Below are 244,571 nucleotides of genomic sequence, written 5' to 3' on the forward strand. Positions count from 1 at the left end.
AACCTCCTCTGGGGTGAATTAAATGAGGTGAAACATTCTGAATGTTGCAGAAAGAAATGGAATGAGTAGAGATGACATGATTCCCTATTCTATATGAAAGACAGTCATACCAGTGCTAGACAATACATTTCTATGTATTGTGTAACAGTGTATCCTCCTGTGCAGGCCCATAGTGTTTATTAATACAGACTTCCCCAGTACCTTAGACAGCAGGTCCTCCTGATCTGTCTTGACCCCAAAGCGGCTGATGCTGCTGCCTTGGAGCCCAGTGGAATGGCTGAGCTTCCGGACCCCGCTGATCTGGGTCAAGGTCCCCTGACCCTCCAGCTGGGTCTGGTGGTGGGGTCTCTTCTTCCACTCTCTGGTCTTGGCCATGGGGCACGGTAATTCCAACTCATTCTGCTTGTCTGCAGGGAGGGAGGGATGGAGGGAGGAAGGTTCAATTACTGCACCGAGAAATGAAAATATAGACTTGCAAACAACAAATGGTGAAGTCATGATCGCAGAGCATAACATTTATATTGATATGTACATTTATAAAGCACAATTTATGTGCATATGGACATCTACCTCGATATGGCACATTAATTTATTATTTAAATACCAACAACAAACGTGAGAGGGATGCTATATATGTAGGATCTTAATTTGACTGGTTTCTCACAGCAGGAAAATAATCCTTCAACAACAGTACATGATGAATTATTGTGTGGATTATAATTCATTTACATTTTTGTATGGGCTGATACATTTTTAAGTGGATATTATACACTTTAGAAGCCTTTTAAACCTTGAATAGTTTGCATTTTCAGCTGTGTAGGAAATCTCCTTCAACAGCAGGGTGATCAAATTAAGATCCAACATCTGTATATGACTATGTATCAGTGGTCTGTATTAGTTTCCTTGCAGACACACATTTCATTTGTCACACCCCTGACCAGACCTTCCTTCCAGTCTACTGATAGTCATTCAATTAGCATGGTAATCAATCCCTTCTACTAGCTCTCACGCATCTCTGCAACTCTCCTTTTCTCTTATCTGTTATTCTCCAGGAAACACCCAGAAGCAAATAGCCAACAAGTAGCAAACACTTTATTAATGACTTATGACGAAGAAATAACCTGTTACAAATCAGCTATTGAGAAATTCCTGGAACTTCCTATAATATTTAATGAGGCATCAATTCCAAGTAGAGTAGTGAATGAATACTGTTGTGGATAAATACAAGTGAACGAATACTGTTATGGATAAATACAAGAAAAGTGATTGAATACTGTTGTGGATAAATAAAAGCCTTTTTTTCCCAAACCATAACAATCCGTAGAAATGTGTCATATTAAGCAGAATAGTTTGGAGGAGGGGCTGGGCAGTATGCAGGTGGCTTGTTGTGGTGGCGGTGAAGTGACCTCTCTTGAGGCGCTACATGTGAGTAACACGTGGTGTGTTGTTTCACACACTACTCTATTCTCTATGAGGCATAGAGATGGTTTGCCTCAACCTGACAGGTGCATGCATCAATGCAGAACACAAAACAATTTTGTATTCCTTCTTTCCCTCTCCCTCTCCCTCTCCCTGCAGTGAGAGAGGGAACACTCCAGAGTCCCTGGGAAGGGTAGAAGGTCTCCCTCTCCCTCTCCCTGCAGTGACAGAGGGAACACTCCAGAGTCCCTGGGAAGGGTAGAAGGTCTCCCTCTCCCTCTCTTTGCAGTGAGAGAGGGAACACTCCAGAGTCCCTGGGAAGGGTAGAAGGTCTCCCTCTCCCTGCAGTGAGAGAGGGAACACTCCAGAGTCCCTGGGAAGGGTAGAAGGTCTCCCTCTCCCTCTCTCTGCAGTGAGAGAGGGAACACTCCAGAGTCCCTGGGAAGGGTAGAAGGTCTCCCTCTCCCTCTCTCTGCAGTGAGAGAGGGAACACTCCAGAGTCCCTGGGAAGGGTAGAAGGTCTCCCTTTCCCTCTCTCTGCAGTGAGAGAGGGAACACTCCAGAGTCCCTGGGAAGGGTAGAAGGTCTCCCTCTCCCTCTCCCTGCAGTGAGAGAGGGAACACTCCAGAGTCCCTGGGAAGGGTAGAAGGTCTCCCTCTCCCTCTCTCTGCAGTGAGAGAGGGAACACTCCAGAGTCCCTGGGAAGGGTAGAAGGTCTCCCTCTCCCTCTCTGCAGTGAGAGAGGAACACTCCAGAGTCCCTGGGAAGGGTAGAAGGTCTCCCTTTCCCTCTCTCTGCAGTGAGAGAGGGAACACTCCAGAGTCCCTGGGAAGGGTAGAAGGTCTCCCTCTCCCTCTCTCTGCAGTGAGAGAGAACACTCCAGAGTCCCTGGGAAGGGTAGAAGGTCTCCCTCTCCCTCTCTCTGCAGTGAGAGAGGGAACACTCCAGAGTCCCTGGGAAGGGTAGAAGGTCTCCCTCTCCCTCTCTATGCAGTGAGAGAGGGAACACTCCAGAGTCCCTGGGAAGGGTAGAATGTCTCCCTCTCCCTCTCCCTCTCTATGCAGTGAGAGAGGGAACACTCCAGAGTCCCTGGGAAGGGTAGAAGGTCTCCCTCTCCCTCTCTATGCAGTGAGAGAGGGAACACTCCAGAGTCCCTGGGAAGGGTAGAATGTCTCCCTCTCCCTCTCTATGCAGTGAGAGAGGGAACACTCCAGAGTCCCTGGGAAGGGTAGAAGGTCTCCCTCTCCCTCTCTATGCAGTGAGAGAGGGAACACTCCAGAGTCCCTGGGAAGGGTAGAAGGTCTCCCTCTCCCTCTCCCTGCAGTGACAGAGGGAACACTCCAGAGTCCCTGGGAAGGGTAGAAGGTCTCCCTCTCCCCCTCCATGCAGTGAGAGAGGGAACACTCCAGAGTCCCTGGGAAGGGTAGAAGGTCTCCCTCTCCCCCTCCATGCAGTGAGAGAGGGAACACTCCAGAGTCCCTGGGAAGGGTAGAAGGTCTCCCTCTCTCTGCAGTGAGAGAGGGAACACTCCAGAGTCCCTGGGAAGGGTAGAAGGTCTCCCTCTCCCTCTCTCTGCAGTGAGAGAGAACACTCCAGAGTCCCTGGGAAGGGTAGAAGGTCTCCCTCTCCCTCTCTATGCAGTGAGAGAGGGAACACTCCAGAGTCCCTGGGAAGGGTAGAAGGTCTCCCTCTCCCTCTCTATGCAGTGAGAGAGGGAACACTCCAGAGTCCCTGGGAAGGGCAGAAGGTCTCCCTCTCCCTCTCCCTGCAGTGACAGAGGGAACACTCCAGAGTCCCTGGGAAGGGTAGAAGGTCTCCCTCTCCCCCTCCATGCAGTGAGAGAGGGAACACTCCAGAGTCCCTGGGAAGGGTAGAAGGTCTCCCTCTCCCCCTCCATGCAGTGAGAGAGGGAACACTCCAGAGTCCCTGGGAAGGGTAGAAGGTCTCCCTCTCCCTCTCCCCCTCCATGCAGTGAGAGAGGGAACACTCCAGAGTCCCTGGGAAGGGTAGAAGGTCTCCCTCTCTCTGCAGTGAGAGAGGGAACTCTCCAGCAGACCAGATCAGACTGGTTTGAAACTAGTGCAGAGCAACTCCACACGATACCCCACTCTGCAACATCTCTTTCTCTCTCTGTCCCTCCAGCCTTTCCCCTCCTCCTGCTTAATCAGGTATTCCTTCTTTCTCATTCTCTCGGTGGAGAAGCCAATAATAGCCAAAACATCCCCATTCAGGTCGAGGAGGAACATTTATTGTCCATCAGCACAGCAGTGGAATAAATAATATGTGTTATTTAGTTTCAAGTGTACTTGTACTGTATGTAATAGTGTGTGTGTGTTGACTTACCTAGGAAGGTGTTGGAGATGAACTCTGACACCTGGTTGCCGGAGCGACTCATCTCCGACAGGTGCGTCAGCTCCCGGTTCAACATCCTCTTGAACTGGGGAGACACAAAATGACACAACACCATGTTAGATAGCCATTTAGACTCTGTATCTCAGTTGGTAGAGCATGGAGCTTGCAATTCCAGGAAAGTGGGTTCGTTTCCCGGGCCTACTCGTATATAAAATGTATGCACGCATCACTAAGTCACTTTGGATAAAAGCGTTTACTGAAATGGCATATATTGTTGTTATATTATTATATAGACTGTATGAAAACCAATAGGAAATGAGGACAACACTAGGTTAGATACACGACACGTACACCAGCGTTTCCCAAACTCAGTCCTCGGGATCCCAAGGGATTTAAATCAGCTGATTTAAATCATCAACTAATCATCAAGCTTTGATAACTGCTGTGTTAGACCAACAAGACAATGAACTGAGTAACATGAAAGGAAACCATTTAACTGTAGATATACTGCATATAGACCAACAAGACAATGAACTGAGTAACATGACCGGACACCATTTAACTGTAGATATACTGCATATAGACCAACAAGACAATGAACTGAGTAACATGAAAGGAAACCATTTAACTGTAGATATATTGCATATAGACCAACAAGACAATGAACTGAGTAACATGACCGGACACCATTTAACTGTAGATATATTGCATATAGACCAACAAGACAATGAACTGAGTAACATGAAAGGAAACCATTTAACTGTAGATATACTGCATATAGACCAACAAGACAATGAACTGAGTAACATGAAAGGAAACCATTTAACTGTAGATATACTGCATATAGACCAACAAGACAATGAACTGAGTAACATGAAAGGAAACCATTTAACTGTAGATATACTGCATATAGACCAACAAGACACTGAACTGAGTAACATGAAAGGAAACCATTTAACTGTAGATATACTGCATATAGACCAACAAGACACTGAACTGAGTAACATGAAAGGAAACCATTTAACTGTAGATATACTGCATATAGACCAACAAGACACTGAACTGAGTAACATGACCGGACACCATTTAACTGTAGATATACTGCATATAGACCAACAAGACACTGAACTGAGTAACATGACCGGACACCATTTAACTGTAGATATACTGCATATAGACCAACAAGACAATGAACTGAGTAACATGACCGGACACCATTTAACTGTAGATATACTGCATATAGACCAACAAGACAATGAACTGAGTAACATGAAAGGACACCATTTAACTGTAGATATATTGCATATAGACCAACAAGACAATGAACTGAGTAACATGAAAGGACACCATTTAACTGTAGATATACTGCATATAGACCAACAAGACAATGAACTGAGTAACATGACCGGACACCATTTAACTGTAGATATATTGCATATAGACCAACAAGACAATGAACTGAGTAACATGAAAGGACACCATTTAACTGTAGATATACTGCATATAGACCAACAAGACAATGAACTGAGTAACATGAAAGGACACCATTTAACTGTAGATATACTGCATATAGACCAACAAGACAATGAACTGAGTAACATGACCGGACACCATTTAACTGTAGATATACTGCATATAGACCAACAAGACAATGAACTGAGTAACATGAAAGGACACCATTTAACTGTAGATATACTGCATATAGACCAACAAGACAATGAACTGAGTAACATGAAAGGACACCATTTAACTGTAGATATACTGCATATAGACCAACAAGACAATGAACTGAGTAACATGAAAGGACACCATTTAACTGTAGATATATTGCATATAGACCAACAAGACAATGAACTGAGTAACATGAAAGGACACCATTTAACTGTAGATATATTGCATATAGACCAACAAGACAATGAACTGAGTAACATGAAAGGACACCATTTAACTGTAGATATATTGCATATAGACCAACAAGACAATGAACTGAGTAACATGAAAGGACACCATTTAACTGTAGATATATTGCATATAGACCAACAAGACAATGAACTGAGTAACATGAAAGGACACCATTTAACTGTAGATATACTGCATATAGACCAGCAAGACAATGAACTGAGTAACATGAAAGGACACCATTTAACTGTAGATATACTGCATATAGACCAGCAAGACATCTAAAAGGGGAAACAGAAAATGACACGACACCGTATTAGGTATACTCAATGGAGACCAACAGGATATGGCTGTCCCGGGGGTAGCATAAAGAGTTTCCTGGAACTTTCCGTTGACATGGGAGTATTGGACCCCAAGGGAATAGGCTTGTTTGTTTGATACCATATAAGGATGATGTCTTCTTATTGGGTATAGGCTTTATGACAGACCTGTTTTGAGATATTTGGTAAACAAATCAACCATTTCTAGATAAACATGTACAGCATAGGGTCAGATTCAACCAAACTACTGCAGTAGGTATTCAACCAAACTACTGCAGTAGGTATTCAACCAAACTACTGCAGTAGGTATTCAACCAAACTACTGCAGTAGATATTCAACCAAACTACTGCAGTAGATATTCAACCAAACTACTGCAGTAGATATTCAACCAAACTACTGCAGTAGATATTCAACCAAACTACTGCAGTATGTATTCAACCAAACTACTGCAGTTGGTATTCAACCAAACTACAGCAGTAGGTATTCAACCAAACTACTGCTTCTCTCTCTCCCTCCCTCCTCTCCCATTCTCCCTTTCCTTCTCTCACCCCCTCCTTTCCCTCTCTTACCCCCTCCTTTCCCTCTCTTACCCCCTCCTTTCCCTCTCTTACCCCCTCCTTTCCTTCTCTTACCCCCTCCTTTCCCTCTCTTACCCCCTCCTTTCCCTCTCTTACCCCCTCCTTACCCCCTCCTTTCCCTCTCTTACCCCCTCCTTTCCCTCACTCCTCACTTTTAGTCCCCAACAGACACAGTCTTCATTCGTCTTAATATGTCTAGCGCCATCAATGTTTACTGTTATTTTATATCCATTGAGAAGTATGGGGTGTTGTTAATGGAGTTACCAGACTACTTGTTTGTTTTTCACTACAAACACTGCAACACAAGGAGAGAAAGATGGTGGGAGGGAATGAGAGGGCTGGGTAGAGGGAGAAAACACAGGTCTCACAAATCAGCAACAACCAATTACACGACAACCTGAAAGCCATGGCAACAGAATCACGTGCACTGCACAGGTGCTCTCACAGAGGTCTTCCCTCCAAACACATTTACATTACATTTAAGTAATTTAGCAGACGCTCTTATCCAGAGCGACTTACAAATTGGACACATCACGCTCACACGCACGCACACATTACACAGCTGAGTGAAGCCACTGCAGGTCCTCCAGCCATTGCAGGTCCTCTAGCCACTGCAGGTCCTCTAGTCTGCAGGTCCTCTAGTCTGCAGGTCCTCTAGTCTGCAGGTCCTCTAGCCACTGCATGTCCTCTAGTCTGCAGGTCCTCTAGTCTGCAGGTCCTCTAGCCACTGCAGGTCCTCTAGCCACTGCAGGTCCTCTAGCCACTGCAGGTCCTCTAGCCACTGCAGGTCCTCTAGTCTGCAGGTCCTCTAGCCACTGCAGGTTCTCTAGCCACTGCAGGTCCTCTAGTCTGCAGGTCCTCTAGCCACTGCAGGTCCTCTAGCCACTGCAGGTCCTCTAGTCTGCAGGTCCTCTAGCCACTGCAGGTCCTCTAGTCTGCAGGTCCTCTAGCCGATGCAGGTCCTCCAGCCACTGCAGGTCCTCCAGCCACTGCAGGTCCTCTAGTCTGCAGGTCCCCTAGTCTGCAGGTCCTCTAGTCTGCAGGTCCTCTAGCCACTGCAGGGCCTCTAGTCTGCAGGGCCTCTAGTCTGCAGGGCCTCTAGTCTGCAGGTCCTCTAGTCTGCAGGGCCTCTAGTCTGCAGGGCCTCTAGTCTGCAGGGCCTCTAGTCTGCAGGGCCTCTAGCCTGCAGGGCCTCTAGTCTGCAGGTCCTCTAGCCTGCAGGTCCTTTGCTTCATCTGAATCTCTAAATTTGTGTCTGTACACGTGTCTACTCTGTGTGTCTTCTATTTATACGTTTATTTCATTGACACTACTTAACTTCAATCCAAATATGAGAAGTAATATGGTCATCTGAAAAATAGCCAATCAAATACCCTGCAGCTAATTTACACAATCTAAGAGGTTCTAGTTGTTTCGGGTAAAAAAAGCGCTCCTCTTTCAGCATTGAATGGCCGTCATACTGTTATTTCCCCTTGACTGGAACCTGAACACAACCTTCAGTGCAAAAAAAAAAAGAAGCCCGTCCGTCTTTCATAAATCAACACTTTGCCCTCACTCAACTACAAACCCAACTGTCAGAGACAGTGCATAAATCAACACTTTGCCCTCACTCAACTACAAACCCAACTGTCAGAGACAGTGCATAAATCAACACTTTGCCCTCACTCAACTACAAACCCAACTGTCAGAGACAGTGCATAAATCAACCCGTTGCCCTCACTCAACTACAAACCCAACTGTCAGAGACAGTGCATAAATCAACACTTTGCCCTCACTCAACTACAAACCCAACTGTCAGAGACAGTGCATAAATCAACACTTTGCCCTCACTCAACTACAAACCCAACTGTCAGAGACAGTGCATAAATCAACACTTTGCCCTCACTCAACTACAAACCCAACTGTCAGAGACAGTACATAAATCAACACTTTGCCCTCACTCAACTACAAACACAACTGTCAGAGACAGTGCATAAATCAACACTTTGCCCTCACTCAACTACAAACCCAACTGTCAGAGACAGTGTATCAATCCAAAGAAACCCCATGAAACTTCCCCAACTGGAAATGTTGAAATCCTAAACGGATATTCAGTAGTCATATAGACATACAGTAGTCATATAGACATATAGTAGTCATATAGACATACAGTAGTCATATAGACATACAGTAGTCATATAGACGTACAGTAGTCATATAGACGTACAGTAGTCATATAGACGTACGGTGGTCGTATAGACGTACAGTAGTCATATAGACATACAGTAGTCATATAGACATACAGTAGTCATATAGACATATAGTAGTCATATAGACATATAGTAGTCATATAGACATACAGTAGTCATATAGACGTACGGTGGTCGTATAGACGTACAGTAGTCATATAGACGTACAGCAGTCATATAGACGTACAGTAGTCATATAGACGTACGGTGGTCGTATAGACGTACAGTAGTCATATAGTCGTACAGTAGTCATATAGACATACAGTAGTCATATAGACGTACAGTAGTCATATAGCGTACAGTAGTCATATAGATATACAGTAGTCATATAGACGTACGGTGGTCGTATAGACATACAGTAGTCATATAGACGTACAGTAGTCATATAGACATACAGTAGTCATATAGACGTACAGTAGTCATATAGACGTACAGTAGTCATATAGACGTACGGTGGTCGTATAGACGTACAGTAGTCATATAGACGTACGGTGGTCGTATAGACATACAGTAGTCATATAGACATACAGTAGTCATATAGACGTACGGTGGTCGTACTGACATCTGTATGTACTATATGTTGACACAGGATGACAGGAATATGAGTGTGTTCGATAGGACACAGTGTGTTCGATAGGACACACTACTCAACGTGCGCCATCACTCACACATCCTGTTTTGTTGGACTGGGGGAACACACTCTTGTGAGACACTTGTGGACACACACTCTTGTGAGACACTTGTGGACACACACTCTTGTGAGACACTTGTGGACACACACTCTTGTGAGACACTTGTGGACACACACTCTTGTGAGACACTTGTGGACACACACTCTTGTGAGACACTTGTGGACACACACTCTTGTGAGACACTTGTGGACACACACTGGAAACAATACCTTGTTGTTTGGAGCTGCCAGAAATGGAGTGTACATTTGAGTCCTGAATAGTAACACAGTGTTAAGTGAACATACAGTATGTCATAACACACTGAATAGTCCACAAGTGCATTATTCAAAGTAGGCAGTGCTAAGGTGTGTGCCACTGCAGGCTATGGAAAAACCTCAGAGCTTTCAACAGGCTCATTGTTGCAATAATGTCAATGTATTCTTTTCACATAACCCCTATCCATTCCACACAGTACATTATGTTGTGTGCATGAATGCACATTGATAGTTTCCCCCTTACATTGTAGGCTATAGCGCGTTGAGTGTCTGCGAAAGACTGGCATGTTCAATGACTACTCTTCTTATTAACTGGTGAACAAGTTTTTCCAAGTTTGAAACACAATATGAGATTATGTTCCGACTGGCCCCGGTCTTCAAAACATAACCGTTGTGTGACTGACTGACCCTCTAGCTAGAAGAAAGACACAAAATCGGAAACGCAGAATCTAAATCCCTGGACGTAGCCTAATGCCAACCCACTGAGAAGTTCTTTGGTATTTAATAGAAGATATAATCTGTTATTATGCAATTGATTACAATATGATCCATGAATATAAAAATCAAAGCCAACAGACAAACTATTGTACTTGAATGGACTTCAAAAGACCAACGTTTAAAGTGAAGTGAACGTTTTAATTAATTATAATGGCAGCACAAGTGTATGACCCACATCCATTCATACAATCTGACAATGCACAAGTCCCTACTTTTGTACAAGTTGTTTTAAGCAATTTCATAACTTAACTGGAATGAGAGTAGAGACTCTAGCAAAACAAACTCACCTGTTTCCAGTGCGTAAGCATCCCAAAGGATTTCTCCTTGGTCTCAGAGCAGCATAGCCCCATTCTTGCAAAGGCAATGCCACACGTACAGTATAAACTTCACAAAACTTGAAACTTCACAAAACTTCTCTGAAATACGTGAGCGTGTCTCTGTTTATCTTTTTGTGTCTGCTTCCTCTCTATTTTCAAGCCGATTCTCTTCTGGCGACAGTTGGGAAAATAAAGGGATAAAACCTGACTGTCTGGCTGGCCCACACAGTGACTAAGATAAACAACTCCTCACTCTATCATAGTGTAGCGCCATGCCTGTTGCCAACCCCTCCCTCCCTCCCACTTCCTCCTTGGGTGATAATTCACTGGTAAGATCCCAGCCTCCTGACAATGCCTCTGGCATTGGTCCACAGAATCAGCACACCTAACTAGACGAAACACACCACACCTAACTAGACTAAAAACACCACACCTACGAAGACTAAACACACCACACCTACGAAGACTAAACACACCACACCTAACTAGAATAAACACACCACACCTAACTAGAATAAACACACCACACCTAACTAGACTAAACACACCAAACCTAACTAGACTAAACACACCACACCTACGAAGACTAAACACACCACACCTAACTAGACGAAACACACCACACCTAACTAGACGAAACACACCACACCTAACTAGACGAAACACACCACACCTACGAAGACTAAACACACCACACCTACGAAGACTAAACACACCACACCTACGAAGACTAAACACACCACACCTAACTAGACAAAACACACCACACCTACCTAGACTAAACACACCACATCTAACTAGACTAAACACGCCACACCTAACTAGAATAAACACACCACACCTAACTAGACTAAACACACCACACCTACGAAGACGAAACACACCACACCTAACTAGACTAAACACACCACACCTAACTAGAATAAACACACCACACCTAACTAGACTAAACACACCACACCTAACTAGACTAAACACACCACACCTACCTAGACTAAACACACCACACCTACCTAGACTAAACACACCACACCTACCTAGACTAAACACACCAAACCTAACTAGACTAAACACACCACACCTACCTAGACTAAACACACCACACCTACCTAGACTAAACACACCACACCTACCTAGACTAAACACACCACACCTACCTAGACTAAACACACCACACCTACCCAGACTAAACACCACACCTACCCAGACTCAACATATAGACCTAGATCTGTAATGTAGGTCAATTCTCTCATCTGTGTCAGTAATTCCGTCATTCACCGTGGCACATGAGTTCGAGTTTCCTACCGGCACTTGGATGCAACACTAGCCTGCAAAGCCACTCTCGCTAACATCATTCAGATGGCTGTGTTTGTCTAAGGCCCAGAGTTGACCAGAGCTAACGTCAGTATGGACGTGTTGGGAACTTAATGACAGTAGAACGGAAGCTATAGGCCTGTGTGGGCCAAGCCTAGGATACATGTCCTTGGACATATATACGTGTGTTTAGCAGATGTTATTGCGGGATAAGCGAAATGCTTGTGTTTCTAGCTCCGACAGTGCAGTAATATCTAACAACCACAGGGTGGCGCACAATTGGCCCAGCGTCGTCCAGGTTAGGCCGTCATTGTAAATAACAATTTGTTCTTAACTGACTTGCCTAGTTAAAAAAAAGGTTAAATAAATAAAAATCTTTAACAAATTCACAACATATTCCCAATACACACAAATCTAAATAAAATAATGGAATTAAGAATATATAAATATATGGATGAGCAATGTCAGAGCGGCATAGACTAAGATACAGTAGAATAGGATAGAATACAGTACATACATATGAGGTGAGTAATGTCAGAGCAGCATAGACTAAGATACAGTAGAATAGGATAGAATACAGTACATACATATGAGGTGAGCAATGTCAGAGCGGCATAGACTAAGATACAGTAGAATAGGATAGAATACAGTACATACATATGAGGTGAGTAATGTCAGAGCGGCATAGACTAAGATACAGTAGAATAGGATAGAATACAGTACATACATATGAGGTGAGTAATGTCAGAGCGGCCTAGACTAAGATACAGTAGAATAGAATAGAGAATATACATATGAGATAAGTAATGCAAAATATGTAAACATTATTAAAGTGACTAGTGTTCCATTTATTAAAGTGGCCGGTGATTCAAGTCTATGTATATAGGGCAGCAGCCTCTCTGTGCCAGTGATGGCTATTTAACAATCTGATGGCCTTGAGATAGAAGCTGTTTTTCAGTCTCTCAGTCGCAGCTTTGATGCACCTGTACTGACCTCGCCTTCTGGATGATAGCGGGGTGAACAGGCAGTGGCTCGGGTGGTTGTTGTCCTTGACATCGGGTGCTGTAGCTGTCCTGGAGGGCAGGTAGTTTGCCCCCGGGATAATGGTGTTGATGTGAGCCATGACCAGCCTTTCAAAGCACTTCATGGCTACAGACGTGAGTGCTACGGCTCGGTAGTAATTTAGGCAGGTTACCTTAGTGTTCTTGGGCACAGGGACTATGGTGGTCTGCTTGAAACATGTTGGTATTACAGACTTGGTCAGGGACATGTTGAAAACGCATTTGAAAAGAGAACAAATGCTGTTTGATCTGCATCACTGGTTCATACTATGAGATATCTGAGTAGCGAACAAACACATGCCATGTGTAGCACTGGGGGAGGTTGCACCATTCTCAACTTCCATATATCAACACTGGGGGAGGTTGCACCATTCTCAACTTCCATATATCAACACTGGGGGAGGTTGCACCATTCTCAACTTCCATATATCAATACTGGGGAGGTTGCACCATTCTCAACTTCCATATATCAACACTGGGGAGGTTGCACCATTCTCAACTTCCATATATCAATACTGGGGAGGTTGCACCATTCTCAACTTCCATATATCAACACTGGGGGAGGTTGCACCATTCTCAACTTCCATATATCAATACTGGGGGAGGTTGCACCATTCTCAACTTCCATATATCAATACTGGGGGAGGTTGCACCATTCTCAACTTCCATATATCAACACTGGGGAGGTTGCACCATTCTCAACTTCCATATATCAATACTGGGGAGGCACCATTTGCACCATTCTCAACTTCCATATATCAATACTGGGGGAGGTTGCACCATTCTCAACTTCCATATATCAACACTGGGGAGGTTGCACCATTCTCAGGTTGCACCATTCTCAACTTCCATATATCAACACTGGGGAGGTTGCACCATTCTCAACTTCCATATATCAATACTGGGGAGGTTGCACCATTCTCAACTTCCATATATCAACACTGGGGAGGTTGCACCATTCTCAACTTCCATATATCAATACTGGGGAGGTTGCACCATTCTCAACTTCCATATATCAACACTGGGGAGGTTCCACCATTCTCAACTTCCATATATCAATACTGCACCATTCTCAACTTCCATGGGGAGGTTGCACCATTCTCAACTTCCATATATCAACACTGGGGGAGGTTGCACCATTCTCAACTTCCATATATCAATACTGGGGAGGTTGCACCATTCTCAACTTCCATATATCAATACTGGGGGAGGTTGCACCATTCTCAACTTCCATATATCAATACTGGGGGAGGTTGCACCATTCTCAACTTCCATATATCAACACTGGGGGAGGTTGCACCATTCTCAACTTCCATATATCAACACTGGGGGAGGTTGCACCATTCCCAAACTTCCATATATCAATACTGGGGGAGGTTGCACCATTCTCAACTTCCATATATCAACACTGGGGGAGGTTGCACCATTCTCAACTTCCATATATCAACACTGGGGGAGGTTGCACCATTCTCAACTTCCATATATCAATACTGGGGGAGGTTCCACCATTCTCAACTTCCATATATCAATACTGGGGGAGGTTCCACCATTCTCAACTTCCATATATCAATACTGGGGGAGGTTCCACCATTCTCAACTTCCATATATCAATACTGGGGGAGGTTGCACCATTCTCAACTTCCATATATCAACACTGGGGGAGGTTGCACCATTCTCAACTTCCATATATCAACACTGGGGGAGGTTGCACCATTCTCAACTTCCATATATCAATAAAGACTACGTGGCTCACAAGAGGACTCATCTGACTGGGGATTTGAACCTGCGACCGTCTAGCCTCCACTTCCCGGTCCTGTTCCCAAAGCACTGGACTTGGGTTAACCGGCAACCATCCATCTTAAATGCCTTTGAGTCACGGTCAACAATGGCTCCCTGTGCCATTTCTAAACATTGAGTACTGAATGTTGTACTGGCGCATGTTCAGGGTCTCTGCGCTCATTGTGTTGAATCCCAGTGACGTTAATAATGGTAGCGGGAGGCCCAGTGACGGTAATAACAGTACAGGGAGTCTGTAGGGACTCCTGGCCATTGTAGTCTGGTGGCCTGGCTGGGAGAAGAGAACGGAGAGGGGGGAGAAGGGGAGGGAGAATTTGGGAGGAGGGGAGGGAGAAGATGGAGAAGTGGAGGGCGAAGAAGAGGAGGGAGAAGAGGGGGAGAAGAGGAGGGAGATAAGGAAGTAGAAGAGGGGGAGAGGGATAAGAGGAGGGAGAAGTCGGGGGAGAGGGATAAGAGGGAGAAGAGGAGGGAGGAGAAGGGGGAGAGGGAGGAGAGGGAGAAGAGGAGAGAGAAGAGGGGGAGAGGGAGAAGAGGGAGAAGAGGAGAGAGAAGAGGGGGAGAGGGGAGAAGAGGGAGAAGAGTTGCACCATTCTTCCATATATCAATACTGGGGAGAGAGAAGAGGGGGAGAGGGAGGAGAGGGAGAAGAGGAGAGAGAAGAGGGGAGAGGGAGGGAGAAGAGGAGAGAGAAGAGGGGGGAGAGGGAGAAGAGGGGGTAGAAGAGGAAGGAATAGTGGGGCGAGAGGGAGAAGAGGAGGGTGAAGAGGAGGGAGTAGTGGGGGAGAGGGAGGAGAGGGAGAAGAGGGGGGTGAAGAGGAGGGAGTAGTGGGGGAGAGGGAGGAGATGGAGAAGAGGGGGTGAGGGAGAAGAGGGAGGAGAGGGAGAATAGGGGTAGAAGAGGAGGGAGTAGTGGGGGGGGAGAGGGAGAAGAGGGAGGAGAGGGAGAAGAGGAGGGTGAAGAGGAGGGAGTAGTGGGGGAGAGGGAGGAGAGGGAGAAGAGGGGGTGAGGGAGAAGAGGGAGGAGAGGAGAAGAGGGGGTAGAAGAGGAGGGAGTAGTGGGGGAGAGGGAGAAGAGGGAGGAGAGGGAGAAGAGGAGGGTGAAGAGGAGGGAGTAGTGGGGGAGAGGGGGAGGAGAGGGAGAAGAGGGGGGTGGGAGAAGAGGGAGGAGAGGGAGAAGAGGGGTAGAAGAGGAGGAGTAGTGGGGAGAGGGAGAAGAGGGAGGAGAGGGGTATAAGAGGATGGAGTAGTGGGGCAGAGGGAGAAGAGGAGGGTGAAGAGGAGGGAGTAGTGGGGGTAGAAGGAGGAGAGTGAGAAGAGGCGGGTGAGGGAGAAGAGGGAGGGAGGGAGAAGGGAGAAGAGGAGAGAGGGGTAGCAGAGGAGGGAGTAGTGGGGGAGAGGGAGGAGAGGGAGAAGAGGGGGTTGAGGGAGGAGAGGGAGAAGAGGGGTAGAAGAGGAGGGAGTAGTGGGGGAGAGGGAAAAGAGGGAGGAGAGGGGTAGAAGAGGAAGGAGTAGTGGGGGAGAGGGAGAAGAGGAGGGTGAAGAGGAGGGAGTAGTGGGGGAGAGGGAGGAGAGTGAAAAGAGGGGGTGAGGGAGAAGAGGGAGGAGAGGGAGAAGAGGCAGGAGAGGGAGAAGAAGAGGGGGTAGAAGAGGAGGGAGTAGTGGGGGGGAGGGAGAAGAGGGGGTAGAAAAGGAGGGAGTAGTGGGGGGGGAGAGGGAGGAGAGGGAGGAGAGTGAGAAGAGGGGGGTAGAAGAGGAGGGAGTAGTGGGGGGAGAGGGAGGAGAGTGAGAAGAGGGAGAAGAGGATGGAGAAGAGGGGGAGAGGGAGAAGAGGGAGAAGGAGTAGTGGAGGGAGAGGGAGAAGAGCAGGGTGAAGAGGAGGGAGTAGTGAGGGGAGAGGGAGAAGAGGGGGGTGAGGGAGAAGAGGGAGAAGAGGGGTAGAAGAGGAGGGAGAAGGGGGTAGAAGAGGAGGGAGTAGTGGAGGGAGAGGGAGAAGAGGGGGTAGAAGAGGAGGGGAGAGAGGGAGAGAAGAGGAGGGAGAAGAGGGGGAGAGGGAGAAGAGGGAGAAGAGGGGGAAGAAGAGGGGGAGAGGGAGAAGAGGGAGAAGAGGGAGAAGAAGAGGGGGGGAGAGAGGGAGAAGAGGGGGAAGAAGAGGGGGAGAAGGATAAGCAGAGAGAGTGGTGGGGGAGGGGAGAGGAGGGGAGAAGGATAAGCAGAGGGAGTGGTGGGGGGGAGAAGAGGGGGAGAAGGATAAGCAGAGAGAGTGGTGGGGGGAGGAGAGGGGGGGGGGAGAAGAGGAGAGGGGGGAGAAGGATAAGCATAGGATAAGAGCGTCTGCTAAATGACTTAAATGTAAATGTAAATGAGTGGTGGGGGGAGGGGAGGGGAGGGGAGAGAAGGATAAGCAGAGGGAGTGGTGGGGGGAGAGGGGGGAGAGGGGGAGGAGAGGGGGAGAAGGATAAGCAGAGGGGTGGTGGGGGGGGGAGGGAGGGAGTGGGGGGGGAGGGGGGGAGGGGGAGAAGGATAAGCAGGGGAGTGGGGGGGGGGAGGAGAGAGGGGGGAGAAGGATAAGCAGAGGGAGTGGTGGGGGGGGGGGAGGAGAGGGGGAGAAGGATAAGCAGAGGGAGTGGTGGGGGGGGAGGAGAGGGGGAGAGGGGAGGAGAGGGGGAGAAGGATAAGCAGAGGGAGTGGTGGGGGGAGGAGAGGGGGAGTGGGGGGAGGAGAGGGGGAGAAGGATAAGCAGGGGGAGTGGTGGGGGGAGGAGAGGGGGAGAAGGATAAGCAGGGGAGTGGTGGGGGGGGGGGGAGAGGGGGAGAAGGATAAGCAGAGGGAGTGGGGGGGAGTGGGGGGGGGAGAGGGGGAGAAGGATAAGCAGAGGGAGTGGGGGGGGAGGGGGAGAGGGGAGAGTGGGGGGAGGGAGGGGGAGAAGGATAAGCAGAGGGAGTGGTGGGGGGGGAGGAGAGGGGGAGGGGGAGAAGGATAAGCAGAGGGAGTGGGGGGGGGGAGAGGGGAGGGGGGGAGGAGAGGGGGGAGAAGGATAAGCAGAGGGGGAGTGGGGGGGGGGAGGAGAGTGGGGGGAGAGGGGGAGGAGAGGGGGAGAAGGATAAGCAGGGGGAGTGGTGGGGGGGGAGGGGGAGAGGGGGAGAGGGGGTGGGGGAGTGGTGGGGGGGGGAGAAGGATAAGCAGGGGGAGTGGTGGGGGGGGGGAGGAGAGGGGGGGAGTGGTGGGGGAGGGGGAGAAGGATAAGCAGGGGGAGTGGTGGGGGGGAGGAGAGGGGGAGAAGGATAAGCAGAGGGAGTGGGGGGGGAGTGGTGGGGGGGAGGAGAGGGGGAGAAGGATAAGCAGAGGGAGTGGTGGGGGAGGAGAGGGGGAGAAGGATAAGCAGGGAGTGGGGGGGAGTGGAGGGGGGGAGGAGAAGGATAAGCAGAGGGAGTGGTGGGGGGAGGAGAGGGGGAGAGGGGGAGGAGAGGGGGAGAAGGATAAGCAGAGGGAGTGGGGGGGGGGAGGGGAGAGGGGGGAGAAGGATAAGCAGGGAGGGGGGTGGGGGGGGAGGAGAGGGGGAGAAGGATAAGCAGAGGGAGTGGTGGGGGGGGGGGGAGAGGGGGAGAAGGATAAGCAGAGGGAGTGGTGGGGGGGGAGAGAGGGGAGAGGGGGGGGGAGGGGAGGGGGGAGAAGGATAAGCAGAGGGAGTGGGGGGGGGGGGGAGAGGGGGAGAGGGGGAGAGGGGGAGAGGGGGAGAAGGATAAGCAGAGGGAGTGGTGGGGGAGAGAGGGGAGAGGGGGAGGAGAGGGGGGGAGAAGGATAAGCAGAGGGAGTGGTGGGGGAGGGGGGAGGAGAGAGGGGGGAGGGGGAGGAGAGGGGGAGAAGGATAAGCAGAGGGAGTGGTGGGGGGAGGAGAGGGGGAGGGGAGGAGGGGGAGAAGGATAAGCAGAGGGAGTGGTGGGGGGAGGGAGGGGGGGAGGAGAGGGGGGAGGAGGGGGAGGAGAGGGGGAGAAGGATAAGCAGAGGGAGTGGTGGGGGGGGGAGGAGAGGGGGGAGAGGGGGAGAGAGGGGGAGGGAAGGATGGGGGGAGGGAGGGGGTGGGGAGGAGAGGGGGGAAGGATAAGAGTGGTGGGGGGAAGGGAAGAGGGGGAGGAGAGGGGGAGAAGGATAAGCAGAGGGAGTGGTGGGGGGGAGGAGAGGGGGAAGAAGAGGGGGGAGAAGGATAAGCAGAGGGAGTGGTGGGGGGAGGAGAGGCTGTTTATGTGGTCAGGATAAAGAGAGACAAGAAACTTTGTCATGGTCACGGTCACCTCTCATCACGGTTAGGGCCCCCCACCTGCTGACTGCAGCTCCACTGTAATGCCACTGTTTGTAGGCCAGTTAACTCAGAAGTGGGCCTCCCAAGCTGAATCCTTTGGTCGCCATACAGTCTCCTCTCTGTTGGAGTTTGCAGTGCTGTTCTACACTATATGAGAGTAGGATAATTGTAAACATTATTGGAGGCCAGTTTCCCCTCCTACAATGTAAAGTGTGGAGAACTTTTAAAATCATTATTCATTATTCCATTGCTATATGGCTTACCAACACGGCAATCAACTGTAACAGCGAGCCTAGCACCCTACTGTCAAACCAGACGGAACTCTCCTATGCTGACTTTCATGATAGTTCAATCTAAAACCCGTTAGAAATACCAGAGTTATACCAAGAAAGGTCAAGGTTTCGGTCATGAATTTCAACAAAGGTTTTAGCCGTTGACTATTGTCTGGCTAATATGAGCTTTCCCAGACGCGAGGAGGTCTTCAGACAAAAACACCTATGGCCTAGTGACGTAGACATTCTAGAAACAGACACACAGAATGTCACGCACAATAGGGACTCTATTCTTCATTATTTCATGCAGAGCTGTATGTATAATGGGTGAATGACAGTCTTACGCAGAAAAGACAACAAATGGACATATTGGTATTCAGATAGGCGTCTTACTCAACGAGAACAGTAGTCTATGGTCCTCTATGCAAACTAACCACTGTTTACTCATTTTACAGGAGAGCCATAAAACGCCAGTAGCCGTTGACACACACAACCACAGGATGCTAGACGCTTTGCAACTACGTCAATGTTAATCAGAGCAGTCTTCATATTGCACACATTGCACAGTGAAGACTAACAAAGACCTTTTGTGCTGTCGCCAAGCAGAAGTCACATTAGTCCAATATCATCTCAGCCATAGTCTCATCTAGTTTCTGTTTACTGATGAGCTACGGATCACATCACCCAATATCATCTCAGCCATAGTCTCATCTAGTTTCTGTTTACTGATGAGCTACGGATCACTGATGAGCTACGGATCACTGATCACCCAATATCATCTCAGCCATAGTCTCATCTAGTTTCTGTTTACTGATGAGCTACGGATCACATCACCCAATATCATCTCAGCCATAGTCTCATCTAGTTTCTGTTTACTGATGAGCTACGGATCACATCACCCAATATCATCTCAGCCATAGTCTCATCTAGTTTCTGTTTACTGATGAGCTACGGATCACATCACCCAATATCATCTCAGCCATAGTCTCATCTAGTTTCTGTTTACTGATGAGCTACGGATCACATCACCCAATATCATCTCAGCCATAGTCTAAACACACTTCGATGGTTCCTTTCAAATTGTGTTGTGGTAAGTTTGTGTTGTTGTAAGGAGTACGTTTGTGGTTGCATTATGGTCATGTTGAGTTGCAATTATGTTGCAGTCAACACAACTGCAACTCAACGTGTTATGTTGGGAGGGTGTATGGGTGTGTTGTGGTTTCGTCACGTTCATGTTGTGGTTGCCATTACGGTCAAGTCGTGTTGTGGTTTCGTCACGTTCATGTTGTGGTTGCCATTACGGTCAAGTAGTGTTGTGGTTTCGTCACGTTCATGTTGTGGTTGCCATTACGGTCAAGTCGTGTTGTGGTTTCGTCACGTTCATGTTGTGGTTGCCATTACGGTCAAGTCGTGTTGTGGTTTTGTCACGTTCATGTTGTGGTTGCCATTACGGTCAAGTCGTGTTGTGGTTTCGTCACGTTCATGTTGTGGTTGCCATTACGGTCAAGTCGTGTTGTGGTTTAGTGTTGTGGTTTCACGTTCATGTTGTGGTTGCCATTACGGTCAAGTCGTGTTGTGGTTTCGTCACGTTCATGTTGTGGTTGCCATTACGGTCAAGTAGTGTTGTGGTTTCGTCACGTTCATGTTGTGGTTGCCATTACGGTCAAGTGTTGTGGTGTTGTGGTTTCGTCACGTTCATGTTGTGGTTGCCATTACGGTCAAGTCGTGTTGTGGTTTCGTCACGTTCATGTTGTGGTTGCCATTACGGTCAAGTAGTGTTGTGGTTTCGTCACGTTCATGTTGTGGTTGCCATTACGGTCAAGTCGTGTTGTGGTTTCGTCACGTTCATGTTGTGGTTGCCATTACGGTCAAGTAGTGTTGTGGTTTCGTCACGTTCATGTTGTGGTTGCCATTACGGTCAAGTCGTGTTGTGGTTTCGTCACGTTCATGTTGTGGTTGCCATTACGGTCAAGTCGTGTTGTGGTTTCGTCACGTTCATGTTGTGGTTGCCATTACGGTCAAGTCGTGTTGTGGTTTCGTTAAGAGTTATTTTGTGTTGTGTTTGCGTTATGGTCATAATAACTAAGTTCCAGCTCAGTCTTACCTTGTTGGAGGCCATGTCGCTGACGGAGCGGTAGGTCTGGATGGTCTCCAGCTGGTCCAGACACCAGTCCAGCTCCTCCATGGTCTCCATGGCCAGCTTCTGGTACGACTCGTCTGTCAACAGACACACAGCAGAAACAAACTCAGGACCCAGCGGCTCCATGTCCGACACGGAGCATGGTGGGGGTCCCAGGGAAGGGTGGCCATGCCGTATGGGGGTCCCAGGATGTCCAGGTGGGGAGGCGTGAAGAGGTGAGCAGTGCTCTTTCATAGTACGTGGTGGTCTGGTTAACTCTCAGGCAAGGAGAGCAGCTAAGAGTCGCAATAGTGTTACTGTCTCTCTGGGGCAATATGTCCTCTCTCTCTCTCTCTCTCCCTCCCTCCCTCCCTCTCTCGCTACTCTGCTCCCCTTGTGTTATTGATGTGTCAGTAACCCCCCTCCTGCCTGAGGGGCGTTTGGGGGAGGGGGGTGGAGCGCTGCCAACATACTCACTCTCCTCGCATGAGATGCTTCGCTTCACTGCACCACACACACACACACACACACACACACACACACACACACACACACACACACCTGCTGCTACCAGACTCTTATTATACTGCTAAGTTTATATACTGCCCCCGTTCCCCAATACATGTGTAAATATTGGACTATAAATTGTTCCTTCCTGTATTATACTTTATGCTACAATGTATTAGTCTACTGAGCCGTTTACATGAGTTCTTATTGTTGTTGCATTGTCGAGCAGGAACCTGCATGTAAGCATTTCATTGGACGATGTATACCACCATGCGTGTCCCGTACATACGACTAATACAACTTGGAAACTCAGAACACCAGGGCTTCCCTGTAGCATATACTGTTTAGCCTTAAGGCCTAGTGGGGTTGGTTTGAGGATGGCCCAGGTCCTTAATACTCACACACGTGTTACCTGCTGTACATGCTGCATGTCTAGGAGACTTCAACTGGGAAAACTACACTGTTGCTCCCGGATAGAGGGGAGAGTCATAGAAAGAGACGGGTGAAATAGGGAGACATTAACGGATGTACTGAAACATCTTAATTTGACCAGTATTGTCGCAGCAACATAATTCTGCAGCAACAGGATTTTAACATTTTGTCCATAATGTTGCTTGATCAGTGGATAGGCTATTAGATGGACAAAATTAGACTGCATGAAAAGTGCAATACTGTTAATGTAACCAGGTTTTAGTGCGGGTTTTCAGTGAATTTATGTAAATCACAAAGCTCGTCTGCATTTCAAGCAAATACTCAGCAACAAAAGAGTGATCAAATTAAGATCCTACATCTGTAGGAAGAGAAAAAAGGGGGAGACCATGGAAATTAGGATACAAAAACAGAGAAAAAGAGACTGATTATGGAAAGATAAATATATAGTTTTTTTGAGGGGGACATCAGATTTCACGGTCAGTCTTCAATGACATTTTCAACCTCTCCTTGACAGAGTCTGTCATACCTGCATGTTTCAAGCAGACTACCATAGTCCCTGTGCCCAACAACTCCAAGGTAACCTGCTTAAATGACCACCGACTCTTATCACTCACGTCTGTAGCCATGAAGTGCTTTGAGAGACTGGTCATGGCTCACATCTTCACCAGAAACCCTAGACCCACTCCAATTTGCTTACCGCCCCAAGAGATCCACAGATGATGCATTCTCTATTAGACTCCACACTGCCCTTTACCACCTGGACAAAGATAACACCTACGTGAGAATGTTGTTCATTGACTACAGCTCAGCGTTCAACACCATAGTGACCTCAAAGTTCTTCTCCAGGATCCAGTTGCAGAGGGAGGTGTTTAGTCCTAGGGTTCCTGGGACTAAAGGGTTCCCAGGGTTCCTAGGACTACACACCTCCATCTGCAACTGGATCCTGGACTTCCTGGCGAGCTGTCCCCAGGGGCCCCTCAGGAATGCGTGCTTAGTCCCCTCCTGTACTCTCTGTTCACCCACGGCGGCCGAGCCAGACTCCAACACCATCATTAGTTTTGCCGACGACACAATGGTGGTAGGCCTAATTCACCGAAATGTATTTCAAGGCCTACCTTCAAACTCAGTTCCTCTTTGCTTGACATCATGTGAAAATCAAAAGAAATCAGCCAAGACCTCAGAAAAAAATTGTAGACCTCCACAAGTCTGGTTCATCATTGGGAGAAATTTCCAAATGCCTGAAGGTACCACGTTCATCTGTACAAACAATAGTACGCAAACATAAACACCATGGTACCACGCAGCCGTCATACCACTCAGGAAGGAGACGCGTTCTGTCTCCTAGAGATGATGGTTTTGGTGCACAAGTTCAAATCAATCCAAGAACAACAGCAAAGGACGTTGTTTACCTTTATTTAACTAGGCAAGTCAGTTAAGAACAAATTCTTATTTTCAATGATGGCCTAGGAACAGTGGGTTAACTGCCTGGACCTTGTGAAGATGCTGCAGGAAACAGGTACAAAAGTATCTATATCCACAGTGAAACGAGTCCTATATCGACATAATCTGAAAGGCCGCTCAGCAAGGAAGAAGCCACTGCTCCAAAACCACCATAAAAAAGCCAGACTACGCTTTACAACTGCACATGGGGACTTTTTGGAGAATTGTCCTCTGGTCTGACGAAACAAAAATAGAACTGTTTGCCCATAATGACCATCGTTATGTTTGGAGGAGAAAAGGGGAGGCTTGCAAGCCAAAGAACACCATCCCAACCGTGAAGCACGGGGGTGGCAGCATCATGTTGTGGGGTGCTTTGCTGCAGGAGGGACTGGTGCACTTCACAAAATAGATGGCATCATGAGAAGGGAAATTATGTGGATATATTGAAGCAACATCTAAAGACATCAGTCAGGAAGTTAAAGCTTGGTCGCAAATGGGTCTTCCAACTGGACAATGACCCCAAGCATACTTCCAAAGTTGTGGCAAAATGGCTTAAGGACAACAAAGTCAAGGTATTGGAGTGGCCATCACAAAGCCCTGACCTCAATCCTATAGAAAATCTGTGTGGCAGAAGTGAAAAAGTGTGTGCGAGCAAGGAGGCCTAAGAACCTGACTCAGTTACACCAGCTCTGTCAGGAGGAATGGGCCACAATTCACTTAAACAATTTAAAGGCAATGCTACCAAATACTAATTGAGTGTATGTAAACTTCTGACCCACTGGGAATGTGATGAAAGAAATAAAAGCTGAAATAAATCATTATCTCTACTATTATTCTGACATTTCACATTCTTAAAATAAAGTGGTGATCCTAACTGACCTAAAACAGGGATTTTTTACTAGGATTATATGTCAGGAATTGTGAAAAACTGAGTTTAAATGTATTTGGCTAAGGTGTGTTGGTAAACTTACGACTTCAATTGCACAAACTATCCTGACCTACTTGTTGTGTGTATGTACTGACATGCACAGTACCAGTCAAAAGTTTGGACACACCTACTCATTCAAGGGTTTTTCTTTATTTTTACTATTTTCTACATTGCAGAATAATAGTGAAGATAGATTCACGCACACTACATGTTAATGTATTTAAATGTACACTACTATTTTTAAGTGGGAGAACTTGCCCCACTGTATAGTACCGTTCACACGTTTGGGGTCAATAAATGTCCTTGTTTTCCATGACAACATACATGAAATGAGTTGCAAAATTAATAGGAAATATAGTCAAGACGTTGACAAGGTTATAAATAATGATTTTTAATTGAAATAATAATTGTGTCCTTAAAACTTTGCTTTCATCAAATAATCCTCCATTTGCAGCAATTACAGCCCTGCAGACCTTTGTCATTCTAGTTGTCAATTTGTTGAGGTAATCTGAAGAGATTTCACCCCCTGCTTCCTGAAGCACCTCCCACAGATTGGATTGGCTTGATGGGCACTCCCATCACCATATGGTCAAGCTGCTCCCACAACAGCTCAATAGGGTTGAGATCCGGTGACTATGCTGGTCACTCCATTAAGACAGAACACCAGCTGACTGCTTCTTCCCTAAATAGTTATTGCATAGTTTGGAGCTGTGCTTTGGGTCATTGTCCTGTTGTAGGAGGAAATTGGTGTTGCAAAATGGAATGATGCCTTCCTTCTTCAAGGTCCCTTTTCCCTTGTACAAATCTCCCCCTTTACCACCTCCAAAGCACCCCCAGACCATCACCCCCAGACCATCACATTGCCTACACCATGCTTGACAGATGGCGTCAAGCACTCCTCAGGCATCTTTAAAAATGTTCTGCGTCTCACGAATGTTCTTCTTTGTGATCCGAACACCTCAAACTTAGATTCGTCTGTCCATAACAATTTTTTCCAATCTTCCTCTGTCCAGTGTCTGTAATCTTTTGCCCATCTTAATCTTTAATTTTTATTGGCCAGTCTGAGATATGGCTTTTTCTTTGCAACTCTGCCTTGAAGGCCAGCATCCCAGAATCGCCTCTTCTCTGTTGACAATGAGACTGGTGTTTTGCGGGTACTATTTAATGAAGCTGCCAGTTGAGGACTTGTGAGGCGTCTGTTTCTCAAACTAGACACTCTAATGGACTTGTCCTCTTGCTCAGTTATGCACCGGGGCCTCCCACTCCTCTTTCTATTCTGGTTAGGGCCAGTTTGCTCTGTTCTGTGAAGGGAGTAGTACACAGCGTTGTGTGGGATCTTCAGTTTCTTGGCAATTTCTCACATGGAATAGCCTTCATTTCTCAGAACAAGAATAGACTGACGAGTTTCAGAAGGAAATTCTTTGTTTCTGGCCATTTTGAGCTTGTAATCGAACCCACAAATGCTGATGCTCCAAATACTCAACTAGTGTAAAGAAGGCCAGTTGTATTGCATCTTTAATTAATCAACAGTTTTCAGCTGTGCTAACATAATTGCAAAAGGGTTTTCTAATGATCAATTAGCCTTTTAAAACGATAAACTTGGATTAGCTAACAACGTACCATTGGAACACAGGAATGATGGTTGCTGATAATGAGTCTCTGTACGCCTTTGTAAATATTCCATTTAAAAAATTCAAGAGCATCACCGCCTGGTATGGCAACTGCACGGCATCCAACCTCAAGGCGCTATAGAGGGTAGTGCGTACGGCCCAGTACATCACCAAGCTTCCTGCCAAGCTTCCTGCCATCCAGGATGTATATACCAGGCGGTGTCAGAGGAAGGCCCTAAACATTGTCAAAGACTCCAGACACGGTTCACTCTGCTACTGCACGGCAAGCTGTACCGGAGCACTAAGTCTAGATCCAAAAGGCTCCTGAACACGGTTTACTCTGCTACTGCACGGCAAGCTGTACCGGAGCACTAAGTCTAGATCCAAAAGGCTCCTGAACACGGTTTACTCTGCTACCGCACGGCAAGCTGTACCGGAGCACTAAGTCTAGATCCAAAAGCTCCTGAACACGGTTTACTCTGCTACTGCACGGCAAGCTACCGGAGCACTAAGTCTAGATCCAAAAGGCTCCTGAACACGGTTTACTCTGCTACCGCACGGCAAGCTGTACCGGAGCACTAAGTCTAGATCCAAAAGGCTCCTGAACACGGTTTACTCTGCTACTGCACGGCAAGCTGTACCGGAGCACTAAGTCTAGATCCAAAAGGCTCCTGAACACGGTTTACTCTGCTACCGCACGGCAAGCTGTACCGGAGCACTAAGTCTAGATCCAAAAGGCTCCTGAACACGGTTTACTCTGCTACTGCATGGCAAGCTGTACCGGAGCACTAAGTCTAGATCCAAAAGGCTCCTTAACAGCTTCTACCCCCAAGCCATTAGACTGCTGCACAGCTTCTACCCCCAAGCCATTAGACTGCTGAACAGCTTCTACCCCCAAGCCATTAGACTGCTGAACAGCTTCTACCCCCAAGCCATTAGACTGCTGAACAGCTTCTACCCCCAAGCCATTAGACTGCTGAACAGCTTCTACCCCCAAGCCATTAGACTGCTGAGCAGCCATAAGACTGCTGAACTTCTACCCCCAAGCCATTAGACTGCTGAACAGCTTCTACCCCCAAGCCATAAGACTGCTGAACAGCTTCTACCCCCAAGCCATTAGACTGCTGAACAGCTTCTACCCCCAAGCCATTAGACTGCTGAACAGCTTCTACCCCCAACCCTTCAAGCCATTAGACTGCTGAACAGCTTCTACCCCCAAGCCATTAGACTGCTGAACAGCTTCTACCCCAAGCCATTAGACTGCTGAACAGCTTCTACCCCAAGCCAGACTGCTGAACAGCTTCTACCCCAAGCCATTAGACTGCTGAACAGCTTCTACCCCAAGCCATTAGACTGCTGAACAGCTTCTACCCCCAAGCCATTAGACTGCTGAACAGCTTCTACCCCCAAGCCATTAGACTGCTGAACAGCTTCTACAAGCCATTAGACTGCTGAACAGCTTCTACCCCCAAGCCATTAGACTGCTGAACAGCTTCTACCCCCAAGCCATTAGACTGCTGAACAGCTTCTACCCCCAAGCCATTAGACTGCTGAACAGTTCATCAGATGGCTACCCGGACTATTTTTTACACTGCTGCTACTCGCTGTTTATTATCTATACATAGTGACTTTACCCCTGCCTACATGTAGATATGAGCTCAAATACCTTGACTAACCTGTACCCCCGCCCATAGACTCTGTACCGGTACCCCCTGTACCCCCTGTATACAGCCTCGTTATTGTTATTTTATTGTGTTACTTTTCTACCTTTAGTTTATTTAGCTTATATATTTTCTTACCCTGCATTGCTGTTTAAGGGCTCGTAAGTAAGCATTTCACGGTAAGGTCTAAACCTGTTGCATTCAGCGCATGTGACAAATACATTTTGATTTGATGGCTACTCTTTTTTACATCACACCAGTTTATAGGTGATAAGATGACGCTGTCACTGTGACGTCATAGCGATTTGATGTGCTTTTATCTGAGTTATTGACACAAATCGTTGTAACACACACTGCTTTGTCCCGTTGGGTCCAATCGGTTCCATATGTGAAGCCTTCAAATAGAAGAAATAACATTCAAAGGCAGAGTAGTCTTTTGGGTGCGTACTGAAAGCCAGGGAATGGGGACTCTGTTCTGCAACATTCTCAGCAACTAAAGAGTCCCCATGCCCTATGCTATTTCTGTGGGAGTCCCTGATCTCCACTTTGAAGGCTTCACATATGGAACCGATTGGACCCAACGGGACAAACCAGTGTGTGTTACAGCGACTTGCAACAATTGCTCTGATAAAAGCACATGAAAGAGCTTTGACGTCACAGCGACGGCACCATCATGTCACCTATAAACTGGTGTGATGTCAAAAAAGCGCAGCCATGAAATCGGAATTCCCCCTAAAAAAAACAAACAAGTGAGTTCCTGCAGAGGCAGCTATGTTTGCTCTACCTCTTTCATGGAGACTGGACTACACCTATGTATAACAGGGGTGGTTAGGCCAACTACTGTATGCTTGATGAGTATCCTAGTCTAAGACTTGAAGACGAGGATACCACTGTATGCTTGAGGAGTCTTATGGCATGAAGGAGACCCGGGTTTGAATCCTGGTCGGTCTTACACAGGTGTTGCAGCGGCGGACCAGAGTGAAATGTGCCACAGCTTCATCAAAAGGTGATGTGCAACCTTGACTAAGATCTGAAGACTTTTGTTAGATCCCCAAGCTGAGCAAGAAACGTGCCACAGCTTCATCAAAGGGGGTCTTCATAAGGGGGGGTGTTGCTGAAACCCGACAAGTACCACAAAGCAGCTGTCTGGCCGGAGCGGTCGGGGTCGGCGAGACGTGCCAAGATGCAACCACATCCTGCCTTTTCCCTCTACGGAGGATGTATAAAGATATTAGAGGGTTTCATTGTGCATTTGGTCCACCAACATCAAAGACCACTGACTGAATCATCTAAACTGCCTGTTATGTGATTCCCTTCATAGGATAAATAAGTGGCAGTCGGTTGGTTCATTCTGTTCACATACAGGAGTTATTATGGCAGTGTTCAGTCACCTGACCACGACAAACTCTGGTAGGTGAATGACTTAGTGCCCAGAGTATTTCAGAGTCAGGTCATGTGGTCAGGAAAAGCATGATTTACAGGAAAGGTAAATTGGGATGAAAGCAGAACTGAGCATTTGGCAAAAGACTTGTTTCGTGTTTGCAAAATGTGCTGAACAATATAGTTTTATGAGTCATCGTGACAAGATAGTTTTTTGGTATACAATTGTTTTTAGTAGTTACGATCTTGTCTCATCGCTACAACTCCCGTACGGGCTTGGGAGAGACAAAGGTCGAAAGCCACGCTTCCTTCGAAACACAACCCAACCAAGCCGCACTGCTTCTTAACACAGCGCGCATGCAACCCGGAAGACAGCCGCACCAATGTGTTGGAGGAAACACCGTGCACCTGGCGACCTGGTTAGCGTGCACTGTGCCCGGCCCGCCACAGGAGTCGCTGGTGCGCGATGAGACAAGGATATCCCTACCGGCCAAACCCTCCCTAATCCGGACGACGCTAGGCCAATTGTGTGTCGCCCCATGGACCTCCCGGTCGCGGCCGGCTGCGACAGAGCCTGGGCTCGAACACAGAGTCTCTGGTGGCACAGCTAGCACTGCGATGCAGTGCACTAGACCACTGCGCCACCCGGGAGGCCTATGCGATGCAGTGCACTAGACCACTGCGCCACCCGGGAGGCCTATGCGATGCAGTGCACTAGACCACTGTGCCACCCGGGAGGCCTATGCGATGCAGTGCACTAGACCACTGCGCCACCCAGGAGGCCTATGCGATGCAGTGCACTAGACCACTGTGCCACCCGGGAGGCCTATGCGATGCAGTGCACTAGACCACTGCGCCACCCAGGAGGCCTATGCGATGCAGTGCACTAGACCACTGCGCCACCCAGGAGGCCTATGCGATGCAGTGCACTAGACCACTGCGCCACCCAGGAGGCCTATGCGATGCAGTGCACTAGACCACTGCGCCACCCAGGAGGCCTCTGTGATGAGGTTTTGACACAAAATGTTTCACTTCTTGTAATAAGGAGTTGTAGTGTTTGAACTGAACCAAGAACAGAAAGGACTCTAATACTACTTTATTTTAAATGCACAGCTATTATGGGTCAGCAGATATTTCACAATGTCAACAGTCAACGGTGGTGTGGATGACGCATTTCTGGGTTCTGAAAATGAACTCAGAGAGACAGATCGCAACATACTTTTCCAGATGACAGGCCTTTTTTTCAGGCAGACTGAGGTTTTCTTTTATTCGCAGCCAGACACAGTCGGTCTTAATGCTTCGGCCATATGCTGGGAGCCTGGGAGGACAACAGGCCTCAGTGTGGACGCAGCCCGCTGTCCTCTCTCTCAGTCCTCTCTCCTCTCCATCACGCTCTCTTGTTCCCTCTCTTCGGCCCACAAACCAGCCTCTGTCAGAGACCCATCAGTAGCACCCACTAAATCAAATCTAACTTTATTTATAGAGCACATTTCTTACACGGGATTAATTTCAAAATCCTTAACAAATCAAATAATAAAAGGTGAGACATAACACACAATACGTCTCCTAAATTAAACAAATTAAAACTGTAAAAATTATATAAAATAACAGTGAACCTGAAAGACGCATTAAAATAAAATAAAAACTAGGGCAGGGCTGGGCATCCACCCCCATAGCCCACCTCCGTCCACCAGCCACCTCACACTGCCCCTTTCTCTCGCCTTAAACCCCCCTCTCCACCCCTACCTTCATGCCTCAATGAAGACATGACATAACTGGTCAAACCTATACATTAGACCAAACTGAGTGAACGAAGCTAACTGGAGGGCTGGCCATTGTGATCTTACAAATCACTTTTATGTCATTAACGGGCTCCCGAGTGGCACAGCGGTCTAAGACACTGCATGTCATTAACGGGCTCCCGAGTGGCACAGCGGTCTAAGACACTGCATGTCATTAACGGGCTCCCGAGTGGCACAGCGGTCTAAGACACTGCATGTCAGTAACGGGCTCCCGAGTGGCACAGCGGTCTAAGGCACTGCATGTCAGTGGGCTCCCGAGTGGCACAGCGGTCTAAGGCACTGCATGTCAGTGGGCTCCCTGGTTAGTGCTGCACAGCGGTGCTAAGGCACTGCATGTCAGGCTGCAACGGGCTCCCGAGTGGCACAGCGGTCTAAGACACTGCATGTCAGTGGGCTACAGACAACCTGGTTAGATTGGCATCAGCGGTCTAAGACACTGCATGTCAGTGTGGGCTACAGACAACCTGGTTAGATTCAGGCTGCATCACAGCGGTCTAAGGCACTGCATGTCAGTGCTAGAGGTCGTCACTACAGACACTGCATGTCAGTGCAGACAACCTGGTTAGATTCCAGGCTGCATAAGGCACTGCATCTCAGTGCGGTCTAAGACACTGCATGTCAGTGCTAAGACACTGGTCGTCACTACAGACAACCTGGTTAGATTCCAGGCTGCATCTCAGTGCTCAGTGCTAGAGGTCGTCACTACAGACAACCTGGTTAGATTCCAGGCTGCATCACAGCGGTCTAAGACACTGCATCTCAGTGCTAGAGGTCGTCACTACAGACAACCTGGTTAGATTCCAGGCTGCATCACAGCGGTCTAAGACACTGCATGTCAGTGCTAGAGGTCGTCACTACAGACAACCTGGTTAGATTCCAGGCTGCATCACAGCGGTCTAAGACACTGCATGTCAGTGCTAGAGGTCGTCACTACAGACAACCTGGTTAGATTCCAGGCTGCATCACAGCGGTCTAAGGCACTGCATCTCAGTGCTAGAGGTCGTCACTACAGACACCCTGGTTAGATTCCAGGCTGCATCAAGCGGTCTAAGCACTGCATGCATCTCAGTGCTAGAGGAGTCGTCACTACAGACAACCAGTGCTAGTCTAAGGCACTGCATCTCAGTGCAGGTCGTCATCTACAGACAACCTGGTTAGATTCCAGGCTGCATCACAGCGGTCTAAGACACTGCATGTCAGTGCTAGAGGTCGTCACTACAGACAACCTGGTTAGATTCCAGGCTGCAGGCTGCACAGCACTGCATGTCAGTGCTAAGGTCACTACAGACACCTGGTTAGATTCAGGCTGTGCTAAGGCACTGCATGTCAGTGCTAGAGGTCGTCACTACAGACAACCTGGTTAGATTCCAGGCTGCATCACAGCGGTCTAAGACACTGCATCTCAGTGCTAGAGGTCGTCACTACAGACAACCTGGTTAGATTCCAGGCTGCATCACAGCGGTCTAAGACACTGCATGTCAGTGCTAGAGGTCGTCACTACAGACAACCTGGTTAGATTCCAGGCTGCCAGGCTGCACTACAGACAACCTGGTTAGATTCCAGGCTGCATCACAGCGGTCTAAGGCACTGCATCTCAGTGCTAGAGGTCATCACTACAGACACCCTGGTTAGATTCCAGGCTGCATCACAGCGGTCTAAGGCACTGCATGTCAGTGCTAGAGGTCGTCACTACAGACACCCTGGTTAGATTCCAGGCTGCATCACAGCGGTCATCTCAGTGCTAAGACACTGCATCTCAGTGCTAGAGGTCACTACAGACAACCTGGTTAGATTCCACTAGAGGTCGTCACTACAGACACCCTGGTTAGAGGCACTTCCAATCTCAGTGCTAGAGGTCGTCACTACAGACAACCTGGTTAGATTCCAGGCTGCATCACAGCGGTCTAAGACACTGCATCTCAGTGCTAGAGGTCGTCACTACAGACAACCTGGTTAGATTGCATCAAGCTGCATCACAGCGGTCTAAGACAATGCATCTCAGTGCTAGACTGGTCATCATTACAGACACCCTGGTTCCAGATTCCATCTCAGTGCTAGAGGTCGTCACTACAGACAACCTGGTTAGATTCCAGGCTGCCAAGCTGCATCATGTCAGCGGTCTAAGACACTGCATCTCAGTGCTAGAGGTCGTCACTACAGACAACCTGGTTAGATTCCAGGCTGCATCACAGCGGTCTAAGACACTGCATCTCAGTGCTAGAGGTCGTCACTACAGACAACCTGGTTAGATTCCAGGCTGCATCACAGCGGTCTAAGACACTGCATCTCAGTGCTAGAGGTCGTCACTACAGACAACCTGGTTAGATTCCAAGCTGCATCACAGCGGTCTAAGACACTGCATCTCAGTGTTAGAGGTCGTCACTACAGACAACCTGGTTAGATTCCAGGCTGCATCACAGCGGTCTAAGACACTGCATCTCAGTGCTAGAGGTCATCACTACAGACACCCTGGTTAGATTCCATCTCAGTGCTAGAGGTCGTCACTACAGACAACCTGGTTAGATTCCAAGCTGCATCACAGCGGTCTAAGACACTGCATCTCAGTGCTAGAGGTCGTCACTACAGACAACCTGGTTAGATTCCAAGCTGCATCACAGCGGTCTAAGACACTGCATCTCAGTGCTAGAGGTCGTCACTACAGACAACCTGGTTAGATTCCAAGCTGCATCACAGCGGTCTAAGACACTGCATCTCAGTGCTAGAGGTCATCACTACAGACACCCTGGAATCCAGGCTGTATCACAACCAGCTGTGATTGGGAGTCCCATAGGGCGGTGCACAATTGGCCCAGCATCGTCCGGGTTTGGCCGGTGTAGGCCGTCATTGTAAATAAGAATTTGTTATTAACTGACTTGCCTAGTTAAATGATATGGGCCATGCTATGTTCCAGTTCATTTACAGGACAGTGCAGTAGCCATTCACCAAAACGCAGTAAAGGTACTATAACATTGGGCTGGGAGTTTTTCCTGTTCAGGTCATGTGCTCAGGAAAGAACTCTGAGCCCTGAGTGACTATATCACATAAACAAGCGTTTGACTTCTGAGAAAGAAGAGCTTATAGTAAAAGCTAATAAATATTAACTGGAGAGAGCCTTGAAGTTTAAATCTATTGCCTTTGTATAGGGCGGCTGGATACCAATGTTTAAAATAAACTAAGCAATCAATTATTAATGTTATATAGGTATACACTCACCGGACAGTTTATTAGGTACGCCCATCTAGTACCGGGTTGGGCCCCTTTGTCTCCAGAACAACCTGAATTCTTCAGAGAATTCTACAAGGTGTGGGAAACATTCCACAGGGATGTTGGTCCATGCTGACGCGATGGCATCACGCAGTTGCTGCAGATTGGACGGCGGTACACTCATGCTGCAAACAGCCCGTCCCATTTCATCCCAAAGATGCTCTATTGGGTTGAGGTCTGGGGACTGACCAGGCCACTCAAGTAAACTGAACTCGCTGTCATGTTCCAGGTATGTTCCACTCCTTAATTGTCCAGTGTTGGTAATCGTGTGCCCTCTGGAGCAGCTTCTTCTTGTTTTTAGCTGATAGGAGTGGAACCCGGTGTGGTCGTCTGCTGCAAAAGCCCATCCGTGACAAGGACCGACGAGTTGTGCATTCTGAGATGTCGTTCTGCTCACCACTGTTGTACTGGGACATTATTTGTCTGTTAGCTTCCACATGATTCTTGCCATGTATTTTGTTTGTTGCACCATTCTTACCGTAGACACTATCGTGCTTGAAAAGCCCAGGCAGGCGGTTTCTGAGATACTGGATCCGGTGCGCCTGGCACCGCTGATCATGCCACACTCAAAGTGACTTAGGTCACTGGTTTTGCCCATTCTAGCGTTCAACCTAACAGTAACTGAATACCTCGATGCCTGCTTTATACAGCAAGCCACAGCCAATGACTTACTGTCTGTAAGAGCGATTCAAATGGTTCACTCCTACAGACAGTGAGTCACGTGGTCGTGGCTTGCTGTATAAAGCAGGCAGACGGCATTCAGTTACTGTTGGATTGAACATTAGAATTGGCTGAAACGGCCGGCCTCCTGGGCTTTTCACGTACAACAGTGTCTAGGGTTTACAGAGAATGGTGAAACGAACAAAAAACATCCAGTCAGCGGCAGTCCTGTGGGTGAAAACAGCTCGTTGATGAGAGGTCGAAGGTGAACAACAAGAATTGTGCAGCTAACAGGCGGGCCACAAACAGGCAAATAACGGCTCAGTACAACAGTGGTGAGCAGAACGATATCTCAGAACGCACAACTCGTCGGTTCTTGTCACGGATGGACTATTGCAGCAGACGACCACACCAGGTGCCACTCCTATCAACTAGAAACAAGAAGAAGAGGCTCCAGTTTGCACACCATCACCAACACTGGACAATTGAGGAAAAACATTACCTGGTCCGACGAATCCCGGTTCCTGTTGTCATGCTGATGGCAGAGTCAGGATTTAGCGTAAGCAGCATGAGTCCATGGCCCATTCTGTCTTGTGTCAACGTTACAGGCTGATGGCAGTGGTGTAATGGTGTGGAGAATGTTTTCCTGTCACACTTTAGGTCCCTTGATACCAATTGTGCAACGGTTCCACACCCTGAATAATTCAGTCTGTTCAGGAGACAAAGGGGGGTTCGACCCGGTACTAGATATGGGTGTACCTAATAAACTGGCCACTGAGTGTATATTGTTCTATGTTATATTATTTCCATTGATGGTATATGCTTTGATTATTTCCTCCTTTGCATTTGGTTTTTCACCTTAACTTAGTTAGGAGGAAAACAAATTGGGTCTACGGGAGTCATGTTCAGTAGGCACAAAGCGGAGGAAAGTGAGTGAAACAGGGAGGTACTCTCTGAAACGTTGTTCCCAAATGAACACAACCCAGACTATGAAAGTACGTTTTACTTAGTCTGGCTGGAAGAAAGTAAATGGTTCTGAAGTATCTGCAAGCTCACGTCTCCCCCCTCTCTCACAACAGAGGGAGTCACAAGCAGTCACACAAACACACTTCCCTTTGGTTGTTTGTGTTAGTCTGTCCTCCACACTTGGGCCTGATGGCCAGAGAGAGAGACAGAAAGAGACAGACAACAGCAAATTACCCCAGTCTTGAAACTGGGGTGTGGGTCAGCCTCCTGCCCAGAGAGACAGAGCATGTGGGCGAGGGAGAGAGAGAGAGGGAGACAGAGATAGAGGGAGACAGAGAGACAGAGCGTGTGGGCGAGGGAGAGAGAGAGAGAGGGAGACAGAGAGACAGAGAGAGAGCGTGTGAGCGAGAGAGAGAGAGAGACAGAGCGTGTGGGCGAGAGAGAGAGCGAGCGTGTTGGCGAGAGAGAGAGAGAGAGCGTGTGGGTGAGAGAGAGAGAGACAGAGCGTGTGGGCGAGAGAGAGAGAGAGAGAGAGAGAGGGAGAGCGTGTGGGCGAGAGAGAGAGAGAGAGAGAGAGAGAGAGAGAGAGAGGGGAGAGAGGGGGAGAGAGACAGAGCGTGTGGGCGAGAGAGAGAGAGAGAGAGAGAGAGAGGGGGAGAGCATGTGGGCGAGAGAAAGAGAGAGAGAGACTAAGTGTGTGGGCGAGAGAAAGAGTGAGAGGGAGAGTGTGTGGGCGAGAGAAAGAGTGAGAGGGAGAGTGTGTGGGCGAGAGAAAGAGTGAGAGGGAGAGTGTGTGGGCGAAAGAAAGAGAGAGAGAGACTAAGTGTGTGGGCGAAAGAAAGAGAGAGAGAGAGAGTGTGTGGGCGAAAGAAAGAGAGAGAGAGACTAAGTGTGTCGGCGAGAGAAAGAGAGAGAGGGAGAGTGTGTGGGCGAAAGAAAGAGAGAGAGAGACTAAGTGTGTCGGCGAGAGAAAGAGAGAGAGGGAGAGTGTGTGGGCGAGAGAAAGAGTGAGAGGGAGAGTGTGTGGGCGAGAGAAAGAGTGAGAGGGAGAGTGTGTGGGCGAGAGAAAGAGTGAGAGGGAGAGTGTGTGGGTGAGAGAAAGAGTGAGAGGGAGAGTGTGTGGGCGAGAGAAAGAGTGAGAGGGAGAGTGTGTGGGCGAGAGAAAGAGTGAGAGGGAGAGTGTGTGGGCGAGAGAAAGAGAGAGAGAGAGAGTGTGTGGGCGAGAGAAAGAGAGAGAGAGAGAGTGTGTGGGCGAGAGAAAGAGAGAGAGGGAGAGTGTGTGGGCGAGAGAAAGAGAGAGAGAGAGTGTGTGGGCGAGAGAAAAGAGAGAGAGAGAGTGTGTGGGCGAGAGAAAAGAGAGAGAGGAGAGTGTGTGGGCGAGAGAAAGAGAGAGTGTGTGGGCGAGAGAAAGAGAGAGAGGGAGAGTGTGTGGGAGAGAGAAAGAGAGAGAGAGAGAGTGTGGGCGAGAGAAAGAGAGAGAGAGAGAGTGTGTGGGCGAGAGAAAGAGAGAGAGAGAGTGTGTGGGCGAGAGAAAGAGAGAGAGAGAGAGAGAGAAAGAGAGAGGAGAGTGTGTGGGCGAGAGAAAGAGAGAGAGGGAGAGTGTGTGGGCGAGAGAAAGAGTGAGAGGGAGAGTGTGTGGGCGAGAGAAAGAGAAAGAGAGCGAGGGAGAGTGTGTGGGCGAAGAAAGAGAAAGAGAGAGACTAGTGTGTGGGCGAGAGAAAGAGAGAGAGGGAGAGTGTGTGGGCGAGAGAAAGAGTGAGAGGGAGAGTGTGTGGGCGAGAGAAAGAGAAAGAGAGAGGAGAGTGTGTGGGCGAGAGAAAGAGAAAGAGAGAGAGGGAGAGTGTGTGGGCGAGAGAAAGAGAAAGAGAGAGAGGGAGAGTGTGTGGGCGAGAGAAAGAGAAAGAGAGAGAGGGAGGCCTCCACCTTCAGCCTGTTAGTCTGATTTGTTGTAATAGAGACGTGAGGGGAAGACCTGTCCTGATCACCTAGGAATCATCCAGAGGAGAGATGGACACACTAAAGCAATAAGCACCTTCACCTACAACATTTATGTCAAGATGTGGACAGCTGATGAGTAGATTGGGGAAATTGACACAAATCCCCTCCACTGAATGCACAGAAAACAAATATTTTTCTCACGCTCATCATCAGTTCATCAACTGGCTTAATGGGGGAATTTGAGTTTACAAATGCGGCACAATTTCTTTAAAGTATCACAATAACAGCTGAGTTTGACACCATCACCACCACTACACCTCAGGATCCCTGTCCTCTGGGCCCAATACAGAAACAACAGGCATTTCACATGAAGGATTAACTAACACTGGACGGGACTCCTGTATAATGGACTGGAGAGTGAAGTCTTATGTGCTGTCAATGGACTCGACAACACGCACTCACGCACACGCACACAAAAGAGGACATACACAAATATGCCCAATTTAGGCACACTGTATATATACACATCTGAATGGCCTATAATTGCATATACTTGTCTGTAATTGCTTTAGTGACATCAAAGCAGAATTTGAAGGAATAAACCACCCGGTTTCAGTAACCCACTTTACATTCCGCAATAATGATCCTCTCATGACGTAGTTTACAATATCAAACAAAAGGTGGATGACCAATGTTTTGAGTGGGGCCCAAATCCAGGGAAACTACGCCAACAGTCACATGTGTGTTTGGTTTCTGGGCTAGGAATGTGTATGTTAGTAATGTGTCGTCTTGTTGAGTTAACTCATTTTACAGAGTCATGTGTGTTGTGTCTGAACAGCTTTGGGAAAAGGCATACTGAGATGAACATTAAGCATACAGTAGAGGTAAGGGCCATCAACTAGATTCAGTCGTGGGCATACTGAGATAAACATTAAGCATACAGTAGAGGTAAGGGCCATCAACTAGATTCAGCCGTGGGCATACTGAGATAAACATTAAGCATACAGTAGAGGTAAGGGCCATCAACTAGATTCAGTCGTGGGCATACTGAGATAAACATTAAGCATACAGTAGAGGTAAGGGCCATCAACTAGATTCAGTCGTGGGCATACTGAGATAAACATTAAGCAAACAGTAGAGGTAAGGGCCATCAACTAGATTCAGCCGTGGGCATACTGAGATAAACATTAAGCATACAGTAGAGGTAAGGGCCATCAACTAGATTCAGCCGTGGGCATACTGAGATAAACATTAAGCATACAGTAGAGGTAAGGGCCATCAACTAGATTCAGCCGTGGGCATACTGAGATAAACATTAAGCATACAGTAGAGGTAAGGGCCATCAACTAGATTCAGTCGTGGGCATACTGAGATAAACATTAAGCATACAGTAGAGGTAAGGGCCATCAACTAGATTCAGCCGTGGGCATACTGAGATAAACATTAAGCATACAGTAGAGGTAAGGGCCATCAACTAGATTCAGCCGTGGGCATACTGAGATAAACATTAAGCATACAGTAGAGGTAAGGGCCATCAACTAGATTCAGCCGTGGGCATACTGAGATAAACATTAAGCATACAGTAGAGGTAAGGGCCATCAACTAGATTCAGCCGTGGGCATACTGAGATAAACATTAAGCATACAGTAGAGGTAAGGGCCATCAACTAGATTCAGTCGTGAGCATACTGAGATAAACATTAAGCATACAGTAGAGGTAAGGGCCATCAACTAGATTCAGCCGTGGGCATACTGAGATAAACATTAAGCATACAGTAGAGGTAAGGGCCATCAACTAGATTCAGCCGTGGGCATACTGAGATAAACATTAAGCATACAGTAGAGGTAAGGGCCATCAACTAGATTCAGCCGTGGGCATACTGAGATAAACATTAAGCATACAGTAGAGGTAAGGGCCATCAACTAGATTCAGTCGTGGGCATACTGAGATAAACATTAAGCAAACAGTAGAGGTAAGGGCCATCAACTAGATTCAGCCGTGGGCATACTGAGATAAACATTAAGCAAACAGTAGAGGTAAGGGCCATCAACTAGATTCAGTCGTGGACATACTGAGATAAACATTAAGCAAACAGTAGAGGTAAGGGCCATCAACTAGATTCAGCCGTGGGCATACTGAGATAAACATTAAGCAAACAGTAGAGGTAAGGGCCATCAACTAGATTCAGTCGTGGGCATACTGAGATAAACATTAAGCATACAGTAGAGGTAAGGGCCATCAACTAGATTCAGCCGTGGGCATACTGAGATAAACATTAAGCATACAGTAGAGGTAAGGGCCATCAACTATATTCAGTCGTGGGCATACTGAGATAAACATTAAGCATACAGTAGAGGTAAGGGCCATCAACTAGATTCAGTCGTGGGCATACTGAGATAAACATTAAGCATACAGTAGAGGTAAGGGCCATCAACTAGATTCAGTCGTGGGCATACTGAGATAAACATTAAGCAAACAGTAGAGGTAAGGGCCATCAACTAGATTCAGTCGTGGGCATACTGAGATAAACATTAAGCATACAGTAGAGGTAAGGGCCATCAACTAGATTCAGTCGTGGGCATACTGAGATAAACATTAAGCAAACAGTAGAGGTAAGGGCCATCAACTAGATTCAGTCGTGGGCATACTGAGATAAACATTAAGCATACAGTAGAGGTAAGGGCCATCAACTAGATTCAGCCGTGGGCATACTGAGATAAACATTAAGCATACAGTAGAGGTAAGGGCCATCAACTAGATTCAGCCGTGGGCATACTGAGATAAACATTAAGCATACAGTAGAGGTAAGGGCCATCAACTAGATTCAGCCGTGGGCATACTGAGATAAACATTAAGCATACAGTAGAGGTAAGGGCCATCAACTAGATTCAGCCGTGGGCATACTGAGATAAACATTAAGCATACAGTAGAGGTAAGGGCCATCAACTAGATTCAGTCGTGGGCATACTGAGATAAACATTAAGCAAACAGTAGAGGTAAGGGCCATCAACTAGATTCAGTCGTGGGCATACTGAGATAAACATTAAGCATACAGTAGAGGTAAGGGCCATCAACTAGATTCAGTCGTGGGCATACTGAGATAAACATTAAGCAAACAGTAGAGGTAAGGGCCATCAACTAGATTCAGTCGTGGGCATACTGAGATAAACATTAAGCATACAGTAGAGGTAAGGGCCATCAACTAGATTCAGCCGTGGGCATACTGAGATAAACATTAAGCATACAGTAGAGGTAAGGGCCATCAACTAGATTCAGCCGTGGGCATACTGAGATAAACATTAAGCATACAGTAGAGGTAAGGGCCATCAACTAGATTCAGCCGTGGGCATACTGAGATAAACATTAAGCATACAGTAGAGGTAAGGGCCATCAACTAGATTCAGCCGTGGGCATACTGAGATAAACATTAAGCATACAGTAGAGGTAAGGGCCATCAACTAGATTCAGTCGTGGGCATACTGAGATAAACATTAAGCATACAGTAGAGGTAAGGGCCATCAACTAGATTCAGCCGTGGGCATACTGAGATAAACATTAAGCATACAGTAGAGGTAAGGGCCATCAACTAGATTCAGCCGTGGGCATACTGAGATAAACATTAAGCATACAGTAGAGGTAAGGGCCATCAACTAGATTCAGCCGTGGGCATACTGAGATAAACATTAAGCAAACAGTAGAGGTAAGGGCCATCAACTAGATTCAGCCGTGGGCATACTGAGATAAACATTAAGCATACAGTAGAGGTAAGGGCCATCAACTAGATTCAGTCGTGGGCATACTGAGATAAACATTAAGCAAACAGTAGAGGTAAGGGCCATCAACTAGATTCAGTCGTGGGCATACTGAGATAAACATTAAGCATACAGTAGAGGTAAGGGCCATCAACTAGATTCAGTCGTGGGCATACTGAGATAAACATTAAGCAAACAGTAGAGGTAAGGGCCATCAACTAGATTCAGTCGTGGGCATACTGAGATAAACATTAAGCATACAGTAGAGGTAAGGGCCATCAACTAGATTCAGCCGTGGGCATACTGAGATAAACATTAAGCATACAGTAGAGGTAAGGGCCATCAACTAGATTCAGCCGTGGGCATACTGAGATAAACATTAAGCATACAGTAGAGGTAAGGGCCATCAACTAGATTCAGCCGTGGGCATACTGAGATAAACATTAAGCATACAGTAGAGGTAAGGGCCATCAACTAGATTCAGCCGTGGGCATACTGAGATAAACATTAAGCATACAGTAGAGGTAAGGGCCATCAACTAGATTCAGTCGTGGGCATACTGAGATAAACATTAAGCATACAGTAGAGGTAAGGGCCATCAACTAGATTCAGCCGTGGGCATACTGAGATAAACATTAAGCATACAGTAGAGGTAAGGGCCATCAACTAGATTCAGCCGTGGGCATACTGAGATAAACATTAAGCATACAGTAGAGGTAAGGGCCATCAACTAGATTCAGCCGTGGGCATACTGAGATAAACATTAAGCAAACAGTAGAGGTAAGGGCCATCAACTAGATTCAGCCGTGGGCATACTGAGATAAACATTAAGCATACAGTAGAGGTAAGGGCCATCAACTAGATTCAGTCGTGGGCATACTGAGATAAACATTAAGCAAACAGTAGAGGTAAGGGCCATCAACTAGATTCAGTCGTGGGCATACTGAGATAAACATTAAGCATACAGTAGAGGTAAGGGCCATCAACTAGATTCAGTCGTGGGCATACTGAGATAAACATTAAGCAAACAGTAGAGGTAAGGGCCATCAACTAGATTCAGTCGTGGGCATACTGAGATAAACATTAAGCATACAGTAGAGGTAAGGGCCATCAACTAGATTCAGCCGTGGGCATACTGAGATAAACATTAAGCATACAGTAGAGGTAAGGGCCATCAACTAGATTCAGCCGTGGGCATACTGAGATAAACATTAAGCATACAGTAGAGGTAAGGGCCATCAACTAGATTCAGCCGTGGGCATACTGAGATAAACATTAAGCATACAGTAGAGGTAAGGGCCATCAACTAGATTCAGCCGTGGGCATACTGAGATAAACATTAAGCATACAGTAGAGGTAAGGGCCATCAACTAGATTCAGTCGTGGGCATACTGAGATAAACATTAAGCATACAGTAGAGGTAAGGGCCATCAACTAGATTCAGCCGTGGGCTGTATTTTTTCTTGAGCGGATGGTCAGGGGGCCGGAACATATTTACAAATCATTTGTAGACTGAAAACTGTGCGCAAGAAGCCCAAACAGATGTAATGTTTGACTAAAACATCATTTTAAACCTTGCTTACATTTGTATACGATCACGTCTCCCTATTACGTGTGGGAAGACTACAAAATAAAACATCTGATTTGCTGTTGTTTTTATTTTACAGTCTTTTATGTCCCCCAAAACAATAAGATTTTCTGGCCTCAGAAAACTTTGGGGGGGCCAGGTTCAGGAACTCTGGTTTAGTCTGTCTGCACAGATGTAAACACACAGCCGCTTCCACTGTGCACATACAAAGAGTCTCACACTGAGGTCTTTCTGACACAGAAACATTCACATGTTCACATGCACGCACGCACACACACACACACAAACACGCACACACACACACACACAAACACGCACACACACACACACACAAAACACACACACGCACACGCACGCACGCACGCACGCACGCACGCACGCACGCACGCACACACACACACACACACACACACACACACACACACACACACAAAGTATGCACAAACATTCTACCCAACACCTGAGAAACGTTGAGCTTGAGTTTCATGCACATATCTTCGGTTACGACTTCCCCCATCAAACCCTACACAAATACAAACTCTTCAAGACACATACTCTGTTCCAAAGTCCACACTAGTACAATTAAGTAACTTATTGGGCATGCATTCTAAGTAGTATCTTTGTATGGCATTGGAAAGACAGAGACACTGTATAAACATCCCTAAGGGTCCCATTCACACAGTCACAGTAAACATTCATTTTCTAAGAGGCTGCTCAAAGGGCTTCGGTTAAAACGATCCCCTGTTAAGAAGATTAACAAGCCAGCTTGCCACAATCCCAGCTCATGTTTTCAGACCCAACCACGTATCCTTCAACTAGCTTACATGCCGTGAAAGTATTCGACTAATGTCCCCACAAGAGAACCCTTATTGGTTCCAGGTAGAACATTTGAGGTTCTAGATAGCACCTTTTTTTCCTAAGAGTGTACCATTATCCAGACGGCCGGCTCTCTCTCTCTCTCTCTCTCTCTCTGAGACTACTGCCTAATCTAACAAAACACGGACGCAAAACAGGAAAACTCTGTTCTCCTTTTCCTGTCAATGAAATTCTATCGGCTTTGCCAAACAGAAGACAGACCTGGATAGCATAGTTCCTTCCTATTGACACGTTAGTTCATTGTTCAAATCAGTATTACAGTTTTTCTCAATTGCTAAAACACTAAAACCCATTGGCTGAACAAAGTTCTCAGTTGCCTGGGCTCATTTAGCTAATTATGCAGTCTGTTGTCAATACCTTAAACCATTTCACATGGTAAAACACAATGACAGACAATGATGGAATTGTATGTTTTGAACAAAAAAAAATCTATTTTTCAGTGTATTGTTTACTGACTGCTTGAGAGTGTATATCATTTTGATCACTTTGTTTATGATTTGAGAGCAGTGTTTGATTTTGAACACAGGTAAAACTGTTTTGAGGCGAGTGTTTAATTTTGCAAGAGGAGTCAGAGGTTATGTAAATAGTGCTTGAAGATGAGGTTTTGTGTTTAATGTTTTCAGGAAATGGAGCAAGGTTTCAGAAATTGTGTTTTAGCAATTGAGAAAAACTGTAACAATGATTTGTTAGTAAAGTTGTCATCATTTGTTCAGTACCTACAAAGGTATTTAGGGTCAAGGTTTGGGGACGTAAAATGTACCATCTACTACAATTTTGGGAGAAGCATCAGTATGCTGAATTTACAACCAGATAGGTTTGATGGTATCCTTGAACAGCGTGGGTGGAATAATGTGTGTGTGTGTGTGTGTGTGTGTGTGTACGTCAGATATAAATCAAATACATTTTTATTTGTCACATACACATGGTTAGCAGATGTTAATGCGAGTGTAGTGAAATGCTTGTGCTTCTAGTTCCGACCATGCAGTGATATCTAACAAGTAATCTAACCTAACAATTTCACAACTACTACCTTAAACACAAGTGTAAAGGAATGAATAAGAATATGTATATATGGATGAGCGATGGCCAAACGGCATAGGCAAGATGCAGTAGATGTTATAGAGTACAGTATATACATATGAGATGAGTAATGTAGGGTATGTAAACATTATATAAAGTGGCATTGTTTAAAGTGGCTAGTGATCCATTTATTACATCCAATTGTTAATTATTAAAGTGGCTAGAGATGAGTCAGTATGTTGGCAGCAGCCACTCAATGTTAGTGATGGCTGTTTAACAGTCTGATGGCCTTGAGAAAGAAGCTGTTTTTCAGTCTCTCGGTCCCTGCTTTGATGCACCTGTACTGACCTCGCCTTCTGGATGATAGCGGGGTGAACAGGCAGTGGCTCGGGTGGTTGTTGTCCTTGATGATCTTTTTTGGCCTTCCTGTGACATTGGGTGGTGTAGGTGTCCCGGAGAGCAGGTAGTTTGCCCCCGGTGATGCGTTGTGCAGACCTCACTACCCTCTGGAGAGCCTTACGGTTGTAATTTCTTCAGCCTCCTGAGGTTGAAGAGGTGCTGTTGCGCCTTCTTCACCACGCTGTCTGTGTGGGTGGACCATTCAGTTTGTCCGTGATGTGTACGGTGAGGAACTTAAAACTTTCCACCTTCTCCACTACTGTCCCGTTGATGTGGATAGGGGGATGCTCCCTCTGCTGTTTCCTGAAGTCCACGATCATCTCCTTTGTTTTGTTGATGTTGAGTGTGACGTTATTTACCTGACACCACACTCCGAGGGCCCTCACCTCCTCCCTGTAGGCCGTCTCGTCGTTGTTGGTAATCAAGCCTACCACTGTAGTGTCGTCTGCAAACTTGATTATTGAGTTGGAGGTGTGCATGGCCACGCAGTCATGGGTGAACAGGGAGTACAGGAGAGGGCTGAGAACGCACTCTTGTGGGGCCCCAGTGTTGAGGATCAGCGGGGTGGAGATGTTGTTTCCTACCCTCACCACCTGGGGGCGGCCCTTCAGGAAGTCTAGAACCCAGTTGCACAGGGCGGGGTCGAGACCCAGGGTCTCGAGCTTAATGACGAGTTTACAATCTCTGTCCACCTTGTTGTCAAGAGACTGGACGTTTGCGAGTAGTGTAAACTCGGGAGCGGTGGGCGATGTGCCCGTCTACGGAGCATGACCAGAAGACCGCTTCTTCTGCCCCTTCTGCAGTGCCGTTGTTTTGGGCCGCCGGCTGGGATCCGATCCAATTTCCTGGGTGGTAGACCAGACAGAGGATCCGCTTTGTCGTATTCCTGGTCGTAATGTTGGTAAGTTGACGTTGCTCTTATATCCAAAGGTTCCTCCCGGCTGTATGTAATAAAACGTAAGATTTTCTGGGGTCTCTGTCGGCTCCGGCCATCTCGGTCGGCTCCGGCCGTCTCTGTCGGCTCCGGCCGTCTCAGTCGGCTCCGGCCGTCTCTGTCGGCTCCGGCCGTCTCTGTCGGCTCCGGCCGTCTCTGTCGGCTCTGGCCGTCTCTGTCGGCCATCCCTGTCGGCTCCGGCCGTCTCTGTCGGCTCCGGCCGTCTCTGTCGGTTCCGGCCGTCTCTGTCGGCTCCGGCCGTCTCTGTCGGCTCCGGCCGTCTCTGTCGGCTCCGGCCGTCTCAGTCGGCTCCGGCCGTCTCAGTCGGCTCCGGCCGTCTCTGTCGGCTCCGGCCGTCTCTGTCGGCTCCGGCCGTCTCTGTCCGTCTCTGTCGGCTCCGGTCGTCTCTGTCGGCTCTGGTCGTCTCTGTCGGCTCCGGTCGTCTCTGTCGGCTCCGGCCATCTCTGTCGGTGGCGGAAGTTATACACCAAGCTTTCCATTTTGTATCTGTACAGTGTCTGTATCTTCATCATTGTGTTTACTTGTGGGTACAGCACCCTCCATTGGTTCGTTTCAGCATACCCTTTTCCACAGAGTTGGTGTGGGGGTATGTGTGCCTGCATCTGCGTGTGCACACGAGGGAAGTACAATTCAACACTCCTCAGAACTGTCTTATCTTGTATTTTTTTCCTGAACGTCTACACATCTGTGGTGATAGGAAGTGCCGAGGGGCCGTATGTGGGCCAGCCTGACGTCAATGGACCTGGACAGACCCACCAAACAGGAAACCAAAACATCCCCCTTTCGCTTCATCACTTCTTCCTTCACCTTTCCATCCTCCAGCTGGGCAGAGAAACCGCTTCTCCTGTCTCTCATCTCTGATTGTGACATCAGGGCAAGGGAAGTTTTGTGTTGTTGTTTACTCACCACGGTTCAATTTCTGTGATTATGGCATTGCACCCTTCAGCTGTAAGGGGAGCAAACCTGGGTTCAAATAGTTTGTTTTCTTTTAAATTAACATATACTTGAGCCAGTCTGGAGTGTTAGACGGGCAGCGTTTGCACTTTTGGAATGATTCCATTGGTTCCATTTAGCCACGGAAGCTCAATGAAAACACAGAGTGTTTGAAAGGAAAACGACTACAATTTGAACCCAGGTCTGGAGGGCAGCTTGTTTTTATGTCCAGTGTCCACGTTTTTTGTGTTCCATCCCTCCCCCTTTGGCTCTGTCTTATTTGCCTGTCAGTCTCTGTCTGTGGCACCAAATCCCCCTGCCTTTTGGTACCAAATCCCCCTGCCTTTTGGTACCAAATCCCCCTGCCTTTTGGCACCAAATCCCCCTGCCTTTTGGCACCAAATCCCCCTGCCTTTTGGCACCAAATCCCCCTGCCTTTTGGCACCAAATCCCCCTGCCTTTTGGCACCAAATCCCCCTGCCTTTTGGTACCAAATCTCCCTGCCTTTTGGTACCAAATCCCCCTGCCTTTTGGTACCAAATCTCCCTGCCTTTTGGCACCAAATCCCCCTGCCTTTTAGCACCAAATTACCCCGCCTTTTGGCACCAAATCACCCTGCCTTTTGGCACCAAATCACCCTCATTTTGGCACCAAATTCCCCTGCATTTTGGCACCAAATCACCCCACATTTTGGCACCAAATCACCCTCCTTTTGGCACCAAATCCCCCTGCCTTTTGGCACCAAATTACTCCACCTTTTGGCACCAAATCACCCTCCTTTTGGCACCAAATCCCCCTCCTTTTGGCACCAAATTACCCTGCCTTTTGGCACCAAATCACCCTTCTTTTGGCACCAAATCACCCTGCCTTGTGGCACCATACACTTATGTTGCTGGTTTTCTGAGAAAAAAAAAGTTGACAAATGTTCTATGACCACCATCGTGTAATACCATGAGTATGTTTGAATGGTTATAGCAAGTCATAGAATGTGTACTCATCCTTTGAATGTGAATTCAAAATTAACTTTAAAAAACTTCATTTCATCATTTCAGTGATTCCTCATTAACGTAATGTGACTAAGGGGACGGGTTAAGTATACAGTGTTTGGAGTTTGAAACGTTGGAATGGGCATCATCAGAGAGCTCACCTGACTGACAGACTCTGGTGACGGGAGGCTGGGGGCCAGCAGGTGATCTCCTAAACAGGGGGAGAGGAGGAGAGAAACACAGGATCTGGATTAAAAGGACTGTACACACACACACACACACACACACACACACACACACTTTGTCTCTCGCCCTCTTTAGTGTACACTTATTCTTAAATATTTACCTTGATGGTATCTGAATGGAGTTACTTATCATTCATTACTATGAGCTCTGAGGTAACCCTCATATCCACATGTCTGTGGTCAATATTGACTCATGGTCTGAAGGACATACAACAGTCAATGACCTGGGAGTCAAACTCTGCCTTTAAAACCCGATTTTAAAACCTATACTAGAATAGGTTTTAAAGGCAGAGTTTGACTCACAGGTCATTGTTTTTAACAGGTAATAGCTTAAGGATTTAGTATTCATTGATACAATCACTTTGCCTTGCATACAGACAGTGGTTGTTTAAGACTCTTTATCTTATTGTATGTGAAGTTTTGAAATATATCTACCTGATATTTTTTTATATATTTTTTTTTAACCTTTATTTTACTAGGCAAGTCAGTTAAGAACAAATTCTTATTTTCAATAACGACCTAGGAACAGTGGGTTAACTGCCTGTTCAGGGGCAGAACGAAGATTTGTACCTTGTCAGCTCGGGGGTTTGAACTTGCAACCTTCCGGTTACTAGTCCAACGCTCTAACCACTAGGTTACCCTGCCGCCCCGTGTATCTATACTGAACAAAAATATAAATTCAACATGTAAAGTGTTGGTCCCATGTTTCATGAGCTGAAATAAAAGATCCCAGAAATGTTCCAGATGCACAAAAAGCTTATTTCTCTCATTTTCTGCACAAATGTGTTTACTTCCCTGTTAGTGAGCATTTCTCCTTTGCTAAAATAATCCATCCACCTGACAGGTGTGGCATATCAAGAAGCTGATTAAACAGCATGATCATTACACAGGTGCACCTTGTGCTGGGGATAATGAAAGGCCACTCTAAAATGTCACAAAACACAATGCCACAGATGTCTCAAGTTTTGAGGGAGTGTGCAATTGGCATGTCACCAGAGCTGTTGCCAGATAATTGAATGTTAATTTCTCTACCTTTAACGTCCTTTTATAGAATTTGGCAGTACATCCAACTGGCCTCACAACTGCAGAGCACGTGTAACCATGCCAGCCTAGGACCTTCACATCCAGCTTCTTCACCTGCAGGATCGACTGAGACCAACCACAGCTGATGAAACGGAGGAGTATTTATTTCTGCCCTTCTGTCCTTTTATGGGGGAAAATAACGTATTCTGATTGGCTGGGCCTTTGCCCTCCCAGGCCCACCCATGGCTGTGCCCCTGCCCGGTCATGTGAAATCCATAGACTAGGGCCTAATTAATGTATTTCAATTGACGGATTTCCTTATATGAGCTGTAACTCAGTAAAATCGTTGAAATTGTTGCGATTATATAATTTTGTTAAGCATATCATACACTCTCATACACACACTACAATATACACTGAGTGTACAAAACATTTGGAACACCTTCCTGATATTAAATTGCACCCTCTTTTGCCCACTACCATACGCCGTTCAGAAGCACGTAAATATCCACCCTCTGAATGGCACACACACACAATCCATGTCTCAAGGCTTAAAACTCCTTCTTTAACCCGTCTCCTCCTCTTCATCTACACTGATTGAAGTGGATTTAACAGGTGACATCAATAAGGGATCATAGCTTCTTTCACCTGGATTCACCTGGTCAGTCAGTCTATGTCACGGAAAGAGCAGGTGTTCCTAATGTTTTCTACACTCAGTGTATATACAGTAATATCATATCTGTCGATATGCTTTACCAATTCATATACATCATAACTACTTGGATTTCAACATTACAAGTACAACAGTAAACATGCTTGGCAGCGATACAAACTAAGACACTTTTTGTACAATCAATCCTCATGAAATAAATTAAGAAATAGCTTAAAGTAACACGTTTTGTTCAATCATTCCTTGTAAAATAAGACATGGCTTGCATTACAACACAACGTATGGTGGTGTGGTGTCTGTGTTACAACATAAAGTATGGTGGTGTGGTGTCTGTGTTACAACATAAAGTATGGTGGTGTGGTGTCTGTGGTGTCTGTGGTGTCTGTGTTACAACATAAAGTATGGTGGTGTGGTGTCTGTGGTGTCTGTGTTACAACATAAAGTATGGTGGTGTGGTGTCTGTGTTACAACATAAAGTATGGTGGTGTGGTGTCTGTGGTGTCTGTGTTACAACATAAAGTATGGTGGTGTGGTGTCTGTGTTACAACATAAAGTATGGTGGTGTGGTGTCTGTGGTGTCTGTGGTGTCTGTGTTACAACATAAAGTATGGTGGTGTGGTGTCTGTGGTGTCTGTGTTACAACATAAAGTATGGTGTGTGTGGTGTACAACATAAAGTATGGTGGTGTGGTGTCTGTGGTGTGTTACAACATAAAGTATGGTGTGTGTGGTGTCATAAAGTATGGTGGTGTGGTGTGTTACAACATAAAGTATGGTGGTGTGGTGTCTGTGTCTGTGTACAACATAAAGTGTTACAACATAAAGTATGGTGGTGTGTGGTGTCTGTGATACAACATAAAGTATGGTGTGTAAAGTATGGTGTCTGTGTGATACAACATAAAGTATGGTGGTGTGGTGTCTGTGGTGTCTGTGATACAACATAAAGTATGGTGGTGTGGTGTCTGTCTGTGTTTCAACATGTCTGTGTTTACAACATAAAGTGGTGGTGGTGTCTGTGGTGTCTGTGATACAACATAAAGTATGGTGGTGTGGTGTCTGTGTTACAACATACAGTATGGTGGTGTGGTGTCTGTGTTACAACATAAAGTATGGTGGTGTGGTGTCTGTGGTGTCTGTGTTTCAACATAAAGTATGGTGGTGTGGTGTCTGTGGTGTCTGTGTTTCAACATAAAGTATGGTGGTGTGGTGTCTGTGTTACAACATAAAGTATGGTGGTGTGGTGTCTGTGGTGTCTGTGTTTCAACATAAAGTATGGTGGTGTGGTGTACAACATAAAGTATGGTGGTGTGGTGTCATAAAGTATGGTGGTGTGGTGTCTGGTGTCTGTGATACAACATAAAGTATGGTGGTGTGGTGTCTGTGGTGTCTGTGGTTGTCTGTGGTGTCTGTGTTTACAACATAAAGTATGGTGGTGTGGTGTCTGTGGTGTCTGTGTTACAACATAAAGTATGGTGGTGTGGTGTCTGTGATACAACATAAAGTATGGTGGTGTGGTGTCTGTGGTGTCTGTGATACAACATAAAGTATGGTGGTGTGGTGTCTGGTGGTGTACAACATAAAGTATGGTGGTGTGGTGTCTGTGGTGTCAACATAAAGTATGGTGGTGTGGTGTCTGTGGTGTCTGTGATACAACATAAAGTATGGTGGTGTGGTGTCTGTGGTGTCTGTGATACAACATAAAGTATGGTGGTGTGGTGTCTGTGGTGTCTGTGTTACAACATAAAGTATGGTGGTGTGGTGTCTGTGGTGTCTGTGATACAACATAAAGTATGGTGGTGTGGTGTCTGTGGTGTCTGTGTTACAACATAAAGTATGGTGGTGTGGTGTCTGGTGTCTGTGTTACAACATAAAGTATGGTGGTGTGGTGTCTGTGGTGTCTGTGTTACAACATAAAGTATGGTGGTGTGGTGTCTGTGGTGTCTGTGTTACAACATAAAGTATGGTGTCTGTGTGGTGTCTGGTGGTGTCTGTGATACAACATAAAGTATGGTGGTGTGGTGTCTGTGGTGTCTGTGTTACAACATAAAGTATGGTGGTGTGGTGTCTGTGGTGTCTGTGTTACAACATAAAGTATGGTGGTGGTGTCTGTGGTGTCTGTGTTACAACATAAAGTATGGTGGTGTGGTGTCTGTGGTGTCTGTGATACAACATAAAGTATGGTGGTGTGGTGTCTGTGATACAACATAAAGTATGGTGGTGTGGTGTCTGTGGTGTCTGTGATACAACATAAAGTATGGTGGTGTGGTGTCTGTGTTACAACATAAAGTATGGTGGTGTGGTGTCTGTGTTACAACATAAAGTATGGTGGTGTGGTGTCTGTGTTACAACATAAAGTATGGTGGTGTGGTGTCTCAGCATGAAATCAACTGGACCCAAGTGCCACCTAGTGGTTGGCTGAAGCCTTAACACCCAAAAGGTTCATTCTGTGGCACACTGGTGACACCAAGTGACACGTGTTGGTGAAGTATTTACATTTTAGTGCAGGTGCACAATCATACATCACACCCCTATGACAAAACAACAACTGTAGGAACACTTACTTGGAGGTACATTGTACATTGGTCAAGGTGGTGAAGTTGTTCCGTACCGTGCGGAGACTGGCCAGAACCTAAAGCCAGAGAACATCTAACGTTCACTTACATGTGATCATTCCAAGGTCTTTCTTTCTTTTAAATAATACAATCCATTACGTTTCTGAAAATGTATTTCCATGTAGAGTCACAAGTAGAGAATATATTTACCTGAGCAAAGGGGGTCACGATCAGGTCTTCTCCATGCCTGAAGAACAGCAATCAACATGGGATAAACAGTGATTCAAATATAAAACCCTGAAAAATCCCTCAAAATAAATGCCTTTGCCAATAAAAGCCATTGGTTGGATAGTAATAAAATGTGATTACAACCAACCACTTTTCCCTGGGTTTCAACAGGGTTGAGTGATTATGAGTGAGCTAAGCATATACGCATTAGAACAAGATGCAAATCTATTCCAATACAGTATATTTGTCAGGACGTGTCAAGCGGACTCACAGTTCTCCGACGATAGAGGAGTTCCGGGACAACTCGCGAGACTTGGGCGACAGGTCGTAGTCCGAGTCAGAGCGGTAGAGGAAGGACTCTCGGCGCTGCCCGTGGGCCCCCAGGTTGGGGTGCAGAACCAGGCCGGAGCCAGGGGATGCCTGGAGACCCGAGGGGCTGCAGCACGCAGAGGGGCCATTCTCCACATCGAAGCTAGGACACGGGAGAAAGAGAAATAGACCTATTTTAGGCTTACACACAGCAGCGACTCACAGAGTAAAGTACTGTAAAATTGTCCAGTGGTAATTTGTCTTGGGTTACTTAACCAATCAGGTCAGGACAAAATACTAACTTAACCAATCAGGTCAGGACAAAATACTAACTTAACCAATCAGGTCAGGACAAAATACTAACTTAACCAATCAGGTCAAGACAATATAATAACTTAACCAATCAGGCCAGGACAAAATAATAACTTAACCAATCAGGCCAGGACAAAATAATGACTTAGCCAATCAGGCCAGGACAAAATAATGACTTAGCCAATCAGGTCATGACAAAATAATGACTCATGACAAATGAGATTTCCAGTAGTCTGATCAGATACATTGGCTGTGTTATTCTATGGATCAAGGATCTTTTCACTACTACAGCATCCTTGTTGTGCCTATACCCTCTTAACAATATATGATATTTAAATAGCGCTTTTCAAGGACCCAAAGGTCTGTGAGGTAGAGCCATATACAGCATAACACTATTTATTCAATGGTCTGATGATTCAGTTGTGGGGACTGGGGAGGCAGATGAATTACGGGGATTGTCCATTGTGACTGGATGGACTCAACACCCATCTCAATATTTGCCCAGCAGCATTCACCCCCACCGGGATCCCTATGTTTAGGATTATCCATATCCCACAGAGGCATTTCCTACCCCCACCTCTCAGCAACCATGAGATCAGATCGACATAATGGATGTCAAATACAGTGTGTAAGAACACACACGTAGAAGCCCACCAACACACAAACCTACGACCCGATGCACACTCAAAACCCACAGACACACGGCACATGCACGGACACATCCACAGCACGCTCTCCATTTTACACTAAACCACAGCATGTTAGTACAGTACATCGGCTGTAAATGTGTAAAGTATTCAGATTCACATTGAAAACACACAGAGGAATACATTAGTTCAAATGTCCACCAACGTAGCTGATTTTTCCTTATTGTGCAAAGGGGATCTTGTCTGAAATTACACAATCAGGATTCATATTTTCCTGAAAATCTAACTAGTTTCAATACCGGGAATAATTCATATTTATCCCGAAGGTGTCCCGGGAAATACCGCAAAAATCGGAAGCGCCCATCTAAAGTGTTTAAAACAAAGATATGGTCACTACGCCAGGGTTGTCCTCAAATACGAAGGGCGCTGCGCCACTATGAAAAGACTTCAGAGCAAATCAAACGGACATTTAGTGATGATAGAGTAACTGTCTTTGAACGCCAATTACATTGTTGTGAATTGCGAAACAGGCTGTTCATAAAATCCCGAGGGTTATCATGTTCCTCAGTGAATTCAGCGCATTTCAGATGTAGGATATTTCGAAAAACAGAGCGTTGTCGAATTATACAAACTTTGTAAAAGCAGCCAAACAAAAGTCAAATGACCAAAGTTGCTAAACTTGCTAGAAAACCTCCAGCGAATTACAAAATATATCTAATGAATAACGGGCAGATGAAGTGTGAACCTAGTTTAAATATCAAGGCATCTTAACGGGGAAAACACTGTTAAAAAAATATCCATATCTATTCTCTCATACAGTTTGTTGATCACCGAAGCTCTCATATCCGCAGCAAGTAAGAGCCAGTCGAAAGAAGCCGGGGAAACGTTATAGCGGTTCGACATGAAAAGGAAAGAGATGTGCTGCCTTCATTACAGAATGAAGTTTCATGCGAGCCCGGAGTCGGGAATTGGGGTTTCAGCGGGATAGGGGGCTGGATATAAAATAGCCTAGGCTCTAGGACAGGAGAATATATCATTTTCCCTCATGCCTCTGAATTGTGACAAGAGATGACTGTAGGGAATTGCTTAGGCCTATCAAATGTGTGACTGTCTGAAGAGTCACAATGACAGCTAAAAAGAGGCACACGTATTTTATAGGCTATACGTGGGGGTTTCATGTAGAGTTTACTAACTGCATTCGGGTCTCGTGTGCAGTCCAGCAGTGTCAATTATGTGTGTGCTTTGCATTTATGGTGACTGTGTGAACTAAATACGCTAGGCTAAAGGCTTACATGTTACAACCTGTCTGGATATTGTGCCATTTATTTATTTTTGCTAGTCTGCAGCTGTGGATGTTTTTGTATTTTGTGGAATTGCATTAGATCTTGTCATTGAATTTTTTTCAGGAATCCAGGATCCCAGTTACCCTACAACACAACCATTCTACAAACTATCACACACCTAGAAAAAATATGAAAGAGAGAAAATAAGAAAGTCACCTGGTAGTGGAGGAGGGGGCTTAATTAGGGACCTTGCTGAAGTCAAAGTGCACTCTGCTGCTGTGACAGATAGGAGACCTGGTGTACATCATTTCCCCTACACCTCCTCCTCCCTAAGGCACCTCCTCCCTCTCCTCTACACCTCCTCCTCCCCAAGGCACCTCCTCCCTCTCCTCTACACCTCCTCCTCCCCTACACCTCCTCCTCCCTAAGGCACCTCCTCCCTCTCCCCTACACCTCCTCCTCCCCAAGGCACCTCCTCCCTCTCCTCTACACCTCCTCCTCCCTAAGGCACCTCCTCCCTCTCCCCTACACCTCCTCCCCAAGGCACCTCCTCCCTCTCCCCTACACCTCCTCCCTCTCCCCTACACCTCCTCCTCCCCAAGGCACCTCCTCCCTCTCCTCTACACCTCCTCCTCCCCTACACCTCCTCCTCCCTAAGGCACCTCCTCCCTCTCCCCTACACCTCCTCCTCCCCAAGGCACCTCCTCCCTCTCCCCTACACCTCCTCCTCCCTAAGGCACCTCCTCCCTCTCCCCTACACCTCCTCCCTCTCCCCTGCACCTCCTCCCTCTCCCCTGCACCTCCTCCTCCCTAAGGCACCTCCTCCCTCTCCTCTACACCTCCTCCTCCCCAAGGCACCTCCTCCCTCTCCCCTACACCTCCTCCTCCCTAAGGCACCTCCTCCCTCTCCCCTACACCTACTCCTCCCCAAGGCACCTCCTCCCTCTCCCCTACACCTCCTCCTCCCTAAGGCACCTTCTCCCTCTCACCTACACCTCCTCCTCCCCAAGGCACCTCCTCTCTCTCCCCTACACCTCCTCCTCCCTAAGGCACCTCCTCCCTCTCCCCTACACCTCCTCCTCCCCAAGGCACCTCCTCCCTCTCCCCTACACCTCCTCCTCCCTAAGGCACCTCCTCACTCTCCCCTACACCTCCTCCTCCCCAAGGCACCTCCTCCCTCTCCCCTACACCTCCTCCTCCCTAAGGCACCTCCTCCCTCTCCCCTACACCTCCTCCTCCCCAAGGCACCTCCTCCCTCTCCCCTACACCTCCTCCTCCCTAAGGCACCTCCTCCCTCTCCCCTACACCTCCTCCTCCCCAAGGCACCTCCTCCCTCTCCCCTACACCTCCTCCTCCCTAAGGCACCTCCTCCCTCTCCTCTACACCTCTTCCCTCTCCCCTGCACCTCCTCCCTCTCCCCTACACCTCCTCCTCCCCAAGGCACCTCCTCCCTCCTCCCTCTCCCCTACATCTCCTCCTCCCCAAGGCACCTCCTCCCTCTCCCCTACACCTCCTCCTTACTGAAGTCAAAGTGCACTCTGCCGCTGTGACAGATAGGAGACCTGGTTGTACATAATTTCCCCTGCACCTCCTCCTCCCTCATCATCATCTCACTGCTCCTCCTCCCTCTCCCCTGCGCCTCCTCTCTCCATCATCATCTCCCCTGCTCCTCCTCCTCCTCCCTCCACACCCCTCCTCTGACCAGAAACACACTCTCACACCCCACTCACCACACACACTCCCCTCTGACCACACACACTCTCACACCCCTCTAACCACATTCACTCACAAAAACCCACCCTGCCACTGAGTGCCCTATCCCTGACCAGAGGCCAACTGTGTGATGGCACAAGATTGGCTTGTTCAGAGGTAGATCTGGCTGGACTACAGAGGATAGACTGTCTCTTCTTCTGTTCCTGTAGTCAGTGCAGTCATCTGACTCTTGGTTCCACTGTGTGTCTAAATTGCATGACAGTATACAATGGAACGTTACACAGTTACTGGTATCACAAGCAAGACAGAGAGTGATTAAAAGAGAGAGAGGGAGAGTGCCAATAGTACGGAGAAAAAGTATGATGACGCTCCCCACCCCCTCCATAGTTGACGCTTGGTGTCAAGTATCAAAGGTGATAAAACATGACATAGCAATCCTAGAAGTGATTAGACAGGGTCGTGTTTCTCCACCGGGGTCGTGTTTCTCCACCGGGGTCGTGTTTCTCCACCGGGGTCGTGTTTCTCCACCGGGGTCGTGTTTCTCCACCGGGGTCGTGTTTTCTCCACTGGGGTCGTGTTTCTCCACCGGGGTCGTGTTTCTCCACCGGGGTCTCAAACTATCAGGATGACACACTGCCTTTTGTGGGCCCCATGATAACTGAAAGACTGACGTTGGTCCCCAGGTCATGAGATCCCTGCTTTAAACAAAATGTGTCCATCATTATGATACAGCAGTGAAAACCAAGATGCTCTTCAGAAGGAAGGAGGGATTGAGGTACTCTGCAGTGTCCAACCAGAGAGGTGAAGTAGAGGGGAGTAGGGAGAGGGACAGGTTAGGAGACACTCAGTAAAGGGTCATGGGCCTTGGGCCAAGCACAGCCAAAGGGACTATTTTTATGAAACCCCAATGACCAGGTTAATTCAGTGCAGTCGACTCCTGATAAATGCATTGCTATTCACCAAATCCCAATTCAAATAACGAACCCGACCGCTGCGCCTCTCGGAAGGTAAGATTGAACAGTGGAATACTACAGTACACACGCAAAAAACGACTGTCTGATGATTGCTGAATATGGCATAACATTAAGCAAAGAGAGAAGTCCAGATTCATCTCTGTCCAGAAAAAAGAGCATAGCTTTTGAATGTGCCGCTAAAATATACAATCTGTTTCTATTAGCATTTCTACGGCTGTGACATGTGGTTGTCTCACCTAGCTATCTTAAGATGAACATACTAATTGTAAGCCGCTCTGGATAAGAACGTCTGCAAAATTACTTAAATGCAAAACATTTAAAGATGCACTATGCAGAAATCACTCCGCCATTTCCAGGTTGCAAAATCGTAAATAGTTAGACTAATTTCAGTTTGTGACAAAACAAGCAAGTATAGTGTAGAGTATCACTGAATCACCTAAACCGTTGTGAAATATATTTTCCATAACAAAAATATTGTATTTTCAGCTGTTTGAAGCTGGTGTACAAAACCCAAAGTAAAAGACACAAAAACAAAACCTAAAACGGGAAGCATAGAAATGGCACACATAGAACAGATCTACCCCTTCTTAGACTTGCTTTCAATTAGAATGATAGATCTATAAGTCACATTTCTATAATAATAACAAGAACCAGATATGTGTTTCCTCCAAGAATGATGACAGACATGTTAATGAGCAAACCTGTATGATTTGTAGGCCAGGTTACAGATTCTGAGGTAATGGTTTCAGTTCACATTTCTCCTGGAACTGGTATATCCTCCTCCTGAGGCAAACATTGTTTCAACAGTTGCTCCCATTTCACATAATTACTTATCAGTCGAGGAATAAGTTGCTTAAAAATGACTCTTTTTTTTTTTGGCCTTTGTTCATGTCATTTTGGGGACCTCATACTACACAATGACGTTGAGGAAGTGATTTGCTATTTGGGGTGTTTCTCAAAAACAAAAAGTGTCTGGACCCTTCTATAACATGCCATTTAAATCCAAAATAGAGATTTAAAGATGTAAAGGAACTGTCCAGTGTCTCCAAATTTCTATTAAATATGACCTATAATTTATTACAATATTAGAGAAATACCTTGCTATATTAGAGAAATACCTTGCTAACTACACTGCTCAAAAAAATAAAGGGAACACTTAAACAACACAATGTAACTCCAAGTCAATCACACTTCTGTGAAATCAAACTGTCCACTTAGGAAGCAACACTGATTGACAATAAATGTCACATGCTGTTGTGCAAATGCAATAGACAACAGGTGGAAATTATAGGCAATTAGCAAGATATACCCCAATAAAGGAGTGGTTCTGCAGGTGGGGACCACAGACCACTTCTCAGTTCCTATGCTTCTTGGCTGATGTTTTGGTCACTTTTGAATGCTGGCGGTGCTTTCACTCTAGTGGTAGCATGAGACGGAGTCTACAACCCACACAAGTGGCTCAGGTAGTGCAGCTCATCCAGGATGGAACATCAATGTGATCTGTGGCAAGAAGGTTTGCTGTGTCTGTCCGCGTAGTGTCCAGAGCATGGAGGCGCTACCAGGAGACAGGCCAGTAACTCAGGAGACGTGGAGGAGGCCGTAGGAGGGCAACAACCCAGCAGCAGGACAGCTACCTCCGCGCCTTTGTGCACGGAGGGGTAGGAGGAGCACTGCCAGAGCCCACAAATGTGCATGTGTCTGCTCAAACGGTCAGAAACAGACTCCATGAGGGTGGTATGAGGGCCCGACGTCCACAGGTGGGGGTTGTGCTTACAGCCCAACACCGTGCAGGACGTTTGGCATTTGCCAGAGAACACCAAGATTGGCAAATTGGCCACTGGCGCCCTGTGCTCTTCACAGATGAAAGGAGGTTCACACTGAGCACGTGTGACAGAGTCGGAGACGGCGGTGGGTCAGTCATGGTGTGGGGGGGCATTTCTCTGGGGGGCCGCACAGCCCTCAGGTACCTAACTGCCATTAGGCCCTCCATGTGCTCGCCAGAGGTAGCCTGACTGCCATTAGGTTTGGCGGTGGGTCAGTCATGGTGTGGGGTGGCATTTCTCTGGGGGGCCGCACAGCCCTCAGGTACCTAACTGCCATTAGGCCCTCCATGTGCTCGCCAGAGGTAGCCTGACTGCCATTAGGTTTGGCGGTGGGTCAGTCATGGTGTGGGGTGGCATTTCTCTGGGGGGCCGCACAGCCCTCCATGTGCTCGCCAGAGGTAGCCTGACTGCCATTAGGTTTGGCGGTGGGTCAGTCATGGTGTGGGGTGGCATTTCTCTGGGGGGCCGCACAGCCCTCAGGTACCTAACTGCCATTAGGCCCTCCATGTGCTCGCCAGAGGTAGCCTGACTGCCATTAGGTTTGGCGGTGGGTCAGTCATGGTGTGGGGTGGCATTTCTCTGGGGGGCCGCACAGCCCTCCATGTGCTCGCCAGAGGTAGCCTGACTGCCATTAGGTTTGGCGGTGGGTCAGTCATGGTGTGGGGTGGCATTTTCTCTGGGGGGGGGCCTGACTGCCATTAGGTTTGGCGGTGGGTCAGTCATGGTGTGGGGTGGCACACAGCCCTCAGGTACCTAACTGGGCCATGGTGTGGGGTAGGCCCTCCATGTGCTCGCCAGAGGTAGCCTGACTGCCATTAGGTTTGGCGGTGGGTCAGTCATGGTGTGGGGTGGCATTTCTCTGGGGGGCCGCACAGCCCTCCATGTGCTCGCCAGAGGTAGCCTGACTGCCATTAGGTTTGGCGGTGGGTCAGTCATGGTGTGGGGTGGCATTTCTCTGGGGGGCCGCACAGCCCTCCATGTGCTCGCCAGAGGTAGCCTGACTGCCATTAGGTTTGGCGGTGGGTCAGTCATGGTGTGGGGTGGCATTTCTCTGGGGGGCCGCACAGCCCTCCATGTGCTCGCCAGAGGTAGCCTGACTGCCATTAGGTTTGGCGGTGGGTCAGTCATGGTGTGGGGTGGCATTTCTCTGGGGGCCGCACAGCCCTCCATGTGCTCATTAGGTTTGGCGGTGGGTCAGTCAGAGGCCCTAGCCTGACTGCCATTAGGTTTGGCGGTGGGTCAGTCATGGTGTGGGGTGGCATTTCTCTGGGGGGCCGCACAGCCCTCCATGTGCTCGCCAGAGGTAGCCTGACTGCCATTAGGTTTGGCGGTGGGTCAGTCATGGTGTGGGGTGGCATTTCTCTGGGGGGCCGCACAGCCCTCCATGTGCTCGCCAGAGGTAGCCTGACTGCCATTAGGTTTGGCGGTGGGTCAGTCATGGTGTGGGGTGGCATTTCTCTGGGGGGCCGCACAGCCCTCCATGTGCTCGCCAGAGGTAGCCTGACTGCCATTAGGTTTGGCGGTGGGTCAGTCATGGTGTGGGGTGGCATTTCTCTGGGGGGCCGCACAGCCCTCCATGTGCTCGCCAGAGGTAGCCTGACTGCCATTAGGTTTGGTGGTGGGTCAGTCATGGTGTGGGGTGGCATTTCTCTGGGGGGCCGCACAGCCCTCCATGTGCTCGCCAGAGGTAGCCTGACTGCCATTAGGTTTGGCGGTGGGTCAGTCATGGTGTGGGGTGGCATTTCTCTGGGGGGCCGCACAGCCCTCCATGTGCTCGCCAGAGGTAGCCTGACTGCCATTAGGTTTGGCGGTGGGTCAGTCATGGTGTGGGGTGGCATTTCTCTGGGGGGCCGCACAGCCCTCCATGTGCTCGCCAGAGGTAGCCTGACTGCCATTAGGTTTGGCGGTGGGTCAGTCATGGTGTGGGGTGGCATTTCTCTGGGGGGCCGCACAGCCCTCCATGTGCTCGCCAGAGGTAGCCTGACTGCCATTAGGTTTGGCGGTGGGTCAGTCATGGTGTGGGGATTTCTCTGGGGGCCGCACAGGGGTGACTGCCATTATTGGGTCAGTCTGGGGGCCGCACAGCCAGAGGTAGCCTGACTGCCATTAGGTACCGAGATGAGATCCTCAGACCCCTTGTGAGACCATATGCTGGTGCGGTTGGCCCTGGGTTCCTCCTAATGCAAGACAATGCTAGACCTCATGTGGCTGGAGTGTGTCAGCAGTTCCTGCAAGATGAAGACATTGATGCGTGTGACTCCAAATCCAGACCTCCATGGGTTGATACATTTGATTTCCATTGATCATTTTTGTGTGATTTTGTTGTCAGCACATTCAACTATGTAAAGAAAAAAGTATTTAATAAGAATATTTCATTCATTCAGATCTACATTTACATTTAAGTCATTTAGCAGACGCTCTTATCCAGAGTGACTTACAAATTGGTGCATTCACCTTATGACATCCAGTGGAACAGCCACTTTACAATAGTGCATCTAAATATTTTAAGGGGGGGGGGGGGTGAGAAGGATTACTTTATCCTTACTTTATCTAGGATGTGTGTGGTGTGGGTGTACCCCAACAACAGAATGGTGTGGGTGTACCCCAACAACAGAATGGTGTGGGTGTACCCCAACAACAGAATGGTGTGGGTGTACCCCAACAACAGAATGGTGTGGGTCGTACCCCAACAACAGAATGGTGTGGGTGTACCCCAACAACAGAATGGTGTGGGTGTACCCCAACAACAGAATGGTGTGGGTCGTACCCCAACAACAGAATGGTGTGGGTGTACCCCAACAACAGAATGGTGTGGGTGTACCCCAACAACAGAATGATGTGGGTGTACCCCAACAACAGAATGGTGTGGGTGTACCCCAACAACAGAATGGTGTGGGTGTACTTCAACAACAGAATGGTGTGGGTGTACTTCAACAACAGAATGGTGTGGGTGTACTTCAACAACAGAATGGTGTGGGTGTACCCCAACAACAGAATGGTGTGGGTGTACCAACAACAGAATGGTGTGGGTGTACCCCAACAACAGAATGGTGTGGGTGTACCCCAACAACAGAATGGTGTGGGTGTACTTCAACAACAGAATGGTGTGGGTGTACCCCAACAACAGAATGGTGTGGGTGTACCCCAACAACAGAATGGTGTGGGTGTACTTCAACAACAGAATGGTGTGGGTGTACCCCAACAACAGAATGGTGTGGGTGTACCCCAACAACAGAATGGTGTGGGTGTACCCCAACAACAGAATGGTGTGGGTGTACCCCAACAACAGAATGGTGTGGGTGTACTTCAACAACAGAATGGTGTGGGTGTACTTCAACAACAGAATGGTGTGGGTGTACCCCAACAACAGAATGGTGTGGGTGTACTTCAACAACAGAATGGTGTGGGTGTACCCCAACAACAGAATGGTGTGGGTGTACCCCAACAACAGAATGGTGTGGGTGTACCCCAACAACAGAATGGTGTGGGTGTACCCCAACAACAGAATGGTGTGGGTGTACTTCAACAACAGAATGGTGTGGGTGTACCCCAACAACAGAATGGTGTGGGTGTACCCCAACAACAGAATGGTGTGGGTGTACTTCAACAACATAATGGTGTGGGTGTACCCCAACAACAGAATGGTGTGGGTGTACCCCAACAACAGAATGGTGTGGGTGTACCCCAACAACAGAATGGTGTGGGTCGTACCCCAACAACAGAATGGTGTGGGTGTACCCCAACAACAGAATGGTGTGGGTGTACCCCAACAACAGAATGGTGTGGGTGTACTTCAACAACAGAATGGTGTGGGTGTACCCCAACAACAGAATGGTGTGGGTGTACCCCAACAACAGAATGGTGTGGGTGTACCCCAACAACAGAATGGTGTGGGTGTACCCCAACAACAGAATGGTGTGGGTGTACCCCAACAACAGAATGGTGTGGGTGTACCCCAACAACAGAATGGTGTGGGTCGTACCCCAACAACAGAATGGTGTGGGTGTACCCCAACAACAGAATGGTGTGGGTGTACCCCAACAACAGAATGATGTGGGTGTACCCCAACAACAGAATGGTGTGGGTGTACCCCAACAACAGAATGGTGTGGGTGTACCCCAACAACAGAATGGTGTGGGTGTACTTCAACAACAGAATGGGTGTACTTCAACAACAGAATGGTGTGGGTGTACTTCAACAACAGAATGGTGTGGGTGTACCCAACAACAGAATGGTGTGGGTGTACTTCAACAACAGAATGGTGTGGGTGTACCCCAACAACAGAATGGTGTGGGTGTACCCCAACAACAGAATGGTGTGGGTGTACCCCAACAACAGAATGGTGTGGGTGTACTTCAACAACAGAATGGTGTGGGTGTACCCCAACAACAGAATGGTGTGGGTGTACCCCAACAACAGAATGGTGTGGGTGTACTTCAACAACAGAATGGTGTGGGTGTACCCCAACAACAGAATGGTGTGGGTGTACCCCAACAACAGAATGGTGTGGGTGTACCCCAACAACAGAATGGTGTGGGTGTACTTCAACAACAGAATGGTGTGGGTGTACTTCAACAACAGAATGGTGTGGGTGTACCCCAACAACAGAATGGTGTGGGTGTACTTCAACAACAGAATGGTGTGGGTGTACCCCAACAACAGAATGGTGTGGGTGTACCCCAACAACAGAATGGTGTGGGTGTACCCCAACAACAGAATGGTGTGGGTGTACCCCAACAACAGAATGGTGTGGGTGTACTTCAACAACAGAATGGTGTGGGTGTACCCCAACAACAGAATGGTGTGGGTGTACCCCAACAACAGAATGGTGTGGGTGTACTTCAACAACATAATGGTGTGGGTGTACCCCAACAACAGAATGGTGTGGGTGTACCCCAACAACAGAATGGTGTGGGTCGTACCCCAACAACAGAATGGTGTGGGTGTACCCCAACAACAGAATGGTGTGGGTGTACTTCAACAACAGAATGGTGTGGGTGTACCCCAACAACAGAATGGTGTGGGTGTACCCCAACAACAGAATGGTGTGGGTCGTACCCCAACAACAGAATGGTGTGGGTGTACCCCAACAACAGAATGGTGTGGGTGTACCCCAACAACAGAATGGTGTGGGTGTACCCCAACAACAGAATGGTGTGGGTGTACTTCAACAACAGAATGGTGTGGGTGTACTTCAACAACAGAATGGTGTGGGTGTACTTCAACAACAGAATGGTGTGGGTGTACCCCAACAACAGAATGGTGTGGGTGTACTTCAACAACAGAATGGTGTGGGTGTACCCCAACAACAGAATGGTGTGGGTGTACCCCAACAACAGAATGGTGTGGGTGTACCCCAACAACAGAATGGTGTGGGTGTACCCCAACAACAGAATGGTGTGGGTGTACCCCAACAACAGAATGGTGTGGGTGTACCCCAACAACAGAATGGTGTGGGTGTACTTCAACAACAGAATGATGTGGGTGTACCCCAACAACAGAATGGTGTGGGTGTACTTCAACAACAGAATGGTGTGGGTCGTACCCCAACAACAGAACGGTGTGGGTGTACCCCAACAACAGAATGGTGTGGGACAAGATGCCATACATTGACAAGCATTTTCGAAAAACAGTCTGTTTGAGATACAACTTTGAGGTTTTAAAAAAAGTGTTTTGAAGTGTTTTCTCTAATTGAATATTTATATATATGTATATATCCACATATATGAGTACAAGACGAGACAACAACATTAGTTGGCTGTGACTCAACAGTACATAAACCTTTAAAAGTGATATTTTCAGCAGGCATAAGTTGCTTAAACGTGACATAAAGGGTTTAACGATGACACTGACGTGACCAGGGTCCATGCTATATGCTATACACACGTGCATGTGGACACATCCACACAACTTCAGGGCCTTACCAGGTGTGGTCCACAGTGAAGCGCCTGTAACGGCGCTTGTTCACCACCTGCTTACGAAACAGTCTCGGGGAGATGTGGGGTGAAACGCTCGTCCTCTTATCCAATACGGTATTCCCACGTGAGTCTATATTCTGTTCCAGCTCTGTTTTGGCCCCATGAGCCTCCATAGCCAGGGTCTTGGTTTAGAACAGAGTCCAGTTCACTTAGTCCCAATGAGTGGAGCTCAAGTGTGAGGCTACAGGACACGACGCACCAGAGAGGATACAAGACACTACACACCAGAGAGGATACAGGACACTACACACCAGAGAGGATACAGGACACTACACACCAGAGAGGATACAGGACACTACACACCAGAGAGGATACAAGACACTACACACCAGAGAGGCTACAGGACACGACACACCACTGAGGATACAGGACCCTACACAAAGGAGAGAGGATACAAGACACTACACACCAGAGAGGATACAAGACACTACACACCAGAGAGGATACAGGACAAGACACACCAGAGAGGATACAGGACACTACACACCAGAGAGGATACAGCACACTACACACCAGAGAGGATACAGCACACTACACACCAGAGAGGATACAGCACACTACACACCAGAGAGGATACAGGACAAGACACACCAGAGAGGATACAGGACACTACACACCAGAGAGGATACAAGACACTACACACCAGAGAGGATACAGGACAAGACACACCAGAGAGGATACAGGACACTACACACCAGAGAGGATACAAGACACTACACACCAGAGAGGATACAGGACAAGACACACCAGAGAGGCTACAGGACACGACGCGCCACTGAGGATACAGGACACTACACACCAGAGAGGATACAGGACACTACACACCAGAGAGGATACAGGACACTACACACCAGAGAGGATACAGGACACTACACACCAGAGAGGATACAAGACACTACACACCAGAGAGGATACAGCACACTACACACCAGAGCGGATACAGGACAAGACACACCAGAGAGGATACAGCACACTACACACCAGAGAGGATACAGGACACTACACACCAGAGAGGATACAGCACACTACAAACCAGAGAAGATACAGCACACTACAAACCAGAGAGGATACAGCACACTACACAACAGAGAGGATACATCACACTACACACCAGAGGATACAGCACACTACACAACAGAGAGGATACAGGACACTACACAACCGAGAGGATACAGGACACTACACACCAGAGAGGATACAGGACACTACACACCAGAGAGGATACAGCACACTACACAACTGAGAGGATACAGCACACTACACACCAGAGAGGATACAGCACACTACACACCAGAGAGGATACAGCACACTACACACCAGAGAGGAAACAGCACACTACACACCAGAGAGGATACAGCACACTACACACCAGAGAGGATACAGCACACTACACACCAGAGAGGATACAGCACACTACACACCAGAGAGGATACAGCACACTACACAACAGAGGATACAGCACACTACACACCAGAGAGGATACAGCACACTACACAACAGAGGATACAGCACACTACACACCAGAGAGGATACAGCACACTACACACCAGAGAGGAAACAGCACACTACACACCAGAGGATACAGCACACTACACAACAGAGAGGATACAGCACACTACACACCAGAGGATACAGCACACTACACAACAGAGAGGATACAGGACACGAGGCACCAGAGAGGATACAGCACACTACACACCAGAGAGGATACAGCACACTACACAACAGAGAGGATACAGCACACTACACAACAGAGAGGATACAGGACACGAGGCACCAGAGAGGATACAGGAGACTACACACCAGAGGATACAGCACACTACACAACAGAGAGGATACAGCACACTACACACCAGAGAGGATACAGGGCCCTACACACCAGAGAGGATACAGGGCCCTACACACCAGAGAGGATACAGCACACTACACACCAGAGAGGATACAGCACACTACACACCAGAGAGGATACAGCACACTACACAACAGAGGAGATACAGCACACTACACACCAGAGGATACAGCGCACTACACAACAGAGAGGATACAGCACACTACACAACAGAGAGGATACAGCACACTACACAACAGAGAGGATACAGCACACTACACAACAGAGAGGATACAGGACACGAGGCACCAGAGAGGATACAGGACACTACACACCAGAGAGGATACAGGACCCTACACACCAGAGAGGATACAGGGCCCTACACACCAGAGAGGATACAGCACACTACACACCAGAGAGGATACAGGACACTACACACCAGAGGATACAGCACACTACACACCAGAGAGGAAACAGCACACTACACACCAGAGAGGATACAGCACACTACACACCAGAGAGGATACAGCACACTACACACCAGAGAGGATACAGCACACTACACACCAGAGAGGATACAGCACACTACACACCAGAGAGGATACAGTACACGACGCACCAGAGAGGAAACAGCACACTACACACCAGAGAGGATACAGGACACGAGGCACCAGAGAGGAAACAGCACACTACACACCAGAGAGGATACAGCACACTACACACCAGAGAGGATACAGGACACTACGCAACAGAGAACAAAACAAGGTTCTTCTGACAGCTCTAGTTGGCAGACCTGTTTGGCCAGCTCTTCTCTATTATTCTGTCAGGACTTCAAGGGTTCGCCAGGGGGGACACTCTGTGCCTCTCCGGCCATCTTTTCCTTCACTCCTTCTCTCTCAAGTACTCTCTACATTTACATTTACATTTAAGTCATTTAGCAGACGCTCTTATCCAGAGCGACTCTACCTACCTACTCTTTCTCTGGTTCACTTAAACAATCTCTACCCATTTTCCCTCTTCCATACAGTCCCATCTCTCTCTCTTTCCATTCAATCCCAGAAAGTGAGTTTTTTAAGGTCAACCCCCTCTGTAGTACACAGTATTGAAAATCATACAATCAGTATTTTGAAATACCCTGGTATGCAGAACATCGCCCAAGACTAGAATTCAGCAGGCTCCACAAATGGCATTAGAGCCCTTTATCTCCACCCAGTGGTTGTTGGACGAAATTGTACTTTGCTGATACAATGTCCAGAACACATATATATTTTATTTTATATAACCTTTATTTAACTAGGCAAGTCAGTTAATAACAAATTCTTATTTACAATGACGGCCTTTTCCCGGCCAAACCCTAACGATGCTGGGCCAATTGTGCGCCGCCCTATGGGACTCCCAATCACGTCCGGTTGTGATACAGCCTGGAATCAAACCAGGGTCTGTAGTGACACCTCCAGCACTGAGATGCAGTGCCTTAGACCGCTGCGCCACTCGAGAGACATGCTGCTAGGATTCCACCAACACATATTATACCTTAGTATAGAGTAAGATTGGTTCACCAAAACATGAACATAGAATGCTCTAATACAGACAGAAGAAAACACGTTGGGTTTAACCTCAAGTAAGGAAGCACAACTTGGGTTCTCCAGGACTGCAGTGTCTGCTAGTTTCTGACCTAACCTGTCGGGGTCGGCATGGATGATGTTGATTTGTGGCAGCGGGTGGAAGGGCAGGGTGGTGGGCCGGGCCATGGTGTCCCACTCTGGCGTGCGGCTTAGATCCCTCTCCGCCTGTCGCCATGACAACGGGGGCAGCTGTAGCGTGCCCGAGTGACGCCTGCGGCCTCGGCAAAGGTCCACTCCAAGAGTGCTGCCGAACACTCCCGGGGTCTCATTAGTGTCCTGAAAGGCAAAGGTTGAGAGAATGCTAGTAGAACGTTGATAGAATGTTATGGCTAATAGCAAGAGGCAGTAGAGACGTTGAAAGAAAGCTGATGTAGAACTTAGAAGGTTATAAGATGAGGGGTTGACAGAACTATGGTTATAGCGAAGACTAAAAGTTATGGGAAAAGGTTCAGTGGACATAGATGGAACTACAAAAAGGTTCAGTGGACATAGACAGAACTACAAAAAGGTTCAGTGGACATAGACAGAACTACAAAAAGGTTCAGTGGACATAGATGAGACTACAAAAAGGTTCAGTGGACATAGATGAGACTACAAAAAGGTTCAGTGGACATAGATGGAACTACAAAAAGGTTCAGTGGACAGAGATGAGACTATAAAAAAGGTTCAGTGGACATAGATGAGACTACAAAAAGGTTCAGTGGACATAGATGGAACTACAAAAAGGTTCAGTGGACATAGATGGAACTACAAAAAGGTTCAGTGGACATAGATGGAACTACAAAAAGGTTCAGTGGACATAGATGGAACTACAAAAAGGTTCAGTGGACATAGATGAGACTACAAAAAGGTTCAGTGGACATAGATGAGACTACAAAAAGGTTCAGTGGACATAGATGGAACTACAAAAAGGTTCAGTGGACATAGATGGAACTACAAAAAGGTTCAGTGGACATAGATGGAACTACAAAAAGGTTCAGTGGACATAGATGGAACTACAAAAAGGTTCAGTGGACATAGATGGAACTACAAAAAGGTTCAGTGGACATAGATGAGACTACAAAAAGGTTCAGTGGACATAGATGGAACTACAAAAAAGGCATTTAGTGTCATTGCTTCCATATTATGTTACATGAGCATATACATATACATATACTGCTTTGATAAACCCAAACCAGCCACTACGTCGACACATTGCAGAGGACATTCATTCAAGGGAATACATTGACTATTCCATTGGATGTCAAATCCTAATCTTTAGCCAGTTCCATGCACATAGCACTAGGGGGCAGTCTATGACCTACTGTGAGACTACAGTATTCTAAACTCCCAAGACATACAGGAAGTGTTGATATTTTTACAGATAATATATTCATACTGGTCATGTTGGGTACAGAGAGTACTGGATTTTAAATGTTTCCTTCAATGTTTTGAGGTCAGGTTCTCAAAAAAATAAAAATAATGTAATATCATTTTTCTTTAGAAAAATGTTTCTTAACACAATGACCTATTTCCTTACAAAAGTCAACACACACACATTTACGTGATATTTATAAACAAAATAACAATCTCAATTTGGTGGGGATTCTTTTTCTTCTATTCAAAGATCATTCAAAACAGCGACACTGATTGAACTCGGAGGCAGTATTCATTATAGACGGTGGTGTGTGTGTGTGTGATGAGAGGGTGGATGGATGCAGTACGTGTGTGTGCAGGTACGTGCACCAGTGGAGGCTGCTGAGGGGAGGACGGCTCATAATGATACCTGGAACAGAGCGAATGGAATGGCATCAAACACATAGAAACAGTGTGTTTTATATATTTGATACCATTCCACTAATTCAGCTCCAGCCATGACAACGAGCACGTCCTCCCCAATGAAGGTGCCTCCAGCCTCCTGTGCTGTGCACGTGTGTCTGTTTCCATGTTATGCCGTCAGATAGGTTGTCTGGTGCATTTCTCTGTAATGGTGGGCAGTAAACAAAGGTGGTTTCAGCTGGCGGCTCCTGACAGAGTGGGGTTATACATCACCCTCTGTTATATATTCACTCCGTCCAAGTGGAACTGAAGCAGGGATATGGCCAAATAAACAAAGGAGAGGGATCGAGTGAGAGATAGGTGTGGCGGTGTTTGGGGAGGATGAGGGGGGTGATGAAGAGAGAGTGTGTGTGTTTGAACGCCCACGTGCCCTGCATGCAAGATGTATTACGTATGCAGCGCATGTCCGTAGAGAGAGAGAATAAAGAAGAGAGAAAGAGAGAATAAATGATGGAGATAATGAATTATAGAGATAAGAGAGAGGGAGAAAATGAATGAGAGAGAGAAAGATAATGAGAAAGACGAGAAAGAGAGAATAAATGATAGAGATAATGAATAATAGAGATAAGAGAGAGAGAAAATGAATGAGAGAGAGATAATGAGAAAGACGAGAAAGAGAGAATAAATGATAGAGATAATAAATAATAGAGATAAGAGAGAGAAAATGAATGAGAGAGAGATAATGAGAAAGACGAGAAAGAGAGAATAAATGACAGAGATAATGAATAATAGAGATAAGAGAGAGAGAAAATGAACGAGAGAGAAAGAGAGAGATAATGAATAATAAAAAGAGAGACTGAACAAGTAGCAGAAAGAAATAATAACCATAAAAAGCTGTTTCCCTCCTGTCAGCAGGATGCTTTCCCAACCCAAGCCAATCTCAGCACTGCTTAACATCCCATTGTAAATGGAAGAAGAAACAGCAGAGCCACTGGGTGGGCCTAACCTGCTATCTGTGTTCACACATTACTGAGAAAACAATTATACATGACATACAGTACAAACAGAAAATATTCAGACCCCTTGACTTTTTACACATTTTGTTAAGTTACAGCCTTATTCTAAAATGTATTAAATAGTTTTTTTCTGCTCATCAATATACACACAATACCCCATAATGACATCACAATACCCCATAATGACATCACAATACCCCATAATGACATCACAATACCCCATAATGACAAAGCAAAAGAGGTTTTTAGAAATGTTTGCAAATGTATTAAAATAAAACACTTAAATATTACATTTACATAAGTATTCAGACCCTTTACTCAGTACTTTGTTGAAGCACCTTTGGCAGCGATTACATCCTCAAGTCTTCTTGGGTATGATGCTACAAGCTTTGCACACCTGTATTTGGGGAGTTTCTCCCATTTTTCTCTGCAGATCCTCTCAAGCTCAGTCAGGTTGGATGGGGAGCGTTGCTGCACAGCTATTTTCTAGTCTCTCCAGAGATGTTCGATCAGGTTCAAGTCCAGGCTCTGGCTGGGCCACTCAAGGACATTCAGAGATTTGTGCCGTAGCCACTCCTGCATTGGCTTGGCTGTGTGCTTAGGGTCGTTGTCCTGTTGGAAGGTGAACCTTTGTCCCAGTCTAAGGTCCTGAGCGCTCTGGAGCAGGTCTTCATCAAGGGTCTCTCTGTACTTTGCTCCGTTTATCTTTCTTCGATATTGACTAGTCTCCCAGTCCCTTCAGCTGAAAAACATCACAGCATAAAGCTGCATAAAGCTGCCGCCACCATGCGTCACTGTCAGGATGATATTGGCCAGGTGATAAGCAGTGCCAGGTTTCCTCCAGACGTGACGCTTGGCATTCAGGCCAAAGAGTTCAATCTTGGTTTCATCACACCAGAGAATGTTGTTTCTCATGATCTAAGAGTCCTTTAGGTGCCTTTTGGCAAACTCCCAGCGGGCTGTCATGTACCTTTTACTGAGGAGTGGCTTCCATCTAGCCACTCTACCATAAAGGCCTGATTGGTGGAGTGCTGTAGAGATGGTTGTCCTTCTGGAAGGTTCTCCCATCTCCACAGAAGAACTCTGGAGCTCTGTCAGAGTGATCATTGGGTTCTTGGTCACCTCCCTGACCAAGGCCCTTCTCCCCTGATTGGTCAGTTTGTCCCGGCGGCCAGCTCTAGCAGGTCTTGGTTGTTCCAAACATTATGGAGGCAACTGTGTTCTTGGGGAACTTCCCCAGATCTGTGTCTCGACACAATCCTGTCCCCGAGCTCTATGGACAATTCCTTCGACCTCACGGCTTGGTTTTTGCTCTGACATGCACTTTCAACTGTGGGACCTTATATCGACAGGTGTGTGTCTTTTCAAATCGTGTGCAATCAATTGAATTGACCACGGGTGGACTCCAATCAAGTTGTAGAAACATCAAGCATGATCAATGGAAATAGGATGCACCTGAGCTCAATTTCTCATAGCAAAGGGTCTGAATACTAATTGAAATAAGGTATTTTTATTTTAAATAAATTCGCAAACATGTCTAAAAACAGAGTAGCACAGACCACACTGCTCTGCCCTCAGGTCACCCCCTGTCAGAGTAGCACAGACCACACTGCTCAGCCCTCAGGTCACCCCCTGTCAGAGTAGCACAGACCACACTGCTCAGCCCTCAGGTCGCCCCCTGTCAGAGTAGCACAGACCACACTGCTCAGCCCTCAGGTCGCCCCCTGTCAGAGTAGCACAGACCACGCTGCTCAGCCCTCAGGGCACCTCAGAGGAATAACTTGGTCAGGAGTAATAAGCTGCAGAGGAGAGAAGTACAGGATATACTATACTGCACTATGCGTCAGTACAGGATATACTATACTGCACTATGCGTCAGTAGAGGATATAATATACTGCACTATGCGTCAGTACAGGATATACTATACTGCACTATGCGTCAGTACAGGATATACTATACTGCACTATGCGTCAGTACAGGATATACTATACTGCACTATGCGTCAGTAGAGGATATACTATACTGCACTATGCGTCAGTAGAGGATATACTATACTGCACTATGCGTCAGTACAGGATATACTATACTGCACTATGCGTCAGTACAGGATATACTATACTGCACTATGCGTCAGTACAGGATATACTATACTGCACTATGCGTCAGTACAGGATATACTATACTGCACTATGCGTCAGTAGAGGATACACTATACTGCACTATGCGTCAGTACAGGATACACTATACTGCACTATGCGTCAGTAGAGGATACACTATACTGCACTATGTGTCAGTAGAGGATACACTATACTGCACTATGCGTCAGTACAGGATACACTATACTGCACTATGCGTCAGTAGAGGATACACTATACTGCACTATGCGTCAGTACAGGATATACTATACTGCACTATGTGTCAGTAGAGGATACACTATACTGCACTATGCGTCAGTACAGGATACACTATACTGCACTATGCGTCAGTACAGGATACACTATACTGCACTATGCGTCAGTAGAGGATATACTATACTGCACTATGCGTCAGTACAGGATATACTATACTGCACTATGCGTCAGTACAGGATATACTATACTGCACTATGTGTCAGTACAGGATACACTATACTGCACTATGCGTCAGTACAGGATACACTATACTGCACTATGCGTCAGTACAGGATATACTATACTGCACTATGCGTCAGTGGGAAGTAGGGTGAAGATGCCCCAAGACAATGGCATCAGTTTCCGCCTACTTATGGTTAAGGACTACCGATTTAGGGAGGATAAACTGATCCTAGATCTGTCGCTACAGTGGGTACATTTACCACTATTGTAGCCTATCATGCATTCTATCATTAGGGTTTTATCATACTGGCTGGTGCATTTTGCCCTGATGCCATAAAACTGTAGTTCCCTCTCTGTTCCTCTCTCCAACACCTCCTGCTGAGATCACAAGAATAATAGCGGTCCACAACTCTCTGACCCAGTGAAGACGCATTGGGTAGAGCAAGATGGCAAAAATGGCAGAGTTAGAGAAAGACAGAGAGAACACATTGATTTAGCAAGATCAACAAACACAGGGGAAATATAGAGACCAGCAAACACAGGGGAAATATAGAGACCAATAAACACAGGGGAAAGATAGAGACCAGCAAACACAGGGGAAAGATAGAGACCAACAAACACAAGGGAAAGATAGAGACCAGCAAACACAAGGGAAAGATAGAGACCAACAAACACAGGGGAAAGATAGAGAAAAGATAGGGGAAACAAGGGAAAGATAGAGACCAACAAACACAAGGGAAAGATAGAGACCAGAAAACACAAGGGAAAGATAGAGACCAATAAACACAGGGGAAAGATAGAGACCAACAAACACAGGGGAAAGATAGAGACCAACAAACACAGGGGAAAGATAGAGACCAATAAACACAGGGGAAAGATAGAGACCAATAAACACAGGGGAAAGATAGAGACCAATAAACACAGGGGAAAGATAGAGACCAGCAAACACAGGGGAAAGATAGAGACCAACAAACACAGGGGAAAGATAGAGACCAATAAACACAGGGGAAAGATAGAGACCAATAAACACAGGGGAAAGATAGAGACCAGCAAACACAGGGGAAAGATAGAGACCAACAAACACAAGGGAAAGATAGAGAGACCAGCAAACACAAGGGAAAGATAGAGACCAATAAACACAGGGGAAAGATAGAGACCAGCAAACACAGGGGAAAGATAGAGACCAACAAACACAAGGGAAAGATAGAGAGACCAGCAAACACAGGGGAAAACTGGAGAGACCAACAAACACAGGGGAAAGATAGAGACCAGCAAACACAGGGGAAAGATAGAGACCAACAAACACAGGGGAAAGATAGAGACCAACAAACACAGGGGGAAGACAGAGAAAAGATAGGGGAAACAGGGGAAAGATAGAGACCAACAAACACAGGGGAAAGATAGAGACCAACAAACACAGGGGAAAGATAGAGACCAATAAACACAGGGGAAAGATAGAGACCAGCAAACACAGGGGAAAGATAGAGACCAGCAAAACACAGACCAAACAAACAAACAAGGGAAAGATAGAGAGACCAGCAAACACAGGGGCAAACACAGGGGGAAAGATAGAGAACAAAACTGGAGAGACCAACAAACACAGGGGAAAGATAGAGACCAACAAACACAAGAAAGGAAAGATAGAGACCAACAAACACAAGGGAAAGATAGAGAGACCAGCAAACACAGGGGAAAGATAGAGACCAACAAACACAGGGGAAAGACAGAGAGACCAACAAACACAGGGGAAAGACAGAGACCAACAAACACAGGGGAAAGATAGAGACCAGCAAACACAGGGGAAAGATAGAGACCAACAAACACAAGGGAAAGACAGAGACCAACAAACACAGGGGAAAGATAGAGACCAACAAACACAGGGGAAAGATAGAGACCAACAAACACAGGGGAAAGATAGAGACCAGCAAACACAGGGGAAAGACAGAGACCAACAAACACAGGGGGAAGATAGAGACCAGCAAACACAGGGGAAAGATAGAGACCAGCAAACACAGGGGAAAGATAGAGACCAGCAAACACAGGGGAAAGATAGAGACCAGCAAACACAGGGGAAAGATAGAGACCAGCAAACACAGGGGAAAGATAGAGACCAGCAAACACAGGGGAAAGATAGAGACCAGCAAACACAGGGGAAAGATAGAGACCAGCAAACACAGGGGAAAGATAGAGACCAACAAACACAGGGGAAAGATAGAGACCAATAAACACAGGGGAAAGATAGAGACCAATAAACACAGGGGAAAGATAGAGACCAGCAAACACAGGGGAAAGATAGAGAGACCAGCAAACACAGGGGAAAACTGGAGAGACCAACAAACACAGGGGAAAGATAGAGACCAACAAACACAAGGGAAAGATAGAGAGACCAGCAAACACAGGGGAAAGATAGAGACCAACAAACACAGGGGAAAGACAGAGAGACCAACAAACACAGGGGAAAGACAGAGACCAACAAACACAGGGGAAAGATAGAGACCAGCAAACACAGGGGAAAGATAGAGACCAACAAACACAAGGGAAAGACAGAGACCAACAAACACAGGGGAAAGATAGAGACCAACAAACACAGGGGAAAGATAGAGACCAACAAACACAGGGGAAAGATAGAGACCAGCAAACACAGGGGAAAGATAGAGACCAGCAAACACAGGGGAAAGACAGAGACCAACAAACACAGGGGAAAGATAGAGACCAGCAAACACAGGGGAAAGATAGAGACCAGCAAACACAGGGGAAAGATAGAGACCAGCAAACACAGGGGAAAGATAGAGACCAGCAAACACAGGGGAAAGATAGAGACCAGCAAACACAGGGGAAAGATAGAGACCAGCAAACACAGGGGAAAGATAGAGACCAGCAAACACAGGGGAAAGATAGAGACCAGCAAACACAGGGGAAAGATAGAGATGAACACACAAGAAATAGATTAGAAAGAGAAGACAGGCAAAGAAGGAAGTTAAAAGGAGAGGCAGAAAGAGGGAGGGAGGAGTAGAGGCTGAAGGAGGGAAGGAGGGGGGGAGCGAGAGAGCGGACAGAGGACGAACTGTCACCCCACCTGCTCTGCAGTCAGTCCCTGCAGTAATTGACTGACAGTAAATACAGCAGCGCTGAGTCCTCTGGTATTTCTAGGAAATGTCATTTGTCTGATCTATCCATGTTGCCTGCAGTGGGAGAGTGGCAATACAAACTGACAACCCGCAAATCACAGCCCGACCCTGAGATGGGCCTTTTCCATTACGTTTCACCGCCCTAAAAACAGGATATTTCAATGGCAAAATGTCAATACATTACAATGTATTTATTGGCGTGAAAGGCTTTTTCCTATCGTGTTCCACTTGTGTCACAAAAGAGCCATAAGATATTTGAGTAGAAACATGTCAATATGTTATAGTTGCGTCAGTAATGGTGTGTTTTACCGTTCTGTGTATTTGTCATGTATTGAGCAGGCGTTTCTAGGATCCAGACGTGTGTCATTCTAATCCGTGATCGATAAAGCTGTTGTCACTTTGAATTGGACAAAGGAAAGGAAAAAAAAAACTCTTTCCCTGCATTGGGTTTAAACAGACATCTCTTTCCCTGCCTTGGGTTTAAACAGACATCTCTTTCCCTGCATTGGGTTTAAACAGACATCTCTTTCCCTGCATTAAACAGACATCTCTTTTCCCTGGGTTTAAACAGACATCTCTTTCTCTGCATTGGGTTTAAACAGACATCTCTTTCCCTGCATTGGGTTTAAACAGACATCTCTTTCCCTGCATTGGGTTTAAACAGACATCTCTTTCCCTGCATTGGGTTTAAACAGACATCTCTTTCCCTGCATTGGGTTTAAACAGACATCTCTTTCCCTGCATTGGGTTTAAACAGACATCTCTTTCCCTGCATTGGGTTTAAACAGACATCTCTTTCCCTGCATTGGGTTTAAACAGACATATCTTTCCCTGCATTGGGTTTAAACAGACATCTCTTTCCCTGCATTGGGTTTAAACAGACATCTCTTTCCCTGCATTGGGTTTAAACAGACATCTCTTTCCCTGCATTGGGTTTAAACAGACATCTCTTTCCCTGCATTGGGTTTAAACAGACATCTCTTTCCCTGCATTGGGTTTAAACAGACATCTCTTTCCCTGCATTGGGTTTAAACAGACATCTCTTTCCCTGCATTGGGTTTAAACAGACATCTCTTTCCCTGCATTGGGTTTAAACAGACATCTCTTTCCCTGCATTGGGTTTAAACAGACATCTCTTCTCGTTTTCATGTCCAGACGCTGCTCTTGTTTTGTAACACACCATGTTCGTTATTATTAAACTCACCATCTGCACCTGCTTCCCTGCGTCTCCATTACAGAATACTGCCTCAAGAAATAATGGAAGCAGCAGATAATTACACCATATTCCAGTCGGTCGAGAAACAGGGTCATCTACCCCCCCAACACCACGACCAGCTGGCTCTAATGGGTACGACCATGAAGGAGGTCCTCTGCGTTCTCCACCACCTCGACACCACCAGCGAGGATCTCCATACCGCTGACGGAGGGCCTCACACCACAGGTCGTCACAGTGAGCCAGCCATCCGCCCATCGAAATGGCTCTGTTCAGGGCGATCTTCGACTATCCTCCAGAGGGCAGAGAGGGAAGTGAGAGACTTTTCCAACTCCCAGACCGCTGCGGAGTACGCCCTCACCTTTCGGACTGTGTCAGTCTCCAGTGGATGGGATGAGCCGGCGCTCCACACTCTATTCTGGACTGCGCAAAGTAGTCCAGACGGAGTTGGCATGTCGGATGACAACATATCCTTGGACGCTCTAATCTCGATGGTTATCTGTTTGGATAACCTTCTTCAGGATCGTCGGCGTCCACCTCGCCACTCACTTCCCTCCTTTGGATGTCCTGAGGCATAGCCTGAACCCATGGAGGTAGGGGCCACACCTCTCCTCGGCAGAGCGGCATTGCCGGAGACAGCTGGAGCTGAAAATCACCGCCTGGGGACCAGGATGCCGAGGACCTGCTTTCCCGCACCCTGTGGTTCCACATCGGTGGAGGGTCTTGTGAGTGTCCTCCATCCCGTCAAGCGGTCCTCCCTCATTGTTGGCCCTGTGTTTTGGGACGTAGATGTGGACATCCGCCAGGCTCTGGAGAGGGAACCCGCTCCTGCCATCTGCCCTCCAGAGTGCATCTATGTCCCCACGGGGGTGAGAGATCAGATGTTGACCTGGGCACACACATTCCTCACCGCTGGTCATCCGTACCATCCAATCCCTCTCCGATAAATACTGGTGGCCTACCTTGGCGCAGGACGTTGCCCACTACGTCAACTCATGTTCGGTATGTACTCAATCCAAATTTCCCCGGCATGCTCCAGCAGGTAAACTACTTCCAGTGTCTCAGTGGACTTGGTCACATCTGTCCATAGACTTTGTAACAGATCTCCCACTTTCTGATGGTTTTACCACTATTCTGATTGACAGATTCTCCAAATCCTGCCATTTTATCCCTCTCTCTGGTCTACTTACCACTCCAGGTCGCTGAGGCACTATTCCATCAGGTCTTTCCGGCACTAGGACCTTCCAGAGGACATCGTTTCAGACCGTGGACCCCAATTCGTGGGTCTGGAATGCCTTTATGGAGAAGCTAGGGGCCACGGCCAGCCTCACATTTGGGTACCGGCCTCTGTCTAACGGGCAGGTGGAGAGGACCAACCAGAAGCTGGACCAACCTCCGTCATCAGGCAGTGTTGGTTCTGTTTTCATGTTCAGACGCTGCTCTTCTTTTGTAACACACCATGTTCGTTATTATTCAACTCACCATCTGCACCTGCTTCCTAATTCCCTTCGTCTTCGTCACAACATCAAAATGGTCACATTTTTATAAGGGGATGATCAAAGTTTTCAAATCTTGTCAGAAAATGCACCTGTTAGAAATCAGCTTAAAGTCAGAAGTACAAGGGATATATACATACAGCTCTGGAAAAATAAACGTCCACTGCAAACTAGTTTCTCTGGTTGTACTGTTTATAGGTATGTGTGTTTGGGTAAAATGAACATTGGTTTTCTATAAACTACTGACAACATTTCTTCCAAATAAAAATTGTAATTTAGAGCATTTCTTTGCAGAAAATGACAACTGGTGGAAAGAAAGATGCGGTGTTGTCAGAATAATGCAAAGAAAATAAGTTCATATTCATTTTTAAACAACACAATACTTATGTTTTAACTTAGGAAGAGTTCAGAAATCAATATGTGGTGGAATAACCCTCCAGGGCTGGCCATGACAGGGTCTTGATCTGGTGGTCCTCCATCTACACCTTCATTGACCTGGCTGTGTGGCTTGGAGCATTGTCCTGCTGGAAAAACCAATCCTCAGAGTTGGGGAACATTGTCAGAGCAGAAAGAAGCAGGTTTTCTTTTTCTTCCTTCACAAAGACACATCTGCCCCCATTCCAGCCTTGCTGAAGAACCCCCAAATCATCACTGATCCTCCTCCAGATATCACAGTGGATGCGAGACACTGTGGCTTGTAGACTCCAGGTGTTCTAAAACTTTTGTAGTGTAGAAAGGTGTGTGCCTTTCCTAATCATGTCCAACAAATGAATTTACCACAGGTGGACTCTAAGACAACAATCAAGGATGTTCAATGGAAACAGGATGCACCTGAGCTCAATTTCAAGTCTCATAGCAAAGCTTCTGAATACTTATGTTATTCAGTTCATTTTAACGTGATACATTTTCACATTTCTAAAAACCTGTTTTCGCTTTGTCAATAATGGGGTATTGTGTGTAGATTGATTGGGATTTTTAAAATGTTAATCCATTTTAGAATAAGGCTGTAACGTAACAACATTTTGAAAAGGTCAAGGGGTCTGAACACACCGTATATAATGAAATCGGCCATGAAAGAACAAGAAAACCAACGACTTAAGTTAAAGATTCAAATCACTTGAGTTTGAATGGGGGTAGAAAATGGAGCCGCGTTCAACGGTGACAGGGAAGACAACAAGGCCACGGGTCGAACAAAGCCCAAGAGACACAAACGCCTGGCCACAGAGCGTGGCGTGCACGGAAACACTCAGACTGGATCAGAAAGGATGAGTCGTGGGTTACTACCAAGGAAAGGTTACTACCAAGGAAAGGTTACTACCAAGGAAAGGTTACTACCAAGGAAAGGTTACTACCAAGGAAAGATTACTACCAAGGAAAGGTTACTACCAACTCATTACATCAGCATGCTTTCAAATAATGTTTTATCATAATGTTTTAATTTTCCTGTGGCACTAATGTATTCCACCTAGAGGTTTTAACGTATACATTTGAAAACACAATAAGGCAGTAAACACCATTCTGTAGTCCTACAGTCTGTTTTATCACCAACTGTTTGTGTTTCTGTGGCACAATGTATCCACACACCCCATTTACATATAGCGTTGAAGTCAACAAAAACAGGACAAAGCACCAGTATCCTGGTATAGGTATCTTCATAATAATAGAAAGTCTTCATAATAATAACCAGAGTTGATATGTAAATATGACGTGCAGTAGGATATTCGGGATATGAAAAACACTAGTAGCCTGCAGCACACTGAGAATCAATGACATGTGGTATAATCTTCAGGATATGAAAAACATATCATTTTCAACGTGGTTCTATTATCTTGGTTTCTTTGTTTCACTCGGGTTCTATTTGACTCAGGCCTTGTGAATGAGTACAATGGTCTCTTGTCTCAAGAGGTGTACACTTAACAAAAATAAAAAAGTGTCAAGAGGCCAATTTGTCATTGGTGGTGACATTGTTGCCATTGAGATTGTAACAATGTCACCGTTGTGGATTGAAAACATCACCAACCTTTGACTCCAGAGTTTTTCTTTTTTACTGTTTTCTACATTGTAGAATAATAGTGAAGACATCACAGCTATGAAATAACACATACGGAATCATGTAGTAACCAAATAAGTGTTAAACTAATCAAAATATATTTGAGATTCTTCAAAGTAGCCACCCTTTGCCTTGACAGACTTGCACACTCTTGGTATTTCTCTCAACCAGCTTCATGAGGAATGCTTTTCCAACAGTCTTGAAGGAGTTCCCACATATGCTGAACACTTGTTGGCTGCTTTTCCTTCACGCTGCGGTCCAACTCATCCCAAACCATCTCAATTGGGTTAAGGTTGGGTGATTGTGGAGGCCAGGTCATCTGATGCAGCACTTTATCACTCTCCTTGTTGGTCAAATAGCCCTTACACAGCCTGGAGGTGTGTTTTGGGTCATGGTCCTGTTGATAAACAAACTAGATGGGATGGTGTATCACTGCAGAATGCTGTGGTAGCCATGCTGGTTAAGTGTGCCTTGAATTCTAAATAAATCCCTGACAGTGTCACCAGCAAAGCAACATCACATCTCCTCCTCCTCTATGCTTCAAGGTGGGAACCAAAAATCTCACAAAGACACAGAGGTTGGAACTCAAATTTCAACACCAGACCAAAGGACAAATTTCCACCAGTTTAATGTCCATTGCTCGTGTTTCTTGGCCCAAGCAAGTCTCTTCTCATTATTGGTGTCCTTTAGCAGTGGTTTCTTTGCAGCAATTCAACCATGAAGGCCTGATTCACACAGTCTCCTCTGAACAGTTGATGTTGAGATGTGTCTGTTATTTGAACTCTGTGAAGCATTTATATGGGCTGCAATCTCTGAGGCTGGTAACTAATGAACTTATCCTCTGCAGCAGAGGTGACTCTGGGTCTTCCTTTCCTGTGGCGGTCCTCATGAGAGCCAGTTTAATCATAGCGCTTGATGGGTTTTTGCGACTGCACTTGAAGAAAGGTTAAAAGTTCTTGAAATTTTCCAGATTGGCGGACCTTCATGTCTTAAAGTAATGATGGACTTTCGTTTCTCTGCTTATTTGAGCTGTTCTTGCCATAATATGGACTTGGTCTTTGACCAAATAGTTCTATCTTCTGTATACCACCCCTACCTTGTCACATAATTCCACAAATTAACTTTTAACAAGGCACATCTGTTAATTGAAAAGCCTTCCAGGTGACTACCTCATGAAGCTGGTTGAGAGAATGCCAAGAGTGCGCAAAGCTGTCATTTAAGGCATAGGGTGGCTACTTTGAAGAATCTAACATTTTAAATATATTTTGATGTTTAACACTTTTGTGATTACTACATGATTCCATGTGTTATTTCATAGTTTTGATGTCTTCACTGCTATTATACAATATAGAAAATTGTTTAAAAAAATAAAGAAAAACCAAACTTTTGACTGGTACTGTATATATATATAGGCAAGACATATATACATATATATAGTGAGTTTATAAGACATGTGGATACAGCAATGTGGGTTTGACTGCATTCAGCCCAATGTCGTTCTGTCTTAAAAGGCTAGGGAACATAACAAAAAATGTGCTACTGCGTAAATACCGCATGTGTGTTTGACTCAATAAGCCCAATGTCTTAGCTCCTAAATCTTAGAGGAGGTTTGGGAAACAAAACAAACAGTGGCATAATCACTTAACCAGTTCTCAGGAACATGATGTGTTGAAACAATCCCTGCTGTAACAGCTGAATTACTGACTCTAATAGTAACCCGGAAGGCTGTTTGGCATCAATTATTGACAACTGTGTCACAACGGTGTGCTGCTGTGTAAAGGAGAACAGATAAAACAGGTTATAATTTCAATTCTACGAATCAAATCAAAGTGTTATATGTTAGTCTTAAAGCCCTTTATACATCAGCGTCACAAAGTGTTACACAGAAACCAAAAACGCCAAACTGCAATGCAGATGTAGAAGCACGATAGCTAGGAAAAACTCCAGAAAGGCCGGAAACCTAGGATGAAACCTAGGGAAGAACCAGGCTCTGAGGGGTTGTCAGTCCACTTCTGGCTGTGCCGGGTGGAGATAAGGCTGTGTGCAATATACAGACATGCAGATCTGCTAGATGTGAATTCACAAAAGCGGAAAAATGATTTCTGCGGCTTATGCCAACTTTTGTTTTGTTGAAGTGCAAAGACAATCAACTTCCAAGGTGCCAAACAATCACCCAAGGACATAGAAAATGGTAGGAGGTACAGATCTATAAGAGACGGTGGCTGACGGTACCTTGGGTGTCCCTGGGAGTTGCCTGATTCAAAGTGGTCTTTCTGGACACTGTCACACTCAATGAGCTGGCCTGCCCATCTGATACACTGAGCTTTCATCCCTCTGAGGAGTGAGGACAAACAGATGGGCCCTTCTCTCTCTCCCCTTTGCTCTCTCCCACCCCCCCTCCCTCTCTCCCCTTCTCTCTCTCCCACCCACCCCCTCTCTCTCTCCCACCCCCCTCCCTCTCTCCCCTCTCTCTCTCCCACCCCCCTCCCTCTCTCCCCTTCTCTCTCTCCCAACCCCCTCTCTCTCCCAACCCCCCTCTCTCCCCTTCTCTCTCTCCCACCCCCTCCCTCTCTCCCCTTCTCTCTCTCCCAACCCCTCTCTCCCCCTCTCTCTCCCCCCCCCCTCCCTCTCTCCCCTTCTCTCTCTCCCACCACCCCTCCCTTTCTCGCCGTTGCTCTCTTTCTATCCCCTTCCACATCTCTTTCCCCTACCCTGCTCTTTTCCTCTCCTCCCCCTCTCTCCCACCCCCCTCTCTCCCACCCCCCTCCCCCTCTCACACCCCTCCTCCCTCTCTCCCACCCCCCTCCCTCTCTCCCACCCCCTCCCTCTCTCCCACCCCTCCTTCCTCCCTCTCTCTCTCCCACCCCCTCCCCCTCTCACACCCCTCCTCCCTCTCTCCCACCCCCCCCTCCCTCTCTCCCCTTCTCTCTCTCCCAACCCCCTCTCTCTCCCCCCCTCTCTCTCTCCCAACCCCCCCCTCTCCCCTTCTCTCTCTCCCACCCCCCCCCTCTCTCCCCTCTCTCTCTCCCACCCCCTCCCTCTCTCCCTTCTCTCTCTTCCAACCCCCCTACCCTCTCCCTTCTCTCTCTCTCCCACCCCCCTCCCTCTCACCCCCTCTCTCTCTCCCACCCCTCCTCCCTCCCTTTCTCACACCCCTGCTCTCTTTCCCACCCCCCCCTTCCACATCTCTTTCCCTACCCTGCTCTTTTCCTCTCCTCCCCCCTCTCCCACCCCCCCTCCCTCTCTCCCACCCCCTCCCTCTCTCCCACCCCTCCTCCCCACCCCCTCTCTCTCTCCCACCCCCCCTCCCCCTCTCACACCCCTCCTCCCTCTCTCCCACCCCCTCCCTCTCTCCCACCCCCCTCCTCCCTCCCTCTCTCTCTCCCACACCTCCTCCCTCTCTCCCACCCCTCCTCCCTCTCTCCCACCCCCCTCCCTCTCTCCCACCCCCTCCCTCTCTCCCACCCCTCCTCCCTCCCTCTCTCTCTCCCACCCCTCCTCCCTCTCTCCCACCCCCCCTCCCTCTCTCCCACCCCCCCCTCCCTCCCTCTCTCCCACCCCCTCCCTCTCTGCAGTCTGCCCTGTCGGACACCCATCTGTTTCTGGACGGTCATCTGCTCATGACTCAGCACCTCCCTCCCTCCCAGACAGCACCTTCCTTTATTTCTGTTAGAGAGGAAGGATGAAGTAGCTGAGTAACACGTTAATACAGAACTACTTACTGAACCAAAATGTAAACGCAACACGGAACAATTTCAATGATTTTACTGAGTTACAGTTCATATGAGGAAATCAGTCAATTGAAATAAATTCGGGGCGCAGGGTAGCCTAGTGGTTAGAGCGTTGGACTAGTAACCGAAAGGTTGCAGGTTCCAATCCCTGAGCTGACAAGGTACAAATCTGTCGTTCTGCCCCTGAACAGGCAGTTAACCCACTGTTCCTAGGCCGTCATTGAAAATAAGAATTTGTTCTTAACTGACTTGCCTAGTTAAATAAAGGTAAAATTAAATTAGGTCCTAATCTATGGATGTCACATGACTGTGAATTCAGATATGCATTTGTTTGTCACAGATTAAAAAGGTAGGCGCATATGTAACGGATGTGAAACGGCTAGCTTAGTTAGCGGTGGTGTGCGCTAAATAGCGTTTCAATCGGTGACGTCACTTGCTCTGAGACCTTGAAGTAGTAGGTCTAGTAGTAGTAGTAGCGATGTGGAGCGATGGGTAACGATGCTTCGTGAGTGACTGTTGTTGATGTGTGCAGAGGGTCCCTGGTTCGGGCGAGGGGACGGTCTAAAGTTATACTGTTACACATAGATCAAATGGTATAATCACCATTTGCCTCATGCAGCTCGCATAGAGTTGATCAGGCTGTTGATTGTGGCATGTGGAATGTTGTCCAGAGCATCCCAAACATGCTCAATGGGTGACATGGAAGAACTGGGACATTTTCAGCTTCCAGGAATTGTGTACAGATCCTTGCGTCATGGGGCCGGGTATTATCATGCTGAAACATGAGGTGATGGCGGTGGATGACTGGCACGAATATCGACCTCAGGATAATGTCACAATATCTATGTGCATTCAAATTGCCATCGATAAAACGCAATTGTGTCTGTAGCTAATCCCTGTCCATACCAAAACTGCACATTTTAGAGTGGCCCCCAGAAAAAGGTGTAAAGATCACACTGTGTAATCAGCTTCTTGATATGCATTGGCAGCAGCTAATGGGGATCCCTAATAAATACTGTGTAATCAGCTTCTTGATATGCATTGGCAGCAGCTAATGGGGATCCCTAATAAATACTGTGTAATCAGCTTCTTGATATGCATTGGCAGCAGCTAATGGGGATCCCTAATAAATACTGTCTAATCAGTTTCCTGATATGCCACACCTGTCAGGTGTGATAATCTTAGCAAAGGAGAAATGTTCAACTAACTAACTAATGTAACAAATGTGTGCACATAATTAGAGAGAAATAAGCTTTTTGTGCATCTGGAACATTTCTGGGATCTTTTATTTCGGCTCATGAAACATGGGACCAACACTTTACATGTTGCGTTTATATTTTTGTTCAGTGTATTCCTTATGAATGTGATATGAAATACTTATTTACCTACATAGTGCACTTAAGTAATCATGAAATGCTTATGTACAGCTTATGAATTTGTTACGAAGTCCTTATGTACAGCTTATGAATTTGTCACGAAGTCCTTATGTACAGCTTATGAATTTGTCACAAAGTCCTTATGTACAGCTTATGAATTTGTTACGAAGTCCTTATGTACAGCTTATGAATTTGTTACGAAGTCCTTATGTACAGCTTATGAATTTGTTACGAAGTCCTTATGTACAGCTTATGAATTTGTCACAAAGTCCTTATGTACAGCTTATGAATTTGTTACGAAGTCCTTATGTACAGCTTATGAATTTGTTACGAAGTCCTTATGTACAGCTTATGAATTTGTTACGAAGTCCTTATGTACAGCTTGTGAATTTGTTACGAAGTCCTTATGTACAGCTTGTGAATTTGTTACGAAGTCCTTATGTACAGCTTATGAATTTGTTACGAAGTCCTTATGTACAGCTTATGAATTTGTTGAAGTCCTTATGTACAGCGAAGTCCTTATGTACAGCTTATGAATTTGTTACTTAAGTCCTTATGTACAGCTTATGAATTTGTTACGAAGTCCTTATGTACAGCTTATGAATTTGTTACGAAGTCCTTATGTACAGCTTGTGAATTTGTTACGAAGTCCTTATGTACAGCTTGTGAATTTGTTACGAAGTCCTTATGTACAGCTTGTGAATTTGTTACGAAGTCCTTATGTACAGCTTATGAATTTGTTACGAAGTCCTTATGTACAGCTTGTGAATTTGTTACGAAGTCCTTATGTACAGCTTATGAATTTGCTACGAAGTCCTTATGTACAGCTTATGAATTTGTTACGAAGTCCTTATTTACAGTGCATTCGGAAAGTATTCAGACCCCTTGACTTTTTTTTTACATTGTTAAGTTACAGCCTTATTCTAAAATGTATTAAATCATTTTTTTTCTCATCAATTTACACACAGTAACCCATAATGACATCACAATACCCCATAATGACATCACAATACCCCATAATGACAAAGCAAAAACAGGTTTTTAGAATGTTTTTGCAAATGTATTACAAATAAGAAACCGTATTTACATAAGTATTCAGACCCTTTCGTATGAGACTCGAAATTGAGCTCAGGTGCATCCTGTTTCCATTGATCATTCTTGAGGTGTTTCTACAATTTGATTGGAGTCCAACTGTGGTACATTCAATTACTTGGACATGATTTGGAAAGGCCCACACCTGTCTATATATGGTCCCACAGTTGACAGTGCACGTCAGAACAGAAACCAAGCCATGAGGTCAAAGGTATTGTCAGTAGAGCTCTGAGACAGGATTGTGTCGAGACACAGATCTGGGGAAGGGCACCAAAAAATGTCTGCAGCATTGAAGGTCCCCAAGCACACAGTGGCCTCCATCATTCGTAAATGGAAGCCTAGAGCTGGCTGCCCAGCCAAACTGAGCTATCTGGGGAAAAGGGTCTTGGTCAGGGAGGTGACCAATAACTGGATGGTCACTCTGACAGAGCTCCAGAGTTACTCTGTGGAGATGGGAGAACATTCCAAAAGGAAACAAGATTCAAACACTCCACCAATCAGGCCTTTATGGTAGAGTGGCTCGGAAGCAACTCCTCAGTAACAGTCACATGAAAGAGTTTGCCAAAAGTCTTTCACAGACCATGAGAAACAAGCTGGTCTGATGAAACCAAGATTGAAGTCTTTGGCCTGAATGCCAAGCGTCACTTTTTGAGGAAACTTCCCTACGGTGAAGCATGGTGATGGCAGCTGGGGATGCTTTTCAGAGGCAGGGACTAGGAGACTAGTCAGGAATCGAGTAACAGAGAAATCCTTGATGAAAACCTGCTCCAGAGCGCTCAGGACCTCAGACTGGGGTGAAGGTTCACCTTCCAACAGGACAATGACCCTAAGCACACAGCCAAGAGAACACAGGAGTGGCTTCTGGACAAATCTCAATGTCCTTGAGTGGCCCAGCCAGAGCCTGGACTTGAACCCGATCAAACATCTCTGGAGAGACCAGAAAATAGCTGTGCAGCGACGCTCCCATTCAACCTGAAAGAGCTTGAGAGGATCTGCAGAGAAAAATGGGAGAAACTCACCAAAAATACAGGTGTGAAAAGATTGCAGCGTCATGCCCATGAAGACTAGAGGATGTAATTGCTGCCAAAGGTGCTTCAACAAAGTACTAAGTAAAGGGTCTGACTACTTATGTAAATGTAATATTTAAGTTTATTTTAAATTTGCTAAAATTACTAATAACGTGTTTTTGCTTTGTTATTATGGTGTATTGTGATGTCATTATGGTGTATTGTGATGTCATTATGGTGTATTGTGATGTCATTATGGTGTATCGTGTGTAGATTGATGAAGAAAAAAAACGATCTAATACATTTTAGAATAAGGCTGTAAAGTAACAAAATGTGGAAAATGTCAAGGGGTCTGAATACTTTCCAAATGCACTGTAGGCACTCTTCATGCAAAGTGTAAGGCTACCGATAAGGCTGTATGGAAGAACTTACTAGCTAGCTAACACTTCCACACTGGGTTTTGTAGCCATTTGAGAGGGAAGCTAATGCCATTTCACTCAGTGGGGTAAATTATTATCAACAGTAATGAATGGATCCAAGCGGGCTACATTGTTGCCTTGCAACTGATGACTACTTAAAGCAGACTGCTTCACAACCTGAGTGGAACAATGCTGTCAAAACAAGGTGTAAGTAGCTAATGTACTCACACCGCCGGGTGACACCGCTAACACACTTCTGCTCTTCTTCATCCTCAGTGGTGTCAATCAGTCAGTCTCTCTCTTCTTTCATAAACTCCTCTTCTGTCCCTTCTTCACTGGGCACCTCTACCAACGCACCTGACCATGGAGAGGGAGGGAGGGATGGAGGGAAAGAAGACCATTAAGTTAAGTAATCAGACAGTAGTATCCCTTTAAGTGGTGAAGTTATCAGCAGTGGTGGGATGACTTCTGACACAAACCAAGAGCGTATAAAAGGCAAGAGGCTACTCTTCTAGGAATTTTACGTCGCACAGCTATCGTACTGCTTGAGAGTAGAGTGAACACCAGAGCACATGGAGGCTGCTGAGGGGAGAATGGCTCATAGTAAAGGCTGGAATGGAATGGAGTGAATGGAATGGAGTGAATGGAATGGAATGGAGTGAATGGAATGGAGTGAATGGATTGGAGTGAATGGAATGGAGTGAATGGAATGGAATGGAATGAATGGAATGGAATGGAATGGAGTGAATGGAATGGAGTGAATGGATTGGAGTGAATGGAATGGAATGGAGTGAATGGAATGGAATGGAGTGAATGGAATGGAGTGAATGGATTGGAGTGAATGGAATGGAATGGAGTGAATGTAATGGAGTGAATGGAATGGAATGGAGTGAATGGAATGGAGTGAATGGAATGGAGTGAATGGAATGGAGTGAATGGAATGGAATGGAGTGAATGGAATGGAGTGAATGGAATGGAATGGAGTGAATGGAATGGAATGGAGTGAATGGAATGGAGTGAATGGTATGAAGTGTCTGATACCGTTCCATTTATTCTGTTCCAACCTTTACTTTGAGCCCGTCCTCCCCAATTAAACACAAATGCTTTCACAGCCTCTCTGAACGAGATCTGTCTCTTTCTGTAATACCTTTGGAAGCCCTGCTGTTTACACGACATGCTGGGTCTCTGTAGAAAATTGAGTGAAGCAGAACCATTAGAAAACAATAGGGTTAATCATGAACAAAGTAGGTTGAAGGGTGTGACGGTTAATCAATCCACAGCAATCAATCTTGTACCTTCACACACTGTGCCTGAAGGTCTTGGCCTGTACAGTCTGTAATCTTTGAACTACAGGACTTCAGCTGGGGGCTTGGAAAGAGCTCAATAATAAATCAGGAAAGGGCGGTACATCTTTGTGACAGGACAAAATCAATATCTGACACCATTATGGATTTTTTTTAGTGACAGGGAGAATTTGCGTCATAGTGATAAAGCTGACAAAAAGTCCATATAATATGTTGGCCTGTCTGGTGCTCCAAGGCTAGTGTCGAGGTGAGTGACCTGGAAACACCACAGACAGTGGCTCTGCTAGGGGCTATTTCACTGATATTGTAAGTATAGGTCATATTTAATAGAAATGTGGAAACATGGACAGTTACTTTAAAGTGGCTATTGTAAACAATTAGGTGGTAGGATCAGTGAGAGGTCAGCCCACTCACTCCCTTATCAACTGACCCAGTTGTTAAAATGACCTTACCAGTCCAATACATTGAACTGTACTGTCTGACGCTATGATTCATTGTGCCCGTAGCGTAATGGCTGTTGACATTCAACATTGCATATTTGTGAATGTGGCCCTAAATTTCATCAGGTAGAAATATTGGAGCGAGTAAAACATTTTTTTTTTTAAACAAGAAAGCAATAGGAGTGTTACTGTATCTGGGGAAATGATATATATACTGACTCCGTGTATCCATTATCCATAACATATCAAGTAGCCTCGTTCAGAATCAGTTTTCTTGCCATTCAGATTCCTACATTTCCCGCAGAACATATTATTCCACTGTCCTATGAAGGAATTCAATAACTATTCAAAATACATTCTTAAGTTTCATCATTTTATGTTCATTAATGAGGGGAAAAAATGGCAGTTTTTTTTCTCCATTTTCCTGAAAAGTTTCTGTTTTGGAAATGGGAGGTTTTCATCTGACAGGGACGACATATTGATAGACAGATATAGACTTGGGGTCTGAAATGATTGACACCCTGGATGAAAATGAGCAATAACGACTGTCAATGAAAAGGCGCAAAACTCGCTCACCTTAAAACATTCTTCGTTTTACTGAAGCCAGGTTAAAAGATTCAACTGTTTCGGCTTTCAATGGCCTTCATCTAACAGTAAAATTCATAATTTCAGCCATTGAAGGACGAAACGTTACGCTTTAAACCTTGCATCAATAAAACAATGCATTTTCTGGCCTCCCGAGTGACACAGTGGTCTAAGGCTAGCTGTGCCACTAAAGATCCTGGTTTGAGTCCAGACTATGTCGCAGCCGGCCGCGACCGGGAGACCCATGGGGCGGCGCACAATTGGCCCAGCGTCGTAAGAGTGAAGGGTTGGCCGGCTGGGATGTCCTTTTCCCATTGTGCTCTAGGGACTCCTGTGGCGGGCTGGGCGCATGCACATTGATACGGTCACCAGGTGTACGATGTTTCCTCCGACACATTAGTGCAGCCTGCTTCTGGTTTAAGTGGGCATTTTGTCAAGAAGCAGTGCGGCTTGGTTGGGTTGTGTTTCAGAGGACGCACTGTTCTAGACCTCCACCTTTCCCAAGTCAGTATGGGAGTTGCAACGATGGGACACGACTGTAACTACCAATTGGATACCACGAAATTGGGGAGAAAAAAAAGTAATATATATATATATATATATATTATTTAACTTTTATTTAACTAGGCAAGTCAGTTAAGAACAATTCTTATTTACAATGTTTGCCTACCCCGGAACTACACTCGCCTAGTGGTTAGAGCGTTGGACTAGTAAACGGAAGGTTGCGAGTTCAAACCCCTGAGCTGACAAGGTACAAATCTGTCGTTCTGCCCCTGAACAGGCAGTTAACCCACTGTTCCCAGGCCGTCATTGAAAATAAGAATGTGTTCTTAACTGACTTGCCTGGTTAAATAAAGGTAAAAATTAAAAAAAAAAAAAACGTTGAGTTTGCGTTGCGTTGCAGATGCAGTTGCAGTGCGTTCTGTGGTGCATAGGATGGATGTATCGAACGTATGTGTAGACGGCTTGACAGAAATGGTAGCAGAAGGTGAATATTTAACTTAACTTCTGTTGCACACATCCAGATGACGCTGCGTACCACTGTAGGTCTGATCGAGGCGCAAAGCTTTGATCACACAGAGTCATTGCGCAAAATAGTATTTATTTAATATTTATTTAACTAGACAAATCAATGACAGCCTACACCAGCCAAATCTGGGACAATTGTGCGCCGCCCTATGGGACTCCCAATCACGTCCGGTTTTGATACAGCCTGTAATCGAACCAGAGTGTCTGTAGTGACGCCTCTACCACTGAGATGCAGTGCCTTAGACCGCTGTGATACAGCCTGTAATCAAACCAGAGTGTCTGTAGTGACGCCTCTACCACTGAGATGCAGTGCCTTAGACCGCTGTGATGCAGCCTGTAATCGAACCAGTGTCTGTAGTGACGCCTCTACCACTGAGATGCAGTGCCTTAGACCGCTGTGATACAGCCTGTAATCAAACCAGAGTGTCTGTAGTGACGCCTCTACCACTGAGATGCAGTGCCTTAGACCGCTGTGATGCAGCCTGTAATCGAACCAGTGTCTGTAGTGACGCCTCTACCACTGAGATGCAGTGCCTAATCAAACCAGTAGACCGCTGTGATACAGCCTGTAATCAAACCAGTGTCTGTAGTGACGCCTCTACCACTGAGATGCAGTGCCTTAGACCGCTGTGATGCAGCCTGTAATCGAACCAGTGTCTGTAGTGACGCCTCTACCACTGAGATGCAGTGCCTTAGACCGCTGTGATACAGCCTGTAATCAAACCAGAGTGTCTGTAGTGACGCCTCTACCACTGAGATGCAGTGCCTTAGACCGCTGTGATACAGCCTGTAATCGAACCAGAGTGTCTGTAGTGACGCCTCTACCACTGAGATGCAGTGCCTTAGACCGCTGTGATGCAGCCTGTAATCGAACCAGTGTCTGTAGTGACGCCTCTACCACTGAGATGCAGTGCCTTAGACCGCTGTGATACAGCCTGTAATCGAACCAGTGTCTGTAGTGACGCCTCTACCACTGAGATGCAGTGCCTTAGACCGCTGTGATACAGCCTGTAATCAAACCAGAGTGTCTGTAGTGACGCCTCTACCACTAAGATGCAGTGCCTTAGACCGCTGTGATACAGCCTGTAATCGAACCAGTGTCTGTAGTGACGCCTCTACCACTGAGATGCAGTGCCTTAGACCGCTGTGATACAGCCTGTAATCGAACCAGTGTCTGTAGTGACGCCTCTACCACTGAGATGCAGTGCCTTAGACCGCTGTGATACAGCCTGTAATCGAACCAGAGTGTCTGTAGTGACGCCTCTACCACTGAGATGCAGTGCCTTAGACCGCTGTGATACAGCCTGTAATCGAACCAGAGTGTCTGTAGTGACGCCTCTACCACTGAGATGCAGTGCCTTAGACCGCGGTGATACAGCCTGTAATCGAACCAGTGTCTGTAGTGACGCCTCTACCACTGAGATGCAGTGCCTTAGACCGCTGTGATACAGCCTGTAATCAAACCAGAGTGTCTGTAGTGACGCCTCTACCACTGAGATGCAGTGCCTTAGACCGCTGTGATACAGCCTGTAATCGAACCAGTGTCTGTAGTGACGCCTCTACCACTGAGATGCAGTGCCTTAGACCGCTGTGATACAGCCTGTAATCGAACCAGTGTCTGTAGTGACGCCTCTACCACTGAGATGCAGTGCCTTAGACCGCTGTGATACAGCCTGTAATCGAACCAGTGTCTGTAGTGACGCCTCTACCACTGAGATGCAGTGCCTTAGACCACTGTGATACAGCCTGTAATCGAACCAGTGTCTGTAGTGACTGAGATGCAGTGCCTCTACCACTGAGATGCAGTGCCTTAGACCGCTGTGATACAGCCTGTAATCGAACCAGAGTGTCTGTAGTGACGCCTCTACCACTGAGATGCAGTGCCTTAGACCGCTGTGATACAGCCTGTAATCGAACCAGAGTGTCTGTAGTGACGCCTCTACCACTGAGATGCAGTGCCTTAGACCGCTGTGATACAGCCTGTAATCGAACCAGAGTGTCTGTAGTGACGCCTCTACCACTGAGATGCAGTGCCTTAGACCACTGCACCACTCTGGAGCCCGATGACTCTATAAAAGAAATAATTCAAACACTGAGCATAACCTTAAATGAGAACCAATTCACTGTCAGGGTGCTTGTGGCAAATTGCCTTTGGTGCGCTTGAGAGCCTTTCTCATTCGCAGTCATCACCAGCAGTCACTCATGCCCATCGAACGTTGGCCAAGTTCTTCAGATATTTTCATCTGCTACACTGCCACCGCTTCGGCTTCAATTTATTTCAGTCTCACTGTGTCAATTAAGACCATGCACAGAGCACGCCAACACAGCCTTCAGCGTTTCATCCACTTAAACCACTTACACATGTAGTCGGTAAAGCCATACCCAGATATGATTTGGCAGACACATCAAAAGCCTGTGTGAAAAGCATTACTAGACATCGAGATTTTTTGGTATTTTATTAGGATCCCCATTAGCTGTTGCAAAAGCAGCAGCTACTCTTCCTGGGGTTCAACATGAAACATGATACATAATACAGAACATCAATAGACAAAAACGTCTCAAGGACAGAACTACATAACTGTTTTAAAAAGGCACACGTAGCCTACATATCAATACATACACACAAACTATCTAGGTCACATAGGCGTTGTGCCTCAAGGTGCTGCTTTATCTGTTTTTTTTAAAACCAGGTTTGCTGTTTATTTGAGCAATATGAGAAGGAAGGAAGTTCCATGTCATAATGTCTTTAAGAGACCCTTTGTAAAACAGCCGTCACTAACATTCTTTTTAAAAATCCATCTACAGCAGAGGTGGGCAATTCCAGTTCTTGGGGGCCTGATTGACGTCACAGCCCCAACTAACACACCTGGCTTCAATAATCACCTAATCATGATCTTCAGTTTAGAATGTAATCAGTTTAATCAGCTGTGTTTTCTAGGGAAGGAGAAAAAGTGTGACACCAATCAGGCCCTGGCGGACTGGAGTTGCCCACCTCTGGTCTACAGGGGAACAGTGGTTTAACTGCCTTATTCAGGGGCAGAATGACAGGTTTTTACCTTGTCAGCTCAAGGATTTAATCCAGCAACCTTTCGGTTACTGGCCCAACGCTCGAACCACTAGGCTACCTACCTCACCTCCACTCTAACCACTAGGCTACCTGCCGCCCCTCCACTCAAACCACTAGGCTACCCACCTCCCCTCCACTCTAACCACTAGGCTACCTGCCGCCCCTCCACTCTAACCATTAGGCTACCTACCTCCCCTCCACTCTAACCACTAGGCTACCTACCCCCCCCACTCTAACCACTAGGCTACCTGCCGTCCCTCCACTCTACCCACTAGACTACCTGCCGCCCCTCCACTCTAACCACTAGACTACCTGCCACCCCTCCACTCTAACCACTAGGCTACCTGCCGTCCCTCCACTCTACCCACTAGACTACCTGCCTCCCCTCCACTCTACCCACTAGACTACCTGCCGCCCCTCCACTCTAACCACTAGACTACCTGCCACCCCTCCACTCTAACCACTAGGCTACCTGCCATCCCTCCACTCTAACCACTAGACTACCTGCCGTGCCTCCACTCTAACCACTAGACTACCTGCCGTCCCTCCACTCTAACCACTAGGCTACCTGCCGTCCCCCACTAACCACTAGGCTACCTGCCGTCCCCTCCACTCTAACCACTAGGCTACCTGCCGTCCCTCCACTCTAACCACTAGGCTACCTGCCGTCCCTCCACTCTAACCACCACTCTAACCACTAGACTACCTGCCTCCCCTCCACTCTACCCACTAGACTACCTGCCTCCCCTCCACTCTAACCACTAGACTACCTGCCTCCCCTCCACTCTACCCACTAGACTACCTGCCTCCCCTCCACTCTACCCACTAGACTACCTGTCTCCCCTCCACTCTACCCACTAGACTACCTGCCTCCCCTCCACTCTACCCACTAGACTACCTGCCTCCCCTCCACTCTACCCACTAGGCTACCTGCCTCCCCATCTGGATGCTTTGATCTTGTGTCAAGGTGATGAGAAAAGGTGGGAAACGACAAAGGTTTCATGTGGGGGTTCATCAACTCAGAGACCACACCCCACTACAGCATGAGGAATCATCATAACCTCAACATCAAGACCACCTCTACACGGACTGCCTGTTGATGTGGAAGGGACCAGTTACCGTGGCAACGGGGCACTTAAACGCACCGGGCAAAATGCATGATCACTTGCCGGGGACGTTCAAGTGGCAGGTAAGGGTTTTGAACATTTCCAGTACGTTTGAACAATACTGTGATAACACTGATAACACTGTTAACACTGATAGTACTGATAACACTTATAGTACTGATAATACTGATAACACTGATAGTACTGATAAACTGATAACACTGATAGTACTGATAATACTTATAGTACTGATAACACTGATAACACTGATAGTACTGATAACACTTATAGTACTGATAACACTGATAGTACTGATAACACTTATAGTACTGATAATACTGATAACACTGATAGTACTGATAATACTGATAACACTTATAGTACTGATAATACTGATAACACTGATAGTACTGATAACACTGATAACACTGATAACACTGATAGTACTGATAACACTTATAGTACTGATAATACTGATAACACTGATAACACTGATAGTACTGATAACACTTACAGTACTGATAATACTGATAACACTGATAGTACTGATAACACTGATAACACTTATAGTACTGATAATACTGATAACACTGATAACACTGATAGTACTGATAACACTTACAGTACTGATAATACTGATAACACTGATAGTACTGATAACACTGATAACACTGATAGTACTGATAACACTGATAACACTGATAGTACTGATAGTACTGATAACACTGATAGTACTGATAATACTGATAACACTGATAGTACTGATAACACTGATAGTACTGATAACACTGATAGTACTGATAACACTTATAGTACTGATAACACTGATAGTACTGATAACACTGATAACACTGATAATACTGATAACACTGATAGTACTGATAACACTGATAACACTGATAACACTGATAACACTGATAACACTGATAGTACTGATAACACTGATAGTACTGATAACACTGATAGTACTGATAACACTTATAGTACTGATAATACTGATAACACTGATAGTACTGATAACACTGATAACACTGATAGTACTGATAACACTTATAGTACTGATAATACTGATAACACTGATAGTACTGATAACACTTATAGTACTGATAATACTGATAACACTGATAGTACTGATAACACTGATAACACTGATAGTACTGATAACACTTATAGTACTGATAATACTGATAACACTGATAGTACCGATATCAGTGTTAACCAATAACTGATAACACTGATAACACTGATAACCGTGATCATTTTGGTCACTATAATCGTGATATTAAGTTTTCATACTGTTTCATCTCTACTCAACACTAGTGAGACTCATGTCGCCTACGGTAGGGCCTACAGTATTTAGAAAAATAATATGACGTGACTCTCTGCCAATAATTACATTTAGAGGATTGGAGGATTGTAAATTAAAACCAAAAGCCGCCTCACGGGTCTCCCGGTGCCGGCCGGCACAGGTATCTGTAGCAACGCATTTTGCATTGCGAAGCGGTTACTTAGACACCTAAACCACTGGGGAGGCCCCATCCACTGGGGAGGCCCCATCCACTGGGGAGGCCCCATCCACGGTGGAGGCCCCATCCACTGGGGAGGCCCCATCCACAAAGTATCAAGATACAGAGAGCTGTTAGTGAAGGTATATTGTCCTGCCAATAGCCCATAATGGGTTATAATAATACTGTACATGGTGTCCAGGTCAGGATAACCAAAACATTTCTTTATTAAAGACAATCAGAAAGAATGTTGATACTTATTTATTTTGATCCAAAGCCATGAATGAGTGAATCACTCAGCTTTATGTAGGTGTCGAGGCTATATGACTGAGTCACTCAGCTTTATGTAGGTGCCTGAGGCTCTATGACTGAGTCACTCAGCTTTATGTAGGTGCCTGAGGCTCTATGACTGAGTCACTCAGCTTTATGTAGGTGCTGAGGCTATATGACTGAGTCACTCAGCTTTATGTAGGTGCTGAGGCTCTATGACTGAGTCCCTCAGCTTTATGTAGGTGCTGAGGCTATATGACTGAGTCACTCAGCTTTATGTAGGTGTCGAGGCTATATGACTGAGTCACTCAGCTTTATGTAGGTGCTGAGGCTATATGACTGAGTCACTCAGCTTTATGTAGGTGCCGAGGCTATATGACTGAGTCACTCAGCTTTATGTAGGTGCCGAGGCTATATGACTGAGTCACTCAGCTTTATGTAGGTGCTGAGGCTATATGACTGAGTCACTCAGCTTTATGTAGGTGTCGAGGCTATATGACTGAGTCACTCAGCTTTATGTTGGTGCCGTTCACTATCATCCAACCAGGTGCATCAAAGCTGGGACCAGAGACTGAAAAACAGCTTCTATCTCAAGGCCATCAGACTGTTAAACATCATTGACTGCCAACACACTGTCATTGACCCAACTCCAGCCACTGGTAATTTCAGCCACTTTAAACAATGCTACCAGCTATATGACTGAGTCACTCAGCTTTATGTAGGTGCTGAGGCTATATGACTGAGTCACTCAGCTTTATGTTGGTGCTGAGGCTATATGACTGAGTCACTCAGATTTATGTAGGTGCTGAGGCTATATGACTGAGTCACTCAGCTTTATGTAGGTGCTGAGGCTATATGACTGAGTCACTCAGCTTTATGTAGGTGCTGAGGCTATATGACTGAGTCACTCAAATTTATGTAGGTGCCTGAGGCTCTATGACTGAGTCACTCAGCTTTATGTAGGTGCTGAGGCTATATGACTGAGTCACTCAGATTTATGTAGGTGCCTGAGGCTCTATGACTGAGTCACTCAGATTTACGTAGGTGCCTGAGGCTCTATGACTGAGTCCCTCAGCTTTATGTAGGTGCTGAGGCTATATGACCGCCCTGTGCAACTGGGTTCTGGACTTCCTGACGGGCCGCCCCCAGGTGGTGAGGGTAGGCAACAACATCTCCTCCCCGCTGATCCTCAACACGGGGGCCCCACAAGGGTGCGTTCTGAGCCCTCTCCTGTACTCCCTGTTCACCCACGACTGCGTGGCCATGCACGCCTCCAACTCAATCATCAAGTTTGCGGACGACACAACAGTGGTAGGCTTGATTACCAACAACGACGAGACGGCCTACAGGGAGGAGGTGAGGGCCCTCGGAGTGTGGTGTCAGGAAAATAACCTCACACTCAACGTCAACAAAACTAAGGAGATGATTGTGGACTTCAGGAAACAGCAGAGGGAACACCCCCCTATCCACATCGATGGATCAGTAGTGGAGAGGGTAGCAAGTTTTAAGTTCCTCGGCATACACATCACAGACAAACTGAATTGGTCCACTCACACTGACAGCGTCGTGAAGAAGGCGCAGCAGCGCCTCTTCAACCTCAGGAGGCTGAAGAAATTCGGCTTGTCACCAAAAGCACTCACAAACTTCTACAGATGCACAATCGAGAGCATCCTGGCGGGCTGTATCACCGCCTGGTACGGCAACTGCTCCGCCCTCAACCGTAAGGCTCTCCAGAGGGTAGTGAGGTCTGCACAACGCATCACCGGGGCAAACTACCTGCCCTCCAGGACACCTACACCACCCGATGTTACAGGAAGGCCATAAAGATCATCAAGGACATCAACCACCGAACCACTGCCTGTTCACCCCGCTATCATCCAGAAGGCGAGGTCAGTACAGGTGCATCAAAGCTGGGACCGAGAGACTGAAAAACAGCTTCTATCTCAAGGCCATCAGACTGTTAAACAGCCACCACTAACATTGAGTGGCTGCTGCCAACACACTGTCATTGACCCAACTCCAGCCACTTTAATAATGGGAATTGATGGGAAATGATGTAAATATATCACTAGCCACTTTAAACAATGCTACCTTATATAATGTTACTTACCCTACATTATTCATCTCATATGCATATGTATATACTGTACTCTAGATCATCGACTGCATTCTTATGTCACTAGCCACTTTAACTATGCCACTTTGTTTACTTTGTCTACATACTCATCTCATATGTATATACTGTACTCGATACCATCTACTGTATGCTGCTCTGTACCATCACTCATTCATATATCCTTATGTACATATTCCTTATCCCCTTACACTGTGTATAAGACAGTAGTTTTGGAATTGTTAGTTAGATTACTTGTTGGTTATCACTGCATTGTCGGAACTAGAAGCACAAGCATTTCGCTACACTCGCATTAACATCTGCTAACCATGTGTATGTGACAAATAAAATTTGATTTGATTTGATTTTGAGTCACTCAGATTTATGTAGGTGCCTGAGGCTCTATGACTGAGTCCCTCAGCTTTATGTAGGTGCCTGAGGCTCTATGACTGAGTCACTCAGCTTTATGTAGGTGCTGAGGCTATATGACTGAGTCACTCAGCTTTATGTAGGTGCCTGAGGCTCTATGACTGAGTCACTCAGCTTTATGTAGGTGCTGAGACTATATGACTGAGTCACTCAGCTTTATGTAGGTGCTGAGGCTCTATGACTGAGTCACTCAGCTTTATGTAGGTGCTGAGGCTATATGACTGAGTCACTCAGCTTTATGTAGGTGCTGAGGCTATATGACTGAGTCACTCAGCTTTATGTAGGTGCTGAGGCTATATGACTGAGTCACTCAGCTTTATGTAGGTGCTGAGGCTATATGACTGAGTCACTCAGCTTTATGTAGGTGCCGAGGCTATATGACTGAGTCACTCAGCTTTATGTAGGTGCTGAGGCTCTATGACTGAGTCACTCAGCTTTATGTAGGTGCCGAGGCTATATGACTGAGTCACTCAGCTTTATGTAGGTGCTGAGGCTATATGACTGAGTCCCTCAGCTTTATGTAGGTGCTGAGGCTATATGACTGTTTCACTCAGCTTTATGTAGGTGCTGAGGCTATATGACTGAGTCCCTCAGCTTTATGTAGGTGCTGAGGCTGTATGACTGAGTCACTCAGCTTTATGTAGGTGCTGAGTATAAGACAGTAGTAGTTTTAGATTACTTGTTGGTTATCACTATTGTCGGAACTAGAAGCACAAGCATTTCATGCTATATGACTGAGTCACTCAGCTTTATGTAGGTGCTGAGGCTATATGACTGAGTCACTCAGCTTTATGTAGGTGCTGAGGCTATATGACTGAGTCACTCAGCTTTATGTAGGTGCCTGAGGCTCTATGACTGAGTCACTCAGCTTTATGTAGGTGCCTGAGGCTCTATGACTGAGTCACTCAGCTTTATGTAGGTGCTGAGGCTATATGACTGAGTCACTCAGCTTTATGTAGGTGCTGAGGCTCTATGACTGAGTCCCTCAGCTTTATGTAGGTGCTGAGGCTATATGACTGAGTCACTCAGCTTTATGTAGGTGTCGAGGCTATATGACTGAGTCACTCAGCTTTATGTAGGTGCCTGAGGCTCTATGACTGAGTCACTCAGCTTTATGTAGGTGCCTGAGGCTCTATGACTGAGTCACTCAGCTTTATGTAGGTGCTGAGGCTATATGACTGAGTCACTCAGCTTTATGTAGGTGCTGAGGCTATATGACTGAGTCACTCAGCTTTATGTTGGTGCCGGGCTATATGACTGAGTCACTCAGCTTTATGTAGGTGCTGAGGCTATATGACTGAGTCCCTCAGCTTTATGTTGGTGCTGAGGCTATATGACTGAGTCACTCAGCTTTATGTAGGTGCTGAGGCTATATGACTGAGTCACTCAGCTTTATGTAGGTGCCGAGGCTATATGACTGAGTCACTCAGATTTATGTAGGTGCCTGAGACTATATGACTGAGTCACTCAGATTTATGTAGGTGCCTGAGGCTCTATGACTGAGTCACTCAGCTTTATGTTGGTGCCTGAGGCTCTATGACTGAGTCCCTCAGCTTTATGTAGGTGCTGAGGCTATATGACTGAGTCACTCAGCTTTATGTAGGTGCTGAGGCTATATGACTGAGTCACTCAGCTTTATGTAGGTGCCTGAGGTTCTATGACTGAGTCACTCAGCTTTATGTAGGTGAGGCTATATGACTGAGTCACTCAGCTTTATGTAGGTGCTGAGGCTCTATGACTGAGTCACTCAGCTTTATGTAGGTGCCGAGGCTATATGACTGAGTCACTCAGCTTTATGTAGGTGCTGAGGCTATATGACTGAGTCCCTCAGCTTTATGTAGGTGCTGAGGCTATATGACTGAGTCACTCAGCTTTATGTAGGTGCTGAGGCTGTATGACTGAGTCACTCAGCTTTATGTAGGTGCTGAGGCTATATGACTGAGTCACTCAGCTTTATGTAGGTGCCTGAGGCTCTATGACTGAGTCACTCAGCTTTATGTAGGTGCCTGAGGCTCTATGACTGAGTCAATCAGCTTTATGTAGGTGCCTGAGGCTCTATGACTGAGTCACTCAGCTTTATGTAGGTGCTGAGGCTATATGACTGAGTCATGTAGGTGCTGAGGCATGCTGAGTCACTTATGTAGGTGCTGAGGCTCTATGACTGAGTCCCTCAGCTTTATGTAGGTGCTGAGGCTATATGACTGAGTCACTCAGCTTTATGTAGGTGTCGAGGCTATATGACTGAGTCACTCAGCTTTATGTAGGTGCCTGAGGCTCTATGACTGAGTCACTCAGCTTTATGTAGGTGCCTGAGGCTCTATGACTGAGTCACTCAGCTTTATGTAGGTGCTGAGGCTATATGACTGAGTCACTCAGCTTTATGTAGGTGCTGAGGCTATATGACTGAGTCACTCAGCTTTATGTTGGTGCCGGGCTATATGACTGAGTCACTCAGCTTTATGTAGGTGCTGAGGCTATATGACTGAGTCCCTCAGCTTTATGTTGGTGCTGAGGCTATATGACTGAGTCACTCAGATTTATGTAGGTGCTGAGGCTATATGACTGAGTCACTCAGTCTTATGTAGGTGCTGAGGCTATATGACTGAGTCACTCAGCTTTATGTTGGTGCCGGGCTATATGACTGAGTCACTCAGCTTTATGTAGGTGCTGAGGCTATATGACTGAGTCACTCAGCTTTATGTAGGTGCTGAGGCTCTATGACTGAGTCACTCAGCTTTATGTAGGTGCCTGAGGCTATATGACTGAGTCACTCAGCTTTATGTAGGTGCTGAGGCTATATGACTGAGTCACTCAGCTTTATGTTGGTGCCGGGCTATATGACTGAGTCACTCAGCTTTATGTAGGTGCTGAGGCTATATGACTGAGTCCCTCAGCTTTATGTTGGTGCTGAGGCTATATGACTGAGTCACTCAGATTTATGTAGGTGCTGAGGCTATATGACTGAGTCACTCAGCTTTATGTAGGTGCTGAGGCTATATGACTGAGTCACTCAGCTTTATGTAGGTGCTGAGGCTATATGACTGTGTCACTCAGCTTTATGTAGGTGCTGAGGCTATATGACTGAGTCACTCAGCTTTATGTAGGTGCCTGAGGCTATATGACTGTGTCACTCAGCTTTATGTAGGTGCCTGAGGCTATATGACTGAGTCACTCAGCTTTATGTAGGTGCTGAGGCTATATGACTGAGTCACTCAGCTTTATGTAGGTGCCGAGGCTATATGACTGAGTCACTCAGCTTTATGTAGGTGCTGAGGCTATATGACTGAGTCACTCAGCTTTATGTAGGTGCTGAGGCTATATGACTGAGTCACTCAGCTTTATGTAGGTGCCTGAGGCTATATGACTGAGTCCCTCAGGTTTATGTAGGTGCCTGAGGCTATATGACTGTGCCATCAACTTGACAATATATAATGATATTTTGGAGGTTATTTCGTTTTCAAGAAAACGAAAGTGAGCGATTGTAATCTGAATAAAGGCCAAATAAATATTTGTAAATGCCAAAACATTTACTTCTGTTTTTAGAGGGTAGAAAGGCTGGGCCAATTGTGCATAGCCCTATGGGACTCCCAATCATGGTCGGATGTGATACATAATCACAATAATACTTATTGTTGTATTATTTGTTTGGTCTTTTCTGGTGGATTAAACTGAAATTGCAACCAATCACGGCCAGTTGTGATACAGCCAATTTAACTAAGAAATACATTTGACGATAGAATTCTCCCCCTACCCTCCTTCCAGGCAAGTCTGTTTTCCAGCCACCTGCTAAAAGCCATAATGGCACTGTATGACGTGACCGTGTGTGTATGAAAGAAAATTTTCAGTATGCAACCATTTGTTTACCTTCATTTGACAACTTTGTTCCAATATTTCTGTAATTCAGTGATATTTATTCCCACAGTAATTCGTTATGGATCCATAACTAAATAAACAAACATTGGCATATTGAAAGTGTATTTATATCACTCACTAAGAACAGCGGGAACGTTTCTCTAGTCGGCTCCATTATTAGTGCATTATTAGGGCCCACCCCCCAACACCCCCACGGGCTAGGTCCGTCTTCTGTGCGCGGCTCTGAGGCCCATCCCGTGACCCCTGCAGCTGGAGAACTGCAAGTCCCAATGTGCGCCACTCGGGAGCCATGACCAATATGACCAATATATATATTGTCCTGCTAATAACAGGGTTAATAATATATCTGTGAGAATATCCAACTGGCTTTTATATCATTCTAAATTATTATTAATAATAATAATAATAAATCTCTCTGATTAAAAAAATAACAATATTTTGGAGATGATTTTGTTTACAAATAACGTAAAATGATTGAGAAAAAGGCCATTCTTGAACATGGGGTGAGACATTGTTACTAATTTGTAAATGAAGCCAGTTTGTTATTTAGAATGATTTATTTACATTTTTAGAGAGAGAAACCTAGTCATCTCATGGTTCACTCATCAAGGCCGGCACGGGTATTGAACCAGCATCTGTAGCAACACAGCTTGCACTGCTATGCAGTGTCTTAGACCGCTGCATCACTCAGGCACTGTACAATGTGACCTGTCGGGAGTAGGCTACAATACTACAGTAAGAAAATTAGTGTAACAACAGTTTTAGTAAGTAATACTGAAGTAGTGCACAATTATCAGTTTCTATTTAGGTTTATGTCACTCATTCATTGTCAGTTAGAGACACAGTAGGACCCAAAAGCATAATCAGTGCTCTAACTCCCCCTTGAGCTGGTCTGGAGCAATGAAGTGGTGATGGAGGGTACCGTACTAAACCACAAATCACCTCTAAGTCCCGCAGAATCACCGCAAAACTTTTAGTGGAGCAACCACTGTATATTCTATGTGGGGCACGTTCTGCTTCCATGCCCTCCAGTCCACTTACCCATATCTGAAGCTTCCATGCCCTGCCTCCAGTCCACTTACCCATATCTGAAGCTTTCATGCCCTGCCTCCAGTCCACTTACCCATATCTGAAGCTTCCATGCCCTGCCTCCAGTCCACTTACCCATATCTGAAGCTTTCATGCCCTGCCTCCAGTCCACTTACCCATATCTGAAGCTTCCATGCCCTGCCTCCAGTCCACTTACCCATATCTGAAGCTTCCATGCCCTGCCTCCAGTCCACTTACCCATATCTGAAGCTTTCATGCCCTGCCTCCAGTCCACTTACCCATATCTGAAGCTTCCATGCCCTGCCTCCAGTCCACTTACCCATATCTGAAGCTTCCATGCCCTGCCTCCAGTCCACTTACCCATATCTGAAGCTTCCATGCCCTGCCTCCAGTCCACTTGCCAATATCTGAAGCTTCCATGCCCTGCCTCCAGTCCACTTACCCATATCTGAAGCTTTCATGCCCTGCCTCCAGTCCACTTACCCATATCTGAAGCTTCCATGCCCTGCCTCCAGTCCACTTACCCATATCTGAAGCTTCCATGCCCTGCCTCCAGTCCACTTACCCATATCTGAAGCTTCCATGCCCTGCCTCCAGTCCACTTGCCAATATCTGAAGCTTCCATGCCCTGCCTCCAGTCCACTTACCCATATCTGAAGCTTCCATGCCCTGCCTCCAGTCCACTTACCCATATCTGAACAAGAGAGCCTCATCCGTTATGCTTCCATGCCCTGCCTCCAGTCCACTTACCCATATCTGAAGCTTCCATGCCCTGCCTCCAGTCCACTTACCCATATCTGAAGCTTCCATGCCCTGCCTCCAGTCCACTTACCCATATCTGAAGCTTCCATGCCCTGCCTCCAGTCCACTTACCCATATCTGAACAAGAGAGCCTCATCCGTTATGCTTCCATGCCCTGCCTCCAGTCCATTTACCCATATCTGAACAAGAGAGCCTCATCCGTTATGCTTCCATGCCCTGCCTCCAGTCCACTTACCGATATCTGAACAAGAGAGCCTCATCCGTTATGCTTCCATGCCCTGCCTCCAGTCCACTTACCCATATCTGAACAAGAGAGCCTCATCCGTTATGCTTTCATGCCCTGCCTCCAGTCCACTTACCCATATCTGAACAAGAGAGCCTCATCCGTTATGCTTCCATGCCCTGCCTCCAGTCCACTTACCGATATCTGAACAAGAGAGCCTCATCTGTTATGCTTCCATGCCCTGCCTCCAGTCCACTTACCCATATCTGAAGCTTCCATGCCCTGCCTCCAGTCCACTTACCCATATCTGAACAAGAGAGCCTCATCCGTTATGCTTCCATGCCCTGCCTCCAGTCCACTTACCCATATCTGAACAAGAGAGCCTCATCCGTTATGCTTCCATGCCCTGCCTCCAGTCCACTTACCCATATCTGAACAAGAGAGCCTCATCCGTTATGCTTCCATGCCCTGCCTCCAGTCCACTTACCCGATATCTGAACAAGAGAGCCTCATCTGTTATGCTTCCATGCCCTGCCTCCAGTCCACTTACCCATATCTGAAGCTTCCATGCCCTGCCTCCAGTCCACTTACCCATATCTGAACAAGAGAGCCTCATCCATTATGCTTTCATGCCCTGCCTCCAGTCCACTTACCCATATCTGAACAAGAGAGCCTCATCGAAATTGCGACAAGCGGTTCTGTGAAAATTGAATTCAATCAGAAGCCACTGCCAGATTTCTGGATTGGACTGCGCTCAGAGTATCCTGTCTTGGCAAATCACGCTGTTAAGACACTATGTGAGAGTGGGTTCTCGGCCCTCACCAGCATGAAAACTAAATACAGGCACAGACTGTGTGTGGAAAATGATTTAAGACTGAGACTCGCTCCAATACAACCCAACATTGCAGTTATGTGCATCCTTTCAAGCACACCCTTCTCATTAACCTGTGGTGAGTTATTCACGATGAACAAATAAGGTTTTATATGCAAGATGGTTAAATAAAGAGCAAAATGATTGATCATTATTATTTGTGCCCTGGTCCTATAAGAGCTCTGTCACTTTCCACAAGCTGGGTTGTGACAAAAACCCTGGTGCTAGAGGGGGTACAGCTGGAGGTTGAATGTTTGAAGGGGTACGGGAACCATAAAAAAGCTTGGGAACCACTGATCTAAGGCTAACTGCTGTCAAATGCCGCCTCCGTGTAGATTAGCACGCCAAGACACACACTAAATGATTGGGTACACGCAGAGGACGAATTGTCAAAAGTTAACAAGGGGGGTGGTATTAGTTGTGTAGGGGTGGTGGTGTTGGACGGTTCTGTTAACGTGGGTTTTTTAGTCAACAAGGGGGGTGGTATTAGTTGTGTAGGGGTGGTGGTGTTGGACGGTTCTGTTAACGTGGGTTTTTTAGTCAACAAGGGGGGTGGTATTAGTTGTGTAGGGGTGGTGGTGTTGGACGGTTCTGTTAACGTGGGTTTTTTAGTCAACAAGGGGGGTGGTATTAGTTGTGTAGGGGTGGTGGTGTTGGACGGTTCTGTTAACGTGGGTTTTTAGTCAACAAGGGGGTGGTATTAGTTGTGTAGGGGTGGTGGTGTTGGACGGTTCTGTTAACGTGGGTTTTTTAGTCAACAAGGGGGTGGTATTAGTTGTGTAGGGGTGGTGGTGTTGGACGGTTCTGTTAACATGGGTTTTTAGTCAACAAGGGGGTGGTATTAGTTGTGTAGGGGTGGTGGTGTTGGACGGTTCTGTTAACGTGGGTTTTTTAGTCAACAAGGGGGGTGGTATTAGTTGTGTAGGGGTGGTGGTGTTGGACGGTTCTGTTAACGTGGGTTTTTTAGTCAACAAGGGGGGATGCCAAACACCCCCGATCTCCACTCAAATCCCCTGCGTCGTAAATAACCATTTGAGACCTGAATTCACATGAACTAACAATGGGATATCTGTTGCCGTACACCAGAGGGGCTAGAGGTTTCAGAGCTCAGTCAGACAATACGAATATCAGATGAGACCTCAATCATAATGTTTACAGTAAAGAGAAAACATCCTCTGTCTCACAAGACATACGTCTACAAAGGAAGACTGTGTAGAGGGTGAGGCAAAGCCCAACACACACTCCAGGTCATTGGGCACCCAGTCACCCATACAAAGATTGCTTTTGTGAAACCAAAACAAAGGAGTTTAAAGACGTCATGTGTTCAATTGCGTTAACATTACGTTCAAATACCATGTGAAGAACAGTGAATGCATTCAAGGCTATCTTGGCACAATCATTAATATTAATTCACTTATTTTGGGGGGTATATGAAACATCTTTATCTGTCCTTGAGGAAAAGGCGCCGTCTGCACGATAAAAAAATCAAGAATTGATGGATTAAATAGAAATCAAACCAAACCATTGCTGCATGGGGTACTAAACTAGAATTGGCTTGGCCATATTCAGGGATTAGTATCAGATTATAATTGCATGGGGTACTAAACTAGAATTGGCTTGGCCATATTCAGGGATTAGTATCAGATTATAATTGCATGGGGTACTAAACTAGAATTGGCTTGGTCATATTCAGGGATTAGTATCAGATTATAATTCATGGGGGATTAGTATCAGAGGTTATAATTGCATGGGGTACTAAACTAGAATTGGCTTGGTCATATTCAGGGATTAGTATCAGATTATAATTGCATGGGGTACTAAACATATTCAGGGATTAGTATCAGATTATAATTGCTTGGTCATATTCTTGGTCATATTCAGGGATTAGTAGCAGGTTATAATTGCATGGGGTACTAAACTAGAATTGGCTTGGTCATATTCAGGGATTAGTATCAGGTTATAATTGCATGGGGTACTAAACTAGAATTGGCTTGGCCATATTCAGGGATTAGTAGCAGATTATAATTGCATGGGGTACTAAACTAGAATTGGCTTGGTCATATTCAGGGGTTAGTAGCAGATTATAATTGCATGGGGTACTAAACTAGAATTGGCTTGGCCATATTCAGGGGTTAGTAGCAGGTTATAATTGCATGGGGTACTAAACTAGAATTGGCTTGGTCATATTCAGGGATTAGTAGCAGATTATAATTGCATGGGGTACTAAACTAGAATTGGCTTGGTCATATTCAGGGGTTAGTAGCAGATTATAATTGCATGGGGTACTAAACTAGAATTGGCTTGGTCATATTCAGGGATTAGTAGCAGGTTATAATTGCATGGGGTACTAAACTAGAATTGGCTTTGCCATATTCAGGGGTTAGTAGCAGGTTATAATTGCATGGGGTACTAAACTAGAATTGGCTTGGTCATATTCAGGGATTAGTAGCAGGTTATAATTGAGGACAGATCTGTGCCCATTAAGACATTAAATGGCTAGAGTTCCAGCTATCCATTAATCCTCTATGTCGTAAAGGACCATTCGACAAAACTGAAAAAATATAGCAAGCTAAAGACCTTTTTTTTGCAAGTGGAAAGAAAACAGTAGACAGAAATTTACTAGCTATGTTAGCCTACTGGACTGATAGAGAGCTACTCTCTCAAGTTCTTGTTGGGGCGAGTGACTCTTTGAACTTACAATGGCCCCAAGTCCTTTATATATATATTTCTTGTGCTTTATTCTATTTGTCTCATGACTACTGCGTGCTTTGTTGACTATGAACTTGCTTGTTTACCCAACTGTGGGACAGACTGTTTGTTCCCACACTTGGGACTCGGACTCTCTATTGGATACACAGACTCTTGGCCTCCCATCCTATTCTAACCACCTCTCGCCAGCTTTGTATTCATGTTATCTGACGAAATTGCTGTAAAATATGATCTTGTTGCCATCTGATGCACATTAAAATTTCATAACAAAGCTCTCCCTGACCTCTATATACAGTGGGGCAAAAAAGTATTTAGTCAGCCACCAATTGTGCAAGTTATCCCACTTAAAAAGATGAGAGAGGCCTGTAATTTTTATCATAGGTACACTTCAACTATGACAGACAAAATGAGAAAAAAAATCCAGAAAATCACATTGTAGGATTTTTTATGAATTTATTTGCAAATGATGGTGTAAAATAAGTATTTGTCATGTTTGACAGTCTCCTGGAGGGGAAGGAGTCTCTCCAAGAAATGACCATATCACAGTCTGCCAATATGGACAGCCCCATTAAGAGGATCCTCCTGGATGATGTATTTTGGGAGAGAGTGGTAAGCAGCCTGAAACCTATAGCAGTAGCCATTGCACGGATTGAGGGAGACAGTGCCATCCGGTTTGATGTTCAGACTCTGCTTGCAGATGTAAGAGAAGAAATCCGCACTGCCCTGCCCACTTCACTGTTGCTCCAAGCAGAGGAAACTGCAGTTCTGAAATACATCAAAAAGCGTGAAGACTTCTGCCTGAAGCTCATATACCCCGCAGCGTACATGTTGGACCCCAAGCATGCTGGCAAGAGCATCCTGTCTGGTGTAGAGATCAACAAGGCCTATGGTGTCATCACTACCGTGTCTCGCCACCTTGGCCTGGATGAGGGCACGGTTCTTGGCAGTCTAGCGAAGTACATGGGATGGAGATGCAATATGACAGTCGTGCCAACATATCTCATCAGCCACCTGGTGGAAGGGACTTTGTGGATCTGAGGCTCTTTCCCTTGTTGTCTCCATCCACCTCCAAATCCCACCAACATCAGCCACCTCAGATAACAACTGGTCCTTGTTTGTCAACACACACACACTCCAAAACACTCAACAGGCTGACCAATACAAGGGTTGAAAAATTGGTGGCCCTCCGGGCAAATTTGAGGCTTTTTGAGCCTGACAACGAGCCATCCTCAACAAGGTTGGAAAGTGACAGTGAAGATGAGGCCTCAGAGTCTGATGTTCAAGAGGTGGACATTGAGGAGGTCCAGGGAGAAGGCATGGAAGCCAGAGAGGGAGACAACCAAAGCTTTAGTTTCTAGACTATCATTTTTATTATATGTTGAAAACATTTTTGGGAGATGTGATGGATCATTGGGGGTCATTCAATATTCCCTTTATTTTGTTGTTCAGTGAAATCATCCCATGTGAAGAGTCAACGCATTTAATTAATGATAATAATTTGCAATTATGTCTACTTATGATAAGGTAAAAGGTTTATGTTTCTGTCTCCATGTGATATGGTATATATATATATCCAATGCAAAAAACATCTACATTTAAATGGTATTAATATTACATTTGCATATATTCCCATTAATTCCCATGGAAAGTTTCCACCTCTGAATATTCCCCAAAATCTGCAACTCTACAAAGCAAAAACAGTTTTTTTGACGTTTTTTTTTTAAATAAAAAAAACAGAAATATCACATTTACATAAGTATCAAATTCTATTTGTCACACCTGCCCGAGTAGAACAGGTGTACACCTTACAGTGAAATGCTTAATTACAAGCCCTTAACCAACAATGCAGTTTAGAAAATATTTACTAAATAAACTAAAGTACCTCCAGGCTCTGATCAGGCCCTACACCCAAACAAGGGCACTGCGTTCATCCACCTCTGGCCTGCTCGCCTCCCTACCACTGAGGAAGTACAGTTCCCGCTCAGCCCAGTCAAAACTGTTCGCTGCTCTGGCCCCCCAATGGTGGAACAAACTCCCTCACGACGCCAGGACAGCGGAGTCAATCACCACCTTCCGGAGACACCTGAAACCCCACCTCTTTAAGGAATACCTAGGATAGGATAAAGTAATCCTTCTCACCCCCCCCCCTTAAAAGATTTAGATGCACTACTGTAAAGTGGCTGTTCCACTGGATGTCATAAGGTGAACGCACCAATTTGTAAGTCGCTCTGGATAAGAGCGTCTGCTAAATGACTTAAATGTAATGTAAATATAAAGTAAAAAAATGTTTTTAATTGTTTAGCTTTACTCAGCACTTTGTTAAAGCACCTATGGCAGCAACTAGAGCCTAGAGTATTCTTGGGTATGACGCTACAAGCTTGACACACCTGTATTTGGGGAGTTTCTCCCATTTTTCTCTGCAGATCCTCTCAAGCTCTGTCAGGTTGGATGGGGAACGTTGCTGCACAGCTATTTTCAGTTCACTCCAAAGATGTTAGATCGGGTTCAAGTCCGGGCTCTGGCTGGGCCACTCAAGGACATTCAGAGCCTTGTCCCGAAGCAACTCCTGCGTTGTCTCGGCTGTGTGCTTAGGGTCATTGTTCTGTTGGAAGGTGAACCTTCACCCCAGTCTGAGGACCTGATCGCTCTGGAGGAGGTTTTCATCAAGGATCTCTCTGTACTTTCCTCCGTTGATTTTGCCTTGATCTATACTAGTCTCCCAGTCTCTGCTGTTGAAACAGATCCCCACAACATGATGCTGCCATCACTATGCTTCACTGTAGTGATGGTGTCAGGTTTCCTCCAGACGTAATGTTTGGCATTCAGGCCAACGAGTTCAATCTTGGTTTCAGCAGACTAGAAATTCTTGTTTCTCATTGTGTGAGAGTCTTTAGGTGCCTTTTGGCAAACTCCAAGCGGGCTGTCATGTGCCTTTTACTGAGGAGTGGCTTCCGTCTAGCCACTCTACCATAAAGTCCTTATTGGTGGAGTGCTGCAGAGATGGTTGTCCTTCTGGAAGGTTCTCCCATCTCCACAGAGGGACTCTAGAGCTCTGTCAGAGTGACCATCGGGTTCTTGGTCACCTCCCTGACCAAGGCCCTTCTACCCCAACTGCTCAGTTTGGCCGGGCAGCCAGCTCTAGGAAGAGTCTTGGTGATTCCAAACTTCTTCCATTTAAGAATGATGGAGGCCACTGTTCTTGTGGACCTTCAATGGTGCAGAAATGTTTTGGTACCCTCCCCCAGATCTGTGCCTCGTCAAAATCCTGTCTCGGAGCGCTACAGACAATTCCTTCAACCTCATGGCTTGGTTTTTGCTGTGACATGCCCTGTCAACTGTGGGACCTTTTATAAACAGTTGTGTGCTTCTCCAAATCTGTACATTGAATGATCCTATCTAGACCTAATCTATTTCAGAAGATCGGCACTGACTGCAATGCATATCGCAAAGGGGCAGTTTCAAGTCTCATAGCAAAGGTTCTGAATACTTATGTAAATAAGGTGTCGGTTTTTTATTTAAAATAAAATTGCAAACATTTCCAAAAACTTGTTTTTGCTTTGTCATTATGTGGTATTGTGTGTAGATTGCTAAGGATGTTTTATTTATTTAATCCATATTAGAATAAGGCTGTAAAATAACATTTGGAAAAAGTCAAGGGGTCTGAATACTTTCTGAAGTATATTCAAATAATTGTATCACGGGAAACCTGTTTAATGTTATAGAAGTTAAAGGATGTATTCACAAATGATATCTAATCATCTCAGCCTATCAATCCCAATGTCAACTGCCTCTGGATCATGAATTGAACATGTTATCCCAATTTACTTTCTTGAGTGATTCTTGACGTTTTTTATTTATTTTATTGACCATGGATCAATTACTGTACATTGAATTATCCTCTCTAGGCCTAATCTATTTCAGGAGATCGGCACTGACTGCAACGCATATCACAAAGGCTCAAAGCCACAAGTCATAGCACATGACCTTTGTAGGCCGCTTAAAACATTGTGACCACAAATCCCAAGACAGTTGACTGGTCTTCAACGTTTGGCCTGTTAAAGACATCAATAAGTGTTTCCAAGTGTCTCGAAAATGCTTATCTACATGCCAACAATACAGAAAGACAACACGCAGACAAAGACAGGGACAGCAGTTTGTTTCTTCAAACAGAGACAGAATTAGCCATGCTTGATGGAAAGAGAGAGCAGGGAGATGTAGGCCACTGACAGATGGCACAGACAGACAGACAGACAGACAGACAGACAGACAGACAGACAGACAGACAGACAGACAGACAGACAGACAGACAGACAGACAGACAGACAGAGAGAGAGACAAAGACAGAGAGCGACAGACAGCGAGAGAGAGAGACACAAAGACACAGAGGGAAAGAGAGACAAGAGAGACAGCCGTGTGTAGCAGCTGTGAGATGAGATAATGCTGGGCTACTGTATATGGCACAGCCTGGACAAGACAGACTACCCCAGGGCACTGCCAGAGATGCCAGGGTTGATAACTAGTTTTGGCCATGTTGGAACCAAATGTTCCATGACAATAAAATTGTAATTTACATCCTTAGTAAAATGTAATGATCTTTGAACTATGGGTGCCAAAATGGTCAAACACTCAAACTGAGCTGTACATCTACAGAGCTCTGGGATGACTGCCACTTGTCTCCTCCAAATGAGTCCCAAAGCAAGCCAATAGGATTGGCATAATTCCACATTCCCAATGACAATATATATATATGTTTTAGGACATATAGTATGCCAGTTTTGGGATATTTTTGGATTCATTTTCTGCAGTAGACCCATTAAGTACCCACACAAAGCATGTGCTTACTATCTGTCCTCTCTGGGCAAAGCTTTAATGTGCACAAAAATGTGTACAATCAAGATCCCTTTATTGATCAATTACACACAAGGTCCAACTGAAATCTGACTTCGGCTTTTGATCCAACCCCTCCAACACACACAAAGAGAGAGAGATGCTGCCATACGGGCAGCTGTGTTGTGATGGGTTAAGTGCCTTGCTCAAGGGCACAATGGCATTGAACATTTGATACCAGCGATCCTCCGGTTGCCAGCTCAATTCCAGACAGATTTTTCCCATCCAACTGGTATTTTGAACCGGAAACCGGGTGCTGGCTGGCTCGCCTCTCTACCCACTAGGCCACCAACTGTCCCCTTTTGTAGAGCATTTGTCTCTAAGACTATTGGCCATTAAACTTCTCCACCAACGGGAGAATAGTGCTCTAACGCAGAGCACTGTGGCTAAGTGACCCGGCCACAGGAAAATCTAATTCCGCGGACACATTTATGATCTGGGTGAGTTATCGTCTGATAGGAGAGCTGAATAAGCACAATAAAATCAGCATGGTAACTAAGTCTGTCACTGCCTAACACACATTTTTGATCTATCATATTGAGGGCAACCCATTAAAACTCCATTGAGGTATCACTGATTTAATATACTGACGGTGTAAGAACTTAGTCAATGACCTCCATTCAATGGTTGTGGACTGTGTTGCCCGACAGATTAAAAACCCTCCTGAGTCCCAGTGACAGACAGAAAAGTATAACGGAGGAATTGTCAACTGGGAGACAAAGGAAGGGGCCCATGTGAATTTCACGAGATGACATGTACTGAAATCAGGTCCACGGCACCTCAAAATGTCTGCAGATGGGAGCATAATGCAAAGTGCGGCTTTACCGCGCATCTGTCAAAGCTTCAGCTGTGCGAATCCATATGTGAATCAAATGTACAGTTGAAGTCGGAGGTTTGCGTACTCCTTAGCCAAATACATTTAAAAACTCTGTTTTTCACAATTCCTGACATTTAAATCAGGGTAAAAAAATCCCTGTTTTAGGTCAGTTAGGATCCCCACTTTATTGTAAGAATAATAGTAGAGAGAAATGTATTTCAGCTTTTATTTCTTTAATCACATTCCCAGTGGGTCAGAAGTTTACATACACTCAATTAGTATTTGGTAGCATTGCCTTTAAACTGTTGAACTTGGGTCAAACGTTTCTGGTAGCCTTCCACAAGCTTCCCACAATAAGTTGGGTGAACTTTGGCCCATTCCTCCTGACAGAGCTGGTGTAACTGAGTCAGGTTTGTAGGCCTCCTTGCTCACACATGCTTCTCAGTTCTACATACAAATGTTCTATAGGATTGAGGTCAGGGCTTTGTGATGGTCACTCCAATACCTTTACTTTGTTGTCCTTAAGCCATTTTGCCACAACTTTGGATGTATGCTTGGGGTCATTGTCCATTTTCTATTTTTGTTTCATCAGACCAGAGGACAATTCTCCAAAAAGTACGATCTTTGTCCCCATGTGCAGTTGTAAACCGTAGTCTGGCTTTTTTTATGAGTGTCCTTTCAGGTTATGTCGATATAGGACTTGTTTTACTGTGGATATAGATACTTTTGTACCCTTTTCCTCCAGCATCTTCACAAGGTCCTTTGCTGTTGTTCTGGGATTGATTTGCACTTTTCACACCAAAGTACGTTCATCTCTAGGAGACAGAACGCATCTCCTTCCTGAGTGGTATGACGGCTGCGTGGTCCCATGGTGTTTATACTTGCGTACTATTGTTTGTACAGATGAACGTGGTATCTTCAGGTGTTTGGAAATTGCTCCCAAGGATGAACAAGACTTGTGGAGGTCTACAATTTTTTTTCTGTGGTCTTGGCTGATTTCTTTTGATTTTCCCATGTCAAGCAAAGAAGCACTGAGTTTGAAGGTAGGCCTTGAATTACATCCACGGGTACACCTCCAATTGACTCAAATGATGTCAATTAGCCTTTCAGAAAAAAATACATTCTAAAGCTATGACATCATTTTTTAGAATTTTCCAAGCGGTTTAAAGGCACAGTCAACTTAGTGTATGTAAACTTCTGACCCACTGGAATTTTGATACAGTGAAATATAAGTGAAATAATCTGTCTGTAAAAACAATTGTTGGAAAAATTACGTGTCATACACAAAGTAGATGTCCTAACCGACTTGTCAAAACTATAGTTTATTAACAAGAAATGTGTGGAGTGGTTGATAAACTAGTTTTAGTGACTCCAACCTAAGTGTATGTAAACTTCCGACTACAACTGTACCATAGATGGCCTTTAGTCAAAGTCCAAAAACATATTCCCTCTGTGCATATATTTAGATACGTCAAAAGGCACCGCACACTATGATGCTTCAGCTCCAGCAGCCACAGACTTAATATTTCATATCAGAGACCAGCCTGAGACGGAGTGGGGATCTGGGATTTCATTTTCACTCCCCTGACTTAGGGCTGGGACTATGACCTTATAACCGACGGTAATGGATGAAGACCAGGGCTGGGACTATGACCTTATAACCGACGGTAATGGACGAAGACCAGGGCTGGGACTATGACCTTATAAACGACGGTAATGGATGAAGACCAGGGCTGGGACTATGACCTTATAACCGACGGTAATGGACGAAGACCAGGACTGGGACTATGACCTTATAACCGACGGTAATGGATGAAGTCCAGGGCTGGGACTATGACCTTATAACCGACGGTAATGGATGAAGACCAGGGCTGGGACTATGACCTTATAACCGACGGTAATGGATGAAGACCAGGGCTGGGACTATGACCTTATAACCGACAGTAATGGATGAAGACCAGGGCTGGGACTATGACCTTATAACCGACGGTAATGGATGAAGACCAGGGCTGGGACTATGACCTTATAACCGACGGTAATGGACGAAGACCAGGGCTGGGACTATGACCTTATAACCGACGGTAATGGATGAAGACCAGGGCTGGGACTATGGCCTTATAACCGACGGTAATGGACGAAGACCAGGACTGGGACTATGACCTTATAACCGACGGTAATGGACGAAGACCAGGGCTGGGACTATGACCTTATAACCGACGGTAATGGATGAAGACCAGGGCTGGGACTATGACCTTATAACCGACGGTAATGGATGAAGACCAGGGCTGGGACTATGACCTTATAACCGACGGTAATGGATGAAGACCAGGGCTGGGACTATGACCTTATAACCGACGGTAATGGATGAAGACCAGGGCTGGGACTATGACCTTATAACCGACGGTAATGGATGAAGACCAGGGCTGGGACTATGACCTTATAACCGACGGTAATGGATGAAGACCAGGGCTGGGACTATGACCTTATAAACGACGGTAATGGATGAAGACCAGGGCTGGGACTATGACCTTATAACCGACGGTAATGGATGAAGACCAGGGCTGGGACTATGACCTTATAACCGACGGTAATGGATGAAGACCAGGGCTCTAGCCTTTTTGGTGCCCTAAGCTGAAACATGGACTCTTTAACAAAGTGATGAAACAAGCAAACGAGTTTTGCACTAGCACACATATAAATAGAATGGATAGAATGGGCTTGGAAGTTGGAACCTCTAACCCACGTTTTGAATGGTCAACTCATGGTTACAGTGCATTCGGAAAGTATTCAGACCCCTTGACTTGATCCACATTTTGTTACGTTACAGCCTTATTCTAAAATAGATTAAAATAAATAAATACAAATACTGAATCTACACACAATAGCCCTTAATGACAGGGCAAAAACAGGTTTTTCAAAATGTTTGCAAATTTATTTAAAAAATTGAATTACTGCAATATCACATTTACTTAAGTATTCAGACCATTTACTCAGTACTTTGTTGAAGCACCGATGGCAGCGATTACAGCCTCGAGTCTTCTTCTTCCCGTTCACATTGACGGAGCTGACGAGGAGCAGGCCGAGAGCTTCAAGTTCCTCAGTGTCCACATCACTAAGGATCTGTCATGTTCCAAACACACCAACACAGTCGTGAAGAGGACACGACAACACCTTTTCTCACTCAGGAGGCTGAAAAGAGCCCTCAGATCCTTAAAAACATATACAGTTGCGCCATTGAGAGCATCTTGACTGGCTGCATCACCGCTTTGTTATGGCACCTGCTTAGCAGCCGACGCAGGGCTCTAGATGCAGGGGTGGACTACTCCAGTCCTCGGGGGCCTGATAGGTGTCACTTTTTCTCCATCCCTAGAAAACACAGCTGATTAAACTGATTGCATTCTAAACTGAAAATCATGATTAGTTGATTATTGGAGTCAGGTGTGTTAGCTGGGGAAAACTGTGACACCAATCAGGCCCCCAAGGACTGAAATTGCCCACCCCTGCGGCTAGAGGGTAGTGTGTGCGGACCAGTACATCACTGGGGCCGAACCTGCCATCCAGGACATCAATACCAGGCGGTGTCTTTAGACACCCAAGTCATTAGACTGTACTGCTACAGCACGGCAAGCTGTACTGATGCACCAAGTCTGGTATCAACAGGACCCTGAACAGCTTCTACCCCTAAGCCATAATACTGCTAAATAGTTAGTCTGGTCGCTATTTGGTTAACTATTTAACTATCTGCATTGACCCTTTTTGCACTCAATTTTGAGACTCGTCAAATACCCTGCTGCTGCTACAGTTAATTTTCTGTCACTTTAATCCTAGTTATATGTACATATCTACCTCCATTACCTCGTAGCCATGCACATCAACTCGGTACTGGTACCTCTTCTATATAGTCATCATTACTCATTGTGTATCTATTGTTACTTTCATTATTATGTGTTTTTACTTTTCTATTATTTCTCTATTTTCTTTCTCTCTGCATTGTTGGGCAGGGCCTTAGGTAAGCATTTCCCTGTTCGTCCACATCTGTAGTTTATGAAGTATAAAATTGGATTTGACCTTGTGTGTGTTAGAGATACACCCTTCTCCATCACTTTAGGGTAACTGCCTAAATGAGGGCTGCAAAGTATATTGAAAGCAGGTGCTTCCACACAGGAGTGTTTCTTGAGATAATCTAGCAATTAACATCGCAACATGGCTGTGTGTAAAAATGCTGGCTGGATAGACCATTATTTTGGCTATGCCCACATGACTGCCGACTCAGGGCATTGACTGGTTTGATGCGCATGAAAACCATATAGCCGTCTCAGTCACCAGAGCTCAACCCAATTGAACACTTTCCCCCACCATCAACAAAACACCAGACGATGGACTTTCTTGTGGAAATATGTTGTCGCATCCCTCCAATAGAGTTCCAGTGGAACCTATGCCAAGGTGCATTGAAGCTGTTCTGGCTCGTGGTGGCACAACGCCCTATAAAGACTCGGTTTGTTTTCCCTTTATTTTGGTAGTTACTTTTACCCTTCAATAAACTTGGCTTCTCTCATTAGTTTAACCTAATGGTCGCATACTCAGTGAAAGGCACAGATGTACGCTGTGAAAGAGTTGTGCGAAACAGACAACCTAGTAACCTACACAAGATTATGGGATGAGATGAACAGAAAGCAGTCCTCAAACTATCTATTTGAGATGTTAGCATACCTAGGCTACACTGTAGCAACTTCTAATTTATCCACACCTTGGTAATAGTCGAATGCAAGATGACATTTGTTACCACCGGGCAACATATACGTAGAAAAACTAACAACGTGAGGTGCATGGACGACAACTACAGGTTTCTGGACTTGAAAGGGACAACATGGGTGAGTTAATGGTTTATAATATATATTATTAGATAAGGTAGACAGGCCTACGTACAGCTACGTCTATGATATGTTAAAATCATCCTCAGCCCCTCGAACAAAAGCGACCCCCCCACACAAAAAAACAAAGTAGAAGACGCCTTACCCGGAGAGACGTCCACTTTATAAGATGACTTAAGTGTATTTATGAACATACGGTCCGGTCTCTGTTAACCTTCTTGACTTCAGCGCACTATCCTATGTGCTCCGTCGCGTTGTTCTCTCTATTCGCGGTGGATGTTGGTCGCTCTCAGTACCTATTTAGCTATGATGCAGACTACAGACGAAACACACCCCTGAATCCCTCTCGCTCTCTCTGGCGGTTGCCCGTCCTTCCCCACTCGCTCTCTGTGGCGGTTGCCCGTCCTTCCCCACTCGCTCTCTCTGGCGGTTGCCCGTCCTTCCCCACTCGCTCTCTCTGACCGTTGCCCGTGCTTCCCCACTCGCTCTCTCTGACCGTTGCCCGTGCTTCCCCACTCGCTCCCACTCGCTCTCTCTGACCGTTGCCCGTGCTTCCCCACTCGCTCTCTCTGACCGTTGCCCGTGCTTCCCCACTCGCTCTCTCTGACCGTTGCCCGTGCTTCCCCACTCGCTCTCTCTGACCGTTGCCCGTGCTTCCCCACTCGCTCTCTCTGGCGGTTGCCGGTGCTTCCCCACTCGCTCTCTCTGACCGTTGCCCGCGTTTCCCTACTCGCTCTCTCTGACCGTTGCACGTCCTTCCCCACTCGCTCTTTCTGTTGTTGTTGACAAGCGTCGCTCTCTCCCTCCCTCTTTTAGTGTTGATGCTGGCCAGCCTACAGAAGAAATTACACCAAACTGACATCATCAGCATTCATGAATGTGATAGGTTCTCAGTCAATCCAGCTGCCATCCAGCCAGGCTATTAAAAATATCCTGCAGTCATTATACTGCATTAGCCACCCCACATAGCAGGGCCACCCAGTGTCCTAACCTTCCCTGCATATCTCACCTCATCTAGATTGCTGAGTTTTTGGATCCAGCAGCGGCCACTGGCCAGGATATCCTGCCAACTCTAAAGACATGCACCTCCATTGTAACTGTTGGGCAGCCAGCTGTGAGGGCTACAGGGTGCATTTTCCCCCAGGTGCAGATCTAGGATCAGCTTCCCCTGCCCCAAATCCTAACCATTAGTTGGATAAATACAAAACTGACCCAAGATCTGTGTCTAGGGGCAACTTCACCCTACTCCAAAGGCAGGCACCTGCATGGTAACTGTGAGCACTGGCTATAACCATCTGTTTATACCGTTTGAGGAGTTATGATGTTCAAGGCTAGGGCCGGTGCAAACCGTTTTGATTTCTATGCTGTTGCCAGGCAACAGTTGTCCCAGGTGCCAATGATGAATGGTCTTTCCAGGGCCCCTTCTTTTTCATCCTACATTCATCCTACTACCTGACCTATATAGTACCCGTCAATCACATATGTACAGGCACGCACGACACACACACAAACAAACATGTACGCTCACACACACAGTATATCATTGTGTCATCGATATCTGCCTCAGAGGCTCCTCAAGTCTGAAAAGCCTGATGACCAGAATCGTATGGGCCCAGGGTCAACTATCACAACTTACTGAAGTTTATGCTTGACGTATACAAACCCCATCCGGCCTTGCAGCTTTGAATTGCTCCATGACTGCATCCTAAACGGCACCGTGTTCCCCACATACAGTAGTGCACTGCTTTTGACCAAAGCCCTCATGGAGGTGCTCACAGCTTCCAGGCCAGATGGGGTTAGCACCTCTGACAAATCAACAGTATATTGCGTTATCTGACCCTGGTAAACTCCATCATGATGCCTTAAATCATTCATCCAACTGCACCTTCATCTCTTTCACACACACACACACACACACACACACACACACACACACACACACACACACACACACACACACACACACACTCTCATACAGTTTCTCTACTACCTCTCTCACACACACACATCTCTCTTTCTCTCCTACAGTCTCTCTCTCTCTCTCGCTCTCTCTCTCTCTCTCTCTCTCTCTCTCTGACAGAACAAAATAGATATCGTGAACACAGCCACCAGTCAAGTTACACCCTACATCAATGTTTCCCAACCAAATAAGGACATGTCTGTCTGATAATACAATCCCTCAATCCTGCGTCATCACACTCCCATTCACAGCCCAATGCATCCTACAGTCAATGACATGCCAATTCTGATAAACCCAAAGCACAGTGACATGTGTATCATTAAATCTCCATTTTGTCTTCTTAAATGTTGCTAAAACACAAAGTGGCAACACAAAGACAGCCGGAAATAAAACAGCCATTGATTTCTATCTAATTAAATAAACATTAAACATGTAATCATGTTTCTTTTACTTCGTTGGTGAATTGAATTGACATTGGATTCGTTATGTAAATAAGTTGAATTGTGCCTCCAGGACATCTGTGTGTTTGAGGAAGATCATAAAGGACTCGAGCCACAGACATTTCACTGTTACCATTTGCCGAGCGGTATTGGAGCATCGGGTCTCGGACGAACAGGCTCCGAGACAGCTTCTACCGCCAGGCCATCAGACTGCTGAACAGCTAGGCTGTCTCCCTGCGCAGACATGTACCTTAGAGCCTAGCTGTCTCCCTGCGCAGACATACACCTTAGACCCTAGCTGTCTCCCTGCTCAGACATGCACCTTAGACCCTAGCTGTCTCCCTGCGCAGACATGCACCTTAGACCCTAGCTGTCTCCCTGCGCAGACATGCACCTTAGAGCCTAGCTGTCTCCCTGCGCAGACATGCACCTTAGAGCCTAGCTGTCTCCCTGCGCAGACATGCACCTTAGACCCTAGCTGTCTCCCTGCGCAGACATGCACCTTAGAGCCTAGCTGTCTCCCTGCGCAGACATGCACCTTAGACCCTAGCTGTCTCCCTGCGCAGACATGCACCTTAGAGCCTAGCTGTCTCCCTGCGCAGACATGCACCTTAGAGCCTAGCTGTCTCCCTGCGCAGACATGCACCTTAGAGCCTAGCTGTCTCCCTGCGCAGACATGCACCTTAGAGCCTAGCTGTCTCCCTGCGCAGACATGCACCTTAGACCCTAGCTGTCTCCCTGCGCAGACATGCACCTTAGACCCTAACTGTCTCCCTGCGCAGACATGCAGCTTAGACCCTAGCTGTCTCCCTGCGCAGACATGTACCTTAGACCCTAGCTGTCTCCCTCCACAGACATGCACCTTAGAACCTAGCTGTACCTTAGAGCCTAGCTGCACCTTAGAACCTAGCTGTACCTTAGAACCTAGCTGTACCTTAGAACCTAGCTGCACCTTAGAACCTAGCTGTACCTTAGAACCTAGCTGTACCTTGTTCATGGTCTGTTCTGTGTGCTATTGTTCATGGTCTGTTCTGTGTATCCTATTGTTCATGGTCTGTTCTGTGTATCCTATTGTTTATGGTCTGTTCTATACATCCTATTGTTCATGGTCTGTTCTGTGTATCCTATTGTTCATGGTCTGTTCTGTGTATCCTATTGTTCATGGTCTGTTCTGTGTATCCTATTGTTCATGGTCTGTTCTATACATCCTATTGTTCATGGTCTGTTCTGTATATCGTATTGTGTACTAAGCATACTACATCTTCTATTACTTGTCATTTTGTTTTTGACCTATTGATGTTGATTGTACTGCAGTGTTGAGGGAACAAGCACACAAGCATTTCCCTGCACCTTTTATACCTGCTGTAAACAGTGTACATGACAACAAAATGGATTTGATTGAAAGGTTAAGTCTATTTGTGATGTCTCATACTAAAGAAAAACAATGTTTAGACCTTTCATCTGAATTTAGGGTCAGGCTCCAATTGACAATTGGTTAGTCTCCAAATAACATCCTCCCTCTGTCTGTCTCTTTATGTATCCCTCTCCAGCTCTCTCTCCCGTGGGGAGCTCTTCAGAGATTTCTCTAGTCATTATGGCTGCTGTGTAAATCCAGGTGTCTACTAAAATGCTCCATCCATGAATAATACTCAGGGAATGGCCATGGTAAACAGATACAATGATTCTGTATAGAAATACATTCTGTGGTTCAACAACAACAACAAGTGTCCAAGTGATCTAGTTAAATCAGCATATAATTCAATTTGTTAAATGTTGCATACAGTACAACGATCTCAGAAGAAACTAACAACTGTACCATTATTAATACGTCTAAGTATATCTGATTCAGTAATAAGTTTTCCTAAAATGGATCTCTCTTTACTTAACCAAGTCTCCTGTGTGACCGTGCCAGCAAACTGCACTTGTGTTGTGGTCTTTCTGTCCCAATGCTCTCTCCCTCTCCTTTGTGATGTAAAACTGCAAAAATATTGGACTCAAAAAATGGCCATTGAAATATTGACATATTTCAAAATTTTTATTTTATTTTAATAGTGTTTTAATTAATGTTAGAAAACAGACTGTATAGTTTTTTTGTCAGGAGTTTAAATACAGGTCTCTAGTGCCCTCTAGTGTTTTGAAAGTGACGTGTTAAGTTTCGAGTTGACGCCTACAGTACATGTGCAACAACGAAGGCGGCATAGTGAACGATCGCTCTTAAAACAATGTTTATATTCATGAGATAAGATCATGTAGAAATGTTAAATATGTTTTTCTTTGGTGGGTGATTATATTTGTCCTATTACACATGCACAAGTGTATCAATTATACACACGAGTGAAATGGAAAGTCATATTTTGTTGTTGAAAGTTTGTTGTTGCATATGGCCACTCTCTCTGAATCACCCTTCAATAGACCCTTCAGTGAAAATAAGACTGATTGGAAGTAGGCCTACTTTATATTTAGTGATTGCATGTTGCTAAAGCTAAGTATAAAGTAGTTTGTTTACATCTGGTCACTAATGTACTATATATGTTCTCAGGCTTTACCAGTACCGAATATAAAAAGTGACATAAAAATGTTTTTTTAAGTAAAAAAAAATATCGATTTAACAGGCACTTGTCAATTAGTTTTTTGGTGAATAGAAATGTGGGCACTTCATTTGAACACAAACAGACCTGTTCTACAAAACACAAAATATATAGTGTTTACATTCCATGTGTGAAATCAACATTCCTGTACTAATATAGACAATGATTCACAAACCCTTATGTTAGCCTCTGTCGTCAGTGAAGACAACCAGCTTATAATGGCATAACAATGTTGTTTTCCTAATTAATATGAACTGTGTGTTTCATAATATTAGACACATCAGAAACCTTAGTGGGGTGAATGAACCATGTCTACCTTCTTTTCTTAAAATGGCCTTTGGTATTGGTGGAAACATTTGCAGAAGGGCAACATGTTGAAAACAACAAACTACAAACAGAAACCTTGACCTGGTTATGAAGTCATACCCAAAGTGATCATATGAAATAGATACATACAAACAAAATAAGGTACACACGCAATCAGCTGTAAGAATGAGTAGATCATTTGAAATGCTTACGCTTAAATAAGATTTCCACAAACAAACAGAATACTCCCTAAATGAAGTGGACACAGACGGCGTAGTGGTGATTACAACAAAAATCATTCAACAGTATCCCTCATAACACACATACAAGTTATTATTATCCTTAAACTAGCATCTGGCTTTATAGATATGAATGTAGAGAGGTGGGCCTTTTCCAGAAACAACCACTCTAGCCCTAGACACTTGTGTAGATGTTAAAAGAACATTTCCCATTGGTGATATTTCACCACATGCTTACACCTATCCAGTCTTCTCACTGAGATCAACAAGTTCCTAGGGAGGGGGGAGGGGGGGGGGGGGGCTGGACAGGACACTGGTTTTCAATGACTCTCCCTCAGCATAGGGGACAGGTAAGGCAAAAAAAAGGTTGAAGAGAATATTGGAGCGAATACTATAAGAAAAACTGATCAGGTATCTGTGGAGGAAAAAAAAGGACAGACATCGCAGTGTCCATTAACATCCCAGACACCCTGTTTAGTGCCACCCCCTCCTCACTAACCAGGAGTGCCACCCCCTCCTCACTAACCAGGAGTGCCACCCCCTCCTCACTAACCAGGAGTGCCACCCCCTCCTCACTAACCAGGAGGGGGTGGCACCTTTCTCATAGGACATTAAATAGTCAGCATCAGCTTCTTAAAACGTCAGTTAGTAGCGACGTTAGGCCGTAGTAGCTTTTTGGTTTATCATATCTGTCGTCCACCACTGTAACCTTGTTGTTAATAACAGGAATGACTGACTCCCTCCGTCTCTGTGTCCCAATCCATCCCTAGACCCTACACCCTATGCACTTTTAGAGATCAGAGTAGATTTGATTGGTTTAAACAATATGGTGAAACTTCCACCTAGCCTATCAGAGGGCAGGGTGAAGCTACTACCATATTGCTTGCACCGGTCAAATCCATAGGGCGTAGGGTCTAGGGGTCCATTTGGGATGGTGCCAGAGATCCAGACGGTCTACCACTGCTCCCAGCTGAAGTCGTCTCCCCCGCCGAACACCAAGAAGAAGCCCAGGATGGTCACGAAGATGACAGCGTTGCCAGCCATCACCAGGCCACAGGCCCCCCACTGGATCTGGAGGAGAACAGGGCCATGTTTATTAGGCACCAGAAATAATTAAAAGGGGGAGGGACTTCCTGGACCTGTCCAATGACAAAAATGGCCTTTTACACCCCCCGCCGCAAAATGTTGTCAAACGTTTTTCTGTTGCGTGACGTTATGAACAAAACCTAGATAACAGTCACTGGTTGTGCTCTATCAATTTGATTTATTAGATGTTAACTACAGCTCTGCTAACATGTAATATAGGTGTAGTGTTTTACCTTTATTTAACTAGGCAAGTCAGTTAAGAACAAATTATTATTTACAATGGTGCCCTACACCGGCCAAACCCGGACGACGCTGGGCCAATTGTGCACGGCCCTATGGGACTCCCAATCACATCCGGTTGTGATACATCCTGGAATCGAACCAGGGTATGTAGTGATGCCTCTACCAGTGCCTTAGACCGCTGTGCCACTTTCAGTTACCTTAGCTATTATTGAGTATCATCAGGACTCGTACCAGCATGTACCATTCACAACTACATTCATTCTAGGATCAGCTTCACCTACCCAAGTCATTATGACCATTATGAGCATCAACACTTAAACTGATCCTAAATCAGCTTATAATGACATAAGCAACTAAAGTGACACATGACAGTCATTGGCCATTGACAATATCAGGCAGGACTCACTAATGCAACCCGGGCCAGTATGATGGGAAGCCCGAACGCAGACACCACAATGCCCGTCGTGAAGAAGCATGCCAGCTCTCTGCATGCGTTGCTGGCTGCATCACTGTCATCACTGAGCCTTCTGGATATGAAGGTGGGGATAGGAGACAGTATGTAGAAGATGAGGACGAAGAGAGGCCAGTACACCCTGAGAAAACAATGAAAACAAAACCGGTTCAAATCAGTTGCGGTCATATTCATTTAATTAATCAGAGACGCAGAACATAACACCCCTTGCCGGTTTTGAACCTGGGTCACCCCAGCATGGAAACACACTAACCACTGCTCTGATAGGGTTAACCACCTTGGACAAAAATCGGGACACATTGCATCAGAGTTAGCTACACCACTAACTTCCATATGTGGTCCCATTTAACAAGTGTCTTCACAGATTTCAGAGGTAAAGGGGCAAAATACATACCCATACTGCTCCAGTGCACAGCCCAACAGCAGGAAAGTCAAGCCAATAGCTCCACTGAAGGACAAGCCAACCAGCGCTATAGGACGACAGAAACAGAGATGGTGAGACAGTTGGCACTTTTACAGACAGGGTTCTTATTGGCTATCCAGCAAAGATGGACCCTAGTCAGTAGTCTACTCACTCTAAGCAGCATGGACCCTAGTCAGTAGTCTACTCACTCTAAGCAGCATGGACCCTAGTCAGTAGTCTACTCACTCTAAGCAGCATGGACCCTAGTCAGTAGTCTACTCACTCTAAGCAGCATGGACCCTAGTCAGTAGTCTACTCACTCTAAGCAGCATGGACCCTAGTCAGTAGTCTACTCACTCTAAGCAGCATGGACCCTAGTCAGTAGTCTACTCACTCTAAGCAGCATGGACCCTAGTCAGTAGTCTACTCACTCTAAGCAGCATGGACCCTAGTCAGTAGTCTACTCACTCTAAGCAGCATGGACCCTAGTCAGTAGTCTACTCACTCTAAGCAGCATGGACCCTAGTCAGTAGTCTACGCACTCTAAGCAGCATGGACCCTAGTCAGTAGTCTACTCACTCTAAGCAGCATGGACCCTAGTCAGTAGTCTACTCACTCTAAGCAGCATGGACCCTAGTCAGTAGTCTACTCACTCTAAGCAGCATGGACCCTAGTCAGTAGTCTACTCACTCTAAGCAGCCAAATGTCCCATCCAAATAAATACTCAAATACAACAACAAAAAAGAAAAAAAGGTAGCATGCAACTTATAACAGTGTATTATGCAACTAATAATAAGGTTCTGTCATCATGAATGTAAATAAAAGGATAAATGGAATTTACACAATTAAGTTACATTTTGGTTGACCGTTTGCAGTGTGGATTGCCTTCACTGACAATGATATACACTACCGTTCAAAAGTTTGGGGTCACTTAGAAATGTCCTTGTATTTGAAAGAAAAACTCATTTTGTCCATTAAAATAACATCACATTGATTAGAAATACAGTGTTGACATTGTTAACGACCATTGTAGCTGGATACAGCTTATTTTTAATTGAATATCTACATAGACGTACAGAGGCCCATTATCAGCAACCATCCCTCCTGTGTTCCAATGGCACGTTGTGTTAGCTAATCCAAGTTTATCGTTTTAAAAGGCTAATTGATCATTAGAAAACCCTTTTGCAATTATGTTAGCACAGCTGAAAACTGTTGTTCTGATTTAAAGAAGCAATAAAACTGGCCTTTAGACTAGTTGAGTATCTGGAGCATTAGCATTTGTTTGATTACAGGCTCAAAATGGCCAGAAACAAAGAACTTTCTTCTGAAACTCGTCAGTCTATTCTTGTTCTGAGAAATGGAGGCTATTCCATGCGAGAAATTGCCAAGAAACTGAAGATCTGGTACAACGGTGTGTACTACTCCCTTCACAGAACAGCGCAAACTGTCTCTAACCAGAATAGAAAGGAGTGGGAGGCCCCGGTGAACAACTGAGCAAGAGGACAAGTACATTAGTGTCTAGTTTGAGAAACAGACACCTCAAGTCATCAAAATCTTCAATTTCCAGCTACAATAGTCATTTACAACATCTACACTGTATTTCTGATCAATTTGATGTTATTTTAAAAATGGGGAGAAAAAGTGCTTTTCTTTCAAATACAAGGACATTTCTAAGTGACTCCAAACTTTTGAACGGTAGTGAATGATATAGTTTATTGTCCACATGAATAGACAAATACATAGAATCAATTGAGAATAACACCCCATCATACACCCCTTCCCACCCACAGAAAAAGTGAATATGTTCACGCCAGGCAAGGCTGTGACTAGGTGGCCACATGATGAAGCCATACAGGCCAGGCTCCAGTCTGTCACTGCTTCGAACACACCGACAGGGTCACTGCTCTTACGCTTCGAACACACCGACAGGGTCACTGCTCTTACGCTTCGAACACACCGACAGTGTCACTGCTCTTACTCCTCGAACACACCGACAGGGTCACTGCTCTTACTCCTCGAACACGCCGACAGGGTCACTGCTCTTACTCCTCAAACACACCGACAGGGTCACTGCTCTTACTCCTCGAACACACCGACAGGGTCACTGCTCTTACTCCTCGAACACACCGACAGTGTCACTGCTCTTACTCCTCGAACACAGCGACAGGGTCCCTGCTCTTACTCCTCGAACACACCGACAGGGTCACTGCTCTTACTCCTCGAACACACCGACAGTGTCACTGCTCTTACTCCTCGAACACACCGACAGTGTCACTGCTCTTACCGACAGTGTCACTGAACACACCGACAGTGTCACTGCTCTTACTCTCGAACACACCGACAGTGTCACTGCTCTTACTCCTCGAACACACCGACAGGGTCACTGCTACTCTACAGGGTCTCGAACACACCGACAGTGTCACTGCTCTTACTCCTCGAACACACCGACAGGGTCACTGCTCTTACTCCTCGAACACACCGACAGTGTCACTGCTCTTACTCCTCGAACACACCGACAGTGTCACTGCTCTTACTCCTCGAACACACCGACAGGGTCACTGCTCTTACTCCTCGAACACACCGACAGGGTCACTGCTCTTACTCCTCGAACACACCGACAGGGTCACTGCTCTTACTCCTCGAACACACCGACAGTGTCACTGCTCTTACTCCTCGAACACACCGACAGTGTCACTGCTCTTACTCCTCGAACACACCGACAGTGTCACTGCTCTTACGCCTCGAACACACCGACAGGGTCACTGCTCTTACTCCTCGAACACACCGACAGTGTCACTGCTCTTACTCCTCGAACACACCGACAGTGTCACTGCTCTTACGCCTCGAACACACCGACAGGGTCACTGCTCTTACGCCTCGAACACACCGACAGGGTCACTGCCGTCTCCCCTGCTCTTACTCCTCGAACACACCGACAGCGTCACTGCTCTTACGCCTCGAACACACCGACAGCGTCACTGCTCTTACGCCTCGAACACACCGACAGCATCATAGCATTTTGATTAACCGGAACTACATTCATTTTCACTGGAACGCTGCATTTGACATTCAGCATAGCGTTGCAGAGGCAGTTGCTGTGCGTTCTGTGTAGTGCAGATGTTGGATCATCGAATGTATGCGTCAAACTGTATGTGTAGACCGCTTGACAGAAATGGTAGCAGAAGGTGAATATTTAACTTCTGTTGCACACATCAAGAAGATGCTGCCTACTATTTCCCCGAGTGGCGCAGCAGTCTAAGGCACTGCATCTCAGTGCTGGAGGCATCACTACAAACCCCGGTACGATTCCAGGCTGTATCACAACCGGCCGTGATTGGGAGTACCATAGGGCAGCGCACAATTGGCCCAATGTTGTCCGGGTTAGGCCGTCATTGTAAACAATTTACAATAAAATCTTAACTGCCTTGCCTAGTTAAATAAAATCCAACTCTATGGGTAGACGGCTTGAAAGAAACTGTAGGAGAAGGTGAATATTGAACTTTTGCTGGATACATATCCTGATGATGCTGCGTGTTACTTTGCGTAAAAACACTGGTGTGTTCGTAGCATGATGCATAAATCCAACATATGCACAACACAGAACGCACTGCAACGCAATGCTGCAAGGCAAACGCAGCGTTCCATTTGAAATGAAATGTACTTCTGGTGTACAAAAATGTAAACACTGTCGGTGTGATCGACATGTTTTTCAAACACACCGATAGCGTCATTGCGCAAAATAGCACGCATCATCTTGATATGTATGCAACAAAAGTTCAACATTCACCTTCTGCTACCATTTCTATCAAGCCGCATACATTCGATAAATCAACGTATGCACCACAACCGCATCTGAGAGCAATACCGGAAGGAAAACGTAGCGTTTCAATGGAAATGTATGTAATTATGGTGTCGGTGTTTTCGAAGCAAGCCTGCATTTGTTGCGAACTCTCAAGTAGCCAAATAACTCGTACTTGAGTCTTAATTATAGGGAAATACACAAGCACATTGTATAATTATGTTATATTGCAATACTGGATAACACATTAACATGTCAATGTGACAGTGTACGCCACGGCAACGTATCATAACAAAGCAAAAGTTATGTGACACCATAACAAGGATCATGGCTAGAACGGTTACATATTTTTTTAATTAACGTCAGATTTTACTTTTTGTAGCAGGTTTTGAGAATAGTGCTAAGGTTAGGAAAAGGGTAAAGGTTAGCTAAAATAAAAATCTACTTTTGACGTTAATTTTACAAAAGCTAGATCCCTTCTAGCCAAGACCCATAAGTGTTCGTGGCATACGTGGAATCGATACAATGTTGCACTTGGCTTGCCAGTGGCGGGGAGAAAACGTTTATGGAAACAAGAGAGTTGTGTAGAGCAAGTATCAATCAATTTACCTTTAATACCCGCCATTGTCTTATGTCTTAAATTGTCAATTTCTCCTCTTTGTGCTTGGTTTGTTCGTAAACGACTTCCTACTTCCTCCTTCGAACTTTTTATTTGCACCAGCTGACTTTCTTAAAGGAGCCATTTGTTCTCTCTGCGTTTAGTCTACTTTTCCATTTCCACTGTATTTATATTTCACAATGTTATTATTGAGCTCAGCTACGGAATGTTCTTGACACCTACTGTGCAAAATATTCCTTGCTGTAAAATTGCTCCTGAATTGAAGTATTTCATCGTAACTAATTGAAATAGCCTGGTAGTAGTACACGGGTTCATTCTGTTTCCGCTAGATCGGTTAACCAATAGACGTAGTTGGGCGTGGATTTTCGAAAGCGTTTTCGGGAATTGACGCAACGCTTGCCTGGAAGACCCAAAACCGAGATTCGCAAACTTCATTACGCAGGACTGAACACCTTTATCAATGGTAAATGCTGAGAAAGTCATTATAATACACAATAATAATTGTACATTGATATTGAGGCACTCGTGAAAGACAGGGTTGTTTTCCCAGAGATTCGTGGACGGCAATACATAGGTGAGTTTCATTATGAGTTGTTTCATCATGTACAGGTCAACTGTATACTGTAAAGGACTGTATGTTATGTATAATGACAGATACCTGTAACAAATCGAACTTCTCTGAAATGAAAATGGATGGCCCTCCCTTCAACAATATATATGTTTTACGTGACCCTCCCTGGACTAAGTGATCCTCCCCTATACCCAAAATAATCATTAAAAACTAAAGTAGATAGCGGAGAACATACCTACCGTTTAGCCTCACTTTTAGGGCGGACACGAGCCGTAGGTGTGTCGTTTTAGTAACTGTTCTTATAAGCATTACATGGTAATGTAGTCATTTTGACAGTGCTGCAGGCCAGAAGGTTGTGGGTTCGAAGACCACCACTGACAAGATATATTTTATAACAAAAGTATTGAATTCATCTATAATTTTATTTGTGGGTCCCAGAAAAAAAAAGCCTTTTATAAATGAATTTCATGCAATTCTAAGTTATCTTACATGACTGGAGGCAAGCAGTTCTTTTTTTGTAATACTACACAAAAGCATGTGAGCAGTGGAACGAGGAGTCGTGCATTCATTATTTGGCGGAGCAGTAGCGCTAAGCCACGAGTTCTGGGCACGCTCTACCCAGTGTATTTCGGTTACTTTGACCACGTTTCCATCAAACCTTTTATGTGAGTAAAGTACATGTCGGATAAAAAAAAAGTAACGACAAGCCTTATGGAAACAGAAGATTTTCCGGTAAACCTTCCGAATGTCGTTCAACACAAAACACTAGACAAGGTGGCATCTTTTGTGTCGGTAAAATGAATTATGCCAGACATGTAGTTGGAAACGTTATTTTTATGCGCAAATAATGATATAATAACCAACATATCGAAGTGAACTTGGAGTCATGCGTTGACATGTTGTGTGGTCCTCCCACTTTGACTGGTCAGGAAAGCATACAGTTTATTAGGTAGGTAGATGAACTTTACAGGGTGGCGAAGGTTCAAGGTGACGAGCTTGATGCTCTTTTCCAATAAATATCGAGGGTCTTATTCTTGTGACGTGATAATCGATGCTTGGCTGCCGTTTGACAAATAAAAATAATATTGCTCTTTTGTCCATGATAATAATCTTATCATGTAGGCTATACGTGCGCTCTAGCCAACAACACACAGATAGCGATGTTGGCTAGAGCGCACGTGCTAATAACAGTGGTCCCCTATATAAATGTTTTTGTGAGAACCGTAAGTAGAGGTGTTTCAATGGAAACCTATTTAACTTGTATTTTTTTATTCGGTACATGGTAATTTAACCACAAAAGGTACTTACTACGTCATCACGTGCAGCCTTTTATCTGCAACATGTCAATTTGGTGGAAACGTCTCTGGTGGGGCATATTGTTTTTATGCGGATTTTAGAATATTCACATGAAAATCTCGCCAATTGGATGGAAACCTAGCTATTATCACAATATATATATATATATTAAGGCATATTCTGTTGTATTTAATAGCCTACCCAAACACAAGTAATGCGCAGAAGTGTTGAGTATCTAGGTTTCCATCCAATTGGTGACAGATTTTCATGAAAATAATCTACAATCCACATAAATAAAATATGCGCATTTTCCCACTAGAGATGTGTTTACATCAAATAACTTTTGCGGTTAAATTCCCATGTACCGAATAAAACATTGTTACATGGGTTTCCTTCGCATTTTCAACTCTACTGATGGTTTTGTCACTAAATGTTTAGCGTTATATAGGTACTGTGCCCCCTCTGGTATTGGCAAGTGAGCTGTTACCAACAGCTCGCGGGTATAGCCTACACATTGCGATTACTATGGACAAAGGAGCGAGATTATTTTAATTTGTCAAATGGCAGCCAAGCATCAATCATCATTTCACCAGAATAAGACTCTCGATATTTATTGGAAAGGAGAATCAAACTCATCGCCTTGCACTTTCAACACCCTGTGAAGTTCATCATTTATTTAATCTTTAGCCGAATAAATTGTACGCTTTCCCGAGGTGGTGGGAGGACCACAACATATTTTCGCCTAGATGATGGTTATTATATCAATATTTGCGCATAAAAGCGTTTCTACCGCAGTAGCATGTATTCATGGATTCCAATTTCTCTGTGTTTTCATCATTTTCTGTCAATTCGCAAGTGGCTGAATCTCACTGGAGAAATCATCCGAGTGAGGGAAACAGCGCCCCTCTGTCTCTGTATGTGTAAGCCCATGTATCTGATGCTGTCTGGAACAAAAGAGTATGATACCACGGTAGCATTTGATTGACTGATGCCAGCAAGTATTTGGCCTCCTCCCTTGATCATTTAAAAAAACAAAAAACAATTAGCCAATCAGCATTGCACTGAGCTCAACTCTGGGTTGTCCTGGTGCAGCAAAATGCCTCTCAAGGGAGGCCAGTTTGGATTTGGCTTGACAGTGCCCCGTGCACAAAGCGAGGTCCATACAGAAATGGTTTGTTGAGATCGGTGTGGAAGAACTTGACTGGACTGCACAGAGCCCTGAACTCAACCTCATAGAATACCTTTGGGATGAATTGGAACGCCGATTGCGAGCCAGGCCTAATCGCCCAACATCAGTGCCCGACTTCACCAATGCTTTTGTGGCTGAATGGAAGCAAGTCCCCACAACAATGTTCCGACATCAAGTGGAAAGCCTTCCCAGAAGAGTGTGGGGGCGAGGGGGACCAACTCCATTTTAACAAAGGGTGTACCAACTCCATATTAATGCCCATGATTTTGGAATGAGATGTTCAACGAGCAGGTGTCCACATACTTTTGGTCATGTAATGTATTAAAGCCACATAGTAACCAACTTCTTCACCCTCTCAACATTCACCTTATCTCATTCAGTGAAGCAGGACAATGGAAGTGGGCAGGCAACTGTTGGTAAAGATGAGGATGAAGAGGAAGGGCGAGTTCACCTCAGTTCCTGTAATGGTGCAGGGCCTCGAGGTCCATCTCTACCTGGAAGACTCTCCCCAGCTGGAGTTTCTCCGGGGTTGTTACACTGCTGAGGAGCTGTGCACAAAGGCAGCCAAGAAGTGCGGTGAGTCTGAGTCACGTTAGTGTTGGCACATACACTGAGTGTACAGAACATTAGGAACACCTGCTCTTTCCAACTTGACACAACTGTAGGAAGTAGTCAACATGGCCAGCATCACTGTGGAACGCTTTCGACACCTTGCAGAGTCCATGCCCCAACGAATTGAGGTTGTTCTGAGGGCAAAAGGGGGGGATGCAACTCAATATTAAGAAGGTGTTCCTATTGTTGGTTAAACTGTGTATGTTTCCCCGACTCTGTTCTCTCTCTCGCACATACGCGCACACACAACAAACGCACACACACACACACACACACACACACAGACACACTATTACTTGGTGCCCCATCTCAGTTTTTTCTACTCTGTTTTGTATCCTTCTTTTCAGAGTAGAACATTCAGCAGGATATTTTCACTCGGACCGTGTTCTCGAGAAATTCCAAGTCTTCCTTCTCCCTCCTGACTTATTTGAATGTTTGTCATGGATCATGAATATGACATCATGGGTGGTTCTTGTTGAGGGAAATCATGTCTCTTTTTTTTAGGCATTTCCCCTCTTTGTTGCAATTTGTTTGCCCTGTATGATGAGGTCAGGAAAATCTGGTTCCCTCCGAATCACACCTTCAAGGAAAGCAGCCGCTTAAAGCTCCACTATCGCATGAGGTAAGCATTAGGATAAGCTACTCCTCAGTTTGTCACAACTATTGAAGAGAGACCATTTTAGGATACAGCAGCTACTTGGTCTGCAAATTCAACAAACTTGTTGAGTTAAAACCATTTCTTTCTTACAAAACGTTCATACTGACAGTGAAATACCTTTTTTTTGTTTTTTAAAGATAACCCTGATCTCTTTATTCAGGTTCTACTTCACCAACTGGCATGGTGTGAATGAGAGTGTGCCACGTGTTTGCAGACACACCCTCAAGAGTAAGAACAGCAATGAACCAGAGGGTAACCCCCTCCTTGACACTGCCTCACTGAAGTATCTGTTTGCCCAGGTATCCTCTCACACTCCGAACATATTTTCACACAGTTTAAAACAGCTATATACTCAAATGGAGAGCTCTAGCATACACAATCATATATCTTGAATCGTGTGTTTGTGTGTTTTGATTTTCCCAGGGTCAGCATGACTTCCTGAAGGGGTGGGCCACACTGAGTAACCCTCAGAATGAAGAGGAGGTCCACTATATTGAGAATGAGTGCCTGGGGATGGCAGTGTTGTCTATCTCACACCATGCCCTGGACAACAACATCGTCATCCCTGGTGTAGCAGGGCAAATCAGGTAACCAGTCACAATCCCAGAGGCTCAAAATTAAACCGTTTACCATCTTCCTTAATACGCAACCATTTACGCTCATGCACACACACACACACACCCCCGACTCACACACGACTCCTTCCATCCCACCCAGCTATAAGAAATATATCCCAGATAGAGTGAACCAAATCATCAAGCAGCGCAACTTCCTGACCCGACTCCGTATCTCCCGGGTGTTCCAGGACTTCCTCAGTGAGTTCAACAACAACACAGTGCAGAGTGACAACGTCAGCACGCACGACATCAAGGTCAAATACCTAGCTACATTGGAAACTCTGACCTGTGGGTTCGGCTGTGAGGTGTGTAGCAAGATGTACTACAGTACCCATAATGCTCTGTGCAACCGTGTTTACAGACACACTCTCAGAAAAAAAAAAAAATTGCGCCGGGCCAAAGACAGAACCAGGTGTTACTCCGATAGTCTGTCTAAGGTCTGTGTAAAGAATTTCCTGAAGCTAACAAAATGGTGTCCGGTCTCATCAATACAAGGAGTACGAGCCCAAAGTGCTCCGTGTGACGGACAGCGAAGGGGAGATCCAAGGAACACCCACTTCCTGTAACCAGGGTCAGCCCACCCAGTACCAAGTCCTTGTGTCTGGAAATACAGGGATCAAGTGGCGGAGGAAGCTACAGAATGTGACAGTGAGTATATTATTTTGGCACTTATAATGTGTAAATTATGGCACACCTTGTATCTATCTGTATTGTATTTATTACTTATTAGTCACATGCTGAATACAACAGATGTAGACCTTACAGTGAAATGCTGAATACAACAGGTGTAGTAGACCTCACAGTGAAATGCTGAATACAACAGGTGTAGTAGACCTTACAGTGAAATGCTGAATACAACAGGTGTAGACCTTACAGTGAAATGCTGAATACAACAGATGTAGACCTTACAGTGAAATGCTGAATACAACAGGTGTAGTAGACCTTACAGTGAAATGCTGAATACAACAGGTGTAGACCTTACAGTGAAATGCTGAATACAACAGATGTAGACCTTACAGTGAAATGCTGAATACAACAGGTGTAGACCTTACAGTGAAATGCTGAATACAACAGATGTAGACCTTACAGTGAAATGCTGAATACAACAGATGTAGACCTCACAGTGAAATGCTGAATACAACAGGTGTAGACCTTACAGTGAAATGCTGAATACAACAGGTGTAGTAGACCTTACAGTGAAATGCTGAATACAACAGGTGTAGACCTTACAGTGAAATGCTGAATACAACAGGTGTAGTAGACCTTACAGTGAAATGCTGAATACAACAGGTGTAGTAGACCTTACAGTGAAATGCTGAATACAACAGGTGTAGTAGACCTTACAGTGAAATGCTGAATACAACAGGTGTAGACCTTACAGTGAAATGCTGAATACAACAGGTGTAGACCTTACAGTGAAATGCTGAATACAACAGGTGTAGACCTTACAGTGAAATGCTGAATACAACAGGTGTAGACCTTACAGTGAAATGCTGAATACAACAGGTGTAGACCTTACAGTGAAATGCTGAATACAACAGATGTAGACCTTACAGTGAAATGCTGAATACAACAGGTGTAGACCTTACAGTGAAATGCTGAATACAACAGATGTAGACCTTACAGTGAAATGCTGAATACAACAGGTGTAGACCTTACAGTGAAATGCTGAATACAACAGATGTAGTAGACCTTACAGTGAAATGCTGAATACAACAGATGTAGACCTTACAGTGAAATGCTGAATACAACAGGTGTAGACCTTACAGTGAAATGCTTACTTACTAGCCCCTAACCGACAATGCAGTTTAAAAAAATGACAGATAAGAATAAAAGTAACAAGTAATGAAAGAGCAGCAGTGGAATAACAATAGTGATACTATATACAGGGGGGCACCTGTACAGAGTCAATGTGTGGGGGCACCTGTACAGAGTCAATGTGTGGGGGCACCTGTACAGAGTCAATGTGTGGGGGCACCTGTACAGAGTCAATGTGTGGGGGCACCTGTACAGAGTCAATGTGTGGGGGCACCTGTACAGAGTCAATGTGTGGGGGCACCTGTACAGAGTCAATGTGTGGGGGCACCTGTACAGAGTCAATGTGCGGGGGCACCGGTTAGTTGAGGTAGTATGTACATGTAGGTAGAGTTATTAAAGTGACTATGCATAGATTACAACAGAAGGTAGCAGTGGTGTAAAGAGTGAGTAGCCATTTGACTAAATGTTCAGGACTCTTATGGCTTGGGGGTAGATGCTGTTTAGAAGCCTCTTGGACCTAGACGTGGCACTCCGGTACCGCTTGCCGTGCGGTAGCAGAGAGAACAGTCTATGTCTAGGGTGGCTGAAGTCTTTGACAATTATTAGGGCCTTCCTCTGACACCGCCTGGTATAGAGGTCCTGGATGGCAGGAAGCTTGGTCCCAGTGATGTACTGGGCCATTCGCACTACCCTCTGTAGGTCCTTGCGGTCGAAGGCCGAGCAGTTGCCATACCAGGCAGTGATGCAACCAGTCAGGATTCTATCGATGGTGCAGCTGTAGAAGCTTTTGAGGATCTGAGGACCCATGCCAAATCTTGTCAGTTTCCTGAGGGGAATAGGTTTTGTCGTGCCCTCTTCATGACTGTCTTGGTGTACATGGACCATTCGCATTTGTTGGTGATGACCAGGTAACTTGAAGGTCTCAACCTGCTCCACTGCAGCCCCGTCAATGGGAATGGCTTTGTACTCAGTCCTCTTTTTCCTGTAGTCCACGATCATCGTCTGGTATTTTGTTTATCAAGAGATAAAAAAATGTCATGTTCATCTATTTCTCAGAATGCATGGACTGCCAAAGAGAAGAAAAAATCCCTAAAGCACAAAACCAACATCAACCTGACGAACAAACCACCTCAAGGCGTTTCGAACGACTGGAAAACCTTCTCCGATTTCCATGAGATCACACACATCAACATCAAGGGCTCCGCAGTCACTGTCCACAAGCAGGACAACAAAAATATGGTAGAGTTTCATTGTTTTGAAGTTTCAGGGAAAACTTATTTAGCTAAATGTTTAATAGTATCTGAATGAGCGATCTTGAATGAGGCTAAGTTCCATTGCTTTACATTACGTTGGTGTATTCTCTTTGTGCCCATTGTTACGTTGGACATTCACCTTCTTCGTTTGTTGTCACTTTATTTCTACCACAGGAACTGGGCCTGGGTTTCCATGCAGAGGCGTTGTCTTTTGCCGCCCTTATTGATGGATACTTCCGTCTGACGGTGGACGCACATCACTTCCTGTGTACAGACGTGGCCCCTCCCTCTGTGGTGCGGAACCTGCAGGAAGGCTGTCATGGGCCAATCAGGTGAGTTTAAATATCCCCATTCAGTTGTCATTGGATAGAGAACATGTAGTAGTTCTATAGTCAAATTTGTTTGATTTATACAGATATTGATATAATAATACTTCTATACTAGTGTAGAACTGAATTGATCCAACCCTTTTGGCCCCTCCCCTTCCAGCATGGACTACACCTCCCACAAGCTGCGTCAGGAGGGCGATGAGGAGGGCATGTACGTCCTGCGCTGGAGCTGCATCAACTATGACCACATCCTCCTGACTGTCACAGGCAACGAGGTACAGCACCACAAACACCACCTCCCTCACCCACAGTCATGTATACAACGACTCTCATTTTAAGACAATCGTACATTTATTTATTTTGAAAACAGGTCTATCTTGTTAGTGACCATAATTTGCCTGAACTGAATTGTGATAATTTGTTGCTGTATGAATTCCTGTGTTAATAAATGGACTGATGTATTGCTCTCTAACCTCTTTCTCCTCTTGGCTGCTGTAGGTGGACCTGACCAATAGACGTCCGTACCGTAGCTTTAAGATCGAGGTGGGCCCGGAGGGCTACAGCCTGAATGGTACGGACCTGAGGCAGCCCTCCCTCAGAGAGCTGACGGAACAGCTGAGGGGCCAGACTCTCAGTACAGACAGAGGCTTCTTCCAGCTCCGCAAGGCCTGCCCTCCCCAGCCCAGAGGTATGGTATGATACCCTGTCCATGGCACCTAATGCCTTACCATAGTCCTACCCTCCCCAGCCCAGAGGTATGGTATGATACCCTGTCCATGGCACCTAATGCCTTACCATAGTCCTACCCTCCCCAGCCCAGAGGTATGGTATGATACCCTGTCCATGGCACCTAATGCCTTACCATAGTCCTACCCTCCCCAGCCCAGAGGTATGGTATGATACCCTGTCCATGGCACCTAATGCCTTACCATAGTCCTACCCTCCCCAGCCCAGAGGTATGGTATGATACCCTGTCCATGGCACCTAATGCCTTACCATAGTCCTACCCTCCCCAGCCCAGAGGTATGGTATGATACCCTGTCCATGGCACCTAATGCCTTACCATAGTCCTACCCTCCCCAGCCCAGAGGTATGGTATGATACCCTGTCCATGGCACCTAATGCCTTACCATAGTCCTACCCTCCCCAGCCCAGAGGTATGGGATGATACCCTGTCCATGGCACCTAATGCCTTACCATAGTAATGCCTTACCACTTCCTCTTCCGAGATGGCATAGCAGTTCAGACGTCTTTTGTCCTCGTCTTGTCGTGTCCTGTATATATATATATTTACAACTTTTTTCACATACATTTTGTTTTTATTTTCCATCAACTCATCTTCAAAACACTCTCCTGCAACCCGCTTCACCAATTTATATTTATAAATAAGTATTATTTACCTCAAATCTGCAATCCTCCAAGAAGCTAGCCAGAAACTCCAAGAAGCTAGCCAGAAACTCCAAGAAGCTAGCCAGAAGCTAATCCAGAACCTAATCCAGAAGCTAATCAGAAGCTAGTTCAGAAGCTAGTTAGCTTCTTTACTGGCAAATTGTTAGTATTCAGCTAACCACGGTTTGTGGTCATCAGCTATCCTTTAGCTCGAAAATCTATCGCCAGTTTTGTACGGCGCAACGCGGCTCGGAACGTAACATACCGGACCAATTTTTCTCTCCATGTCCCTGGATTTCAACTGCTCTCTGGACATTCATACCCGGATCTCACAGCTAGCTAGCTGCTATCCGTGTGACTATCTGCTTTCGTCGATTCCGGAGCAAACATCAATTACTCCGGAGCTAGCCAGCTCCGTCAATCACTCCTGAGTTCCATCAATCACTCCTGGGCTGCAGTCACCTACCCGGACCCGTTTTACTGCCTACGCGGAACCCCACCGGGCCTTCACAACTGGACTGCCGACGTTATCTACCCGAAGGAGATCCGGCTGGCTCCTCCGTCGCGACGTTACCTGGACGCCCATCTGCGGCCTGCTAACCGTTAGCTGTCTTACCGGCTGCTCTCAGAATAGACAATCGGACAATTCATTTATTTGTATTATTATTATGTTTCTTCTTGGGCCTCTATAACTATATCTAATGTTTATTTTATTTATATTTTATTTATTTGTTGTTTATTTTTATTATTATTTTTGTGTGATTTGGATTAATCCCCTCTACACGGAACCTCACTAATCTACTGACGGAACGCAAGAGGTGGCTAACAACAGACCTCCATCCTATGCTAGCTTGCTACCGATGGCCTGGCTAGCTGTTTAAATCGCCGTGACCCCCAACCAACCTCTCCACTCACTGGACCCTTTTGATCACTCGACTAAGGATGCCTCTCCTTAATGTCAATATGTCTTGTCCATTGCTGTTCTGGTTAGTGTTTATTGGCTTATTTCACTGTAGAGCCTCTAGTCCTGCTCACTATACCTTATCCAATTTATTAGTTCCACCACCCACACATGCTATGACATCTCCTGGTTTCAATGATGTTTCTAGAGACAATATCGCTCTCTTCATCACTCAATGCCTAGGTTTACCTCCACTGTATTCACATCCTACCATACCTTTGTCTGTACATTATACCTTGAAGCTATTTTATCGCCCCCAGAAACCTCCTTTTACTCTCTGTTCCAGACGTTCTAGACGACCAATTCTTATTGCTTTTAGCCGCACCCTTATTCTTCTCCTATGTTCCTCTGGCGATGTAGAGGTGAATCCAGGCCCTGCAGTGCCTAGCTCCACTCCTATTCCCCAGGCGCTCTCTTTTGATGACTTCTGTAACCGTAATAGCCTTGGTTTCATGCATGTTAACATTAGAAGCCTCCTCCCTAAGTTTGTTCTATTCACTGCTTTAGCACACTCTGCCAACCCGGATGTTCTAGCTGTGTCTGAATCCTAGCTTAGGAAGACCACCAAAAATTCCGAAATTTGAATTCCAAACTACAACATTTTCAGACAAGATAGAACTGCCAAAGGGGGCGGTGTTGCAATCTACTGCAAAGATAGCCTGCAGAGTTCTGTCCTACTATCCAGGTCTGTACCCAAACAATTTGAACTTCTACTTTTAAAAATCCACCTCTCTAAAAACAAGTCTCTCACCGTTGCCGCCTGCTATAGACCACCCTCTGCCCCCGGCTGTGCTCTGGACACCATATGTGAACTGATTGCCCCCCATCTATCTTCAGAGCTCGTGCTGCTAGTCGACCTAAACTGGAACATGCTTAACACCCCAGCCATCCTACAATCTAAACTTGATGCCCTCAATCTCACACAAATTATCAATGAACCTACCAGGTACCCTCCCAAAGCCTAGAACACCGGCACCCTTATAGATATCATCCTAACCAACTTCCCCTCTCAATACACCTCTGCTGTCTTCAACCAAGATCTCAGCGATCACTGCCTCATTGCCTGCATCCGTAATGGGTCAGCGGTCAAACGACCTCCACTCATCACTGTAAAACGCTCCCTGAAACACTTTAGCGAGCAGGCCTTTCTAATCGACCTGGCCGGGGTATCCTGGAAGGATATTGATCTCATCCCGTCAGTAGAGGATGCCTGGATATTTTTTTTAAATGCCTTCCTAACCATCTTAAATAAACATGCCCCATTCAAGAAATTTAGAACCAGGAACAGATATAGCCCATGGTTCTCCCAGACCTGACTGCCCTTAACCAATACAAAAACATCCTATGGCGTTCTGCATTAGCATCGAACAGCCCCCGTGATATGCAGCTGTTCAGGGAAGCTAGAAACCGTTATACACAGGCAGTTAGAAAAGCCAAGGCTAGCTTTTTCAAGCAGAAATTTGCTTCCTGCAACACTAACTCAAAAAAGTTCTGGGACACTGTAAAGTCCATGGAGAATAAGAACACCTCCTCCCAGCTGCCCACTGCACTGAAGATAGGAAACACTGTCACCACTGATAAATCCACCATAATTGAGAATTTCAATAAGCATTTTTCTACGGCTGGCCATGCTTTCCACCTGGCTACTCCTACCCCGGTCAACAGCACTGCACCCCCAACAGCAACTCGCCCAAGCCTTCCCCATTTCTCCTTCTCCCAAATCCGTTCAGCTGATGTTCTGAAAGAGCTGAAAAATCTGGACCCCTACAAATCAGCCGGGCTAGACAATCTGGACCCTTTTTTTCTAAAATTATCTGCCGAAATTGTTGCCACCCCTATTACTAGCCTGTTCAACCTCTCTTTTGTGTCGTCTGAGATTCCCAAAGATTGGAAAGCAGCTGCGGTCATCCCCCTCTTCAAAGGGGGGGACACTCTTGACCCAAACTGCTATAGACCTATATATATCCTACCATGCCTTTCTAAGGTCTTCGAAAGCCAAGTCAACAAACAGATTACCGACCATTTCGAATCTCACCATACCTTCTCTGCTATGCAATCTGGTTTCAGAGCTGGTCATGGGTGCACCTCAGCCACGCTCAAGGTCCTAAACGATATCTTAACCGCCATCGATAAGAAACATTACTGTGCAGCCGTATTCATTGATCTGGCCAAGGCTTTCGACTCTGTCAATCACCACATCCTCATCGGCAGACTCGACAGCCTTGGTTTCTCAAATGATTGCCTCGCCTGGTTCACCAACTACTTCTCTGATAGATTTCAGTGTGTCAAATCGGAGGGTCTGCTGTCCGGACCTCTGGCAGTCTCTATGGGGGTGCCACAGGGTTCAATTCTTGGACCGACTCTCTTCTCTATATACATCAATGAGGTCGCTCTTGCTGCTGATGAGTCTCTGATCCACCTCTACGCAGACGACACCATTCTGTATACTTCCGTCCCTTCTTTGGACACTGTGTTAACAACCCTCCAAGCAAGCTTCAATGCCATACAACTCTCCTTCCGTGGCCTCCAATTGCTCTTAAATACAAGTAAAACTAAATGCATGCTCTTCAACCGATCGCTACCTGCACCTACCCGCCTGTCCAACATCACTACTCTGGACGGCTCTGACTTAGAATACGTGGACAACTACAAATACTTAGGTGTCTGGTTAGACTGTAAACTCTCCTTCCAGACCCATATCAAACATCTCCAATCCAAAATTAAATCTAGAATTGGCTTCCTATTTCGCAACAAAGCATCCTTCACTCATGCTGCCAAACATACCCTTGTAAAACTGACCATCCTACCAATCCTCGACTTTGGCGATGTCATTTACAAAATAGCCTCCAATACCCTACTCAACAAATTGGATGCAGTCTATCACAGTGCAATCCGTTTTGTCACCAAAGCCCCATATACTACCCACCATTGCGACCTGTACGCTCTCGTTGGCTGGCCCTCGTGTCATACTCGTCGCCAAACCCACTGGCTCCATGTCATCTACAAGACCCTGCTAGGTAAAGTCCCCCCTTATCTCAGCTCGCTGGTCACCATAGCATCTCCCCCTGTAGCACACGCTCCAGCAGGTATATCTCTCTAGTCACCCCCAAAACCAATTCTTTCTTTGGCCGCCTCTCCTTCCAGTTCTCTGCTGCCAATGACTGGAACGAACTACAAAAATCTCTGAAACTGGAAACTCTTATCTCCCTCACTAGCTTTAAGCACCAACTGTCAGAGCATCTTACAGATTACTGCACCTGTACATAGCCCACCTATAATTTAGCCCAAACAACTACCTCTTTCCCAACTGTATTTAATTAATTGATTTATTTTGCTCATTTGCACCCCATTATTTTTATTTCTACTTTGCACATTCTTCCATTGCAAAACTACCATTCCAGTGTTTTACTTGCTATATTGTATTTACTTTGCCACCATGGCCTTTTTTGCCTTTACCTCCCTTCTCTCCTCATTTGCTCACATTGTATATAGACTTGTTTATACTGTATTATTGACTGTATGTTTGTTTTACTCCATGTGTAACTCTGTGTCGTTGTATCTGTCGAACTGCTTTGCTTTATCTTGGCCAGGTCGCAATTGTAAATGAGAACTTGTTCTCAACTTGCCTACCTGGTTAAATAAAGGTGAAATAAATAAATTAAATTAAAAGTCCTACCCTCCCCAGCCCAGAGGTATGGTATGATACCCTGTCCATGGCACCTAATGCCTTACCATAGTCCTGTCCAGAGGTTTGGTATGATACCCTGCCCCAAAACTATCATCACAGCAATTCATTACCATACAGGCATTGGTACATTATACCATACAATACACCAGGGGGCCTCATTTATAAACATCACGTACACACAAAGTATGCACAAAACATGCGTGTGCCAGTTTCGACGCAAAAGTTGGCTTTTATAAAAATGTGAGAATGTGCCTTTCCTCCCGCTAACTTTAGACCATGTAGTTGATATATTGTAAGAAGGCAAAAGTAGCCATAATAACCCAGTAGCCATAGTAGCCCAGTAGCCATAGTAGCCCAGTAGCCATAATAGCCCAGTAGCCCTGTAGCCCAGTAGCCATAATAGCCCAGTAGCCATAATAGCCCTGTAGCCATAATAGCCCTGTAGCCATAATAGCCCTGTAGCCATAGTAGCCCAGTAGCCATAATAGCCCAGTAGCCATAATAGCCCAGTAGCCATAATAGCCCAGTAGCCATAGTAGCCATGTAGCCCAGTAGCCATAGTAGCCATGTAGCCCAGTAGCCTTGTAGCCCAGTAGCCTTGTGCAAATGGAGAATATAATGACACTCATGAAATCATGCAATCATTTGCCATTAGCGAGAAGAGCGAAAATCTATTTAGGCCTATGTTATCTCTACATTCTAAAATAATTAGAAAACAGGCATATATTTCCTATGATTAATTTAATTTCCATGATCATTGCAGAATACATTCTTCGCCATTTCTGATTGGTATGGTTTCATACTTGTGAAATAGCCTATAGGCCTACAACTAGTGAAGATCCAATCCGCAGCGGAGTTTTTACGCTACAACAGATGGTTCACCTTTTCCTATTGACGTTTGTAGGCTACGTTTGAATACGGTAATGTTAATATTTAATTCAGAAACATCATACACTACACTGAGTGGACTAAACATTAAGAAGACCTGCTCTTTCCATGACAGGCTGACCAGGTGAATCCAGGTGAAAGCCATGATCGCTAATTGATGTCACCTGTTAAATCCACTTCAATCAGTGTAGATGAAGAGGAAGAGACAGGTTAAAGAAGGATTTTTAAGTCTTGAGACAATTGAAACATGGTTTGTTAATGTGTGCCATTCAGAGGGTGAATGGGCAAGATGAGATTTAAGTGCCTTTGAATAGGGTATGGTAGTAGGTGCCAGGCACACCGGTTTGAGAGGGCCAAGAACTGCAACGCTGCTGTGTTTTTCACACTCAACAGTTCCCAGTGTGTATCAAGAATGGTCTACCACACATAGGACATCCAGCCAACTTGCCACAACTGTGGAAACCATTGGCGTTAACATGGGCCAGCATCCCTGTGGAACGCTTTCAACACCTTATAGTCCATGCCCCGACAAATTGAGGCTGTTCCGAGGGCAAAACATGTGCAACTCAATATTAGGAAGGTGTACCTAATGTTTTGTACACTCTGTGTATATCATAACCATTGCAGAATAAATTCCTCACCTTTTCTGCCCATGATGTGTTCTTATTCCCTGAGTAGCCATACAACAAATTACCATGCGCATCTCTCATTTTAATTGGGCCTAGTAGATAGGCTATTATGATTTCATCCGGCATGGAGTGTGGTTTCTAACATACAGTAGAATTGAACATGGAAGTGTGTAGGATACCACTTTAAGTAGGGCTACTGTAGTTTTCATCAGAGTAGATCAATGTTTCAGAATTCGCAGGCAGTGCAGCATATTTAGGTTCTGGGGAAATTCAAATGTTCAAACGATCTGTTTACAGGTCCACAACAAATTGTAGTTGTTTTTCTTTCAGAAACGGTCAGATACAACAAATGTCACCACAAAAGAAAACATTCTGCCAACACTTCCAAAGACATTTGATCAAGTTCACCATTTACTAGGCCTAATTCCAACACTTCCAAATACATTTGATCCAGTTCACCATTTACTAGGCCTAATTCCAACACTTCCAAATACATTTGATCCAGTTCACCATTTACTAGGCCTAATTCCAACACTTCCAAATACATTTGATCAAGTTCACCATTTACTAGGCCTAATTCCAACACTTCCAAATACATTTGATCAAGTTCACCATTTACTAGGCCTAATTCCAACACTTCCAAAGACATTTGCTCAAGTTCACCATTTACTAGGCCTAAATCCAACACCTCCAAAGACATTTGATCCAGTTCACCATTTACTAGGCCTAATTCCAACACTTCCAGACATTTGATCAAGTTCACCATTTACTAGGCCTAATTCCAACACTTCCAAATACATTTGATCAAGTTCACCATTTACTAGGCCTAATTCCAACACTTCCAAATAAATTTGATCAAGTTCACCATTTACTAGGCCTAATTCCAACACTTCCAAATACATTTGATCAAGTTCACCATTTACTAGCTACATAGCTAGCTACATAGCCGTCTTTGTATCAAAGATAATTGTGTAGTCTTGAGCGATTTCCTAGGTTAGCTAGCCAGCTATTGTCGTTCTTTTAACGCAACGTAACGTAATCAACACTGCTAGCTAGCCAGCTAGCCCCGAATAGCAGCACAGTAGAAACTATTACACTCAACGGAACGACTTGATTAGTGTAGTGTCAACAACGCAGACACTGCCAGCTAGCCTACATAGTCAACAACGCAGCCTCTGCCAGCTAGCCTACTTCAGCAGTACTGTATCATTTTAGTCAATAAGATTCTTGCTACGTAAGCTTAACTTTCTGAACACTCGAGACGTGTAGTCCACTTGTCATCCCAATCTCCTTTGCATTAGCGTAGCCTCTTGTGTAGCCTGTCAACTATGTGTCTGTCTATCCCTGTTCTCTCCTCTCTGCACAGACCATACAAACGCTCCACACCGCGTGGCCGCGCCACCCTAATCTGGTGGTCCCAGCGCGCACGACCCACGTGGAGTTCCAGGTCTCCGGTAGCCTCTGGAACTGCCGATCTGCGGCCAACAAGGCAGAGTTCATCTCAGCCTATGCCTCCCTCCAGTCCTCGACTTCTTGGCACTGACGGAAACATGGATCACCACAGACAACACTGCTACTCCTACTGCTCTCTCTTCGTCTGCCCACGTGTTCTCGCACACCCCGAGAGCTTCTGGTCAGCGGGGTGGTGGCACCGGGATCCTCATCTCTCCCAAGTGGTCATTCTCTCTTTCTCCCCTTACCCATCTGTCTATCGCCTCCTTTGAATTCCATGCTGTCACAGTTACCAGCCCTTTCAAGCTTAACATCCTTATCATTTATCGCCTCCAGGTTCCCTCGGAGAGTTCATCAATGAGCTTGATGCCTTGATAAGCTCCTTTCCTGAGGACGGCTCACCTCTCACAGTTCTGGGCGACTTTAACCTCCCCACGTCTACCTTTGACTCATTCCTCTCTGCCTCCTTCTTTCCACTCCTCTCCTCTTTTGACCTCACCCTCTCACCTTCCCCCTACTCACAAGGCAGGAAATACGCTCGACCTCATCTTTACTAGATGCTGTTCTTCCACTAACCTCATTGCAACTCCCCTCCAAGTCTCCGACCACTACCTTGTATCCTTTTTCTCTCGCTCTCATCCAACACTTCCCACACTGCCCCTACTCGGATGGTATCGCGCCGTCCCAACCTTCGCTCTCTCTCCCCCGCTACTCTCTCCTCTTCCATCCTATCATCTCTTCCCTCTGCTCAAACCTTCTCCAACCTATCTCCTGATTCTGCCTCCTCAACCCTCCTCTCCTCCCTTTCTGCATCCTTTGACTCTCTATGTCCCCTATCCTCCAGGCCGGCTCGGTCCTCCCCTCCCGCTCCGTGGCTCGACGACTCATTGCGAGCTCACAGAACAGGGCTCCGGGCAGCCGAGCGGAAACGGAGGAAAACTCGCCTCCCTGCGGACCTGACATCCTTTCACTCCCTCCTCTCTACATTTTCCTCTTCTCTCTCTGCTGCTAAAGCCACTTTCTACCACTCTAAATTCCAAGCATCTGCCTCTAACCCTAGGAAGCTCTTTGCAACCTTCTCCTCCCTCCTGAATCCTCCTCCCCCCCCCTCCTCCCTCTCTGCAGATGACTTCGTCAACCATTTTGAAAAGAAGGTCGACGACATCCGATCCTCGCTTGCTAAGTCAAACGACACCGCTGGTTCTGCTCACACTGCCCTACCCTGTGCTCTGACCTCTTTCTCCCCTCTCTCTCCAGATGAAATCTCGCGTCTTGTGACGGCCGGCCGCCCAACAACCTGCCCGCTTGACCCTATCCCCTCCTCTCTTCTCCAGACCATTTCCGGAGACCTTCTCCCTTACCTCACCTCGCTCATCAACTCATCCCTGACCGCTGGCTACGTCCCTTCCGTCTTCAAGAGAGCGAGAGTTGCACCCCTTCTGAAAAAACCTACACTCGATCCCTCCGATGTCAACAACTACAGACCAGTATCCCTTCTTTCTTTTCTCTCCAAAACTCTTGAACGTGCCGTCCTTGGCCAGCTCTCCCGCTATCTCTCTCAGAATGACCTTCTTGATCCTAATCAGTCAGGTTTCAAGACTAGTCATTCAACTGAGACTGCTCTTCTCTGTATCACGGAGGCGCTCCGCACTGCTAAAGCTAACTCTCTCTCCTCTGCTCTCATCCTTCTAGACCTATCGGCTGCCTTCGATACTGTGAACCATCAGATCCTCCTCTCCACCCTCTCCGAGTTGGGCATCTCCGGCGCGGCCCACGCTTGATTGCGTCCCTACCTGACAGGTCGCTCCTACCAGGTGGCGTGGCGAGAATCCGTCTCCACACCACGTGCTCTCACCACTGGTGTCCCCAGGGCTCTGTTCTAGGCCCTCTCCTATTCTCGCTATACACCAAGTCACTTGGCTCTGTCATAACCTCACATGGTCTCTCCTATCATTGCTATGCAGATGACACACAATTAATCTTCTCCTTTCCCCTTCTGATGACCAGGTGGCGATCGCATCTCTGCATGTCTGGCAGACATATCAGTGTGGATGATGGATCACCACCTCAAGCTGAACCTCGGCAAGACGGAGCTGCTCTTCCTCCCGGGGAAGGACTGCCCGTTCCATGATCTCGCCATCACGGTTGACAACTCCATTGTGTCCTCCTCCCAGAGCGCTAAGAACCTTGGCGTGATCCTGTACAACACCCTGTCGTTCTCAACTAACATCAAGGCGGTGGCCCGTTCCTGTAGGGTCATGCTCTACAACATCCGCAGAGTACGACCCTGCCTCACACAGGAAGCGGCGCAGGTCCTAATCCAGGCACTCGTCATCTCCCGTCTGGATTACTGCAACTCGCTGTTGGCTGGGCTCCCTGCCTGTGCCATTAAACCCCTACAACTCATCCAGAACGCCGCAGCCCGTCTGGTGTTCAACCTTCCCAAGTTCTCTCACGTCACCCCGCTCCTCCGCTCTCTCCACTGGCTTCCAGTTGAAGCTCGCATCCGCTACAAGACCATGGTGCTTGCCTACGGAGCTGTGAGGGGAACGGCACCTCAGTACCTCCAGGCTCTGATCAGGCCCTACACCCAAACAAGGGCACTGCGTTCATCCACCTCTGGCCTGCTCGCCTCCCTACCACTGAGGAAGTACAGTTCCCGCTCAGCCCAGTCAAAACTGTTCGCTGCTCTGGCCCCCCAATGGTGGAACAAACTCCCTCACGACGCCAGGACAGCGGAGTCAATCACCACCTTCCGGAGACACCTGAAACCCCACCTCTTTAAGGAATACCTAGGATAGGATAAAGTAATCCCTCTCACCCCCTTAAAAGATTTAGATGCACTACTGTTCCACTGGATGTCATAAGGTGAATGCACCAATTTGTAAGTCGCTCTGGATAAGAGCGTCTGCTAAATGACTTAAATGTAAATGTAAATGTACTAGGCCTAATTCCAACACTTCCAAATACATTTGATCAAGTTCACCATTTACTAGGCCTAATTCCAACACTTCCAAATACATTTGATCAAGTTCACCATTTACTAGGCCTAATTCCAACACTTCCAAAGACATTTGATCAAGTTCACCATTTACTAGGCCTAATTCCAACACTTCCAACGACATTTGATCCAGTTCGCCATTTACTAGGCCTAATTCCAACACTTCCAAATACATTTGATCAAGTTCACCATTTACTAGGCCTAATTCCAACACTTCCAAATACATTTGATCAAGTTCACCATTTACTAGGCCTAATTCCAACACTTCCAAATACATTTGATCAAGTTCACCATTTACTAGGCCTAATTCCAACACTTCCAAATACATTTGATCAAGTTCACCATTTACTAGGCCTAATTCCAACACTTCCAAATACATTTGATCAAGTTCACCATTTACTAGGCCTAAATCCAACACCTCCAAAGACATTTGATCCAGTTCGCCATTTACTAGGCCTAATTCCAATACTTCCAAAGTATACAGCAAATAAGGCTGTTATTGTCACCATAAAAGGTGAATGATGGGCGTTTTTCAGGCGTAGTTATAATGCCCGGTTCACACGCGCTCAGTTTTACGACCGGTCGGATTTATAATGTGAAAAAGGTGTATGTACAGAGCCTTCAGAAAGTATTCCCAGCCCTTTACTTTCCCCCATGTTGTCGTGTTACAGCATGAATTTAACATGACATGTTGTGTCACTGATCTACACACAATACCCCATCATGTCAAAGTGGAATTTTGTTTGTAGAATTTTTTTATTATTATTTTTTTATTCACAAAAAATTCTAAACTGAAAAGTATTCAACCCCTTTGTTATGGCAAGCCTAAATAAGTTCAAGAGTCTCAACGTCAACCGTGAAGTGAAGAGGCGACTCCAGGATGCTGGCCTTCTAGGCAGAGTTCCTCTGTCCACTGTCTGTGTTCTATTGCTCATCTTAATCTTTTCTTTTTATTGGCCAGTCTGAGATATGGCTTTTTCTTTGCAACTCTGCCTAGAAGGCCAGCATCCCAGAGTCGCCTCTTCACTGTTGACGTTGAGACTGGTGTTTTGCGGGTACTATTTAATGAAGCTGCCAGTTGAGGACTTGTGAGGCGTCTGTTTCTCAAACTAGACACTCTAATGTATTTGTCCTCTTGCTCAGTTGTGCACCGGGGCCTCCCACTCCTCTTTCTATTCTGGTTAGAGCCAGTTTGCTCTGTTCTGTAAAGGGAGTAGTATTAAGCGTTGTATGAGATCTTCAGTTTCTTGGCAATTCGCATGGAATAGCCTTCATTTCTCAGAACAAGTATAGACTGACGAGTTTCAGAAGAAAGCTCTTTGTTTATGGCCATTTTGAGTCTGTAATCGAATCCACAAATGCTGATGCTCCAGATACTCAACTAGTCTAAAGAAGGCCAGTTTTATTGCTTCTTTAATGAGCACAACAGTTTTCAGCTGTGCTAACATAATTGCAAAAGGGTTTTCTAATGATCAATTAGCCTTTTAAAATGATAAACTTGGAATAGCTAACACAAGGTGCCATTGGATGGTTGCTGATAATGGGCCTATGTAGATATTCCATAAAAAATCTGTCGTTTTGGTAGTCATTTACAGCATTTACTATGTTTACACTGTATTTCTGATCAATTTGATGTTATTTTAATGGACCCAAAATGTGCTTTTCTTTCAAAAACAAGGACATTTCTAAGTGACTCAGAACTCTGAATGGTAGTGTATTTATTGTCATGTTGAATTCAAGCTGTAACCCAACAAAATGTAGAATAAGTCAAGGGGTATGAATACTTTCTGAAGGCTCTGTATGACGAGTGCCATGTTTATAAATCTCTATCTTTGTGTGTGCGCGGTCTTTTCAGAAATGGTGCACACGGATATTTAGTGTTACATTTACACAACGGTTAGAAATGAGGCCCCTGAGCTGGTTGAGTTCTTCTGTTCATACCAATATCAAACAGGAAATGTTACTCAGTAACCGTGGTTTTCTCTGTTACCTCATCTCACTTTAGAGGGATGTGTTTGGCATGTCTTTTGTTTCCTATTTCAGTTTCCTATTTCAGCGTGGTTTTTCGTTTTCTTTAGAAATCTCTAACCTTCTGTTCGTGACAAAGAGAGAGGCGGAGCCGACACACCCCATACAGAGTCAACTCATCTTCCACAGGATCCTCAAAGAAGACATTTTGCAGGTGTGTGTGCTTGTGTGTGTGTGTGTGTATGCATTGGGGTCCCGAGTGGCGCAGCAGTCTAGGGCACTGCATCTCAGTGCTAGAGGTGTCACCACAGACCCTGGTTTGATTCCAGGCTGTATCACAACCAGCCGTGATTGGGAGTCTCATAGGGCGGCACACAATTGGCCCAGCGCCATCTGGGTTAGTGTTTGGACGGGATAGGCCAGTTAAATATGTTTTTAAATAAAAAATGTATGCATGCGTGTTTTCATGCTAGGCTGTGTACAGTATGTTCGTGTGCACAGGATGCCCTACACTGGCAATGCTACCTTTTTCATTCATTTGTTTGACATCAACAGTTTTGCTTTTCTATCATTAACCAGGTCTATGTCTCCCATATGTCTATCTAGGAGGAGCACTTGGGCTGTGGCACCAGAACTAACATCTATGCTGGCAAACTGAAGATAAAGTGTGAGGAAGAGAAGGATGTATGGGGTTCCCAAACCCACCACCAGGTCAAAGTGGTCCTGAAAATGCTGCGGTCCCAACACAGGGACATCTCTATGGTGAGAACAAGCGCGTGCACACCCTCACACGTTCTGTATAAATATAAGGGGCTTTATAAATATATTTGATTGACATTCACACAGTGGTGTAAAGTACTTAAGTATACATGTTTTAAAGTACTACTTAAGTTGTATTTTGGGGTATTTGTTCTTTACTCTTTATAATTTTGACAAATTTGACTTTTACTACATTCTTAAAGACAATCTCTACCTTTTACTCCTGTACATTTTCTCTGATACACAAAAGTACTTGTTCCATTTCGAATGCTTAGGTACAGCTATACACAGCAATATACCGTGTTGTCATCCCTACTGCCTCTGATCTGGCAGACTCACTAAACACACATACTGAGTTCGCAAATTATGTCTGAGTGTTGGAGTGTGTCCCTGTCTGACCATAAATAAAAACAAAAAAGAAAATGGTGCCATCTGGTTTACTTAATATAAGGAATTTGATGTATAGAATTTACTTTAACTTTTTACTCAAGTATGACAATTGAGTACTTTTTCCACCACTGTAGATTTAAAACCAGATACTTTTAGACTTTTACTCAAGTAGTATTTTACTAGCAACGGTAAGCAAAATTGTTAATTTGAAGGAATGAAACAGTTGGCCAATGGATGAACATACTCTAAACTTTTAGAAATGTTTAAATCCAACATATTTTGATTGAATTATAGGATATAAAACATTTTACTGGCACGGACAAATAATGGAGTTCAGGGATTTTGGTGGGAATTCAGGAAGTCAATTTATTGCCAAATTTCACTTTTGTTTTCTTAGAATGCACTCATATATATACTCTTTCTAACGGTATCCAATATTTTGTAAATATTACGTGTTTAAAATAAAAAAAATGATATGTGCCGCATTTGCATAAATACACTGGGTATATTTGCATGTATGAATACATTAATATAAAGGGGTGGAACAACCTCCAAAACTTACTCTGTCTAGGCCTACCTGCACTCACCTGCGCTGTCTAGACTGACTCATTAATTACTGTGGTTGTCACGTTCTCTTGCATAATTTAATAGCAGGATAGTCTAAGATTAAAAATCAACAGGTTTGGCTCTAGATTATTATATTATAGTATTACCTATTTATATATCACTATAATCCGAGTGTTCACTTTCAAAAGTTGCTTTCATTTCAGCACATCGAATTTGTTAACATTTCAACTGTGTAAAAAAAAAATATATATATATTCCCCGTAAAATGAACACCTATCAAAATAAAGTGCTCTTTCTTCTGATGTAAGTGTGGAGACAATGCGTTAAATCCCAGACTAAGCTTTAGTGTTCTTATAAATGCAATGCAAAGACAGTATATTCCGTTGAGTCCATTTCAGCCATTACCGGGGTGTGTTTGACAGGCATTTGTGGTCCGTGCCGTTTAAGATGAGGGAGGGAGATAAAAAAATAATAATGATCATGACCTTATTTCTATTACAAAATATTGTATGACTGTCTTTCATATTCCATTCACCCAGTTCAATGTAACAGCGATAGGTTTAGTGATTTACATGATACTCAAATGTTATTTTGCTACAACCTAGCCTATGAATGAACGATTACAACATCGGTACATACAGGTCGAGAGTAACATTTGAGGTGACAGACAGTGACACATTCAATACATTGTTGCACACTGTTGTCTGCATCTAGCTGATATATAGGGTTTAATCATTAGTCCAACAGTTGCAAACAAACGTTTCTATTGGACAAATTCAGATATATTTATCCCCCTTTGCTTCCATTTAATAAATTTTTTTTAAACAGAATCTGCTTTAATGAATACACCCGCTGAACACATTTAACTTTCATAGCAGCCACGTTGTATTCCTTCTCGCATCTACGCGGTCTCCTCTCAACTTTTGCCTTCGCTTATGGACTTCAATGCACAACACATCAGCTGTATGTGGCCAGGTGAAAAAACCTTTCCAAGCCAAACCATGTCATAACCGCTACACACAGCCTACATCGTTGTCACCATATTAGCTAACGTCATAGTCAACATAGCTAGTAGAACTAACGCGTTAGTAAACCCGCTTCAATCATGTGTTAACATTACAGTGTACAGTCAGTAAGCAGTTTAGAACTTACACCGGGGGGCCCAGTGGCAATACATTTTTAAAACCAAAAGCTAACCTTGACTTGGAAAAGTTCCAGTGTTGTGTTGGATAGTCATAGCCAGCTAGCTAACATAGTACCCTGTTGTTTGAGCAGGCTAAAGTAGCTAGCTGTATTTGCTAGCTAAGTAAAACTGGAAAAAAATTCTCTCTCTCTCTCGCTTTTCCTTCATTTTGGAATAAATTAATTAGTTAAAAACTGTTCAAATATTGTCTTTCTCTCTCTGAGTCAACTGCTCACCACATGTTATGCACTGCAGTGCTAGCTAGCTGTAGTTTATGCATTCAGTACTAGATTAATTATTTTGATCCTTTGATTGCTGCAAAATCTCTGATAGGTTGGGGGATGTCCTCCAGAAGTTGTCATAATTACTGTATTGACATCAATGTACCCAGAGGAGGACGGAAGCAAGCTGTCCTCCGGCTACACCATGGTGCGACCCTACAGAGTGCTGTTGGGGCTACTGTAGACCTTCATTGCAAAATAGTGTGTTTTAATCAATTAAAACACACTATTATTTGGTGATTATTTTTAGAATGATTTTATCTAAAAAAAAGAATACCTTTTTTTAAATGTTTAAAAACATTTAGTTTTATGAAATTCACTGAGGAGTATGGTCCTCCCCTTCCTCTGAGGAGCCTCCACTGCTGACAGGTCTTTACAAACATTTCCTCGGTTGTAGCACTACCTGGAAAAAACTTCAAGCGCAAGCAAGAGTATGAAAGAGTCGCAGGAGTAAAATCAATCCATCGAGATTTAAATGACAAGTGACCCTCAACCACATGAAAAAGATAGAGGGTGGGCCATGCGCTTTGCTAATTTTACTTCTCATTTAATATTAAGGTATCTTTTACTTTTAGTCAAGTATGACAATTGAGTACTTTTTCCACCACTGCACACATTTCCTTCCTCCATTACCTGTCTGACTTTGTGACCACTTTCTTTGACCTTTTGACTTTGATCTTTTACGACGGACGTCAGGCTTTCTTTGACCTTTTACCCCTGAGCTCTTTCCATCAGGCTTTCTTTGACCTTTTACCTCTGAGCTCTTTCCGTCAGGCTTTCTTTGAGACGGTCAGTATGATGCATCAGGTGTCCCACCAACACATCGCTCTGCTGCATGGCGTCTGTGTTCGCAACCAGGACAGTAAGTCGCCCTTCCTTCCACCATTCCTCTTGTCTTCATTCTTTTTTTAACCCCCTTTTCTCCCCAATTTTCGTGGTATCCAATTGTTAGTAGCTACTATCTTGTCTCATCGCTACAACTCCCGTACGGGCTCGGGAGAGACGAAGGTCGAAAGCCATGCATCCTCCGAAACACAACCCAACCAAGCCGCACTGCTTCTTAACACAGCGCTCCTCCAACCCGGAAGCCAGCCGCACCAATGTGTCGGAGGAAACACCGTGCACCTGGCAACCTTGGTTAGCGCGATGAGACAAGGATATCCCTACTGGCCAAACCCTCCCTAACCCGGACAACGCTAGGCCAATTGTGCGTCGCCCCACGGACCTCCCAGTCACGGCCGGCTGCGACAGAGCCTGGGCGCGAACTCAGAGTCTCTGGTGGCACAGCTCGCGCTGCGATGCAGACCACTGCGCCACCTGGGAGGCCTTTATCTTCATTCTTAAACTGACACTCAACGATATGCCACAAGCCGCAGGATGAAGTTATTGTAGATGATTGTGATGCTAGACTATGTACTCGCAACAGAGTATCTGCTACAACGTGATAGGTTCTTAGATACTGCTGTTTACTTCATGCTTCGCTGAAGTCCTAGATGTAATGACATAGTGTCTGCATTTGCAATATGCCATATGTTGCGGAAAATACTTCATATCTCTGACAATTAAAAAAAAAAGCAATTTGCTAGTGCTTTTACATCTGAAAATGGGCTAGACTCAACCTGTGTGTGGTCCCTGTTCAGATATCATTGTGGAGGAGCATGTGAAGCTGGGTCCTCTGGATGTGTTCATGAAGGGGTGTCGTCTTCAACTCAGCACTTCCTGGAAATTCCAGGTGGCCAAACAACTGGCCAGCGTCCTCAGCTACCTGGTGAGAAACCATCAATCAACCCTGATTCACACTATAGGGCCAAGCCTAGCTGTACTGGGACAGCCTGCTTACGCATCCACCATAGTTAATGGAACCGTGCTGGAAAGGACAATGTGCAAGGAAAATATCAGAGCCAGTCCAGTATGGTTCACGTTGGCCCTATAGTATAAAACAGACATAAAAATATGCCATGATAACATTACAGTCTGTATTCCTACCAGAATGTAAGCATCTGGGAACTTGGTGCCAACCCGGAGTAGACAGTAGGTTGTTAAAACTTGTACAGATGCAGTCAAATATATTGACACCTTTGCTCTTTACAATGGAGTACAATGTTCCGTTTTTTTCTTTACAAAACTGGTTGAATGGCTCTTTTTACCACATAGGCACTTGCAACTTACCACAGGTAAAATACATGATACATTGAACAAAAATCATTGCTTCCAACCATTTTGAATAATTTAGTCCAGGCCATTTTTTACTTTCAAGATCTTAATTTCAGTTATAATATTTTTTTCCCTTCTTGGTCCTGTGCCGTTGTCAATCAAACAAATGCATTTTTTTTATATCAACTTATTTGAAAAGAAATCATGCAAAGGTGGCTATATATTTGTCAGTGGAGGCTGTTGTGGGGAGGACAGCTCATAATAGCTGGAATGGAGAAAATGGAAACCATGTGTTGGATGTATTTGGTACCATTCCACTCCAGCCATTACCACGAGCCCGTCCTCCCCAACTCAGGTGCCACCAACCTCCTGTGGTATACGTCTATATGGCTGTGGACCTGACCCTTCCCTGTATTTCCCTCTCAGGAGGATAAGAAGCTGGTCCATGGTTATGTGTCTGCTAAGAACATCCTAGTGGAGCGGGATGGCCTGGAGGGAGAGACTGGGCCCTTCATCAAACTCAGTAGCCCTGGGGTCCCCATCTCCGCACTCAACAGACAAGTGTGTGTGTGTGTGATAGAGAGAGAGAGTTTGTGTCTAGCTGATGAGGCTGTGTTGTATTACAGAGTGTGTGGAGAGGATCCCGTGGATCGCACCAGAGTGTGTGAGGGACAGCCAGGTCCTGAGTGTTGCGGTGGATAAGTGGGGCTTCGGCACCACGCTGTGGGAGATCTGCTATGATGGAGAGGCTCCTCTCAAAGACAAGAAACTCATAGAGGTACACACTAACTTCCCCTCACAACACAACAGAATTACTAACATACAGCGAACAACGTGATCTCTCCCTCACAACCACCCCCTAGACTGCCCATACAAAACATGAATGTATCCCTTATTTACCCAGGTGATATATCTCTTTCAGAGGGGAGGTCTTTCTGGAGTTATTTCATTGAATACACCTGTTGTTGTATACCCAAAATCTTGGTCCCTGATCTGTCTCCTATCTTTCTCTCTGTGAGCAGAAGGAGGTGTTCTACTCGGCCCAGTGTTCCCTGGTGACCCCAGACTGCCCTCAGCTGGGTGAGCTCATCACCAAATGCATGACCTACGACCCCAAGAGGAGGCCCTTCTTCAGGGCCATAGTCAGGGACCTCACCGGGGTGGCTGAGCAGAGTAAGCGGACAAAGAGGACTCATCTTCCATGTTTCTGCCTCTCTGTCACATTCCCTCAGTTTCTCTGTGACCTTCCCTCAGTTTCTCTGTCACATTCCCTCAGTTTCTCTGTGACCTTCCCTCAGTTTCTCTGCGACCTTCCCTCCGTTTCTCTGCGACCTCCCCCCGGTTTCTCTGTGTCCTTCCCTCGGTTTCTATGCGACCTTCCCTCGGTTTCTCTGCGACCTTCCCTCGGTTTCTCTGTGACCTTCCCTCGGTTTCTCTGTGACCTTCCCTCGGTTTCTCTGTGACCTTCCCTCGGTTTCTCTGTGACCTTCCCTCGGTTTCTCTGTGACCTTCCCTCGGTTTCTCTGTGACCTTCCCTCCGTTTCTCTGTGTGGCCTTCCCTCCGTTTCTCTGTGTGGCCTTCCCTCCGTTTCTCTGTGTGGCCTTCCCTCCGTTTCTCTGTGTGGCCTTCCCTCCGTTTCTCTGTGTGGCCTTCCCTCCGTTTCTCTGTGTGGCCTTCCCTCCGTTTCTCTGTGTGGCCTTCCCTCCGTTTCTCTGTGTGGCCTTCCCTCTGTTTCTCTGTGTGGCCTTCCCTCCGTTTCTCTGTGTGGCCTTCCCTCCGTTTCTCTGTGTGGCCTTCCCTCTGTTTCTCTGTGTGGCCTTCCCCCTGTTTCTCTGTGTGGCCTTCCCTCTGTTTCTCTGTGTGGCCTTCCCCTGTTTCTCTGTGTGGCCTTCCCTCTGTTTCTCTGTGTGGCCTTCCCTCCGTTTCTCTGTGTGGCCTTCCCCCTGTTTCTCTGTGTGGCCTTCCCTCTGTTTCTCTGTGTGGCCTTCCCCCTGTTTCTCTGTGTGGCCTTCCCCCTGTTTCTCTCTGTGACACCTTCACTCTTGTCATTGTCATCTTTTTCGGTCACGCTCTCTCAAATGCATGTGTATATGTGGACAAGTGTGTGTGCACGTGCCTGTGTTTATATCATAGGCAATGTCTGAGTATAAGTAGTATAGCCCTGCCTCTGTGGCCCCTCCCCCAGACCCAGCTCTGCCTCCTGGTAGGGTGCCCATCCAGGAAGTGGACCCCACCGTGTTTGAAACCAGGTTCCTCAGGAAAATCAAAGACCTGGGTGAGGTAGGGAGACTCCTAATACATGTAGACTTTTGGGGTGCATGTCCACATTAAAGGGGTAATCTGTGATTGGTACAATACATCCATTGTTGGACTTCCAGCCAATGATTGTTGAAGAATATCACTTCTAAATGTCTCATGAGCTTAGTTCAATTGTCTTACCCAATCAGAACCCAGAATATAAGCTATAAATATACATTTTTAATTTAAATATAATGGGGTGGCGGTTTGTTTTATGAATCAGTTTGTTCCCCTGTAATGTGATGATTGTGGTATGTAACAGTGTGTTTGTGTGGATATAAACTGTACCTGTATGGCTTTCATCAAAATGGTTCACGATGTCTGTGGCATTATTCTTTAAAGTGTGTGTGTTTGTGTGTGGATATAAACTGTACCTGTATGGCTTTCATCAATATGGTTCACGATGTCTGTGGCATTATTCTTTAAAGTGTGTGTGTGTGTTTGTGTGTGTACTATTCGCAGGGCCACTTTGGCAAGGTGGAGTTGTGTCAGTATGACCCCCGTGGGGACGGTCGAGGGCAGCTTGTGGCGGTCAAGTCTCTGAAGCCAGAGAGCAGAGGTCAGCTGTGGAGAGAGATAGACACCATGAGAGAACTCTACCACCACAACATTGTCAAATACAGAGGAGTGTGTAGCGAGGATGGTGAGGAGAGCTCTGCAGTCACACACACACCTCATCCCAGTGACGGGGTTTGTGCTAACACTGTGTTTCTCTGTCTAGGTGGGAGAACCACTAAGCTGATCATGGAGTACCTGCCAGCGGGGAGCCTGAAGGACTACCTGCCCTGGAGGAAACACCAGACTGACCTCAGGAGACTCCTCCACTACGCTCTCCAGATCTGCCAGGTGTAGTAGTATGGAGCTTCATTAATACCCCCAAAATGAATGACATTTTAATTTCATCCTTTTAATCCCACCCTATTAGGTGTTTACTGTAGTTTGTGATGATGGAAAGAGTTGGACAGAATTTAAACCATTGCACTCCTTTAAATGCACTTTCTGTTACTTGGTAACTGTTGCCTAGTACCAAATGGAATGTTGTGGTAAATGTTTCAAAGACTCGTAGGAAAAGCACAAGACTGCCAGGTAAATAGCTATACAAACTATAAAAATGTGTGTGTGTGTGTGTGTGTGTGTGTGTGTGTGTGTGTGTGTGTGTGTGTGTGTGTGTGTGTGTGTGTGTGTGTGTGTGTGTGTGTGTGTGTGTCTCAGGGAATGGATTACTTGGGATCCCAGCGGTTTATCCACCGGGATCTGGCGGCTCGGAACGTTCTGGTGGAGAACGAGAGCACGGTGAAGATCGGAGACTTTGGCCTGACCAAGAGCATGAAGGAGGACAAGAGTTACTACACTGTCAGAGAGGAGACCGACAGCCCTGTGTTCTGGTGAGCAAATGTATACATAGAATGACAACACAGGAGGTTGGTGACACCTTTAATTGGGGAGGACGGGCACGTGATAATGGCTTGAGCGGTACAAGTGGAAAGGTATCAACAACATCAAACAAATGGTTTCCATGTGTTTGATGCCATTCCATTGACTCTGTTCCAGCCATTATTATGAGCCGTCCTCCCCTCAGCAGGGGTGGTGCACAATTGGCCCAGCATCGTCCGGGTTTGGCAGGGTAGGCCATCATTGTAAATAAGAATTTGTTCTTAACTCACTTGCCTAGTTAAATAAATACAAATATTTTTAAAATAATTAAGTCTCATAGCGGTCTGCTTATGTAAAAAAGCATTATGGGGTATTGTGGTCACTGAATGATGTCATTATGGGGTATGTGATGTCAAAAACTTGATGTCACTATGGGGTATTGTGATGTCACTATGGGGTATTTGGCATTATGGGGTATTGTGATGTCACTATGGGGTATTGTGATGTCACTATGGGGTATTGTGATGTCATTATGGGGTATTGTGATGTCACTATGGGGTATTGTGTGTAGATTGATTGAATACATTTTTGAATTAAGCTGTAATGCAATTTTTTTGTTGAAAAAGTCAAGGGGATCAGATTCAATTCTGATTTTCGCTCCTATGATGTTAACAGGATGGGGCTCAGTGTATTTACATTAACTCACATGGGCGGCAGGTAGCCTAACGGTAGAGTGTTGGGCCAGTAACCGAGAGGTTGCTGGTTCGAATCCCTGAGCTGACTAGGTGAAAAATCTGTTGATGTGCCCTTGCTCTGCATAAGAGCGTCTGTTAAGTGACTAAAATGTACATATTAACCTTGGTTCATTAGGCAGTTGACACCCAACAGGAAGAAAACAAACCGGAAGGAACTACATAAACTAAACACTCATTTTCGGTTGCAGAACATTTTGCTACGTTGTGCCCTAACCCATGTGTTGCCTTGTAGGTACGCTCCCGAGTGCCTGGTGGACTGTAAGTTTTACCCTGCGTCTGACGTGTGGTCCTTCGGAGTGACCCTCTATGAGTTGTTGACCTACTGTGAGACAAGCAGCAGTCCTACCACGGTAAAGAACTTTGTCTATTTGTTAACCTCACTATGAAAATATGTTAAAACAAATTCCTAAAACTTTATTGATTTGACAAATACCAGGGGTCAGACCTGTTAACATGTATCTGATGAGACCAGGGGTCAGACCTGTTAACATGTATCTGATGTGATACCAGGGGTCAGACCTGTTAACATGTATCTGATGTGATACCAGGGGTCAGACCTGTTAACATGTATCTGATGTGATACCAGGGGTCAGACCTGTTAACATGTATCTGATGAGACCAGGGGTCAGACCTGTTAACATGTATCTGATGATACCAGGGGTCAGACCTGTTAACATGTATCTGATGTGATACCAGGGGTCAGACCTGTTAACATGTATCTGATGAGACCAGGGGTCAGACCTGTTAACATGTATCTGATGAGACCAGGGGTCAGACCTGTTAACATGTAACTGATGTGATACCAGGGGTCAGACCTGTTAACATGTATCTGATGAGACCAGGGGTCAGACCTGTTAACATGTAACTGATGTGATACCAGGGGTCAGACCTGTTAACATGTATCTGATGAGACCAGGGGTCAGACCTGTTAACATGTAACTGATGTGATACATGTTAACAGGTCTGACCCCTGGTATCTGATGAGACCAGGTGTCAGACCTGTTAACATGTATCTGATGACTCTGTGTTGTCTGTTCACACTACTATGCTTTATCTTGGCCAGACCTTATGAGAACTTGTTCTCAACTAGCCTACCTGGTTAAATAAAAAAAATAAAAATAAAATGTATCCTAGTCTTAGTTAATTAAACTAGCGTCTGTCTGTTTTGGGGTCAAATAATTCTGAAGTTCAATACTCTGAGCGGTGCACTTTTCCACTTCCCTTCGTGGATTTATTAAGGAAATGACTAGAAACTCCTCCCCCATGCTTGTACCAATCCTTCATGGATTTATAAAGGAAATGACTAGAAACTCCTCCCCCATGCTTGTACAAATCCATGGATTTATAAAGGAAATGACTAGAAACTCCTCCCCCATGCTTGTACCAATCCTTCATGGATTTATAAAGGAAATGACTAGAAACTCCTCCCCCATGCTTGTACAAATCCTTCATGGATTTATAAAGGAAATGACTAGAAACTCCTCCCCCATGCTTGTACCAATCCTTCATGGATTTATAAAGGAAATGACTAGAAACTCCTCCCCCATGCTTGTACCAATCCTTCATGGATTTATAAAGGAAATGACTAGAAACTCCTCCCCCATGCTTGTACCAATCCTTCATGGATTTATAAAGGAAATGACTAGAAACTCCTCCCCCATGCTTGTACCAATCCTTCATGGATTTATAAAGGAAATGACTAGAAACTCCTCCCCCATGCTTGTACCAATCCTTCATGGATTTATAAAGGAAATGACTAGAAACTCCTCCCCATGCTTGTACCAATCCTTCGTGGATTTATAAAGGAAATGACTAGAAACTCCTCCCCCATGCTTGTACCAATCCTTCATGGATTTATAAAGGAAATGACTAGAAACTCCTCCCCCATGCTTGTACCAATCCTTCGTGGATTTATAAAGGAAATGACTAGAAACTCCTCCCCCATGCTTGTACCAATCCTTTGTGGATTTATAAAGGAAATGACTAGAAACTCCTCCCCCATGCTTGTACCAATCCTTCGTGGATTTATAAAGGAAATGACTAGAAACTCCTCCCCCATGCTTGTACCAATCCAATGCTTCTAAATGCATGAGAAGAGTGCATAAGTGGATACTTTGGGAGAAACGACTGTGGTGTTGGTAGGGATCGAACTGGAGCGTAGGACCAGTGTTTCATCTGTTTTGGTTTTGATCATATGTTATGGTTGTCCACAGGTATTCTTGGAGATGCTTCGTCCAATCCAGGGTCAGATGAATATCACCCAATTGGTGGAAGTGCTGGTGGCCGGCAGGAGGCTGCCCTGTCCACCTCACTGCCCGGATGCGGTAAGAGAACTGGGAAATGGTGTAACCTGCTCGCAAAGGCTGTAGTCGTTCCTTCTCTTTCATCTGAAAGCTAATACTCTGGGGTGAAGTTTCCTCTAGGTACAGATCTAGGATCAGCTTCCCCTCCCCCGATCCTAACCTTAATCATTAGTGAGAAAAATTGCTACACTGACCCACGATCAGTGTCTAGGAGCAACTTCACCATACACCAAAGCTAATAGCACCCTTTCTAAATACAAAGTCAGTAGTGTTACTCTACAGATGTAGGATCTTAATTTGACCAGTTTCTCACAGCAGGAAAATAATCCTACAGCAACAGGAAATGGGAATTATTATGTGGATTATTATAATCTAACTGACATTTTTGTAGAGGTTTATACATGTTTTGTTAGGACAAATCAAGTCTGATATTTTAAAAGTGGAAATTAAAAACGTTAGAAGCCTTTTTAAACCTTAAATACATGACAAGTTTGCCTTTCCTGCAGGAACTTTCTTGCAACAACAGGGTGATCAAATTAAGATCTGACACATGTATAAAAATAACACTCCTCAATAGGAATGAGTAGGAATAGAACAACCTGCATATCTAATGGCTTTGAGCAGGTTGCTCGTTATCAACGCCGATGTAAATCAACATAAAAAGGAAAATTGCATCCACAAGGATAAACATGTCTTCCCAGGTGTGTTTATCATAGCAGCGTTTTGACCCTTAGCTTGCAGGATATTTATTTGTTATGCTTCTCGACCCCCCCCCAAAAAAAAGTTTGAAGATTTTTATATCTGGTCTCTGGTCTTTGCACTTCTGTGTGTGTGTGCAGGTATACTCTCTGATGAGGAGGTGTTGGGAGAGTTCCCCGGAGAACAGGATTCTGTTCAAAGACCTGATCACAGAGCTGGAGCTGCTGCTGGATGAGAGGCACGGAGGAGATGGACTGGCTGTCTGACCTGACGAAGCTGCAGCCTGACCTGACGAAGCTGCAGCTGGACGAGAGGCACGGAGAAGATGGACTGACTGTCTGACCTGACGAAGCTGCTGCTGGATGAGAGGCACGGAGAAGATGGACTGGCTGTCTGACCTGACGAAGCTGAAGCTGGACGAGAGGCATGGAGGAGATGGACTGGCTGTCTGACCTGACGAAGCTGAAGCTGGACAAGAGGCACGGAGGAGATGGACTGGCTGTCTGACCTGACGAAGCTGAAGCTGGACGAGAGGCATGGAGGAGATGGACTGGCTGTCTGACCTGACGAAGCTGAAGCTGCAGCTGGACGAGAGGCACGGAGGAGATGGACTGACTGTCTGACCTGACGAAGCTGAAGCTGGACGAGAGGCACGGATGAGATGGACTGGCTGTCTGACCTGACGAAGCTGCAGCTGGACGAGAGGCACGGAGGAGATGGACTGGCTGTCTGACCTGATAAAGCTGCTGCTGGACGAGAAGCACGGAGGAGATGGACTGGCTGTCTGACCTGATAAAGCTGCTGCTGGACGAGAGGCACGGAGGAGATGGACTGGCTGTCTGACCTGACGAAGCTGCTGCTGGACGAGAGGCATGGAGGAGATGGACTGGCTGTCTGACCTGACGAAGCTGAAGCTGCAGCTGGACGAGAGGCACGGAGGAGATGGACTGGCTGTCTGATCTGACGAAGCCGACACATAGATGGATAGATAATAATACTAGTGATGCACTGATATGACATTTATGACCGATATCCCATATTTTCCTTGCCAAAAACAAACTGAAATTTTATCAGCCGTTTAAGGATTATAGTACAGTTAAATAGTTAACACACACACACACGGACGCAGAGGTCTACGGCACTGCATCTTAGTGCAAGAGGCGTCACTACAGTCCCTGGTTCAAATCCAGGCTGTATCACATCCGGCCGTGATTGGGAGTACCGTAGGGCAATGCACAATTGGCCCAGCGTCTTCCGGGTTTGGACGGGGTAGGCCGTCATTGTAAATAAGAATTTGTTCTTAACTAACTTACCTAGTTAAAGAAAGGTCACACACCACACTGACCAAAAATGTATTTTGTTGGCATTTACGTATGTCCCCATTACCAGTAAAACATAATCAATCTATTTATTTAACTTACTTACTGTGCTGTTTCATTGTTCAGTTGTTTCATTCTCAACTAGCATTTCATCATACATGTCAAGCAGTGAAGTTTCAGCTCTGCCTGTGCCCGACCAGTCGGCGAAAGCCAACATCACCCACGACAGAGAACGGTTGATTGTCAAGGGCAATGAATTCCATTATCTTGGCGTTAATGGATTTCACCTTTGAGTCGTCTCGCTGAAAATGTTCTTACTCTTTCAAATGACCGCTGGACTTATTGGCGGCTCGATCCACACAGCACACGTTGTGGGCGAGGTTAGGAATGCTGTGTTGCACGTGTAGTGTCAAATGTTACGTGATGTCATTATATAGGTATACACGGCAGCTTTGACATCGGCGTTAAACTAGACATCGGGCCGATGCCGATGTTGGCATTTTTAGCTAATATCGGCCAATATCGGTATGTTCACTGATATATCGTGCAACCCTAAATAATAGAATTCATATCATAATATTTATGCCATTTAGACACTTTTATCCAGATAGATGGATGGATGAAAACACAGTCGACAAAGACGGACAGAAAGCACAGACAAAAGCTCACTTGTCAAACGATAACAAGCAATATATTTTTTTACAATAGGAAAACAAATATAGGCTAGATTGAAAACTGGACACTGTACCACTCAGCCATTAGGTTAGCCACTGTAGCCCCTTACCACACCCAACCCTGTTCTCTCACAATGGAGCCCCTTACCACACCCAACCCTGTTCTCTCACAATGGAGCCCCTTACCACACCCAACCCTGTTCTCTTACACTGGAGCCCCCTACCACACCCAACCCTGTTCTCACACTGGAGCCCCCTACCCCACCCAACCCTGTTCTCTCACACTGGAGCCCCCTACCACACCCAACCCTGTTCTCTCACACTGGAGCCCCCTACCACACCCAACCCTGTTCTCTCACACTGGAGCCCCCTACCACACCCAACCCTGTTCTCTCCCACTGGAGCCCCCTACCACACCCAACCCTGTTCTCTCACACTGGAGCCCCCTACCCCACCCAACCCTGTTCTCTCCCACTGGAGCCCTTACCACACCCAACACTGTTCTCTCACACTGGAGCCCCTACCACACCCAACCCTGTTCTCTCCCACTGGAGCCCCTTACCACACCCAACCCTGTTCTCTCACACTGGAGCCCCTACCACACCCAACCCTGTTCTCTCACACTGGAGCCCCCTACCACACCCAACCCTGTTCTCACACTGGAGCCCCCTACCACACCCAACACTGTTCTCTCACACTGGAGCCCCCTACCACACCCAACCCTGTTCTCTCACACTGGAGCCCCTTACCACACCCAACCCTGTTCTCACACTGGAGCCCCTACCACACCCAATACTGTTCTCTCACACTGGAGCCCCTACCACACCCAACCCTGTTCTCACACTGGAGCCCCCTACCCCACCCAACCCTGTTCTCTCACACTGGAGCCCCTACCACACCCAACCCTGTTCTCTCACACTGGAGCCCCCTTCCACACCCAACCCTGTTCTCTCACACTGGAGCCCCCTACCCCACCCAACCCTGTTCTCTCACACTGGAGCCCCTTACCCCACCCAACCCTGTTCTCTCACACTGGAGCCCCTTACCACACCCAACCCTGTTCTCTCCCACTGGAGCCCCTACCACACCCAACCCTGTTCTCTCACACTGGAGCCCCTACCCCACCCAACCCTGTTCTCTCCCACTGGAGCCCCTTACCACACCCAACACTGTTCTCTCACACTGGAGCCCCCTACCACACCCAACCCTGTTCTCTCCCACTGGAGCCCCTACCACACCCCACCCAACCCTGTTCTCTCACACTGGAGCCCCTACCACACCCAACCCTGTTCTCTCCCACTGGAGCCCCTACCACACCCCACCCAACCCTGTTATCTCACACTGGAGCCCCCTACCACACCCAACCCTGTTCTCTCCCACTGGAGCCCCTACCACACCCCACCCAACCCTGTTCTCTCCCACTGGAGCCCCCTACCACACCCCACCCAACCCTGTTCTCTCCCACTGGAGCCCCCTACCACACCCAACCCTGTTCTCTCACACTGGAGCCCCTACCACACCCAACACTGTTCTCTCCCACTGGAGCCCCCTACCACACCCAACCCTGTTCTCTCACACTGGAGCCCCTACCACACCCAACCCTGTTCTCTCACACTGGAGCCCCCTACCACACCCAACCCTGTTCTCTCACACTGGAGCCCCTACCACACCCAACCCTGTTCTCTCACACTGGAGCCCCTACCACACCCAACCCTGTTCTCTCACACTGGAGCCCCCTACCACACCCAACACTGTTCTCTCCCACTGGAGCCCCCTACCACACCCAACACTGTTCTCTCTATGACCAGTTTGGCCTACCATCCCTCACAAGCAGATTACAAATGAACTGGTTCACCCTTACTTACAAACCCTTACTGGCTAAGCTCCACTCCTGTCCTTCTCCCAGTCCTTCTACAGCCTACACTCTCAAATCAAATCACACTTCATTTGCCTCATGCACCGAATACAACAAGTGTAGACTTTACAGTGAAATGCTTTACTTACAAGCCCTTAACCAACAGTGCAGTTCAAGAAGAAGAAAATATTTTATATAATAATAAAGTACAAGAAGTTTTCACATTTTATTGGTCAAGTGTATCTAATTGCGAGGTGTGTGTAGGCATCACTCCTCCTCCAACTCCTTGAATGACAGTGAGTGTGTCCAGGCCACCAGTTTGTCCACCTCGTTCTCCCAGAGGTCCTGTTGCTGTCTGTCATGTGCTCGACAGAGACCCCTGGTGGCCATGGAGTCTCTCTGCACATTCACCTGAGGGGTCAGCATGTCTACAAGGACACATAAATGATGGGCTCTGTCATTGCTCACAGTAACACACACCCCCACACACTGAATTCATCATAGACTTACCTGGTGTTCTGTAGAGGAGGTAAATCTTTCTCATTTGGTCCATCCTCGCCTGTCTCCCTGGTTTGGTCTTCTTAGGCTGGTGCACGGTACCATACATTAAGGCTCGGAACCTGTCACAGAGCACATCTGGTTATTATGGTTCTGAACCTGTCACAGAGCACATCTGGTTATTAAGGTTCTGAACCTGTCACATAGCACATCTGGTTATTATGGTTCTGAACCTGTCACAGAGCACATCTGGTTATTTTGGCTCTGAACCTGTCACAGAGCACATCTGGTTATTAAGGTTCTGAACCTGTCACAGAGCACATCTGGTTATTAAGGTTCTGAACCTGTCACATAGCACATCTGGTTATTATGGTTCTGAACCTGTCACAGAGCACATCTGGTTATTATGGTTCTGAACCTGTCACAGAGCACATCTGGTTATTATGGTTCTGAACCTGTCACAGAGCACATCTGGTTATTATGGTTCTGAACCTGTCACAGAGCACATCTGGTTATTATGGTTCTGAACCTGTCACAGAGCACATCTGGTTATTTTGGCTCTGAACCTGTCACAGAGCACATCTGGTTATTATGGCTCAACCTGTCACAGAGCACATCTGGTTATTATGGCTCAACCTGTCACAGAGCACATCTGGTTATTATGGTTCTGAACCTGTCACAGAGCACATCTGGTTATTATGGTTCTGAACCTGTCACAGAGCACATCTGGTTATGAAGGTTCTGAACCTGTCACAGAGCACATCTGGTTATTATGGTTCTGAACCTGTCACAGAGCACATCTGGTTATGAAGGTTCTGAACCTGTCACAGAGCACATCTGGTTATGAAGGTTCTGAACCTGTCACAGAGCACATCTGGTTATGAAGGTTCTGAACCTGTCACAGAGCACATCTGAAGGTTCTGAACCTGTCACAGAGCACATCTGGTTATTAAGGTTCTGAACCTGTCACATAGCACATCTGGTTATTATGGTTCTGAACCTGTCACAGAGCACATCTGGTTATTATGGTTCTGAACCTGTCACAGAGCACATCTGGTTATTTTGGCTCTGAACCTGTCACAGAGCACATCTGGTTATTATGGCTCAACCTGTCACAGAGCACATCTGGTTATTATGGTTCTGAACCTGTCACAGAGCACATCTGGTTATTATGGTTCTGAACCTGTCACAGAGCACATCTGGTTATTATGGTTCTGAACCTGTCACAGAGCACATCTGGTTATTTTGGCTCTGAACCTGTCACAGAGCACATCTGGTTATTAAGGTTCTGAACCTGTCACAGAGCACATCTGGTTATTAAGGTTCTGAACCTGTCACAGAGCACATCTGGTTATTAAGGTTCTGAACCTGTCACAGAGCACATCTGGTTATTATGGTTCTGAACCTGTCACAGAGCACATCTGGTTATTATGGTTCTGAACCTGTCACAGAGCACATCTGGTTATTATGGTTCTGAACCTGTCACAGAGCACATCTGGTTATTATGGTTCTGAACCTGTCACAGAGCACATCTGGTTATTTTGGCTCTGAACCTGTCACAGAGCACATCTGGTTATTATGGCTCAACCTGTCACAGAGCACATCTGGTTATTATGGCTCAACCTGTCACAGAGCACATCTGGTTATTATGGTTCTGAACCTGTCACAGAGCACATCTGGTTATGAAGGTTCTGAACCTGTCACAGAGCACATCTGGTTATGAAGGTTCTGAACCTGTCACAGAGCACATCTGGTTATGAAGGTTCTGAACCTGTCACAGAGCACATCTGGTTATTAAGGTTCTGAACCTGTCACATAGCACATCTGGTTATTATGGTTCTGAACCTGTCACAGAGCACATCTGGTTATTATGGTTCTGAACCTGTCACAGAGCACATCTGGTTATTATGGTTCTGAACCTGTCACAGAGCACATCTGGTTATTATGGTTCTGAACCTGTCACAGAGCACATCTGGTTATTATGGTTCTGAACCTGTCACAGAGCACATCTGGTTATTATGGTTCTGAACCTGTCACAGAGCACATCTGGTTATTTTGGCTCTGAACCTGTCACAGAGCACATCTGGTTATTAAGGTTCTGAACCTGTCACAGAGCACATCTGGTTATTAAGGTTCTGAACCTGTCACATAGCACATCTGGTTATTATGGTTCTGAACCTGTCACAGAGCACATCTGGTTATTATGGTTCTGAACCTGTCACAGAGCACATCTGGTTATTATGGTTCTGAACCTGTCACAGAGCACATCTGGTTATTATGGTTCTGAACCTGTCACAGAGCACATCTGGTTATTATGGTTCTGAACCTGTCACAGAGCACATCTGGTTATTTTGGCTCTGAACCTGTCACAGAGCACATCTGGTTATTATGGCTCAACCTGTCACAGAGCACATCTGGTTATTATGGCTCAACCTGTCACAGAGCACATCTGGTTATTATGGTTCTGAACCTGTCACAGAGCACATCTGGTTATTATGGTTCTGAACCTGTCACAGAGCACATCTGGTTATGAAGGTTCTGAACCTGTCACAGAGCACATCTGGTTATGAAGGTTCTGAACCTGTCACAGAGCACATCTGGTTATTAAGGTTCTGAACCTGTCACAGAGCACATCTGGTTATTGTGGTTCTGAACCTGTCACGGAGCACATCTGGTTATGTGAGAGTAAAACAAAAAGGAGCAATACGTTTCAATTTCTGAATGAGTGAGATGTTGCCTTTGTGTAGCATGGTTTATAAACGACCAGTGAATTATGGAAAGTCCATGCAAAACCCAAATCATATTTAGGAAAGGCAGCAGCTATGGGAAATCGGACGTGTGTTTTAACCAGCAATCTTACAAGCCAAGAGGTAATCTCTTATTTTATTACTGCTCCTCCTCATCTTTCAGAGTAAACAGACTTACGTTTCACACTGTGTCCCCATGGGAGAGTCCTTGTCTGGTGTCCCATAATACATGGCAAAGGTCTCAGGGCGCTTGATGAGATCCTCCAGGGCTGGAATACATCATCAGATTAGCCTGGTACAAGCCTAACTCCTAATGTACACTCCAAGGTCATGACGAGTGCATGTATTTAGATGAAAAGACATACATTCCTTCCTCATCCACGAGCCAGCTTTAGTGGTGGCCATCTTTGTCCATGTCTTCAGATAATCCTCAAAGGAGATTCTCCTCACAAGCCTGGAGGCATTACATTTAGCCATGGAACAGAGAATATTACACTGAACTGCCGTCACTACAGTAATCAACAGCGTAGTACTATCATGATACTATGCATGTGTCATGTCAAAACAAAGAGGATAAACCAGAATATAATACTGTGATGTCAGTGGCATCATTTGTGAATTAACTAATCAATCAAAGGGAAAACAAGAGGAAAAATATTCTGGAAATGAAAGAGATGAGCACATGGAAAGTGGAAATATTCACTTCGCTCGTTATATATTTACTTGTTCTTAATTCCATTCCTTCCTTACAAATGTGTGTGTATTTGGGTTTATGTTGTGAAATGGTTAGATGTTGCCGCACTGTCGGAACTAGAAACACAAAGCATTTCGCTACACCCGCATTAACTTCTGCTAAACACGTGTATGTGACAAAATAACATTTGATTTGATTTCTCTCACCTGTTTTGTGAGTTCAACTGCACAGCTTTCCTGGTCCCTACAGGAGAGGTGGTGATAATAGACAGATCATTATCACCACTCAGTGTGAGACGGGATATGATCGCCTTATCTTAGAATAGACTAGCGGCATCCCACCTTTACCAGCGGTAAATCATTTTAAATCATTTAATCTTTGAAGACTGAAAGTGAAAACACAGACTCTTTCACTCAGTAACAAAAGTCCAAAGCACAGTGGAATGTAAAGTAGCCAAAGTTCATGGTGCAACATGAAGAAAATCAGCAAAGAAATTGCAGGACGCAAATCAACCACCAGTAAAAACAAAAAGGTTGAGGGTCTTCAACTGAATAACACATGGAGTTAACACACAGCCTTTTACAGTGACACATTCAAATGACCTGCTATGAGGTAAGGTCACCCTGTGGTGGTGGAGCAGAGTGTCACGAAGACTGAGCTGAGGAACATGGAGTTAACACACAGCCTTTTACAGTGACACATTCAAATGACCTGCTATGAGGTAAGGTCACCCTGTGGTGGTGGAGCAGAGTGTCACCAAGACTGAGCTGAGGAACATGGAGTTAACACACAGCCTTTTACAGTGACACATTCAAATGACCTGCTATGAGGTAAGGTCACCCTGTGGTGGTGGAGCAGAGTGTCACCAAGACTGAGCTGAGGAACATGGAGTTAACACACAGCCTTTTACAGTGACACATTCAAATGACCTGCTATGAGGTAAGGTCACCCTGTGGTGATGGAGCAGAGTGTCACCAAGACTGAGCTGAGGAACATGGAGGCTAGTGGTGGAGCTGAAGACAGAGAACACAGCCCAAGCAGCTGAACTGTCTGCCAATGGGGGCCAGAGTGACAGCCAATGAGAAGGAGGTGGAGCTGTACTGTCCTCCAATGGAGGCCAGAGTGACAGCCAATGAGAAGGAGGTGGAGGAGGAGCTGTACTGTCCGCCAATGGGGTCCAGAGTGACAGCCAATGAGAAGGAGGTGGAGGAGGAGCTGAACTGTCCGCCAATGTGGGCCAGAGTGACAGCCAATGAGAAGGAGGTGGAGGAGGAGCTGTACTGTCCGCCAATGGGGGCCAGAGTGACAGAAAATGAGAAGGAGGTGAAGGAGGAGGACAAAGTAGCTGACAGCACTTAGAGAGGAGATGAGCATCACCAAGACTGATCTGCAGCTCCAGAAGAACAAGATGGAGGAGCTGAAGAGGGAGAACACAGTCATGGAGGCCAGAGTGTCAGCCAATGAGAAGGAGGTGGAGGAGGAGCTGAAGAGGGAGAACACAGTCATGGAGGCCAGAGTGTCAGCCAATGAGAAGGAGGTGGAGGAGGAGCTGAAGAGGGAGAACACAGTCATGGAGGCCAGAGTGTCAGCCAATGAGAAGGAGGTGGAGGAGGAGCTGAAGAGGGAGAACACAGTCATGGAGGCCAGAGTGTCAGCCAATGAGAAGGAGGTGGAGGAGGAGCTGAAGAGGGAGAACACAGTCATGGAGGCCAGAGTGTCAGCCAATGAGAAGGAGGTGGAGGAGGAGCTGAAGAGGGAGAAAACAGACAATATGTTCTCTGCTGGTTTGACTGATTCAGGAACTGTAGGGCCATTCAATACTGAAACACAACTGATCTACAAGAGAGTCATCACCAACATGGGATCGGTCTATAACCCAATAACTGCTATGTTCCCAGCACCAGTGAGATGAGTCTACTACTTCAGATTCACTGCCTGGGAATACCATGAGAGTAGGCCTGTTCCATGATGACCAAAAAGTGTTGTATTTAATTATGTACGCACTGACCATCGTGGTAAGTATGTTTCAAAGGCATTGTCTCTAGAGCTGGACCGTTGGGGGGTGGTCTACATATGTCCCCCCTCAGGGAAAGGGCTCTATGACAGTACTAATAACTACAACACCTTCAGTGGCTTCCGGGTCACATAGGGAAGCACCGTTGCTGTAATGAACTCTGAAAGGAGCAGAAAGCCTCAAATGTTCCTCTCTAACCAATAGGAATCATTGAAAAAGAAAAAGAATGCTGCCGTTTGTGTCTTTACAGTACTATAAACGTTTATGGTAATTATTGCATGTATTTCTGCTCAACAACATTTTCACACACAAACTTTTTGTTGCGAGTTGGATCAACAACATTTTTGTTGTGCAAACTCACAATCCTATTACAATTGTACAATAATACTTTCTTTTTTACAGTGTAGCTTTGTAACGTAGCCCAATGTAACCAATAGCTAATCCTTGTACTTGGTGGTGCTCACTCACTCTCCAGTTCCTGGCTGGCCCTGACACATTCCAGCACCACACGGTGGTAGGTGGATGGGCTGGACCAGAGCATGTCAGCAGCTTCGGGGTTCACCGCTCCCTCCAGGACTGGGTTGGACAGCATGGTCTAGAGGGGACATAGGAGAGGAGACCATACAGACTTGATATTACTACACTACTACTGCTGTATGGGTCTATGAACACAGCAAGTGGCAGTGCTTTTTAAAAAATAGTATGTGATAGAACTATCTTTATCACAAACTACAAATGGCTGTATCCAACCTGGACTCAGAGGTAGACGTAGCATAGTAAACGTACATCTGGGACATTCCAATTAGTATGTTATGTTTTGTATGGTGTTAATTTGTGGATGTCCATCATCCAATTCATATGATATGTTAGCAATTGCAATTCCTACAATATGTTAACGAATTTGTTGTGGCTAATGTTAGCTAGGTGGTTAGGTGGCTAACGTTAACTAGGGTTAGGGGTTAAGTTTAGGGTTAAAGTTAAGAGTTAGGTTAAAGGGTTAAGGTTAGGGGAAGGGTTAGCTAACACTAAGTAGTTGCAAAGTAGCTAATAAGTAGTAAGTAGTTGCTAAAGTGTTAAAGTTGTCCATGATAAGATTTAAACGCGCAACCTTTGGATTGCTAGATGTTCGTGTTATACACCCAGACATCTGTTCCGACTAACCACCCTACTTTCATTTTTGTCTTAAGTTAACTTCTGTCTTATGCGGGGGCTCCCTAGTAGCTCAGCAGTCTAAGGCCCTGTATCTCAGTGCTAGAGGCGTCACTACAGGCCCTGCTTCGATTCCAGACTGCATCACAACCGGCCGTGAATGAGAGTCCCATTGGGCGGCGCACAATTGGCCCAGCATCGTCCGGGTTTGGCTGGCGTAGGCCGTCATTGTAAATAAGAATTTGTTCTTAACTGACTTGCCTAGTTATATAAAGGTTATGGTTAAAATAAATGTAACCATACCAAACGTAACATTACATATTAATTTTTGTGTCCTGGCTTTACGTTTACTTCTAGACCAGGCTACTGTATTTCAACATGTGCAGTGAAATGGGTGCCAACCTGGATTCTCAGAAGAATAGTGCTGATTGAGATGCTGGGGTTCCACTCGCTGTCCAGGCAGGGGATACACGGGCTACCTGTGTCCTTGTCCACTTCGGTCACAACAGACATGTACAGGGTGAAATTAAATACCTTTCCTTTTTATGACACTTTCATGGACAATAGATATTACCAGCAACTCACCATTGGGGTGGAAAGGGATGGCGTTGAATTCCACGGTTGGAGGGACTGAGTTGTAAGACTCAGTGAAATGCAATGTCAGCAGCAAAACAGCACCTTATAGAATGGAAAGAACTAAAATTGCATTTTTTTTTCTTCTCCAGAATGTACTTTTGGTAGTTCAGACACCCAAGCCCTAAATGTAGACCGCATGTAATCATCATCAGTAGCTGATCATCATCATGGATATTATTTTGTGGAGGCTGAACATTCATGGCCATATCACACCTTCCCACAACGTGTCTTTTAGTCCTTCCACTTTAGCCTCCCATTCAAGCAGGCTGTGACTTACTGGCTTGGCCTCCACTCCCTTGTCAAAAAAAAAAAAATAAACTTTTAGTGCTTCACTGGTTATTTGAAGGTGACATGATTACACGCTTGTTTCCTGTGAGAGATGTTGTTTTTGATGAGCACACAGAATAACCTAAAATCTTAAAATATATATGATGGATACATAAAACATAATTGTAAATGAAGTTCTAAAAACTCACTTTTAGATTCGCTGTCTGCAGTTTGAGGTATTGGTTTCGCAGCAAGAAGTGAGCGTGGGTGTGCATCGTTGGATTTCACTCGGTCCTTCACAATTTGACAACTGTATGGGCGAATATTTCATAGAACAAACGCATGCTTTCATAGTCTGAAATGATACAATATTACACTGGCGCAACGCATAGACATACTGTTTTCCAAGAGAACAATGGAGCAAGGTGATGTTATGTTTTGAAGCTGTTGTCAAGCAACATGTCGGTCAATTTGGTGGGAAGAACAGCTTTGTATGGAGCCAATTTCACTTGCTTCTCGTGTCGCTATAACAAGCTCCGTAGGGGGGCTAATCTGCGATTGCTACATCCATGTTTTGACTTAAATTAATGATATTCAATCATTGATTCTTGAAGAATATAACTTATTAATGCCTCATGCCATTAGTTCAACTGTCTAAGCCCATCAGAATCCAAAACTTAACCTTGTTTTACTTCATTGTTTAAAGACATCCACACTGTATAGCTTCACATTTAACTTAAACTATAATTTTGATCTTATTGATGGTCAGACTTTGCATCTGTAGCTCTGTCTATGAATTTGAGAGTGGTTCTCCATCCCTAAGCCATTTACCTAAAAAAAAAGTTGTCGGGTTGGCGCGTCGATGTTGTTTGAACTGCAGGTTGCCTTTTAAATCACATTATATGAACACCGAATTTATACGTTTTCCTGTTTGGGATGCATTTTTCACTTGTTTCATTGTGATTATATAATTATTTAGGTTACTCATTAGGCTACCCATTTATGAAAGACTCCATTCTTTATACCTTGTGGGATTTGACTAAGGACAACAACTAAATAAGAAGTTGATCATGTTTTATTTTTGATACAGTACACTCTTGCTCAATTTGAACCTGAGTGGTGAGTGTTTTGAGTTGGGCTATATCACACAAAAATGCAATATCGCACAAAGATGCAATATCAAAGATGTAATATCGCACAAAGATGTAATATCGCACAAAGATGTAATTTCAAAGATGTAATATCGCTCAAAGATGTAATATCAAAGATGCAATATCGCACAAAGATGTAATATCAAAGATGCAATATCGCACAAAGATGTAATATCAAAGATGTAATATCGCACAAAGATGCAATATCAAAGATGTAATATCGCACAAAGATGCTTTTGATAGAGGGTAAAAGGGTCATCTAATTGAAGATAGGTTGGGGGAAAGAAAGTGTAGTTTGAGTATTTTATTAGGAGGGGGCAGGGGGTGGCAAGGGACAATCATGTCAGCATCACATGGCACACATACACACACGGACATAGGTTATGCACTAGTATGTAGCTACATGCTCATGTTCTATGATGATCTCTGAATCATCCTTTGTCTGATGTGGATCCTGGAAGATCTTGTTGGGGGTCTGTCTCGTAGCTGTCGATGTAGACCCAAACTGTTTCACTGTTTCCCCCCATACTCCCTGTTCCACTGAGCCTGTTGATGACTCGTGAGCCATCTGTGAATATTATCCCCAAGCCCTGCAGATAGGGAAAGGGGGATACCTAGTCAGTTGTCCAACTGAATGTATTCAACTGAAATGTGTCTTCTGCGTTTAACCCAATAGAGAGACAAGATTAGCCAGTTAATAAAGTTCATTTTTAAAAGTATTGGAGACTCCTACAGTAGCTACAGAAGATGATGTCATTCTTATAAGTCCAAAGTGACTTATAGCATGTCCAGTTCTGTGAGCACACCAAAACAGCCACCCCCCATTCCCCAGCTGGTTTCTGGAGACGTGCCTGTCTTTGGGGTCAGTGTGTTCAAAGTTGTCGGCCCTCTCCACCTGATAGAGCTTCTCACCCAACTGCGAACCTGTGGCTTATGAAGGCCCTCTCCACCTGATAGAGCTTCTCACCCACTGCAAACCTGTGGCTTATGAAGGCCCTCTCCACCTGATAGAGCTTCTCACCCAACTGCGAACCTGTGGCTTATGAAGGCCCTCTCCACCTGATAGAGCTTCTCACCCAACTGCGAACCTGTGGCTTATGAAGGCCCTCTCCACCTGATAGAGCTTCTCACCCACTGCGAACCTGTGGCTTATGAAGGCCCTCTTCACCTGATAGAGCTTCTCACCCACTGCGACTATGAAGGCCCTCTCCACCTGATAGAGCTTCTCACCCACTGCGAACCTCTGGCCTATGAAGGCCCTCTCCACCTGATAGAGCTTCTCACCCACTGCGAACCTGTGGCTTATGAAAGCCCTCTTCACCTGATAGAGCTTCTCACCCACTGCGAACCTCTGGCCTACGAAGGCCCTCTCCACCTGATAGAGCTTCTCACCCACTGCGAACCTCTGGCTTATGAAGGCCCTCTCCACCTGATAGAGCTTCTCGCCCACTGCGAACCTCTGGCTTATGAAGGCCCTCTTCACTTGATAGAGCTTCTCACCCACTGCGAACCTGTGGCTTATGAAGGCCCTCTCCACCTGATAGAGCTTCTCACCCACTGCGAACCTGTGGCTTATGAAGGCCCTCTCCACCTGATAGAGCTTCTCACCCACTGCGAACCTGTGGCTTATGAAGGCCCTCTCCACCTGATAGAGCTTCTCACCCACTGCGAACCTGTGGCCTATGAAGGCCTTCTCCACCTGATAGAGCTTCTCACCCACTGCGAACCTGTGGCTTATGAAGGCCCTCTCCACCTGATAGAGCTTCTCACCCACTGCGACTATGAAGGCCCTCTCCACCTGATAGAGCTTCTCACCCCCACTGGCTATGAACCACCTGGCTTATGAAGGCCCTCTCCACCTGATAGAGCTTCTCACCCACTGCGAACCTGTGGCCTATGAAGGCCCTCTCCACCTGATAGAGCTTCTCACCCACTGCGAACCTGTGGCCTATGAAGGCCCTCTCCACCTGATAGAGCTTCTCACCCACTGCAAACCTCTGGCTTATGAAGGCCCTCTCCACCTGATAGAGCTTCTCACCCACTGCGAACCTGTGGCCTATGAAGGCCCTCTCCACCTGATAGAGCTTCTCACCCACTGCGACTATGAAGGCCCTCTCCACCTGATAGAGCTTCTCACCCACTGCGAACCTGTGGCTTATGAAGGCCCTCTCCACCTGATAGAGCTTCTCACCCACTGCGACTATGAAGGCCCTCTCCACCTGATAGAGCTTCTCACCCACTGCGAACCTCTGGCTTATGAAGGCCCTCTCCACCTGATAGAGCTTCTCACCCACTGCGAACCTGTGGCCTATGAAGGCCCTATCCACCTGATAGAGCTTCTCACCCACTGCGAACCTGTGGCCTATGAAGGCCCTCTCCACCTGATAGAGCTTCTCACCCACTGCAAACCTCCACCTGGCTTATGAAGGCCCTCTCCACCTGATAGAGCTTCTCACCCACTGCGAACCTGTGGCCTATGAAGGCCCTCTCCACCTGATAGAGCTTCTCACCCACTGAACCTGTGGCCTATGAGGCCCTCTCCACCTGTGGCTTATGAAGGCCCTCTCCACCTGATAGAGCTTCTCACCCACTGCGAACCTCTGGCCTATGAAGGCCTTCTCCACCTGATAGAGCTTCTCACCCACTGCGAACCTGTGGCCTATGAAGGCCCTCTCCACCTGATAGAGCTTCTCACCCACTGCGAACCTCTGGCCTATGAAGGCCTTCTCCACCTGATAGAGCTTCTCACCCACTGCGAACCTCAGGCTTATGAAGGCTCTCTCCACCTGATAGAGCTTCTCACCCACTGCGATCCTCTGGCTTATGAAGACCCTCTCCACCTGATAGAGCTTCTCACCCACTGCGAACCTCAGGCTTATGAAGGCCTTCTCCACCTGATAGAGCTTCTCACCCACTGCGAACCTCTGGCCTATGAAGGCCTTCTCCAGCATCATCTGAACAGCTGCATCCAGGTGGACTTCCTCACAGTCATACCTGCTCAAGACAGCACAGCAGAAGATACAACCAGGAGCTTTGGCTGCATTGCTTTCCTGCCTCTTCTGTTTCTGCAGCCCAACTCCTTTTGTAATTTGTTCAAGAAGGAACAGGCTATTGACTGCAAGGCACTTTGCATAGTGTCTCTTTGACTTCATTTTCAGCTTGTTATACAACTCAAGGTTTCACTCAGACTTCAGCACTTAGCCTGCCTTAACGACAACTCCCTGGCCCCGAGAAAGTCTTGTGGCCATTCAGAAATAAGTTCTCTGCAATGATATGCTTTGACCACCAGAGGTCATTACTGTGATTCACACTGTCCATTGCTCACCTGGTAAAGACTTTTCCTGCCCAACTTCTGCCAGTGGTCCTTCATGATGTCATCCACACTCTGCTTCCTCGCTGCCAGGATGGACAGCCACGCCAGCACGGTCCATCCGTCTCACAGATATGGTCAGCATGATAGATACTCTGCAAGGGCAGTGGCTTTTGTGGAGCGATGGGTAACGATGCTTCGTGGGTGTCAGTTGTTGATGTGTGCAGAGGGTCCCTGGTTCGTGCCCGGGTATGGGCGAGGGAACGGTCTAAAGTTATACTGTTACACCTACTCTAAAACTGCCAACAAGGAATTCCGTTTATTTCCTTCTATTCAAACATCAGGTACCTGTTTATCTCTCCAGAACTCTTGTCAGGTTGATGTGAGCGATGTGTTTGTGCTCACCTGTGAAGGGTTTAAACTTGTTCTCCAGGTCAAACATCTGTTTGCCCGGGGTAGCCAAGTCTACACGGAGTTCTGGGCACATGGCGTACTCCTCTATGGATCTACTGATCAGGGATATTTAGTTAGCGACTGCCTCCTGGGTCTAGGTTGGTTCAAATAAAAGCATGACATCATGTTGTTACACAAGGACACTCATTTGTGTTGATCTTAATTGTGATGCTCTAGTCTATTCAATTGTGCTGCTCTAGTCTATTCAATTGTGATGCTCTAGTCTATTCCATTGTGCTGCTCTAGTCTATTCAATTGTGCTGCTCTAGTCTATTCAATTGTGCTGCTCTAGTCTATTCAATTGGGCTGCTCTAGTCTATTCAATTGGGCTGCTCTAGTCTATTCCATTGTGCTGCTGAAGTCACCAATTATTGATATAGAATGCCATTGTATCAAAGTGTCACATCTGCATCACTGAGCATGATACTTGTGGGAAATGTCTCTATCTTATCTTGTAATGCACTTGGCTAACAACCTTTCCTACTGGTCCCTGTTCTCTAGTTACAGGATCTCCATTAGTATCTCCATTCCATTGTTGAACTTGATGCCAAAGTCTCCATTGGATCCCCTCGGGGGTTGTGACTGGCAGTAAGGATGATACCGCCGATGGCCTTGTACTTCCTGATCACACAGGAAACCGCCTGCGTGGATATGATCCCGTGATGACCAATCACGAGCTGACCAACCTGCCAAGATGACAGGTCTTTCAGGTTAGTATCTCTGTTGTGGTCACACATTTTAGCTATTGAAAAAAGCCACTATGGCTTGGGGTTATACACATTACATGCATTTTATTCAATATTCACTTCTGGATTTTAACATGAGAAATCCATAGGCTATGGTTGCTGGTGGTTATACTTAGCCAACCGAAGTATACTACAGTCATTGTGGTAGAAACACATTAAATATACTACAGTCGCTGTAGTAGAAACTTGAAATATACTACAGGCGCATGAAATATACTACAGTCACATGAAATATACTACAGTCATTGTGGTAGAAACACGTTAAATATACTAGTCACATGAAATATACTACAGTCGCTGTAGTAGAAACTTGAAATATACTACAGTCGCTGTGGTATAAACATGAAATATACTACAGACGCATGAAATATACTACAGTCACATGAAATATACTACAGTCACATGAAATATACTAGTCACATGAAATATACTACAGTCATTGTGGTAGAAACACGTTAAATATACTAGTCACATGAAATATACTACAGTCACATGAAATATACTACAGGTGCATGAAATATACTACAGTCACATGAAATATACTACAGTCACATGAAATATACTACAGTCACTGTGGTAGAAACACATAACATATACTACAGTCACTGTGGTAGAAACACATGAAATATACTACAGTCACTGTGGTAGTGACCATGGTGCTTGCCTACGGAGCTGTGAGGGGAACGGCACCTCAGTACCTCCAGGCTCTGATCAGGCCCTACACCCAAACAAGGGCACTGCGTTCATCCACCTCTGGCCTGCTCGCCTCCCTACCACTGAGGAAGTACAGTTCCCGCTCAGCCCAGTCAAAACTGTTCGCTGCTCTGGCCCCCCAATGGTGGAACAAACTCCCTCACGACGCCAGGACAGCGGAGTCAATCACCACCTTCCGGAGACACCTGAAACCCCACCTCTTTAAGGAATATCTAGGATAGGATAAAGTAATCCTTCTCACCCCCCCTTAAAAGACCTAGATGCACTATTGTAAAGTGGCTGTTCCACTGGATGTCATAAGGTGAAAGCACCAATTTGTAAGTCGCTCTGGATAAGAGCGTCTGCTAAATGACTTAAATGTAAATGTAGAAACACATGAAATATACTACAGTCACTGTGGTAGAAACACATGAAATATACTACAGTCACTGTGGTAGAAACACATGAAATATACTACAGTCACATGAAATATACTACAGGGTTTATGGGAGGGAAAAATCTTAGGCACGCCCAGTATTTCACGGGCTGGTAGGGGGAGGCTATGGGTCCAAAAATAACCATAGAGACTAGTATGTGTGCACAGGCAGATGGTAACTGAAGACGCTCCTTAGTTCACACATGTGCAGGGGGATCACTGTCAGGGCTGTTGTCTCCAGTAAGTGAGACCCTAAGCACTGATTCAGGGTCAGTGTTGATTTGTGATGGTAATACCAAAGGCAGTACAGTATGAAGTTCGGCAGAAACTGCTTCTCCAATAGAAATCCCCGATCACGCTTGTATGTGATGTCATGGTGACGTTGGCTAAGCTCATGCACAGAAACACTTAGTCAGGTCTAACGGTCGTCTTGGGCCGACGTGCGCATGTACAAGCCGTTAAATGAAAGGCACTCGTTCAATATAAAGTCGTTTTTTTTTAACGAAAAACGTGGCTGTTTGTCACTTTCATAAGGTTGGAGTAATATGTTTAGCCTCTTTAAGACATTGTGCCTTAAGAGTTCGAGAAAATTAACAACGAAGGAAAAAATGTTCACTTCTCATTGACTTCTCAAACCCCAAACCTGGGTCTGGTCTGTCAGTGTTGCTCCTCTGGGTTTAGAAGCTGGTAATACTATCGCAGAGCAGTGTGATGGGTCTTCTCAGAGAGTAGAATACAATGCTGCCTCCTGGGGCTAATGTGGTCTGTTTTGAGAGGCTTGTGCATAATTCCCAAACGTTATGAACGTCGTGACCTACCTTAAGCCTTTCAACGTTTCTTGTGACCTTCCAGTCAGTATTTCTAGCCACAACTCAGTTGAAAGCTGCTTTGATGTCCAAGTGCACATTTTTGGGGAAAACTACTAGTGCTGTAGTACACTACTGTTACATCATGTCCACTCATTACGTCCACTCATTAGCCTGATTTAAGAAAACAATTATTTGTAGGTCTGATTGCATCAGAGGTCAGTAAGACACGTGATGTTCTTCAGGTCAAGGCTGAACAGAGGAAAACCAAAAGGTACCTGTCAGACACTCACCATGTCGTACCCTCACTAAAGGCCATCCCTCCGTTGACGTACAGGAACCAGCTTGTTTTAGCCTGGGTACCAGTCTGTTTAGCTAACATCCCACTCCTTGTACTCATGTCATTGTGAAACATGACACGAAGTCAGACTGGTGCCCAGGCTTAACTTATTCTGCCAATCACGATACCCTCCCATAGCCTCTGATAAGTCCATTCAAGAACATTTTGATTGAGTAGTAATACTACTCCTTCCGGAGACACCTGAAACCCCACCTCTTTAAGGAATACCTAGGATAGGATAAAGTAATCCCTCTCACCCCCCCCCCCCCCTTAAAAGATTTAGATGCACTACTGTTCCACTGGATGTCATAAGGTGAATGCACCAATTTGTAAGTCGCTCTGGATAAGAGCGTCTGCTAAATGACTTAAATGTAAATTAAATGTAAATGTACTTTATATTTACAGGTATAGCTATTAATAGCTACAGATAGACCTTTTTGGAACATGGCTGTAGACCTGGCTAGAAATCCAATTATTTGTTCATTTGGACTGTCATGTTACCGACTGTTGTAGTCTTTCGAGGATAATTATTCAGAACCACACCAGTAGTCATAAATATGTTTTATTTATTAAAAATACACTATTTACAGTACATATGTGCTGAGAGTCAATGTGACTCAGTAAGTGGTGATAACTGCTGTTATTCAGGTGGATGCCTGTGTGCTGTCTATCCAGATCCTCACCACTTCGTACCTGGTTGTATCCAGACTTACAGTAAGATCTGCACGCTCAACTCAAATGTTCACATGAAAGAATGATGTACGTTTTGCATATTTATGAGGTTTGTGTGCAGATCTCAGGTATGAATACCATCCACCATTAATACAGTCTGAAATACAGTTACATAGAGGATTCCTCAAATGCATGTAATAATAATGAGGATTTGTCGAACAATTTCACCCTAAAATTAGAACGCTAAACTGAGTATAAAAATGTTAGACAATTAATTAGGTTCCTTGTGTCCCAAAGCCTTTAATACCGAAGAGGATAAGTGAATCCTTTTCAGACTAGCTATAAGGCAAACTGGTTTAGAGACACAGATTCAGAGTCCTATTCAATCAACTTGGTCCGACTGTGCAGTCGACAGAAGAGACTCACTAAACTGACCTCCTAAATCTCCTTAAAGGCCTTGTTGTCAGAGACTTATCACATATTTTCGCCAAAGGTTGGTCAAGGTCTTGTTTCTGTCCACGGGTATATGTCTGGTGTTTATTCTGAGCTGAAGTTGCCTGTCTCTGAGGAGGTTGAAGCGAAGGTAGTGGCAGGGGTGAAGCGAATGGAGATCTGGGTGGATCGGAGGAAGTAGGAGGCCCCTCTGGTTGGGATCCAGTGGATTCCCCTCCTACGCTCTGACCGTCCCTTGGGTCTCACGTGGATATATTTCCCGTTCAGATTGGTGTCTCCGCAAGCGTTGAACCACCAGCCGCCTGCAAAAACCCATCGGATTAGTTAAACTGGATGCTGGTGTGAACAATCTCCATTCAATCTAATGTTCCATTAAATCGTATGCTTCATAAATTAGAGGAAATTAAATAATTTCATTCAAACAAACCCTGTACTTGAGCCCTACGATAAACAATGCATCCATAAAATCCTATAACATCCTCCCCACTCCCCACCACTTTACCTGTGTAGGTATAGGCACAGTGTGAGTCTTCAAGTTTGTCATTGTCCTGGTCCTTGGTGGAGAACATCATACCGGTGTGGTTGCTCATTGCGTCAGGCAGATTTCCGGACGCCTGTGAGAGGTGGATTCTATAGTGGGCCTCGGGTCCATCCAGAGAGAAGTTGTACTCAATGAAGCGCTTGCCCCTTTTCCAGTCCTCCAGTTGGATGTTCAGGAAAGTGTCACCTTGACTAGCGAGGGAGTGGATCTTCCTCAGGCCCAACCAGAACTCTCCTATGACACAGACAAACCAATAAGGCTCAGTGCTGAAGTTGTACACACATACCCAGGCAGGTGACTGGTCTGGTTCACTGGTCATGGGAAGTACACATTACACCTCACAACTTGATCACTCACCTTGAAAGTCTCCAAATCCGTTTTCATATTTCTCCCAATTCTGATGGAAATTCATCGACCCATCCTTCCTTCTCTGGATGACAGTAGCGCCTCCATCTGCAGAAAGGAAAGAAGAAATGCTTAACTTCAAATCAATAAATATACATTAGTACACAAATGTTTCAGCTCATACGAATGGCTGGAATGGTGAAAATGGAATGGTATCAAAAACATGGTTTTCACGTGTTTGATACCAGTCCATTCCAGCCATTATTATGAGCCGTCCTCCACTCAGCAGCCGTCATTGTTAGCATTGGTGCTACTGGTCTGTCTTACCTTCACCCATGTCACAGTAGACCATGAAGGGCTCAGATTGGTTAGGCTTGATGGCGTACACTCCACTGGCTCTCTCGCCCTTGTTGAATAGCTCACTGCAGTCTGATGAGAGATCTGTGACACAACCATATTTTACAGTCTATCAGCAGCAGCTTGCTGAAACCTGCTGTTCCTCAAACATTGTGTTTTAGTGTGGACCTTGTGTTTTAGTGTGGACCTTGTGTTTTAGTGTGGACCTTGTGTTTTAGTGTGGACCTTGTGTTTTGTAGGGACCCTGAAAGAGTAGCGGCTAATGGGAATACAAATAAACAAATGATCATGACCCTTTTAAAGCACCTTACCCGTCATGTCCAAACTGCCATTGGTGGATGTGTTGGTCAAATACCCAGCGAGGGTGGGTGTGGCAGACTGGAAGTTGTCTGATGGTTTCTCAATGGTCTCTTGCAGGAAAGGGTTGTAGGTGAGCTGAAAATGAGAAGGAATAGTGTTGTTACGGCACAAGCAGTCATTTCTGTCACTCTGCACAATAGTCGTTTTTATAGGCTTGAGGTGAATAATCGCAGGTTGGTGTTTTTAGTCAGGAATCTTGTTCTGGAGGCAGCTCTGCAGAGTGGTCACTAGCTGGCAGAGCCACAAAGTCATCAAATCTCATTTTAAACCTAACTCTAACCTCCATTTATTATTTTTTATTTTATTTTACACTATAGACAATTTTAACTTTGCAGCTGGCCCATCTAGCAGAAATCGCTCGGTTCTACTTACAGGACAAGATTCATGACAAAAAACGTCAACCTGCTGAATAATCACAGTAGATGAAGTGAGTTTCACACATATAATGTAAAGCACTTTGAGCATCTGGTGATATATACATCCAAATAATTGTCATTACTATAATGGATTGAACATAAAAATGAAGTAATTTGCCTGTTCTCATGGTTGTAAGACTGTAAGGCTCAAGCTACATGTTGTACAATAACTACCTTCACCTCCAGAGTTTTCATCTTGCTCCTCTGGTGGTCGAGCTGGTCACTCTGCTCTCTCACAGCCTTCAGCAGCTCACTGATGCTCCTCTCCTGGGTGTGGATCACATCCTGTAGGACACATGACGGGACAAGGATGGGTCATTTCTCCAGACATGACTATTTATCCTTATAGGGTTCAACAGTTCTATCTGGTACTATAGTGGTGTTAGGGAGTAAGCTAATCACTAGAACCAAAGGTTCGAAGGTGACTTTGGTCAATGTATCTTCTTGAGGTTGGTTGAAGTGACTGAAAACCTTGTCAAATTTCCCCATAAACCTTACCTTGTCCTTGGTATCTTACCACGTCAGTATTATACATGGATATTTCAGTGAGTATTGGGAGAATCTTAATCAGCTTTAACACTATGCCCCCATGGGTTAAGGTCATATTTGGGGTGGCTCACCTTCAGTGAGTTGATCTCAGCCAGCTGCTCGGCGGGGACCAGGCCCTGAGACAGGCTGCTCAGCTTCACCTCCAGCCCTCCCACCTTGCTCCGAAGCTGGCTACGCTCCTGCAGGATGCTCTCCACTTTTGAATTGATCTCCAGCGACAGGTTCCGTATCTCCTCGTTGTTGGCCTTGAGCACCACTGTGGTTTTCTTCAGCTCCTCCTCTTCCCCCTTGATCTCGCTGGCCAGCACAGAGAGCTGGTTGAAGGAGCTGTCGAAGATGTTGAGTTTCTGGAAGATGTCGTTTATCTGGCTCTTGGTCTTATGGACGAAGTCCCTGAGGCTATGGCCGAGCTGGAGGAGACCGTTGGCCAGGAGGCGCACATCATCCAGAGCGGCGAAGCGGGAGCGAGTTTCAACGGCGGGAACCTGAGGGAGAGGAGAATCTTTGGACATGGGCTCCTCCTTGGCGCAGAGGACCAGGGGCCAATAAGCCACAAGAACGAACAGAAAGGTTAGCGTTAGCTTCATTATGTGTTTTTTTCTTTCTGTCTTGAGACCTTCAAGGTGTTGGTAGTGAGCTGGCCAGCCGCTTGAGTCCCCTCTTCCCTTGAAAAGACACCACAGGACACAGAGCTAGTAAACTATATAGGCTGCCTGGGATGAGGTTGATTATTAACTTACTCGACTGATTTTACCTCTACATATATGGATGCAACGTTCACGAGTCCAATTTACAAAGAGCTTAACTCCTTCATGAGTAGACTCTGTTTGAAAGGACTGGAGTTTGACTATTATTTCAGTGTTCTATTCTGAAATTCAAAAGAAAATAACTGAGTGGGCAGCTGTTTGTGATGCATTCAATCGGAATGTTCAGTTCAAAACACACTGGTGTGCCAGTCTGGTACAAGAATGCCAATTCCAAAATTGGTACCAGTCTGGTACCATCGATGCCAATTCCAAAATTGCCACATCCGTGTGCCAGTCGGGGAATCGTCATGGAAGACCAAATAAGATGTTCTTGTTGGTTCTCAGAAAGCATCTTAAGCAAAAAATGGTTGGAATAAAGTTCAAAGTCCAAATGTATTTAGACTTGAACAGGGCACACAATAATCAACAACCACTGTGTATAATTATTATATCTGATTGGAGTTTCTTTTTTTAAATGTTGAAATAGACATTCATAACATTTACATTGGGTGAGTTGCAGGAAATTAAGCTGCTGAAGTGCAGTACAGTGATTATAAAGCCTTGTTCAAATTGGCAGTTTGAAGTGACAATTTTTTTTTTGGGGGGGGGTTAAATATCGTATTCGAATCTGTTCTTTTTCCTGCAGTCTGAACAGCCAAAAAGCAGATGGAATAAGATATTTCAAGCCCCATTTCAAACGACCTCTGATTCCTGGCTATGCGACTTGTGTCTGTCCGCTCAAGTGGTTTTTAGACTGTTATTTGGCATATCTTGTTGCGTTCTAGCTACTCTGTTGACAGTTTTGACAAGCACATGTGGTAGCTAACTAATTTGTTAATTGTTTACAAACAAATTAGTGAATGTGCTAGAATGCAAAACAGCTACTTAGCTAGCTAGTTGACTTCTGTGGCTAGCCAGAAAGGACTTGTTTTGAAAGTTGGATCATCGTCCAATGGCGGCGAGCTTTACACCACTCCAGCCGACGCTTGGCATTGCGCATGGTGATCTTAGGCTTGTGTGCGGCTTCTCAGCCATGGAAACCCATTTCGTAAAGCTCCAGACAAACAGTTATGTGCTGACTTTGTTTCCAGAGGTGGTTTGTAACTCTGTAGTGAGAGTTGCAACCGAGGAGATAATTTTTATGCGCTACACGCTTCAGGAATTGCCAGTCCCATTCTGTCAGCTTGTGTGGCCTACCACTTTGCGACTGAGCCGTTGTTGCTCCTAGACAACACCACTTCAGAATGATAGCACTTACAGGTGACCGGGGCAGCTCTAACAGGGCAGAAATTTGACGAACTGACTTGTTGGAAAAGTGGCATCCTATGATGGTGCCACGTTGAAAGTCACTGAGCTCTTCAGTTAGGCCATTCTCTTACTGATGTTTGTCTATGGAGATTGCATGGCTGTGTGCTCGATTTCATACACCCGTCAGCAACGGGTGTTGCTGAAATCATTTGAAGGGATGTCCACATTCTTTTGTATATTTAGTGTACTTGCGAGCAATAATGGTGCATTTGGAAAGTGTTTTTCCACATTTTGTTACGTTACAGCCTTATTCTTCTCATCAATTTACACATAATACCCCATAACGACAAAGAAAAAACAGAAATATCACATTTACATTAGTATTCAGACCCTTTACTCAGTACTTTGTTGAATCACCTTTGGCAGCGATTACAGCCTCGAGTCTTCTTGGCTGTGACGCTACAAAGCTTGGCACACTTGTATTTGGGGAGTTTCTCCCATTCTTCTCTGCAGATCCTCTGACGCTCTGTCAGGTTGGATGGGGAGCGTTGCTGTACAGCTATTTTCAGGTCTCTCCAGAGAGGTTCGATCAGGTTCAAGTCCGGGCCCTGGCTGGGCCACTCAAGGACATTCAGAGCCTTGTCCTGAAGCTACTCCTGCTTTGTCTTGGCTGTGTGCTTAGGGTCGTTGTGCTGTTGGAGGGTGAACCTTCGCGCCAGTCTGAGGTACTGAGCACTCTGGAGCAGGTTGTTATCAAGGATCTCTTTATGCTCCATTCATCTTTCCCTCGATCCTGACTAGTCTCCCAGTCCCTGCTGCTGAAAAACATTCCCACAGCATGATGCTGCCACCACCATGCTTCACCGTAAGGGATGGTGCCAGGTTTCCTCCAGACGTGACGCTTGGCATTAAGGCCAAAGAATTCAAACTTGGTTTCATCAGAACAGAGAGTCTTGTTTCTCATAATCTGAGAGTCCTCCAAGCGGGCTCTCATGTTCCTTTCCTGAGGACTGGCTTCCTTCCGTCTGGACCCTCTATCATAAAGCCCTGAATGGTAGAGGGCTGCAGAGATAGTGGTCCTTCTGAAAGGTTTTCCCATCTCCACAGAGGAACTCTGCAGCTCTGTCAGAGTGACAATCGAGTTCTTAGCCCCTCCCTTACCAAGGACCTTCTCCCCCAATTGCCCAAATTGAGCTGGGCTGCCAGCTCTAGGAAGAGTCTTGCTGGTTCCAAACTTCTTCCATTTAAGAATGATGGAGGCAAGTGTGTTCTTAGGGACCTGCTGCAGAAATGTTTTGGTAGCCTTCCCCAGATCTGTGCCTTGACACAATCCTGTTTCTGAGCTCTACGGACAATTGTTTTTTGCTCTGACATGCCTTATATAGACAGGTGTGTGCCTTTCCTAATCATGTCAAATCAATTGAATTTCCCACAGATGGACTCCAATCGAGTTGTAAAACATGTCAAGGATAATTTATGGAAATAGGATGCACCTGAGCTCAATTTTGAGTCTCTTAGCAAACAGTTTGAGTACTTGTGTAAATAAGCTATTACAGTTTTTAAAATTGTTAATACATTTGCAAAAATGTCTACAAACCTAATTTTGCTTTTTCATTTTGGGATATTGTGTGTAGATTGATGAGATGTTTTATTTATTTTATAACTCAACATAATTTTATAAAAGGGGAAGGGGTCTGAATATGTTCCGAATTGACTGTATATGCCAGAGGCGCGATCAATTCCGCTGAAATTCTTGTAAATTTAGGAATGAAATCAAACTTCCTTGAAAAACTCCAGCTCCAACAGCTGATTAAAACATCAGTGAGGTCATACATCTCTATCGTGTATAGTAAGTTAATTCATGCAATCATCTGCAGAAAAATACACGTTTACACCGCTAGGATTACATCCTGGGCTGGTTCTACTCTTAAGCAATAAGGCCCGAGGAGGTGTGGTATATGGCCAATATACCACGGCTAAGGACTGTTCATAGCACGACGCAACGCCGAGTGCCTGGACACAGCCCTTAGCTGCGGTATATTGGCCATATACCACAAACCCCCGAGGTGCCTTATTGCTGTTATAAACTGGTTACCAATGTAATTACAGCAGTAAAAATACATGTTTTGTCATATGGTCTGATATACCACGGCTGTCAGCCAATCAGCATTCAGGGCTCCCACCACCCAGTTTATAATAGAAATTAGGATATTGATACAGCAAATACTGCTACTGTACAGTAGTGCTGATGTGATTTTGATCCATACAACCTATATACAACCTACATACAACCTATATACAACCTAATATACAAACTCTGATGCAACATAAGATATGCCCGTGCTCCAGAGGTCCCTCTGTTAAATGTTAACTGATTGGTCCGACATCGAACCCCAGTCTGTGGACACAGCAAACACTGCCCTCACCCCTGTGTTGAACCAGAGGCCCCTGTCTCTGGTCACTCTCTGGATGGGAGCGGCTCTAACCCTCTATGCTGTGTGTGTGTGCGCGCGCATATGTTTGCGTGGGCGTGTGTGCTGAAGTTTGGGATAGTTTCATGGGGCACGGCGGAGAAGTAAGCTGGAACTGGTCAACAGGAGTTGACACATTGCCCTGTTGCCCTACATTTTGTTTGATCACTTCAAATGGAAGTACCTGTTAACCTGACAGTGACCATAAAGGCTAGTTTATAGTCTGTGAGAAAAATGCAACTAGCTACGCAAAATGCCTGGTTGACTGCTATGCTAAAAAAAAAAACTCTAGTCATGGTTGCCAACAGCCTTTTGACTTTTGGTTGTGGAACCATGTGTCTCATGTGATGCAAGAGAAGCTACTCTTGCCTCACATATTCTTTCTGTCGGTAGCTCAGTCTGGCTGGAACGCAGTGTAATGTGACGCAACTACACAACGTAGTCATTTTGAGTAGCTAATTGCGCTGTGAGCTTTATCTATGTAGACAATAAATGAGGCTTTTAGAATTGTCTCGTGGAGGAAAATCTGATTTGACCAATTGAATTTAAAGCTAATTTGTATCTGAAGATTCAGTTAAAGATTCAGTAAGATAAGGTTTCATCTGGCACACGCTTGACAGTAGATAACTGGTTTCCCTTGAACTGTCTGCGGCCAGGCAGCATATCTACAGTAGACACAGCTTGCTAATCAAACCGAAGCCAGTGTGTGTTTGAGCAATCGATAAGTCACGTTTCAAGCCCAACCAGTGATGAATGTCACGTTTTTGTCCTCGCTGTCAATCACCCCCTATAACCCTGGTTTGTTTCATCATGTTCCTATCCATGTCATCTGTGTAGCAGCGGCTAGATGTTCTTTACCATTCGGGCCTATCAGATTTGCCACCAATGCTCCTTATAGGACACATCACTGCACTCGATACTCCTCTGTAAACTGGTTCTCTGTATTTATGTTACAAGACTCACTGGTTGATGCTTATTTATAAAAACCCTCTTAGGCCTCACTCCCTCCTATCTGAGACGTCTACTGCAGCCCTTGTTCTCCACATACAGTACAACACCCGTTCTGCCAGTCACATTCTGTTAAAGGTCCCCAACACACACACATCCCTGGGTCGCTCCTCTTTTCAGTTCACTGCAGCTAGCGACTGGAACAGTCAAACTAGGCAGTTTTATCTCAATCTCTTCATTCGAAGACTCTCAATCATGGACATTCTTACTGACAGATGTGGCTGCTTTGTGTGATGTATTATTGTCTTTACCTTCTTGCCCTTTGTGCTGTTGTCTGTGCCCAATAATGTATGTACCCTGTTTTGTGTTGCTACCATGTTGTGCTGCTACCATGCTGTGTTGTCATGTGTTGTTGTCCTAGGTCTCTCTTTATGTAGTGTTGTTCCTCTTGTTGTGATGTGTGTTTTTGTCCTATATTTTTAAGTATTTGTATTAATCCCAGGCCCCCGTCCTGCAGGAGGCATTTTGCCTTTTGGCAAGGCGTTATTGTAAATAAGAATTTTGTTCTTAACTGATTTGCAGACATTTGATTTAGATTTGTTTCTAATACTTGTTTGATTAAGTCTGTAGTGCCAGATGGGTTCGCATATTTATTTAACTAGGCAAGTAAGTTAAGAACAAATTGTTACTTTACAAATTAAAAATGTGTAAGGAAAGGGAAAGGATACACAGAGACAAGTAAATATGGAACGTATTTGATCCTTGATATATATATACAAAGGGACAGGACTTCACACTAAACTGCATAGACCTTTGCAGTAAAGTCGAATCGTCGCTATAGTAACTGTTTGGATAGTGCAATACATTACTACACCGACAGGTAATCCTTTTGTGGATGTGGATTCTAGTAAGATAAGTTGTGATTGGTCCTTCTTGCTGAAAGAGGCCAGCTCAGTTTGAGGTCTATGAACTCTCGATCAAGAGGAGAGCAGCACAGAGGACTATACTAATACTGCCAATAGGAACCAATAACCACACTGACCTACAGTAGCATAGAGGACTATACTAATACTGCCAATAGGAACCAATAACCACACTGACCTACAGTAGCATAGAGGACTATACTAATACTGCCAATAGGAGGACTATACTAATACTGCCAATAGGAACCAATAACCACACTGACCTACAGTAGCATAGAAGACTATACTAATACTGCCAATAGGAACCAATAACCACACTGACCTACAGTAGCATAGAGGACTATACTAATACTGCCAATAGGAACCAATAACCACACTGACCTACAGTAGCATAGAAGACTATACTAATACTGCCAATAGGAGGACTATACTAATACTGCCAATAGGAACCAATAACCACACTGACCTACAGTAGCATAGAAGACTATACTAATACTGCCAATAGGAACCAATAACCACACTGACCTACAGTAGCACAGAGTTACATAATGCATTAAATTCATGTATACTGTAGTCCAGATTTATGATTTACAAATACCCAGCACGGATACCATCATATAGTCACTGTGGGGACGCTGTAGTCTATGCACTCATTGATGAAAGCCTGTGACTAATGTGGTAAACTAGCCTAGCCTCTGATTCATCGGAACCACTTCCATATTATCATTGCATTGCTGCTGTTTTTTATTTAAGGAAATGATCAAGCCTGTTCTATTTATGTAGCCTATACGGTAGTCCTATTAATTTGTTAGTTTATTTTCAGTTATCGACTCTGTCAATTTTGTTAAAATGTGTTTCCGCCCGGTCTCGAACCGGGGACCTTTCGCGTGTGAGGCGAACGTGATAACCACTACACTACGGAAACCTTGAAAACTATTACTTGCAGTTTGCCATCACTGTCAACACCACTGGCACAGTCCTAAGGATTGTGTATCACTTCCAATAGAGAAATGTTTATGGAGTGAATTCAGTCATACTTAGATTAACATATTTCTTACTTAGATAAACATGTTTTTCTACTTAGATATTTTCAGTTATGCAAATTACGCAACACTACATGCAACAAAATCTCCTGGGTTTGGAAAGTTACAACAAAATCTCAAAGTAAAACTTTAACTTAAAGCCTCCGTTATAAAAGGGCCATACATGTTTAAAATACTTTATACAGTATTATACCTGCAAGCTGCTCCGTCACCAATATCAAATATGCACGTAATAAAAGCACCAATTGGAGCTCTCCTAAACCTAACCATTATGTGATGATCACCTTTCACCACTAGAGGGCATTCTTGACAAATTAACAATATAAGCAATGGGGAAAGTTGACATGGAACAGATTAGATTTTTTTTTTTTTATTGTCACAGCTAAACGTTTTTTTTTTATTGTCACAGCTAAATGTATTGTTTTACAGGGTACGGCACCCCTAGATGAAATTAGGGTTAAGTGGCTTGCTCAAGTGTTGACAAAAAAACGTTTTTAATTTATTTTTTACCTTGTCTGTTTGGGTATTTGAACGAGAGACTTTTTGGTTACTGGCCCAACGCTCTAACCGCTAAGCTAACTACCTGCAGGCCAAAATACAGTGCATGTCCCAAAGATGTAGAACAAGGAGTTATACAGGTAGAAACAAACATCTACAGGATTTGCAGTCTTAGTACTAATCAAGAGAGAGTGATCTTCAACTAGCCTACATTCACATGTTTTAAATGTATGCCTTTCCTTACCACAGTAAAGTAACGCTAACTCTTCCCTTTATACTGTCGCTGCCCAGACCTGCAGGGGCGGAATGGGACCAAAAATCCTTCTGGGCATTTTTAACACAACGTCCCATTTTTTTCCTTGAGGCTCACCATTATTAGCCACATAATGATCATTTTGCACAAAACTGTAATTTAGACTGGTCCCCTGGGCTAAAATGGACCAGCCCATCTGGAATTTGCACAAACTGTCCTATGGCCAGTCCATTTCTGCAGACCAGCTATGGCAGCTCAGAGTTTTCTGTTGTGTACGCTGCAGTATGTAGTCATTCTTTTGTAGTCACGCTTTAGTCCAGTGTTTGTTTTTTTTGCCTGCAGAGTTAAACAATAATCCCTTTCGGAGTCAGATGTCTGCGTGTGTAATGGAAAAGGAGCCTTTCTTTGCTAATTCCTTTTCTATCCGTGTTAGGAACACGGTGAAAGTGAAATGCCGTGGTTAATGCAGAATATTATTTTGACTATGTCAATAAGGTTTTTTGTTAGTTTGAACAAACTTGTTTAAGTACAGTATTTCTGTTTTGAGATTGGTCATTTGTTTTTTTCAGTTTTCCTCTATTGCTGGGAGGACTATATTTCTCTTGGCCTGGGTAGATGAAGTGCCATTAGGCGAGTTAAAATAGAAGTGTGCTTGTTTGTAGGAGACACACATTACTGACTACCTAGGGGAGTTTATTTTGAAAACTCACATCCAACAGCACGGGTCTCCATTGAGCTGCTGTCCACTGCTTTGAGTGAGGGACCCCACCTGCAAGCTCCTATTGGTCGATATCTAATAACGTGGGTGTGGCTGTTCAGTGTGAGCCCCCAACCGCAGTCTATTTGGACGGAGGGAGAAAGGCATGCTCTGAAACCCATCCCCACAACAACAGTACAGCCTGTGCTATGAGAGGATTCTAAATTTGCCAAGCAGCTCAGGCATCCCATTCTCCGTGTTGGTACCTCCCTCTAGGAGACAGACTGACAGACAAGCTGGGCTGAGAGAAGCGACTGGAGAAGTACTGGAACTCAGACTGGAGTGGACACTCTGACATCAGGTTACAGTAGAACACTCTGAACAAGCCGGGGCAGAGTTGGTAAAGGTAAAGTTGGACACTGTTGTTTCTTCCAGTTCTGTGCTGCTTGCTTTTATTATAATAATTCACAAGGTGGATACTACTTGTAGGTGCTATATGTTTCAGAATATATGTATGTTGTCCTTAATTGTCTTGAATTAAACATGGGTCATTTTAAACTTAGAATTTAAATAACAAGTAGATAGCAAAGGGGGTATTCGGTTGTCCGAGAATCAGGTATACAGGTTGGACTTGGAGCCCTTACAGTTATTCATCGGACTGTCTGACAGACAGTCGACTTTTAGAGGTCAGATGTCTACCACACCCCTCACTCACTCACACACACACACACACAAACTCTCTCTCTCTCACACACAAACTCTCTCTCTCTCTCTCTCTCTCTCTCTCTCTCTCTCTCTCTCACACACACAAACTCTCTCTCTCTCACACACACACACACACACACACACACACACACACACACACACACACACACACACACACTTAAAATACCATGTTGTTTTCCTTCCTTGCGTGAAAGACCCACTGGCAGCTGTTTCATCCTATTGGCTTTAGCACTATGTCCTGCTGCACATGGAGAGGAGACCCTGTTGTTGATATTTTAGTTGATTTATTTGACCATTTTGAACACAATACAACCACACGTGGATACAGAACAATGGCATTAAATTCATTGAGGATGACACAAAAAAAGTTTTAAAACGTATTTCCATTGGGGATATATACACATATCAATCAAAATACATCTCAAATACAATAGGGAGGAAACTGTTAAAAGAAAAAAATGATTACCAAGTGACAGTAAGTTAATTGAAGCAATTATACTTTATTTTAGGCTGTGCAGTTTTAAAGCATTTTGCCCATAAACCATTTCTTAAGGTATGGATTTGATATGGTTTGGTGTGGATTTGATATGGATGGGATAGATATATGGTTTGGTATGGATGGGATAGATATATGGTTTGGTATGGATGGGATAGATATATGGTTTGGTATGGATGGTATAGATATATGGTTTGGTATGGATGGGATAGATATTATAGGGTTTGGTATGGGGGGATGGGATAGATATATGGTTTGGTATGGATGGGATAGATGTTATATGGTTTGGTATGGAGGGGATAGATATATGGTTTGGTATGGAGGGGATAGATATATGGTTTGGTATGGAGGGGATAGATATATGGTTTGGTATGGATGGGATAGATATATGGTTTGGTATGGAGGGGATAGATGTTATATGGTTTGGTAGGGAGGGGATAGATATATGGTTTGGTATGGAGGGGATAGATGTTATATGGTTTGGTATGGAGGGGATAGATATATGGTTTGGTATGGATGGGATAGATATATGGTTTGGTATGGATGGGATAGATATATGGTTTGGTATGGATGGGATAGATGTTATATGGTTTGGTATGGATGGGATAGATATATGGTTTGGTATGGAGGGGATAGATATATGGTTTGGTATGGATGGGATAGATGTTATATGGTTTGGTATGGAGGGGATAGATATATGGTTTGGTATGGATGGGATAGATATATGGTTTGGTATGGAGGGGATAGATATATGGTTTGGTATGGATGGGATATATATATGTTTTGGTATGGAGGGGATAGATATATGGTTTGGTATGGATGGGATAGATATATGGTTTGGTATGGAGGGGATAGATATATGGTTTGGTATGGAGGGGATAGATATATGGTTTGGTATGGAGGGGATAGATATATGGTTTGGTATGGAGGGGATAGATATATGGTTTGGTATGGATGGGATAGATATATGGTTTGGTACGGATTTGATATGGTTTGGTAAGGATAAGATATGGTTTGGTATGGGTTTGGTATGGATTTTATATGGTTTGGTATAGATGGGATACATTTGATAATGTTTGGTACAGATTTCATATGGTTTGGTACGGATTTGATATGGTTTGGTATGGTATGGGTTTGGTATGGATTTGATATGGTTTGGTATAGATGGGATACATTTGATATGGTTTGGTACAGATTTCATATGGTTTGGTACGGATTTCATATGGTTTGGTATGGATTTGATATGGTTTGGTATGGTATGGGTTTGGTATGGATTTGATATGGTTTGGTATGGATTTGATATGGTTTGGTATGGATTTGATATGGTTTGGTATGGTATGGGTTTGGTACGGATTTCATATGGTTTGGTATGGATTTGATATGGTTTGGTATGGTATGGGTTTGGTACGGATTTCATATGGTTTGGTATGGATTTGATATGGTTTGGTACGGATTTCAGATGGTTTGGTACGGATTTGATATGGTTTGCTATGGATTTGATATGGTTTGGTTTGGTATGGATTTGATATGGTTTGGTATGGATTTTATATGGTTTGGTATAGATGGGATACATTTTATATTGTTTGGTACAGATTTCATATGGTTTGGTATGGGTTTGATATGGTTTGGTATGGATTTGATATGGTTTGGTATGGATTTTATATGGTTTGTTATAGATGGGATACATTTGATATGGTTTGGTACAGATTTCATATGGTTTGGTACGGATTTCATATGGTTTGGTATGGATTTGATATGGTTTGGTATGGATTTTATATGGTTTGTTATAGATGGGATACATTTGATATGGTTTGGTACAGATTTCATATGGTTTGGTATGGATTTGATATGGTTTGGTACGGATTTCATATGGTTTGGTAACGGATTTCATATGGTTTGGTACGGATTTCATATGGTTTGGTATGGATTTGATATGGTTTGGTATGGATTTCATATGGTTTGGTACGGATTTCATATGGTTTGATATGGTTTGGTATGGACTTAATATGGTTTGGTATGGATTTCATATGGTTTGGTATGGATTTCATATGGTTTGGTACAGATTTCATATGGTTTGGTATGGGTTTGATATGGATTTGATATGGTTTGGTATGGATTTCATATGGTTTGGTACGGATTTCATATGGTTTGGTATGGGTTTGGTATGGGTTTGATATGGTTTGGTATGGATTTCATATGGATTTGATATGGTTTGGTATGGATTTCATATGGATTTGATATGGTTTGGTATGGATTTCATATGGTTTGGTACGGATTTCATATGGTTTGATATGGTTTGGTATGGACTTAATATGGTTTGGTATGGATTTCATATGGTTTGGTATGGGTTTGGTATGGGTTTGATATGGTTTGGTATGGATTTCATATGGATATGATATGGTTTGGTATGGATTTCATATGGATTTGATATGGTTTGGTATGGATTTCATATGGTTTGGTACGGATTTCATATGGTTTGATATGGTTTGGTATGGACTTAATATGGTTTGGTATGGATTTCATATGGTTTGGTATGGATTTCATATGGTTTGGTACGGATTTCATATGGTTTGGTATGGGTTTGGTAATGGTTTGGTATGGATTTCATATGGATTTGATATGGTTTGGTATGGATTTTATATGGATTTGATATGGTTTGGTATGGATTTCATATGGTTTTGGATTTGATATAGTTTAGTATATCTTCTCATTCTAATGTAAAACCAAGAGGGCAGCATCATCCACATACATGAACAGGCAGAGTCCATGAACAGGCAGAGTCCATGAACAGGCAGAGTCCATGAACAGGCAGAGTCCATGAACAGGAAGAGTCCATGAACAGGCAGAGTCCATGAACAGGCAGAGTCCATGAACAGGCAGAGTCCATGAACAGGCAGAGTCCATGAACAGGCAGAGTCCATGAACAGGCAGAGTCCATGAACAGGAAGAGTCCATGAACAGGAAGAGTCCATGAACAGGCAGAGTCCATGAACAGGCAGAGTCCATGAACAGGCAGAGTCCATGAACAGGCAGAGTCCATGAACAGGCAGAGTCCATGAACAGGCAGAGTCCATGAACAGGAAGAGTCCATGAACAGGAAGAGTCCATGAACAGGAAGAGTCCATGTCAAAAGCAAAGGTCTCAAAATGTTGAAGAGATAGCAAAATGATCTAAATTCTCTAGAACAGTGTCACCATACATTATAGGTGTTAATACAAATAGATCTGGGACCAGGCTAACTGGTGTTCTAGAACAAAAATCTAAACAATGTGTCTGTGTCCCCATTATGGATCTAAAACCAGAAACTAAAATGGTGGCCTTAGTGTTCTAGAACTTATCATAAACCAGCAACTAAAATGGTGGCTTAGTGTTCTAGAACATATCATAAACCAGCAACTAAAATGGTGGCTTAGTGTTCTAGAACATATCATAAACCAGCAACTAAAATAGTGGCTTAGTGTTCTAGAACATATCATAAACCAGCAACTAAAATAGTGGCTTAGTGTTCTAGAACATATCATAAACCAGCAACTAAAATAGTGGCTTAGTGTTCTAGAACATATCATAAACCAGAAACTAAAATGGTGGCTTAGTGTTCTAGAACATATCATAAACCATCAACTAAAATGGTGGCTTAGTGTTCTAGAACATATCATAAACCAGAAACTAAAATGGTGGCCTTGGTGCTCTAGAACATATCATCTTAGGGAGGCGACCGTTTTAACAGTGTCGTGAGTTCAAATTTAATGTGCGGTTTTTAGTCAAGAATGCTGTGGCTGGAGATTTTTGGTTTGTAACGATGTGAGGAGAAACCAATGCATTTATACACAGGACAGAGCAGTGGTGGGAACAGGAAGAGAAACAAAGCCCTCAAATTGGCCCCAAAATGGCCATTGAAAAATATTGAGACTTCTTTCTTCGAATACCTTTAAAATGGGGAAAAAACTGTAAGGGCCATACACACCAAGGACGATAACTATAGCGATAAATTATACATACTGTAACTATAAACATTGACGAGCATCCACACCAGCGGACAGTTTATTGTTCTGCAGTAGGGGAGAGTGGGGTAAGTTAGGCCAAAGGGGTAATTTGAGCCACCCTTGTCTCTAGACAAAAAAAAAAACGTATTTTCATCAAGTCAAATGAATATATCTTGTCTAAATGTTTGCCTTGGGGTAAGTTGAGCCAATGGTCATGGGGTAAGTTGAGCCAATGGCCATGGATGTGAGGTAACAACAGGGCCTGGCCTATGTTAAGTGTTTACGTTTATTTTTAAAGTACAAAGACAGTTAAAGTCATGTCTGTAGCTATAACACTAGAGTTAAAGTCATGTCTGTAGCTATAACACAATAGTTAAAGTCATGTCTGTAGCTATAACACCATAGTTAAAGTCATGTCTGTAGCTATAACACTAGAGTTAAAGTCATGTCTGTAGCTATAACACAATAGTTAAAGTCATGTCTGTAGCTATAACACTAGAGTTAAAGTCATGTCTGTAGCTATAACACTAGAGTTAAAGTCATGTCTGTAGCTATAACACTAGAGTTAAAGTCATGTCTGTAGCTATAACACTAGAGTTAAAGTCATGTCTGTAGCTATAACACAATAGTTAAAGTCATGTCTGTAGCTATAACACTAGAGTTAAAGTCATGTCTGTAGCTATAACACAATAGTTAAAGTCATGTCTGTAGCTATAACACCATAGTTAAAGTCATGTCTGTAGCTATAACACCATAGTTAAAGTCATGTCTGTAGCTATAACACTAGAGTTAAAGTCATGTCTGTAGCTATAACACAATAGTTAAAGTCATGTCTGTAGCTATAACACTAGAGTTAAAGTCATGTCTGTAGCTATACACCATAGTTAAAGTCATGTCTGTAGCTATAACACCATAGTTAAAGTCATGTCTGTAGCTATAACACCATAGTTAAAGTCATGTCTGTAGCTATAACACCATAGTTAAAGTCATGTCTGTAGCTATAACACCATAGTTAAAGTCATGTCTGTAGCTATAACACCATAGTTAAAGTCATGTCTGTAGCTATAACACTAGAGTTAAAGTCATGTCTGTAGCTATAACACAATAGTTAAAGTCATGTCTGTAGCTATAACACCATAGTTAAAGTCATGTCTGTAGCTATAACACCATAGTTAAAGTCATGTCTGTAGCTATAACACCATAGTTAAAGTCATGTCTGTAGCTATAACACAATAGTTAAAGTCATGTCTGTAGCTATAACACTAGAGTTAAAGTCATGTCTGTAGCTATAACACAATAGTTAAAGTCATGTCTGTAGCTATAACACCATAGTTAAAGTCATGTCTGTAGCTATAACACCATAGTTAAAGTCATGTCTGTAGCTATACACCATAGTTAAAGTCATGTCTGTAGCTATACACCATAGTTAAAGTCATGTCTGTAGCTATAACACCATAGTTAAAGTCATGTCTGTAGCTATAACACCATAGTTAAAGTCATGTCTGTAGCTATAACACCATAGTTAAAGTCATGTCTGTAGCTATAACACCATAGTTAAAGTCATGTCTGTAGCTATAACACCATAGTTAAAGTCATGTCTGTAGCTATAACACCATAGTTAAAGTCATGTCTGCTATAAGCTATATACACCATAGTTAAAGTCATGTCTGTAGCTATACACCATAGTTAAAGTCATGTCTGTAGCTATAACACAATAGTTAAAGTCATGTCTGTAGCTATAACACCATAGTTAAAGTCATGTCTGTAGCTATAACACCATAGTTAAAGTCATGTCTGTAGCTATAACACTAGAGTTAAAGTCATGTCTGTAGCTATAACACAATAGTTAAAGTCATGTCTGTAGCTATAGCACTAGAGTTAAAGTCATGTCTGTAGCTATAACACAATAGTTAAAGTCATGTCTGTAGCTATAACACTAGAGTTAAAGTCATGTCTGTAGCTATAACACAATAGTTAAAGTCATGTCTGTAGCTATAACACCATAGTTAAAGTCATGTCTGTAGCTATAACACAATAGTTAAAGTCATGTCTGTAGCTATAACACAATAGTTAAAGTCATGTCTGTAGCTATAACACCATAGTTAAAGTCATGTCTGTAGCTATAACACCATAGTTAAAGTCATGTCTGTAGCTATACACCATAGTTAAAGTCATGTCTGTAGCTATACACCATAGTTAAAGTCATGTCTGTAGCTATAACACCATAGTTAAAGTCATGTCTGTAGCTATAACACTAGAGTTAAAGTCATGTCTGTAGCTATAACACCATAGTTAAAGTCATGTCTGTAGCTATAACACTAGAGTTAAAGTCATGTCTGTAGCTATAACACAATAGTTAAAGTCATGTCTGTAGCTATAACACTAGAGTTAAAGTCATGTCTGTAGCTATAACACTAGAGTTAAAGTCATGTCTGTAGCTATAACACAATAGTTAAAGTCATGTCTGTAGCTATAACACTAGAGTTAAAGTCATGTCTGTAGCTATAACACAATAGTTAAAGTCATGTCTGTAGCTATAACACCATAGTTAAAGTCATGTCTGTAGCTATAACACTAGAGTTAAAGTCATGTCTGTAGCTATAACACAATAGTTAAAGTCATGTCTGTAGCTATAACACTAGAGTTAAAGTCATGTCTGTAGCTATAACACAATAGTTAAAGTCATGTCTGTAGCTATAACACTAGAGTTAAAGTCATGTCTGTAGCTATAACACAATAGTTAAAGTCATGTCTGTAGCTATAACACCATAGTTAAAGTCATGTCTGTAGCTATAACACCATAGTTAAAGTCATGTCTGTAGCTATAACACCATAGTTAAAGTCATGTCTGTAGCTATAACACCATAGTTAAAGTCATGTCTGTAGCTATAACACCATAGTTAAAGTCATGTCTGTAGCTATAACACTAGAGTTAAAGTCATGTCTGTAGCTATAACACAATAGTTAAAGTCATGTCTGTAGCTATAACACCATAGTTAAAGTCATGTCTGTAGCTATAACACCATAGTTAAAGTCATGTCTGTAGCTATAACACCATAGTTAAAGTCATGTCTGTAGCTATAACACCATAGTTAAAGTCATGTCTGTAGCTATAACACCATAGTTAAAGTCATGTCTGTAGCTATAACACATAGTTAAAGTCATGTCTGTAGCTATAACACCATAGTTAAAGTCATGTCTGTAGCTATAACACCATAGTTAAAGTTAAAGTCATGTCTGTAGCTATAACACCATAGTTAAAGTCATGTCTGTAGCTATAACACCATAGTTAAAGTCATGTCTGTAGCTATAACACCATAGTTAAAGTCATGTCTGTAGCTATAACACCATAGTTAAAGTCATGTCTGTAGCTATAACACCATAGTTAAAGTCATGTCTGTAGCTATAACACCATAGTTAAAGTCATGTCTGTAGCTATAACACCATAGTTAAAGTCATGTCTGTAGCTATAACACCATAGTTAAAGTCATGTCTGTAGCTATAACACCATAGTTAAAGTCATGTCTGTAGCTATAACACCATAGTTAAAGTCATGTCTGTAGCTATAACACCATAGTTAAAGTCATGTCTGTAGCTATAACACCATAGTTAAAGTCATGTCTGTAGCTATAACACCATAGTTAAAGTCATGTCTGTAGCTATAACACCATAGTTAAAGTCATGTCTGTAGCTATAACACTATAACATAGTTAAAGTCATGTCTGTAGCTATAACACAATAGTTAAAGTCATGTCTGTCATGCTATAACACTAGAGTTAAAGTCATGTCTGTAGCTATAACACAATAGTTAAAGTCATGTCTGTAGCTATAACACCATAGTTAAAGTCATGTCTGTAGCTATAACACTAGAGTTAAAGTCATGTCTGTAGCTATAACACCATAGTTAAAGTCATGTCTGTAGCTATAACACCATAGTTAAAGTCATGTCTGTAGCTATAACACCATAGTTAAAGTCATGTCTGTTAAAGCTATAACACCATAGTTAAAGTCATGTCTGTAGCTATACACCATAGTTAAAGTCATGTCTGTAGCTATAACACCATAGTTAAAGTCATGTCTGTAGCTATAACACCATAGTTAAAGTCATGTCTGTAGCTATAACACCATAGTTAAAGTCATGTCTGTAGCTATAACACCATAAAGTCAGTTAAAGTCATGTCTGTAGCTATAACACCATAGTTAAAGTCATGTCTGTAGCTATAACACCATAGTTAAAGTCATGTCTGTAGCTATACACCATAGTTAAAGTCATGTCTGTAGCTATACACCATAGTTAAAGTCATGTCTGTAGCTATAACACAATAGTTAAAGTCATGTCTGTAGCTATAACACCATAGTTAAAGTCATGTCTGTAGCTATAACACCATAGTTAAAGTCATGTCTGTAGCTATAACACTAGAGGTAAAGTCATGTCTGTAGCTATAACACAATAGTTAAAGTCATGTCTGTAGCTATAACACTAGAGTTAAAGTCATGTCTGTAGCTATAACACAATAGTTAAAGTCATGTCTGTAGCTATAACACTAGAGTTAAAGTCATGTCTGTAGCTATAACACAATAGTTAAAGTCATGTCTGTAGCTATAACACCATAGTTAAAGTCATGTCTGTAGCTATAACACAATAGTTAAAGTCATGTCTGTAGCTATAACACTAGAGTTAAAGTCATGTCTGTAGCTATAACACAATAGTTAAAGTCATGTCTGTAGCTATAACACCATATAGTTAAAGTCATGTCTGTAGCTATAACACCATAGTTAAAGTCATGTCTGTAGCTATAACACCATAGTTAAAGTCATGTCTGTAGCTATAACACCATAGTTAAAGTCATGTCTGTAGCTATAACACCATAGTTAAAGTCATGTCTGTAGCTATAACACCATAGTTAAAGTCATGTCTGTAGCTATAACACTAGAGTTAAAGTCATGTCTGTAGCTATAACACAATAGTTAAAGTCATGTCTGTAGCTATAACACCATAGTTAAAGTCATGTCTGTAGCTATAACACCATAGTTAAAGTCATGTCTGTAGCTATAACACCATAGTTAAAGTCATGTCTGTAGCTATACACCATAGTTAAAGTCATGTCTGTAGCTATACACCATAGTTAAAGTCATGTCTGTAGCTATAACACCATAGTTAAAGTCATGTCTGTAGCTATAACACCATAGTTAAAGTCATGTCTGTAGCTATAACACCATAGTTAAAGTCATGTCTGTAGCTATAACACCATAGTTAAAGTCATGTCTGTAGCTATAACACCATAGTTAAAGTCATGTCTGTAGCTATAACACCATAGTTAAAGTCATGTCTGTAGCTATACACCATAGTTAAAGTCATGTCTGTAGCTATACACCATAGTTAAAGTCATGTCTGTAGCTATAACACCATAGTTAAAGTCATGTCTGTAGCTATAACACCATAGTTAAAGTCATGTCTGTAGCTATAACACCATAGTTAAAGTCATGTCTGTAGCTATAACACCATAGTTAAAGTCATGTCTGTAGCTATAACACCATAGTTAAAGTCATGTCTGTAGCTATACACCATAGTTAAAGTCATGTCTGTAGCTATACACCATAGTTAAAGTCATGTCTGTAGCTATACACCATAGTTAAAGTCATGTCTGTAGCTATACACCATAGTTAAAGTCATGTCTGTAGCTATAACACCATAGTTAAAGTCATGTCTGTAGCTATAACACCATAGTTAAAGTCATGTCTGTAGCTATAACACCATAGTTAAAGTCATGTCTGTAGCTATAACACCATAGTTAAAGTCATGTTGCACCTTTGTCACTTGTCGTGTCATGCCATTGTTATGAACATTCTCAATCCACCCTCTGCCGGCGGCGCCATAGCGGTGCCCTAAAGTGGTGATAAACCCAGTCCTTCTAGCTAATGTTATACTCATCTAAAGTCAATCTGGCCACATCGTGATGATGTCCTACTAATTATTTGCCTCATTTTGAAATGTCATTGTATTGCCAAGCCACAATAATGCACTTCTGATGAAATCTTCATCAGCGCTCATTTACAATGCATTGAGTAGAATGCTCAGTCGGGCATCAGTCCAAAACAATATTGTGAAAAAACATGAAACCCATGAATACACCACAGTTAAAGTTATTATGTAGCTATGCACCATAGTTAAAGTTTCTAATTAGCTATGCACCAGAGTTAAAGTTCTTATGTAGCTATGCACCAGAGTTAAAGTTCTTATGTAGCTATGCACCATAGTTAAAGTTCTTATGTAGCTATGCACCAGAGTTAAAGTTCTTATGTAGCTATGCACCAGAGTTAAAGTTATTATGTAGCTATGCACCATAGTTAAAGTTATTATGTAGCTATGCACCATAGTTAAAGTTTCTAATTAGCTATGCACCACAGATAAAGTTTCTAATTAGCTATGCACCATAGTTAAAGTTATTATGTAGCTATGCACCATAGTTAAAGTTTCTAATTAGCTATGCACCACAGATAAAGTTTCTAATTAGCTATGCACCATAGTTAGTTTCTAATTAGCTATGCACCATAGTTCGTTTCTAATTAGCTATGCACCACAGTTAAAGTTTCTAATTAGCTATGCGCCACAGTTAAAGTTTCTAATTAGCTATACACCACAGTTAAAGTTTCTAATTAGCTATACACCACAGTTAAAGTTTCTAATTAGCTATGCACCACAGTTAAAGTTTCTAATTAGCTATACACCACAGTTAAAGTTTCTAATTAGCTATACACCACAGCTATACACCACAGTTAAAGTTTCTAATTAGCTATACACCACAGTTAAAGTTTCTAATTAGCTATACACCACAGTTAAAGTTTCTAATTAGCTATACACCACAGTTAAAGTTTCTAATTAGCTATACACCACAGTTAAAGTTTCTAATTAGCTATACACCACAGTTAAAGTTTCTAATTAGCTATACACCACAGTTAAAGTTTCTAATTAGCTATGCACCACAGTTAATGTTTCTAATTAGCTATGCACCACAGTTAAAGTTTCTAATTAGCTATGCACCACAGTTAAAGTTTCTAATTAGCTATGCACCACAGTTAAAGTTTCTAATTAGCTATACACCACAGTTAGTTTCTAATTAGCTATACACCACAGTTAAAGTTTCTAATTAGCTATACACCACAGTTAAAGTTTCTAATTAGCTATGCACCACAGTTAAAGTTATTATGTAGCTATGCACCACAGTTAAAGTTTCTAATTAGCTATGCACCACAGATAAAGTTTCTAATTAGCTATACACCATAGTTAAAGTTATTATGTAGCTATGCACCACAGTTAAAGTTTCTAATTAGCTATGCATCATAGTTAGTTTCTAATTAGCTATGCACCATAGTTAGTTTCTAATTAGCTATGCACCATAGTTAGTTTCTAATTAGCTATGCACCACAGTTAAAGTTTCTAATTAGCTATGCACCACAGTTAAAGTTTCTAATTAGCTATACACCACAGTTAAAGTTTCTAATTAGCTATGCACCACAGTTAAAGTTTCTAATTAGATATACACCACAGTTAAAGTTTCTAATTAGCTATACACCACAGTTAAAGTTTCTAATTAGCTATGCACCATAGTTAGTTTCTAATTAGCTATGCACCACAGTTAAAGTTTCTAATTAGCTATGCACCACAGTTAAAGTTTCTAATTAGCTATACACCACAGTTAAAGTTTCTAATTAGCTATGCACCACAGTTAAAGTTTCTAATTAGATATACACCACAGTTAAAGTTTCTAATTAGCTATACACCACAGTTAAAGTTTCTAATTAGCTATGCACCACAGTTAAAGTTTCTAATTAGCTATACACCACAGTTAAAGTTTCTAATTAGCTATGCACCACAGTTAAAGTTTCTAATTAGCTATGCACCACAGTTAAAGTTTCTAATTAGCTATACACCACAGTTAAAGTTTCTAATTAGCTATACACCACAGTTAAAGTTTCTAATTAGCTATACACCACAGTTAAAGTTTCTAATTAGCTATACACCACAGTTAAAGTTTCTAATTAGCTATACACCACAGTTAAAGTTTCTAATTAGCTATACACCACAGTTAAAGTTTCTAATTAGCTATGCACCACAGTTAAAGTTTCTAATTAGCTATACACCACAGTTAAAGTTTATAATTAGCTATGCACCACAGTTAAAGTTTCTAATTAGCTATGCACCACAGTTAAAGTTTCTAATTAGCTATACACCACAGTTAAAGTTTCTAATTAGCTATACACCACAGTTAAAGTTTCTAATTAGCTATACACCACAGTTAAAGTTTCTAATTAACTATACACTACAGTTAAAGTTTTTAATTAGCTATACACCACAGTTAAAGTTTCTAATTAGCTATACACCACAGTTAAAGTTTCTAATTAGCTATACACCACAGTTAAAGTTTCTAATTAGCTATACACCACAGTTAAAGTTTCTAATTAGCTATGCACCACAGTTAATGTTTCTAATTAGCTATGCACCACAGTTAAAGTTTCTAATTAGCTATGCACCACAGTTAAAGTTTCTAATTAGCTATGCACCACAGTTAAAGTTTCTAATTAGCTATACACCACAGTTAGTTTCTAATTAGCTATACACCACAGTTAAAGTTTCTAATTAGCTATACACCACAGTTAAAGTTTCTAATTAGCTATGCACCACAGTTAAAGTTATTATGTAGCTATGCACCACAGTTAAAGTTTCTAATTAGCTATGCACCACAGATAAAGTTTCTAATTAGCTATACACCATAGTTAAAGTTATTATGTAGCTATGCACCACAGTTAAAGTTTCTAATTAGCTATGCACCATAGTTAGTTTCTAATTAGCTATGCACCATAGTTAGTTTCTAATTAGCTATGCACCATAGTTAGTTTCTAATTAGCTATGCACCACAGTTAAAGTTTCTAATTAGCTATGCACCACAGTTAAAGTTTCTAATTAGCTATACACCACAGTTAAAGTTTCTAATTAGCTATACACCACAGTTAAAGTTTCTAATTAGCTATACACCACAGTTAAAGTTTCTAATTAGCTATGCACCACAGTTAAAGTTTCTAATTAGCTATACACCACAGTTAAAGTTTCTAATTAGCTATACACCACAGTTAAAGTTTCTAATTAGCTATACACCACAGTTAAAGTTTCTAATTAGCTATACACCACAGTTAAAGTTTCTAATTAGCTATACACCACAGTTAAAGTTTCTAATTAGCTATACACCACAGTTAAAGTTTCTAATTAGCTATACACCACAGTTAAAGTTTCTAATTAGCTATGCACCACAGTTAATGTTTCTAATTAGCTATGCACCACAGTTAAAGTTTCTAATTAGCTATGCACCACAGTTAAAGTTTCTAATTAGCTATGCACCACAGTTAAAGTTTCTAATTAGCTATACACCACAGTTAGTTTCTAATTAGCTATACACCACAGTTAAAGTTTCTAATTAGCTATGCACCACAGTTAAAGTTTCTAATTAGCTATGCACCACAGTTAAAGTTTCTAATTAGCTATGCACCACAGTGTGGCAAATCGTTTGGGGGAAGTCCGACCAAGACTCGAACCAAGATCCAGCAAATGATCCAACACCTTAACCGCTTGAGGAGGTTCCTATTTTTTAAAAATTGTACCTTTATTTTACTAGGCAGGTCAGTTAAGAACAAATTCTTCTTTTCAATGACGGCCTAGGAACAGTGGGTTAACTGGTGTTGCTAACATTTACGATAGCAAACTTCAATTTACAAAAAAAAAATGACGTTTTCGTCTTTTGAGCTTCTAGTCACGAAATCTATGCAGCCTACTCAATCACTTTTTATAGCTACTGTTTACAGGCCTCCTGGGCCATATACAGCGTTTCTCACTGAGTTCCCTGAATTCCTATCGGACCTTGTAGTCATAGCAGATAATATTCTAATCTTTGGTGACTTTAATATTCACATGGAAAAGTCCACAGACCCACTCCAAAAGGCTTTCGGCGCCATCATCGACTCAGTGGGTTTTGTCCAACATGTCTCTGGACCCACTCACTGTCACAGTCATACGCTGGACCTAGTTTTGTCCCATGGAATAAATGTTGTGGATCTTAATGTTTTTCCTCATAATCCTGGACTATCGGACCACCATTTTATTACGTTTGCAATTGCAACAAATAATCTGCTCAGACCCCAACCAAGGAACATCAAAAGTCGTGCTATAAATTCACAGACAACACAAAGATTCCTTGATGCCCTTCCAGACTCCCTCTGCCCACCCAAGGACGCCAGAGGACAAAAATCAGTTAACCACCTAACTGAGGATCTCAATTTAACCTTGCGCAATACCCTAGATGCAGTTGCACCCCTAAAAACTAAAAAAAATTCTCATAAGAAACTAGCTCCCTGGTACACAGAAAATACCCGAGCTCTGAAGCAAGCTTCCAGAAAATTGGAACGGAAATGGCGCCACACCAAACTGGAAGTCTTCCGACTAGCTTGGAAGGACGGTACCGTGCAGTACCGAAGAGCCCTTGCTGCTGCTCGATCATCCTATTTCTCTAACTTAATTGAGGAAAATAAAAACAATCCGAAATTCCTTTTTGATACTGTCGCAAAGCTAACTAAAAAGCAGCATTCCCCAAGAGAGGATGACTTTCACTTTAGCAGTGATAAATTCATGAACTTCTTTGAGGAAAAGATTATTAGAAAGCAAATTACGGACTCCTCTTTAAACCTGCGTATTCCTCCAAACCTCAGTTGTCCTGAGTCTGCACAACTCTGCCAGGACCTAGGATCAAGAGAGACGCTCAAGTGTTTTAGTACTATATCTCTTGACACAATGATGAAAATAATCATGGCCTCTAAACCTTCAAGCTGCATACTGGACCCTATTCCAACTAAACTACTGAAAGAGCTGCTTCCTGTGCTTGGCCCTCCTATGTTGAACATAATAAACGGCTCTCTATCCACTGGATGTGTACCAAACTCACTAAAAGTGGCAGTAATAAAGCCTCGCTTGAAAAAGCCAAACCTTGACCCAGAAAATATAAAAAACTATCGGCCTATATCGAATCTTCCATTCCTCTCAAAAATTTTAGAGAGGGCTGTTGCGCAGCAACTCACTGCCTTCCTGAAGACAAACAATGTATACGAAATGCTTCAGTCTGGTTTTAGACCCCATCATAGCACTGAGACGGCACTTGTGAAGGTGGTAAATGACATTTTAATGGCATCGGACCGAGGCTCTGCATCTGTCCTCGTGCTCCTAGACCTTAGTGCTGCTTTTGATACCATCGATAACCACATTCTTTTGGAGAGATTGGAAACCCAAATTGGTCTACACGGACATGTTCTGGCCTGGTTTAGATCTTATCTGTCGGAAAGATATCAGTTTGTCTCTGTGAATGGTTTGTCCTCTGACAAATCAACTGTAAATTTCGGTGTTCCTCAAGGTTCCGTTTTAGGAGCACTATTGTTTTCACTATATATTTTACCTCTTGGGGATGTTATTCGAAAACATAATGTAAACTTTCACTGCTATACGGATGACACACAGCTGTACATTTCAATGAAACATGGTGAAGCCCCAAAATTGCCCTCGCTAGAAGCATGTGTTTCAGACATAAGGAAGTGGATGGCTGCAACTTTCTACTATTAAACTCGGACAAAACAGAGATGCTTGTTCTAGGTCCCAAGAAACAAAGAGATCTTCTGTTGAATCTGACAATTAATCTTAATGGTTGTACAGTCGTCTCAAATAAAACTGTGAAGAACCTCGGCGTTACTCTGGACCCTGATCTCTCTTTTGAAGAACATATCAAAACCATTTCGAGGACAGCTTTTTTCCATCTACGTAACATTGCAAAAATCAGAAACTTTCTGTCCAAAAATGATGCAGAAAAATTAATCCATGCTTTTGTCACTTCTAGGTTAGACTACTGCAATGCTCTATTTTCCGGCTACCCGGATAAAGCACTAAATAAACTTCAGTTAATGCTAAATATGGCTGCTAGAATCCTGACTAGAACCAAAAAATTTGATCATATTACTCCAGTGCTAGCCTCTTTACACTGGCTTCCTTTCAAAGCAAGGGCTGATTTCAAGGTTTTACTGCTAACCTACAAAGCATTACATGGGCTTGCTCCTACCTATCTCTCTGATTTGGTCCTGCCGTACATACCTACATGTACGCTACGGTCACAAGACGCAGGCCTCCTAATTGTCCCTAGAATTTCTAAGCAAACAGCTGGAGGCAGGGCTTTCTCCTATAGAGCTCCATTTTTATGGAACGGTCTGCCTACCCATGTCAGAGACGCAAACTCGGTCTCAACCTTTAAGTCTTTACTGAAGACTCATCTCTTCAGTGGGTCATATGATTGAGTGTAGTCTGGCCCAGGAGTGGGAAGGTGAACGGAAAGGCTCTGGAGCAACGAACCGCCCTTGCTGTCTCTGCCTGGCCGGTTCCCCTCTTTCCACTGGGATTCTCTGCCTCTAACCCTATTACAGGGGCTGAGTCACTGGCTTACTGGGGCTCTCTCATGCCGTCCCTGGAGGGGGTGCGTCACCTGAGTGGGTTGATTCACTGTTGTGGCCATCCTGTCTGGGTTGGCGCCCCCCCCCCTTGGGTTGTGCCGTGGCGGGGATCTTTGTGGGCTATACTCGGCCTTGTCTCAGGATGGTAAGTTGGTGGTTGAAGATATCCCTCTAGTGGTGTGGGGGCTGTGCTTTGCAAAGTGGGTGGGGTTATATCCTTCCTGTTTGGCCCTGTCCGGGGGTGTCCTCGGATGGGGCCACAGTGTCTCCTGACCCCTCCTGTCTCAGCCTCCAGTATTTATGCTGCAGTAGTTTATGTGTCGGGGGGCTGGGGTCAGTTTGTTATATCTGGAGTACTTCTCCTGTCCTTATTCGGTGTCCTGTGTGAATCTAAGTGTGCGTTCTCTAATTCTCTCCTTCTCTCTTTCTTTCTCTCTCTCGGAGGACCTGAGCCCTAGGACCATGCCCCAGGACTACCTGACATGATGACTCCTTGCTGTCCCCAGTCCACCTGGCCATGCTGCTGTTCCAGTTTCAACTGACCTGAGCCCTAGGACCATGCCCCAGGACTACCTGACATGATGACTCCTTGCTGTCCCCAGTCCACCTGGCCATGCTGCTGCTCCAGTTTCAACTTCCACCTGACTGTGCTGCTGCTCCAGTTTCTACTGTTCTGCCTTATTATTATTCGACCATGCTGGTCATTTATGAACATTTGAACATCTTTGCCATGTTCTGTTATAATCTCCACCCGGCACAGCCAGAAGAGGACTGGCCAACCCCACATAGCCTGGTTCCTCTCTAGGTTTCTTCCTAGGTTTTGGCCTTTCTAGGGAGTTTTTCCTAGCCACCGTGCTTCTACACCTGCATTGCTTGCTGTTTGGGGTTTTAGGCTGGGTTTCTGTACAGCACTTTGAGATATCAGCTGATGTACGAAGGGCTATATAAATAAATTTGATTTGATTTGATTTGAACTGGTCTAGGAACAGTGGGTTAACTGCCTGTTCAGGGGCAGAACGACAGATTTGTACCTTGTCAGCTCGGGGATTTGAACTTGCAACCTTTCGGTTACTAGTCCAACGCTCTAACCACTAGGCTACCCTGCCGCCCCTATGTGTTAGTTTAAGGCCGTTACAATGGGAAAAGTTATGTACAGTACATAGCTTCATACAGCGGCCTCATCCTGGATGCTGATTGGTTAAAACGGCATTCCGTCTCTGGCCTAACAACATTCGGACCATTACATCCTCCAATCACCTGCTTCTCGGGCATTATCACTTGATCACACCACAGAATAGATAGACATGTGTGTACAGTTTAGTATCTTAGAGGAACAGAGCGTCTCAGTCAACACCCTGCTCTCTCTCTCTTCACTAACTCCTAAGACAGTTGGTTTTGATTGACATTTCCCCTTCTCTTTCCTTCCTAAGATGTCTCTGTTTGTTTCACCCCATTGAAGATAATAGAGTATTCTGTCAACAGTCACCTGTGAACATTAAGATTACGTGCCCTGGTCTATACCCTCTGCTGTCACAGCCCCAGGCCTGATCAGGTGTTCAAAGACTACTTTCATCTCAATGAAAAGGCCTGGCAACACAATGTCTCCATCTACCTTTGTACTGTGATTTGTATTGTTTGTTTATATTGGGGGGCAATTGGTGTCAACGATGATGTGTGTAGCCTGGGGAATAGGGGATAAGTCACAAGTTGTGTGTGGATTGTTGTGGATCACAGGTTGTGTGTGGATTGTTGTGGGTCACAGGTTGTGTGTGGATTGTTGTGGATCACAGGTTGTGTGTGGATTGTTGTGGATCACAGGTTGTGTGTGGATTGTTGTGGATCACACGTTGTGTGTGGATTGTTGTGGATCACAGGTTGTGTGTGGATTGTTGTGGATCACAGGTTGTGTGTGGATTGTTGTGGGTCACAGGTTGTGTGTGGATTGGTGTGGATCACAGGTTGTGTGTGGATTGTTGTGGGTCACAGGTTGTGTGTGGATTGTTGTGGATCACAGGTTGTGTGTGGATTGTTGTGGATCACAGGTTGTGTGTGGATTGGTGTGGATCACAGGTTGTGTGTGGATTGTTGTGGATCACACGTTGTGTGTGGATTGTTGTGGATCACAGGTTGTGTGTGGATTGTTGTGGATCACAGGTTGTGTGTGGATTGTTGTGGGTCACAGGTTGTGTGTGGATTGGTGTGGATCACAGGTTGTGTGTGGATTGTTGTGGGTCACAGGTTGTGTGTGGATTGTTGTGGATCACAGGTTGTGTGTGGATTGTTGTGGATCACAGGTTGTGTGTGGATTGGTGTGGATCACAGGTTGTGTGTGGATTGTTGTGGATCACAGGTTGTGTGTGGATTGTTGTGGGTCACAGGTTGTGTGTGGATTGTTGTGGATCACAGGTTGTGTGTGGATTGTTGTGGATCACAGGTTGTGTGTGGATTGTTGTGGATCACAGGTTGTGTGTGGATTGTTGTGGATCACAGGTTGTGTGTGGATTGTTGTGGATCACAGGTTGTGTGTGGATTGTTGTGGATCACAGGTTGTGTGTGGATTGGTGTGGATCACAGGTTGTGTGTGGATTGTTGTGGATCACAGGTTGTGTGTGGATTGTTGTGGGTCACAGGTTGTGTGTGGATTGTTGTGGATCACAGGTTGTGTGTGGATTGTTGTGGATCACAGGTTGTGTGTGGATTGTTGTGGATCACAGGTTGTGTGTGGATTGTTGTGGATCACAGGTTGTGTGGATCACAGGTTGTGTGTGGATTGTTGTGGATCACAGGTTGTGTGTGGATTGTTGTGGGTCACAGGTTGTGTGTGGATTGTTGTGGATCACAGGTTGTGTGTGGATTGTTGTGGATCACAGGTTGTGTGTGGATTGTTGTGGATCACAGGTTGTGTGTGGATTGTTGTGGATCACAGGTTGTGTGTGGATTGTTGTGGATCACAGGTTGTGTGTGGATTGTTGTGGATCACAGGTTGTGTGTGGATTGTTGTGGATCACAGGTTGTGTGTGGATTGTTGTGGGTCACAGGTTGTGTGTGGATTGTTGTGGGTCACAGGTTGTGTGTGGATTGGTGTAGGTCACAGGTTGTGTGTGGATTGTTGTGGGTCACAGGTTGTGTGTGGATTGTTGTAGGTCACAGGTTGTGTGTGGATTGTTGTAGGTCACAGGTTGTGTGTGGATTGTTGTAGGTCACAGGTTGTGTGTGGTGTGTGTAACAAGAACTGTGTGTCAATACATTCCATTAACACAGTATATTTTTTATTAAATGTATTTTACCTTTATTTAACTAGGCGATACAACATGGTAGCGATACAGCATGGTAGCGATACAGCATGGTAGCGATACAACATGGTAGCGATACAACATGGTAGCGATACAGCATGGTAGCGATACAACATGGTAGCGATACAGCATGGTAGCGATACAACATGGTAGCGATACAACATGGTAGCGATACAACATGGTAGCGATACAGAATGGTAGCGATACAACATGGTAGCGATAGAGCATGGTAGCGATAGAGCATGGTAGCGATACAGCATGGTAGCGATACAGCATGGTAGCGATACAACATGGTAGCGATACAACATGGTAGCGATACAGCATGGTAGCGATACAACATGGTAGCGATACAACATGGTAGCGATACAGAATGGTAGCGATACAACATGGTAGCGATACAACATGGTAGCGATACAGCATGGTAGCGATACAGAATGGTAGCGATAGAGCATGGTAGCGATACAGCATGGTAGCGATACAACATGGTAGCGATAGAGCATGGTAGCGATACAACATGGTAGCGATACAGCATGGTAGCGATACAACATGGTAGCGATACAACATGGCAGCGATACAGCATGGTAGCGATACAACATGGTAGCGATACAGAATGGTAGCGATACAGCATGGTAGCGATAGAGCATGGTAGCGATACAACATGGTAGCGATACAGCATGGTAGCGATACAACATGGCAGCGATACAACATGGTAGCGATACAACATGGTAGCGATAGAGCATGGTAGCGATACAACATGGTAGCGATACAACATGGTAGCGATACAGCATGGTAGCGATAGAGCATGGTAGCGATACAACATGGTAGCGATACAACATGGTAGCGATACAGCATGGTAGCGATAGAGCATGGTAGCGATACAGCATGGTAGCGATAGAGCATGGTAGCGATACAGCATGGTAGCGATACAGCATGGTAGCGATAGAGCATGGTAGCGATACAGCATGGTAGCGATAGAGCATGGTAGCGATACAACATGGTAGCGATACAGCATGGTAGCGATAGAGCATGGTAGCGATACAGCATGGTAGCGATAGAGCATGGTAGCGATAGAGCATGGTAGCGATACAACATGGTAGCGATAGAGCATGGTAGCGATACAACATGGTAGCGATACAGCATGGTAGCGATAGAGCATGGTAGCGATACAGCATGGTAGCGATACAACATGGTAGCGATAGAGCATGGTAGCGATACAACATGGTAGCGATACAGCATGGTAGCGATAGAGCATGGTAGCGATACAGCATGGTAGCGATAGAGCATGGTAGCGATACAGCATGGTAGCGATACAGAATGGTAGCGATACAGCATGGTAGCGATAGAGCATGGTAGCGATAGAGCATGGTAGCGATACAGCATGGGAGCAGCACAACATGGTACAAACATTAAGAAGGTAGAGACAACAATACATCACGTGAAGCAACCACAACTGTCAGTAAGAATGTCCATGATTAAGTATTTGAATGAAGAGATGGAGATAAAACTGTCCAGTTTATCTTATTTTATTTACAGTAGTATGCACATGTATGTAAGTGATCTTTATGAATGTATGCACAGTATGTTCTGTATGCATGGAGTGTGTGTGTGTGTGTGCACGTCTGTTATTGTGCTTATCACATGTGTGTAGGGCGTCATTCACAGCAGGACTGTTCAGTCAGTGGTGTTTCTCTGTTTACTGCATAGCTGACATTGTTTGGGTCTGTGGCTGCGTGTGGCTGTCACTGTGGTCCCCCAAGAGGCCAGAAACTCTAGCACCTACCCACTGAGGGGTCTGGAGAGAGAGGGGGTTTAGAGTCTAGCACCTACCCACTGAGGGGTCTGGAGAGAGAGGGGGTTTAGAGTCTAGCACCTACCCACTGAGGGGTCAGGAGAGAGAGGGGGGTTTAGAGTCTAACACCTACCCACTGAGGGGTTTGGAGAGAGAGGGGGTTTAGAGTCTAGCACCTACCCACTGAGGGGTCAGGAGAGAGAGGGGGGTTTAGAGTCTAGCACCTACTTACTGAGGGGTCTGGAGAGAGAGGGGGGTTTAGAGTCTAGCACCTACTTACTGAGGGGTCTGGAGAGAGAGAGGGGGTTTAGAGTCTAGCACCTACTTACTGAGGGGTCTGGAGAGAGAGAGGGGGTTTAGAGTCTAGCACCTACTTACTGAGGGGTCTGGAGAGAGAGAGGGGGTTTAGAGTCTAGCACCTACCCACTGAGGGGTCAGGAGAGAGAGGGGGTTTAGAGTCTAGCACCTACCCACTGAGGGGTCTGGAGAGAGAGAGGGGGTTTAGAGTCTAGCACCTACTTACTGAGGGGTCTGGAGAGAGAGGGGGTTTAGAGTCTAGCACCTACTTACTGAGGGGTCTGGAGAGAGAGGGGGTTTAGAGTCTAGCACCTACTTACTGAGGGGTCTGGAGAGAGAGGGGGTTTAGAGTCTAGCACCTACCCACTGAGGGGTCTGGAGAGAGGGGGGGTTTAGAGTCTAGCACCTACTTACTGAGGGGTCTGGAGAGAGAGGGGGGGTTTAGAGTCTAGCACCCACCCACTGAGGGGTTTGGAGAGAGAGGGGGGGTTTAGAGTCTAGCACCCACCCACTGAGGGGTCTAGAGAGAGAGGGGGTTTAGAGTCTAGCACCTACCCACTGAGGGGTCTGGAGAGAGAGGGGGTTTAGGGTTATAGAGGGGAAGGAGGGAGGAAGCTTTGGAAGAGGGGAGAGACTAAAAGAAGAGTGATATGGGTAGATATGGGTGGTCAGGATAGACCAAAAGAAGAGTGAGATGGATAGATATGGGTGGTCAGGATAGACCAAAAGAAGAGTGAGATGGATAGATATGGGTGGTCAGGATAGACCAAAAGAAGAGTGAGATGGATAAATATGGGTGGTCAGGATAGATTAAAAGTAGACAAGATGGCTGGAGGACAAGAGGGGAGAATGTAGAATAAGTAAAGAGAGTTGAAGGAGATAATTATCAGGAGAGAAATATATTGAGGAAGAGAAACAGAGAAAGCAGGGAGGCCGAGAGAGTAGGAGAGACATTTTTATATGTAGGAGTGTATTGGGTTCCCTGGCTATTGGTCCCAACCGTCTAGGAGTTATTTTCAGATCTGTATTTGGACTGAAGGTCTATAATCAGGGGCGGACTGGCCATTTGGCATTTCGGGAAATTACCAGATGGGCTGGTCCATTATCTGGCTAATAATGGGGGCCTCAGGGAAAATAATGGGCCGGTGTGTTAGAAATGCCAAGGCTGATATAATCAAGGGAACATCAGGCCTTCCACTGTTATACGCAAGTCAGTAGGGTTAATTCTGATGTGTGGATGAAGCAAGTGAGTGAGTGAGAAGTCAATGTTACTGCCACAAGTTCATGATCAGCTGTCCACTTGAAAATCCAGGGCGAGTCCTCATTTGGAAATACCTGAAGTAAACCACAAGTCCACCAGTTCCAGAAATGTAGGCCCTAGTGCATTCAGTATGAATTAGAAGGATACAGAAGGTTGTGTAAACAGAAGGTTACTTAATAACCACTTTTATAACTATCAGTTATAGTGTCTAATTTACTTCTTTTTTTTAAATGGTAAAAAGAAAATCATGGTGAAAATAACAGTGTTTTACATGCGCCGTGTGCAGAACCGTTTGATAAATACAGAACAGAGATTAGAATACACAGAACAGACATTAGAACACATAGAACAGAGATTAGAACACACAACAGAGCCATTAGAACACATAGACCAGACATTAGAACACACAGAAAAGACATTAGAACACACAGAACAGACATTAGAAGATACAGAATAGAGATATCAGAACATACAGAACAGAGATTAGAACATAGAACAGAGACATTAGAACATACAGAACAGAGACACTAGAACACACGAAACAGAGGCATTAGAACACAGAGAACAGAGACATTAGAACACACAGAAAATAGACATTAGAACACACAACAGAGACATTAGAACACACAACAGAGACATTAGAACACACAACAGAGACATTAGAACACACAGAAACGAGACATTAGAACACACAGAAACGAGACATTAGAACACACAACAGAGACATTAGAACACACAACAGAGACATTAGAACACACAACAGAGACATTAGAACACACAACAGAGACATTAGAACACACAACAGAGACATTAGAACACACAACAGAGACATTAGAACACACAACAGAGACATTAGAACACACAACAGAGACATTAGAACACACAGAAACGAGACATTAGAACACACAGAAACGAGACATTAGAACACACAACAGAGACATTAGAACACACAGAAACGAGACATTAGAACACACAACAGAGACATTAGAACACACAACAGAAACATTAACAACAATAATCTACACATGTTCTCACCCTCCTCCTCTGTCCCCTGTTTGCTCTGTCTTGACAGGCAGCCATGTTGCTTTCCATCACGAGAAAAGAGTCACAACGCCTGTAGAAGTTGGCCAGAGAGCAGAAACTGACTGGCACTCAGACTACCAACAGACATATAATGTGCTAAAAAACAACGCTCACAACTGAAGCCTGACAATGACGGACAAACTAAATGGTAACAGCTTTAAAAATATATCATATCAAATGTATCAATGAAAATTGGCTACCTTTTTGATAGTTATATGAAACAAAATGTTTGTTAGATAATTCCTAAACACATTTATGCTCCACACACTATAGTGCTTATTATGTATCAATGCTATGATAACAAGTATAGAAACACTGCAATCCTTTTTTAGGAAATGGGCCCAAAGCCCCAGAGAATAGGGTGAAGGGGAAGCCTCCTCCGTACTCTGTGGAAACACCCTATGGCTTCAGCCTGGACCTGGACTTCCTCAAGTACGTTGACGACATCGAGAAGGGCCACACCATAAAGAGGGTCCCCATCCAGCGCCGGAGCAAGGGGCAGAGGCCCAGCACTCTCCCCAGGAACCTCAATCTCTCTGGGCATGGCTACCAGCCTAGCGCCTGGGGCTCCACTGGAGCTCTGGCCTCCAGGTCTCGCCTCCCCAACCCCCACCAAGGCTATGGCTCTTGGGCTTATGACGGCAGATCGCCAGCCTCCCCTGGAGGATACAAGTCTGTGGCAGAGATGGAAGCCAGTATCAGGGCCTTTGATGAGCAGCCCTTGGGGGAGCACATCAGGCCCAATCTCCTGCGGGCCTCCAGCCTGCCTCTCACCGTCCTGCTAAGGAAAGGTTCAGAGTCAACTAGGGACCCGGCCAGTCTCCGAAGCTCCAGAGACCATCTCAGAGGAAAGGACACTTCCACGGAAGACATCTTCTACTCCCTGGACCGTTCGTCCAACTGTCAGTCCAACCAGGATTTTTCTGGAACCATGCGCCGACTCAATGAAGCCCTTGAGCACATGGGCAAGCTGGAGGAGGAGGTCCGGGTCATCCCAGAGCTCAAGGCACAGATCTACATCCTGCAGGAGGAGAGGGAGATGCTCCGTCTTGGACTGAACCCCAAACCCGCATCCCAAACTTTCTCCAACAGGGCCAAAGACCACTCTTACGTGACCTCTGACCTCAAAAGATCCAGGAAAGAGAGTAATCTCTTCCTCGCCAACAATGACGTCACCGATGACGACTCTAACCAGACACACGAATGGAGGACAAGCACAGACCTGGATGAGCTTCTCACAGTGACGTCTCTGCAGGCCAAAGTAGCCATGCTGGAGCAAAGGCTTCACGAGAGCAGCCTGGACCTCCAGAAGGCCACCGTGCTACTGAGAGAACAGCAGGAGGTGGGCCGGAGGAACGATGAGAGGATGTGCCAGCTGATCAGGAACACTGGGGACTGGGGGAGAGCAGAAAGAGTCCCTGTGGAGCAAGATGAAAAACAGACGGAGAATTCTTCTCGGTGGGTCTTAGCAGGTGTGCATGGTAAATCCATTAGAGAAAGCTTGAATGTAGAAGCTTTATCGACAAATACAGTGACCATTAGAACAAATAGACAAAACCCAGGCACTCAGATTGAGGACCTAGAAGATGATCACGTTTGGGTTTCAGCTAGCTCTTTCATGATGGAGGCCCAAGCGAACAGTCTTGGAGCTGGTCAACACAGTTCAAAAACGGTGGTCCACTGCTCCGTCAGAGAACCAGGCCTAGCAGTACCCATGGAGCACATGCCCCAGGAGGAAGCCCCCCCAGGGAGCATGGATCATGCTGTGGCAGCCCTCCACGTAAAGAGGATCCAGTGTCTCCTGGAACAGCAGTGGGAGTGTCTGTGTGGGGGGACAGCACCAGAGGGGGGCAAGGCCCTGGAGCACCCAGACCCCAAGGTCAATTCACTGCAGGAAGAGATGATGAGTCTGGTTCATACTCTTTCCTCCTACTACATCCATGGATCCAGTGACAGAGAGGTTTCTCAAGGAGGTATAGCCTATTTTCACAGGTCTTTCGGGTTGATTTCCAGAACACAGATTAAGCCTTTTTTCTGGACTAAAAAGTCTACTCAATGAAGAATCTCCATTGAAAGTGCTTTCTAGTCCAGGAGAAGACTTGATCTAGGTAGGACTGGGAACATGGAAAACAATTGACAGTCTACATTGACAATAAATATTTTCAATTAAATATAAAAAGAAAAGTTATTTGGAACAAGGAATAATTTTCTCAGGTTCCTTATAAAGCAAATTGAATTCCAATGTTTATTTTATAGAACAGAGATCTTTTGTCTTTAAATAAATTAGACATTTTCGAACTCATTTGAATTTCAAAGCACAGTCATAATGTAATACAATCGATTCCCAATGCTTTTGAAACCCCATTCACGTCAACGTCAGCACATTTAACTCGTAGCTTTGAGCTTTTTCTCCATCTAGCATGAAAGATTAGGTCCGATTTATGAGTCAATGACAGGAATTTACTGCACACAAAATCCCATTACCATGTCAGAGACTACTTACAGACAACTTTCCTTGCCTCTCTCACATTGAGACCCACAATTCACGATGCAGTGTAAAATGAATGGTTATAGCTGGCCTGGCTTTATTCCTGATAGATGTGTATTGATGACTGTAACTCTCTCATACTGTATGTATTTTATGAAGAATTTAGATTTTGCCATATTGGGATGACTCTACAGTTCCTACAAGTACTTCCCTTCTCTACCTTTGTACTAGCACTTTGGTCAAAATTACAGGGAAATTATTTTGTTCTTGTGCTAAAGACAATTCAATGCTGCTGGACACAATTTACCAGATTCGTGTGTCTAATTAAAGCAAAGAAATGAACATAAATACAGTTTATATGTAGTTATCAAACTTCCCATCGTTATTAGGCTACTAACCATGTATAATGGAGTATGTTTAAGGACTGTCTATTTCCATGTCATACTGTGTGGTTGGTTCCATCTGAAATGACAATCATTTGCAAAGCATTTACAATTCTGTATTTTTTATAACGGGTTCGAGCTTCACCAACCCTTCAGTTGTTGTTGTTTGTTTAGCCGTTGTTGTATTCAAAGTGGGACCGTGTGATTTAACAACTCCTACGCCTTAAAAAAAATGTTTTCGTCTCATCTAGGGTTGCAAAGGAAGGGTATATTACTGGAAACTTCTGAAGTTTACCAGAACTTTCAAGGTATTTTAGGAGTTTTATCTAGTGGCCTTTTTTTGGGGGTACTTTAGATTATCACAGGTGTCTGTAATGATCTCTGTCCCTCTGTGTGGCCTTATGACATGTTAAATATGAATATAGACCATCAACTTAGTGAATACCATAGTGTTTAATATGAGACTTTCAGCATGAAATATCCTTTATACTGTTTTTGTATTACTGTGTCAATATGTCTTTGTTGTAAATGTTTTGGCGCCAAACTGGTGGTAGTTGTGTAAGAAGTCAATAGTTGGAAGAGTCTCATAATTAATGGAAAATAATGCCATTGTTCATTAGATGCTTTTTTGTTCATTTAAGTAGGCTATTTTCTCTTGAATTATGTGGCCAGAGCAGTGGTTCCCAACCTTTTTTGGCTGCTGTACTACCAACTGAATTTTTCTCTGCCCGGAGTACCCCTGAAGTACCCTCTCATTTTAGCAGTAGACCTATGGTCACATGAGTCTTCTCATGTACTCCCTGTGGATAGACCAAGTTCCCCTGGTTGGGAACCTCGGCACTAGAAACACATTGGCAATATGAATAATAGATATGAATACATTTGTTTAAAGTTATTCAAGTATAAATTACCAGAGTTCCTATAGGTTACCATAGCTTTTACCAGTAGCTTTGCAATCCTAATCTTGACGTTTTCTCTCCCAGTCCCAAAATCCATCATGAAGAGAAATGGGAGTGCTCGGATGTCAAAGAACCTCCACTTTGCTGGTGTGAACGGAGGGTAAGACACTAGACTCCTGACATTTATGTTGTTAACAAATAACTAACTTGAGCATCACCCTCTGAATGTATGACCAATTTATGGCTAACCCTGAAGATCTCACTGTGCAGCAACTCAAGTTGGGTACAGTCTGCGTTTAGCTATGAAAACCTCTTGTACAGAGCCTTCAGAAAGTATTCACACCCCTTGACTTTTCACATTGTGTTGTGTTACAGCCTAAATTTAAAATAGATTCAATTTAGATTCTGTGTCACTGGCCAACACACAATACCCCATAATGTCAAAGTGGAATTATGTTTTTGGAAATGTTCACAAACAAATAAAAAATGATAAGATGAAATGTTTTAAGTCAATAAGTATTCAACCCCTTTGTTATGGCAAGCCTAAAGTTTAAGAGTAAAAATATGCTTCACATAATAAGTTGCATGGACTCACTCGGTGTGCAATAATAGTGTTTAACATGATTTTTGAATGATTAGCTCATCTCTGTACCCTCAGCCGAGGAGTGAATTTCAAACACAGATTCAACCACAAAGACCAGGGAGGTTTTCCTATGCCTCACAAAGAAGGGCACCTATTGGTTCAATGGGTAAAACATTTAAAAAGCAGACATTGAATATCCCTTTGAGCATGGTGAAGTTATTAATTACACTTTGGATGGTGTATCAATACACTCAGTCTCTAAAAAGATACAGGCGTCCTTCCTAACTCAGTTGCTGGAGAGGAAGGAAACGGCTCAGGGATTTCACCACTTTATAACAGTTGCAGAGTTTAATGGTTGAGATATGAGAAAACTGAGGATGGATGAACAACATTGTAGTTACTCCACAATACTAATCTCATTGACAGAGTGAAAAGAAGGAAGCTTGTACAGAATAAAAATATACCAAAACATGCATCCTGTTTGCATTAAAGCACTAAAATAAAACTGCAAAAATGTGACAAAGAAATTAACTTTATGTCCTGAATACACAGTGTTATGTTTGGGGCAAATCCAGCACAACACATCACTGAGTACCACTCTTCATATTTTCAAGCATGATGGTGGCTGCATCATGTTATGGGCATGCTTGTCATTGGCAAGGACTAGGAAGTTGTTTTAGGATAAAAAGAAACGGAATAGAGCTAAGCATGGGCAAAATCCTAGAGGAAAACCTGGTTCAGCTTTCCAACAGACACTGGGAGACAAATTCACCTTTCAGCGGGACAATAACCTTAAACACAAGGCCAAATATACACTGAGTGTACAAAACATTAGGAAAACCTTCCTAGTATCGAGTTGCCCTCAGAACAGCCTAAATTCATCAGTAATGGACTCTACAAGTTGTCGAAAGCATTCCACAGTGATGCTGGCCCACATTCACTCCAATGCTTCACACAGTTGTGTCAAGTTGTCTGGATGTCCTATGTGTGGTGGACCATTCTTGATAAACACAGGAAACTGTTGGGTGTGAAAAACCAGGCAGTGTTGCAGTTCTTGACACACTCAAACCGACGTGCCTGACACCTACTATCACCTACTACCCCGTTCAAAGGCACTTAAATCTTCTGTCTTGCCCATTCACCCTCTGAATGGCACACATACACAATCCATGTCTCAGTTGTCTCAAGGCTTAAAAATCCTTTTTTAACCTGTCTCTTCCCCTTCATCTACACTGATTGAAGTGGATTTAACAACTGACATCAATAAAGGATCATAGCTTTGGTCACCTGGTCAGTCTATGTCATGGAAAGAGCAGGTGTTCGTAATGTTTTGTCCACTCAGTGTACACTGGAGTTGCTTACCAAGATGACAATGAATGTTCCTGAGTTGCCTAGTTGCATAGTTATGTGCAAATATTGTACAATCCAGGTTTGGAAAGCTTTGAGATTTACCCAGAGAGACTCACAGCTGTAATCGCTGCCAAAGATTATTCTAACATGTATTGACTCAGGGAATACTTATGAAAATACTTATGTAGATTAGATATTTCTGTATTTCATTTGCAAAAATGAATTTACAAAATGTTTTCACTTTGTCATTATGGGTAAGTAAAAAAAAATTGAATTCAGGTTGTAACCCAAAAAATATGAAATAAGTCTAGGGGTACGAGTACTTTCTGAAGGCAATGTACATGGCTAGATTGTCAGGACGGCTGTACACACTTAGAAAAAAGGTGCTATCTAGAACTTCAAAGGGTTCTTTGGCTGTCCGAAGAACCCTTTTTGGTTCCACAGAGGGTTCTAAATGGAACCCAAAAACGGTTATCATACGGGTACAGCTGAAGAACCCTTCTGGAACCCTTTTTTCCTAATAGTATAATGGCAAAACACATTGGTTCCTACTGATATGCATTTAGATTTGAAACAACACCAAATGAGGACTTGGATCGTAAGAGCCATGCAAAGGAGGACATGTCAGCGCTACAGCAACAACCAGAAGGACAACCTTACCCTGGGGAGATGGCAGAGAAACTTGCCGACCATGGGGGTTCCAACCATGGAGACCAGAAAGAGGGAGACCCAAGCCCAGGTCAAGAGATGATTGAAGGAACCGATCCGATGGACCAGACTACTCAAACTGCAGAACCAGACAAACAGACAGATAGTGGTGGGGATGTGGAAGCTGCAGAACCAGAGGAACAGAACAAGACAGATAAAACATCAGAGGAACCCATGGAAGCAGAACCAGATCCAAACACAGATCCCAAACAAGACAGGTGAGGGGAACTGAGTATATTGTATTTCGTTCATGAATTATACAATTTGATGATTTGCCAGTTGTTTTGGCATATTCATTTTTTAATTTTGAAAAGTGTCAAGACAATCTTTATTGTAACGTATTGACGTTAGTGAAAGTATATGAATGGGACTCGTGGGACTGATGATTCTATGTCCTCATAGGGAGGCTGTAGAAGGGGAGTTCATAGCAGCATGTCATTTCGTCAGCGATCACATGGATAACATGGATAACCCCAATGATGAAATGGTATGCATGGTACAGAAATACACTTAGACATAGGCCTATAGGCACAAACCTAATTACACAAGCCTTATTCAACATGAATGGCTGTCAACACAGATAAGGCAGGCACTACCAAAACACAGTGTGTTAATGATGAAATAATTTTTCATTTAATGAAGAGGAGCATCGTTATGCACCTCATTACTTTCATTAGCATCATTAAAATGTACAAGTAATTGCCAAAATAAAGGAAACACCAACATAAAGTGTCTTAATAGGGCCACCACGAGCCAGAACAGTTTCAATGAACCCTGACATAGATTATACAAGTGTCTGGAACTCTACTGGAGGGATACGACACCAGTCTTCCACGAGGAAATACATCATTTGGTGTTTTGTTGGTGGTTTTGTTGATTGTGTTCATCTGGGTTGAGATCTGGTGTCTGAGACGGCCATGGCATATGGTTTACATCGTTTTCATGCTCTTCAAACCATTCAGTGACCACTCGTGCCCTGTGGATGGGAGTGTTGTCATCCTATGGGGGCATAGCCATGGTAACCAAAATAATGGTCTGCCCAGCATTTTTATACATGACCCTAAGCATGATGGGATGTTAATTGCCTAATTAACGCAGGAAACACACCTGTGTGGAAGCGCCTGCTTTCAATATACTTTGTATCCCTCATTTACTCAAGTGTTTCCATTATTTTGGCAGTTACCTGTATATCTGCTGTTAGCGTCGTTAACATGTCTATCTGCTGTTAGCGTCGTTAACATGTCTATCTGCTGTTAGCGTCATTAACATGTCTATCTGCTGTTAGCGTCGTTAACATGTCTATCTGCTGTTAGTGTCGTTAACATGTCTATCTGCTGTTAGCGTCGTTAACATGTCTATCTGCTGTTAGCGTCGTTAAAATGTCCATCTGCTGTTAGTGTCGTTAACATGTCCATCTGCTGTTAGCGTCGTTAAAATGTCTATCTGCTGTTAGTGTCGTTAACATGTCTATCTGCTGTTAGCGTCGTTAACATGTCTATCTGCTGTTAGCGTCATTAACATGTCTATCTGCTGTTAGCGTCATTAACATGTCTATCTGCTGTTAGTGTCTTTAACATGTCTATGTGCTGTTAGTGTCGTTAACATGTCTATGTGCTGTTAGTGTCGTTAACATGTCTATGTGCTGTTAGTGTCGTTAACATGTCTATGTGTTGTTAGTGTCTTTAACATGTCTATGTGCTGTTAGTGTCGTTAACATGTCTATGTGCTGTTAGTGTCGTTAACATGTCTATGTGCTGTTAGTGTCGTTAACATGTCTATCTGCTGTTAGCGTCATTAACATGTCTATCTGCTGTTAGTGTCTTTAACATGTCTATGTGCTGTTAGTGTCGTTAACATGTCTATGTGCTGTTAGTGTCGTTAACATGTCTATGTGCTGTTAGTGTCGTTAACATGTCTATGTGTTGTTAGTGTCTTTAACATGTCTATGTGCTGTTAGTGTCGTTAACATGTCTATGTGCTGTTAGTGTCGTTAACATGTCTATGTGCTGTTAGTGTCGTTAACATGTCTATCTGCTGTTAGCGTCATTAACATGTCTATCTGCTGTTAGTGTCTTTAACATGTCTATGTGCTGTTAGTGTCGTTAACATGTCTATGTGCTGTTAGTGTCGTTAACATGTCTATGTGCTGTTAGTGTCGTTAACATGTCTATGTGCTGTTAGTGTCGTTAACATGTCTATGTGCTGTTAGTGTCGTTAACATGTCTATCTGCTGTTAGTGTCATTAACATGTCTATGTGCTGTTAGTGTCGTTAACATGTCTATCTGCTGTTAGTGTCGTTAACATGTCTATCTGCTGTTAGCGTCGTTAACATGTCTATCTGCGGTTAGTGTCGTTAAAATGTCTATCTGCTGTTAGCGTCGTTAAAATGTCCATCTGCTGTTAGTGTCTTTAACATGTCTATCTGCTGTTAGTGTCGTTAACATGTCTATCTGCTGTTAGCGTCGTTAACATGTCTATCTGCTGTTAGCGTCATTAACATGTCTATCTGCTGTTAGCGTCATTAACATGTCTATCTGCTGTTAGCGTCATTAACATGTCTATCTGCTGTTAGCGTCGTTAACATGTCTATCTGCTGTTAGCGTCGTTAACATGTCTATCTGCTGTTAGCGTCGTTAACATGTCCATCTGCTGTTAGTGTCGTTAACATGTCTATGTGCTGTTAGTGTCGTTAACATGTCCATCTGCTGTTAGTGTCGTTAACATGTCTATGTGCTGTTAGTGTCGTTAACATGTCCATCTGCTGTTAGTGTCGTTAACATGTCTATGTGCTGTTAGTGTCGTTAAACATGTCTATCTGCTGTTAGTGTCGTTAACAAGTCTATCTGCTGTTAGTGTCGTTAACATGTCTATGTGCTGTTAGTGTCGTTAACATGTCTATCTGCTGTTAGTGTCGTTAACATGTCTATCTGCTGTTAGTGTCGTTAACATGTCTATCTGCTGTTAGTGTCGTTAACATGTCTATCTGCTGTTAGTGTCGTTAACATCTCTATCTGCTGTTAGTGTCGTTAACATGTCTATGTGCTGTTAGTGTCGTTAACATGTCTATCTGCTGTTAGTGTCGTTAACATGTCTATCTGCTGTTAGTGTCGTTAACATGTCTATCTGCTGTTAGTGTCGTTAACATGTCTATGTGCTGTTAGTGTCGTTAACATGTCTATCTGCTGTTAGTGTCGTTAACATGTCTATGTGCTGTTAGTGTCGTTAACATGTCTATCTGCTGTTAGCGTCGTTAACATGTCTATCTGCTGTTAGCGTCGTTAACATGTCTATGTGCTGTTAGTGTCGTTAACATGTCTATGTGTTGTTAGTGTCTTTAACATGTCTATGTGCTGTTAGTGTCGTTAACATGTCTATGTGCTGTTAGTGTCGTTAACATGTCTATGTGCTGTTAGTGTCGTTAACATGTCTATCTGCTGTTAGCGTCATTAACATGTCTATCTGCTGTTAGTGTCTTTAACATGTCTATGTGCTGTTAGTGTCGTTAACATGTCTATGTGCTGTTAGTGTCGTTAACATGTCTATGTGCTGTTAGTGTCGTTAACATGTCTATGTGCTGTTAGTGTCGTTAACATGTCTATGTGCTGTTAGTGTCGTTAACATGTCTATCTGCTGTTAGTGTCATTAACATGTCTATGTGCTGTTAGTGTCGTTAACATGTCTATCTGCTGTTAGTGTCGTTAACATGTCTATCTGCTGTTAGTGTCGTTAACATGTCTATCTGCGGTTAGTGTCGTTAAAATGTCTATCTGCTGTTAGCGTCGTTAAAATGTCCATCTGCTGTTAGCGTCGTTAAAATGTCCATCTGCTGTTAGTGTCGTTAACATGTCTATGTGCTGTTAGTGTCGTTAACATGTCTATCTGCTGTTAGTGTCTTTAACATGTCTATCTGCTGTTAGTGTCTTTAACATGTCTATGTGCTGTTAGTGTCGTTAACATGTCTATGTGCTGTTAGTGTCTTTAAAATGTCTATCTGCTGTTAGTGTCGTTAACATGTCTATGTGCTGTTAGCGTCGTTAACATGTCTATCTGCTGTTAGTGTCGTTAACATGTCTATGTGCTGTTAGTGTCTTTAACATGTCTATCTGCTGTTAGTGTCGTTAACATGTCTATCTGCTGTTAGTGTCGTTAACATGTCTATCTGCTGTTAGCGTTGTTAACATGTCCATCTGCTGTACAAATTTTCTCCCTGAAATATCCAAGGGTTATGGAAATAAGTCTTCAGTTAAACTGATCTTAGATCAGAGTCTATGGCAGGGCTGTGGGCAACTCCAGTCCAGGTGGACCACAGTGTGTGCAGGCTTTTGTCCCAGCCCCAAACTAACTAACACTCCCCGGTTATCTTCCGTCTGTTCCCCAGAGGCGTGGCCTGGTGGTGCTGTTCCAGCATTGGTTCCGGGTGGCGGCTGAGGAGGACTCTCTGGCCAATACGGTGTCTGTGCACCTCAGAGAGGTGAGGACGGCCACGCCGTCGCTCCTCCCCTTCTTAGTTAACATGGCAGACGACAACGGCAACACAGTGCTGCACTACAGCGTGTCTCACACCAACTACCCCATTGTCAGCCTGCTACTGGACACAGGTAGGCACCACTGTGTATGTGTGTATGATTACACTATTATGCGAATGTTGAAGGTAGGACAGTATGTGTACATAAGAACTCACTGTATGGGATATCTACACGGTTCCACAGTCTATCTACACTACCGTTCAAAAGTTTGGGGTCACTTAGAAATGTTTTTGAAAGAAAAGCACATTTTTTGTCCGTTTAAAATAACATCAAATTGATCAGAAATACATTGTAGACATTGTTAATGTTGTAAATGACTATTGTAGCTGGAAACGGCAGATTTATTATGGAATATCTACATAGGCGCATAGAGGCCCATGATCAGCAACCATCACTCCTGTGTTCCAATGGCACATTGTGTTAGTTAATCCAAGTTTATAATTTTAAAAGGCTAATTGATCATTAGAAAACCCTTTTCCAATTAGGCTAGCACAGCTGAATGTAGATATTCCATTTAAAAAATCTGCCGTTTCCAGCTACAATAGTCATTTACAACATTAACAATGTCTACACTGTATTTCTGATCAATTTGATGTTATTTTAAACGGACAAAATATGTGCTTTTCTTTCAAAAACAAAGACGTCTCTATGTGACCCCAAACTTTTGAACGGTAGTGTACATGGTTCCACAGTGTATCTAGATGGTTCCACGGTGTATCTACATGGTTCCACAGTGTATCTACATGGTTCCAGTGTATCTACATGGTTCCAGTGTATCTACATGGTTCCACAGTGTATCTACATGGTTCCGCAGTGTATCTACATGGTTCCGCAGTGTATCTACATGGTTCCACAGTGTATCTACATGGTTTCACAGTGTATCTACATGGTTCCACAGTGTATCTACATGGTTCCATAGTGTATCTACATGGTTCCACAGTGTATCTACATGGTTCCAAAGTGTATCTACATGGTTCCACAGTGTATCTACATGGTTCCACAGTGTATCTACATGGTTCCATAGTGTATCTATAGTCTCTCTTGAAACAACACTACAAAAACACAAGTTGACATGAAGGTCCAATACACGTTTCTAAATGTGTGTGTGTTTCCTCTGCAGGTGTTTGTGAGGTGGACCTTCAGAACAAGGCGGGGTACACAGTGGTGATGCTGGCCTCCCTGACGGCCCCGGACAGCTCTGGGGACATGGAGGTGGTCGGCAGGCTTATGGAGCTGGGGGACGTCAATGCTCAAGCCAGCCAGGTCACTGTCACTGCCTCTGTCGACACCCCAAATACACACCTCATACTTCATCCTAACTCTATTATATGGTACATATTGTACTGTAGGACCAAGCATCTCAGTCTTCCAACCATGGCGTTGTTAAGCACCATGCTCTATCAACTGAGCCACATGGGAATACCGTGGAGTCTTTCTGCTCAGAAATCATAATAACATGTCTTAACTGACCCAAGGGCCGCGCCAGCATCATTTCCCTCTCTATTTTAAACACACTACACAACATTGTCCTATAAGACCAGCCTCTGTACTAAAGATGGATTTGCCCAAACTGCCTCCTGGCCAGTCAGTTTCAGCTCTCTCTGCATGCCGAGATAATTCTCCTCTCTTGGCCGACCTCATCCCTCTGCCTGTGTCTCTCCCTCCAGGGGGGTCAAACAGCTCTGATGCTAGCAGTGAGACATGGCCGGGGCCTGATGGTGCGTCTGCTGCTGCGCTGCGGGGCCGACACCAACATCCAGGACTGCCAGGGGGCCACGGCCCTCGTGTGCGCCTGCGAGAAGGGCCACACACACATCGCCCGGCTGCTGTTGCAAGCGGCCGAGTGTGACACCAGCGTCACTGACAGGGTGAGTGCTGGATGGATACACTACAGAACACACACACACAATCCAACCACCCCCTGAAAGCCTCAGGGGTTTCACCATGAGGCCAACGGTAACTTCAGGAGACGACAATACATCTAACAACCTCCTACGCCACCTAGTGAATAAGACTACAAACTACACTCTTGGGGGGAATTATCAACCATCTCAAGTCATTTATTTTGCCATTATAAGACTCAATGTTAACAGGATGTCAGTCCTCTTTTCTCACTACAATTAGCGACTTTGCTGAAAGAGCAGCTTAGGCAATTGGAAGCATTTGATAGCCCAAATACCTCGGTTTGAGTCCCAAATAGCACCCTATTCTCTATGGGCCCTAGTCAAAAGAAGTGGACTAAACGAGGAATAGGGTGCAGATTAGGATGCAGCCCGTGACTCATTGAGCTGTGAGAGTGACAGCGTGGCTGTTCTATAATAACACGCAGCTCTCTGTGGATTAATGAAGCCTTTTGTTGAGGCAAACCTCACTGGGCTTTGACAAGCTAATCACTAATCCGCTAAATCTGTAGGGAAAGAGGGCAAAAATAAAAAGGGAAATCCTGTAGGCTGTCCAACTCTCCCCGTAGACTGGTAGAGAATAAGAGCGAAGCATTCTCAGTTTAGGGCCTCCTGCTTTGAATTGACTCCAGCCTATCTTCAAAGTGTTCATTGAATCAATTCTTATTCACTTGGTGAATGTGCACTGTTTTCTCTCACGTTTTTTAGTTTATATTACTGTCGTTTAGCATGGTTGCATACTTAAGTATAGTGTGTGCCAAACCTCTCCTGCAGTACTCCCACCCATTTCAGCACTGGCACACCTGATTCATCAAGCCCTTCAGTTGTTGAATCAGGTGTGCTAGTTCAGGAATGTCAATGTGGAATAGCTAGGGTTCCTCAAGGAGAGGTTTAGGGAATACTAAAGAATGATTTATAGTGCATACCTCAAGTATTGATCTTCTTTCTTTCTCATCTCCCTGTTTTCGTCTCCACCTCCTCCAGCGTGGTCGCACGGCCCTGTCTGTAGCACAGCAGGGGTCCCACGTTGACATCACAGCCCTTCTCCAGGCCCACCAAACACACGCTGAGACGTCTGTCTGAGACTCCTTACCCCGTGAATGGACTCAAAGACACAGATGTTGCAGTGCAAGGAATGTCCAAGTCCAAATGGAACCCTGTTCCGTGCTGTCAATAGAGCCCTTCCTGCTGCCAATAGAGCCCTTCCTGCTGCGAATAGAGCCCTTCCTGCAGCGAATAGAGCCCTTCCTGCTGTATATAGAGCCTTTCTTTATACCACAACTTAGGCCAATTATCTCCTTGTTTCTCTGTCTCCTTCCGTCTCTCTGTCTCCGGTCTCCTTTCTCTTCTCATTCGGTCTCCTTTCTCCTTCTGTCTCTCTTTCTCTTCTCCTTCTCTCTTTTCTTCTTCTGTCTCCTCTCTTTCTCCTTCTGTCTCTCTTTCTCTTCTCCTTCTCTCTCTTCTCCTTCTCTCTCTTCTCATTCGGTCTCCTTTCTCCTTCTGTCTCTCCTTCTCTCTCTTCTTCTTCTGTCTCCTCTCTTTCTCCTTCTGTCTCTCTTTCTCTTCTCCTTCTCTCTCTTCTTCTTCTGTCTCCTCTCTTTCTCCTTCTGTCTCTCTTTCTCTTCTCCTTCTCTCTCTTCTTCTTCTGTCTCCTATCTCTTTCTCCTTCTGTCTCTCTTTCTCTTCTCCTTCTCTCTCTTATTCTGTCTCCTATCTCTTTCTCCTTCTGTCTCTCTTTCTCTTCTCCTTCTCTTCTTCTGTCTCCTGTCTCTTTCTCCTTCTGTCTCTCTTTCTCTTCTCCTTCTCTCTCTTCTTCTGTCTCCTATCTCTTTCTCATTCTGTCTCTTTCTCCTTCTGTCTCTCTTTCTCTTCTCCTTCTCTCTTTTCTTCTTCTGTCTCCTGTCTCTTTCTCCTTCTGTCTCTCTTTCTCTTCTCCTTCTCTCTTTTCTTCTTCTGTCTCCTATCTCTTTCTCCTTCTGTCTCTTTCTCTTCTCCTTCTCTCTCTTCTTCTGTCTCCTATCTCTTTCTCCTTCTGTCTCTTTCTCTTCTCCTTCTCTCTCTTCTTCTGTCTCCTATCTCTTTCTCCTTCTGTCTCTCTTTCTCTTCTCCTTCTCTCTTTTCTTCTTCTGTCTCCTGTCTCTTTCTCCTTCTGTCTCTTTCTCTTCTCATTCTCTCTCTTCTTCTGTCTCCTATCTCTTTCTCCTTCTGTCTTATTTCTCTTCTCCTTCTCTTTCTCTTCTCATTCTCTTTCTCTTCTCCTTCTGTCTCTCTTTCTCTTCTCCTTCTCTCTTTTCTTCTTCTGTCTCCTATCTCTTTCTCCTTCTGTCTCTTTCTCTTCTCCTTCTCTCTCTTCTTCTGTCTCCTATCTCTTTCTCCTTCGGTCTCTCTTTCTCTTCTCCTTCTCTCTCTTCTTCTGTCTCCTATCTCTTTCTCCTTCTGTCTCTCTTTCTCTTCTCCTTCTCTCTTTTCTTCTTCTGTCTCCTATCTCTTTCTCTTCTCCTTCTCTCTCTTCTTCTGTCTCCTATCTCTTTCTCCTTCTGTCTCTTTCTCTTCTCCTTCTCTCTCTTCTTCTGTCTCCTATCTCTTTCTCCTTCTGTCTCTCTTTCTCTTCTCCTTCTCTCTTTTCTTCTTCTGTCTCCTGTCTCTTTCTGTCTCTTTCTCTTCTCCTTCTCTCTCTTCTTCTGTCTCCTATCTCTTTCTCCTTCTGTCTTATTTCTCTTCTCCTTCTCTTTCTCTTCTCATTCTCTTTCTCTTCTCCTTCTGTCTCTCTTTCTCTTCTCCTTCTCTTCTTCTGTCTCCTATCTCTTTCTCCTTCTGTCTCTTTCTCTTCTCCTTCTCTCTCTTCTTCTGTCTCCTATCTCTTTCTCCTTCTGTCTCTTTCTCTTCTCCTTCTCTCTCTTCTTCTGTCTCCTATCTCTTTCTCCTTCTGTCTCTCTTTCTCTTCTCCTTCTCTCTTTTCTTCTTCTGTCTCCTGTCTCTTTCTCCTTCTGTCTCTTTCTCTTCTCCTTCTCTCTCTTCTTCTGTCTCCTATCTCTTTCTCCTTCTGTCTTATTTCTCTTCTCCTTCTCTTTCTCTTCTCATTCTCTTTCTCTTCTCCTTCTGTCTTATTTCTCTTCTCCTTCTCTTTCTCTTCTCATTCTCTTTCTCTTCTCCTTCTGTCTTCTTTCTCTTCTCCTTCTGTCTCTCTCTCTTCTTCTTTGTGTTGGTCACTTATTGGCTCAGTATTGACTGAGCTCAGCTGGTTGCATTAGTTGCTGACTACTAGGCTCTGGCCAAAAGTAGTGCACTATACAGTAGAGAATAGGGTTCTATTTCAGACACAGATGAAGATCTCTCACCTCCGCTCGTCTGATTCAGTCTCCTTTCCTCACTCCCTCTTGGGCCTCTAAGGATCAGGTTGTGAGGTCAATGACATTGGACTGAGCTCTTCACTTCCTGGACAGGTAAAAAAAACATCTTTAAAGACTCTGTGTGTGTGTGTGTGTGTGTGTGTGTGTGTGTGTGTGTGTGTGTGTGTGTGTGTGTGTGTGTGTGTGTAAATGTTATTATGACAGCTGTGCAAAGCTCCAATCCTGGAGGGCGATATTGTCTGCTGGTTTTTGTCCTCGCCTTTAAAATTGTCTTCTTTTTTTTAAACCTGGGCAAGGTAGCAATCAATGACATGAATTGACCCAATAAGTGCCACGAAGGGAGATCCCAAAAGCCAGCAGGACTGCGGCTCTTGAGGACTTGGTTTATCCCTGTTACGTTCACGAGAAAAGTTTTTGAGAAAGCGTGTTACAAATAAAATGCCACCAATTGGATGGACGGGTTGATTGCTCTGCTGGTACTGTAAACATTGTTGTATTGCTGTTATGCTATCCCCTGGTATGGCATTAGGTTAGGGGAGGGTTTGGCCTGGGGGGGGCTTTACAAGTAGGCCGTCATTGTAAATAAGAATTTGTTCTTAACTGACTTGCCTAGTTAAATAACGGTCAAATAAAAAAATTAATCAAATAAGAATTTGGGGGAAGATGTTCTATCAGTGTGTTAAATGCTTTCTTTTTTTTGTGTCTTCAAATTGTAATGTGTGACTTTAATTTTGATCTGTTATTCTGACTGCTTATACTAGCTGTACTATGTGCAGCAGGAAGGAGAGCTGTGAAATATCAAAGAAAGACAATGGTCTTCAGGTCTGCACCGCTACCCTCGGGGCATTTCAGCCAGAGACAATTATTACAGTAAATATACAGAGCATTTACATTGACCTGTTTCCTACTATCAGCAATATGTTGCATGTTAATCTCAATACT

General features: G+C 44.8%; 6 protein-coding genes and 1 non-coding gene across 8 annotated transcripts in view; 2 read left to right on the forward strand and 5 right to left on the reverse strand.

Annotated features, from left to right (window-relative positions):
* The window catches only part of LOC115103335 (3',5'-cyclic-AMP phosphodiesterase 4B-like), an 80,851-nt gene extending 8,905 nt beyond the window's left edge, over positions 1 to 71,946 (reverse strand). The window contains exons 1-10 of the mRNA XM_065006092.1: positions 71,934 to 71,946; positions 71,428 to 71,489; positions 69,780 to 70,000; positions 53,504 to 53,704; positions 53,215 to 53,251; positions 53,014 to 53,081; positions 48,677 to 48,726; positions 21,404 to 21,516; positions 3,763 to 3,856; positions 202 to 407 (exon numbers count right to left, since the gene is read on the reverse strand). Of these exons, the coding sequence (XP_064862164.1) occupies positions 202 to 407; positions 3,763 to 3,856; positions 21,404 to 21,516; positions 48,677 to 48,726; positions 53,014 to 53,081; positions 53,215 to 53,251; positions 53,504 to 53,704; positions 69,780 to 70,000; positions 71,428 to 71,489; positions 71,934 to 71,946 (1,065 nt within the window). The remainder of the gene's footprint in view (positions 1 to 201; positions 408 to 3,762; positions 3,857 to 21,403; positions 21,517 to 48,676; positions 48,727 to 53,013; positions 53,082 to 53,214; positions 53,252 to 53,503; positions 53,705 to 69,779; positions 70,001 to 71,427; positions 71,490 to 71,933) is intronic.
* Positions 71,947 to 127,460: 55,514 nt separating this feature from the next.
* Positions 127,461 to 134,755, reverse strand: LOC115103337 (leptin receptor gene-related protein). Its single transcript, XM_029624223.2, has 4 exons — positions 134,641 to 134,755; positions 130,224 to 130,299; positions 129,764 to 129,950; positions 127,461 to 129,099 (listed from the first exon to the last, which is right to left on the reverse strand). The coding sequence occupies exons 1-4, from the start codon at positions 134,654 to 134,656 to the stop codon at positions 128,983 to 128,985; spliced, it is 396 nt and encodes a 131-aa protein (XP_029480083.1). The 5' UTR covers positions 134,657 to 134,755; the 3' UTR covers positions 127,461 to 128,982.
* Positions 134,756 to 134,950: 195 nt separating this feature from the next.
* Positions 134,951 to 171,093, forward strand: LOC115103336 (tyrosine-protein kinase JAK1-like). Its single transcript, XM_065005926.1, has 25 exons — positions 134,951 to 135,224; positions 138,087 to 138,282; positions 138,823 to 138,940; positions 139,137 to 139,275; positions 139,400 to 139,563; positions 139,694 to 139,898; positions 140,089 to 140,241; positions 142,408 to 142,590; positions 142,779 to 142,936; positions 143,094 to 143,208; positions 143,432 to 143,621; positions 157,020 to 157,123; positions 157,516 to 157,671; positions 160,864 to 160,951; positions 161,730 to 161,857; positions 162,670 to 162,806; positions 162,853 to 163,021; positions 163,266 to 163,416; positions 164,430 to 164,524; positions 165,005 to 165,185; positions 165,264 to 165,388; positions 165,755 to 165,927; positions 166,904 to 167,021; positions 168,885 to 168,995; positions 169,814 to 171,093. The coding sequence occupies exons 2-25, from the start codon at positions 138,099 to 138,101 to the stop codon at positions 169,937 to 169,939; spliced, it is 3,471 nt and encodes a 1,156-aa protein (XP_064861998.1). The 5' UTR covers positions 134,951 to 135,224; positions 138,087 to 138,098; the 3' UTR covers positions 169,940 to 171,093.
* A 2,531-nt stretch (positions 171,094 to 173,624) lies between these two features.
* Positions 173,625 to 181,955, reverse strand: LOC115101837 (ubiquitin-conjugating enzyme E2 U-like). The gene is made up of 10 exons (XM_029621313.2): positions 181,736 to 181,955; positions 181,473 to 181,554; positions 181,209 to 181,301; positions 181,026 to 181,117; positions 179,943 to 180,069; positions 177,667 to 177,703; positions 177,132 to 177,220; positions 176,945 to 177,035; positions 174,032 to 174,141; positions 173,625 to 173,949 (listed from the first exon to the last, which is right to left on the reverse strand). Exons 1-10 carry the CDS (start codon positions 181,799 to 181,801, stop codon positions 173,789 to 173,791), a joined length of 948 nt encoding a protein of 315 aa, XP_029477173.1. The 5' UTR covers positions 181,802 to 181,955; the 3' UTR covers positions 173,625 to 173,788.
* An 8,052-nt stretch (positions 181,956 to 190,007) lies between these two features.
* On the reverse strand, positions 190,008 to 193,840 carry LOC115103338 (angiopoietin-related protein 3-like). Of its 2 annotated transcripts, none has more exons than XM_029624225.2 (7): positions 193,226 to 193,840; positions 192,786 to 192,890; positions 192,141 to 192,264; positions 191,800 to 191,913; positions 191,485 to 191,580; positions 191,089 to 191,361; positions 190,008 to 190,888 (listed from the first exon to the last, which is right to left on the reverse strand). In XM_029624225.2, the coding sequence occupies exons 1-7, from the start codon at positions 193,739 to 193,741 to the stop codon at positions 190,671 to 190,673; spliced, it is 1,446 nt and encodes a 481-aa protein (XP_029480085.2). In that variant the 5' UTR covers positions 193,742 to 193,840; the 3' UTR covers positions 190,008 to 190,670. The 2 variants fall into 2 exon arrangements, with proteins under 2 accessions (XP_029480085.2, XP_029480084.2); XM_029624224.2 differs by having other exon boundaries at positions 192,780 to 192,890.
* Positions 193,841 to 200,342: 6,502 nt separating this feature from the next.
* trnav-cac (transfer RNA valine (anticodon CAC)) lies at positions 200,343 to 200,415 on the reverse strand. The gene has a single exon. It is a non-coding gene; the product is annotated as a tRNA-Val (tRNA).
* Positions 200,416 to 202,191: 1,776 nt separating this feature from the next.
* Positions 202,192 to 241,453, forward strand: LOC115124259 (KN motif and ankyrin repeat domain-containing protein 4-like). The gene is made up of 10 exons (XM_065005927.1): positions 202,192 to 202,387; positions 227,430 to 227,588; positions 227,773 to 229,413; positions 231,295 to 231,370; positions 233,710 to 234,069; positions 234,254 to 234,338; positions 238,231 to 238,450; positions 239,499 to 239,641; positions 240,046 to 240,246; positions 241,264 to 241,453. The coding sequence occupies exons 2-10, from the start codon at positions 227,570 to 227,572 to the stop codon at positions 241,360 to 241,362; spliced, it is 2,844 nt and encodes a 947-aa protein (XP_064861999.1). The 5' UTR covers positions 202,192 to 202,387; positions 227,430 to 227,569; the 3' UTR covers positions 241,363 to 241,453.
* The last annotated feature ends 3,118 nt before the right edge of the window (positions 241,454 to 244,571 follow it).

Source organism: Oncorhynchus nerka, linkage group LG20, assembly GCF_034236695.1.
Source record: "Oncorhynchus nerka isolate Pitt River linkage group LG20, Oner_Uvic_2.0, whole genome shotgun sequence".
NCBI lineage: Eukaryota > Metazoa > Chordata > Actinopteri > Salmoniformes > Salmonidae > Oncorhynchus > Oncorhynchus nerka.

Coding starts and splice junctions, on each gene's coding strand:
- LOC115103337 (XM_029624223.2), bottom strand. Junction 129,951..130,223: donor TGTGCACTGGAGCAGTATGG/GTATGTATTTTG, acceptor TTGTTTTCTCAG/GGTGTACTGGCCTCTCTTCG. Junction 129,100..129,763: donor TACTGGCCCGGGTTGCATTA/GTGAGTCCTGCC, acceptor GTTCTCCTCCAG/ATCCAGTGGGGGGCCTGTGG.
- LOC115101837 (XM_029621313.2), bottom strand. CDS start 181,801: ATGCACACCCACGCTCACTTCTTGCTGCGAAACCAATACCTCAAACTG. Junction 181,118..181,208: donor CATCCCTTTCCACCCCAATG/GTGAGTTGCTGG, acceptor TTGTGACCGAAG/TGGACAAGGACACAGGTAGC. Junction 180,070..181,025: donor CTATTCTTCTGAGAATCCAG/GTTGGCACCCAT, acceptor TGTCCCCTCTAG/ACCATGCTGTCCAACCCAGT.
- LOC115124259 (XM_065005927.1), top strand. Junction 238,451..239,498: donor CAGCCTGCTACTGGACACAG/GTAGGCACCACT, acceptor TTTCCTCTGCAG/GTGTTTGTGAGGTGGACCTT. Junction 239,642..240,045: donor TCAATGCTCAAGCCAGCCAG/GTCACTGTCACT, acceptor CTCTCCCTCCAG/GGGGGTCAAACAGCTCTGAT.
- LOC115103338 (XM_029624224.2), bottom strand. CDS start 193,741: ATGAAGCTAACGCTAACCTTTCTGTTCGTTCTTGTGGCTTATTGGCCC. Junction 192,891..193,225: donor CTGAGATCAACTCACTGAAG/GTGAGCCACCCC, acceptor TGTGTCCTACAG/GATGTGATCCACACCCAGGA. Junction 190,889..191,088: donor CTGTGCCTATACCTACACAG/GTAAAGTGGTGG, acceptor GGGTTTTTGCAG/GCGGCTGGTGGTTCAACGCT.
- LOC115103336 (XM_065005926.1), top strand. CDS start 138,099: ATGGAAGTGGGCAGGCAACTGTTGGTAAAGATGAGGATGAAGAGGAAG. Junction 157,672..160,863: donor AACACAGGGACATCTCTATG/GTGAGAACAAGC, acceptor TCTTTCCGTCAG/GCTTTCTTTGAGACGGTCAG. Junction 161,858..162,669: donor CCAGCGTCCTCAGCTACCTG/GTGAGAAACCAT, acceptor TTTCCCTCTCAG/GAGGATAAGAAGCTGGTCCA.